General features: G+C 58.4%; 9 protein-coding genes across 11 annotated transcripts; 4 read left to right on the forward strand and 5 right to left on the reverse strand.

Annotated features, from left to right (window-relative positions):
* The first annotated feature begins 3,325 nt into the window (after positions 1–3,325).
* SLC5A6 (solute carrier family 5 member 6) lies at positions 3,326–19,272 on the forward strand. The gene is made up of 15 exons (XM_065401112.1): positions 3,326–3,658; positions 4,109–4,174; positions 5,004–5,055; positions 5,892–5,959; positions 6,673–6,827; positions 7,189–7,329; positions 7,638–7,767; positions 8,467–8,555; positions 8,678–8,790; positions 10,129–10,196; positions 11,337–11,423; positions 11,773–11,960; positions 13,240–13,343; positions 14,384–14,505; positions 19,108–19,272. Exons 1-15 carry the CDS (start codon positions 3,329–3,331, stop codon positions 19,270–19,272), a joined length of 1,878 nt encoding a protein of 625 aa, XP_065257184.1. The 5' UTR covers positions 3,326–3,328.
* Positions 19,273–29,769: 10,497 nt separating this feature from the next.
* Positions 29,770–32,332, reverse strand: TCF23 (transcription factor 23). The gene is made up of 3 exons (XM_065400387.1): positions 32,090–32,332; positions 30,453–30,731; positions 29,770–29,916 (listed from the first exon to the last, which is right to left on the reverse strand). The coding sequence occupies exons 1-3, from the start codon at positions 32,330–32,332 to the stop codon at positions 29,770–29,772; spliced, it is 669 nt and encodes a 222-aa protein (XP_065256459.1).
* Positions 32,333–37,823: 5,491 nt separating this feature from the next.
* On the forward strand, positions 37,824–46,872 carry PREB (prolactin regulatory element binding). Of its 2 annotated transcripts, XM_065401714.1 has the most exons (9): positions 37,824–37,955; positions 38,435–38,636; positions 39,063–39,280; positions 44,053–44,133; positions 44,461–44,585; positions 45,406–45,579; positions 46,077–46,149; positions 46,406–46,565; positions 46,773–46,872. In XM_065401714.1, exons 1-9 carry the CDS (start codon positions 37,824–37,826, stop codon positions 46,865–46,867), a joined length of 1,260 nt encoding a protein of 419 aa, XP_065257786.1. In that variant the 3' UTR covers positions 46,868–46,872. The 2 variants fall into 2 exon arrangements, with proteins under 2 accessions (XP_065257786.1, XP_065257787.1); XM_065401715.1 differs by lacking the exon at positions 45,406–45,579.
* Positions 46,873–47,800: 928 nt separating this feature from the next.
* Positions 47,801–53,026, reverse strand: ABHD1 (abhydrolase domain containing 1). The gene is given in 10 exon segments (XM_065400614.1): positions 47,801–47,960; positions 47,962–47,995; positions 48,072–48,237; positions 48,313–48,361; positions 48,750–48,923; positions 49,064–49,176; positions 50,375–50,420; positions 50,776–50,958; positions 51,080–51,240; positions 52,772–53,026. Coding segments are annotated over 10 exon segments (1,329 nt in total). The 3' UTR covers positions 47,801–47,812.
* Positions 53,027–71,901: 18,875 nt separating this feature from the next.
* LOC135875664 (inositol 1,4,5-trisphosphate receptor-interacting protein-like 1) lies at positions 71,902–72,638 on the reverse strand. Its single transcript, XM_065400615.1, is given in 2 exon segments — positions 71,902–72,219; positions 72,222–72,638. Coding segments are annotated over 2 exon segments (735 nt in total).
* Positions 72,639–105,036: 32,398 nt separating this feature from the next.
* EMILIN1 (elastin microfibril interfacer 1) lies at positions 105,037–124,038 on the forward strand. The gene is made up of 8 exons (XM_065402119.1): positions 105,037–105,227; positions 109,631–109,756; positions 114,270–114,478; positions 117,032–119,128; positions 119,428–119,535; positions 120,660–120,677; positions 121,083–121,217; positions 123,698–124,038. The coding sequence occupies exons 1-8, from the start codon at positions 105,037–105,039 to the stop codon at positions 124,036–124,038; spliced, it is 3,225 nt and encodes a 1,074-aa protein (XP_065258191.1).
* Positions 124,039–125,899: 1,861 nt separating this feature from the next.
* On the reverse strand, positions 125,900–181,817 carry LOC135876818 (cGMP-dependent protein kinase 1-like). The gene is made up of 20 exons (XM_065402167.1): positions 181,730–181,817; positions 163,835–163,991; positions 162,573–162,739; positions 161,775–161,888; positions 161,177–161,282; positions 153,160–153,223; positions 152,449–152,526; positions 150,943–151,031; positions 150,248–150,313; positions 149,281–149,334; positions 147,052–147,096; positions 145,083–145,212; positions 144,805–144,935; positions 144,376–144,465; positions 143,437–143,578; positions 142,093–142,256; positions 127,428–127,544; positions 127,020–127,082; positions 126,460–126,535; positions 125,900–125,986 (listed from the first exon to the last, which is right to left on the reverse strand). The coding sequence occupies exons 1-20, from the start codon at positions 181,815–181,817 to the stop codon at positions 125,900–125,902; spliced, it is 2,028 nt and encodes a 675-aa protein (XP_065258239.1).
* Positions 181,818–197,186: 15,369 nt separating this feature from the next.
* KHK (ketohexokinase) lies at positions 197,187–205,019 on the forward strand. Of its 2 annotated transcripts, none has more exons than XM_065401196.1 (8): positions 197,187–197,278; positions 198,279–198,395; positions 199,920–200,054; positions 201,752–201,824; positions 202,682–202,828; positions 204,190–204,278; positions 204,601–204,758; positions 204,859–205,019. In XM_065401196.1, the coding sequence occupies exons 1-8, from the start codon at positions 197,187–197,189 to the stop codon at positions 204,942–204,944; spliced, it is 897 nt and encodes a 298-aa protein (XP_065257268.1). In that variant the 3' UTR covers positions 204,945–205,019. The 2 variants fall into 2 exon arrangements, with proteins under 2 accessions (XP_065257268.1, XP_065257267.1); XM_065401195.1 differs by lacking the exon at positions 199,920–200,054 and adding an exon at positions 200,144–200,278.
* Positions 205,020–206,887: 1,868 nt separating this feature from the next.
* On the reverse strand, positions 206,888–210,959 carry CGREF1 (cell growth regulator with EF-hand domain 1). Its single transcript, XM_065402216.1, has 5 exons — positions 210,883–210,959; positions 210,331–210,393; positions 208,771–208,841; positions 208,396–208,520; positions 206,888–207,268 (listed from the first exon to the last, which is right to left on the reverse strand). The coding sequence occupies exons 1-5, from the start codon at positions 210,957–210,959 to the stop codon at positions 206,888–206,890; spliced, it is 717 nt and encodes a 238-aa protein (XP_065258288.1).
* Between the last annotated feature and the right edge of the window lie 67,803 nt (positions 210,960–278,762).

Genomic DNA, 278,762 nt, shown 5'->3' on the forward strand with positions numbered 1-278,762 from the left:
AGCGATCAGGTTGGTTTGACAAATCAATGCTGTCTGTCACTTATCGCCTTATTATCTTCTAGGTGTTTGCTAATTGATAGCTTAATTATTTGCTCCATTATCTTTCCGGGTACAGAAGTTAAGCTGACTGGTCTGTAATTCCCTGGGTTGTCCTTATTTCCCTTTTTATAGATGGGCACTAGATTTGCCCTTTTCCAGTCTTCTGGAATTTCTCCCGTCTTCCATGACTTCTCAAAGATAATCGCTAATGGCTCAGATATCTCCTCAGTCAGTTCCTTGAGTATTCTAGGATGCATTTCATCAGGCCCTGGTGACTTGAAGACATCTAAATTGTCTAAAGTGACAAAGAGTCCTGTGGCACCTTATAGCCTAACAGACGTATTGGAGCATAAGCTTTCGTGGGTGAACACCCACTTCGTCAGATGGTGGTGATTGGACGTCTGTTAGTCTATAACAGGGGTAGGCAACCTATGGCACGTGCGCCAAAGGCGGCACGCGAGCTGATTTTCAGTGGCACTCACACTGCCCCGGTCCTGGCCACCAGTCCAGGGGGCTCTGTATTTTAATTTAATTATAAATGAAGCTTCTTAAACATTTTAAAACCCTTATTTACTTTACATACAACTATAGTTTAGTTATATATTATAGACTTATAGAAAGAGACCTTCTAAAAACGTTAAAATGTATTACTGGCATGCGAAAGCTTAAATTAGAGGGAATAAATGAAGACTCGGCACACCACTTCTGAAAGGTTGCCGACCCCTGGTCTATAAGGTGCCACAGGACTCTTTGTTGCTTTTTACAGATCCAGACTGACAGGGCTACCCCTCTGATACTTAACTTGTCTAAGTAATTTTTGACTTGTTCTTTCCCTATCTTAGACTCTGATCCTACCTCATTTTTACTGGCATTCGCTATGTTCGACCTCCAATCACCACCAGCCTTCTTGGTGAAAACCGAAACAAAGAAGTCATTAACACCTCTGCCATTTCCACATTTTCTGTTATTGTTTCCCCCCTCATTGAGTAACGGGCCTACCCCGTCCTTGGTCTTCCTCTTGCTTCTAATGTATTTGTAGAATGTTTGCTTGTTACCCTTTATGTCCCTGGCTAGTTTGATCTCGTTTTGTGCCTGGGCTTTTCTAATTTTTTTCTAACTGCCAACTCTCTTCAATTGTTTTTTCCCCTTAGACTTGCTTCCCAGGGGATCTGACCTGCCAACTCCCTGAGTTTGCTGAAGTCGCCTCCTTGAAATCCATTGTCTTTAGTGTGCTGTCCCCAAGCTACCCCGAGCTTGGGAACTGTCCCTTCGATGGGCCAGACCCCCAAGGGGTCCCACTTGGCCTCAACTCTTCCCGAGTCTGAACCTCTGGGGCTCCAGGCCCCCTGCTTCACCCCAGGAGCTCTGATGCACTTTGTCATTGTCTCCTCGGATTTTCCAGTGTTATGGGATCGCCTCGACCACGCCTTTGCAATGACCTGTCCGGGCTCAGACAGGCAGGAGACAGTCTCCCAGCCTGTCCGGAGAGCACACACTCCTTTTACCCCTCTGGGTAAACATGCAAAATATAGGGAAACTGAGGCACACATAGGGGTCATAAAAATATTACAGAACGTTTCCCCTTGGTCACAGTGCCGGAGCACGTAGAAGCCGGGGTGGGGTGGGGTGACGACAGAGCTGTGAGGACCTGGAGTACTGTTAGGAAGGGCTGGATCCAGCCGGAAATGTTTCCCAGGGCAGGGCCAGCCCCCCCCACCCCACCCCACCCCCCAGCAGCCGCTGCTTAGAGTCCTTCCGTGACCCGGGGAAATGCTCGCCCCTGGGCTCTCGGGTGTCTGCTTCCACGGAGCCCAGCCCAGCCTCTCCGCAGGGAGCTCACTGAGCGGTGCCTGCCGGGGAGGGACTGGCAAGGAAACCAAAGCCCGGCAGTTCTAGGGCAGCCAGTCACTCCACACGGGAGCCCAGGGAGCAGAGACTCTGACACCCCTGGAGCCTGGCCGTGGTGATGGCTTTGGGGGCTCTGTAGTGAGGGGCCAGGCAGCAGCTCGTGGGGGGTCAGCAGAGGGACCAGCCAGGGGCCCAGAGCAGGACCTGGGGGTGAGGCCCGTGCCATGCCATGCCATCCCTGCTCTGGGGCATGCTACACAAGGTGGCAGAGGGTTCACAGAGCAAGGGAGCTGGAAGCCAGGACTCCTGGGTTCTGGGAGGGGAGTGGGGTCTGATAGGTCAGGGAGTGGGGCTGGGAGCCCAGACTCCTGGTTTCTAACCCACCAGACCCCCTCCCCTCCCAGAGCCTGGGAGAGGGTCGGTGGGTTAGAACAGGGGGGCTGGGAGCCCGGACTCCTGGTTCTCTCCCTGGCACTGGGAGGGGAGTGGGGTTTAGTGGTTGGAGCAGGGGGCTGGGAGCCAGGACTCCTGGGTTCTCTCCCTGGCTCTGGGAGGGGAATGGGTGGGGCTCTGGGATTAGCAGGTTTGCCACGTGCTGTAGCTGCGGGGCAGGGCTGTTATTGCAGCCGTGCTGCCTGTGTTTTTTGGCAGCGTTTCCCTGGTGCCTGTGGCGCCGGCGAGGTTCAGGCCGGCGTCGCAGGGCTGGGGCGGCTGCGGCCCGAGGAGAGTCGTGATGAGATGTGGCCTCACAGCGCCGCCCTTGAGGAGGGGGCAGGTTAGGCACAAGCCCAGTGCCCTGGAAATGCCCCAAGGAGCTACCGCCAGTGGGGCTGCAGAGGTGAAATCTGGGCGGGTGTCAGCTCCCCGCTGAGGGGATGGGAGGGAGAGGCCCGGCTCAGCCGCCGTGAAATGGTTAATCCGACATTCCTCTGCCCCCGCCATCCATGCAGGGTGCCCAGCCCAGCCCAGCCCAGCCCGGAGCAGTCGGGGCCTTGAGACGGGCTGAGATTAGTCGGAGCGGAGCGAAGGTCCTTGCTGCGCTATCTCCTCGCTGGCTGCTTGCCCGTGGGAAGTGGGTGAGGGGGCAGCCCTGGGCCGAGGGCACCTTGTCGCAGCTGGCTGGGCTGTGGCATGTGACCCCTCCCCGTGTGCCGTGCCAGCCCCTGGCACTGGGGCCGGGGCAGAGTCAGTAGGAGCTGCCCCCCCTCGCTGCTCACCAACCCCTCTCTTCTCTTCCAGCTCGGCGGCTGTGCGCGATGGTGGCTGGGACCGAGGCGCGTGCCGGAGGTGCGGGGTGCTGGTGAGTGGTGCTGGCGCAGCCCCTGCATGGCCCGGGGCGGGTAGAGCCGAGCGCGGGGCCAGCACAGCTGGCATGGCCGGCCTGGGCAGAGCCGGCGGGCGCAGGAGGCTGTAGCGCGGCCGGCCGGCCGGCAGCGTTGCCATGGCGTTCACGGTGGCGGATTACACCGTCTTCGTGCTGCTGCTGGTGCTCTCCTCCGCCATCGGGCTGTTCTACGCACTGAGCGGCGGCCGGCAGCGCACGGTGCAGGAGTTCCTGCTGGCCAACCGCAGCATGAGCTTCCTGCCCGTGGCCCTGTCCTTGCTGGCCACCTTCCAGTCAGCCGTGGCCATCCTGGGCGTGCCGGCCGAGATCTACCGCTTCGGCACCGAGTACTGGTTCTTGGGCTGCTGCTACTTCCTGGGCCTCCTGATCCCGGCGCATGTCTTCATCCCTGTCTTCTACCGCCTCCACCTCACCAGCACCTATGAGGTGACCGCCCGGCGGGCAGGACAGAGCCATGGGTGGGCAGGGCCATGGGGCAGGACGGTGGATGGGCTGGGTGATGGAGCAGGTGGAGGGCAGGGTGAGAAGGCAGGTGGGGGCCTAGATGGGCTAGGTCGGGGACAGGATGATGGGCTGGTGAGGGGGCAGGTTGGGGGCAGGGTGATGGGCTGGTGAGGGGGCAGGTTGGGGGCAGGGTGATGGGCTGGTGAGGGGACAGGAGGGGGGCAGGGAAATGGGCCAGTGATGGGCATCACCAGCCAATTCACGGACTGACTCGTGGGCTGTAGGGTGCCGGAGCAGGATCGGGCATCGTGGGCCCAGAAGGGGGCAGAAGCGAGCCCTGTACACAAAGCCTGTCTGCCCCCCCATGCAGCCCCCCCTCCCCCATGCAGCCCCCCCTGCTCACCCGCTTGCCTCTCCCTTCTCCCCCGGTAGTACCTGGAGCTGCGCTTTAACAAGGCTGTGCGTGTGTGTGGCACCGTGACCTTCATCTTCCAGATGGTGAGCGCGTCTCTCTGGCCCCCCGGCTCCGCTCTGGGCCCCCGGCACGGATGGGTGGCTGGGCTCTGCTGGGGGGTGAGGGGGCCGATATGGGGCAGGCTGCACTACAGGCCCCAGCGCGCAGTGGGGTCAGAGATCTCCCATCCCAGGCGCACGGCATGCTGGGAGCTGCAGCTGGTCACCCCGGCTCTGCCCAGACGCCCGCGAGGCCTGCCGGGGCTGAGTGCGCACGCGGGAGCCCCCGGGACGGGACGGGACGGGCAGGCGCTTGGGGCTGGAGCTCAGTGTCTCGGCCAGAGCCCCCGTGGCCGTGTGCTCGGGTCGGTTCCCATTGGGGTGGGAGGGACAGCGGCCCCTCGGGGTCCCTGGGCGCAGGCAGCGCGGGCGCAAGCGTTTCACCCTCAGAGAGCCGCCCTGGGCCGTGGTCTCACCCAGCACGTCCCGCCTGGGGCCTCCAGGAGAAACCCCCAGCACAGGGAGCCTCTTGGCCAGGGCCGGGCTGGCAGGGGCCTCTCAGCAGGTGGGACAGGAGGGGGCCTGCCCCACATCACCCTGCCCCACGCCCGGCTCTGAGGAGTGCTGCTAATCCTTGCGCTTCCTGGGTGTTGAATTCTTCCCACCCTCCATCAGCCTGGTCCCGCCGGGCCCTGCGCCGGCTGGTGGGGGGCACTGCCTGGTCCCGCCGGGCCCTGCGCCGGCTGGTGGGGGGCACTGCGTGGTCCCGCTGGGCCCTGGCTCTGCAGTGGGGCTGGCTGCCTCTGTTCCGTGTCTCTCTGGCTGGCTCAGGCCACCTGGGCACCGTAACTGCTGCTGCTTCTCTCCCCTGCAGGTGATTTACATGGGGGTCGTTCTCTATGCACCTGCGCTGGCTCTCAATGCAGGTAACGCAGGGAGGGCGGGGTCCTGAGCCCGGGGACGGGAGGGATGAACAGAGGGGGGCGCAGGATAGACGTACCGAAGGCAGTGGCTGAGGGATATTGGGAGCAGCTCTTCTAACACAGGAACAAGGGGACGTTCAGTGACATTGATGAGAGGAAAGAGGTTTTCACCCAAGGTGCCCATAGCCTGTGGAACTCACTGCCACTGTGTGTCACTGAGCTCAAGATTTTAGCGAGATTCACAGCGGGATGGGACGTTTCTCTGGCTCACGGAATATCCAGCGCTAGGCTGGTGAGCCTGATGCTGTCTGGCAGGGAGATTAAACCTCCTGCTTTGGCGTTTCATCCCGTCTCTAGTTATCAGAGCCCAGGAGCAGCCCCTTGGGGAGGGGGGGGGGGAGAACAGGTGACTCCGCACCTGCCCCTGGGGGGGTTCTCACATCTGGACCATGGCTCGGACCCGGGCTGCATCCCCTGCCAAGCGCCTGTGGCTCTGAACACGTAACGCCCGGCCCGGCACTGCGGTGGCCCAAGGCCGGAGCTCCGTGTGCCAGGCCCAGGTGGCTCGTTACTGTTCCTCCAGGGGCCTGGCGAGGAGCTATGGGGGCACAACACCTCCCCCACCCCCAGCAGGGGCGAGGTGCGGCCGCGCCATGCGGCTCACGCGCCTCTCGCTGTGAGGGGAGGCCCGTTCCCAGGCGGGCGGGGGCTGTTCCCTCCCCAGCGTGCCCGGCGTGAGTGGGGGCAGCAGGCTGGGGGGCCAGGCCCAGGACTGGGGTCTCTGGGGCACTGGCTGTCTGGCCCCCACCCTTTCCTGATGGCTGGTGTTTTGCTTGCAGTGACTCAGTTTGACCTCTGGGGGGCGGTGCTGACCATGGGCCTGGTCTGCACCCTGTACACCACCCTGGTAAGCGCTGGCTCCCGCCCATGCAGGGTGGGGGCGCCGGGGGCTGCTCTGGGAACCCTGGGAGAGGCGGGGCGGGGGCTGGGAGGTGAGACCGGAGCGGACACGCGTTCCCCATGGCCCAGGGTCTGTCGGCGCCCAGCCTGGCCCGGGGCAGGAAGCACCAGCAGGCAGAGGGGTGACGGAGAGACCCCTTGGGGTCCCAGCTAGGCAGCTCCCTGTGTGCCCGGGGCAGGGCTGCCTCTGAACACCCCAGGGATGGGGCATCCAGCCCTTTCCCCTCTCCCTGCCGGGGAGCAGCCCCCACTCCTGCCCCCTCGGCCTGCCCCTGCCCCCCTCACCCTGCCGGGGAGCAGCCCCCAGCCCTGCCCCCTCGGCCTGCCCCTGCCCCCCTCGCCCTGCCGGGGAGCAGCCCCCAGCCCTGCCCCCAGCCGGACCCGTCTCCCTGCTTTGGAGTGTCTCCAGAGAGTCACCCTGACCCCCTCCCTCTCACTTCCCCCCTGCCCTCTGGTGACGCCCCATGTCTGCCCCCAACCTGGTGTTGGTGCCCTGCCCCTCTGTGTCGAGGGTTCTCCCCCACCCCAGGTGTGCTGGGGGCTCACTGCCCCGCCCCCGGAGCTCTGGGACTGGCCCCTGCTGGGTGGGGCTGATGCAGGGTGGCCCCCGCGCTCCTGGCCTGCGCTCAGGCTCTGCTGTGGGCCCCGTTCCTTCCGCAGGGTGGGCTGAAGGCCGTCATATGGACCGACGTCTTCCAGACGCTGGTGATGTTCGCAGGGCAGCTGGCCGTCATCGTGGTGGGCACCGTCAAGGTGGGCGGCATGGGGCGGGTCTGGCAGCTGGCGGCTGATCAGGGGAAGATCTCTGGAATCGAGTAAGTGGAACCGTGGAGACCCCGCGGGCCCCCCGGCTGTCACACCCTGTAACGTCTGCCTGGTGCCCCATCCCGTGCCCGCTCAGCCCTGGTTAAGGGGGTGGTGGGGAGAACCCAGCCCACTCCCGTGGGACCTGCCTGCGCTGCGGGTCAGGGAAGGCCCGGGGGGCGCTAGACAAGCCACGGCCTGACGCAGGCCCTGCTTTGGGCAGGAGAAACGGTCCCATAGAGCAGAGCAGGGAGCCGTGGGGGGCAGCCGCACCGTGCTCCCAGCCCCGAGTGCTCTGTGGGGGCCGGGACCCCTCACTCCCAGCCCCACAAGCTCAGATTCCAGCACTTGCCCGTCTGTGTCTCGCTGCAGCCTCAACCCTGACCCCTTTGAGCGTCACACCTTCTGGACCCTGGCCGTCGGGGGCGTCTTCATGATGCTGTCGCTGTATGGCGTGAACCAGGCCCAGGTGCAGCGCTACCTCAGCTCCCGCACCGAGCGGGAGGCCGTGCTGTGAGTATGGGGGGCAGGGGGAGCCATGGTGCGCAGCTGGGCAGAGTCCCGCCAGGGGCCTGGGCAGGAGCGGGCGGCTTGGCCAGCCCTGTTGGGCCCTGGGCAGCTGGGAGGTGCTCTGCACGGGCCCCCCGGCTCCAGTGGGGCAGGGACCCCAACAGCCAAGGCCTTCATAGCTCCCTCTGGCCCCTACAGCCTGCCCTTCCCGGGGAGCGCTGGGCCCGGCTCCTGCTGGCGAGGGGCTCTGGAGAACTGGTCCCAAGGGTTCCTGCTGCACGCGCCCTGTAACACCCCCTCGTCCCTCGCAGCTCCTGCTACGCCGTCTTCCCCTGCCAGCAGGTGGTGTTGTGCCTCAGCTGCCTCACGGGCCTGGTCATGTTTGCCTATTACCAGGAGCATCCGCTCACGGCAGCCCAGAGCCAGGCCTCCTCCGACCAGGTGAGTGCCGGGCTGGGCCCGGGATCGACCCCCTCACCCGAAAGCCAGGGCCCCCCTCCTGGGGATTCCCGACTGCGAGAGCTCTGGGCAGCTTTCTTCCTCGCTCGGAGACGGCCCCTCGGCCTTGCTCCCATGGGCTCGCTGCTAGAAGGGAAACCTTCCCAGCCGCCTGATGCCTGCCTGAGTCAGCAGAGAGCCTGCAACGCTGGCTCTGGGCAGGGGAACGGCACCATGCAGCCCCGGGGCGTTAACTCTGAAACCCAACGATGGCAGCTCTGAGTGATGGTGACGCTGCTAGCGACGGCTGCTGATTGTTTTCACATGCTGTCCCTTCCCCTGGGTGCCCCTGGCCTCTCGCCCCCCTCAGCGAATCGGTGCCCTGACCTCCCCTCCCCTGGCCAGCGCCCTGACCTCCCGTGCCCTCTCCCCTCCCCCGGCCGGCCGGCACCCTGACCAGCTTCCTGCCTTTGCAGGAGGTTAAGTCCGTGAATGGCTATTAGCCAGGATGGGTAAGGAATGGTGTCCCTAGCCTCTGTTTGTCAGAGGGTGGAGATGGACGGCAGGAGAGAGATCACTTGATCATTGCCTGTTAGGTTCACTCCCTCTGGGGCACCTGGCATTGGCCACTGTTGGTAGACAGGATACTGGGCTGGATGGACCTTTGGTCTGACCCAGTATGGCCGTTCTTATGTTCTGCAGCTGGTTCTGTACTTCGTCATGGACGTCCTGAAGGACCTGCCCGGCCTGCCCGGCCTCTTCGTCGCCTGCCTCTTCAGCGGCTCCCTGAGGTGAGTGCCCTGTGCCCGGGCAGTGCCCAGCGCCCAGGTGCTGAGAGTCCCCTGTGTCCGGGCTGGGTGTGACGGGAGCAGGCCCCTCCCATCCGACCCCAGCTCCTCTCTCTGCCTTCCAGCACAATTTCCTCGGCCTTCAACTCCCTGGCCACGGTGACCATGGAGGACCTGATCCACCCCTACTTCCCCGGCCTGCGGGAGTCCCGTGCCACGCTGCTCTCCAAGCTGCTGGGTGAGTCATGCTCCTGCAGGCCACGCGGCTCCCTGCTGGGGGGTCTGTGCCACGCTCCCGGGGGGGAGGGGCGTCCTCCCAGCCCCTGATCCACTGCCAGGTCCCAGTGGCCATGCAAAGAGAGACCCCGAGCCAGCCCCGGGCAGGCAGATCTGTGGGAGCTCTTCCCCATCTGGGGCTGCTTCCCCAGCCCCAGCTCTGCCAGTGCCCTCTAGTCCTGACCCGCAGCCCCCTGCTAGCCCAGCCCTGCCCCCCCCAGCTCTGCCGGTGCCCCTCACTCCCAATCCACAGCCCCTGCTAGCCCAGCCCTGCTCCCCACTGAGCTCTGCCGGTGCCCCTTACTCCCGACCCGCAGCCCCTGCTAGCCCAGCCCTGCCCCCCCCCAGCTCTGCCGGTGCCCCTCACTCCCGATCCACAGCCCCTGCTAGCCCAGCCCTGCCCCCCCCCAGCTCTGCCGGTGCCCCTCACTCCCGATCCACAGCCCCTGCTAGCCCAGCCCTGCCCCCCCCCCAGCTCTGCCGGTGCCTCTCACTCCCGATCCGCAGCCCCTGCTAGCCCAGCCCTGCTCCCCACTGAGCTCTGCTGGTGCCCCTCACTCCCGATCCACAGCCCTGCTAGCCCAGCCCTGCTCCCCACTGAGCTCTGCCGGTGCCCCTCACTCCCGATCCGCAGCCCCTGCTAGCCCAGCCCTGCCCCCCCCCAGCTCTGCCGGTGCCCCTCACTCCCAATCCACAGCCCCTGCTAGCCCAGCCCTGCCCCCCCCCAGCTCTGCCGGTGCCTCTCACTCCCGATCCGCAGCCCCTGCTAGCCCAGCCCTGCTCCCCACTGAGCTCTGCTGGTGCCCCTCACTCCCGATCCACAGCCCCTGCTAGCCCAGCCCTGCTCCCCACTGAGCTCTGCCGGTGCCCCTCACTCCCGATCCGCAGCCCCTGCTAGCCCAGCCCTGCCCCCCCCCAGCTCTGCCGGTGCCCCTCACTCCCAATCCACAGCCCCTGCTAGCCCAGCCCTGCTCCCCACTGAGCTCTGCCGGTGCCCCTTACTCCCGACCCGCAGCCCCTGCTAGCCCAGCCCTGCCCCCCCCCAGCTCTGCCGGTGCCCCTCACTCCCGATCCACAGCCCCTGCTAGCCCAGCCCTGCTCCCCACTGAGCTCTGCCGGTGCCCCTCACTCCCGATCCGCAGCCCCTGCTAGCCCAGCCCTGCTCCCCACTGAGGTCTGCCGGTGCCCCTCACTCCCGACCCGCAGCCCCTGCTGCCCCAGGCTCCTGGCTGTGCCCTGCCCAGGGGCAGGTGGTTGTATTGAGTGATGCTGCAGCTTCTAACCCCCTTCTCCTCCCCAGCTCTCAGTTATGGCCTGCTCTGCCTGGGGATGGCCTACCTCTCCTCCATGATGGGCCCCATGCTGCAGGTAGGACATGACCACCCCAGGGTCATGACTTCACGTGACAGAGACTCCACCATTCACACTAGTTCAAACCAGCGAGTGACCCGGGCCCCAGGCTGCAGAGGGAGGCGAACCCCCCCCCCCACCCCCGGGTCTCTGCCAACCTGACCCGGGGAAAATTCCTTCCAAGCCCCAAATCCGGGATCAGTCAGACTCTGGGCATGTGGGTGAGACCCACCAGCCAGACAGCTGGGAAAGAATTCTCTGCAGTGTCCCATCACCGGCCGCTGGGAGTATTTGCTGCTAGCGGTCGCAGATCAGCTCCATGCCATCGTTGGCAGCCCCATCACACCATCCCCTCCATAAACTGATCACGCTCAGCCTGGAAGCCAGTTCGGGGTTTTGCCCCCACTGCTCCCCTTGGGCGGCTGCTCCAGAACTTCACTCCTCTGGTGGTGAGAAACCTTCCTCTAAATTCAAGTCTAAACCTGTTGATGGCCAGGTTCTAGCCACGTGTTCTTGTGTCCACATGGGCGCTTAGCTTCAATAACTCCCCCCCCAGCCTGGTGTTTATCCCTGGGATGGATTTAGAGAGAGCGATCGATCTCCCCTCGGCCTGCGTCTGGTCAGGCTAAACAAGCCGAGTTCGTTGAGTCTCCTCTCGTAAGGCAGGTTCTCCGTTCCTCCGATCAGCCTCGTCGCCCTTCTCTGCACCTCTTCCAGTCTGAGTTCATCTTTCTTACCCGCGGCAGAGCAGCCCTGCTCGCGTGTTCCAGCCCAGGGCTCACCAGTGCCTGGTTTAATGATACTAGCACGTCCCCATCTCTCCGGGAAATCCCCCGCCTGACGCACCCTAGGACTGCGTTAGCCTTTATCACGGCTGCATCACACTGGCGGCTCATAGTCACCCCGTGATGGACCCATACACCCAGGTCTCTCCTCCTCCATTGCTTCCAGCGGAGACGCCCCCAGCTCACCGTGCCTTGTGTAACGGTCCCAGCACTTCCCTGTCCCTTGGCCTCTGCCTCTGAACGCCCAGCAGTGCCCAAAGGGGCTTGTTGCTAGTACATGTCTCCCCCTCTCTGTGTCCCAGCCTGCGGCAGGGAGCCCCTCTGTCCCGGGGCTGGGCCCTGGCTGCAGGGGTGACGCGCTGTCTCCCCACAGGCTGCCATCAGCATCTTCGGCATGGTGGGCGGCCCGCTGCTGGGACTCTTCTGCCTAGGAATGTTCTGCCCGTGTGCCAATCCCACCGTGAGTGTCCCTCCCGCCTGGGCCCCTCCCTAGCATCTGCGGCCCCAGCCCCGGGCTGGGCCTGTGTCTGCTCCCATCCCCTTCGGGTCTGGCTGGGGCGGGGGGGCGCAGCAGGCCCGGTACTGGCCAGGCCCCGGCCGCTGTGAATCGCTGAGCTCCGCTGCAGTCGACACAGCACGGGGGAAACTGAGGCCGCGCCCAGCAGGGAGCTGGATTCAGCTGGGGCATGGCCCCTCCACCGGCTGGGCAGGGGTCTCAGTGCCTCCCCAGCGGGGTGGAGCAGCCCCTCGGGGTCAGGGAGGTCCCCGGAGCTGCACGGGCCGCCCCTGACTGCTGTCCCCGTGTGCAGGGTGCGATCGCTGGGCTGGCAGCCGGGCTGGCCATGGCCTTCTGGATCGGCATTGGGAGCCTGGTGTCCAACCTGCGGGCGGCCCCCTCGGCCCCGCCGCTGTCCAACGTCACCGACTTCCCGCAGGCCAGCAACCTGAGCACGGCCATCGCCACCACCCTGCTGACCTCGACCCCGGCCCCAAAGCGGTGAGTGGGGGAGCCCTGCTGCGGGGGGGTCTGGCCCCAGCCCTTCCCTGAGCATCTTGGCCACGGGGGAGGGTGCTGGGGACTGGGCTCCGCGGGGGGAGGGGGCTGGGGACTTGGCTCTGCGGGGGGAGGGTGCTGGGGACTGGCCTCCGCGGGGGGAGGGGGCTGGGGACAGGGCTCCGCGGGGGGAGGGGGCTGGGGACAGGGCTCCGCGGGGGGAGGGGGCTGGGGACAGGGCTCCGCGGGGGGAGGGGGCTGGGGACTGGCCTCCGCGGGGGGAGGGGGCTGGGGACAGGGCTCCGCGGGGGGAGGGGGCTGGGGACAGGCCTCCGCGGGGGGAGGGGGCTGGGGACTGGGCTCCGCGGGGGGAGGGGGCTGGGGACTGGGCTCCGCCGGGGGAGGGGGCTGGGGACTGGGCTCTGCCGGGGGAGGGGGCTGGGGACTGGGCTCCGCGGGGGGAGGGGGCTGGGGACTGGGCTCTGCCGGGGGAGGGGGCTGGGGACGGCTCTGCGGGGGGAGGGGGCTGGGGACTGGGCTCCGCCGGGGGGAGGGGGCAGGGGACTGGGCTCCGCCGGGGGGAGGGGGCTGGGGACGGCTCTGCGGGGGGAGGGGGCTGGGGACTGGGCTCTGCCGGGGGGAGGGGGCAGGGGACTGGGCTCCGCCGGGGGAGGGGGCTGGGGACAGGGCTCCGCCGGGGGAGGGGGCTGGGGACTGGGCTCCGCCGGGGGAGGGGGCTGGGGACTGGGCTCTGCGGGGGGAGGGGGCTGGGGACTGGGCTCTGCGGGGGGAGGGGGCTGGGGACTGGGCTCTGCCGGGGGGAGGGGGCAGGGGACTGGGCTCCGCGGGGGGAGGGGGCTGGGGACTGGGCTCCGCGGGGGGAGGGGGCAGGGGACAGGGCTTCGCGGGGGGAGGGGGCTGGGGACAGGGCTCCGCGGGGGGAGGGGGCAGGGGACAGGGCTTCGCGGGGGGAGGGGGCTGGGGACTGGGCTCTGCCGGGGGAGGGGGCTGGGGACTGGGCTCCGCCGGGGGAGGGGGCTGGGGACAGGGCTCCGGTGCCTGCCAGGCACAGGGGAGGCTGCTGGGCCCCCGCTGGAGGCTGCTGGGAGACCAAAGGAGCATCCCTCGAAGGGGTGAAGAGGCGTTAACCTCCTGCCGGGCTGCAGACGGAGGCATGCGGGGCCCTGGGCCCGCCGAGGGAGCAGAGACGTCCAGTGGCGGCTGGAGCCTGTGTGGGTGCCAGGTCCCCAGCTGCCCCCTAACCCGGCTGTTCCCCCCACAGCCTCTCGGGGCTCCAGAAATTCTACAGCCTGTCGTACATGTGGTACAGCGCCCACAACTCCACCACCGTCATCCTGGTGGGCCTGCTGGTCAGCCTGCTCACGGGTACGTGCGGGGGGGCTCCTGGCTGTGCATGGGGGGGTGAGAGGTTCTCATGGATCCAGAGGATCTGGCTACCCCCCAGTTCTAAGCAGGCCCTGGTGTGCCAGTCCCGCAATGGGAGGGCTCCTGCCTCAGCCCGTCGCCCTGCCCAGCAAGTCCCGCTGAGCCAGACGCCCGGGAGAGACTCGGCCACTCTGCAGGGACCCCTGCGTCCGCCAGTGCCTGCAGGGACACCAGGCAGCCTTTCCCCCAGAGCAGCTCTCGTGGGGGGCCCTTGGCTTGGCCCAGGGAAGTCGGGGTTAAGTCCCTGCTGGCCGACGCCAGGGCTGCTAGAGCCAGCCTGCTCCAGGAACCAGATCCCTGCCTGCCGGAGCTTCCCACTGTCCATGGGTCTGTCCTGGGCTCCCACTGTCTGCCTGGTCGCGGGTCTAGCTGGTCCTAGCCTTCGGCGGTGCTGCGCCCCCACCTCCTGTCTCCTACCCAAGAGCAGCCCCCACAGGCTGGCAGCCCTGAGCCCGGCGGGTCGCGGCCAGGCCCGTAGGTCAGGGACAGGACAGAAAATCCCACTCTCGGCTGTGTGGGGGCGGGAGGGAGGGAGGGAGGGGCTCAGGGGTGGGGGAATAAAGGGCTCGTGGCTGCGGGCAGGAGCTCCGGTTTGGGGCCCCCCAGGCTCCCTGTTAGGCTGGGGGCTGGATGCCCATGACCGGAGAGCAGAGGCTACGGCCCAGCATGCAGCGCTGCCCTTGGGGGGCGTCTGTCCTGAGGCCAGGGGCTGCGGCCTGCCCCAGGCACAGCCGTGGGTGCCGTGTGGCTGCGGGCTCCTGGCCGTGGCCGGTCCAGGCTGGGTTGCCCCAGGGGAGGGCAGGGAAGGAGAGAATAGACCCAACCCTGCCTCCCCTGGCATCGGGGGTCTCTGCGCTCTGGGCCTGGGGAAGGGCAGGCTGAAGTGGGGACGTAGGGCCTGGCCTGGCACCAGGAGCAGGACAGTCTGAGGGGCGCAGGGGCCCGTGTAAGCCCCTGTGCTCTGTCCCTCGCCCTGGCAGGTCCCACCAAGGGAGCGACCGTCAACCCTCGCACCATCTACCCCGTGCTGCCCCGGCTGCTCTGCTGCCTGCCCCAGAGGTATCGGGAACGGCTGAGCTGTGGGGTGGGCTGCTCCGCTGAGGTGAGTGGCTGGGGGCCCTGTGAGTGCGGCAGGGCAGGCCGGGACCCCAGTTACCATCCCTGCCCGGCGACGCGCCCCCACGTTATTCCATACGGTTCCCGCCCGAGCCCCCGTCGTCGCCGGGCACAGCCCCTGTCGCGGGACTGCTCTCGGGGGGGCTGGGCGCGCCAGCAGGGGGCCGGTCAGCTCCGCAGGCCTGGAGCTGGGCACGGCCGGGGGGGCTCGGCTGGTCCTTGTTTCATCCAGACTAGGCCCCGTGGCAGCTCCGTCTCCCACCCAGGCGAGCCTGGCCCTGGTGAGGGCCTGAGGACAGAGCTGTCGACCTCCATCCCCACCCTGGAGCTTTCGGCTCCGAGATCCGCTGGGCCCAGGCCCTGGGGCGCCCCAGAGGGAAGGGCCGAGACCTTGAACCTGGCCTGATGCCGGTGGGCAGGTGGGATGTGCTGGCAGGAGCCTGGCTGTGGAGGAGACGTGCTGCAGAGGCTGGGCTGGCTGGAGTCCCCGCAGTGCCCAGGGCTCCCTGCCCAGGTGTGTCGCGTTGCCGTGATGCAGATGGGGGGTGTAGAAGTGGGGCGGGGTCTCCTAGCCATGGAGGGGGTGGGGTGCGTTCAGCCCGGAGGCAGGTCACAGCACTGGGGGCTGGCACCGCTCGCCCTGTGTCCGGTAGCTCCCAGCCCGCCGGTCACGCCCCGAGTGTGTGCGCCCCACATGCTCACTCCCCAGCACCCTGGCTGGAGCCCCACTCGCTTCCACAGGCCAGGGGGCCCTGTCCCAGACAGTCCCCGGCTCTGGGCTCCGTACAGTCCCGGGGAGAATCATAGAATATCAGGGTCGGAAGGGACCTCAGGAGGTATCTAGTCCCACCCCCTGCTCAAAGCAGGACCAATCCCCAACTAAATCATCCCAGCCAGGGCTTTGTCGAATAGAGGGGAACGATCACGTCCCTCGATCTGCTGGCAATGCCCCTACTTATACAGCCCAGAATGCCGTTAGCCTTCTTGGCAACAAGGGCACGCTGTTGACTCATAGAACCCCTTCAGTGCGACAGGCCCCCCCGTCGGTCTCTGGGGCTAGGCCCTCTGCCCCACCCCGTCCCGGCAACGCACCTCTGGGCCCCCAGCACGCCTGGCTCTGCCGTGGGCCCCCTCAGGGAGCCCACTCGCTCTGGGCCCCCAGGGCCTCCCCCCAGAGGGAGCAACGCCCCCCGATCTCCAGCCTGCAGTGACTCAGCCAGCCACACAGGTGGTTTGTTGAGCATCTGGACCCAGCCCAGGCAGTTCTCAGGGCCCTCGGGCCTGGCCAGTCTCAGCCCCGGCCAGCTGGGTCTGTCCCGTCCCGATGGGCCCAGGCCGCTTTTTGTCCCCAGCCCAGCCCCATCCCACCCCGCCCCCTCCTTCCAGCCAACCACCCAATATCCCCTCCCCCACCAGCCCCTCATCTGTCCTGTGTCCTCCGTCCCAGGTAAACAGGCTGCCTGCACCCTCTCTCTTCCGGCCTTTGTCCCGCCCCGGCTGGAACTGGCTGGGCAGGTCCCCCGGCCTCTCTCTCCTCAGCCCGTTGTCCTCCCACTGGCCGTAACCATCTGTCTCCCAAGCTGGGCTGGGCCTCCCGGGCACTAGTCACTGGGTCCCCAAGCTCCAGGCTGTGTCTGGGGTCCCGGCTGCTAGACAAGGTCACACCTGGTCCTCTGCAACCCCCCCTTCCATCCCCTCATTACGCATGCAGCACACAGGGAAACTGAGGCACACACAGGGTTCATGCAAAACACTAAGAAATGTCCCACTTCATCCCAGCCCCCGACACACTCCCAGTCCTGAATGTCCATAAAACCATGTGCCCTGCAGTGCCCAGCCCTCTCCTGCCCACTCAGAGCAATAATACGGCTCCTTGCTCCTTTAGAGAGACCAAAGCAGATCACATCTTGTCACCCTGCCCTTCCCGCACCGCCCGGAGCTGGTTTATCGTACAAATAAACAAACGAGTCACAAAGTAGCCATCAGGGTACGTAAGGAATGGAGACGGATAGCGACCAGTAAAACACAACCAAAGACACTTTCCAGTGACCTGGGCTTTGTTCAAGGTGGATTTCTCCTTCCCAGCCATGGCTGGCTGGCTCTCCGCAGACGCGCAAGGGGCTGGTTTCTTTTGGTGAAAGCTCTTTGCCTACACAGGTTCCTCACCTACATTCAGTTTGCAGAGACTTCACCCCCCCCCCCCCCCGGCTTGAAGGACCCACCTTTCTCGGCTTGCCAGAGCCCTGTTCCCTTGCACCTGCCTAGTGCCGGGTGTCACAGATGGCAGCTGGCTTTGCCGATGTCTCCCGAAGGCCAATGACCTTGTTTCCAGAGGCCGATTGGCTGGATGTTTTTCCCTTCCTGTGGGCTTCCCATCCCCTGCTTGGAAATGGGGCTTCCAGGTTGTGACTCCGCCACGCTTAACGGACGTAGGAGACGGGGACAGCGGTGACGTTCCCTGCTGGCGGGGAAGGACCTGTTTCTCCTTTGCTAGGACACTCTGTGAAGCGCAATGTCCCATAGTTCCTGATGGAGTGTCACGGCCGTGCAGACATTTGGTGGTGCTGTTAATCACCAGCGTGTGCCAGGCCTTCACTGAACACCTCACTCCATACATGGTTATAACCCAGAAATGTTGGACACAATCAGGTGATCCAATTGCTTAGCACGTGAGGTTCAGACCCCCTGTCTTTATAGCCCAGATAAAGTTTCTCTTCCCTGCTGGAAGCTTTCTCCTGCCCCAGGTGGTAGCTTGGGGCTTCGTTTGCCTGACACGTAAATGGACCTGCATTGTCTCTGCTTGACCCTGGGCTGGGCATAGAAGCAAAGACGCCTTCCTTTGTCTAGGGCAGACCTGTTTACCAACTCCCCTGACGTGCCTGGTTTAAACACCCGTTAGTGTAATTCCAGCGTGTATCCGTAACTCTTACTACACACCGCACGTACATCACGCAAGAACATGAATGACCAGCAAGACAGTTGCCTGGTGACATACCACATGACACCTGGTAGATACAGGTGTCACGGAGTGTGGGGGGACCCAAGGCCCTGCACCCCCGGCTTCCTGCGATTCACCATGACTCTCAGCCAGCCAGTAAAGCAGAAGGTTTATTTAGACGACAGGAACACAGTCCAAGACAGGTCTTGCAGGCACAGACAACAGGACCCCCCTCAGGTAGGTCCATCTTGGGGTCCCAGGGCACCACAGCCCCCTTGGGGGGTCAGAGCCCCGTCTGCCTCCCAGCCCTTCCACCAGCCAGCTCTGAAGACTCTCTCCCCAGCCTTTGTTCAGTTTCCTGGGCCAAGGTGTCACCTGGCCTCTAACCCCTTCCTGGGTTCTCACGTTACATGCTCAGGTATTCTCCCTCACGGCCAGTCTCCCATCCCCCAATGCAGACCATCCTAGCCACACTCCCCTGCCTTCCCAGCCAACACTCCCCTGTCAGCATTCAAAGACCACATTAAGAACAGTCCCAGTTCGTCACAACAGGTTAGCGCTACAGTGAGCTGGGTACATGGAGCTGGTCTCCTCAGCTGATCCGGGGGAGCCCCTTGCCTTCCGGCACTGGGATTGCTTAGGGCCCCGGCGTTACTGCTGGGATGGGGCCGGGCTCCGAGCCAGCCGGAGATGGTCGTCGGCGTCACTGCCGGGTGCTGCTGTGTGAGAGCTCAGCGAGGAATCCAGCCATCTCCCAGGCCGGGGACTGACCTGACCCTCACCCATGGAGATGGCCCTGGGGCCAGCTGGCCTCAGCCTGGCTTGGGACCGCTGGAGCCAGCTGTTCTCCAGGCCTGGGGCCATCTCGGTGGTTGTGGGGGCTGGAACATGGCGAAGGGCAGACGGGGGGGTGGCGCTGCGGCCCCGGCGTCTGACCGGCTCACCTAGCGGCTGCAGGTGGCTTTGAGAAGGGCCCGAGGGAGACGTGGTCATTGTGGCACACATCCGGGGCCGTTCCCAGCGCTGCTCGTTGGATGCGTCCCTCCAGCAAGGACTCAGCCCACTTCAGCGCATTCCCTTGGACCCGTCCACCTCGCTCAGGCCAGCCAAGCATGCCCTGGGCAGCAGGTCGAGCGCTGCCGGGGGGACGCAGGACAAGAATGGGTGTCTGGCCTCTGTCCGCTGACAGACGGGAGCCATCCATCAGCACCTCTAGGGCGGGGTCCATCCCAGGGCCTCGCCCCAATGCAGCTTGGGCCGGGGCCGGGATGTTCGCTCCAGGAAGCCAGCCGGGGCTTGCTGCTCTCTGAGCTGGCTCGGGCCTGGGAGCTTTAACCGCTGGGCTAGAGCCGGCGGCTCAGGGTGGGGCCCTGCAGGGTGGGCAAGCGGCCGCGGGTTGGAAGGAGGAAGGGAGGCGTTGGCTGTTCCAGGCAGTAGCAGCTCCAGGACTTGGCCCAAGTCCAGACCTCGAGCAGGGCCTGTCCTGAACACTGGGAGCAAAGGCAGCTGGTGGCTGGCAGGGGTAGAGGGAGCAGGTCCGTGGGGCCAGCCCCATGGCCTATTTCCTGACCCCTGGACCAGCTAGGAGCCAGTGCCTGCCAGCGGGGAAAGACCCCAGTCCCCCTCTCACCCTCGTCTTTCCCCGCGCAGGACGGGAGCTGCGTGGAGCCGGCGCCCCAGGCCCCGGAGAAGACCAGCAATGGAATGCTGAATGGCCCCATCGGGGGCCTGGCCCCTGCGGAGGAGGCGGAGGGCGAGGGCTTTGCCAGGGCGGAGGGCGCTCACACCTACATCCTGCAGGAGACGTCGCTCTGAGCGGGGCCCCAGGCGGCAGAGCGGGAGCTGGTGTCCGGCCGCTGGGGGTGGAACACAAAGGCCCCTCTGGGAGCACCGGCCTCGGCCTGGGAACGGCCCCGCTGAGCGCGCACATCGCGAGGGGGCTGCTCCCCTCTGGGGCGGGTTCCTGGCCCCCCTACCTGCTCCCTGCCCGTGGCTCTGGGCTCCACGCACACTCAGGCCACAAAGCACCAAATGACCCCCTAGGCTGGCTGGCGCCCACCCTGCACTACCGGAGCCCAGCTGATGGGGTCAGGCCCCAGCCTGGAACTGGGCTAGCCCTGCCTTGCTGGCCACTTGCCCACACATGCCCTGAGTGGCACAGGATTAACTGCTGTGATGTGCCAAGCCTGGGGGCGGGGTGAGACCCCACTGGTTCCCAGGCCCTGAGCTGGGCCTTGCACTGATGCACTGGGTGATGCTGTGAGGGGACCAGCCGGCCTCCCGCCGCGTGGGGCCAGGTGCCCGGGATCAGGCCCTCGTTTCTAGGTGCACTAATCCCTGCAGTCGGTCCGTCCGTCCATCCCTGCGCAGGCCGTCCCTGCCCATGGGGGGCGGAGGGGGTGTCTGCAGGACCCCTGGACCCCCCCTCATTTCCTGAGGTCTGGACTGTCTGCCCCTGGAGCCAAGGGCCCTGTCCCTCAGCCTCCCACTGGCCCGCTCCGTGCCCCAGCGCTGAGATGGGCCCTGCTCCTAACAGACTCTGCCCCGGCCCCACCTGGCGGGGGCCATGTGCCTTTCCCTGCCGTCGGGCCCTGACCCCTGGGCTCAGGTCGGCTCATGACGGGGGAGCGAGGCTGGGAGCCTGCCCCTTTGGGGCACTGGCATGAGGCTGAGTGGGCCCAGCCCGGGGCAGCACCTCCCGCTCTGGCCGTGGGATTCTGCACTGCAGCCTCACAGGGTGTGGTGGCCCCCGGTGCCCCGTTTGCACCATGCCAGGCGCTGCACTGCATGCTGGGAACTGTAGTTTGATCAGGCCCCTGCTCCAGTTGCAGGTGGAGATGATGGACCAGCTGCATTCCTGGGGGCTGCGGGGCTGCCCTTGTCACCTGGGCCGTTAGCCGGGCTCGGAGTCCTGGTGCTGCACCGCCTTGGTGCAGAGCCCGGCCTGTGCCCCCCCACATTACCCTGGGGGTCAGTGACTGTGCTGGGGAGCAGATTGGTTCTGACGCGTGCAGCCACGTGGAGGGGCCAGCACAGGCTGCTGGCTGCTCCCAGTTGCCCCAGGCAGGGGGCTAGGGCTGGGGCATGCCTGTGGGGGTACGCAGGGCCACAGCTACAATTTGCAATGGTGCCCCCTGCTCGCAGCCCCCCCACAGCCAATGTCCTGCACTTGCAGCCCCCCCCCCAGCCAGTCCCCCTGTTCTCAGACCCCCCACCCCATCCCTGCTCCCTCCCTGCTGCTCCCAGCCCCCCCACAGCCAGGTCCCCCTGCTCACAGCCCACTGCCAGTGCCCCCTGTTCTCAGACCTCCCCACCCCATCCCTGCCCCCTGCTTGCAGCCCCCCACAGCCAGTGCCCCCACTCACAGCCCCCCCATCCCTGCCCCCTGGGGCCCTTCCCTGATTCTGTTCAATGAGTTGTTCTAATTGTTCGTTAATTGTCTCTTGCCCCCAGCACCGGGGGCTGTTGTCTCAGTAAAGTGATTCTCTGCGATTACGCTGCTGTGTGGTGTCTGGGCCCTGCTCTGCGGAGCCCCCTCCCCACCCGCCTGCAGGGAAAGGGACACCTTCCCCCGGCCCAAGACCCAGCGGGGGCTGGGCAGGATGGGGCAGCTCTGGCCCCCAGCGTGGGCGCTCAGGCCTGGGGCACCCCCGAGCCACGGGCATCTGCCAGAATTGCTGCCCACGCACCAGCCCGCGGGCCAGGGAGGCAGCTGCAGCCACTAGGGGGTGTTCCTGGCACGGGGCGACCAGGGCTGGGCCCAGCTCCGGCAGGCGGGACCCTGGCTGACCCCTCCGGCTCTGCAGTCAGCACCCACCTGGGTCGCCCTCAGGCCCGTGCAGCAGGGCCCAATGCTGCTAGTCAACACGGGCAGAGGCTGCCCGGAGCCGGGCAAGCCCGGCGTTGTGGGATGGGGCTGGCTCTGTGGCTTTGCCTGCCCGGCTGCTCCCCAGCCTCTGACTGCCCCGGGCTGGGCGGGACGCCCCAAGCGGCAGGAGGAGCCAGTCGCGGCTCTGATGGGGGCCTCGGCTCGCTCCAGTCCCTGCCCTGTTCCTGGACCAGGGCTGCAGCGCCAGGCATGGCAGAAAGCCCAGGGGGCTGGCTCCTTAAAAGTGGGGGGCAGAGTTGGGAGCTGAGCTTATGGGGGGGGGGGAGCCCATCACTTGCTGCATTTACAATGAGCCTGGCCAGCACTCCCCAGGGGTGTGGGCTGCAAGGGGGAGGAGCCAGGCCCCGGGGGTGTGGGCTGCAAGGGGGAGGAGCCAGGCCCCGGGGGTCGGGGGTCAGACGGGACCTAAATCACCTGTAGAAAATGTTGCTGAAAAACCACAGGAGCAGGCAGCGCCCAGGCAGAAAACGAGATTAAACCAGCTCGAGCCTGTCCAAGTTAGACTCCGGACTCAGTTTGTCAGAGCGCTCTGTTTATTAGCACAGCGCTCGGCTAATACATTCAGATGCATTCAATGTCAGCCCCCCTGCAAGAGTCAAACAGTCTTATTGATACAGATAAAAGGGTGCGAACTAAACAAAGGGACAGAGAGAGCAAAATTGGAAAATGTGCATGGGGCACAATATGCATATCCTGCTTCCTTATTAACTCTTATCGATCTAAGGCTAATGCTTCACCAATTGCCCTTCAGTGGGGCAATTCATTAAGCAGTTAAATGTCTGCTTTCCTGCCCCCTGGCTTGCAGCATTTCTCATTTCTACTTAAAGGTACATACAGCATTCTTTAATTCATTCTATTTCTTTAATAGAATTCATTTCACTTTCACAAGCCACAAGGGAACAAGGAGCATTCTCCAAATACGGTGGAAGCGAGAGGAAGCTCAAGGACGGCAGGGCAGGCCCGTTACTCAACGAGGGGGGGAAGCAATAACAGACAGTGGGGAAATGGCAGTGGTGTTAATGACGTCTTTGATTCGGTTTTCACCCAGAAGGTTAGTGGCGATTGGACGTCTAACATAGCGAATGCCTGTGAAAATGAGGTAGGGTCAGAGGCTAAAATAGGGAAAGAACAAATCAAAAATTACTTAGACAAGTTAGGCCTTGTCTACACTGGCACTTTACAGCGCTGCAAGTTCCTCGCTCTGGGGTGTGAAAAAACACACCCCTGAGCACGGCAAGTTTCAGCGCCAGTGTAGCCAGTGCCCCAGCGCTGGGAGCCACGCCTCTCGTGAAGGTGGGTTTTTTACAGTGCTGGGAGAGCGCTCTCCCTCCGCTCTGCCGTGACCACACACTTAACGCTGCTAGTGCCCTTTGATGCTTTCAAGTCACCAGGGACTGATGAAATGCATCCTAGAATACTCAAGGAACTGACTGAGGAGATATCTGAGCCATTAGCAATTATCTTTGAGAAGACATGGAAGACGGGAGAAATTCCAGAAATCTGGAAAAGGGCAAATCTGGACAAACTGGAGAAATGGTCTGAGGTAACTAGGATGAAATTGAATAAGGACAGATGCAAAGTGCTCCACTCAGGAAGGAACAATCAGTTGCACACACACAAAATGGGAAATGACTGTCTAGGAAGGAGTACTACGGAAAGGGATCTGGGGGTCATAGTGGATCACAAGCTAAATATGAGTCAACAGTGTAACGCTGTTGTAAAAAAAGTGAAAATAATTCTGGGATGTATTAACAGGAGTGTTGTAAGCAAGACACAATAATTAATTCTTCCGCTCTGCTCTGTACTGATTAGGCCTCAGCTGGAGTATTGTGTCCAGTTCTGGGCACCACATTTCAGGAAGGATGTGGACAAATTGCAGAAAGTCCAGAGAAGAGCAACAAAAATGATGAAAGGTCTAGAAAACATGACCTATGAGGGAAGATTGGAAAAATTGGGTTTGTTCAGTCTGGAGAAGAGAAGACTGAGAGGGGACATGATCAGAGTTTTCAAGTACGTAAAAGGTTGTTAGAAGGAGGAGGAAGAAGAATTGTTCTTCTGAACCTCTGAGGACAGGACAAGAAGCAATGGGCTTAAATTGCAGCAAGGGTGGTTCAGGTTGGACATTAGGGAAAACTTCCTAACCGTCAGGGGGGTGAAGCACTGGAATAAATTGCCTCAGGAGGTTGTGAAATCTCCGTCGTTGGAGATTTTTAAGAACAAGTTGGAGAAACACCTGTCAGGGATGGTGTAGTTTCTCAAATGCGGCCAACGTGGCTACATGAGGCCACCAGGGGCTTTTCTTGTGGCCACAGCCTCCTGGTTGGTGGTTGGGGGGGGCAAGCAGTGGCCCCTCCCCAAGAGCCCACAGCAGGGGTTGGACCCTGACAAACACTGGAGGAGCAGGCAGCCACTGAGTTCCCCACCTTCCCAGAGGCGTTGGGGTCAGACTTCCGCCCCCGGGCACAGGGCATTGTGCTCCATCCCCCAGGCTCACTACCTCCCCATCGGCCTCCCTACCTGCCTCCCCATCCCGGGCTTAATTTGTCCCCAGCTCACCGGGGCTGAGTAAATCTGCTGGGAAAAGGGATATTTCTCTGTTTGTTAGTAGCTAGCTGGGCAGCTGGGCAAAGTGCTGTTAACATACAGTACAAGGATCACTTTTCCCAGCAGCAGAGTTACTAGCCAGCAAATCTAAACCCCCCAAAAAGCAAAAGAAAGAACAACAAAAAAGACAAGAGTGTGCAAAGCACCTTATCTGTGTCGATTCTGTTTAGAGCCAGTCAAGAATAGAGACACGTACGTTATTTTTCTTACTGAGTCAGCAAAAAAAGCCCCCTCTAAATACATGACCGAGATTTGGACACGTATCTGTGCATATTTGTTTGTTTCTCCTCAAGTGAATTCTTTTAGGAACAATTGTCAGGCGGCAGCAGCAAGAGTTGGTGGCCGCACTCTGAGGCCACCAAAACATGTGTTGTGAGAACCCCTGAGCTACTCCTGAGTCCAGCCCTGAGTGCAGGGACTCGGGGACTCTCGAGGGCCCTCCAGGCCGGTGATTCTGTGACGTGGAAGGGCCGCGCCTGCTTCTGCCAGCCTCACTGAGCTGCCCCGGGGTGGGGGTGAGCAAGTGCCAGGCTCTGCCCTGCCCCCCCCCCCCCGTGGCTCTGTGAGCCTGAGCCCCCCCAGTGCATGCAGAGCCAGCACAACAGGGCCAAGCCAATCCCGCCCCCCCGGCCTGCAAGACCCCCCTTCTCCTTCTAGCAGGCCCATGCTGAGCACTCCTAAGGCTCTCCCTGTGGGGCGGGGGCTCCCCTAAGTCCAGCGGCTGCCCCCGCGGCCCATGTCCAGCCACACCCTGTGGTGTCAGCTGGGGCCAGGCCCTCTCTGAGGGGCAGCTGGGCGTCCCCCGCCCCCAGCCCAGCCTTTCTCTCTGCCTTGCCTTGGAGCTGTTCTGTTCCCCCCAGCTGTGCTCCCAGCCCCCCCACCCCCTCTCGCTGCCTTGGAACAGCCAGGCTGCAAATACACTGGGGGCTCTTATCTGTTGGGCAGGAAGAGGCCCCCTCCCCCCACCCCGCATGGCCCTTGCTGTGGTTCCTAGCACAGCCCTGGCCCAGTCAGGGGCTCCCGTGTGCAGTGGGGAGCAGAGCCCTTGCTGGGCTGGAGCCAGGGGTGCCGGGCCCTCGGGATCAGCCAGGGACACCCCCCCCCCCCGCCCTGGGGCAGCACAGGGGCACGGCTGTGGGGGAGGGGTGGGGCAGGTAGGGTTACCACCTTTGAGCTGCAAAAAAAACCAGCCCAGCAGGGAACCCCGCCCCTCCCCCAGCAGCCACACCTAGCACCTAGCGAGGTAACTCAGCTCGACACGACTGAGAGCACGTCGCACGGCACCTCACGCGCGTGACTCGACCCCGCACGGCCGCTGTCTGTCCCACACTCTGCGCTGGCATCGCCTGCCCTGCGGCCGTTCCCCGGACCCAGACGATGCCCATTGGCCAGCCCGGCGCACGGGGAGACACAGCGCTGCAGCCTGGCGCGTCTCACATGTTCTGTATTGACACAGGAAGCCTCTGAGTGCGCCCAACCCCCCCAGACACCCAATACCCAAACCTCGCTGTCCCGCGCCTGGCCGGGGGGGGCTCCCAGCTCACGACCCCCGTTGAGAACCCTGCTTCGGCCCCATGTCAAACTGCCTGGCACAGACCGGTCTTTTTCTGGCAACTGCAAATCCCTAAAAACTGGGGCCAGGCTGGTCAAATCCCAGCCATGCGGTAACCCCAGGGCAGGGCCGTGGGGGAGGGGCAGGGCCATGCGAGGGGCGGGGGGGTGGGTCGCTGCATGCACAGGGCAGGGCCGTGGGGGAGGGGCAGGGCCATGCGAGGGGCGGGGGGGGGTCTCTGCAGGGGAGCAAGGGCAGAACTGACCCCACGGCTGAGGGCAACCCCTCTCCAGACATGAATGGGGGGTGATTTGTCCTGGCCCCTAGGTGGGCTCCAGCTGCCAGAGGCTGAAGCTCCAACCCCCGCCCCCCCAACACCCTGCAGCACTAAGGTCCCTCCCCATCTGCTCTGCAGGGTCACAAGGTGCAGTGGCGCGGCCCCTTGGCCCTGTCTATCTGTCCATCCATTTGTCCAGGCCCCTGGCCCAGCCCAGGGACGGGGAGAGCAGCTGCCTGGGGCAGCTGCATCCAGCCAGCCCCAGTGAAGGGCTGTGGCTCCTTGCTGAGAGCCGGGGGCATGCAGGGCGGGCTGGGGGGGGGGGAAGCACTCGCCAGGCCCCAGCTGTGCGGGGACGGACCCCCCTCCCCTGGCAGAGCGGCTGAGCGGAGGAGAAAGCAGCCTCGTTAGTGAGCGGGACGCTGTCCAGGTGCCGGACAGATTTACAGTCCTAGCCTTGGCCCTGGCCTCTTTCCCATGGAGCTGGGTCGCTGGTTCCTCTCACTGCACCGGCAGCCCCTCCAGAGCCTCCCACCCGCGGCACCAGGCACCTCCCAGCTGTGCATTGTCCCAGCCCGCCATGGGGGCAGGGAGCGCCCGGGGCACAGAGCCCAGCGTTGGGTCGCACAAGAAAGGAGGTGGTGAATAATCCAGACACACTGTGTGCAGTGTGGGGCCCTCCCCTGCCAAGGAGAGCGCAGAGCGGGAGGGTCAGCAGAGGGCAACACGGGCTGGAAAACCTCTGCTGTGCACAGACAAACAACTGGGCTTGTTGCCTTCCAGGGGGACAGAGAAAGGATGTGCTACAAAGCTCTAAAACCAGGACGCTCAGAGAAGGCAGATTCTGCTCTCCCAGCCCCACAGGCCAAGCCTAAGGGACCGTCAAGGACGTTCAAAGGGGGAAATTCAGAGCTGATACAAGGAAAGATTGGTTACATGCTGCATAATTAGCCTGTGGGACTCGCTGCCACAGGAAGTTGTTGAGGCAGTAGCTGGCAAGTTCGAAGCGGGGCTCACCGGACTCTCCAGTCACTTTTGGGGCTGCGCTCTGGTGACGGGTGAAACCTGCTCACTGTTAAGAGCCGATTCTCCAGAGTGCTGGGACATCCCCGCGTACTCAGCTGGCCGGAGAATTGCTGGGCTCACGGGGCTCCACTGTGGGACTAGGGCCCCAGCAAGGGGAGCCAGAGATGTAGGGACACCCCAACACGGCCACATCTGATAACATGCTTGGCACACACCTGGGGCTCAGACTGGCTCTGCCCCTCCCCAAACCGATCTCACCCAGGGCCTGGTTCCAGCGGATGCCCACTACGGCCCCTTTGGGAACCGTTTCCAAGGGATTCCGGGTCAAAGCTGGATCTAGCAGTGCTGCAAGGCCGGGGTGCCCCAGGCAGTGCCTTGTGCCTGTTCCCACGCAGGCTGTGGCCCCTGAGCTCGGGAGGCATGCCGGAGTCCTGCCCGGGCAGCTCTTGGCCAGGCCGTGCTGTGGATGGTGGGTTTTCCCGCGAGCAGTTCCTGCTTTCGGCGCTGGCACTCCCAACTCCACAGCCAGTCGCCCAGGAGAAGAGCAGGGCTGCGAGAAAAGGCAGCTGAAAGGTGCACGGAAGCGGCTGCGGCCGGGGGACGTCCTCGCCATGTCCTGAACCGCGGGCCCGAGAGTGAGCAAAGCCAGGCCAGGAGCTGCAGGGCGTCCGAGCGCCCGCAAGGGCCTCCATGCTGCAGAGCGAGTCCTGGGCCAGGGCCTGGCGTGAGGCCACACGGGCCGAGGCAGCACCTGGCCGCTGGCCTCCCATGAAACAGGAACTGGCCTTTATCATGGAAAATAAACCCAGCCAACTCCTCCAGGCCAGGCCAACCCAGCGCCCCCCAGCGCTGCGCCCCCTGCAGCGGGCTGGTCCATGGGGAGGGGCTCTGCAGGGGCTGTTAGACGCTAGGAAACAAGGGCCTTTGCACAACCACGGCAGCCCAGACCAGTGGGACAGGTACAAACACGGGATGGCTGTAGCTCTGTTTTGCCCTGGTTCAAATGTAAATGTAAATCCTGCTTGGCCCCCCGCAATCACCGTGCACGGGTGGGAGGGTTAGTGGGGTGGGGGTGGGGGGTTGCTCAAGGGGCTCCCCCGTAAGGCACTCACTTTAATAGCCAAACCGCTCGAAGGTCCCCATGCCCGGGGCACTGGCTTGAGACAGGCCCGTAGCCCTGGGCAGGGTTTGGGGGCCCCCATTAATGCTCTCCAAGCCACAGGCACAGGGAGTGTCCCGGACGCCCGTCTGCATTGCAGGGGAAGGTCGGGCTCCCAAGGGCACCGAGACGGGACCGAGGCTCAGTGCATCCCAGGCTGTGGGTGGGCACATGGCAGGGTCAGCGCTCAGCCTGAACTCTGCCTCAAGGGCACTTCGGGGCAGCGAATGAAACCCCAGCTTCAGGCCTCGAGCGGCTCCTGCTTAGAGACTGGGGGAGACCTTCACGGGGCGGATTAGCTGCCACTGCGGGTTTCTGGGACCCTAGACAAATTGGAGGATTGGGCCAAAAGAAACCTGATGAGGTTCAACAAGGACAAGTGCAGAGTCCTGCACTTAGGACAGAAGAATCCCATGCACTGCTACAGACTAGGGACCGAATGGCTGGGTAGCAGTTCTGCAGAAAAGGACCTAGGAGTCACAGTGGATGAGAAGCTGGATATGAGTCAACAGTGTGCTCTTGTTGCCAAGAAGGCTAACGGCATTTTGGGCTGTATAAGTAGGGGCATTGCCAGCAGATCGAGGGACGTGATCGTTCCCCTTTATTCGACATTGGTGAGGCCTCATCTGGAGTACTGTGTCCAGTTTTGGGCCCCACACTACAAGAAGGATGTGGAAAAATTGGAAAGAGTCCAGCGGAGGGCAACAAAAATGATTAGGGGTCTGGAGCACATGACTTATGAGGAGAGGCTGAGGGAACTGGGATTGTTTAGTCTCCAGAAGAGAAGAGTGAGGGGGGATTTGATAGCTGCTTTCAACTACCTGAGGGGGGGTTCCAAAGAGGATGGAACTCGGCTGTTCTCAGTGGTGGCAGATGACAGAACAAGGAGCAATGGTCTCAAGTTGCAGTGGGGGAGGTCTAGGTTGGATATTAGGAAACACTATTTCACTAGGAGGGTGGTGAAGCACTGGAATGCGTTACCTAGGGAGGTGGTGGAATCTCCTTCCTTAGAGGTTTTTAAGGCCCGGCTTGACAAAGCCCTGGCTGGGATGATTTAGTTGAGGATTGGTCCTGCTTTGAGCAGGGGGTTGGACTAGATACCTCCTGAGGTCCCTTCCGACCCTGATCTGCTATGAGTCTATGACCCCCCCTGCAGCACCTGGCACTGGCCACCACAAGAGCCGGGACTGCGGGCGAGGTGGCTTCCGGCTCGGATCCCATCTCCGTACGCTCTGGCGATCCGGCCGAGGCTACTGAGTGCGTCAGCGAGAACAGAACCCAGGAGTTCTGATGCCCAGGACCGGACTGTGCTGCCCATCAAACAACGTGGGGTCAGGGACCACGGCAAGGGCTGGGCAGGGCACGCTGTGATGTGGCTCCCACCTGCTCTCTGGCCGGTGCCCAGCCAGGCTGCCCTGCAGCGGCACTTCTTCCTCCACCCCCATGTCTTCCCTCCTCTTCCTCTCGGCCTGGGAGCCTGGCTTCTCCCTGCAGGGAGGGGATCAGTCCCTTGCTGGCCGGGCCGGGCAATGGGGTGCTGCGGCGTGGCACTGGCAGGGCTGTCACGGGGACAACAGAGACCCCTCGGAGAGCTGGAGCCAGTGGGAGGAGGCGGTGCCAGCCAGGGCAGCCAGGCCGGTGCACATGGCTGCTGGTGCCAGGGGTCTGGGAGATCAGAGACGCGGCGAGTCCGGGCCAGCCCTGCAGAGCGCCGGAGTCCCATGGGGCGCAGGCAGCCGGCTGGGCCAGTCCAGGGCTCGGGTCCATGCAGGGAGCCGGAGCACGGGGCTGCAGGCTGGGAGGTGTCACAGGGCTGCCCCGCCGGCCCCCGGGCTGCCCCCCTCACAGCCCCTCCTCATCTTGCTGCTTGGGGCTGCGGGGGCAGCTGCAGGCACGTCAGCCACATCCGCGCTCCAGGCTCCAGCGTAGAGACGGGACCGCATGGGCCATTTCTGCAAGACACGGGGGGAGGGAGGGCTCAGCACTGGGGCCACGCGCCCGGCTGGAGGCAGAGCCAGGGACCCCAGCTGCCTGGAGGCCCCAGGAGAGACAGACAGACAAGCAGGGGTGGGGGAGGGCAGCTACGCCTGGCCAAATCCATGGGGCACCCTGGGGCCTCCTGGCTCTGCATACCCGGGGGGGTAATTTGTGCCCCCAAGTGCCTCACAGGCCCTGGCCCAGATCCCACCCCCCACTGGTCACTTCCCTCAGACCAGCTCCCACCACCCCTCCAGCCCCAAATACCCCACTGCCTCCTGCAGCTCCCCAGTGCATCTCTGGGCGGGGGACGTCCCCGCGGGGCCTGGGGGATGGGGTAGACCTGCCGTGAGCAGAGCCGGAGCTGCCTGCCCCCCTCGGCCTCACGGTACCACTCAACCCGAGGCGGTGCCCTGGGCCCACCGCCCTGCCAAGGGGCACAGCATGCATGGCTGGCGCGAGCCAGGGACCCTGGGCAGCCCAGTGCATGCTGGGGAGCCCGGCCTGTTACCTTCATGGGGTGTAGGAAGCTGGGTGCCCTCGCCAGTGGGGCTGCCTCGGGGGGCGGCTGGCCCTGGTGCAAGGTGTGGGTCAGGTGGGCGATGTAGCTGGTGGCCAGAACGAGCACGTCCAGCTTGGAGAGCTTGGTGTCCGGCGGCACCGAGGGCAGCGCTGCCTGGAGCGCCAGGAAGGCCTGGCGCAGGGTCCGCACGCGGCTGCGCTCCCGGGCTGCGTTCTCGGGGCACAGCTTCCCCGCGCTCCCTCTGGGCAGAGCACAGCTGGCGTGGCCCTGGGGAGAGAGACAGCACTGAGCCCAGACGCGGCCGATACAACCCCGGTGTGGCCTGGCCAGTCCCCAGGCCAAGGAGTGTGGGGACCTCCACGTCTGCCCACAGAGCCCGGAGACCCCGCTGGCTGCCCCAGGGTCCCTCCTGGGGCCCGGAGACCTCTCTGGATGCCCAATCGTCCCTCCTGGGGTCCCACAGTCACTCCCGGGGCCTGAGACCCCTCCCACACCCCATGGTCCCTCCTGCGGCGCAGAGACCCTGCCTGACACCCCACAATCCCTCCTGGGGCCTGGAGACGCCTCCCAACACCCCACAGTCACTACAGGGCCTGGAGACGCCTCCCAACGCCCCACAGTCACTACCGGGGCCTGGAGACACCTCCCAATGCCCCATGGTCCCTCCTGCGACGCAGAGACCCTGCCTGACACCCCACAATCCCTCCTGGGGCCTGGAGACGCCTCCCAACACCCCACAGTCACTACCGGGGCCTGGAGACACCTCCCAACGCCCCATGGTCCCTCCTGCGGCCCAAAGACCCTGCCCGACACCCAACGATCCCTCATGGGGCAATTGGGCCTGGAGACGCCTCCCAACACCCCACAGTCACTCCCAGGGCCGGAGACCCTGCCCAATACCCGCAGTCACTCCCAGGGCCCAGAGACGCCTGCTTGCTCCAGTGAAGTGAGTGCCCAGCCCTGGCACCGTGCCCCAGCGAGGCGCCCCTCGGTTCTCAGACCAGCTCCCAGCCTGGTCCACTCCCCGCTGTGCAGCCGGGCTGACTGGTTGCGCCGTGGCGTGCCCTGCCCCAGCGACTGGTGCCCGTGTGGTGCCCAGCCAGCGGTGCAACACGGGCACATCTGTGCTCTGCTTGTCAGTGTCCAGTCTCACCACCCTGGCAGCCCCAGGCTCCTCCAGTCTGTGATTGTGTGACCTGCAAACACTGCCCCCCTCTCCGCCCAGTTCCCCCCCGCCAGGTCGTTAACATCTTCATTAACGGCCCCAGCTGGCACACAGAGCCCCCCATCCCGCCAGGAATGGGTCCTCCCTGCGCTCGGGTTCCTGCCCTTTGCCCAGCCAGGCTGGCTGCCTTCCACCAGCAGGGGCCATGCCCCAGGCTTTTAGAAAGTCGAAACCTATAATGACCCCGTTTCCCCCCCGCTGCTGCTGGTGAGAGGAGCCGGGAGTCCCCCCACAGCCAGCGCCCTGCCCTGCTCCCCACAGCGCCCCCTGCCGGGAGGGGCTGGGGCTGCAGGAGCCGGGAGTCCCCCCACAACCCACAGTCCTGCCCCGCTCCCCACAGCGCCCCCTGCCGGGCGTGCCGGGTGCTTCTCCCCGCTCGCACGCTCCCTCTGGTCCTTACCCTGCCTGCAGCTGGGAGGGTCCCTGTCACGCTGTGGCATAGGCTGGGCGCGTTGCTGGCTCCCTGGCTGCTGCCCACCTCTCGCTGGCTTGCTCTCCTCCAGCCTGGCGGGAGCCTGGGTGTGCTTGGGCTGCCTCTCATCTTCCTGCCAGCCAGGGCAGAGGCTGGCCTGGGGGTGCCCGTCTCCAGCCCCTGGCCAGCCATTCGCTTCCCGTCCGCCCCTGCAAAGGTGCTCTCGGCCATGCCCAGCGCAGCGGTGCTGCTAGTCCCCGGGCCAGCCCGGGCAGTCTGCTCCCATCGGCAGGGCCGGGCGGCTGCGCTGGCCAAGGCGGGAGGTGCTGTGTGCCGGGTGTCCTGCCTGCGGGGAGCTGCTGGGAGTACCCCGCCGCGCTCGCTCCTTATCTGCCTCCTGGGACGTGTAAGGAGAGATGCCGCGGCTCGCTCCTGCTCGGAGCAGTATCCGGGCGAGCATCCCACGCTCCCCAGCCGCCCCCTCCTTGGCACTTTGCATGGGAGGAGAACGCGCGGTCCCGTCCGGAGCCTCCCTCCAGTTCTCCCAGGGCCTGGGCTGGGCTGGGGAGCTCGGCTCTCCCCAGGGCAAGGGCACCGCCCAGTGCCACGCTCCCTGCCCGTGCCTGGGCGGGCCGGGGAGAAGCAGGCCCCGTGCCAGTGCCCTGCTGCATGGGAGCTGCGGGTCGGCGCCTCGTCCTTTGACCCTCAGTGATGGGATGCTGGGCCTGGGCTCAGGGTCTAGTGCTTGGCGCTGCCATGTGGGAGTCTAGGACTCCATGCCCCACCCTGGCCTCCCGCTCCCATGCTGCATATGCCCGGCTCAGCCCCTCTCGGTGCCCGCCTGGAGCTCAGCTCTGGGCCGTGCTGCTGATTGAAGGGCAGTGAGGCGCTCCAGGGTCACCTGCAGCCACGTCTGTTTGCCACTGACCCCACTGCCGGGCGACGAGCGGTCACAGCCCCCTGCACACGAGACAGGACCCACCTAAGACCAGCCCCATCTCGAGGTGCAACATCCTCCCCCCGGGGACTCCCTGCCATGCCCCTTCCTTGCCTCCTGTGCTCCCCGGACCTCAGCGTGGGGTTCGCTCCTCCTGCGGGGCCTGGCTCCCGCCGTTCTGCTCAAGTCGCTCCCCCCCAGCACAGAGCCGGGGAAAACCGACCCTGGGAGCATGAGACTGGCAAACTGGAGAGCCCAGCTGGGGCTGTGAGCAGGGCCCCGAGGGGGCAGAGTTGGGGGATGGGAAAGCTGCTGACAATGGCAGTGACAGGGGTCGGGGGGGCAGAGGGGGCACTGGATCGAAGGCGCCTGCCCTGCAGCCGGGCGTTTCCTGGGGCTCCTAGAGCTGGGCTGGGACCGGTGGCAGCTCCCAGCGCTTCGCGCCCAGGTCTGCACAGGCCTGTCTGGGCAAAGCCAGGGCCAGGGCAAGCGTCCTCTGCGGGCAACACTGCACTCCTGCTGGTGTGCGTCCCTGCGGGGGTAAGGCCTTCCGGGGGGATGGCAGGGGGGCCCCAGGGGATGTCCTGTGAGGAGGGGGTGCTGGCAGAGGGGCCTAGGGGATGTCCTGTGAGGAGGGGGTGCTGGCAGGGGCCCCAGGGGATGTGCTGTGAGGAGGGGGTGCTGGCAGGGGCCCCAGGGGATGTGCTGTGAGGAGGGGGTGCTGGCAGAGGGGCCTAGGGGATGTCCTGTGAGGAGGGGGTGCTGGCAGGGGCCCCAGGGGATGTGCTGTGAGGAGGGGGTGCTGGCAGGGGCCCCAGGGGATGTGCTGTGAGGAGGGGGTGCTGGCAGGGGGGCCTAGGGGATGTCCTGTGAGGAGGGGGTGCTGGCAGGGGCCCCAGGGGATGTGCTGTGAGGAGGGGGTGCTGGCAGGGGCCCCAGGGGATGTCCTGTGAGGAGGGGGTGCTGGCAGAGGGGCCTAGGGGATGTGCTGTGAGGAGGGGGTGCTGGCAGGGGCCCCAGGGGATGTGCTGTGAGGAGGGGGTGCTGGCAGGGGCCCCAGGGGATGTGCTGTGAGGAGGGGGTGCTGGCAGAGGGGCCTAGGGGATGTGCTGTGAGGAGGAGGGCTATTGCATTAATTGAGGTGGAATAAAGGGAACAGACGTGTTAACGTGACCCAGCCCCCGGACAGCCCTGACCTGGGGGGAACAAGGCCCAGGGCTACAGAGGCGTCCATGGGCCCGCCCATAACGACCTCTGATTAACGAAGAGCCAGTGGGCCCCAGTGACAGGCTCTGCACTGTCTGAAGTGAGGCTTTCAGTGCCCCCGGCCCTGCCCTGGGCTGGGAGCAACTGTACAAGGCCCGCGACGGTCTGGGAGCCGCTCACGCCCGCTCTGGGGCACAGAGAAGGCCCAGTCTCCTCGCACACACAAGCCAGAGCTGCCCGGGGCCGAGCAGAGCCCAGCACCGGGGGAACGCGGCGTCTGGCTCTGCTGGGGACTCGCCCGGCAGCCTCGCTGCAGGACAAACCCAGGCCCGGCTGAGAGCCGCAAACTCGCCCAGCGCCGGGCTGGCCAAGGCCCCGCCTCAACCTGCCTCCTGCTGGCCATGGGCTCAGTAGCTGGGAGGAAAAGCCAGAGCTGGGCCAGAGAGAGGACAGGTGGGGCAGGACAGGGCACACGGGGAGGGGGCAGGAGATGAGGCCTCCGGGCCCAGGGGCTGTGCTGCTGGCGCCAGGGGAGGTGGCGATGGCAGCGGGACCGCTCTCTGAACAGCTCTCAGGGGTAGGGCCCAGGAGCTGGGGCTGGCAGCCAGGAGTGGATGCTCGATCCAGGAGCCAACATGTTTTCCCCAAGTTTATGATAGAGGCCTATAAAATCATGCCTGGCATGGGGAAAGTAAAGAATTACTCCTTCCCATCACCCGAGAACTAGGGGCCCCAAATGAAAGTAACAGGCAGCAGGTTTAAAACAACCCCCCTTGGAGGGAGGTTACCCCAGGGGGGGCACTGGCGGGGGGGTCCTGTAGGGGGGTTGCCCTGGAGGGGGCGGTGGCAGGGGGGTCCTGTAGGAGGCAGTGGCAGGCAGGAGGGGGTTAGGGAGAGGTGACTGTTTCAGGCACGGGTAAGTCCTGTCTCTGGGCCCCTTGGGGCAGGTCCGGGAGTCCAGCTGGGCAGCGTGGAGCTCAGTGACCCCGTGGGCCCGACCCCGGAGGAGCCATGAGGTGCAACCACAGCCCATGCTGTAACAATGCTGGTTCTGGCGGGACTCAACTGAGAGTGCCAGTTCAGGCCAAATTGCTTAAAACAGGGCAGTTACAGCCCAAGGCTGGGGTTTTTCCACCTCTAAGGCAAACCAAACCAGCCAGACAAAGAGGACTTCGGTCTCACCCCACTGGCTAACCACAAGTCACACAAGCAATTCCCTTAGACACTCCAGTTTCCCAGTATTCCCACCAGTGCCACTTGTTATGGGGACGAATGGTTATGAAAACCAATACCCCAGTAAAAGAAAAAGGTTCTTCTGATCCCCACGGACCAAGCCCCAGACCCAGGTCAATATACAAATCAGATCTTACCCACAAATCACGCTGTTGCCAATCCTTTAGAATCTAAAATCTAAAGGTTTATTCATAAAAGGAAAAAGATAGAGATGAGAGCTAGAATTGGTTAAATGGAATCAATTACATACAGTAATGGCAAAGTTCTTGGTTCAGGCTTGTAGCAGTGATAGAATAAACTGCAGGTTCAAATCAAGTCTCTGGAATACATCCCCAGCTGGGATGGGTCATCAGTCCTTTGTGTAGACAGCTTCCCTTTGTAGCAAAGTCTCTCCAGAGGTAAGAAGCTGGATTGAAGACAAGATGGAGATGAGGCATCAGCCTTTTATAGTCTTTTCCAGGTGTAAGAACACCTCTTTGTTCTCACTGTGGAAAATTACAGCAAAATGGAGTCTGGAGTCACATGGGCAAGTCCCTGCATACTTTGCTGAGTTACAAAGCGTATCTGCCTTCTCTCCAGGGCCGTCTCTAGGCACCAGCAAAACAAGCTGGTGCTTGGGGCGGCACATTTTTAGGGGCGGCATGGCCGGCGCCAGAATGCCGCCCCTAAAAATGTGCCCCGGCCGCCCTAGCTCACCTCTGCTGCTGCTGCCGTTCGCGCGCCGCTACTCGCCCTCCCTCCCAGGCTCTCATGCCTGGGAGGGAGGGGGAGCAGCGGCGCGCGAATCAGCTGTTTCGCGCGCCAGGGCCGCTCGGGGTCTCCCCCTCCCTCCCAGGCTCTCAAACCTGGGAGGGAGGGGGAGATCCCGAGCGGCCGCGGCGCGCAAAACAGCCGTTTCGCGCGCCGCAGCCACTCGGAGTCTCCCCCTCCCTCCCAGGTTTGAGAGCCTGGGAGGGAGGGGGAGACTCTGAGTGGCCGCGGCGCGGGCGCCGCTTCTCCCCGTCCCTCCTAGGCTTGAGAGCCTGGGGGGAGGAGGCAGGGCTGGGGATTTGGGGAAGGGGCGGAGTTGAGGCGGGGCCGGGGGTGGGGTAATTAAAAAACGGGGGGGGGGGAATTGTTTTTGCCTTGGGCGGCAAAAATCCTAGAGCCGGCCCTGCTTCTCTCCATGGGTCAGTTGTAGCTGATGGTCCTTAATGGGCCATCAAGCAGGCTAGGCAGAGCTAACACCAACTTGTCTGGGATGTCTCCCAGAAGCATAGCATAAGTTTGAAATACAGACAGTACAGAGCCAATATTTATAACTTCAACTACGAAATTGATACACACATATAGACAGCATAATTATAACCAGCCAACCATAACCTTGTCTTAGACACCTCATTTGACCCCGTTTATACAAGATTTGGTGCCACTACAGGACCTTGGTTGCAACCATGTTCTATACGGTCCCAGTTTAAGTCAATAACGTGACACATGTGCTAAAAACTAACAGGCTGCTGGGGTGTCACTGGGAGGTGCCTTGGGGAATGGCTGGCAGGGGGAGCTGGGGGGGGGGCCTGGCAGATGGGGGCAGGGGGGTGCTGGGTGGTCCCTGGAGGAGGGGGTTGCCAGGGGTTACCCGGGGGTAGGGTGGGGTGGGCTCTGGCAGGAGGTGTGCTGGGTGAGGGGTCCCTGAGGGCAGGGGGCACCAGGGGTTCCCTGGAGGTGGGGGGTCTGTGGGGAGGGTTCCTAGGGGGAAGGCTGCCCAGGGGTGGCAGTGGGGCAGGGGTTGCCAGGGAGCAGGCTCTGGGGTGGGGCTGGAGGTCACTGGGAGTGTTCCCTGGGGGCAGGGTGGGCTGTGGGGTGCTGGGGGTCCCTGGAGATGGGGGTCATTCCCCAGCGGTTCTCGGGGGCAGGAGAGGGTGTAGTGAGGGATGGGGGTGTCAAGGGGTCCCTGGGGGCAGGATATAGGGAGGGATGGGGGTGCATTGGGGGACTGTGTGGGGGCAGCAGGGGCGGGCTGTGGGGATGGGGGGCTATGGGGGTCCCTGGGGGCGGGGCGTAGGGGGGGACAGCCCGGCTGTCCTGTGCAGTTCGGTCTCGCGGCGCTGCCCGTCACAGACTCTGCAGGACGCGGCCCCTTTAAGGTCCCGGCGGCCCCGCGGGCACGAGGTGCCCCGCACAAAGATGGCGCCGGCGCGACATGGGTCGGGCGTCACGTGATCCCGGATCTGCCTCGCCGGTCGGGGCCGCCTCATGCTGACGTATTCGGGCTGCTGTGCGCAGGCGCGGTGGGGAGCGGCCGGGTGTGCGCGTGCGCAGTGGACGTCCGGCTGTCCGGGAGCCCCCAGCCCCAGCGCAGCCGCCATGGGGCCCCGCCGGCCGCCCGAGCTCTACCGGGCCCCGTTCCCGCTCTACGCGCTGCAGATCCACCCCCGCGGGCTGGCCCTGGCGGCGGGCGGCGGCGGCGCGGCCCGGACCGGCGTCAGGAACGGCCTGGTGGGGGCGGGGCCGGGGGCTGCGGGTCGGGAGTGAGGGGCACCGGCAGGGCTGGGGGGCAGGGGCTGTGGGTCCGGAGTGAGGGGCACCGGCAGGGCTGGGCTATGGGTTCGGAGTGAGGGGCACCAGCAGGGCTGGGCTAGCAGGGGGCTGTGGGTCCGGAGTGAGGGGCACCGGCAGGGCTGTGTGGATCATGCACTTTCAGCACTTTCTGGGCTGTTGGTGGTTTGGTGCCAGGCTCTGGGGCCGGGCTCCTGCGGCTGGGGGGACAGGCAGTGGGCCTGTGCTGAGCCTGTCGTCCCCGTGCAGCTGTCTTGCTGGGGTGCGACGGCTCAGCTGGAGAGCGCCACTTCTGGGGCTGCCTGAAGCCTGCCTGGGGTCTGCGGGGTGGGCCCAGCTCTGGGTGTCCTCGGGGCTGCCCTGCCCCACACCCATCCCTGATCGTCCTGTGCCCTGGTGTCTCCCTCTGCTCCCTGCAGCATTTCCTCCAGCTGGAGCAGATTGGGGGCCAGCTTAGCGCCTCGCTGCTGCACTCCCACGACACGGAGACCCGGGCCACCATGAGCATGGCGCTGGCGGGCGATGTCATCGCGGCAGGGCAGGACGCCAGCTGCCACATCCTCCGCTTCCGCCTGCAGGGGCCCGATGAGAAAAGCGCCAGCAGCGCCCCCAGCAAGGCCGGTGAGACGCGCAGCCCCGGTGCCAGGAAAGGGGCGGCCTGGGCGGGTGTATGCAGCTCCTACCCAGGGCGGACTTCCCAGCAGTACCAAAGTAACAGCTCTGCTGTCCTGGCCTTGCCCAGCAGGGGGCGCTGTGGGGGTGGAGGAGCTGGCTGGGGGGGAGCTCCTGGCTCCTCTGTCCTGGCCTCACCCAGCAGGGGGCGCTGTGTCTGTGTGTTTGGAGGGGGGGACAGGAGCTGGCTGGGGGGAGCTCCCAGCCTCGCCCAGCAGGGGGCGCTGTGTGTGGGGGGGGGGAGGAGCTGGCGGGGGGGAGCTCCCGGCTCCTCTGTCCCAGCCTCGCCCAGCAGGGGGCGCTGTGGGGAGCGGATGGGGGCAGGGGTCTGAGGCGCCCGGCTGGTGTGGGCCGTCATTGCTCTTTCTGTCCCAGGCGGTGCGGAGAAGGGCCCCCGGAAGCGAAAGGCCCCCAGCCCCTCTGAGAAAGGCGAGGGCGACACGAGGAGCGAGGCAGGCGAGGTGGAGGTGGAGACGCTGTGCAGCGTGCAGACGGACTTCAGCCCCGACGCGCTGCAGAAGGCCGTGCGTGTCAGCGCGGACCATTCGCTGCTGGCCACGGGCGGCGCCGATGGGTTCCTCCGACTCTGGGAGGTAGGAGCAGGCCTGGGCGGGAGTGGAGCTGCTCCCCTGTGGGAGGTGATGTCAGCTGGGGGTCCCTGCCCAAGATCCTTCAGGCCTCCCGCTGGGTGGGCGGGGGCCGGTCAGTGCCGTAACGCTTCCTGTTTCTGCCTATTAATGGCATTGGGTGACCCCAGGTTCTTGTGTTATGAGAAGGGGTAAATAACACTTCCTTAGTCACTCTCTCCACACCAGGTGTGATTTTCTGGCTCTCTGTCGTATCCCCCCTTAGTCGTCTCTTTGCCAACCTGAACAGTCCCAGTCTTATTAATCCCTCCTCATATGGAAGCCGTTCCAGACCCCTAATCATTTTTGTTGCCCTTTTCTGAACCTTTTCCAATTCCAATAGATCTTTTGTGAGATGGGGCGACCACATCTGCACACACAATTCCAGGTGTGAGCGTACCAGGGATTTATATAAAAGCAATATGATAGTTTCTTATTATCGATCCCTTTCTTAATGATGCCAAACATTCTGTTCGCTTTTTTGACTACCGCTGCACATTGAGTGGATGTTCTCAGAGAACTATCCACAATGCCGCCAAGATCTTTCTTTTTTGTATGTAGCGTTGTGATTGTTTTCCAATGTGAGTTACTTTGCATTTATCAACCTTGAATTTCATCTGCCATTTTCTTGCCCAGTCACCCAGTGTTGAGAGATCCTTTTGTAGCTCTTCACAGTCTGCCTGGGACTTAACTATCTTGAGCAGTTTTGTATCATCTGCCAATTTTGGCACCTCACTGTTTACCCCTTTTCCCAGATGGTTTATGAATATGTTGAATAGGACTGGGCCCAGTACAGACCCTTGGAGGGCACCACTATTTACCTCTCTCCATTCTGAAAACTGACCATTTATTCCTACCCTTTGTTTCCTGTCTTTTAACCAGTTACCAATCCATGAGAGGACCTTCTCTCTTATCCCGGGGCACCTTACTTTGCTTAGGCTTTCTGAAAATCTAAGTTCACTATAGCCACTGGATCCCCCTTGTCCACATGCTGTTGACCCCCTCCAAGAATTCTAGTAGAGTGGCGAGGCGTGATTTCCCTTTACAAAAACCATGTTGACTCTTCTCCAGCATATTGTATTCATCCGTGTGTCTAATAATTCTTTTCTTTACCATAGTTTCAACCATTTTGCCTGGTACTGTAGTCAGGCTTACTGGCCTGTAATTGCCGGGATCACCTCTGGAACCCTAGGAGTTCTGCAGTTTCACATTTGAGTTCCTTCAGAACTCTTGGGTGACACCACCTGGTCCTGGTGACTTGTTACTGTGTAACTGATCGATTTGTGCGAAAACCTCCTCTACTGACACCTCAGTCTGGGACAGTCCCTCAGATCTGTCACCTAAAAAGAAAATGGCTCAGGTGGGAATCTCCCTCTGCAGTGAAGGCCAATGCAAAGAATTCATTGAGCTTCTCTGCAACAGCCTTGTCTTCCTTGAGTGCATCCTTAGCATCTCCAGTGTCCAGCGGCCCCACTGACCGCTTTGGCAGGATTTCTGCTGCTGATGTACTTAGAAAAAATTTTGCTGTTAGTTTTTGTGTCTTTTGCTAGTTGCTCTTCAAATTCTTTTTTGGCCTGCTTGATTATACTTCACTTGGCCAGAGTTTATCCTTTGTTTTCCTCAGTGGGATTTGACTTCCTATTTTGAAAGGATGCCTTTCTGTCGCTAACCACCGCTTTACTCTGTTGTTTAGCCAGGGGGGTGGGTTTTTGGTCCTCTGACTGATTTTTTTACTTGGGGTATCCTTTTAGTTTGAGCTTCTGTTGTTGTGTTTTTAAATAGTTTCCATGCTGCTTGCAGGCATTTCACTCTTGTGACTGTTCCTTTTAATTTGCGTTTAGCTAATGTCCTGGCTTTTGTGTAGTTCCCCTTGTTTAGGTTAAATGCTGCTGTGGTGGGTTTCTTTGGTATTTCTCCCCTACAGAGAAGTTAAATTTAACATTATGGTCACTATTCCCGAGCGATTTGCCTATGTTCGTCTCTTGGACCAGACCCTGTGAGCCACTTAGCTGGGAATCAAGACTTGCCTCTCCCCTTGTGGGTTCCAGGACCAGCTGCCCCGAGAAGCCGTCATTAACGGTGTCTAGAAATGGTCTCTCTGCATCCCGTCCTGAGGTGACATGTGCCCAGTCAGTATGGGGATGATGGAAATCCCCCATTATTACTGGGTTTTCTGTTTTTGTAGCCTCACTAATCACCCTGAGCATTTCACTGTCACTGTCCTGCTCAGGCGGGCGGGCAATAGTAGGGAGAACGGGGTGTGTCTCTTCTCCCAGCTCATAACGTGAGACCAAGGAGAGTTCAAAGATGCTAAAAGGGGGACAGTTGAAAGCCGATAAAAGGAAACACTCTTTAGCCCAATGATTAATTAGCCTGTGGAACTCACTGCCGCAGGACGCCAGTGGGGCCCCGAGCTTAGCAAGATTCACACAGGATTGGCTGTTTTTCTGTGGCTCACAAGGCTGCCGGGTGTGGTTATAACTAACCCTGCTGCCTCAGGGCTACCAGGGCAGGTGCCTCCCTCTCTGCAGCACCTGGCCCTAGGCGGCCGGGTCCAGTCTGGCAATCCCAGGTCCTTGGGCTAAACCAGCCCAGCTGGCTCCGCCCGCCCTGGCCATAGCAGTGTTAATGGCAGCCAGGCTGACGTGTGGGGAGGAGCTGGGAGACTGGGGGCATAAGGAGAGTTGTGGGGAGGGGGGGGTGTTGGGCTCGGCCTGGTGTCTGAGCCCGGCTCTCTTTCAGTTCCCCGGGCGCTGGGGGGTCGCTGAGCCCGGCTCTCTCAGTTCCCCGGGCGCTGGGGGGTCGCTGAGCCCGGCTCTCTCAGTTCCCCGGGCGCTGGGGGGTCGCTGAGCCCGGCTCTCTCTGTTCCCCAGGCGGGGGGGGCGCTGGGGGGGCGCTGAGCCCAGCTCTCTCTCAGTTCCCCGGGCGCTGGGGGGTCGCTGAGCCCGGCTCTCTCTCAGTTCCCCGGGCGCTGGGGGGTCGCTGAGCCCGGCTCTCTCTCAGTTCCCCGGGCGCTGGGGGGTCGCTGAGCCCGGTTCTCTCTCAGTTCCCCGGGCGCTGGGGGGTCGCTGAGCCCGGCTCTCTCTGTTCCCCAGGCAGGGGGGCGCTGGGGGGGCGCTGAGCCCGGCTCTCTCTCAGTTCCCCGGGCGCTGGGGGGTCGCTGAGCCCGGCTCTCTCTCAGTTCCCCGGGCGCTGGGGGGTCGCTGAGCCCGGCTCTCTCTCAGTTCCCCGGGCGCTGGGGGGTCGCTGAGCCCGGTTCTCTCTCAGTTCCCCGGGCGCTGGGGGGTCGCTGAGCCCGGCTCTCTCTGTTCCCCAGGCAGGGGGGCGCTGGGGGGGCGCTGAGCCCGGCTCTCTCTCAGTTCCCCGGGCGCTGGGGGGGCGCTGAGCCCGGCTCTCTCTCAGTTCCCCGGGCGCTGGGGGGGCGCTGAGCCCGGCTCTCTCTCAGTTCCCCGGGCGCTGGGGGGTCGCTGAGCCCGGTTCTCTCTCAGTTCCCCGGGCGCTGGGGGGTCGCTGAGCCCGGCTCTCTCTGTTCCCCAGGCAGGGGGGCGCTGGGGGGGCGCTGAGCCCGGCTCTCTCTCAGTTCCCCGGGCGCTGGGGGGGCGCTGAGCCCGGCTCTCTCTCAGTTCCCCGGGCGCTGGGGGGGTCGCTGAGCCCAGCTCTCTCTGTTCCCCAGGCGGGGGGGCGCTGAGCCCGGCTCTCTCTCAGTTCCCCGGGCGCTGGGGGGGCGCTGAGCCCGGCTCTCTCTCAGTTCCCCGGGCGCTGAGCCCGGCTCTCTCTCAGTTCCCCGGGCGCTGGGGGGGGCGCTGAGCCCGGCTCTCTCTCAGTTCCCCGGGCGCTGGGGGGGCGCTGAGCCCGGCTCTCTCTCAGTTCCCCGGGCGCTGGGGGGGCGCTGAGCCCGGCTCTCTCTCAGTTCCCCGGGCGCTGGGGGGGCGCTGAGCCCGGCTCTCTCTCAGTTCCCCGGGCGCTGGGGGGGGCGCTGAGCCCGGCTCTCTCTCAGTTCCCCGGGCGCTGGGGGGGGCGCTGAGCCCGGCTCTCTCTCAGTTCCCCGGGCGCTGGGGGGGGCGCTGAGCCCGGCTCTCTCTCAGTTCCCCGGGCGCTGGGGGGGGCGCTGAGCCCGGCTCTCTCTCAGTTCCCCGGGCGCTGGGGGGGCGCTGAGCCCGGCTCTCTCTCAGTTCCCCGGGCGCTGGGGGGGGCGCTGAGCCCGGCTCTCTCAGTTCCCCAGGCGGGGGGGCGCTGGGGGGGCGCTGAGCCCAGCTCTCTCAGTTCCCCAGGCGGGGGGGCGCTGGGGGGGCGCTGAGCCCAGCTCTCTCTCAGTTCCCCGGGCGCTGGGGGGTCGCTGAGCCCGGCTCTCTCTGTTTCCCAGGCGGGGGGGCGCTGGGGGGGCGCTGAGCCCGGCTCTCTCTCAGTTCCCCGGGCGCTGGGGGGTCGCTGAGCCCGGCTCTCTCTCAGTTCCCCGGGCGCTGGGGGGTCGCTGAGCCCGGCTCTCTCTCAGTTCCCCGGGCGCTGGGGGGTCGCTGAGCCCGGCTCTCTCTCAGTTCCCCGGGCGCTGGGGGGTCGCTGAGCCCGGCTCTCTCTCAGTTCCCCGGGCGCTGGGGGGTCGCTGAGCCCGACTCTCTCTCAGTTCCCCAGCTGGGGGTCGCTGAGCCCGGCTCTCTCTCAGTTCCCCAGCTGGGGGTCGCTGAGCCCGGCTCTCTCTCAGTTCCCCAGCTGGGGGGTCGCTGAGCCCGGCTCTCTCTCAGTTCCCCAGCATGAAGAAGGTGCGGGAGTTCAAAGCCCATGACGGGGAGATTGAGGACATTGCGCTGGGTCCCGAGAACAAGGTGAGCAGCCGACCCCGGAGCCCAGGGTGAGTCCCCCCCCCCAGGGCGCTCGCTGCCTGCCCCCCACGCGCCAGGGGGGTTGTGTGGGGCGGGGGCCGGCGTCCCTGAGTGAAGGCTCCTGTGGGCGGGGGAGGGGGGCTCAGGATGCCGGTGCTGGCCCGGGGAGGTGGCACACGGTGGGGTGCGGCCGCGGTGCCTTAGACAGGAGAGGGGGAGTCGCAGCCTGGTGCAGGCCAGACGGACTGGGGAAACTGAGGCTGGGTCTCCATTGCTCCTGAGTCTGGCTGGGGGCCCCCCCGCCCGGCTTTCACGGCTGCATCCCGGCAGGTGGTGACGGCGGGCAGGGATTTCCATTGTTGCGTGTGGCAGAGGGACCAGCTGGTGGTGCGGCTGCGCTGGGACGAGAACATGCCGGGCGTCCCTGACAAGACCTACCGCTACCAGGCCTGCAGGTAGGGCCCTGGCATGGAGCGATGCCTGGCCAGATCGACTTATCCCTGGGGACAGGGGCCTGGCTGTTCGGCTGGGCTCAAGGGTGGGGCTTGGGGCAGGGGCTGGGACCCGGGGGCTGGGCTCTCGACGGGGGTGGGGGCTGGGCTCTGGGGGGCCGGCGGGGGCTGGACTGGGCTGACGGGCTCCCGGCGTGGGTGGGGGCTGGGCTCGGGGGCCGGCGGGGACTGGGCTGGGCTGACGGGCTCCTGACGTGGGTGGGGGCTGGGCTCAGGAGGGCCGGCGGGGACTGGGCTGGGCTGACGGGCTCCCGGCGTGGGTGGGGGCTGGGCTCGGGGATGCTGGTGGGGGCTGGGCTCAGGGGGGCCGGCGGGGGCTGGGCTGATGGGCTCTCGACGTGGGTGGGGGCTGGGCTCTGGGGGGCCGGCGGGGGCTGGACTGGGCTGACGGGCTCCCGGCGTGGGTGGGGGCTGGGCTCGGGGGCCGGCGGGGACTGGGCTGGGCTGACGGGCTCCCGGCGTGGGTGGGGGCTGGGCTCGGGGGCCGGCGGGGACTGGGCTGGGCTGACGGGCTCCTGGCGTGGGTGGGGGCTGGGCTCAGGGGGGCCGGCGGGGGCTGGACTGGGCTGACGGGCTCCCGGCGTGGGTGGGGGCTGGGCTCAGGGGGGCTGGACTGGGCTGACGGGCTCCCGGCGTGGATGGGGGCTGGGCTCAGGGGGGCTGGCGGGGGCTGGGCTGGGCTGACGGGCTCCCGGCGTGGATGGGGGCTGGGCTCAGGGGGGCCGGCGGGGGCTGGGCTGGGCTGACGGGCTCCCGGTGGCAGGTTCGGAGCGGTGCCGGACCAGGCCGAGGCGCTGCGACTCTACACGGTGCAGGTGCCCCACAAGCGCGGGCGCCGCCCCCCGCCCTGCTACCTCACCAAGTGGGATGGAAAAAGCTTCCTGCCGCTGCTCACCCAGCCCTGCGGGGGCGAGGTCGTCTCCTGCCTCTCTGTCAGGTAGGGGGTCAGGGCGAGGGCTGGGGGGAGAGGGGCAGGCTGGGCTGGGGGGGGGTCAGGGTGAGGGCTGGGGGGAGAGGGGGTGCTGGCCCAGTTCTTGGGGGGGGTCAGGGCGAGGGCTGGGGGGAGAGGGGGTGCTGGCCCAGTTCTCGGGCAGGCTGGGCTGGGGGGGGGGTCAGGGCGAGGGCTGGGGGGAGACGGGATGCTGGCCCAGTTCTCGGGCAGGCTGGGCTGGGGGGGGGGGGTCAGGGCGAGGGCTGGGGGGAGAGGGGGTGCTGGCCCAGTTCTCAGGTGGGCTGGAAGGGGTCGGGGGGGGGGTGCTGGCCCAGTTCTCGGGCAGGCTGGGCTGGGGGGGGGTCAGGGCGGGGGGGGGGGCACACTGGCCCAGTTCTCAGGCAGGCTGGGCTGGGGGGGGTCAGGGCGAGGCTGGGGGAGGGCGGGGGGGGCTGTGCTGTCCATCTGTCTGACCAGCTGTTTGGTGCCATCTGTCCCACCAGTGACTCGGGCACGTTTCTGGGGCTGGGCACCGTGACGGGCTCGGTTGCCATTCACGTCTCCTTCTCGCTGCAGGTAACTGGCTGCCGGGCGCCTGGAGGGGGCGGGGCTCCCTGTGGGCGGGGCTGTCTGGCGGGGGGTGGGGGGACTCTCCAGGGCCCCTGTGGGAGCTGGGCATTGGCCTAGCTCTGGACACCCCACCCCCCACCCCAGCTCAGGCTGTGCAGGGCTGAAGCAGCTGCTGCCCCACCCCAGAGGCAGCTGCATCCTGGGCAGGGCCCAGTACCCGGCTTGGCCCGTGGCGATGCCCGTGACCCTGCCCTCCCCGCAGAGGCTGTACTACGTGAAGGAGGCGCATGGCATCGTGGTGACGGACGTGGCCTTCCTGCCCGAGAGCCGGCGGGGCCGGGAGCTGCTGGCCGAGAACGAGGCTGCCCTGCTCAGCGTGGCCGTGGACAGCCGCTGCAAGCTGCATCTGCTGCCCCCCAGGCGTATGTGCCCCGGGCCCCTGGGGGGAGGGGGGCCTGTGGGACAGACCCCATGGGGGTCCTGCCCCCCACCCTGGCCCAGGCTTCTTCCCTGCTCCGGCTAGATCCTAGCGGGGCCCCCCTGACGTCACGCCCCCCCCCTCCCCCTCTCATTGCCCCCTCTCCTCCAGGTGGCTGGTTCCCCCTGAGCCGGGTCCTTCTCTCCCACAGGCAGCTTCCCCGTGTGGCTGCTGCTGCTGCTCTGCGCTGGCCTGGTGGTGGCCACCATCCTGCTGCTGCAGCTGGCCTTCCCCGGCTTCCTGTAGGCGTGAGGAGCCCCGCGGCGCGGGGGGCTGGGCTCCGGCCCAGCCCCTGGGACAGCGAGAGACTCTGCCCCTGCCTGGGGCATGTCAGGACCCTCGCCTGCCTGGCTTTCCCCCCGGGACAATGTGAAGCAGCTCAGAGACCAGCAGACCCCCTGGCCCCACGCCGGGTGCCCCTGCCCTGCCCGCCCGTGGTGGGGATGTGTGCTCCAGGCGGATTCCTGCATGGGACGGGCGCTACTGGAGCTCTCGGGGTGGTGAGATGTTCTGGCTGGGCCGTGGCACGGGGCTGAGAGCCCAGCCTGTGCCAGTCGGCCCCACGACGCCCATCCAGCGATGTGCCAGCAGCCTCAACTCCTGCTCCTGCTGCAGGTCGCTGGCTGCCATTAAAACTGGAGTCTGACCTGTCGCTCCCCTGCCTGTGCGTGCGGGGGGGGGGAGGGGGGGCTGTAGAGCGCATGGGAGGAACTGCGGGGGCAATTAATAGAAAATCCTGTTTCCTCTACGGTCGTCGTCGTCGTCCCCCCCCCCCCAGTCTAGGCACAGGCCACTCGCTGTGCGAGGGCCCAGCCCATTGGCTCCATTGGCCCTGGGCCGGGTGTCTCGGGCAGGCCTGGCTGGGGGGAGCCCTCCCCTTTCAGCTGCCACCCCGGCTGTACGGCCATTGTTTTGCCCCTCCCCCAGGGGTTGTGGGGGTGTCTCTCTGGGGAGGGATCCCCCCCCAGGGTAGAGCCTGGGCAGTGTTAGGCTCTGGAAGCTGGTCTCCATACAGCTCCCCCAGTCCTCCCCAGGCAGGGGTCCAGCAGGGTCTTTCCCCTCTAGGGCCCAGGTCTCGGCCCTGCCCCATAGCCCAGGCTGGCCCAAGCCCCGCAGGTGGTGTCACTGCAGCGGGGCCCTGGCCTGGCTCCCTGCAGTTCATGGAGGACAGCAGGTATGCGGGCAGGAGGTTTATTGGGGGGCTGGGCGCTCGGTTCCCAGGCGGCGGCTCAGCTCCTGGCAGTGCTCGAAGGCGGCGGCGAGGAACTGGGCGAAGACGCGGTCCATGTAGCTCTCGTGCCGGGGAAAGAGCCCCTCCAGGAAGCCGATGTGCCCGCCGCGTGGGGAGGCGCCGTGCCGCGGCCAGGGGGATGGCTGAAAGAGAGTGAGTCAGGCAGCCGCAAGCTGAGCCCAGAGCCCCCCCGCTGGGCCCAGAGCCCCCGGCACTCACCCTGCAGCGGCGAGAAGGGGTCGTCGGCCGCGTTGAGGCAGAGCACGGGCAGGCGCACGGCGTGTACCGAGTGCGAGGGGCTGGCGTCCTGGTAGTACTCGGCGCATGTCTCGTAGCCGAACACCACGGCTGTGTAGCGCTCGTCAAACTCCCGGATGCTGCGCGCCTAGGGCAGAGAGCGGGGGTCAGGGCCAGGGGCACTGGGGGGGGCGGCTGGGGGAGGGGTGGCAGGGGGCCATACCTGCAGTACGGGCTCCACATCCACCTTCTCTGCAATCACCTTCCTGTGCCTGCAACGGGCCCCACAGTTAGTGGGGAGCTGCCAAGCAAGACAGCCAAGAGCCCCCCGACCCATCAACCAGCCCCACACTCCCCAACCCCCACATACCTGATCCCCCTAACCCCGCCTCACAGCCCGTCTGCCATCAACCAGCCCCACACAGCCCTGACCCCCATGTATCAGGCCCAGATTCCCCCCAACCTCCATGCACCAGCCCCACACCTCCTCACCACATACATGGGGGTTGGAGGATCAGGTATCAGCCCCAGAGTCCCCCCAACCTCTGTACCAGCCCTACAGCCACCCGACCCAGCCCCTCATGTCCCCCACCCCCACATACCTGACCCCCATGAACCAGCCCCACCATCCCCTTGACCCCCCCCATGAACCAGCCCCACCGGCTGACGAGGTGGCGCAGGTTGGCCGTCAGGCGCCGGTTGAACAGCAGGAAGTTGAGCGGCTGCTCCAGCGAGCGGCTGGATTCCTCGGTGTCCCAGGGGACGGACAAGGTCATGGCGGCCACCAGCCCCGTGTCACGACCCCGCTGCGCCAGGTACTTTAGCACCAGGATCCTGGGGAGACAGCACCGCAGGTGGGCTGGGGATCTGCGCCCCCCCAGATTAACCCTTCAGCCCCCCTCCCCTTGCTACTCCCCAGCTGGGGGGGGCAGACATTAACCCCTCACCTCCCTCTGCCGGCCCCTGCTCCTCACCCGCCTAGCGAGACACCCACGGCCAGGAGCGGCGCCCGCGGGTGCTGGGCCTTGATGTGGGTGACCACGGTCTGCAGGTCCTCCGTGTTGCTTGCGCAGAAGGCTCTGGGGGTCTAAGAGCGAGAGCAGAGCTCAGGGGGGCAGCATGGCTGGGGGAGGGGGTGTCCCCGGGGAGGTAGTGCTGGGGCTGGCAAGGGGGGGTGTCCCTGGCTGACTGCAGTTAATGGGGGGCCATGGAGCTGACAGGAGTGTTCATGCTGGATCCCCCACTCTTGCATGCAAGGGAGGGGGGTCCTGGCCCCCCAGGTGCATGGGGAGGGTTCAGCCCTGAGAGCCGTTTGCAGGATGGGATGGAGCGAAGTGCAGCCAGACTGGGCCAGCTAGCCCAGGACCCCAGCTCTGGCAGTGGCCAGTACCAGGTGTCCCAGAGGGAATCGTCCAGTGATCCATCCCCTGTCGCCCATTCCCAGCTCCTGGCAAACAGAGGCTAGGGACACCATCCCTGCCCAGCCTGGCTAATAGCCACTGATGGACCTGTCCTCCAGGAACTTATCTAGTTCTTTTTTGAACCGTGTTATGGTCTTGGCCTTCACAGCATCCTCTGGCAAAGAGTTCCACCCGTTGACTGTGCGTTGTGTGATGAAATACTTCCTTGTTGTTTGTTTTCAACCTGCTGCCTATTAATTTCATTGGGTGGCCCCTAGTTCTTGTGTTATGTGAAGGAGTAAATAACACTTCCTTATTTACTTTCTCCACACCAGTCATGATTTTATAGACCTCTATCATATCCCCCCTTAGTCGTCTCTTTGCCAAGCTGAAAAGTCCCAGTTTTATTAATCTCTCCTCCTACGGAAGCTGTTCTATCCCCTAATCCTTCTCTGCATCTTTTCCAAACGTAAAGGATCTTTTCTGAGCTGGGGTGACACAGCTGCACGCAGTATTCCAGGTGTGGGCATCCCGTGGATTTAGACAGGGGCAATATGATATTTTCTGCTGTCTGATCCATCCCTTTCCTGAGGGCTCCCCGCGCTCTGGTAGCTGGTCCGGCTGCCACTGCCCGTTGAGCGGCTGTTCTCAGAGAGCCATCCCTAGGGAGGCTGAGGTCTGTCTTGAGGGCTCACAGCTAGTTTAGACACCTTGTTTTGCCTGTATAGATGGGACAGCAGCTCCAACCTGCCGGGACCCATGGGCCGAGCCCTGCCCTCCCCTCCAGGGCCCACGGAGCGTGCTGCCCCCCACCCCACCGCCTGGGCCAGGATCTCTGGGTTGGAGCCGGGCCCCAAGGCCCCCCCGGGGACACAGCTCACTCACCAGCAGCTCCTCCCCCTTGCACCCTCGGTTATTGAAAACAACAGTCCTGGGGAGAGAGGAGACGGGTGAGGCTCCCTGCCCCCTACCCCCACAACCCCTCCATCCCCACCCCCATGTTCCCCCACCAGCCCCCCTTCCCCTATGACCCCTCCATCCCCCATCTCCCCCTTCCCCCACATCCCCCCCATCAGCCCCCCTTCCCCACAACCCCTCCATCCCCCAACCAGCCCCCCTTCCCCCACAACCCCTCCATCCCCCCTTCCCGCAACCAGCCCCCCTTCCCCAATGCCCCTCAGAGACTGGCACTGAGCCAGATGCCCATCACTGCCCGACCCTCACTTGGGATGACCATGAGGCTGGGTCCCTGCAGCCCCCCACTCAGGCCCCCCGCAGCCTCTCACCTGTACCCCGCGCGGGAAGCCTGCTGCACCAGGTGCAGGATGTAGGTGGCCTGGCTGTTGCTGGTGAGGCCTGGCAGCAGCAGGACGGTGGGGCGTGTGCCAGGCTCCGGGTACCGCTGGCTCTCGGCATTGTCCGCCCAGTCCAGCAGCAGCTGCCCTCCATCCGCTGTGCGGAGCAACTCGCTGGGCAGGGAGCACAGGGTGGAGTGAGCCCCGGGCAGCAGGGGCCTGGGCAGCGCCCCATGGGCACAGCCTGGGAGTCACGGAGCAGCCGCCCCAGCCACTCGCCCAGCCCAGCACGCACCTGCGGTAGGAGACCTGGGGCCGGGACTGGAGGAAGAAGCGGAGCAGGGTCTGGAGCCGGCCCTCGAAGCACCAGGGTGTGGGGTAGAAGGGCTCGCTGACGACGGGGCAGTGTGTCTCCAGGAAGGCGCAGAACGGCAGCCCGCCCACCAGCAGGGGCCTCTGGGGAGAGATTTGGGGAGAGCTGGGGCCAGCCCAAGCCAAAGGACGGGCCCGGCTCCCAGGCCCTACATCCCCACCAGCTCCAGCACGGCCTGGCTTGTCAGAGCCCGTCATGCTCGCAGGCCCTGGCACAAGCCATGGACAGGGCCCCCGAGATCCCACGACATGGGGCTGAGCCAGCAGGGACAGAGCCCGGCCCCACAGCGTAGACCCCTCCCCCAGCTCACATGCCCTGCTAGCCAGTGGGTCCCATCCAGCTCCCCGGTGCTGGGAGCGAAGGAGCCAGGCAGCGCCCGGCCCTGCCCCACCCAGCTGAGGTGGGACGGGAGGTGCCGGTCTAGGCCAGAGGTGAGATGGGGCCACGTGAGGAGGGTGGAGAGGAACCAGGAACAGAGAGATGCAGCGAGTGGGGGAGGGAGCGGCTGTGCCCCAGGGCACGGCCCAGTATCTGGGGTGATGACGCACACCCCGACAGGAGCCTTGTGGGGGTCGTTCTCATCACAGCTCGGCCAGCGGGCATTCAGCATCCGAAAACACCGAGACAGACGCCAGCACAGCCCGGAGCTGCGGCCTGCAGAACTAGGCTCTGCTCCCAGCCTGGAGGGGACCTTCCCTTCCTCAGCCCCTGCCCCCCAGCCACAGCGGCTCCCCCCAGGGGAAGTGAGTCACTCCCCAGCTGGGCTATGGGGCAAGGACGCTTCATTCCACGCCCGGCTCCTTCAAGACTGACCTGAAATGAGGTCAGCGCAGCCATGCCAGGGACACGCAGCCTGGACCCTGGCTGGGGTGTCCAGGGGGGACGGGCACAGCCTGGGCGGGACAGGCTTCACCCCACTGGCGAGGGCAGCGAGCGCCCTGGGGGATGTCACTGGCCAGGGGTCCCAGCCCCCAGACCAATCCCCCAAGGGCCTGGAGGGAGCAGGAGCCCCAGTGGGAGAGAACCAGCCGCAGACAGCTCCGCTCTAGGGGACGGTCCCCGGCCAGGGGCTGCCCAGAGGGGCCCCAGCCCCCCACAGCTGGTTGTCAGTTCTGAGCTTCAGGCCAGGAGGGGTCAGGCCCCACCAGAGGGCCCTGAGGACAGCGGTGCTGGAACTGGGGGGCTGCCGCACCCCCAGCTTGGGGTGGTCTCCATCAGCTCCAGGTTCAGCGGCTCCGAGCACCCCCACTGCACAGACAGTCCCAGCCCCCCTGCCTGCCTGCGGAGCCTGTCCCGGGGGGCTCCCAAGGAGGGGGGGGTTATCTGGGCTGAGAGCCGGGGGAAACCAGGAGGGGGGTGTCACAGCGAGGGGGGGCTCTTAGGGCTGGGACCCACCCCCCATTGCTCCCAGCTCGGGCGGAGCTCAGAGGTGTCCCGCAGGCGGCTCCAGCCCAGGCCAGACAGAGCCCAGCGACCCTACAGCGTGGGACCGCCCCCCCAGCGCTGACCGGATGGACGGACCGACACCCCCCCAGCGCTGACCGGACGGAGAGACCCCCCCCCCAGCGCTGACCGGACGGATGGACCGACCCCCCCAGCGCTGACCGGACGGACCTGCGGGACGCGCACCCAGTAGTAGCACAGGAAGGCGGTGCTGGCGGCTAGCAGCAGCGGCAACGGCTCCCCCCAGCCCCGGAGCAGCAGCTCGGACAGGGACCCCAGCGCCCCGCGCATCCTGCAGCCGCCTGAGTCTGGCAGCTTCCGGCAGCCCTGCGCAGGCCCCGCCCCGGCCGGCAGCCATGTTTGTGAGGGGCAGGCCCCATCCCAGCAGCCATGTTTGTGAGGGGCAGGCCCCGCCCCGGCAGCCATGTTCGTGAGGGGCAGGCCCCGCCCTGGCCGGCAGCCATGTTTGTGAGGGGCAGGCCCCGCCCCGGCCGGCAGCCATGTTCGTGAGGGGCAGGCCCCGCCGCCATGTTCGTGAGGGGCAGGCCCCGCTCTGGCCAGCAGCCATGTTTGTGCGGGGCAGACAGGCCGGCCGCGGTTAACCCCGTAGGCGCCGGACGACAGCAGAGTGAGGGTAGCTCTGCGCTGGAGAGGAGGGTCGCGCAGCCAGATGAGCCGGTGACTAGCCGGGAGCGCGGGACCCAGGAGTCCTGGGCACAGCCCCCCTCCCAGGCCAAGGCAGCCCCAGCAGGGGGCAGTGCCCCGGGCACGGGGCAGGGCGGAGCCATGTGCCCGCTGGGGACGCCTCGGGCAGAGGGATCGTGGGGGGCTGAGGCCCCTTTGTGGTGCTGGAGTGGGTGGGGCCCCACTTCCCCCGGGGCTGCGGCCCCAGCCAGGGCAGCCTCCATGTGTCCGGCAGCGCCGGCGTCGGGCGTGTTGGCCGAGGAACCCGCTGTGACCTGCGTGTCCCCGCGTCGTGCTCACGGCCTGGGGAACGTATCGCACCAGGGGCTCGGCCGGCCAGCGGGGAAGGGCCAACGCGAGCCCAGGGCTGGCGGCTGAAGCTGGACAAATTCCCACTGGCGCCAAGGGGTCACAATTCACGGGGCTGGGCTGGATCCTCCATCACCGGCACATCGGCTGTTTCTTTACCAGCTCCGCTCCGGGGACAGTCTGGGGCCCTGCTAGGCGGGGGGTGAGACCGGGCCCTTCTGGCCTGGGGAGCCAGGCACCTCTGACAGACCAGCACATCCAGGGCCTGGGCCACGCAGAGGCTGGTGGCACCGAAAGGAGGAACAGCCAGGCTAGCTCAGCCCAGGGACCCACGACTCCAATGCCTGGGCTCCACCCCACAGGAGATGGCACAAGACACACACACCCCCTCAGCTGCTGGCTGGCTCATGCCCCGTCTCTGCTGTTCTCGCACTGGATGGTCTCATGGGCCGGGGAAATGTCTAACCCTTTCTGGGTCCCCCTGGCCCTTGGCCTCATCACCGTCTTGTGGCCATGAGTTCCACAGCCTGGTGGTCAGTTTGGTAAGAAAAATATTCCCTTGTGCTGCTTGTAAATGGGTCACATTCCATTCCCATCACTTGCCCCTTAGGGAGAAGGTGATTAGCAGTGCCCCATGCCCCTCCCCATGCCCACTCCCGCCCCACCCTGGCACAGCCTGAGCGCCCATTGCTCCTGTGGGTGTCCCACCTCTCCCACTCCTTCCCTGAGCAGCTGCCGGGTGCGACGGCAGGCAGGAGCTGGGCATGGCATCGGCGGCAGGGAGCCAGGCAGGGGGGAGAGCACTGGCTGTTTGTCTTAACGGAGCCCCCGTTCAGTGCCAGGAGAAAGTGCCTGTGATGCTCTGCCCTGCTCAGGGAGCTGGGCGGCAGGGCCCTGCTCCGGGGTAGTCAGTACGAATTCCCTCGCTCTAGCTGGGCCCCAGATAGGCAGGGAGTCCGGATCCAGGCCAGGGATGGCCCAAGTAGCCCCTGAGCTGGAGCCCAGACTGGGACACCCTGGGGCTCCTTTTCGGAGGAGCTGTGTCCCTGCGGTGCCAGCTGGCTCCTCGCTGTGAGATGGTCCTGAGCTGGGCACCGTGGCCTCTTCCAGCCCAGCTAGGAGCCCGGCACAGAGCCAGCAGCCCAACCTAGAGCTCACACCAGCCCCAGGGAGCGGTGGCCACCAGCGGCCGGGGGAGGGGAGAGGAAGCCAGAGGCCTGGCTGGATCATGGTGTGCAAGGGACTTGCTGTCCTCCAGCTCTCTCAGTGCAGATGGTGGGTCCCGCAGGCTGGGCCGGGTCTGCCCTGGCCCCCTGCCACTCCTGGAAGTGGCCAGTGCATGGCGGGGGGGGGGGGGGGCGCAGGTGGCTCCACGCGCTGCCTTGCCTGCAGGCACCACCCCCACAGCTCCCATTGGTCACAATTCCCAGCTGATGGGCTCTGCGGGGGCAGGGCCAGCCGGCGAGGGCAGTGCGCAGACGGAACCCTGGAGCTTCCCGATTGCCGTGCAGCTCCAGCCCAGCGGGAACAGCAGTGCACGGATCCGCACCCTGCCAGCAGGACTAATGCAGGGGCTTTAGTGGCTGGACCCTGGGCTAAGTGGGCCCCCGCAAAAAAGATCTGGACGTTTGGCATCCCGGAGATCTTTTTGCTGGCCCCCCGCTTAGCCCAGGGCCCTGGCCTGCAGCCTCTAAAGCCCCTGCATTAATCCGGCTGGCATTTACTCCATAGTACCCTCCACCTGGGAGGAAACTTCTAATACGTACCACTAAAGAATCATTGTTTACTATTGGGAATAGCACCAGTGTATTTCCATCAGGATTTTTTTTTTTTACTACGAATGGAAAACTTATGCTATGCTTCTGGGTGACATCCCAGACAAGCTGGGATTAGCTCTGCCTAGCCTGCTTGATGGCCCATTAAGGACCATCAGCTATACAATGGACCCATTGAGAGAAGGCAAATATGCCTTCAGACTCAGCAAAGTATGCAGGAACTGGCCCATGTGACTCCAGACTCCATTTTGCTGTAATTTTCCATAGTAAGAACAAAGAGGTGTTCTTACACCTGGAAAAGACTATATAAGGCTGATGCCTCATCTCCATCTTGTCTTCAATCCTGCTTCTTACCTCTGGAGGGACTTTGCTACAAGCTGAAGCTTTGAACAAAGGACTGAGGACCCATCCCAGCGGGGGATGTATTCCAGAGACTTCATTTGAACCTGCAGTTTATTCTATCGCTGCTGCAAGCCTGAACCAAGAACTTTGCCATTACTGTATGTAATTGATCCCATTTAACCAATTCTAACTCTCATCTCTATCTTTTTCCTTTTATGAATAAACCTTTAGATTTTAGATTCTAAAGGATTGGCAACAGCGTGATTTGTGGGTAAGATCTGATTTGTATATTGATTGGGTCTGGGGCTTGGTCCTTTGGGATCAGGAGAACCTTTTTTCTTTTACTGGGGTCTTGGTTTTCATAACCATTCGTCCCCATAACGAGTGGCACTGGTGGTGATACTGGGAAACTGGAGTGTCTAAGGGAATTGCTTGTGTGACTTGCGGTTAGCCAGTGGGGTGAGACCGAAGTCCTCTTAGTCTGGCTGGTTTGGTTTGCGTTAGAGGTGGAAAAACCCCAGCCTTGGTCTGTAACTGCCCTGTTTTAAGCAATTTGTCCTGAATTGGCACTCTCAGTTGGGTCCCGCCAGAACCGCATCGTCACAACTCCTTCCTAGGCAGTCATTTCCCATTCTGTATGTGTGCAACTGATTGGTCGTTCCTAAGTGGGGTACTTTGCATTTGTCCTTATTGAATTTCATCCTGTTTACTTCAGACCATTTCTCCAGTTTGTCCAGATCATTTTGAATTTTAATCCTGTCCTCCAAAGCATTTGCAACCCCTCCCAGCTTGGTGTCATCCGCAAACTTTATAAGTGTCCTCTCTATGCCATCATCTAAATCATTGATGAAGATATTGAACAGAACTGGACCCGGAACTGATCCCTGCAGGACCCCACTCGTTATGCCCTTCCAGCATGACTGTGAGCCACTGATAAATACTCTCTGGGAATGGTTATCCAACCAGTTATGCACCCACCTATCAAAAAAGAACTACATCAATTCATGGAGGGTAGGTCCATCAATGGCTGTTAGCCAGGCTGGGCAGGGATGGTGTCCCTAGTCTCTGGCATAGCGCGGAGGCTAGCAGGGAGCCTGCTAGTCCTGCTGCATGGCACCACCAACTGGACAGTCAATGGTCCAATCAGTGGTGCTGACTGGAACTTCCAGGATCCCATTTCAACTGGGTGTTCCAGTCCAAAACCAGACACCTGGTCACCCTAGGTAGCAGCAACGGGTGGGCAGGGAGCCTGTGCAGAGGGGCCCCAGTGAGAGACGCTGTCTGAGCCTGGCCTGGAAGCCAGATGGAAGAGATTTTATAGAGATGCCAGCCTCAGGCACGGCTCTCCCCGTCCCAGAACCGTGGGGCTTTTCCTTCAGCCCTGGGTTACCTGGCGGCATTTCTAGAGCTGCGGGAGATGCTGATGCAGCCCAGGAGGATGAAAAACGGAGGGGGAGGGTAAGTGGTGCCGAGGGCCTGAGCCTGCCCCACTGCCAGGGGAGAATCTCACTGGGCAGGACCCATCGCCCTCGCAGCCGCAGCCTTTTTCCAAGCACTAAGGAACTGTCTTCTACTCACTTTTGTTCAGTGGCTGGCACACTAGGTCCCTGTTCTCAGCTGGCCCTCAGGCACGGCCATGTCATCCAAATAAATAATACATTGAGAGGTGTGGGACCAGCTCGGCACTTTCACAGGGCTCTTTACGAGGGGAGCTGCAGAGTCAAGAGATGCTGATCTCCAGCACTGCCCAACTGCTTTCATGGGGTAAAGGGATTTGGGAACGCGCCCAGCCCTGTCCTGCCAGCCACAAGAATGAAACAGTCATGAGAGAGATCCCAAAAACTCATGTGATGGGTCCAATAACCATGACTGGTTAAAAAGATCAGCTAGTGGGGTTTGCTTTGTTGTGTTTTTTGGCCTGTCTTCTGACTTTTGAACTTCCTCTGTCCACTCCCAAAGCGTGTGTGACAATTTGTCCTGCCAACTGCTGTAACTTTAAAGTAAATTTGTCCCCTGCCGAAGAAGGTGTTGCTAGCGACCCCCTGAGATCGGGGCCCCGTTGTGGTAGGCACTGTACAAACACATAGCAAGAGAGCGACACTGCTCTGAAGAGCTTACTGTCCAGTGCAAAGAATAGCGATGGGGTTGTGACCTGGGAGCTGGACCTGGGACTCACCAAACTCATTATGTAGAGGGGCTATCAAACATCCATTAAGTGGAAGCCCTTTATAATTCCTGCTGAGCTGCGCTGGATTCAAACTGACAGCCCTCCATAACCATGAATGTGACACCTGTGAGAATGGGGCTTGCTTGCTGGGAAGAGAAGTTCAGTAAATGAAGTTCTGACCATGCTGATGCTCACACAAGCAGGGTTTTCTCCGACTCTTTGAACACAGCAGCAAAATAGTCACATGTTGCTCTTGGTTTCAAATATGGTGTAAGCAGAGGTGAAAGTAAGCCGGTGCGCCCCGGTACAGCGTAGCGGCAAGAGCCCGTGCGCTGTACCAGGGCGAACCGGCATCCCCAGGTGGCAATTTAAAGGGCCTGGGGCTCCCAGCAGTGGCTGGAGCCCCAGGCCCTTTAAATTGCAACCAGACTCCCGCTGCTGGAGCCCTGGGGTAGTGGCTGCGGGGCTCCGGCAGCTATTTGAAGGGTCCGGGGCTCCTGCTGCCTCTACTGTCCTGGGCCCTTTAAATAGCCCTCGGAGTCCCCGGCTGCCGCTGCTACCCCGGCAGGAGAGGGAGGAGGAGTGGGAAGGAGGGGGGGGGGGCACTTACCGGTACAGGGCGGGCTGGCTCTGACCCCCCAGCCCCGCCCCTTCCGCCCAAGGCCCCACCCCTTCCGGGGGCCAGAGCTGGCCCCAGCCCAGGCCCATACCGGTGTGACGTTATTGACAGAATCTCTAAGTGTATAGATCACTGTTGCAAACACTGTTATATATTTGCAAAAAATATTGTACAAAGGTTGTTGTGTGAGGTGTCTATGGGAAGATTATGATTTGCTGGTTATAATTATGCTATCGGTATATGTGTATCATTTTTTTATTTAAAGTTATGAATATTGGCTCTATACTGTCTGTATCTCAAACTTATGATTTTAGATTCTAAAGGATTGGCAACAGCGTGATTTGTGGGTAAGATCTGATTTGTATATTGACCTGGGTCTGGGGCTTGGTCCTTTGGGATCAGGAGAACCTTTTTGCTTTTACTGGGTGTGACGTTGTGCAGTCTATATGGTTTTATAAAAACATGATAATAAGCGAATATAATGTAACTGGGATAGTTTTAGAAAAATATGGTAAAAAGTGAATATAACGTACTGGGATATGCTTCATGCAAAAGGTCTCTTGTAAGGTATCATTACAAACCTTATAATCTACTGAGTATGATCATCTGATTTGTATAAATGTACCACTCTTGTATCTAAAACTAGAAATATAAAATGTAACTCTGAGGGCCTATTGTAATTATGTAAAGTGTGGGCCATTAATGATGGTTTGGAATCTTGATGACTCCCATTGTCTGCAGATGGCTGTTTACCTGTGAGTCTCCCTGTATATGTGTGTGCTGGCAAGTGAGTAATGAAGTCTTGCAGTGACATGTGATCATGTCACCTGAACTGGAATCCATCTTTAACCTGGTGCTTTTCCAGTGAGGGGGGGTGGAAACCCAGAGGGACAAAGGGTTCCCGCCTTATGCAAAAGATATATAAAGGGGTGGAACAGAAGAGAGAGGGAGAGAAGCCATCATGAAGAATCCCCTAGTTAACACCGGAGCGGCAACAAGAGCTGTACCAGGGGAAAGAATTGTGCCCAGGCCTGGAAGGTGTCCAGTCTGAGAAAAACTTACTGAAGCATCTCTGAGGGTGAGATTATCTGTATTTAGTTTGATTAGACATAGATTTGCGCATTTTATTTTATTTTGCTTGTGACTTACTTTGTTCTGTCTGTTACTACTTGGAACCACTTAAATCCTGCTGTCTGTATTTAATAAAATCACTTTTTATTTAGTAATTTACTCAGAGTATGTATTAATACCTGGGGGAGCAAACAACTGTGCATATCTCTCTATCAGTATTATAGAGGGCGAACAATTTATGAGTTTGCCCTGCATAAACTTTATGCAGGGTAAAACGGATTTATTTGGGTTTAGACCCCATTGGGAGTTGAGCATCTGAGTGCTAAAAACAAGCACACTACTGTAAGCTGTTTTCAGGTAAACTTGCAGCTTTGGGGCAAGTGATTCAGACCCTGGGTCTGTGTTGGAGCCAGACTGGAGTGTCTCGCTCAGCAAGACAGGGTGCTGGAGTCCTGAGGGAAAACAGGAACAGGGGTAGTCTTTGCACATCAGGTGGCAGCTCCCAAGGGGGTTTCTGTGATCTAACCCGTCACACTGGGGTGTTGGTTTTCATAACCATTCGTCCCCATAACGAGTGGCACTGGTGGTGATACTGGGAAACTGGAGTGTCTAAGGGAATTGCTTGTGTGACTTGTGGTTAGCCAGTGGGGTGAGACCAAAGTCTTCTCCGTTTGGTTTGCCTTAGAGGTGGACAAACTCCAGCCTTGGGCTGTGACTGCCCTGATTGAAGCAATTTGTCCTGAATTGGCACTCTCAGTTGGGTCCCGCCAGAACACCATCGTTACAGTGCCCCAGCCCAGCCCCGTACCGGTAAGTCGCTAGACTTACTTTCACCCCTGGGTGTAAGCCTGCCAGGGAAAACTCCCATTAACCAAATACAAATTATAAAAAATTAACTGTGAAACAAATACGAACACTACATCCACCCTCACTTCCAGATGCATTGTTTTGCAGTACATGGGCACTACTACAATTACTCCAGGATCCGTACAGTTCCATAGTTAGGGCTGAGTTTAGATTTGCACATAAAGCAGGGATTCTTTCACTTGGTTATGTATGAAACACACAGTGTGCGCGCTCCAAAGCTATGCCACGTGTTGAGTTCCGAATACATTTTACTGAAAATTTACAAGTAAATCGAATGTGTGCATGAGTTAAAATTCATTTTAAAATGTTTTTTAAAATAAATTTAGCACAGGTGCCAGAACATGTATTTTGTCCCAAATGATCTTAATAATAGAATAGTGCAGACCTTTCAAACTGACAATATAGTTAAAAATCATTTGAGCATTGGTTACAGCTGAAGGTTTGGGGGGGAGGGGTGTTATTTTTTTAAGGATTAATGGTCTTCTCATTTTTTTACCATTCCTCACAGTAAAGTTTTCCCCTTCAGCCAGGGTTGAAGAATGATGATGTACTACAGATAGTTCCATGGCAAACTGACCCCTTTCAAAATGGCTGCCATCTCTTTTATTCTCAGTGGGACTGAAGCCAAGCAGTTCTCAGGGAAGATGGTGGTGCTGACAGCATATGTGGGCATCATCTTCCTGAGAACAGTTTGGCATTCAGCCTCATTCACTCTCAAACTCTTCGGTTTCATGTTTACTTTTCACATAATAAATTTTAATCTGGAAATTTCTTTGTCTTTTAAAAATCATGTCACAATTTAACAGACCATTATAGTGATGTTTTAATTAACCCCAAAGAACCATTACAGATCCATAAAATGTAGAGTTAAGGTTAAACTTAAAAGAAATCCAAACATGTGAAGGTATGGAAATGCACAGTTACCACATGCACTAACTCCTCTAGAGCTCAGGTACAGAGTACCTAGCAGTAATTTAGGTTTAAATATTTTACAGACATATTGTAATTATCCCCATACCTAATATACTAAACATGTATAGTTAAAGTACACTAAAAAGAAACCCGAACTTATTGCAGTAAGGACATGCACGGTGAGGGCACCCAAACAATGTCCCTTCTGTCTTTTAATGACATTGTAAAATAACTGTCAAGTATCAGAGGGGTGGCCGTGTTAGTCTGGATCTGCAAAAGCAACAGAGAGTCCTGTGGCACCTTATAGACTAACAGACGTATTGTAAAATAACTGTATGGTTGCAATTAAGGTATTTCCATGTGTGTGGGCCCAGATGAGATTAAACTGACTGGGAAAGACTTTTTTTTCTTTATTTTTCTCTCCATTTGTCCCTACAAGGCAAATATAAGGTGATTTGGGTACCCAAATTGTGCATTTCCATAACCCAATTTGCTTGGATTTCTTTTAACCTTCTTTTAACCCTTAATTCCCTGGGTTTCTACTGGGGATAATTATAACATCCCTCTAATGTACACTCAACCTTAAATCCCCTTTCATGTCCATTTTGCCTGGCAATTTCCTTGGTTTTTAATTAAAAATGTGCTACATGAACACTGAACAAGAAACTCAAAGCAAATGCGACCATGCGATATTTCTAATGATTTGAAGATATGTAACATCAAACGTAAGTAATTTTAAACAATGAAATGTTTGGGGCCAGATTAATCCGTATGTTCTGGATGCTTTATACAGCTCTGGAGCCACAAAAATCAGACAGAGGGTACACCCCAAATTTCCCCTCCCTCATGCAACCCCCCCAACCCCACCCCCACCCCCTCTCCCTCCCCGGCCCCGCCTGCCGCCCCCACGGGCCTCCCCCGAGCAGAGCGTCCCTGCCTCTCCCCTGCCGCTCCATGCTGCCTCCCTGCATCAACTGCCCCCCTCCAGACTGCCCCTGCCCTTCCCCCTCAGACCCTCCCCTTTTCCAGCGGGACCCTCCACCAGCACAGCCCCCCCCCCCGCCCACAGTCACCGCTCCTGCCCCACGCTGGGCAAGGGGCAGCCCCACCCCCACCCCCAGTGAGGCTACAGTGAGGGGTAGAAGCAAGCAGGGGAGGAGGCAGCCCCCCCCAGCATCCACCACAGGGGAGGCCAGGGAGATTCCTGGACCTGAGAGGGGCCCTAGGAGCACGTGCAGTGACAGTGGTGGGGGTGACTGTGCTGCTGGGGGGAGGAGGGGGACCCCTACCCCAGAGCTCGCTGCTGCCAGCAGGGAGAGGGCTGGGGGGAGTCCTCCTCTCTGGCTCCAGTCCCGGGGCATCCTGCCTGCCCCAAACTCATCCCCAGCCCTGCCCCACCCCAGAGCCCACACCCCCAGCTAGAGTCCTCACCCCCTGCACCCTAACTCTCTGCCCCAGCCCTGAGCCCTTCCAACACCCCCAACCCCTCATCTCCAGCCCCAGACAGAGCCCTCATCCCCCCACACCCTAACCCTCCACCCTAGCCCTGAGACTCTCCAACACCTCAAACCCCCCAGCCCCAGATGGAGCCCTCACCCCCACACCCCTACTCTCACCCTGAGCCCCTCCCACACCCCAAACCCCCCAGCCCCAGCCCCAGACAGAGCCCTCATCCCCCAACATCCTAACCCTCCACCCTAGCCCTGAGACTCTCCGACACCCCAAACCCCCCAACCCCAGATAGAGCCCTCACCCCCACGCCCCTACTCTCACCCTGAGCCCCTCCCACACCCCAAACCCCCCATCCCCAGACAGAGCCCTCATCCCCCCACATCCTAACCCTCCGCCCTAGCCCTGAGACTCTCCAACACCCCAAACCCCCCAGCCCCAGATGGAGCCCTCACCCCCACACCCCTACTCTCACCCTGAGCCCCTCCCACACCCCAACCCCCCCCATCCCCAGCCCCAGCCAGAGCCCTCATCCCCCCACACCCTAACCCTCCGCCCTAGCCCTGAGCCCCTCCCACACCCCAAACCCCCCAGCCCCAGCCCCAGACAGAGCCCTCATCCCCCCACACCCTAACCCTCCGCCCTAGCCCTGAGCCCCTCCCACACCCCAACCCCCCCAGCCCCAGATGGAGCCCTCACCCCCACACCCCTACTCTCACCCTGAGCCCCTCCCACACCCCAACCCCCCCCATCCCCAGCCCCAGACAGAGCCCTCATCCCCCCACACCCTAACCCTCCGCCCTAGCCCTGAGCCCCTCCCACACCCCAACCCCCCCAGCCCCAGATAGAGCCCTCACCCCCACACCCCTACTCTCACCCTGAGCCCCTCCCACACCCCAAACCCCCCCAGCCCCAGCCCCAGCCAGAGCCCTCATCCCCCCACACCCTAACCCTCCACCCTAGCCCTGAGACTCTCCAACACCCCAAACCCCCCAGTCCCAGATAGAGCCCTCATCCCCCCACACCCTAACCCTCCACCCTAGCCCTGAGACTCTCCAACACCCCAAACCCCCCAGTCCCAGATAGAGCCCTCATCCCCCCACACCCTAACCCTCGACCCTAGCCCTGAGACTCTCCCACACCCCAACCACCCAGCCCCAGATAGAGCCCTCACCCCCACACCCCTACTCTCATCCTGAGCCCCTCCCACACCCCAACCCCCCCATCCCCATCCCCAGACAGAGCCCTCATCCCCCCACATCCTAACCCTCCGCCCTAGCCCTGAGACTCTCCAACACCCCAAACCCCCCAGCCCCAGATGGAGCCCTCACCCCCACACCCCTACTCTCACCCTGAGCCCCTCCCACACCCCAACCCCCCCCCATCTCCAGCCCCAGACAGAGCCCTCATCCCCCCACACCCTAACCCTCCACCCTAGCCCTGAGACTCTCCAACACCCCAAACCCCCCAGTCCCAGATAGAGCCCTCACCCCCACACCCCTACTCTCACCCTGAGCCCCTCCCACACCCCAAACCCCCCCAGCCCCAGCCCCAGACAGAGCCCTCATCCCCCAACATCCTAACCCTCGACCCTAGCCCTGAGACTCTCCCACACCCCAACCACCCAGCCCCAGATAGAGCCCTCACCCCCACACCCCTACTCTCATCCTGAGCCCCTCCCACACCCCAACCCCCCCATCCCCATCCCCAGACAGAGCCCTCATCCCCCCACAGTCTAACCCTCCGCCCTAGCCCTGAGCCCCTCCCACACCCCAACCCCCCAGCCCCAAATAGAGCCCTCATCCCCCCGCATCCTAACTCTCTGCCCCAACCCTGAGCCCCTTCCTGCATCATGAACCTAACCCCTCATCCCCAGCCCCACCCCAAACCCATCCCCTGCCTCACCCTGTAAAAAATGAGGCTCCTTAGTTAAGTTGTGCATGCTTGGAACACATCCATGTAGAGTGCATGCATGCAATAAAGAAGGGTGATGCATAGGTTTTGCAAAGTTGGGTGATGCATAGGTCTTGCAAAGTTTCAGTTCCCTGCAAAAGGCACAGGGCGGGAAGCACAAAAAGAGCGGGAACCTCCCAGGGGGAGTTGCCTAGCAACCAGCAGGGTATTTAGGGAGCCGGTCTGGTGCGGGAGGGGTTTTGACTCTGTCCCAGGAGAGGGAGAAGGTGTCTGCTTGCTGAGCTGTGATTTGAGGCACAGCAGCAGTCAGGATCTCTCTGTCCCTGACAGCAGGGATCAGCTGTCAGCCCGTGACAGCTGTTGAAACCCTTATTGTGGGGGTTGTTGTTTCGGGGCGCACACTTGCAGACACTCAGGGGTAGGCTCTTACTTGCAGCCAGGACGGCGCCAAGGGGTTCGGGTGGGACACTCCCCTGAACTCCTCGGCAGCAGTCCCTGTGGGAGGAGGCGTCTGATCCCGCCCAGAGAAGAGTCAATGTCCAGTGAAGGAGTGAAAGTAGAAGGGCTCCAGTTACCACCTTGTGTGCTTGCCTGTGTGTTTGTTGGAGTTAGGCTCTATGGTTATTCCCCTCCCTTCTGTTGGTGTCACTAGGCATAGCTACCAGGTAACTCAGGGGAGTGGAAGGCCAAAGAGCCGATAAAGCTCCTTTGCTCTGGGCCTACCTGAACCACAAGACTCCATTTTGTAAACTCTCACCTACTTCTATGCTAACTGCTTACATGCTGAAGCAGGTTGAAGCAGAAATGTATTGGTCAGCTTTTCTAGCAGACAGCTGCACTAGCAAACATAGGGGGAGAAAAAGGCCTGCTTTGTCTTAGCTTGCAAGCCACTATTGTGCCAGGAGCAGAACCCCTATGTGGCTTCTCTCCAGGTAGCCTTCACACAAACCGTTGAGGGCTATGCGGGGGGAGATAAAATGACTATATCCTTCACAGAGCCATTAAAATGCTCTGTAGGGCCTTTCCAAACTACAGGTTCTTTTGGGAAATGTTCGCTGGGTGGTGGTGGGATTTTAGGCAGCAACCTGTTGTGCAAATTGCAGGTGGTCATCGATCTGCCCAACCTATTGTTGCAGAAGGCAGGTTATAAAGATCAAGGGGGAATGGTAGTGCCAGCCTCCCACCGGGTGGCGGCTATGAAGGCCCTAGAGGGGTGTTCCTTCCCACCCTTGGAACCTGACGTGTTGGCACTGGTACAAAAATACCCCCGTGCTTTTGCCAAACATAAGCTTCAGTGTGGTCAGATCCAAGGTGAAGCTAGTGTGCCTGGACTTAACCCACGGCCACAAAAACAGTATCGCTTCCCCGTGGAAGCAGTTCCCAGCATACGCCAGGCAATACAATCTTTAGAGGAACAGGGAGTGTTAATTGCCACTAATAGCCCCTGCAACGCCCCTATATGGCCAGTCAGGAAGGCTGATGGCTTTACATGGCGATTAACAATCGATTACAGGGAGTTAAATCGGGTGACCCCACGCTTGTCAGCTGTAGTAGCCAAATACCAAGAGATCATGGCCACCATTGACCAGGGAGCCGAATGGTTTAGTGTTATCGATCTAGCAAACACGTTTTTTAGTATTCCGGTAAGGGACGCTGATAGACATAAGTTTGCATTCACATTTGAGGGTAGGCAGGTAACATTCACACACCTTCCTCAAGGGCTACACAATAGCCCCACCCTATGTCACCGACGGGTGCACGCTATGTGTAAAGCCTTGAAGCACGACCACCAAGTGCTGAGTTATGTTGATGACATTCTAGTGGCTACGGCTACGAGGGAGGAAAATCTTACAGTAGTGGAGGAGGTCATTAGCACCATCCAGCAGACTGTCTTCCTGATAAATCCAGGAAAAATCCAACTGGCTACCCAAACGGTGTCCTACCTCGGTATTACTCTAGGCAAGGATGGGAAATCCCCAGACAAAGCAAGGGTGGAATTATCAAATTACCAATTCCAAAAGATGTCTCAGCCTTACGGTCCTTTTTAGGGCTAACCGGCTTCTCAAAGGAATTCATTGAGAATTATGCCGGGTTAGCCAAGCCATTATATCGGCTTTTAAGGAAAGAGCCAATAGAACCATAAAAACTACCCTCAAAAAGATGATAGACGTGCAGGGGCGGAATTGGGATGTGAAATTGCCATTCATCTTGATGGCAATGCGATCGACCAAAACCACCCATGGGTTTTCGCCTCACGAAGTGCTTACTGGTAGAGCAATGAACGCACCTGAGCTCTGGTGGGTGGGTGGTGTCCCGCCGGACAGATACCAACCCAGGGTCCGTATAGATACATACATGAGCGAAATCCTAGAGGTAATCAGTGGCATTCAGCACCAGGTAGCGCAGCGACTGGGGGCTACAAACCAGGCAGTAACAAAGAAATTGGGGAATGTAGATGATAATGGCTGGGAAATCGGTATAAAAGTAATGTTCAGGTTCTATTCTGAAAAGGGACACGTGTTAAGCCCCCGGTGGATGGGACCAGCGCCCATTGTTAACAGGGCTAGCGCGTCCGTCTACCAGCTCCGCATTCCATCAAAGCGAGGAGGGAGGCTCAAGTGGTTCCACTGTAGCCAATTAAAAGTGTGGCGAGGAGGGGAACCTAACCCACCCTAATAAACTTTTTTTCTCTCTTCTAATTCTAGATCAATCATGACCATCACTGCAATCGCCTTACCTCAATCATTGTATGTAATGTTAATTAGTTATGTAAGTGTGGTTGTTTCATATATAGATTTGTATGAGGGGGACCATTGGTATTGTAAGACAGGGCGACATTATGCCTTGGGGGATCCCTCTGTAACCTCGGACCCCTCCGAGACTGGCGAGCCCATTACTGTGTTTGCGGTTCAGGAAGTTCTCACCTGTAAAATTAAATGGGTCCTGGAAAAATCCAGAAGCAAGGGTGAATTTGGAGCCCTAAAAACAGTTTATTACCACAATAATGAGGCAAAACCTCTGGGTTGTATTAAAAAAACCATCGGATACCTGCAAGTGGGAATTAAGGAAGCCCTTATTTGGTGACTGCACCAGTGTAAAGGTGCCCTCTCTTCCAAATATGTGCGGATGCATATCCTTTGCCATGCCAAATCAGGTTTCCACTGGTATAAGCACCGCTAATATTACATCTTCCTGGTCTCCCAGCACCATATCCCTCATAATTAGGGTCAGTACTCCAGTTAGAATGTTCTTTGTTAGTAGTTTTTGTTATGCTCCTTTGTGCACCCCAATTAAATGTTCAAATAATCAGGCAATTCCTGTCCAAGAGGTACAGGACTGCATAAGTGTAGTTAAGTTTAATGTAACAGTAAGACTCGGGAATGTGGATAGCTATGGGCCCTTACGGATACTGTACCACGACACAAGTAGTGGTTTTGCCTGAACCAAAGATCAGCTTTGTGGGACCAATAGTGCTAAAGGAGGAGTCCGCTCAGGTAGCTTTGATCCATCCACAGTACGCCCTTAAGATCGTGTACGTAACTGCCCACCCAACCATTCTAAACTTATATCCATCATGTAAGCCCTATCTCACACTGCTCTCAAAGGGCTGGGAAGCGTGGCTAAAATCAGTACATAATAAACACCTAAGAATCCACAAAGAGGCCACCACGGGGTTGGAAGGTATAGGTCCCAGCCCAGGAATTGCAAGTTTCTTTAATTCAGAAGCAGTGGCTGGGAATATGGGCCACATACTATCAGATTTTAAAGATCCATTGACTAGCTCAGTGTCCACAATATCTACCTTTAGTCTGGATTTAGTAGCCACATTATATTCATGGTATCTAACAAAAGAGGGTGATTTTAGCCATCTAATAGAAGCATTAGGGAAATTGCAGCAGGGGGTTTCCACCGCCCTTACTTGTACGCAAGCCCAAATGTGGATGCAGGGAGTGATGCTGGCAATAATCAGGGATGGATTCAAAAATGCTATCGCCCCTGAAGTGCTTCAGTCTATCGTGTCACAGGCAAGCCCTTTTGAACAAAGGTACTCCGAGTTTTGGAGGCTCCTGCATTTTAGCTATGATTATCAACACAATTAGCATTCACGATCAATTAGCTCAAATTAGAACAGGACCATCAACTCTAGTCTAGACAAAGCCAAAGCATGAGTCCCCCAGGCTAGGCAGGACCTGGATTTTTAATATAAAAGGAGGCAACATAAATGTATCTTCCGTCCCCAGAACAAACAAAAACAAACATACAAAAAAAAAAAAAAACACCTAGGCCCCCAAATCTTCATGCCTTCTTTACACATCAGAAGAAAATCAAATGAAGGCACAGTCTCCGTTATTGCCCCTTTACAGATCAACTTTAAAAATGAAATTATCCTTTACATTCCTAATTCCCCCAAATCAGGGTAACTGCTGACTTTGTGGGCCTGAAAGACTGGATCCAGGTGTGAAAATTTCTCCTTTCCACCGTTGCAAGTACATATAGAACAGAGTGCTGGGAGCATGACAGAATAGGTTAGGGTAAGAGAAGGCTGATTAGGGGAAAGAGGCCCTCAAAAAATCTTGTTTTGAAAATAGCCACAGGGTTGGTTTAGTAGTCAAGATTTTAGAGGTTGTTTAAGTGAGCTTCAGTCCCACTGAAATAATCACGCAACATCCAAATTTTACACTTCTAACTTTTTTTTATACACATACTTGGGGCTCAAACTATGGCTCTGATCCTGATATTACTCTCTCGGGATCAGTCATGGATAATTTCCACCACCCACTTCCGTTTTGGGGAAGCAATAATTAAAAAGCTATTCAGGGACTGGGGTAGAATTTCTGGTGCAAATTTAGGTCATTTGATCAAGAGGTTCCCAATACATGTCCTCCCTCTGCATTATGAGCTTCTTTTAATTTTCAAAGTACTCTAAAATCCACGTGCATAATGAGATTATCTAGGCTATCGGTATGCCACAACAGGGGCAATGGTGCACGTTTGGAATAATTTAGAACATAAGAACATAAGTGAGCTCTCTCCTGCCATCCATCTCCACCCTCTGACAAACAGAGGCTAGGGACACCATTCCTTACCCATCCTGGCTAATAGCCATTAATGGACTTAATCTCCATGAATGTATCTAGTTCTCTTTTAAACGCTGTTATAGTCCTAGCCTTCACAACCTCCTCAGGCAAGGAGTTCCATAGATTGACTATGTGCTGTGTGAAGAACTTCCTTTTATTTGTTTTAAACCTGCTGCCTATTAATTTCATTCGGTGACCCCTAGTTCTTATATTATGGGAACAAGTAAATAACTTTTCCTTATCCACTTTCTCCACATCACTCATGATTTTATATACCTCTATCATATCCCCCATAGTCTCCTCTTTTCCAAGCTGAAAAGTCCTAGCCTCTTTAATCTCTCCTCATAATGGGACCCATTCCAAACCCCTAATCATTTTAGTTGCCCTTCTCTGAACCTTTTCTAGTGCCAGTATATCTTTTTTGAAATGAGGAGACCACATCTTTGGCTCAGGCGTTCCTCAGATACCGTCCCCCCCAATGAGAAGAAAATGTTAATATTCCAGTTGCTCTAAAACTGACCTGCATCGTGCGATTACCTTGAACAATGGTATTCCACAACTGAGACTATTCATCTCTTTGAAGCATCCTAATTCATGTGAGCACACCCCACTGACTGGGCCATTCCACACATCAACAGGACTCCCGTACTGCAGAGGGTTGTGCAGAGCCCCTTCCTTTGCACTAGCTCTCTGAAGTGGAGAGCTCCTGGAGGTCCCTGTTATTCTTCTTGCTGCCTCCAGCTGGTGGATGTGCTCCTCACAGCCCATCAGTTACCATCCTCCTTTCTTCCCATGGCCCTTCCAGCCCTACCGGGGACATGGTGGGGCCAGGAGGAGGGCAGAGCTGGTAGCTAAAGTAGCAGATCATTCCCCTCCCATAGGTGCCCTCCAGTCATGCCCCCTCACTAACGCCTCTTCCTCAAGAAACAAGGGAAATGAACTGCCCAAAACCAAGGTTTAAATTATATTATATTATATTATATTATGGTTAATGCAGGTTACACAACAGCGCCTTTGCCAGTATAGCTATGCCAGCTAGACTCGCCCCTGCTTAGTACCCTCTTCAACTCAAGAAGTGTGTTTCAGATTCCTGCTGGCACTGCCAGTCTGACGTGCCTTCTCTGGCTTGTCAGATCGGGTTTATATCTGCTGGTGAACCTCAGCGCCACTCATCAGGCTGGTGACCCAACTGTGGCTCATTAATTTGATACCAGTGTAGCTCCACTGATTTCCTTGGGGTTGCTCCTGATTTACATGGCTACAAATGAGGAGAGAATCAGGCACAGGCACCGACTCCGTGGGTGCTCCAGGGCTCAACACCCATGGGAAAAAATAGTGGAGGTGGGCACCACCCACCAGCCACAGCTGTTCAGCTGGGCCGCTGTTCGGCAGCTGGCATGGGGCCTCGGGGGAGAGGGCAGCGCTGGGGCAGGAAGAAGTGGAATGAGGGCAGGGCCTTGGGGGAGAGGGCGGGGCAGGGGCAGGAAGAGGCGGAGCAAGGGTGGGGCCTCCCCCTCCTTCCCAGCACCTCCTGCACGCCAAGGAACAGCTGAGGTCTCTGCAAACAAAAACCTGTTGGACCTTGGACAGTGACTGGGTTCCGTTAACACCTTTGGCCCATAGTCCATCCAAATGCCTAAAACAGACTCCGCATGCTTGGGGAGTCCGTGGAACACGTTTGGAGGGAGGAGGTCGTTTCAGCAGAGATTCAGTCCCTTGGCCTGGCAGTGATGGGGTCAGGTGTTTAACAATGGAGATTTGCCAACGCTTTTATTTGAACCAGGAGAGCAAAGCCCTTGAGAAAGACGTACACTCGTACAACAATACTGGAGCATTTCTGGGACCAGGAAGTTCATCTGACTTGGCTTTCAATGTACAGTGCCTTCTGCATGCCCTCTGTCCCCAAGTCTCTCCACGCCCAGGGCACACAGGGTGGCATCTCCGGCAAGCCCTGATGGGCCTGCTCCGGCTCAGCGACGCTGTTCTGGCTTCGCTCCGATATCAGTGGCATGGTCTGACTCCCACTAGTGATTCTGTGCTGTGGATGATGGGCTCGGCTATCAGACCCACAGCATAATGGGCTGCTCGGTGCCGCGGACCCACACACCGTCTTGCTACTTGCTGCGCTGTGGGAGTAGAGCCCTCACTTGCTCCATCACTTCCAGGAACTCGCTCGTTGCCTGGGCATGAGCAGCAGGCTCCAGTGCCAGGTGCTGGAAGAGGTTCAAGGGCTCGGCGTTCCAAAAGTCCTTGGGGACAGGGATCTGGCTGGGCAGGGCGCTGTTTACGATCAGGAAGTGGTAGAGGTGTTTCTTCTCCAGGCAACGGCGCAGGTACAAGAGGATGCCCTGCAGCCTCTTAGCTAGCTGCTCCAGGCCCCATGCCCACAGAGGCAGGAAGAGCAGGAGGTGCATCAGGGCGGTTTTGAAGTTTGGTAGGTGGTGAGGATCCTGTTCTCCAGGGTGGGCAGCCTGCATTCCTTGAGGTGGATGAGGATCTGGAGGCATTTCAGGTGGCAGCTGTCCTGTGGGGCATACCTGCTCACCATCTGGAGGAACAGCATTTCCTGGACAGCGAAGATCTCTAGCCAGACTGTGCTGCTCGGGTGGCCCGTCTCAGCCCCGTGGCTGGCCAGGAAGACCAGAGAGTCTCCCCGTCGCACCCCGAGTATGATCTCGATGGAGAGGGCCCTCCCGGACTCGAAAGCCAGACTGAGTTTGCAGGAGGAGGTGGAGGGCTGGGCCATGAGCTGGAAGCTGTAGTTGTGAGCCAGGAGTGCCCAGGCCTTGCACACAAATCTAAAGAGTCTGAGGGTGAGAGTTGGCTTGCTCTCCCCTGCATCCTCAAGCATTTAGCCATAAAACTGTTCTGCTCTGACACACCAGTAACCAAATCTGTCCTCAGACCCTGAAGCACAGACTGCTCACTTAAAGAATCAGAACGGAGACATTCCTGTTCCAACATCATTGTCTCCCCAACAAGTTGGCCCCACACAGCCACTTGGTCATAGGGCTGTCTAAATTCCTTAATAACTTTTACTTCCTCTGAGACCTTCTCAAAGCTACCCACACTGGATCTTTCAAAAGGAAAGTCAGTGGATCCATTCACAACAGACAATTTCTGGCTGCTAGGAACTGAAACTTCCTTGATTAAATCACGTTCACACCCTTCAGATGCAGGGAACTGCTTACACAGATTACCATGAGGATTCCTTTCCCCGGGGAGCTTTTCTAAGCAGCAATTCACCCCTCACAGAAATTCTGCCCTTACCCTTTTCACCTAGGGCTTGCTCTAAAGGAACACTTCCCTGAGCAACAACAGACTCTGGCTCTTACTTACATTTAGGATCACCTTTGGCCCATCAGGCAGATTTCTGCTCAATCTCCTTTCAGGCAAACCCATAGACTCACTAGATGAAAAGTCAGAAGCATTCTCCTTTCCTTTGCCACACACAAGCTTATGAATTTTTTCCTTTTTGCTACAAGTTGTTAAACTGTCCGTAGGTACCACAACCAAATCACCTTCATGCTCTCCTTGTGCCCTGGCTAGGGTATTACCCAGATCAGACAGAGTTGCTACATCCTTTTCCAACCACACATTAGCAACAGGCAAGATACAAGCACCAGAATTGTCTGGTCTCTGGGATTCTGCTAAGACACTAACTGGATGCAACCTAGTTACAGTGCCATTCTCCCCAGCAGACACAGACTTAGGACCATTCCCTTCCTGGGCTTTAGTTGAATCCAGAACCAACTCTGAGACAACTGAATTACTCTCAACCATCACAGGCTGAAAGGAACCTTCTGTCTGCTCCACAGACAAAGAAGAGCTGGAGACACATTTTCCTTTACTAGACACACAGTTTGGGATTTCATTTTCCTTGTCCCAGCACACAGGACTGTTCACAGACAACTGCTCGGAGACTGAGGTAGCTTCCTCCATAGGCAAGTCAATACCCCTGACAGACACAGGCACATTCCCTTCACTGTCACAATTCTCCACACAGGAAACAGGTAAGGGATAGGGACACTCATTTTCCACTCTCCTTGCCTTCCCAAACTGCTGACTAGATAAAGCCATCAACTCACAAGGCTGCCTAGGCTCATCCAAAATCTCCTTGTTCTCCTCTCCGTTCGCTTGATCTAATTCCAGATTTATTTCTGAGACATTAGACAGACATTCAGAAACTTCATTCACAGCTAAACAGCAACTTTCCAAAGACAAACTTTTGGAGAAACCCTCTGTGACGTTGTGCAGTCTATATGGTTTTATAAAAACTTGATAATAAGTCAATATAATGTAACTGGGATAGTTTTAGAGAAAATATGGTAATAAGTGAATATAACGTAACTGGGATATGCTTCATGGAAAAGGTCTCTTGTAAGGTATCATTACTAAGCTTATAATCTACTGAGTGTGATCATCTGATTTGTATAAATGTACCACTCTTGTATCTAAAACTAGAAATATAAAATGTAACTCTGAGGGCCTATTGTAATTATGTAAAGTGTGGGCCATTAATGATGGTTTGGAATCTTGATGACTCCCATTAAGTCATCAGGACCATTGTCTGCGGATGGTTGTGTTTACCTGTTGGTCTCCCTGTATATGTGTGTGCTGGCAGGTGGGCGATGGGGTCTTGCAATGACGTGTGATCATGTCACCTGAACTGGAATCCATCTTTAACCTGGTGCTTTTCCAGTGAGGGGGGGTGGAAACCCAGAGGGACAAAGGGTTCCCGCCTTATGCAAAAGATATATAAAGAGGTGGAAGAGAACAGAGGGAGAGAGGAGCCATCATGAAGAATCCCCTAGCTACCACCTGAGCTGGAACAAGAGCTGTACCGGGGAAAGAATTGTGCCCAGGCCTGGAAGGTGTCCAGTCTGAGAAAAAGCTTACTGAAGCATCTCTGAGGGTGAGATTATCTGTATTCAGTTTGATTAGGCATAGCTTTGCGCATTTTATTTTATTTTGCTTGTGACTTACTTTGTTCTGTCTGTTACTACTTGGAACCACTTAAATCCTACTGTCTGTATTTAATAAAATCACTTTTTATTTAGTAATTTACTCAGAGTATGTATTAATACCTGGGGGAGCAAACAACTGTGCATATCTCTCTATCAGTGTTATAGAGGGTGAACAATTTATGAGTTTACTCTGCATAAGCTTTATGCAGGGTAAAACAGATTTATTTGGGTTTAGACCCCATTGGGAGTTGGGCATCTGAGTGCTAAAGACAAGCACACTACTGTGAGCTGTTTTCAGGTAAATTTGCAGCTTTGGGACAAGTGATTCAGACCCTGGGTCTGTGTCTGGAGCCAGACGGGAGTGTCTGGTTTAGCAAGACAGGGTGCTGGAGTCCTGAGCTGGCAGGGAAAACAGGAGCAGAAGTAGTCTTGGCACATTAGGTGGCAGCTCCCAAGGGGGTTTCTGTGATCCAACCCGTCACACCCTCCATAGACACAACTTTAGGATTAATCCTCTCCTGTGTCTGGTTTGTGTTAACTTGACTGACCATAGCTTTAATATCATTCCCAATCATAAGATCCTTAGGGGTTGTGATTTTTACTCCCACAACCATGGTGCCCTCAAATCCCTTCCATTTCAGATGGATTTTAGCCAAAGGCACCCTGACAAAATACTCAGATAAGGCTACAACAGTTACATCTTCACCTGGCAAATAATCTTCCTTCCTGACAAGACTTGCTTTAACCAGAGTAATATCTGCTGCGGTGTCCCTCCATGCCATACACCTCACTCCACTAACTTCTGCACTGCTAATAAACTCTGCATTATTTTTCCCATATTTAGCTTTAATATGAGTTTTAAGGTCAAATTCTTCAGAGACCACAGAAACAGCATTTGCACACAGGGCACTAGAGCTGGGCTTTGTGTAGCTTGCCTGTGAGTTTATAACAACAGGATTAGCATTTGCCCTGGCATTTGGGGTTGCTGGTTTTGGGCTGGTCTCATGTGGCCCAGCATACCACAGTGATAGCATGTAACCTGTTCAGTCCTGGGATGTGAGTTCCTACCCTCCGGGCCCCCTTGAACTCCTTTAGAAGAGTCAGGACCAGGTTTCCTTTTAAATCCTTCCCTCCTCTTGAACTGGGGAGAATGGTGATTATTTTTTCCCGGGGGTTTACACCCTTCCCGAGCCCTGTTTTGGGTATGGGCATCCGCAATCTCTGCTGCCCGTAGGACTGCCTCAGGGTCCCTATCACACACCGCTGCTCTCACATTGTCAGGCACAATGTCTAAGAACTGTTCCAAAGTTATTAAATTCAGCAGTTTTTCAAAACTCCCATGCGCCTTGGCTCCCACAACCCACTTTTTAACAAAACCCATCAGCTTATGAACACATTCTACAAAAGTACAATCCTTAGACATTTTGAACTCCCTAAACTTAACTCTGTAAGATTCAGGAGTAACCTTGAACCGCCTTAACACAGAATCCTTAAACCGCTCATAATTTAAGGCTTCTTGTTCCCCCAATTCATTAAATACCTCCCTGGCTTTTCCAGTCAGTCTGGTCAGCAGGACAGGCATTCGCTGACCCTCGGGGATCTGGTACATATTGCAGAGGCGTTCAAAGGTAGACAAAAACTCCTCTATATCCTCAGTATCGTTGTAAATGGGACACATCCTTTCCCAGTTTTTCTCATGGCGGGGGGGAAGTGGAGTACCAGGTGGGGATGACTTTCTCCTCACTTCCATTACTTGGAGCTGAAGTCTGGCCGTCTCCTGTTCAGCAGCGAGCAGCTCTCGATGCCCCTTACGAGCTCTCTCTTCTCTCTCATCTGCCTCCTTCTTTCTTTGATCAGCTTCTCTAATTGTGCTATTTTTTGCTTCTCCAGCAATCGAAGATCTGCTAGTTTCTGTTCATGCTCAAATTGCAGTTTACTTGTTGCCTTTTGCATCCTAATTTTTTCTGCATCTTCTGCAGCCTCAGGTAAGGGCTGTGCTCTTGCCCTCTGATCACTGGCAATTAACAGATTTCTCAGTTCTTGCTTTGTAGCTTTCTTTCTAAAGCTTATCCCCTTTTCTGAACACAAATCTTTCAGGGCTTTTTTGCCAAGTCCCTCATATGCTCTTTGCTCAGACATTGCAGCAGCTCTTCAACCAACCAAACTCTCAATCCCAAAATTCAAATGTGGGTAGCGTGGGGTTCTGACCCAAAGCTTAATTGACCTGGTTCTGTGGATCCAAGCACGACTACGCCACTGTGACGATGCGGTTCTGGCTGTTTCATGGCTAAATGCCAAGATTCCTGTACTATGAAGATCAGTATCTGCATTAATTTGATGTTAACTGGGTTCCAAACATTTGCCAGAGCTTGTATGGATAAAGTAGCTGTTTTCTTTAGCTCTTGGCAAGGTCACATGAGACATACAGGAACCATGCTGCAAAAGCAGATCCAATCCACTGTTGTTCTAACTAAGTTTTACCTTGAGTTTGTAAAAAGATTCAATCATATTATTGAACATGACTTTGATAAACCACTTCTGTTATACACTGATGCGGCTTCTAACCCAGTACTAGCCGTAGTGAGACAGACCCAAGGATGGGGAGCTCTTGGGATGCAGTCAGTGATGTTTGTGTCATCCCTTCCTGCATCAATTTTGCGTTGGGGGTGTGACGTTATTAGCATAATCTGGGACCATATAGAACATGGTTGCAACCAAAGTCCTGTAGTGGCAGCGAATCTTGTATAAAGGGGGTCAAATGGGGTGTCTAAGACAAGGTTATGGTTGGCTGGTTATGATTATGCTGTCTATATGTGTGTGTCAGTTTTGTAGTTGAAGTTATGAATATTGGCTCTATACTGTCTGTATTTCAAACTTATGCTATGCTTCTGGGAAGCATCCCAGACAAGCTGGTGTTAGCTCTGCCTAGCCTGCTTGATGGCCCATTAAGGACCATCAGCTAAACAATTGACCCATGGAGAGAAGGCAAATACGCCTTGTGACTCAGCAGAGTATGCAGGAACTTGCCCATGTGACTCCAGACTCCATTTTGCTGTAATTTTCCACAGTAAGGACAAAGAGGTGTTCTTACACCTGGAAAAGCCTATAAAAGGCTGATGCCTCATCTCCATTTTGTCTTCAATCCAGCTTCTTACCTCTGGAGGGACTTTGCTACAACTGAAGCTCTGAACAAAGGACTGAGGACCCATCCCAGCTGGGGATGTTCCAGAGACTTGATTTGAACCTGCAGTTTATTCTATCGCTGCTACAAGCCTGAACCAAGAACTTTGCCATTCCTGTATGTAATTGATTCCATTTAACCAATTCTAGCTCTCATCTCTATCTTTTTCCTTTTATGAATAAACCTTTAGATTTTAGACTCTAAAGGATTGGCAACAGCGTGATTTGTGGGTAAGATCTGATTTGTATATTGACCTGGGTCTGGGGCTTGGTCCTTTGGGATCAGGAGAACCTTTTTTCCTTTTACTGGGATATTGGTTTTCATAACCATTCGTCCCCATAACGAGTGGCACTGGTGGTGATACTGGGAAACTGGAGTGTCTAAGGAGATTGCTTGTGAGACTTGTGGTTAGCCAGTGGGGTGAGACCAAAGTCCTCTTAGTCTGGCTGGTTTGGTTTGCCTTAGAGGTGGAAATACCCCAGCCTTGGGCTGTGACTGCCCTGTTTGAGCAATTTGTCCTGAGTTGGCACTCTCAGTTGGGTCCCGCCAGAACCGCATCGTCACAGGGCTTACGCAGTGTTTAGGCCTCCCACAGGCCTGTGCACCGGAGTGAACTTCATGCTGCATCCTCGAGTGGTGTAAATCAGCATCACTCTGCCATGGGACTACACCAATATACAGCAGCTCAGCATCCGGCCCAGTCTCTGAGCCCACAGCCATTTGCAGGAACGTTTGCAACTAACAGATGTAAAGGTGGGACACTGCGCCACATACTCTTCATAATGGTATGATTATAATATGATTATAACATAATGATGATGCATCTGGTACAAGATACGTCATGGAAGGTGTCATTGGCAAAGTTATGATTTGCTGAATATGATACGCACAAAGATCATGTGTCATTTAAATGGCGTGTGCGCAAACCTTGGTCTGCTCAACTGTGCGGGGACTGGGCCAGTGACCTGTCGAGGTCCCTTCCAGCCCTACTCTTATATCATTCTAAGTACATACATGGAGAAGATTGTTGACAGTAGCGGGCTCTTTCATCAAACAGAAAAAGGCCGAACAAGATCCACTAGTTGGAAGCTTGAAGTTAAATAGAAATGTGCACCTCATTTCTAGCCTAAATTTAACAGTGAAGGTCACTAACACTTGCAACAGCTTACAGGGAGAGACGAGATGGGTTCTTCCTTGCTCGCAATCTTTAAATCAAGACTGGATGGCTTTCTAAACGTTGTGCTCCACCCTCAGCCACTAGTTCCTGAGCTGACGGTAGGAGTCACGGGGAGACGTTCTATGCCCTGGGCTACGTGTCCCGGAGTCACTGGGCCGATGCTCTGAACTGCTTCAAATGAAGCCAGTCCGGACTCTGGGGGAGCCTCCTCTCGCTGACCACACTGTTGCCAGGGCAAGAAGCCTACACAGCTTCGGCCTTCCTGGGTCTGACCTCGGAGCACCCCTGTTCTCACCGGGCGCTTCCCACAGTGAGTCCGCCTGCATGGGACCCCTGGGGAAGCCAGAGGGCCCTGCACCCCGACTCCGCAGTCAGCCGTGACTCTCCTCCCGCGTGTAAAATGGAAAGTTTATTGGTCGAGAGGAACCCAGCATAGAACAGAGCTCGTTAGCACAAAAATCAGCGACTTTCAGCCAAGTCATCTTGGGGGAATCCCGGGCCCAACGCCCTGGACTCCCCGCTTTTCCGAGTCTTCCCCAGCAGACTGACTTGGACCCAGCTGCCTGGCCTCCATCACGCCTGTTGCTCCTCCACTGGTCTTTGTCTGGCTTCCTGGGCAAAGTGTCATGTGGTCGCATCCCCCTCCTGGGTCTCAAGTTACAAAGGGCACAGTCCATTGCTTACATGCAGGCAACTGGGCAGTCTCACCTGGCCCTGAGGGCCTCAGCAAAAGTCACACACCCAATTCCCACCACCTAGGCATTGGTGCAGTACACAGGGAAACTGAGTTACATGCAGTATTCATACAAGACAGTAAGACTCACATGCAACATAACAAAGGAGGAAACCCCACTTCATCACATTATGCAGGAGATCAGACTAGTTCACTGGTCCCTCTGGCCTTAAAAACTATGTGTGATGAAGTGGGGGGTTTTCTTGTTTTCTGTGGAGTTTTCAATGGTTTGCATGCGGAGGGGGTGGGACTCAGTTTCCCTGGGTGTTACTGGTTTAACGAGGTGAGGGGAGAGGGAGTTTGTTTTGCAGAGGACCGGAGAGAGGACTTGGGGACCCAGCCGATGGCCTGGAGGATGGATACCCCAGCGACCGGTGACCTGGTGACCCGGAGGCCCAGCTGAGGAGACGCAGCCGGTTCTGGCCAGTGGGCGGACAATGGGCTGCAGAGTGAGAACCCAGTGACCTAACCAGCCGGTTCCAGCCAGAGGACAGAAGCGAGGAGAGGAGGCCCCGGTTTACGACCCTGTTTACCTGGAGAGAAGACAATGGACAGAGGCGGGGCTTGGGGCTGGTGATCTCAGATGCCGAGCGGGGAAGCAGGGAGGCTCTGGGCTGGAGAGGGGAGCAGGCAGAGCCCACCTGGTTGCAGAGAGACTGGGATGTGCTGGGCTGAGGGAGGCCAGGCCTGAGGCCCTGAGAGTTTCCTGTGCTGTGTTCAACCCTCAATAAACCCTCCTGTTTTATGCTGGCTGAGAGTCACTCCGGTCTAGAGAACAGGGTTGCATCAACCCCTTCGGGGGTGAAGGCCCGGGGGGTCCAGAGCGAGTGGACTCCCTGAGGGGGCCCACGGCGAGAGACAGACGTGCTAAGGCTCTGAGAGGTGCGGCTCCAGGAGGTGGAGGGGCCTGACCCCGGGAGAGAGTGGACCCCCGAGAAGGGTTGTCTCACTAACAGTGGCACCCCCCACGGACCGCACGGGGCCAAGAATGGGCACGATCTGTGAGTCCGTGACAGTTTTCATAACCATTTGTCCCCATAACAAGTGGCACAGGTGGTGATACTGGGAACTGGAGTGTCTAAGGGAATTGCTTGTGTGACTTGTGGTTAGCCAGTGGGGTGAGACCAAAGTCCTCTCTGTCTCGCTGGTTTGGTTTGCCTTAGAGGTGGAAAAACCCCAGCCTTGGGCGGTAACTGCCCTGTTTTAAGCGATTTGTCCTGAATCGGCACTCTCAGTTGGGTCCCGCCAGAACCGCATCGTTACAGTCCCCTTGGAGCAGGCCCAGCCAGGGCTAGCCGGCTGTGTGTTGGGGGAGGTGTCTGAGTCTGTCCGGGCCATTCAGTCCCTCCCCAGGGGGCACGCTCAGCAGGCTGGGAAGGGGCCGTGTCCCCCAGGCAGCCCCTGGGAGCCACATACCGGATTCTGCAGCTGCTCCCCCTGGGCCCCAGAGAAAGCAACAGGCCTGGGGGCGGATGCACTCGAGCACTGCAGGCAGGTTCCCAGCTCCTGGCCAGGCCCTGCCCGGCAGCACGGGGACAGCAGTGCTCACTGCTCCTGGCTGCACCTAGTCCCACCCCTCCAGTCCCTTGGGCTGAGGCTGCAGGGCAGTGACTGCCGGAGCAGGTGGCCTGCAGGGGCATGTTAGCCAAGGAAGGGCTCCCCAGGCAGCCAGGGTCTGAACTCAGCTGCTCTAACCAGAGGCAGCCCCCGGCAGTCAGTGGGGCTGGGTCCCCTCCTCCAGGCGCACGCCCTAGCCTGGCTCCCGCATCCACAACGGCAGGAGGGGGCAGAGGGCCAAGCCCAGGGGTAGCTGCATCCCCTGGGGCACAAAGCCAGCCAGGGGAGGGGCACACCATGGGCCTGCCCAGAGCGCTGCAGGGTCCGAGGCAGGGCAGGTGCAGGGCCCTGGGGATGGTCTGTCCGGCCCTGGGGGGTCCGTGCATACTTCCCTGAACTGCTTCCTACAGTCCCGACTTTTTTGGTCTTTTTCTTATATAGGCTCCTATTACCCTCCCACCCCCATTCCGATTTTTCACACTTGCTGTCTGGTCACCCTACAGGGTGTCATTTGATGGCTGTTCCTTTCAAAGGGAGCAGGGGCAGGTTCTAGACAGTCACGTGCTGGGAGATATTGCCAGACAGAAGGGTTTTATCCTACTCACAACCCCAGCTTGTGGTCTCTGCATATAATTTCCCGCCCCCTCTCACTCCATCCCCCCTCCCTCCATCGCTCACTCTCCCCACCCTCACTCACTCGCTCATCGTCACGGAGTGTGGGGGAGTCAGGGCCCTGCACCCCGCTTCCTGGGATTCACCGGGACTCTCAGCCAGCCAGTAACATGGAAGGTTTAGTGGACAGTAGGAACGCAGGCTACAACAGAGCTTGTAGGTACAACCAGGACCAGGAACGGCACAACCCATTAGGTGACCTAGGCGGTCGCCTAGGGCACTAACATTTGGGGGAAGGCGACCGCGGCGGCTGGATCTTCGGCCGCCCCGGTCGTCGTCGGTACGAGGGCGGCAAAAAAGCTGGCGGCGCTCCTGACCGGGACCCCTCAGTCAAGTCCTTCTGGGGGGTTCAGGGAGCTTAAACCCCAGCCTTGGGGTTCCCTGCGTTCCACCACCCAGCACCAAACTGAAACTAAAAACTCCTCCAGCAGCTCCCCCCTCCCCCGGCTGGGGCTGAGGCGCTTACCTCAGACAGCTCCTGAAAGCAGTGGCATGTTCCCCCTCCGACTCCTACGCGGAGGCACGGCCAGGGGGCTCTGTGCGCTGCCCTGTCCGCAGATGCTGCCCCCACAGCTCCCATTGGCTGGGAACCACGGCCAATGGGAGCTGTGAAGCTGGCGCTTGGGGAGGGGGCAGCGTGCGGAGCCTCCTGGCTGCCCCTATGCATAGGAACTGGAAGGGGGACATACCGCTACTTCTGGGCGCTGCGTGAAGCCACGGCAGGCCGGGAACCTGCCTTAGCCCCGCTGTGCCGCCAAGTGGACTTTTAACGGCCTGGTCAGCGGTGCTGCCCGGAGCCGCCAGGGTCCCTTTTCGACCAGGCCTTCCTGTCGAAAACTGGACACCTGGCAACAGTAGTGCCAGCCACTAGACCCTGCCCTCCCCCTGCTGCTGTGTCGGGCCCCAGATCACTCCTGCAGATTGCACGCAAAACAGAGGTTTATTACCAACTGCAAACCCCAACCCTAACTTTCGTCCAAGGCCGGGAGGCGGCTCTCCTCTTTGGAGGCGGCGCTGTTGAGTGACGGGGACAGCTTCCTCCGCCGGGCCTGCATCCTCTCCTGCAGGGCACACAGGTGCCCACGGCGCTCCAGGTTAGATGCTCCGACTGTCCCGGATGTGACCTCGGTGGCTCTTTCTCCCAGCTGGCTTTTCCGGCCCCGCCTGCGCTGCAGCCGGATGTTCATTTCCCGCCGGTGTTCCTGGTCGGCAGAGATGGCCTGGGAGCGTATGACGCAGGGCGGCAGGTTGAAGGAGCCCAGAGCATTCGCCAGGTGGAACTCCAGCCGGTGTGCCGCGGCCCACAGAGAAGCAAGATGCACCTGTGCCAGTGTGGGCTCCTCGGGCGCTGGGCGAGAGGCTGTGCGAGCACTTTCTCCCGCAGAGGCCCTGGACTCGCTGCCCTCCAGAGACGATGGAGAGGAGCACGTGCAATAGTCCATTTCCAGGTGGCCCATGGTTCCCAGAGACAGAGGCTGCTTCCCCCCTGGGCCATGGCGGCTGTCCAGCACGTTCCTCCCTTTGGAGCCGGAGGCGGGAGGGGGAGGTGGCCTTGGCCCGGCAGGGACCCACGCGCCGGCCCTGTCGGTGTACAGCAGCCGCTCGGCTTGCTGGGCCGCCGCGTTGCACGGGGCGCAGTCTGCGTCGTCACACAGCAGCTGGCGGATGGAGCGGCGCCTGGGGGCTCGGCGAGCACGGCTTGGGGGTTCCCGGCCCAGCCGCTCACGCGGCTGCTTCCCCCGCTGCTTCTTTGCACCTAGAACAGAACAGCAGAGAGGGCTTCTGAGGAGAGACGGGGCCTGAACGTAGCGGGGGCCACAGCACCCGAACCGTGACCCCGCCCACCCGTACCGCCCCAACCCCCAATCCCCACTCCCGCCCTGCTCCTAACCCCGAGGCCCCGCCCCATGCCCGCCCTCCTGTGACCCATTCCCCCCGAGGCCTCGCCCCCACACCAAGCCCCGCTCCTCCGCCCCTGCTTCCCTCCAAGACCCTTCTTCTCTGCACCCCCGGCCTCCCGCTGCTCGCCCTTACAGCCAGTCAAAAGTCAGAGGGCATGGCCCCCCGGCCCCCTCATTCCAGTGCCCTGGCCCCAGGCCGCTGTGCGCTGCTGCTCCAGGACCTGGCATGCTGAGTTTGTGAGAGCCCGGGGCCCGATGAAACACTCCGCCAGCACCGCTCCGGGCCCCCTCTCAAACACTGCCACGGCTGTGAACCCGGCCAGGGCATCGTGCCAGGGCTGTGAACCCGGCCGGTGCGCTGTCCCCGTACCAGAAACCCAGACGGCGCCTCGCCCTGGTGCAAATAACCCAGCCGGTGCCCCATCCTGCAGAAATGGGTCTCGCCCGTGTGCGGGATCCCAGGAAAACTCTCTGGCAAATGCCAGGGGCTGGCAGCACCTAGCAGCCTTGGCCTTGCAAGCCCTGGTACGATGCACAGCAACGGAGTGCCAGGGGGCTGCACCCCTATCCAAGACAGAGCAGACGGGGTGAAAGAAAGACAAGTTCTGCTGGGCAGTGGGCAGTGCCTCCTGCTGGCAAAGCTGCCCTGTTCTGGAGGGTCCTGGGAAGGGCAGGTAGCCCCCCTCCGCCCCCCCCCCCGATGCTCACCATTAGCCTGGAGGACATGGGGACAACCTGCCAGAGGGGACAGACAATCGGGCGTTTGCCTCCATCGCGGCAAAGCCCCCAGACGACGGTTCGTTAGCACCATGTCAGCTTATCCCGGCTCCAGTCAGCACCTTGGCTCCCGCTCCCATCCCCAGGGGCAGGCCAAGCCTGGGGGGCCTCGTGTGGGACCCCTGGGCCAGGGTGGAGGGCTTGGGAGAGGCCCTGGGATTCTGAGCCAGCAGGGAGCGTGAGGCAGGACCTTACCTTCTCCCTCACCCTCCGTCCCCCTCCTCCGGAGCCTGCTGACCCGAAGAGCCTGCGGGAGCCAAGGAAGCGGCAGAGTTACGTGGTACCCAGACTGAGGCCGTGCAGTGCCAGCCTCCCACCCAGCCCAGCCCGGTGCCAGGGGTGCCCGCGCTTCCCTCCACCTCCTGCAGCTGGAGAACTCCAGGCTCCTTCCACCACACCCCGGGCTCCCCACCCGAGTGTCATTAGAATAATCCCGGGTCCCGTCCCCCCCCGACATCGGGGAATTGCCACACCAGCATCACAGCAGGGCCCTGGGAGAAAGGCCAGGCTGTGCCCACAGCCTCCGCAGCCGCGCCCCACTGGAGCCAGCTCACCCCGAGCGTCTGGGCTGTTCTGCTGCCCCTGGACCCACACGCATGGGCCCCAGCTGCCCTTGGAGCTGGCAGGGTGATTCCCAGCTCGCACAGACAGATTCACGCTACATCCCCTCCCGCTAGCACGCTAAACCCAGAGATGTAAGCGCGGCATCGCGCACAGGCTAGTACAGACCCGTCTGGATGCTGTGGGTACGGACGGGGGCAGCCACATGCCAAGGGGTCCCTGGCTCGCCCTTGCCCCTCACCCAGCCCATGGCCATACGCCAGGGAACACAGGCTGGGGGGAATGCCCCGGGCTCCCCTTTCTATTGCCTGGGAACCAGGCTGCCCCCGGCAGTCTCTCAGCCCCTTGGATTCCAGGCTGCCCCCTGTCCTGGGCCCAGCTGGGCTGCAGATTACAGACTCAAGAAACCGAGGCTGTAGGAGCTGCCGCATCGCCCCCGGGGCTCTGGGGACCCTGGCACCAGGAAGCCCAAGCAGGGCCGTGTGCTGGGACGTTAGTTCTGGGACTGGGGCCGGCTGAGCCGTTGAAGGCCTGGTTGTTTTGGGGAGCTGGGTGACAGGCACAGACACTGGAGCCTGCCGGGCACCCTGCCCGGAGCCGAAACGGCATCAGCCGCAGAGTAACCCGGGGGGAGGGGCAGCAGGTTCCTCCTTCGCTGTCCGTGGGCCCTGGGTCTGACCCTTGCGGAGGGTGATTTCTGCCCCCGGTGTTCTGAGTCGAATGGGGACTAGGCCCTTGGGCTTCGCAATGTGCTCTGGCTTCCTCTTCTCTCCCTGGCTCCCCTGGTTCCCACCTGCGAGCCCAGCTCCCCAACTGATCTGGGATGGAGGCAGGACTCTGCCTGCCCAAGGCAGGCTCCCCAACTGACCACAGCCAACGGCTGTCCAAAGATCTGTCCCAGCTTCCCCCTTTCTCCCCCTACCCCCCCCCCCCACCCATTGCCTGCCCTCTCCCTGGCTGGCTGGGAGGCCAGGGACCCAGGAAAGCTTGTGGCTTTGGGAGGGAGCTGGGAGGGTTTGTTGGGCAGCTTCCCCGAGCGTAAGGGAATAACTGGCCAGAGCCGGCAGTCACCACGCACAGTCACTGGTCAACCTAATGTTGGACAAGGCACCTGACCTTCACTGCTGTCACTGAGACTTGGCTAGATGACATCAACAGTACACCTGCAGGCTCCCTAATACAACGTAAGGGAAGAGGAAATAGATAAAGTATTTGCACTCCAACCTGTGAAGCCAAGACCTGCTTTGAAATCGGTCAGCAGCGTATGCCAGAAGGCAGAGACCAGAGTCTCTAAAGAACCTTACTTGCTTAACTCCCCAAATCGCAATCAGCCAGAGTACTCTACAAAAAAGTGAACCAGTCAATCCATACTGCCTTCACCTCTTCCCATCCCTGAGCACGCCAGCTGCAAAGAATCAACTTCCTACAGCACTGACAAAATGACAAAATGCGCCATGTTCCAACTATACCCAAAGTCAGAGTAATAAGAAAATACTCACAAGCTTTTGCACTTTAACTTTATGCACTGCTCAGAGATGCAGGCAATAAGGACTATTAAAAGCCTAAACTCAATAGCTGACACTAGGAGATCAAGGCAGAGCAGGCTGTTCCATCTCACTTGGCAGAATTTGGCTCAGTCTCACCAGCAAAGGCCATAAAAGTACTGAGAAACCTGGGCCACTTATGTGAGACAACCCCCTTTGCCTCCTGGCTAGTGAAAGCCAGTGAAGAGCATGTGGAGACAGGGCCGGCTCCAGGGTTTTGACCGCCCCAAGCAGCCAAACAAACAAACAAAAAGCCGCGATTGCGATCTGCGGCGGCAATTTGGTGGGAGGTCCTTCGCTCCGAGCGGGAGTGAGGGACCGTCCGCCGAATTGCCGCCGAACAGCTGGACCTGCTGCCCCTCTCCGAAGTGGCCGACCCAAGCACCTGCTTGGTAAGCTGGTGCCTGGAGCCGGCCCTGTGTGGAGATCCATGCTCTCTTTAAAAGGGCAAACTTTCAGCCACTTTCAAGTGTCCTATCAACTTTCAGTACAACAGGACTCAGTTACCTCACCCACTACTGTCCACCTCCACGCTGCCATCCGTTGGCACTATCAGAGAAGGTAGTGACTAGTTCACTACAGCAATGCCGGGCCTCAGCCAACATCCTAGACCTCACAAGCAAGACCTGGGCTACGATATAGCGCAAAGAAAGCTTTGACAGTAGTAGTGGATGGCCTTGGAGAAATATCCATGCTTAAATCTCACAGCTGCTTTCACCACTGATCACAAAAGGCTGCCTTCCTACACAGACAGGAATGGAGAGTGTAGCACACAGCTGGCTTTGCTACTTCATCTCAAACAAGTCCCAGCAATTTAGTGGACAGTTGTGCTCCTCTCCCTATAGCTCTCATGTGTGAAGGACCACAAAGTTCAAACCAAGCTCCTTTAGTTTAGCAGATACTCCAATGTCAGCAATACACCGACGACACTTAGTTGTACATTCCTTCAGCAGATGCGACAACAGGTCCCAATGCCAGAGATGAAAAGTGGCTGGCTCAAGGCAAGTAGAGGAAAGGCAGAGATGAGGAGGAAGAGCGGCTGGCTAGGACATTGACCTCTCTTCTACTGACAGGTGTTTGCCCTCATATCATAGTACACAGTCCTGGGCTCTTTTAGCCTAAGGAAAGAATGGCTGAGGGGGGATCTGGTTGCTCTCTATAAAATACGGGGGGGGGGGGGGGGGTAAGCACCAGGGATGGAGAAGAGCTAGTGAAGCTCAAGGACAATGTTGGCACAAAACCAAATGGGCATGAACTGGCCATGAATAAATTTAGGCTAGAAATCAGAAGGGTTTTGGAGTGAGGTTCTGGAACAGCCTCCCAATAGGAGCAATGGGGCAAGAAACCTATCTAGTTTTAAGATGGTGTTTGATGAATTTATGAAGGGGATTATATGACAGGGTTGCCTGAGATGGTAGGGGACTGGGCTCAGTAACCCAGGAGGACCCTTCCTGAGCTATATCCTATGTACACCCATCAGAAATACTACACACATTGTTACAATGGCAAGGAATGCCTCCTTCTCTTGTCTATTAGCCTAGCGACTGCACTATTTCCTGTTGAACAGGGACCTCCCCGCTGCAAGTTGCACATTTCTCATCTCCACGAAGGATGATGGCAACACACTTTGCCTGAGGATGAAAGTAAAGGTCTTTTAGAAGCTAACTGGTGCTGTGTGCTGCAGACAGAATGAAGAGAGTGAGAGACCAGAGCTCTGTGCTCACTATACAGCTCCCTATTTGATTCCAAATTCAATGCAAGGTTCTGATCGTTTACAAGCAGTCTTTCCCATGCCAGCTATGCTGTACCGGGTCGCTATGGATGACAAACACAGAAGTTCTGCGGTCAGGGACAGGCCATTTTCAGCAGAGGGTCTGCGACTGTGGAACTCATTCAGATAAACCTGACATCCTTTTAGGCATTGCACTTTCCCCACAATCACCTCTCTCTGTGATGCAGCAGAGAAGAATGGGCAGGTGACCTCTCATGGAAATAACTGCCACTAACAGACTCAACAGCAGCCAGACCACAGAAGAGCAGAGCTTGCATCTTTGTAGACAATTTAGGCCACATATCACGGTGATGGGCATATTAGAAACACACACAAAGAGGTGCTGCAGGTCAAGCTTCAGGTGCACTGAACAGAGCTGTGCAAGCTCTCGACACACAGCAACTGCTTGCATGATGTCTGGCTCTAGAGTAACTAGTTCCTCAACTCTCTCTGGGTGTAATTCTCTCCGGTACTTCTAACGAGCCCATTACTGTATTATCTGAGCACATCACACCACCACAAAGTACAGAAGCACTATTACTGTCACTTTAAAACGGAGAATCTGAGGCACGGAGCGGCTACGTGGTTTGCCCAAGGTCACACAAATGTCTGTGGTGGAGCAGGGAATTGAACCCACATCTTGAGTCCCAAGCTATTTCCCAACCACTGGATCATCCCTTGCACTGAGTTCTCTCCAGTACGACTGATGTGAGAAGAAATAAACTCAAAGTAAGAAACTGACTTTGAGGAACAAACAAGCCATTTAATACACCTACTTTCCATTGTCGGTGTATCTAACAAGGAGCAGAACAGGTAAAGCAGTGGATAAATATTTCAGTAACTCAGTTGATAGAGAGAATAGTTCTAAAAACCTCTTGTATTGTTGAAATATCTTTGAAAGATACTGTTTAAGTGAAATATTCAAAAAATTCTAAAGAGGACTTGATTCCCTGTCCAGAGTCTTTAAGAGGTAGGTCAGAGTTGAGAGATTTTAGTGGCTCAGGAAAGTTTGACTTCTCTCTGTCCTGAGGTAATCTTGGATCAGCTAAAAAGATTTTAACTTCAGGCTCAAAACAATATTTCTGAAATAAAAGAAAACGTAGTTCCCCAAGTTAAATGCAAAGCCTGTGATGCTCAGAGCTACAGGGCAGGTTATGTTTATGAAATAATGCTGCCATCTAGTGGAAAGGAAGTTATCAAGCACATGTATTATTTTAATTCTTGATATAACATAGGAGAGCAGAGGCGAGGCCTGATGATTAAAACGGGAAGTTTGGTTTCTTTATTATTCCTCTGCAGGAAAGCCAGTGTTGCCTCATCCATGACTGTGAAAGCAACCATTGCCATCCAGTGGCTAGTTATATTAATGATTGGTGTCAATTATCATATAGATGTCAGTTTTGTGTTGGCAGTTTAATTCATCTGAACAACTTGCTTCACTACTTTTGATGGAGATGTACCCTGGGAATGATGTGGGAAAGGGAAACTTGGTCAGGTGAGAGAATATCCTCCTGTGCTTTTTATTAAACCTGCCAATATCTTGGTAACGAAACATACTAGACAAAAACACAGGAGTCCATGAGAAGGGGAAAACAGGAACCATTCTGAAGTGATGAGAATAAGTTTCTTTTTCTTTTCCTAAATTCTTTATGACGGAGGATACTGTATCATCATTTCCAAACATGGCAATACGTTTCACTTAAACTATTTCAATTTTTTAAACAGAAAAAATATTGAGGTCTAAGGTTAAAGAAAAATCTCCCTTTGACTCCAAATACCCCTGGTTTATTTAATATTCAATCTTCTCTATCTCATCTATGTCATCTGGGTCCAACTGCTCAATCTTGGTCTCTAAGGGAAAAAAAAAGAGACCAAGTAAAGAGTTACATTCTGGTCTGCAAACAGCACTCAACTAGCACACCCTCTGCTTCAGCAGCAGAGCACACATTTAGTAGGGCCACTCACAGCAGGGACATAGCAGTCGGTTAGATTTTTAAGCTGTTTTAGGGACAGTGGTAGATTTAGAAAGATCTTTAGAACCTGAAGGATATTTCACAAAAAAAGTGAGACAAATATGGCACAACATAGTTGGTAGTGTCTGTCAAATGTTCTACATTCGTTAATATTACAATTTAGATGTTGACGTTCGCTATTTGTAATAATTCCTGTAGAACCCACTTAATAGTGCTCCTGAAACAATACTTCTGCTTAGTTAGAACAACTGCCATTGAACAGACTCTATGAAATGACTGACTAATGGATGGTGGCCCAGATTCCAGGGAAGTGTCATGGCTGTGCCAGCTACAGCAGACTCAGTGGTTCGTAGCTGTGAATCTGGTGTTGGCTGTTGTGACGTTATTGATATAATCTGGGACCATATAGATCATTGTTGCAACCAAGGTCCTGTAGTGGCACCCAAATCTTGTATAAAGGGGGTCAAATGGGGTGTCTAAGACAAGGTTATGGTTTACTGGTTATGATTAGGCTGTCTATATGTGTGTATCAATTTTGTAGTTGAAGTTATGAATATTGGCTCTATACTGTCTGTATTTCAAACTTATGCTATGCTGCTGGGTGACATCCCAGACAAACTGGTGTTAGCTCTGCCTAGCCTGCTTGATGGCCCATTAAGGACCATCAGCTATACAATGGACCCATGGAGAGAAGGCAAATATGCCTTGAGACTCAGCAAAGTATGCAGGAACTTGCCCATGTGACTCCAGACTCCATTTTGCTGTAATTTTCCACAGTAAGGACAAAGGGGTGTTCTTACACCTGGAAAAGACTATATAAGGCTGATGCCTCATCTCCATCTGGTCTTCAATCCTGCTTCACACCTCTGGAGGAACTTTGCTACAAGCTGAAGCTTTGAACAAAGGACTGAGGACCCATCCCAGCGGGGGATGTATTCCAGAGACTTGATTGGAACCTGCAGTTTATTCTATCGCTGCTGCAAGCCTGAACCAAGAACTTTGCCATTCCTGTATGGAATTGATTCCATTTAACCAATTCTAGCTCTCATCTCTATCTTTTTCCTTTTATGAATAAACCTTTAGATTTTAGATTCTAAAGGATTGGCAACAGCGTGATTTGTGGATAAGATCTGATTTGTATATTGACCTGGGTCTGGGGCTTGGTCCTTTGGGATCAGGAGAACCTTTTTCTTTTACTGGGGTCTTGGTTTTCATAACCATTTGTCCCCATAACGAGTGGCACTGGTGGTGATACTGGGAAACTGGAGTGTCTAAGGAGATTGCTTGTGAGACTTGCGGTTAGCCAGTGGGGTGAGACCGAAGTCCTCTTAGTCTGGCTGGTTTGGTTTGCCTTAGAGGTGGAAAAACCCCCAGCCTTGGGCTGTAACTGCCCTGTTTGAGCAATTTGTCCTGAGTTGGCACTCTCAGTTGGGTTCCGCCAGAACCGCATTGTCACACCAGTTCAGGGAAGGCTTGGATCAGCTGGAGACCTTAGCGCTGCGGGGGCACCCGCTGGGGGCTGGCTGCACCGGTGGGGCTCCCGATCTCCTGGGGTAGGGGCTGGGCCTGGCTCTGCCCCACAGCCTGGCCCAGGCCTGCTAGACAGATGTGAACAGTCTCTTAAGGCTGGTGTCTCCTGGCCCCTTGGCCAGAGGGGGCGCGGGGCTGGCTCTCCGCTGTGGTGCTGCTGGCCGGGACTGGCTCTGGGGCGCTGGTGCCCGTGGGACTGCCCTGGGGGGGGGGCGCAGACACAGCTCTGGTCTCTTGGTTGCTTTGGGTGCTGGGGGGGCTCCAGGGTCCTGGCGGTCGCGGCTCCGGGCGGCTCCGTGGTCCTAGCAGGAAGGAGCCCTGCTTTGGGCCCCCAGGCCGGAGTGAGGCGTCGTGGGGCACTCGCCCTGGCAGCCTGGCTGCACGCTCTGCAGGGAGGCTGCTCCCTGGGGTGCCGGACACCCAGGGCTCCGGCCTGGCCCCGCTGGCCCATGGGATGCCCGCAGGCTGCCCCCTCCCAGACCCTGCCCGGCCCCACCTTGCCAGGGGGCTCCAAGACCAGCTGCGACTTCCGGGCTTCTTTCCACTTGATCTTCAGCAGGAAGCCCAGGCTCATGCGGAGGTGGCTGCAGCCCCGCCCCACGCTCAGCTTGGGGTAGACGACGAGGCGGGGGCCACGCTGGCCCTGGGGCGTCGGGTGGGGGGGGGGCAGCCACTCTCCAGGCAGCAGCAGCACCGCAGGTGCACGGGGTACTCCACGCTCCACTGGCCCCAGCCCAGCAGCCGGAGCTGGTCCCGCGCCGCCCGCTTGGTGCCCAGCGAGTTCACAATGGCACGGATCAGCCGCTCGGGGCTGGCAGGGGCACCCTGGGAGCGTCTGGCTTCTGGGGGGCGGGAGGGGCCCTCGCTGCCCCATGCCCCTAGCGTGGGGTGACTGTCCGTCCTCAGGATGACGCGCTTCTTCGGGTGGTGCTGTGACCTGACCAGGCCCGGCGCCAGGGTGCGTTGGCTGCAGGGCCAGTCTGGGGACGTTGTGGGCAGCCGCATGGCTGTGGGGTCGGGTGCGGGCTCCCCAGGTGATTCCAGGCTGCACAGGCTGTGGGGAGCCACTCTGCCCTCTGGGCTGCACTGCGCTGCCATCTTCCTCTCTGGCACCCCGGGGTCCCGGCGGGCCCACTGCCCTGGGGAGCGGCTTGGAGGCGGGGGACGCGGCCTCTGGCTTATCCGTGCTGCGCACCCTCAGCAGGGAGCGGGCACAGTCACCCTTCTTGACGGAGAGCTGGAATGGCGGCTGGCTGGGTGGCGCGTGGTCTGGCCTGGGGTGGGTGGCCGGCTGGGTGGCACGTGGCCCAGGGTGAGCAGGCGGCTGGATGTCGCGTGACCTCAGGTGCGCGGGCGGCTGGATGTTGCCCAGACGCGCCAAGGTGTCTCTTGCTGGCTGTGCCCATCCTTGTCTGCCCGGCTCTGGCTGCCGATCGTGACATCCTCCTTCCCCGGCCCTTTGGCCAGGGGCTCCGCGAGCAGCGTGGGGAGGCCCCGGAGGGAGGCCAGGATCTGGCTCTTGAGGCTGCGGACCGACTCCTTCCGCATGGCTGGGAATGCCGGAGCCCGGGGCTGGCTGGACCTGGGCAGGGCAGCTTTTGGGCCAGGGGCAGCGCTGCTCTGGGACTGTCTCACCAGCCAGCTGTGACGCACACACGGGACTCCTGGCTCTGCTGGGGACGCAGGGGGCTGGCACCGGCTCGCTGGTTCTTGGAAAGTCCAGGGTGTGGCTCTAAGCCCTGTTCTGTGCCCGTCGGCCCGGCCTCCGGCCTCCGCAGGGTCAGGGGTGGCAGGGGGCCATAGGCCACTGGGCAGAGGCAGTTCTGCTCCTGGTGGACCTGCTTGCTGGAAACATGCCACTCCAGCTCCGCACGCCCCTCGGAGCACTGGAAGGAGACCCTGCTTGTGCTGAACGTGATGCTGGGGACCAGCCGGGCCGGGGACTCGGGGTGGGGCATCGGGCCCCCCCACAGGGCCTGCAGGTGCTCGCACTGCAAGTTGTTCTCTAGGCTGCGCGGCGCGACCTGGCCCAGGACGGGCAGCCTCGTGCTCTGCGTCCGACGGCCCCGGGCCCCCGCGGCAGGGCGCTTGGGGAGGGGCTGAGAGCTGCCAGGCGGCGGTGAGTTTCCAGCTGCTCCTGGGCAATGTGATGGGTGCCATGGGCGAGGCGGCAGGGGTGCCAGGGGCAGGGTCTCCCGCGGGTTCCAGGCAGTGTCTCTTCCCGAGCAGCAGGCACAGCTGCCCAGCGAGCAGCGACCGGAGTCCACAGCGCTGGAGGCACCACTGGGGAACTCAGCCCGCCAGGCCGCCCTGTGGGAGAGAGAGACAGCCAGCGAGGGAGGGAGAGCATGGCACAGGCTGGGCATGGCACGGCGCAGCTGGGGTGGGACGGGGCTGGTCGTGGGGAGGGGGAGCTGGGTGGGGCAGGGCCGATGGTGGGACGGGGCTGGACGTGGGGAGGGGGAGCTGGGTGGGGCAGGGGCTGGTTGTGAGGAGGAGGAGCTGGCTGGGACAGGGCCGATGGTGGAACCGGACAAGGCTGGTCGTGGGGAGGGGGATCTGGGTGGGGCAGGGCCGATGGCGGGACGGGGCTGGACGTGGGGAGGGGGAGCTGGGTGGGGCAGGGCCGATGGTGGGACGGGACGGGGCTGGTTGTGGGGAGGGGAAGCTGGGTGGGGCAGGGGCTGGTTGTGAGGAGGAGGAGCTGGCTGGGGCAGGGCCGATGGCGGGACCGGACGAGGCTGGTAGTGGGGAGGGGGATCTGGGATGGGGAGGTACGGGGCCCGTCCATGCTCGCAAGGTGCTGTCTCCAGCTGGGCTGGGGCACAAGGTCCATGGGGGGCGGGGAGGGGGCAGATCCATGGGGCGGGGGCCGGCTCCATGAAGTGCTGAATCGGCGTCTGGCCAGACTCGAGTGCTCCCCTCCCCGGGCGTGTGCAGGGCACGTGGCTGTTGGCGTGGGGGTGGGATTGGGGACACAGAGCAGGAAGCTGTTTGCCCAGTGGGGTGAAGCGGGGGGATCAAGACGTTCCCAGGGGCTGAGGGGGGTGAGGGGACCCCGAGGGGACCCAGGCCCCGCTGCATGGAGGATGGGCCCCACCTGCCCGTGTCTCTGCATCGCAGGCGGAGGGCCACACACCCAGCCCCTCTCTGGGGCCAGGCCTAACCCTGACTGCCCCCCGGGACTCGCCTTACCGCCATGCAGCTCCAGCCGCTGGCTGCCCCGAGCCAAAGTTAAACATGCTGCCAGCGCCCAGCCCCTCCCCTGCAGCATGCTGGGGGGGCGAGGGAGGAGGGAGTCTGGCTGCTGGAGGCCCAATGGGAGTGGCTCAACTCGGCCCAAGCGGCCAATCAGCAGTGCCGCACTCTGCATGGGGGGAAAGGAGTGTGTAGGGGGGGAGATCCCAGACATTTTCTACTAAGGCTCCATGTGCTCAGTGGGGGAGCGGGGGTCCCAGCTGCAGGGGGAGGGTGCGAGCCCAGATACCCCAGCCTGGCTTCCGGGACACCCAGCACCCACAGGGTTAATGAGAACAGTACCAGGTAACCCCTCAGGAGCCTCCCCTGCCAGCAGCCCCCCCCCCCAACAGCCAGTGCTCCCTCCCCACTCCCCCCAGCACCCCAGGGTGCTCCCTGCTGAGCTGCCTTCATGGCTGTGTCGAAATAAAACCAAAGGGGGGGGTGAGGGGGGGCGGGGGCTGCCCCGCGGTGGGACCGGGCAGGGCCAGGCCTGGCCAGTGGTACCGACTCTCACGAGGTTGCAGGCGGCCCCTGCTCCGTATGGTTTTCCTTACAGCCCCAGCTCCCGGAGTCAGGGGCTCTGGGTGATTCCCGGCTTACAGGAAATGTGAGTTTCTCCCCCCAGGGCGCTGGAGGAAGCTGCCGAATGTGACCCCGGGGCACCGAACCACAAATCCAGCCCCCCCGAGCCAGTATTTCGTCGTAAGCGCCGGGGCCTGCAGCCCAGCTTGTGCTGTAGGATGGGCCTGGCTCCTGGGGTTGGCGATACGGCGTCAGCCCCCAGCCCCACGCAGAGCCGCCCTGGGGGAGGCGGGGGGCACGCCAGAGACGCCGTGTATCACCTGGATCGGAGCTGGCACCCCCTAGTGGGGACAGGCCCCATTCCCCAATCCCTGCCCCCCTCAGCCAGCCAGTCCCCCCCGGTGCCCCGCCCCCAGCCCCATTACGGGCCGGCTGAGCCAGTCAGAGGCAGGGGGGGAGGGGGGAACTCTGCAGTGGTGACCTGGGTGAGCATCATTTGGTCCAGACCCAGCATCGGCCCCTCCCACCCAGGCACACGGGCGGGGGGGGGGATTCCCCCATCCCTGCCCCCCAGTGCCATTCCCCACCCCGCTCCCAGAAGGGGGTCTGTGCGCCCCACCCCCAGAACTCGCTTCGCCAGAGCAGCCACCCAGGCCCAGCCCCCTCCCCCCCCCCCCCGCCAGAGCTCAGGTCCCTCCCCCCCCAGCCAGCAGCTTTCGCCATACAAGGGAAGGTGCGCGGCTGCTCCAGGCGCTGTCAGGGCTAATGGAAGCCAGGCCAGGCCCGGCTCTGCCAGCCCCCCTGACCAACCCCCCCCAGCCAGCAGCGAGGGGCCGTGCAGGGGGCAGGGACGGCTCCGTCCAGCAGGGGGCACCAGGACCCACCACCCCGGGGGCCCCACGGCGGAACCCCTTCGCCAGCCCCTGGGACGGGACAGTCACTGCCCCCAAACAGCCCCCCACCCCCATCATCCCAGCCCTGCCCCCCAACAGCCCCCCACCCTATCATCCCAGCCCTGCCCCCCCAGCGACCCCATCCCCCACCCCCATCATCCCAGCCCTGCTCCCCCAGTGACCCCATCCCCCACCCCATCATCCCAGCCCTGCCCCCCCAGTGACCCCATCCCCCACCCCATCATCCCAGCCCTGCCCCCCAGTGACCCCATCCCCCACCCCCATCATCCCAGCCCTGTCCCCCCAGTGACCCCATCCCCCACCCCATCATCCCAGCCCTGCCCCCCAGTGACTCCGTCCCCCACCCCATCATCCCAGCCCTGCCCCCAGCAACCCCCCACCCCCATCATCCCAGCCCTGCCCCCCCAGTGACCCCATCCCCCACCCCCATCATCCCAGCCCTGCCCCCCAGTGACCCCATCCCCCACCCCATCATCCCAGCCCTGCCCCCAGCAACCCCCCACCCCCATCAGCCCTGCCCTCCAGCGACCCCCCCATCATCCCAGCCCTGCCCCCAGCAACCCCTACCCCCATCATCCCCCCCCCTCCAGGACTTGGGGGGAGCTGACGGGTGCTCAGGGGGAGCAGTACCACAGTGGGGTGGGGGGTGAGTGGCCCTGGCTGGGGGGAGCTGCAGAGAAAGCAGGATCCGGGGTGACCCTTCCAGACCCCTAGGGGAAAATGGAGGGAACAGCGGGGGGGTGAGAAGTTTGGGGGAACATGGAGGCTGCAGGAGCTGGGGGATGATCTGGGGGAGGGGCCGTGCGCTGTAGCTCCCCCCCCCCCCAGCAGAGCCAGCACCTTGCAGCCTGGGGGTGCCGCCGGGTCGGGGTTTTTGCCCCACTTGGTGCAGCAGCTGCCGCCTGGGCAGGGTTGGGGCTCTAGACGGGGTAACCAACCCCCCCGGGCGCTGCTGGGAGCCACGTGACACCAGAGTCACTGACTTGCTGGAGGACGCGGCCTGGCCCTGAACTTCCCAGCAGCAGGGGGCTCGGGTCCGGCTAGGCAGGTGACGGGGCCTGTGGCACCCGTGGGGCTGGTGGGTGGCTTGGGGAATAGGGAGAGAATGTGGGGGGGGACTGTGTCAGGGGCTGCATGAGCAGAGTGGGATCGGGGGAGACTGGCACTGGGTGAGGTGGGGGCGTGGCACTGGGTGAGGTGGGGGCGTGGCACTGGGTGAGGTGGGGGCACTGGGTGAGGTGGGGGCGTGGCATTAGGTGAGTGGGGGAAACCATGGCACTGGGTGAGGTGGGGGCGGGGCACTGGGTGTGGGCAGGGTACTGGGTGAGGTGGGGGCAGAGCACTGGGTGAGGTGGGGGCGTGGCATTAGGTGAGGTGGGGGTGGGGCACTGGCTGAGATGGGGGTGTGGCACTGGGAAGAGGTGGGGCACTGGGTGAGGTGGGGGCCTGGCACTGGGTGAGGTGGGGGCATGGCACTGGGTGAGGTGGGGGCACTGGGTGAGGTGGGGGCGTGGCATTAGGTGAGTGGGGGAAACCATGGCACTGGGTGAGGTGGGGGCGGGGCACTGGGTGTGGGCAGGGTACTGGGTGAGGTGGGGGCAGAGCACTGGGTGAGGTGGGGGGCGTGGCATTAGGTGAGGTGGGGGTGGGGCACTGGCTGAGGTGGGGGTGTGGCACTGGGAAGAGGTGGGGCACTGGGTGAGGTGGGGGCCTGGCACTGGCTGAGGTGGGGGCGGGGCACTGGGTGGGGGCAGGGTACTGGGTGAGGTGGGGGCGGGGCACTGGGTGAGGTGGGGGTGTGGCACTGGGAAGAGGTGGGGCACTGGGTGAGGTGGGGGCCTGGCACTGGCTGAGGTGGGGGCGGGGCACTGGGTGAGGTGGGGGCATGGCATTAGGTGAGGGGGGGGAACCATGGCACTGGGTGAGGTGGGGGTGGGGCAGTGGGTGAGGTGGGGGCCTGGCACTGGGTGAGGTGGGGGCGGGCATTGGATGGGGGCCTTCATGGCCATGGGGGAGCAGGTTCCCCTCCCCCTTGTGGGCCCAGCGGGCTCCCTGACGCGCTGGCGTGGGGCCCAGGTCACCGGGCACCGTCGGGGTGTCCAGGCGCGGGGCTCGGCAGGACCTGCCCAGGGGCGACCCCGGCTGCAGCAGGGAGCTGGGAAGGGGCTGGGCCGATGCCAGGCCAGCTCCCCGCAGGACGTGACTCATCGGCTCTGCCGGGAAATCGGCAGCAGGAAAAGTCCCCGTGGGCAGAAATTCCCCTGGGAGCCGGGGCTGCGGGTCGGTGACCCCCGATCCTGCCCACCGCTCGGACAGTGCCCCTCACTCCCGACCCACAGCCCCCTGTGACCCCAGCCCTGGGCCCCCCGCCTGGCTCGGCTTGTCACTCCCGACCCGCAGCCCCTGCTCACCACGCCTCCCCCCCCCCCCCGCCCGTGCCCCTCACTGTCCCACCCGGACCCCGCCCGGTGCTCAGCCCTGGAGCTGGCTTTGGCGGCCCCGCTCGGAGTTGCTATAATTAGCCCTCTCCAAATAGCAGCTTTTGGGTTTTACCGACGTGGCCAGTTCCCCGGGGAGCAGCGAGTCGTGTGAAAATGCTGCGTGGCCACAGGCCCGTACAGGCAGCCCTCCGATGCAGGAGCCCTCTGGGCCCCCAGCTACGGCATGGGGGGCACTGGGGGGGCCCTGCCCAGACGCCCCAGGGATGGGAGACAAGGCCAGGGCTGTGTTCCAGCCCGGGGGGGTGGGGGGCTGCCTCCTTGCCCCCCGCAGCCATCCAGCCCTGGCCCTTAGCTCAGGATGGGTTGGGAGCCCGGCCCTACTCTGAGCTCCTGTGACTGGCCAGGCTTTTCTGAGGGCCCCTCCCCCTGCACCCCATGCTGGGCCGGCCCCTCCCCCTGCACCCCACGCTGGGTCGGCCCCTCCCCTGCACCCAGGAGTCCTGGCTCCCAGCCCCTCCCCTCTCTAACCACTAGACCCCCTCCCCCCTCCGCTCCCAGAGCTGGGGAGAGAACCCAGGAGTCCAGGCTCCCAGCCCCTACCTGCTCTAACCACTAGACCCTCCTCCCCCTTCCGCTCCCAGAGCCGGGGAGAGAACCCAGGAGTCCTGGCTCCCCGCTCTAACCACTAGACCCCCTCCGCTCCCAGAGCCAGGGATAGAACCCAGGAGTCCTGGCTCCCAGCCCCTCCCTGTTCTAACCACTAGACCCCCTCCTCCCTCCGCTCCTAGGGCCGGGGATAGAACCCAGGAGTCCTGGCACCCAGTTGCCCCTTGGGGTAGGGGGGACAAGTTGAGCTCGGCCTCGGCCCATGGCAGGGAGATGGGCAGCGTCATGGGCTGGCGTGGGATGGGCCAGGCCATTGGGGGGGTGACACGGGGGCTCTGCCGGGTGGGGGCTGCTGGGGGTCATGGGGTGTGCAGCCCCTGGCAGGTTCCCTGCTCGGGTTTATGTCTAGCCCCGGTAAACAGCCCCTTGGCCAGACACCAGCCCCAATCCCCCATGGGGTGCTCCAACACCCCCCCCTCAGGGTGCACCAACCCCCCCTCCATGGCCCATTGGGGCAGCTGTGCTGAGCGGGGGTTGGGCTGGGCTGGACCCAATGGGGGGGGACTGGGGGGCTCCATGTTACTTTGCAGCATCAGGGAGATCATTACTGGCCCCGTCTGGCTCCATCTGTGTGTCTGTCAAAGAGCCTTCCCCCCCCCCCGAGCCCAGATACCCCCCCACTGCCCCCCCATGGAGCCCAGCCACCCCCCCACCAGGGCCCAGCCGACACCCCCTGCCGGAGCGGGGGCCCTGTTGTCCTTGGGACAGGCCGGGGGTCCCAGCCCCTGTCTGCCCAGCTCGGGGGGGGGAAGCCCCCTCGGCAAGCCCCAGCCGGGCCGTTCCTGGGGCCGTGCCCTGTGAGCCGGGGGGGCCAGCAGGGCGGGAGCCCGGCCCATGGGGCGGAGGGGACTCCGCAGGCCCAGCCCAGCTCCCCGGGGCCCCTGTGGCTCAGGATGCTCCGGCCAGCTGGGCTTCCCCCGGGCTTCCTGCCCAGCCAGTGGCCGGGGAAGGAACTGCTGACCCTGGGCTGGGCCGGGTAGGGAGAGCGGCAGGGGCTCCGCCAGGCTGCTTCCGGCAGGTGGCTCCTGTGCTGGGGGGCTCCAGGCCCCTCCGTCCCCCCATCACTGAGCCCCTCCCGGGGCCCCTGGCCGCTGCGGGTTGGAGCCGCCCAGGGTGAGCGCGCTGCCGCGGGGAGGGGCCGGCTCTGTCAAGGGGCCAGGCGCAGAAGGGGGCGCTCGGGGGGCTGCCCTGGGGCAGTGGAGGCTGCTGGGCCCGAGCCTGGCCAGGGTAGCGAATGCCCTCGCTGGCCCCTGGGGCTGGCAGCTCCTTGCAGAGGGCATCACCGTCCCTCCAGGCCGGCCGCTATTCCTGGTCCTCTTAGCGCCAGGGCCCCGCTTCTGTCCCGATCACTGCTGGGTCCCTCCGTCAGTCCCCTTACACTGCCCAGCCCCAGGCCTGCCCGGGCGACCCTCCCGCCCTGCCCAGAGCCCCCTCGCACCAGGTGCCCAGCCCTGTGCCCCACGCCCGCCTAGGGCCCCACTGGGCCGGACCGTTCCTGGTCCATGCCCGGCATGGTGGCAGCCGAGTGTCAGCTGCAAATGCTGCCCCCCCATCCCGCTGCCCACCCCCATTGCAGGTCAGCTGTGAGCCCGGAGGGGGGGAAGGGACGGGGGGGGGGGGTTGTGTGCACTGGGCACCCGTCTGGGCAGGGGGCCGGGGGCTGAGATCCCCAGGCCAGAAGGGCCCATTGTGATCATCGGGTCTGCCCCCCTGGAGAGCACCGCCCAGAACAATCCCCAGACTCCAGCGCTGGCAGCTCCATGTAAACACTGTCTGGGATGGGGAAGCCAGGAGCCCCTGGGAAATTGTTCAGTGATTAGTTACTGTCCCTCCTTGCTAAACATTAACCCCTTACTGCCGCTCTGGATCTGTCTGGCTTCAGCTGCCAGCCCCTGGCTCGGGTCAGCCCTTCCCCTGCCAGCCTGACGCCCGTTCCCAAACACTGGTCCCCACGGAGGTACTCACAGCCTGGGACCCAGGCACCCCCACATCTCTTTGCAACGCTAAATAGACTGAGCTCCGTGAGCCTGTCACTATCAGGCAGGTTTTCTCTGCACCGCTCCAGGCGATAAACATCCTCCCAGAATTGTGGGCACCAGCACTGGACACCGGATTCCAGCTCCTGTCGCACCAGGGTCAAATAACCTCTCTGCTCCTGCTCGAGATTCCCTTGGGTTTGAATCCCACGAGGGCATCAGCCCTTTCAGCCACACTGGCTGCACTGGGAGCTCACGTTCAGTTGATTGTCCACCACGACCCCCGATTATTCTCAGGGTCCCTGCTGCCCAGGATCCAGCCCCCCAGCCTGAGTCTGGCTGCATTCCTTGGTCGCAGACGGACACTAAAACACATAGTTTGCTTGGCCCAGGTTCCCAGATCACGCCGTATCAGTGACCTGCCCACTCCCCCAGGGTTTGGGGGGGTCTGAAAACGTTATCTGGGATGATTTTATGTTTTCCTCCAGGTCATTGATAAAAATGTTAACTAGCGTCAAGACAAGAACTGATCCCGGCAGGACCTCGCTGGAGACACATCCCACCCAGGGCCGAGTCCCTGTTTGCAATTCCATGTTGAGACCTATCAGTTAGCCAGTTTTGAATTCAGTCAGTGTGGGCCGTGGTAATTTTAAAAGTATTAATGGGGTCACAAAGGAACCAGATAAAATCCTGGAGGATCGGTCCAGCAATGGCTATTAGCCAGGATGGCCACGGACGCAGCCCCTTGCTTGCGGCGACCCCAATGCTCTGACTGCCAGAAGCTAGGAGGGGAAGATGGGTGGATCACTCCATAATTGCTCTGTTCTGTACACTTCCCGCTGAAGCTCTGGTATGCAAGTTATCCAGACCTGCCAATTTAAAAATGTTTAACCACTACTTTTTAACATCCTCTTGACATACTAGTGGAACGGAAAGAGTGTTATCCTATGATATGACGAGATCAACTATTTTCTTCCCAAATACAGAACAGAAATATTTATTGAACACTTCTGCTTTTCTGCATTTCTATTGACAATTCTACCATTTCCATCCAGTAATGGACCAATACCATTGTTAGGATTTGTTTTGTTTCTAATATAATTTTAAAAATTCCTTCTTGTTGTCCTTATCTCTGCCGGCTGTAGAGTTTTCCTTGTGTCCCTTTGCTTCCCATATCAATTTTCTAGAATGCCTAGCTTCTGATTTGTACTCATTACTAGCAACTTCCCCTCTAACCTAGGGTGGCATTTTTTAACCAATGTGGCCTTGTTTCTTGCATTTTGGGACTCTAGTAAAGTGTTCTTAAACAATTCCCAATGATTATTCACACATATTGTGTGCATGTGTGTGTGTGTGTGTGGGGGGGGGGGGTGTCGCTCTGTGTGCGGGTCTGTGTATCCGTGTGTGTGTATCCATACGGTATGTGGGGGGAGGAGCATGTATATTGGGGGGGAGGCTGCACACACTGCCCTGGGTGTGGTGGCTCCAGGGCCCAGTGCCAGCAGAGGTGTATCTCTGCACCAACACCCCCCCCCACACCCCTGTGCTGCTCCTGGGCTGCCCAGCTGTGACTGGGCTGGAAGTGGGGACGTAGTTGGGGGCCGGGTCAGAGTCCTCCCCCCCCCCCCCGACCATGAACCTGGTCCCAGCCCTGCACTCAGCCAGGCACCCGGGGGGCACTCAGGAGCCTGGGGTCAGAGGTCACCAGCGCATTGGCAGCTCGGCAGGCCCAGGGATGCCGGGGAAATCAGCGAGTCCTGGGGAGGGAACGGGCCAGCGCCAGCCCCACGCCGGGTCAGGGCTGCAGCCCTCTCTGCTGGGCCAGAATCTGCACCAGGGCTGCCTAGGGGTGCCAAGAGACTGAACCACATGGCCTGTATCCCAGCAGTGGCACGAGGTGTGGGGTGCCAGAGTGGGGCTGGGGGGTGCCGGGGCAGGGTTCGGGGGTGCCGTGGCAGGGCTGTGGCATGCCGGGGCAGGACTGGGGGTCCCGTGGCAGGGCTGGGGGTGCCAGGGCAGGACTGGGGGTCCCGTGGCAGGGCTGGGGGTGCCGGGGCAGAGCTGGGGGGTGCCGGGGCTGGGGGTGCTGGGCCAGGGCTGTGGGGTGCCAGGACAGGGTTGGGGGTGCCGGGACAGGGCTGGGGGTGCCGTGGTGGGGCTGGGGTACCATGGAAGGGCTGGGGGGCTGGGGCAGGGCTGGGGGGGGCGTGGAAGGACTGGGGGTGCTGGGGCAGGGCTGTGGGCTGCCGGGACAGGGCTGGGGGTGCCGTGGCGGGGCTGGGGAGTGCCGTGGAAGGGCGGTGGGAGTGCCAGAGTGGGGCTGGGGGTGCCGGGACAGGGCTGGGAGTGCCAGGGCAGGGCTGGGGATGCTGGGGCAGGGCTGTGGGGTGCCGGACAAGGGCTGGGGGTCCCGTGGCAGGGCTGGGGATGCTGGGGCAGGGCTGTGGGGTGCTGGGACAAGGGCTGGGGGTGCCGGGGCAGGGCGGTGGGTGCCGTGGCGGGGCTGGGGAGTGTGTGGAAGGGCTGTGGGGGGCCGAGGCAGGACTGGGGGTGCCGGGGCAGGGCTGGGGGGTGCCGGGACAGGGCTGGGGATGCCGGGGCAGGGCTGGGGGGTGCCGGGACAGGGCTGGGGGTGCCGTGGTGGGGCTGTGGGGGGCTGGGGCAGGACTGGGGGTCCCGTGGCAGAGCCGGGGTTGCTGCGGCGGGGCTGGGCCCAGGCCCGGCAGGGGCCCCACTCAGTAGCGCTTGCCGTCCTGGCCCCCTGCCCGGCCTCTCTTGCTTTTCCCGTTCTCTGTGTTTTCTCCCCCTGTCCCGTCGGGGCCTTAACGAGAAGCAGATGTGATTGCGGAGCTGGGCGGGGGAGGGGGCGGGCTGGGGGGAGCAGGACCTGGAGCTGCAGAAAAGCCCCTCGCAGGGGCCAAGGTGGCCCTGGGTGGGGTGGGGTGGGGGCGCTGAGCCAGGCCGGGCTGGGGGGAGGCAGGAAGTGGGGGGCGGGCGGGGCTGACAGCTGGAGGGGCCGGCCCAGGCGCTGGAGGGGGAGGGTGGAGGAGAGGCCAGCCCCAGCGTGGGGACGTGTGGATGGCGAGGGGAGCCGAGGCTGAACCATGAGCAGCTGAGCGGGACGGCCCGACGCCTTCGCGCCCAGCATGGCCGTGGGGTGGCTCTGGGGCAGCCTCTGCTGCCTCCTGGCTGGGGTGGCCTGGGCCGCCAACTACCCGCCCCGCTACAGCCTCTACACCGGGGGGGCCGTGCCCCTGAGCCAGGGCCAGGGCCCGGCCCCCGCTGCCCAGGGGAGCCCGCAGGCACAGCCAGGCGCCCGGCCCGCCAGCCGGCACAGGTAAGGGGCCGCGCCGGGGCAGGGGCAGGGGCAGGCGGGCGCCACTGGCAGAGTGTGTGAGGGTAGGCTGGTCCCACAGCTGAGAGCTGAGCCCGGGGCAGCCGTGGGGCGCTTACCCTGCCCCTCTGGCCCAGGGGCCGGGGATGCCGAGGGGCCTGGGCCTGTGGGGCAGGGGGCATCTCAGTGTGAGCCTTGGCAGCCCGGGGGCACTGTGGGGCCTGGCCCCAGAGGCCCCGCTCGCTGGAGGCAGGGAGCTCGGTGACCTGGAGCGGGAGGGCGGCTGTGGGCCCCGAGGGGCACCCTGGGGAACCCCATCTGGCCTTGGACAAGAGGTCCCAGCACAGAGAGCTGAGAGAGCACCCGGGGGCTCCCCCACCCCATGGAGACGAGGAGCGTGCCAGGGAGGTGCCTGGGCTGGAGGGGGCACCCTGGGGACCCCCCAGGACAGGGGGACCAGTCTCCCTATGGCGCATTTTGTGGGGTTCGGCCCAGCTGCTGCAGGAGTCAGCCGTGGCTGAGGGCGGCGCATCTTGGGGCCAGGTCACTTTGGGGTGGGGTCTATCTGGCAGCCCCTGGGCACAGTGCCGCCTCAGGTGGGTCACAGCCCTGCTCTGTGCCTCAGTTTCCCCAGGCACAGAGTGGGGGAGTGACACTGACCTGGGACATGCGCAGATTCCTGATTGTGAGGCACATGGAGAGCCTCAGACCGGGGCGGGGGGAGGGAGGTGTGGTGTGGGGGGGCGGGGGGTAGGGAGGAGTTGGCAATGTGGGGGGATTGGGAGGTGGGGGGAGCAGGGGGAGGGAGGAGTGGGGGGCAGGGGGGAGGGTGAGTGTGGAGGGAGGGAGGTGGGGGAGCGGGGGAGGGAGGAGTGGGTGGGTGGGGGAGCCAGGGGCATGAGGAGTGGGGGGCAGAGGGGAGGGAGGCGTGGGGGGCAGGGTGAGTGGGGAGGGAGGGAGATGGGGGAGCGGGGGGAGGGAGGAGTGGGTGGGTGGGGGAGCCAGGGGCATGAGGAGTGGGGGGCAGAGGGGAGGGTGGTGGGGGGAGCAGGGGGAGGGAGGAGTGGGGGGCAGGGGGGAGGGTGAGTGGGGAGGGAGGGAGATGGGGGAGTGGGGGAGGGAGGAGTGGGTGGGTGGGGGAGCCAGGGGACACGAGGAGTGGGGGGCAGAGGGGAGGGTGGGGAGGGTGGTGGGGGGAGCAGGGGGAGGGAGGCGGGGGGCTCGGCTGTGCGTGGACATTCTCAGCAGCACGTGTGTCTGGTGGGGGGGTGCTTGGGGGGGCGAGGGGTGACCACCCGCGTGTGGGGGAGGCTCCGTGGGGGGCAGGGGAGGGGATGTGGCCCCCGGGCCGGGGGCCCCCCACGGCTGCAGTGCGTTGACAGGGGCGCTGGGGGGCTCTGGAGCAACGACTGGCCCCTGCCCCACAGGCCAGGCCCAGGCAACCCCATGTGTCCTGCTCTCGGGGCGCCCGCGGCAGCCTGGGGTGGGGGGCAATGGGGAAGCGCTGCGTGAGCCTGGCCTGGGCTGGCCCCACGCCAGCCCCGAGCGAGAGGGGCCCAGGGCGTGTGGAGCTGCAGCCAGATGGAGCCTGTGACCGGGGAGGGGGGCTCTGGCAAGGGGGCGGGGAGGCTCTGTGCGGGGACTATGTCAAGGGGGAGGGGGGCACTGTCGGGGGGCAGGGGGATGGGGGCACTGTCGGGGGGCAGGGGGAGGGGCACTGTCGGGCGCAGGGGGATGGGGGCACTGTCGGGCTCAGGGGGATGGGGGGCACTGTCGGGGGCAGGGGATGGGGGGCACTGTCGGAGGCAGGGGGAGGGGGGCACTGTTGGGCAGGGGGATGGGGGCACTGTCGGGGGCAGGGGGATGGGGGGCACTGTCGGAGGCAGGGGGAGGGGGGCACTGTTGGGCAGGGGGATGGGGGCACTGTCGGGGGCAGGGGGATGGGGGCACTGTCGGGCTCAGGGGGATGGGGGGCACTGTTGGGCTCAGGGGGATGGGGGGCACTGTCGGGGGCAGGGGATGGGGGGCACTGTTGGGCTCAGGGGGATGGGGGGCACTGTCAGGGGCAGGGGGATGGGGGCTCTGTCGGGCAGGGGGAGGGGCACTGTCGGGGGCAGGGGGATGGGGGCTCTGTCGGGCAGGGGGATGGGGGCACTGTCAGGGGCAGGGGGATGGGGGGCACTGTCGGGGGGCGGGGGGATGGGGGGCACTGTCGGAGGCAGGGGGAGGGGGGCACTGTTGGGCAGGGGGATGGGGGGCACTGTCGGAGGCAGGGGGAGGGGGGCACTGTTGGGCAGGGGTATGGGGGCACTGTCGGGGGCAGGGGATGGGGGCTCTGTCGGAGGCAGGGGGATGGGGGCACTGTCGGGCTCAGGGGGATGGGGGGCACTGTTGGGCTCAGGGGGATGGGGGGCTCTGTCGGGGGCAGGGGGATGGGGGCTCTGTCGGGGGCAGGGGGATGGGGGCTCTGTCGGGCAGGGGGATGGGGGGCACTGTCGGAGGGTAGGGGGAGGGGCACTCCCGGGCAAGGGGGCGGCTGACTCTGGCCATGGCTCTTGCGTCTCTGCTGAGATGCAGCCACATCAGTGGTGGGGCCAGGGCAGCCGCCCGGGGGCGGGACCCTCGGCCTCGCTGGGCACCGTGTTCCCGGCAAGGGCTGTGCCACCTGCAGCGGGCAGCCCCTGCCAGCGCCCCGGGGCAGCCTCAGCCGGGTGGGGCAGAGCGGGACCCAGCCCCACCCAGCCCGGGGAGGTGGTGGGGCAGCCAGACGCCCCAGGGGCTGGCAGGGGGTGGGGGTGCAGTGCCCGGCGCTCCTGTGGGGAACCCTGGGCAGGGAGCAGCTGGCCGGGCTCCCCGCAAAGCTGTGACAGGAGGAGGGGTTGGGGGGGCTTAGTGACCCACAGGACATGGACAGGCCCCCCTCGCTCCCCAGCCTGGCCTGGCCCCATGGCTCTGCCTGGCCCGTTCGGTGCCTGCCAGAGGGGACTGGGCCAAGAGTAGCTCTGCGCACCACCCGGGCCCATCTTGGCCCCATGGGCTGCTCTCTGGGGCAGGGACGCCCCCACCCTGGCGACGCAGGGACCCCCCGGCAGGTCCGTGCCCAGCGCAGGGGGGGGCATTGCTCTGTAGGACACCCCGTGGGGCCGGGGAGTCCCAGCTGCGGTGGGGGGGGAGAGCAGGCCACAGGCGCGGGGCAGCCCCGCACTCGGGACAGGAAGGGAAGCGGCTTGTGTCCAAGAGCAGGAATTTGGGAGGGAGGCTGGGATCCCGCCAGGCCCCGGGAACACGCCAGGAGCGACAGCCGGGTCTGGGAGCGCAGAGCCCTTTGCTGAGCCCCCCGCCCTGACCCCCGTCTGGGTCTGTGTTTGCTCACCAGAAAGTCTCCCCCCCACCCCGAACTGCCAGCACCGGGGGGGTGTCTCCCTGCAGCATGGTGGGGGGGGGCTACGCCCCCAGAGCTATGCAGGGGACGGGCAGGGGCCCAGCCTCCCCAGAGCCCCCAGACTCCCCCTGTTTTCATGGCAGCCAGGGCCCATGAGGCAGCTCTATGCCCCCCCCCCCCCGCTGGCCCAGCCCCCCCAGACCTGCAATGATTAACCAGCCCGGCTCCAGCTGCTCAGGGCCGGGACTCAGGGAACGGGCTGTAGCCGGTTTGGCCTGGGCTGGCGCAGTCAGAGCTGGTGGCTGCGGCCTGGGCCCCTCGCTGGCCCCGGGGAGACAGGGCAGTGGCTCGGGGGCTCAGGGGAGACCCCAGGCTGGGAGCAGGGAGCTGCCTGGGAAAGGGCTGGGCCCCATTGAACCCACAAGGAGATGGGGCTGGCTGGGGGTGCCCCATGGGAATCACCTCATGGGCCCCTGGCACAGCCTGCCCCCACCCGCCCAAATGCCCCCTGGTGCCAGGGCTAGCCCTGCCCCAGCCCCCCAGCCAGTGGGTTCCTGCAGTCAGAGCCCCAGTGGGGCAGACAGTCCTGCTGTCACCCCACAGTGCAGTAGGGGCCTGGCAGCCACCCGCCTGGCGGAGACGACTCTGGGCTGGAGAGGTGGGGGGGCAGAATTGGCCTTTGCCCCAAGTTCCTGGGAGGCTCGGGCGGTGGGGGGGCCAAGGCACCTCCTGCCCCCCTCCCCTGAGTCACCCTGCTCCTGACCCTGCTGGTTCCCCTCTGTGATCAAAGGGGCTGGCTGCTGCCAGGGGCACTGGGGCAGGGCAGAGATCAAAGGGAGGGGGAGGGCTTGTAACAGGCTCATGGTCCCATTAACAGCTCCCGGCGGGGCGAAGTGTACGGTGGGGGCTCGCTGCACTGGGGGGAAGGGGGGGGCTCGCTGCACTGGGGGGGGGGGGTGTCGCTGTACGTGGGGGGGGGAATGCATCTTGTGCCTGCTGGGCCTGACGCTCACGCCTGCTGCAGGAACTGGTGCGCCTACGTGGTGACGCGCACGGTGAGCTGCGTGGTGGAGGACGGCGTGGACACCTTCGTCAAACCCGACTACCAGCCCTGCGGATGGGGGCAGCTCCAGTGCCCGCGCATTGTGACGTGAGTGTGGGGGCAAGGGCCCCGGGGACTGTGGGTCGGGAGTGAGGGGCACCGGCAGGGCTGGGGGGAGCCCAGGGCTGGGACAGCAGGGGCTGCAGGTCGGGAGTGAGGGGCACTGGCAGGGCTCGGGGGTGCAGGGGGCTGCAGGCCGGGAACCGGCAGGGCCTTGTGTGCTTAGCCCCTGCGCCTGGCTCTGTCCTGGCCAAGATACAGATGTTCTGGGCTGGGGCCTTGTGCTGCTCTGTGGGGTGGGGGGAGGGACTGGGGGGCAGGGAGCTGCCAGCGGACGGAAGCTCAATGACCTCTGAGTGCCGTGGGGGGGCCGGCGAGAGATGGGAGGACTGACCCTGGGGAGGGAAAGGAGGGGAGTGGGGGTGGGAGGGGTAGAGGGGAATCTGGGGGCCCTTGCCGGGCAGTTGGGCGCCTGCAGAGCAGAGGCGTGGGGTAGGGTGCGTGGCTGATGCCTGGTGGGGGTCCTGGTCTCCATGGAGGGAACGAGGCCAGGCAGCCTGGCATCGCCCTGTCCCTGGACGCAGCGGGCAGAGCAGGGGACCCAGAGACAGCAGCTGCAGCTGGCCCCATCCAGTGCCCCAAGGGGATGTGCAGGGCGCCCCTAGTGGGGATGTCTGGGAACTATTCCAGACACAGCAGCCCTGGCCCGGTCCCAGAGGTACCTATTTCCATGGCGCTGTTTGCCCGTCACGGCCCCACGGGGTTGGCCTCTGGGAGGAGCCTTCCCATGGGCCAGGTCCCCCAGGGGTCTCACCCTTCCTCCAGGGTGAGCCCTGTGGCCTCGCTATGTATGGGGCACCAATGCGACCACTGCTGGGGTCCTGGGTCCAGGCCTGGTGCCCACCGATGGAGGAGGATCAGGGAAGAGCCCGGGGAAGGATCAGAGGGTTAGAAAACCTGGCTGCCAATGAGCGACTCCAGGAGAACCCGGTCAGCCCCGCACCGCCCCAGGACCCGGCAGTGCCAGCAGGCAGCCGCAGACGCAAAACCAAGACAGAGCAGGGCTGTGTAAACGTAAACTCCCAACACATTGAGGGGAAGTGAAAAAAGCTTTGCCAGGGTGAGGGGCCCGGTTCTGGGCTTGTGGCATTGAACGGAAACGGGCTAAAAGCAGCATTTTTCCAAAGCTGCCCTGAGGCAACGTTCAGCTGGGAATGTTGGGGACCCAGAGCCTTCGTTCCCGAGGGGTCGCGCCGCAGCGGCTCTGCCCAGGGTGTTAGGCGGCCGGGTTTCACCAGGACATGGGGTCAGAAAGGGTCTCTGGCAGCTCTGGTAGTTGGCACAGGGCTGGCAGGCTCCCCACCCGGCTCTGCGCGGCTCCCGGAAGCAGCCGGCATGTTCCTCCAGCTCCCAGGCGTAGGGGCAGCCACGGGGCACCGCAGCCAATGGGAGCTGTGGGGGCGGCACCTGCCGAGCTGCTCACGGCCACCTACGAGCCAGAGGGACGTGATGCCGCTTCCTGGGAGCCGCATGAGGTAAGTGCTGCCTGGAGCCTGTACCCCTCACCCTCTCCCGCACCCCACACCCCTGCCCCAGCCCTGAGCCCCCTCCCGCACCCCAAACCCCTCATCCCCGGCCCCACCCCAGAGCCCTCACCGCCCAGCCAGAGCCCTCACCTCCTCCTGCACCCCAACCCCCTGCCCCAGCCCTGAGCCCCCTCCTACACCCAAACTCCCTCCCGCACCCAACCCCCCTGCTCCAGCCTGGAGCCCCCTCCCACACCCCAAACCCCTCATCCGTGGCCCCAGACCAGAGCCCGCACCCCCAGCCAGAGCCCTCACCCCCTCCTGCACCGCAACTCCCTGCCCCAGCCCTGAGCCCCCTCCCACACCCCAAACCCCTCATCCCCGGCCCCACCCCAGAGCCCGCACCGCCCAGCCAGAGCCCTCACCCCCTCCTGCACCCAACCCCCCTGCTCCAGCCTGGAGCCCCCTCCCACACCCCAAACGCCTCATCCGTGGCCCCAGCCCAGAGCCCGCACCGCCAGCCAGAGCCCTCACCCCCTCCTGCACCGCAACCCCCTGCCCCAGCCCTGAGCCCCCTCCTGCACCCAAACTCCCTCCTGCCCCCCACCCCCTGCCCCAGCCCTGAGCCCCCTCCTGCACCCAAACTCCCTCCTGCCCCCCACCCCCTGCCCCAGCCCTGAGCCCCCTCCCGCACCCCAAACCCCTCATCCCCGGCCCCACCCCAGAGCCCGCACCCCCAGCCAGAGCCCTCACCTCCTCCTGCACCGCAACCCCCTGCCCCAGCCCTGAGCCCCCTCCTGCACCCAAACTCCCTCCCGCCCCCAACCCCCCTGCTCCAGCCTGGAGCCCCCTCCCACACCCCAAACCCCTCATCCCCGGCCCCACCCCAGAGCCCGCACCCCCAGCCAGAGCCCTCACCCCCTCCTGCACCGCAACCCCCTGCCCCAGCCCTGAGCCCCCTCCTGCACCCAAACTCCCTCCCGCCCCCCACCCCCTGCCCCAGCCCTGAGCCCCCTCCCGCACCCCAAACCCCTCATCCGTGGCCCCAGCCCAGAGCCCGCACCCCCAGCCAGAGCCCTCACCCCCCTCCTGCACCGCAACCCCCTGCCCCAGCCCTGAGCCCCCTCCCGCACCCCAAACCCCTCATCCCCGGCCCCACCCCAGAGCCCGCACCGCCCAGCCAGAGCCCTCACCCCCTCCTGCACCCAAACCCCCTGCCCCAGCCTGGTGAAAATGAGCAAGTGAGTGAGGGTGAGTGACAGAGGGAGGGGAAATGGAAGAGGGGGGGCATGGCCTGGGAGAAGGGGTGTGGCCTCATGGAAGGGGCAGGGCAGAGGGAGGGGCTAGTGTGTTCAGTTTTCTATGATTAGAATGTTTCTGCTGGACTTAGATTCTCAAAGGGAAGGCTCAGGGGGGACTTGATCCCAGGGTGTAAGTACCTGGGCGGGGGGTGACGGTGCTGCCCGTGGGAGCCAGCTGAGGTCACTCAATCAGGGCGAACTGCAAACAGACCGGGGCAGACAAACCCCAAACGCTGGTGGATCTTCCAATACTTAGGTTTACCAACCAGCACAAAACAGCTTCTATAGGACCGCACTGGTTACTCAGAAGTCCAAACAACGCAGTTCCCTTAAAGTGCCCAGCCTCAGGCCTCCGTCCAGACACACACGTCAGATATGATGATGATTACTGAAAATCTTATCTCGTCATATAAAAGAAAAGGTTCTTCCAACCCCAAAGGATCAGCCACATACCCAGGTCCAATTATAACTTAGATCTTACCCAAAATACACGCTATAGCCAATTCTTATTAACTAAGCTAAAATTTATTAAAAAAGAAAAGAGAGCGAGTGTTGGTTAAAAGATCAATCTACAGACTTGAATTCAATTCTTGAGGTTCAGACACATAGCAGAGGTGAGCTTGTAGTTGCCAAAAGTCCTTTTAGAAATAGTCCATAGGTTATAGTCCAATGGGTTGCCAACTCTAATCGCACAAACCTAAACACACTTGCTCCACCCCCTTCTCCAAGGCCTCGCCCCTGCCCTGCCCTTTCTCTGAGGCCCCACCCCACTCTCCAGCCCCCCTCCCTCCATCACTCGCTCTCCCTCACCCTCCCTCACTTTCACTGGGCTGGGGCAGGGGGTTGGGGTGTCAGAGGGGCTGCAGGCTCTGGACTGGAGCCGCGGGGTTCGGAGTGTGGGAGGGAGCTCCGGGCTGAGCCTGGGGCAGGGGTTGGGGTGCAGGAGGGGGTGAGGGGTGCAGGCTCCTGGCGGACGGTGGTTACCTCGGGTGGGTCCCAGAAGCGGTGGCATGTCCGGCAGTGACTCCTAGGCTCAGGGGCGGCCAGGCGGCTCCATGCGCTGCCCCTGCCTGCAGGCACCGCCCCTGCAGCGACCACTGACTGCGGTTCCCCGTTCCCGGCCAATGGGAACCGCGGAGTCAGCGCTCGGGGCGGGGGCAGCATACGGAGACCCCCTGGCCCCGCCTCTGCCTAGGAGCCGCTGCCAGACATGCCGGTCGCTACTGGGAGCGGCACGGAGCCAGGGTAAGCAGGGGCCTGCCTTAGCCCCACTGCGCCACCGGACTTTTAGTGCCAAAAATCTCCTGCTTTGGCTTCAGCAGCTGCTGGGAGGTGGAGCCTGGTTCCAGGAGACTCCCGGCCAAGCCGGCTCCCTGCAGGGCTCGTCAGGCTGGCAGAGGAAGGTCGCACCCGCTATCAGCACGGGGCAGGGTGGCGCCCCCTGGTGGGCAGCGCCGGCGTCTCACCCACTATCAGCACGGGGCAGGGCGGCGCCCCCCAGTGGGCAGCGCTGGCATCTCACCCGCTATCAGCACGGGGTCTCACCCGCTATCAGCACGGGGCAGGGCAGCGCCCCCCGGTGGGCAGCGCCAGTGTCTCACCCGCTATCAGCACGGGGCAGGGCGGCGCCCCCTGGTGGGCAGCGCCGGTGTCTCACCCGCTATCAGCACTGGGCAGGGCGGCGCCCCCCGGTGGGCAGCGCCGGCGTCTCACCCGCTCTCCCTCTCCCTGCAGGTACCGCAGTTACCTGCGGCCCCGCTACAAGGTGGCCTATAAGACGGTGTCGGACATGGAGTGGAAATGCTGCCACGGCTACTCGGGTGACGACTGCCTGGAGGGGCCAGCCCAGGGCCCCCCTCTCACCACCACCCGCCCGCGCCCTAAGCCCAGCCGCCCCACGCTCTCCGGCTTTGGGAACCCCCTGAGCGGCCTGGGCGGAGAAGGTACCGATGGCTTGGGGACGGGGGGGGGGGGGGGAGCCAGGTTTGTGTGGGGAGAGGTGAGGTGGGGGGGCGCTGGGGTGAGGACCAGAGAGGGAAGGTGTGGGGGGGCCTGGTTGGGGGCAGAGTTGTGGAGTCTCTCGGCTGCCCCTGCTCCCCAGCGCCCCCTCCCTTTGCCCTCCAGACTGCGCTGGCCTCAAGCCCCACTCCCAGCATGCAATGCTCCCTCTTGCCTGCGCGCCAGGCCCCATTGCATGCTAGGACCCCCCATCTCTACGGGTGAGAGCGGCCGGTGGCCACCTGGAGCAACTGCACCCCGAAGGCTTGGGGGCCAGGACAAGGGACCCACAGCCTCACCTCAGCTGGGGGTGATGGCCAGGGCCATGTCTGGCTGGGGGGGGCCCGGCTCAGTGCTCTGCTCTGCAGGCTGGGGGTGTGGGGGAGGCTGGGGGGAGCCCGGCTGGGGGGGGCGGCTCAGTGCTCTGCTCTGCTCTGCAGGCTGTGGGTGCGGGGGGGGCTGGGGGGGCCCGGCTCAGTGCGCTCTGCTCTGCAGGCTGGGGGTGTGGGGGGGGGCCCGGCTCAGTGCTCTGCTCTGCAGGCTGGGGGTGTGGGGGGGGGTGGGGGGGGGGCCGGCTCAGTGCTCTGCTCTGCAGGCTGGGGGTGGGGGGGGTTTGGGGGGGCCCGGCTCAGTGCTCTGCTCTGCAGGCTGGGGGTGTGGGGGGGGGGCTGGGGGGAGCCCGGCTGGGGGGGGGGCGGCTCAGTGCTCTGCTCTGCAGGCTGGGGGTTTGGGGGGGCTGGGGGGGGCGGCTCAGTGCTCTGCTCTGCAGGCTGGGGGTGTGGGGGGGCTGGGGGGGGCGGCTCAGTGCTCTGCTCTGCAGGCTGGGGGTGTGGGGGGGCTGGGGGGGACCCGGCTCAGTGCTCTGCTCTGCAGGCTGGGGGTGCGGGGGGGGCTGGGGGGGCCCGGCTCAGTGCTCTGCTCTGCAGGCTGGGGGTGCGGGGGGGGGGCTGGGGGGGGCGGCTCAGTGCTCTGCTCTGCAGGCTGGGGGTGTGGGGGGGCTGGGGGGGCCCAGCTCAGTGCTCTGCTCTGCAGGCTGGGGGTGCGGGGGGGGCTGGGGGGGCGGCTCAGTGCTCTGCTCTGCAGGCTGGGGGTGTGGGGGGGCTGGGGGGGCCCAGCTCAGTGCTCTGCTCTGCAGGCTGGGGGGGGCCCAGCTCAGTGCTCTGCTCTGCAGGCTGGGGGTGGGGGGGGGCTGGGGGGGCCCGGCTCAGTGCTCTGCTCTGCAGGCTGGGGGGGCCCGGCTCAGTGCTCTGCTCTGCAGGCTGGGGGTGGGGGGGGGCTGGGGGGGCCCGGCTCAGTGCTCTGCTCTGCAGGCTGGGGGTGTGGGGGGGGGGCGCTGGGGGGAGCCCGGCTGGGGGGGGCGGCTCAGTGCTCTGCTCTGCAGGCTGGGGGTGTGGGGGGGGCTGGGGGGGCCCAGCTCAGTGCTCTGCTCTGCAGGCTGGGGGTGTGGGGGGGCTGGGGGGGGCGGCTCAGTGCTCTGCTCTGCAGGCTGGGGGTGTTGGGGGGCTGGGGGGGGCGGCTCAGTGCGCTCTGCTCTGCAGGCTGGGGGTGTGGGGGGGCTGGGGGGGACCCGGCTCAGTGCTCTGCTCTGCAGGCTGGGGGTGTGGGGGGGGGGTTGGGGGAGGCCGGCTGGGGGGGGCCCGGCTCAGTGCTCTGCTCTGCAGGCTGGGGGTGTGGGGGGGGGGCTGGGGGGAGCCCGGCTGGGGGGGGGGGGCGGCTCAGTGCTCTGCTCTGCAGGCTGGGGGTTTGGGGGGGCTGGGGGGGGCGGCTCAGTGCTCTGCTCTGCAGGCTGGGGGTGTGGGGGGGCGGCTCAGTGCTCTGCTCTGCAGGCTGGGGGTGTGGGGGGGCTGGGGGGGCGGCTCAGTGCTCTGCTCTGCAGGCTGGGGGTGTGGGGGGGCTGGGGGGGACCCGGCTCAGTGCGCTCTGCTCTGCAGGCTGGGGGTGTGGGGGGGCTGGGGGGGGCGGCTCAGTGCTCTGCTCTGCAGGCTGGGGGTGTGGGGGGGGCTGGGGGGGGCGGCTCAGTGCTCTGCTCTGCAGGCTGGGGGTGTGGGGGGGCTGGGGGGGCCCAGCTCAGTGCTCTGCTCTGCAGGCTGGGGGTGTGGGGGGGGGCTGGGGGGGGCCCAGCTCAGTGCTCTGCTCTGCAGGCTGGGGGTGTGGGGGGGGCTGGGGGGGCCCAGCTCAGTGCTCTGCTCTGCAGGCTGGGGGTGTGGGGGGGCTGGGGGGGGCCCGGCTCAGTGCTCTGCAGGCTGGGGGTGTGGGGGGGCTGGGGGGGGCCCGGCTCAGTGCTCTGCAGGCTGGGGGTGTGGGGGGGGCTGGGGGGGGCCCAGCTCAGTGCTCTGCTCTGCAGGCTGGGGGTGTGGGGGGGCTGGGGGGGCCCAGCTCAGTGCTCTGCTCTGCAGGCTGGGGGTGTGGGGGGGCTGGGGGGGGCCCGGCTCAGTGCTCTGCAGGCTGGGGGTGTGGGGGGGCTGGGGGGGCCCGGCTCAGTGCGCTCTGCTCTGCAGGCCGGGGAGATGCGGAGAAGGTGAAGCAGCTGGAGGAGAAGGTGCAGACCCTGAGCAAGCAGCTGGAGGACCTGCAGGCCACCACGGAGAAGCTGCTGCAGGAGGGGAGCAAGGCGGTGGAGCTCTCGCTCAATGGGAAGCAGCTGGCCGATGCGGCCGCCCAGCCCGAGATGAAGGAGACCCTCAACAAGATCCAGAGGCATCTGCAGCACCTGGACAACCGCATCTCCAGCCACGACGCCGAGCTGACCAACCTGAGCAACGGGCAGGGGCCCGGGCAGGGGCCGGGGGCCCCGCAGGGAGGGGCGCTGCTCCTGCAGGAGGTGGAGCGGCGGGTGCAGGAGTCCTGCGCTGCCTGCCTGGCGGGCAGCGAGGGGCTGCGGCGGCAGCAGGCCGAGGACCGCGAGCGCATGCGGGGCCTGGAGAAACTCATCAGCTCTGTGGACCAGCGGAACCGGGAGGCGGTGGAGAGCATCCAGCGGCACGTGAGCGGCCTGGCGGGGCGCCTGCCCACGGCCTGCTGCTCCCAGCTGGACGAGCTGCGCGGCAGGATGGGTGACCTGGAGCGGAGGCTGGACAGCGTCTCTGGCTCCTTCACCATGCTCAACGGGCGCCTGGACCACGAGCTGGCTGGTCTGGAGCCGGCGGGGGCGGGGCGGGGCCGGCTGGCGGAGGTGGAGAGGCGTCTGAACGCCACCCAGCGCAGCCTGGAGGAGCACTACGCCCAGCAGCAGCCCCACCTGCCCAGCCAGCTGGTGGGGGAGCTGAGCGGGCGGCTCAGCGGGGCCGAGGGGGAGCTCGCCAATGTGGCCGGCCAGCTGAGCGGCTTCCAGGGCCACGTTCACCAGGCCCTGGCCAACCTGAGCCAGGACGTGGAGACGCTGAAGGACAGCGTGGCTCAGAGTGGGGCTGTGCTGATGGAGCTGCAGGGCCAGGGCGTGGGGTGCAGCCAGCCCTGCCCCACGCCCCACGCCCCCTCTCTGGGCAGCCAGGACTCCCAGATCAGCAACATCCTCAGTGACCTGGAGCGCCGGGTGCAGGATAACGAAGGGCAGCTGCGCACCCTGGGCTCCAACGTGCACCAGCTCGGCAGCTCCGGGGTCGGGCTGGCCGGCTCCGTGCGGGCCCTGCAGGCCGAGGGGAAGAAGCTGCGGGAGCTGGTGGGGGCGAACGGGGAGTCACTAGTGCGCCTGGTGGCTGAGATCGGCAAGCTGGAGACCCAGCTGCTGGGCACGGGGGGCAGCGCCACCGACCCTACCGCCAAGGACCTGGCGCTCTTCTTCAACCGCACGGGGGCGCGGCTGGGCCAGCTGGAGGCCGAGCTGCGGGGGCTGAGTGGCGCGGTGCGGGCCGAGCAGCGCGGCTGCAGCCAGGCCTGTGCCGCCCTGCAGGACGAGGTGGGCCGGCTGCGCGGGGAGGTGGTGGCCTGCGCTTGCCCGCTGCTGCCCAGGAAGCCGGAGCAGGGCCGGGAGCCCGTGGAGGCCCACAAGCCCCTGGACGGCTTCAGCGTCTTCGGGGGCACGTCGGCCGTGGACCTGAAGTCGCTGCAGGGCGAGCTGTCCGAGGTGATCCTGAGCTTCAGCTCCCTGAACGACACGCTGCGCGGGCTGCAGACCACCGTGGACAAGCACCAGACCGACCTCCACGAGCTGGGCTCCACCAAGGACCGCATCATCGCCGAGATCAACAAGGTGCAGGCCGAGGCCACGGAGCGCGCGGCCGAGAGCGAGGAGCGGCTGGAGGGGGTGACGCGCCAGCTGCACCACCTGGGCGGCACGTTGCGGGGCGAGGCCGGGGAGTGCCGGCGCGCGGCCGGCGGCCTGGAGCAGCGGCTGGCCAAGCTGGAGGGCGTCTGCGAGCGGCTGGACGCCGTCTCCGGCAGCCTGCGCAAGGTCAAGGAGGGGCTGAGCAAGCACGTGACGGGGCTGTGGGGCTGCCTGCAGGAGGTGAACGGCACCCTGCGCACCCACGGCGCCCTGCTCGACAAGCTGCAGGACGCCCGCCTGGGCACCGTCCACCCCCGCCTGGGCGCCCTCAACGCCTCCCTGCTGCGCCTGCAGGGCGAGGTGCACAACCTCACACGCCAGGACCTGGCAGGTACGGCCTCTGCGCCGCCGGGCATGGGGGGCAGGGCACCGGGGGGGCAGGAGACCAGGCACCATGGGGCTGCTGGGACAGCACCGGGCTGAGGACTGCCCACGGCTCCAATTGGCCCTAGGTGGGGACTGGCTGGTTCAGGGGGTGGGACCCAGGGCTCCGATCCGGGTGGGGACGCTCAAGGGGGTGGGGGGGACAGGGCTCCGATCCGCGTGGGGACGCTCAGGGGGGTGGGGTGGGACCCTGGGCTCCTATTGGCCCGGGGGGGGGCAGCTCTGACTCTCTGGGTTCTGTTGCAGGCCCCCCCGGCCCACCTGGACCCGAAGGCCCCATGGGAAGATCGGGTCCCCCAGGGCCAGCAGGGCCTGCAGGCAAGGATGGAGAACAAGGCCCCATGGGACCCCCAGGTGAGGAGCAGCCCTGCCCCACGGGGAGGAGAGTGGCTGGGTCCATCGCAGGGTCATTGCTCCCCCCCAGCCCCCCGGCTCTGGTTCCCGCCGCAGCCTCATGAGGGTGTCACACGGCCTGGCACCCGCCTGCCCAGGCACGCGCCCGCCCTAGTCACCACCCGCACGGGTGTCGGCCTCACGCCCGCCGCGCCCAAGGGACCAGCCTCAGACACGGGATCCCGGCCGGGCACAGCTGATGTCTATGGGGGGGTGCCGGGGGGCAGTGCCCCACATGTCCCCCAGCAATGGGCCGAGTGCCCAGGGGGTCACGGACCCTGAGCCGCTGCCCTGGGGACTGTGGGCCAAGCTCTCCACAGAGGAGAACCTGGCCCAGGCCATGAGCCAACACCCCTGCCAGCCCCGGGGCCTCTTTCCTGGGTGCTCACCCTGTATATCCCCCCCCCCCCCCCCCGGGGGCAGGCACAGTTCCCCCCCCGCACTACTGCCCATCCTATGAACAGCTCCTCCCCGCCCTGCTCCCCCCCACCCCACTGCACAGCTCCCCCCCCACCCCTCTACCCCCCCCCCGGGGCCAGGCACAGCTCCCCCCCCACTGCACTGCCACCCCCCACCCTACTACCCCCCACCCCACCGCACAGCTCCCCCCTGCCCCACTACCCCCGGCCCGACTGCACAGCTTCCCCCGCCCCGCTACCCCCACCCCACTGCACAGCTCCCCCCCCGCCCCGCTACCCCCACCCCACTGCACAGCTCCCCCCTGCCCCACTACCCCTACCCCACTGCACTGCCACCCCCCCCGGGGCCAGGCACAGCTCCCCCCACCCTACTACCCCCCACCCCACTGCACAGCTCCCCCCTGCCCCACTACCCCCACCCCACTGCACAGCTCCCCCCCCGCCCCGCTACCCCCACCCCTCTACCCCCCCCCGGGGCCAGGCACAGCTCCCCCCCCACCCTACTACCCCCCACCCCACTGCACAGCTCCCCCCTGCCCCACTACCCCCCACCCCACTGCACAGCCACCCCCTCGCCCCGCTACCCCCGGCCCCACCACACAGCTCCCCCCCCCGCCCTGCTGAGCCCCAGCATCCTGCGCTCATCTCTCCTCTCTTCTCTTCCAGGGTTCCCTGGCGAGCAAGGTGAGACCGGCTGGGGGGATGGGGGACTTGCCCTGCGGCAGGGTCTGCCCTGCACCCCCCAGGAGCTGGCCCCACACATGGGCAGTGGGGCTCGGCCTCTTGGTGCTAGAACAGGGCTGGCCTGGCTGGGGGGGGGATGGGGCTGTGGAGGAGCTGGGCACATTCTGGGATGGGGCCCCGGGCGCAGGGGGCAGGGAGAGCTGGGGGTGTGACAGGATGGGGGCCCCTGGGCGCGGGGGGAGGTGGGGGTGGGATGGGGCCCTGGGCACACGGGGGATGGGATGGGGTCCCGGGTGCAGGGGGGATGGGCGAGGAGCTGGGGGGGACACAGAGCTGCCTGGGGGGCAGGGAGGAGGCTGGGGGAGGGGTCCTACGGGCACCATGCTGACCCCATCTCTGTGCCAGGCCCGGTGGGCAAGGCGGACGTGGGGCCCAGAATCGCCTTCTCGGCCGCGCTGACGTCCCGGCACGAGGAGCCCGGAACCATCCCCTTCGACAGGCTGCTGGTGAACGACGGGGACGCCTACGACCCCGACACCGGTGAGCTGCGCCCCCCGGCCAGCCCTCCCATCCACACCCCACGGGGGGAGCTCCCCCCGGCCAGCCCTCCCATCCACACCCCACGGGGGGAGCGCCCCCCGGCCAGCCCTCCCATCCACACCCCACGGGGGGAGCTCCCCCCGGCCAGCCCTCCCATCCACACCCCACGGGGGGAGCGCCCCCCGGCCAGCCCTCCCATCCACACCCCACGGGGGGAGCTCCCCCCGGCCAGCCCTCCCATCCACACCCCACGGGGGGAGCTCCCTCCGGCCAGCCCTCCCATCCACACCCCACGGGGGGAGCTCCCCCCGGCCAGCCCTCCCATCCACACCCCACGGGGGGAGCTCCCCCCGGCCAGCCCTCCCATCCACACCCCACGGGGGGAGCGCCCCCCGGCCAGCCCTCCCATCCACACCCCACGGGGGGAGCGCCCCCCGGCCAGCCCTCCCATCCACACCCCACGGGGGGAGCTCCCCCCGGCCAGCCCTCCCATCCACACCCCACGGGGGGAGCTCCCCCCGGCCAGCCCTCCCATCCACACCCCACGGGGGGAGCTCCCTCCGGCCAGCCCTCCCATCCACACCCCACGGGGGGAGCTCCCTCCGGCTAGCCCTCCCCCCACACCCCACGGGGGGAGCGCCCCCCGGCCAGCCCTCCCATCCACACCCCACGGGGGGAGCGCCCCCCGGCCAGCCCTCCCATCCACACCCCACGGGGGGAGCTCCCTCCGGCCAGCCCTCCCATCCACACCCCACGGGGGGAGCTCCCTCCGGCTAGCCCTCCCCCCACACCCCACGGGGGGAGCTCCCCCCGGCCAGCCCTCCCATCCACACCCCACGGGGGAGCTCCCCCCGGCCAGCCCTCCCATCCACACCCCACGGGGGGAGCTCCCCCCGGCCAGCCCTCCCATCCACACCCCATGGGGGGAGCTCCCTCTGGCCAGCCCTCCCATCCACACCCCACGGGGGAGCTCCCCCCGGCCAGCCCTCCCATCCACACCCCACGGGGGAGCTCCCCCCGGCCAGCCCTCCCATCCACACCCCACGGGGGGAGCTCCCTCCGGCTAGCCCTCCCCCCACACCCCATGGGGGGAGCTCCCCCTGGCCAGCCCTCCCATCCACACCCCATGGGGGGAGCTCCCTCCGGCTAGCCATCCCCCCACGCCGCACGCCCAGCCCTCCCCCCACCTAGCCCTCCCCCCACACCCCACCGGGGGAGCACCCCACAGCCAGCCCTCCCCCCAGCTAGCCCCCCCCCATGCCCCATGGGGGGAGCTCCCCCCGGCCAGCCCTCCACCCCTCGGGGGGAGCGCCCCACAGCCAGCCCTCGCCCCCACACCCCACGGGGGAAGCTCCCCACAGCCAGCACGCCCCACAGGGGAGCTCCCCATACCGAGCCCTCTCCCCCATAGCAGTGACTGTGTCCACGTCACCCCCACGCCAGGGTGCCTCCCCTCGGGCTCAGGGGGGGACAGCAGGGGGCCGGCAGGGGGCCGGATTTAGGATTACTGGCAGTGCTGGGCCTTGGGGGAGCCCAGGGCTGGGGGTTGAGCTTGAGGGGCCCTGGTTGAGCTGGGGGGACCCCAGGGCAGGGGTAGCAGGGGCCTGTGCTTTGGAATTGGGGGCACTGGCAGGGCTGTGTGTGGGGAGCCCAGGGCTGGCAGGCGGCTGTGGGGCGGGATTGGGGCACTGGCAGGGCTGTGTGTGGGGCACTCGGGGCTGGGGTAGCAGGGGGCTGTGGGGCGGGATTGGGGCACTGGCAGAGCTGTGTGTGTGGCACTCGGGGCTGGCAGGGGGCTGTGGGTCAGGATTGGGGCACTGGCAGAGCTGTGTGTGGGGCACTCGGGGCTGGCAGGGGGCTGTGGGGCGGGATTGGGGCACTGGCAGGGCTGTGTGTGGGGCACTCGGGGCTGGGGTAGCAGGGGGCTGTGGGGCGGGATTGGGGCACTGGCAGAGCTGTGTGTGTGGCACTCGGGGCTGGCAGGGGGCTGTGGGGCGGGATTGGGGCACTGGCAGAGCTGTGTGTGGGGAGCTCAGGGCTGGGCTGGCAGGGGGCTGTGGGGCAGGATTGGGGCACTGGCAGGGCTGTGTGTGGGGCACTTGGGGCTGGCAGGGGGCTGTGGGTCAGGATTGGGGCACTGGCAGAGCTGTGTGTGGGGCACTCGGGGCTGGCAGGGGGCTGTGGGGCGGGATTGGGGCACTGGCAGAGCTGTGTGTGGGGCACTCGGGGCTGGCAGGGGGCTGTGGGGCGGGATTGGGGCACTAGCAGAGCTGTGTGGGGGGAACTCAGGGCTGGGCTGGCAGGGGGCTGTGGGGCGGGATTGGGGCACTGGCAGGGCTGTGTGTGGGGCGCTCAGGGCAGGGTAGCAGGGGCTCATCGCGTGCTCAGCCCCCCCCCCTGGCCCCCAGGGGCAGTGCCCTGGGGTGATGGGCCCCCTTGGGGGGATGCTCCCGCCCCACTGATGGGCTGCCCCCCCCCAGGTATCTTCACGGTGCCCGTGGCTGGGCGTTACTTCGTCAGCGCCGTGCTGACGGGGCACCGGAACGAGCAGCTCGAGGCCGTGCTGTCGCGCTCCAACCAGGGCATCGCCCGCAGCGACTCGGGTGGCTACCAGCCCGAGGGCCTGGAGAACAAGCCCGTGGCCGAGAACCAGCCCAACCCCGGCTCCCTGGGCGTCTTCAACCTGCTGCTGCAGCTGGAGGCGGGCGAGCCGCTCTGCGTGGACCTGGTGACGGGCCGGCTGGCCTACTCCGCCGACGAGCCGCTCACCGTCTTCAGCGCGGTGCTGCTGTACCCGGGCGAGGGGGGCGAGGTCGGCTAGTCCCTGCCCCCGGCACAGGGGAGGGGCCGAGCCAGGGCTCCCCAGCCCAGCCTCCGGCGCGTTGCATCCTGCTCCAGCCCTGCCCTCGCCCTAGGGGGTGCAAAGGCCATGACCCATCAGCGCTGGGGGGCAGGGGGATCCGAGGCGCTGCAGGAGACACGGCTCCCTGGCATGGGGGGAAAAGGGGGGCCCAGGCCGGCAGCCCACCCCCACGTGCTGCAGCAGCAGGTGCAGGGGGCAGCGAGAGCCCCGTGGAGCCCAGCCCCCCTCGCCCCCCTGCTCCTGGCTCCCAGGCCCGGGTCCCTCGCCGCTAGGGTGACCAGACAGCAAGTGTGAAAAATCGAGACGGGGTGGGGGGGGTAATAGGAGCCTATATAAGAAAAAGACCCCAAAATCGGGACTGTCCCTATAAAATCGGGACATCTGGTCACCCTACTCGCCGCTCCCAGCTACCCCCCAGCTGCAGGGGCCCAGGGGGCTCGTGACCAAGGCACCCCAGGGGCCGGCCAGGGCCGGGGCCTCAGGCAGACGCGTCTCCTGCAGGCCGGCCGGCTGCTGCGGGGGGCTCCAGGCTGTGACCCCTGCAGGGATACCCCAGGCCCGGGGCCCGGGATCCCCCTCCCCTGAAGCCAGGCCCCTCCCCCACCCACATCGACCGGGCACCTCCCTGTTATTTATCATCCTGTCGCGCCCATTCCTGCCCTGCTGCCCACCCTTGGGGCACCCGCCTGCCACGCCCCTCTGCACAGCTCCTGCTCACCAGCTCAGCCCCTCACCGCCCCCAGGCACAGACCCCAGCCGCCCCCACGCCAGGGCCGGAGAGCGCCCGGGGGGCGGCGCCGGGCCCCCTCCCAGCACAGACAGCACCAGAGATGAGCCGGCGGGCAGCACTGCCCGCGCTGGGCCTGGCTGAGGGAGCCATGGGGAGGAGGGGGCCATGAACGGCTCTGCGGGCGGCGGTGCCCCACCCTGGCCCAGGGGCCAGCTCTGCCCAGGCATCGATTCCATGTATTAATAAAGAAATGTCACAGTGTTTTGTACCCTGTGGCCCCGCCTCGTTCCTCAGCCTGGTGCCGTGGGCAGCTCCTCACCAGAGCAAGGCGCAGGGCGAGCTGCCCGGGGGTGCCTGACTCAGCCCCCGGGAGAGGACTGCCAGGCCAGCGCCCAGCCTGCCCTGAGCATGGCGCTGCAGCGGGGGCTCCAGGCGTGGGGTGAACCCTCCCACGGCTGCCCCTCAGTACTGCCAGGGGCAGAGCCACCTTGGGGTGCCCCCACCCACCCGCCGGGGGGGCCAGAGCAGGGCAGGGCAGGCGCCGCCGGGCAGAGGACACCATTGCCAGAGCCAGGCGCACGTCAGCGCCACCCGCACATTGGCTCAGGCCAGAGCCCCTGGGCCTGCGAGCAGCTGCAGCCGCGTCCCCTGCCCGGGCACCGCAGGGGCTCCCTCCCTGCCCACGGGCAGCACTGCAGAGACCAGGCCCAGGCTGCATGGAGTCACACAGGGGCTTGCAGCGGCTTTATTGCCCACAGCCCGGTGGGGCCAGGCCCGGGGCAGCTCCCACAGCCGGCCCCTGCTGGCCACGCCCCAGGGTGGCCAGCGCGCCCGGCCTGGCAGCCCAGGGGACGAGCATGCTCCCTGCACCCTCAGGCAGCCGCTTGCAGGAACAGGCCCAGGGCCTCTGCTCCCCACCAGCAGGTCTGCCAGGCTGGGGCCCTGTGCCCAGGAGGGGCCAGCCCAGGGCCCCGTCCTCCCGCGGGCAGGGGGCACATGCCCAGCTCAGCACCAGGGCAGCAGCCACCAGCAGAGCGGCCCTCCACCCCCCAGTCCTTGGGGTGCTGCTGGCCTGGGCCCCACGGCCGCTCAGAAATCCTCGTCCCAGCCCGAGAACTCCTCCTCGGCCGGCGTCCAGTCCACCGAGAAGCGCTTGAAGTTGGCGTAGGGCGGGCCCTGTGGAGGGAGGGTGTGGGGCTCAGTCTCCTCCAGCTCCGGGTCACGGCCGCAGCTCCCTCCTGCCCCACACGGGGCTCGGCCGGAGTCCTCCCTCCCTGGCTCACCACCCGCCCCATGACACCCCCCAGCTCTGGCCCCTGCCTAGGGCTCCCACAGCCGTGGGCTGCCCACAGCAGGGGGCTGCTCGGCCTGGACTGCACCACCGTGGAGGGACCTCCCTTGCCCTGTGTTGCAGGGTCCCTGGCCGGCGTGCTTGGGGGAGGGAGATGCCATGCCAGGGGGCCCCCAATCCCATGGGCAGAGTGATGCACCATGGCATGCTGGGAGCTGTGGTGCCCTATGGAGGCAGAGCATGGCAGCCCCACCCCCACTCCCGCTCCAAGGACTCAGCCGATCGCCCCTCGACACTGGGCAACCAAGCCCAGGGGTGCCCCAGCCTTGCCCAGGGGTGCCCCCCCGCAGCCCCTCACCTGCTTCATCAGCGCCAGGGTAGGAGCATTGACCTGCCGCAGGGCCAGACGCTTCCACTTCACCGAGCCAAACCACCTGGGACCAAGGACAGCGTCAGCGGGGTGGGAGCGCCAGCCACAGGGGGTCCCAGCTGCTCCAGCCCCACCTCTCCCAGCCGGGGAGGGAACCCTCAGCAGGGGGTGCTGTGGGGAGCGGGGCCGGAGGGGGGCCCTGGCTGTGGGGAGCCGGGCTGGAGGGGGGCCTGGCTGTGGGGAGTGGGGCCAGAGGGGGGAACCCTGGCTGTGGGGGACGCTGTGGGGAGCGGGACCGGAGGGAGGCCCTGGCTGTGGGGAGCGGGACCGGAGGGAGGCCCTGGCTGTGGGGGGCGGGGCCGGAGGGGGGCCATGGCTTTGGGGAGGGGGGCTGGAGGGGGGCCCTGGCTGTGGGGGGCGCTGTGGGGAGCGGGGCCAGAGGGGGGCCCTGGGTGTGGGGTGCGGGGCCAGAGGAGGGCCCTGGCTGTGGGGCTGGAGGGGGGCCCTGGCCGTGGGGGGCTCCCCGTCTCCCTTGGCCCCTCTCCTACCTGTGTTTCCTGATGCCGCGGATGCCGGTGCTGGTGTTGCCCAAGCGCTGTCCCGGCCGGAGCCTGCGCCGGGGCAGAGAATAGGCTCAGTGCGGCCCCTGTCACTGCCCCCGCCCCTGCAACCCACCCAGCTGTGCCCCTGCCCGGCAGGTTCACATGGCACCGGCCACGGCGCGGCTCCGGCAGGGGCCCGGAGGAGCCCTTCGCCCACAGCTCAGCAACGGGCTCGCCGGGAGGGCAGGGAGTCTCCAGCCCGGTGCCCCCCTGGCCCTCCTCACCTCCCCCGGGTCAGGCCCTGGAGCCGTCTACAGCCGGCCTTGTGGGCTGGCCAGCACCCACCACGCCAACCCTGCAGCCGTGGGCACGCGGCAGTGCCAGGGAGCTGCAGCCCGTGCCCAGTCCACGCACCGGCACAGCTTGGAGACCAGGGAGCAGGCGGCCTCGCTCACGTAGGCCGGGAATGAGAACACCCCATCCAGGATCTTGCTGTAGATCTTCTGGGGCTCGGCACTGTGGAACGGGGGCCTGGCGAGAGAGGGGGACATCACGCACCCGGCAGGCTGCTCCTGGGACCCCCCTGGGCTGGGCTGTTCCAGAGGAACATCCTACCTCTGCTGACCCTCCATGGGCCACTCCTGGGACCTGACCCCTGCTACTCAGGTGAGTTAACCCCTGTGGGGCATCTGAGGCTCGGGGTGGGGGATGTGACGTTAGGAGTGTAATATAATAGCTCATTGAAAGGTGACAGGGCCAGTAAGAGTTAATTACCTCCCCAGACTGACCTAACCCATGGCCGAACTTTAGAGACTGGTTAGGAAGATCTGTAAATGAACAGAGCTTTGAAATGCAAGTCTGCATTGTTAGAGATAGAAGGGGAGCTGTTTGCTCAGGTCTTGTGATGTAAGCAAACAAGTCTTGTCCATTGCTATAGCTTTAATTCAAAGATCAAAAAAGAATATTAACATTTAGGAAGACACTTGAGTGAAATAGTATTATTGTCTCTATGTCTCTTTGAAGGTTGTGGTGACCTGTATCTGAACTGTTTAATGGATAAATTACCCTGTGCTAATTGCCAGGATGTTTGGGAGAAGGAGAGTTAAGCCTATTGTTTTCTCAGGCCGAAAGGCTGCTGGAAATGTATAAGAACCCTTGGACATGATCCTGCTTCATCTCAGATGTGCTTTAGGTTTCAAGAGGGGGAAACCTTAAGCCACAAGGATTGAGATCCCCAGTCACTGACTGGAGTCACCCTGAATATGGACATTGGACTATAACCTATGGACTATTTCTAAAAGAACTTTTGGCAACTACAAACTCACCATCTCTGCTATGTATCTGAACCTCAAGAATTGAATTCAAGTCTGTCTGTATATTGATCTTTTAACCAACTCTCTCTCTCTTTTCTTTTTTAATAAATTTTAGTTTAGTTAATAAGAATTGGCTCTAAGCATGTGTTTTGGGTAAGATCTAAGTTATCATTTGACCTGGGTCTGGGGCTTGGTCCTTTGGGATCGGGAGAACCTTTTTTCTGTTACTGGGGTATTGGTTTTCATAACCATTTGTCCCCATAACGAGTGGCACTGGTGGTGATACTGGGAAACTAGAGTGTCTGAGGGAATTGCTCGTGTGACTTGTGGTTCGCCAGTGGGGTGAGACCGAAGTCCTCTTAGTCTGGCTGGTTTGGTTTCCTGGGTGTGCAAAGGACCCCTAGCCTGGGACTGTGACTGCCCTGCTCTGAGCAATCTGTCCTGAATTGATACTCTCAGTTGTGTCCTACCAGAGGCAGCATCGTCACAGTGGCGTAGTCGTGCAGGGATCCACTGAACCAGGTCAATTAAGCTTTGGCTCAGAACCCCACGCTATCTTAGATTGAGAGTTTGGTTGGTTAAAGAGCAGTTGCAATGGATGAGCAAAGAGCATATGAGGCCTTGGCAAAAAAGCCCTGGAAGATTTGTGTTCGGAAAAGGGGATAAGCTTTGCAGGGGGGAGGGATAGCTCAGTGGTTTGAGCATTGGCCTGCTAAACCCAGGGTTGTGAGTTCAATCCTTGAGGGGGCCACTTAGGATCTGGGGCAAAATCAGCACTCGGTCCTGCTAGTGAAGGCAGGGGGCTGGACTCGATGACCTTTCAGGTCCCTTCCAGCTCTAGGAGATAGGTAGATCTCCATAGTCCCTGATGCTGCAGAAGCAATTGGAATGCAAAAGACAGCAAATCAACTGCAACTGGAGCATGAACACAGACTAGGAGAAGTTCGATTGCTAGAAAAGCAAAAGAATGCTGAATTAGAAAGAGAAGCCAAAGAACGAATGGGAAAGAGAAGCTGCTGAAAGGACGGAAGCTGATGAAAGAAAGGAAAGGGCTCATAAAAGGCACATGGATCTGGCCCATTTACAAAGATACTGAAGACATAGAGGAGTTTTCGTCTACCTTTGTACGTCTATGTACTCTGCATGGGATCCCAGCTGAGCAGCGAAGGCCTGTGCTGCTGACTGGAAAAGCCAGGGAGGTATTTAATGAATTGGGGGAACAAGAAACCTTAGGTTATGTGCTCTTTAAAGATTCTGTGTTAAGGCGGTTCAAGGTTACACCTGAGTCTTACAGAGTTAAGTTTAGAAAGTTTTAGATGTCTAATGATGGTACTTTTGTGGAATGTGCTCATAAGCTGATGGGTTTTGTCAAAAAGTGGGTTGTGGCAGCAAGGCACATGGGAGTTTAGAAAAACGGCTGGATTTAATAACTTTGGAACAGTTCTTAGACATTGTGCCTGACAATGTGAGAGCAGCTGTGTGTGATAGGAACCCTGAGTCAGTCCTACGGGCTGCAGAGATTGCGGATGCCCACACCCAAAACAGGGCTCGAGAAGGGTGTAAACCCCCAGGGAAAGCTAATCCCCATTCTCCCCAGTTCAAGAGGAGGGAAGGATTTAAAAGTGGGACCAGTCCACTTCTGTGAGAAAAGCTCATGGGGGCCCGGAGCAGAAAAATTCCTACTCCAAGGGAGAACAAGTGGTCTGTCATTTGTGTGGTACACCTGGGCACATCAAACCAGAGTGTCCAACTGTAAAAAATAAAACCCCAAACCCAGTAAATGCGAATCCTGTTGTTATAAACTCACAGGCAAGTCACACAGAGCCCAGCGCTGGTGCCCTGTGTGCAAATGCTGTTTCTGTGGTCTCTGGAGAATTTGACCTTAAAACTCATATTAAAGCTAAATATGGGAACAATAATGCAGAGTTTATTAGCAGTGCAGAAGTGAATGGAGTGAGGTGTATGGCATGGAGGGACACCGCAGCAGACATTTCTTTGGTTAAAGCAAGTCTTGTCAGGAAGGAAGATTATTTGCCAGACGAAAGTGTAACTGTTGTAGCCTTATCTGAGTATTTTGTCAGGGTGCCTTTGGCTAAAATCCACCTGAGATGGAAGGGATTTAAGGGCATCATGATTGTGGGAGTAAAAATCACAATCCCTAAGGATCTTATGATTGGGAATGATATTAAAGCTATGGTCAGTCAAGTTAACACAAACCAGGCACAGGAGAGGATTAATCATAAGGTTGTGTCTATGGAGGGTTTCTGCAAAAGTTTGTCTTTGGAAAGTAGCTGTCTGGCTGTGAATGAAGTTTCTGAACGTCTGTCTAATGTCTCAGAAGTAAATCTGGAATTAGATCAAGCACAGGGAGAGGAAGGCAAGGAAAGCTTGGAGGAGTCTGGGCAGCCTTGTGAGCTGATGGGTTTATCTAGTCAGCAGTTTGGGAAGGCAGGAGAGTGGAAGATGAGTGTCCCTATCCCTTACCTGTTTCCTGTGTGGAGAATTGTGACAGTGAAGGGAATGTGCCTGTGTCTGTCAGGGGTATTGACTTGCCTATGGAGGAAGCTACCTCGGTCTCCAAGCCCTTGTCTGTGAACAGCCCTGTGTGCTGGGACAAGGGAAATGAAATCTCAAGCTGTGTGTCTGGTAAAGGAGAATGTGTCTCCAGCTCTTCTTTGTCTGTGGAGCAGACAGAAGGTGCCTTTCAGCCGGGGATGGTTGAGAATAGTGCAGTTGTCTGAGTTGGTTCTGGATTCAACTAAAGCCCAGGAAGGGAATGGTCCTAAGCAGGGCCGGTGCAAGGATGTTTTGCGCCCTAGGCAAAACTTCCACCTTGCTCCCTCCCCCCTCCCAGAGCCCTGCAGCAGCTCCCCGCCCCCCCTCAGCCCTGAGGTGCCCCCCCGTGGCAGCTCCCCAACCCCCCCTCCGCCAGCTCCCCACCCCCCCGGCCCGGGGAGCCATGCGGCAGCTCCCCACCCCAGCTCACCCCTGCTCCGCCTCCTCCCCGAGCACGCTGTCACTGCTCCACTTCTCCCGCCTCCCAGGCTTGCGGCGCCAATCAGCTGTTTGGTGCCGCAAGCCTGGGAGGGAGAGAAGCAGAGCGGGGCAGTGTGCTCAGGGGAGGAGGCGGAGCAGAGGTGAGCTGGGGTGGGGAGCGGTTCCCCTGTGTGCCGCCCCCCCCTTACTTGCTGCAGGCGGCCCTCCCTGCGCCCCCCTGCCCCAGCTCCCTCCGCCTAAATGCTGACGACGACCGGGGCGGCCGAAGATCCGTCTGCCATGGTCGCCGCCGAAGAAAATGCCGCCCCCCAAATGCTAGTGCCCTAGGCGACCGCCTAGGTCGCCTAATAGGTTGCACCAGCCCTGGTCCTAAGTTTGTGTCTGCTGGGGAGAATGGCACTGTAACTAGGTTGCATCCAGTTAGTGTCTTAGCAAAGTCCCAGAGACCAGACAATTCTGGTGCTTGTATTTTGCCTGTTGCTAGTGTGTTGCTGGGAAAGGGTGTAGCAGCTGTGTCTGATCAGGGTGATACCCTAGCCAGGGCACAAGGAGAGCATGAAGGTGATTTGATTGTGTTACCCACTGACAGTTTGGAAACTTGTAGCAAGAAGGAAAAGATTCCTGAGCTTGTGTGTGGCAAAGGGAAGGAAAATGCTTCTTACTATGAAATCTAGCAGTTTGCCTGAAAGGGGATTGTGTAGAAATCCACCTAATGAGCCAGAGGTAATCCTGGATGTAAGTGAGACCCAGACAGAGTCTGTTGTTGCTCAGGGAAGTGTTCCTTTAGAGCAAGCCCCAGGTGAAGAGGGTAAGGGCAGAATTTCTGTGAGGGGTGAATTGCTGCTTAGAGAAGCTCCTAGGGACAGAAATCCTCATGGTAATCGGTGCAAGCAGTTTGCTGTAGCTGAAGCGTGTGAAAGTGATTTGATCAAGGAAATTTGATCAAATAAATTTGTTAGTCTCTAAGGTGCCACAAGTACTCCTGTTATTTTTGATCAAGGAAGTTTCAGTTCCTGATGGCCAGAAATTTTCTGCTGAGAATGAATTCATTGACTGTGCTTTGGAAAGATCCAGTGTGGGTAGCTCTGAGATGGAAGGAAAATTGTTAGGGAATTTGGACAGCCCATTAACCAAGTGGCTGTGCTTGACCAGTTTGTTGGGAAGACAATGTTGTTGGGACAGGAATGTCTCCATGTAGAGTCTGTGAGTGACCTGTCGGTGTCTCAGGTTCAGAGGGAAGGCAGCGTAGCTAAGTCTGCAGAGCAGAACAGCTGTGTAGTTAATCTCTGGAGAAGGCAGGGGGGGGGTGAGGGCAGGTACGATCTCATCTTTACACACTTGGGATATGACTTGTGGTCTCTCAGTGGACTTAACATCTGATTCCATGTGTAAGCAGAGGTTGGTAATGGAAGGACAACAGAACCTTGCATCTAACATGCTAGTAAGAATGGACGGGATCTCTTTAAGACAGAGTCCAGCCTTGGAATTGGTAACAGTTAAGGATCTGAAAAGTGGTGAACAGTCTGTGTTGATGCAAATGACCTGGCTGACAGGAAGAAGAAAGACTTGCTAATAGCTGTTAGCACAGAGAGCCCGGCCAATCCACCAGTGAATTCTGTTAACCAAGCGAAATCAGGGTTTGATCCTTCAGGACAAGGAAGAAAGAGAGAATTTAATTTTGCAAAGGGAAGCCACAGGTTAACCCTAAAAGGCCCAAACCCCAATGGTATTGAGCCAAAGGTGTGGCATGACAAACATGATCGTAGATGGACACTTGCAGTGGATTTGTTGTTATTGCTAATGGTAATTTTTGTAACTAATGTGTTGCTAATACCAAGAACTGTAAAAATGTATAATGTGCCTAATCTTTTGGAAAATCCCTTGAACACATCAAGAATGATGCATCAGAACACACTCTACGTTAAAAGACCTTGTGATACTGATATTTCACAGTTAGTGCCTGTAAACAGTGTTGGAACTTTTCACAGGAGAAAAGACGTTCCAGACTTGATGTGCTATATAAGAAGGGAAACTGATTCACACTACCATATTGCTTTCACGGCTAAATGCCAAGATTCCTACCAGGGGCGGCTCTATGTATTTTGCCACCCCAAGCACGGCAGTGAGGCAGCCTTCGGCGGCACGCCTGCGGGAGGTCCGTTGGTAACGTGGATTTTGTAGGTGACAAATCTGAGGAACTGTCACAGATTGAAGTATCACTAGAGGAGGTTTTGGAATTAATTGATAAACTCAACATTAACAAGTCACCGGGACCAGATGGCATTCACCCAAGAGTTCTGAAAGAACTCAAATGTGAAGTTGCGGAACTATTAACTAAGGTTTGTAACCTGTCCTTTAAATCGGCTTCGGTACTCAATGACTGGAAGTTAGCTAATGTAACGCCAATATTTAAAAAGGGCTCTAGGGGTGATCCCGGCAATTACAGACCGGTAAGTCTAACGTCGGTACCGGGCAAATTAGTTGAAACAATAGTAAAGAAGAAAATTGTCAGACACATAGAAAAACATAAACTCTTGAGCAATAGTCAACATGGTTTCTGTAAAGGGAAATCGTGTCTTACTAATCTATTAGAGTTCTTTGAAGGGGTCAACAAACATGTGGACAAGGGGGATCCGGTGGACATAGTGTACTTAGATTTCCAGAAAGCTTTTGACAAGGTCCCTCACCAAAGGCTCTTACGTAAATTAAGCTGTCATGGGATAAAAGGGAAGGTCCTTTCATGGATTGAGAACTGGTTAAAGGACAGGGAACAAAGGGTAGGAATTAATGGTAAATTCTCAGAATGGAGAGGGGTAACTAGTGGTGTTCCCCAAGGGTCAGTCCTAGGACCTATCCTATTCAATTTATTCATAAATGATCTGGAGAAAGGGGTAAACAGTGAGGTGGCAAAGTTTGCAGATGATACTAAACTACTCAAGATAGTTAAGACCAAAGCAGATTGTGAAGAACTTCAAAAAGATCTCACAAAACTAAGTGATTGGGCAACAAAATGGCAAATGAAATTTAATGTGGATAAATGTAAAGTAATGCACATTGGAAAAAATAACCCCAACTATACATACAACATGATGGGGGCTAATTTAATTCAGTGGCACGCCTGCGGGAGGTCCGCTGGTAACGTGGATTCGGCGGCATGCCTGCAGGAGGTCCACCGGTCCCGCGCCTTCGGCGTACCCACCACCGAATTGCCGCCGAAATCACGGGGCGGGTGGACCTCCCGCAGGCATGCCGCCGAAGGCTGCCTGACTGCCGCCCTCACGGCGACCGGCAGGCCGCCCACTGCGGCTTGCCGCCCCAGGCACGCGCTTGCTGCACTGGTGCCTGGAGCCACCCCTGATTCCTACACGATGGACACCATTAATCTCTACATTGACTTGATGTTAATTGGGTTCCAAACATTTGCCAGAGCTTGTATGGATAAAGTAGCTGTGTTCTTTAGCTCTTGGCAAGATCCTGTGAGACATACAGGAACCATGCTGCAAGAGCAGATCCAATCCACTATTGTTCTAACCAAGTTTTACCTTGAGTTTGTAAAGAGATTCAATCATGTTCTTGAACGTGGCTTAACAACCATGTAAAAGAAGCAGTGAGAGATAAAAAGACTTCCTTTAAAAAGTGGAAGTCAAATCCTAGTGAGGCAAATAGAAAGGAGCACAAACACTGCCAACTTAAGTGCAAGAGTGTAATAAGAAAAGCCAAAGCCAAAATAAGTGTAATAAGAAAAGCCAAAGAGGAGTTTGAAGAACGGCTAGCCAAAAACTCCAAAGGTAATAACAAAATGTTTTTTAAGTACATCAGAAGCAGGAAGCCTGCTAAACAACCAGTGGGGCCCCTTGACGATGAAAATACAAAAGGAGCGCTTAAAGATGATAAAGTCATTGCGGAGAAACTAAATGGATTCTTTGCTTCAGTCTTCACGGCTGAGGATGTTAGGGAGATTCCCAAACCTGAGCTGGCTTTTGTAGGTGACAAATCTGAGGAACTGTCACAGATTGAAGTATCACTAGAGGAGGTTTTGGAATTAATTGATAAACTCAACATTAACAAGTCACCGGGACCAGATGGCATTCACCCAAGAGTTCTGAAAGAACTCAAATGTGAAGTTGCGGAACTATTAACTAAGGTTTGTAACCTGTCCTTTAAATCGGCTTCGGTACTCAATGACTGGAAGTTAGCTAATGTAACGCCAATATTTAAAAAGGGCTCTAGGGGTGATCCCGGCAATTACAGACCGGTAAGTCTAACGTCGGTACCGGGCAAATTAGTTGAAACAATAGTAAAGAACAAAATTGTCAGACACATAGAAAAACATAAACTCTTGAGCAATAGTCAACATGGTTTCTGTAAAGGGAAATCGTGTCTTACTAATCTATTAGAGTTCTTTGAAGGGGTCAACAAACATGTGGACAAGGGGGATCCGGTGGACATAGTGTACTTAGATTTCCAGAAAGCTTTTGACAAGGTCCCTCACCAAAGGCTCTTACGTAAATTAAGCTGTCATGGGATAAAAGGGAAGGTCCTTTCATGGATTGAGAACTGGTTAAAGGACAGGGAACAAAGGGTAGGAATTAATGGTAAATTCTCAGAATGGAGAGGGGTAACTAGTGGTGTTCCCCAAGGGTCAGTCCTAGGACCTATCCTATTCAATTTATTCATAAATGATCTGGAGAAAGGGGTAAACAGTGAGGTGGCAAAGTTTGCAGATGATACTAAACTACTCAAGATAGTTAAGACCAAAGCAGATTGTGAAGAACTTCAAAAAGATCTCACAAAACTAAGTGATTGGGCAACAAAATGGCAAATGAAATTTAATGTGGATAAATGTAAAGTAATGCACATTGGAAAAAATAACCCCAACTATACATACAACATGATGGGGGCTAATTTAGCTACAACGAGTCAGGAAAAAGATCTTGGCGTCATCGTGGATAGTTCTCTAAAGATGTCCACGCAGTGTGCAGAGGCGGTCAAAAAAGCAAACAGGATGTTAGGAATCATTAAAAAGGGGATAGAGAATAAGACTGAGAATATATTATTGCCCTTATATAAATCCATGGTTCGCCCACATCTCGAATACTGTGTACAGATGTGGTCTCCTCACCTCAAAAAAGATATTCTAGCACTAGAAAAGGTTCAGAAAAGAGCAACTAAAATGATTAAGGGTTTAGAGAGGGTCCCATATGAGGAAAGATTAAAGAGGCTAGGACTCTTCAGTTTGGAAAAGAGAAGACTAAGGGGGGACATGATAGAGGTATATAAAATCATGAGTGATGTTGAGAAAGTGGATAAGGAAAAGTTATTTACTTATTCCCATAATACAAGAACTAGGGGTCACCAAAAGAAATTAATAGGCAGCAGGTTTAAAACAAATAAAAGGAAGTTCTTCTTCACGCAGCGCACAGTCAACTTGTGGAACTCCTTACCTGAGGAGGTTGTGAAGGCTAGGACTATAACAATGTTTAAAAGGGGACTGGATAAATTCATGGTGGCTAAGTCCATAAATGGCTATTAGCCAGGATGGGTAAGAATGGTGTCCCTAGCCTCTGTTCGTCAGAGGATGGAGATGGATGGCAGGAGAGAGATCACTTGATCATTGCCTGTTAGGTTCACTCCCTCTGGGGCACCTGGCATTGGCCACTGTCGGTAGACAGATACTGGGCTAGATGGACCTTTGGTCTGACCCAGTACGGCCTTTCTTATGTTCTTATGTTCTTATGAGTTTGGTAAAACATTTCTGTTATACACTGATACGGCTGCTAACCCAGTACAAGCTGTAGTGAGACAGAACCCAGGATGGGGAACTCTTGGGATGCAGTCAGTGATGTTTGTCATCCCTTCCTGCATCAATTTTGCATTGGGGGTGTGATGTTATGAGTGTAATATAATATCTCACTGACAGGACCAAAAAGAGTTAATTAACTCACAGACTGACCTGACCGATGGCCGAACTTTAAAGACTGTTAGGAAAATATGTAAATGAATAGAGCTTTGAAATGCAGCCGGCATTGTTAGAGATAGAGAAGCAGTGAGAGGCAAAAAGGCATCCTTTAAAAAGTGGAAGTTAAATCCTAATGAGGAAAATAGAAAAGAACATAAACTCTGGCAAATGAAGTGTAAAAATATAATTAGAAAGACCAAAAGAGAATTTGAAGAACAGCTAGCCAAAAGTAATAGCAAAATTTTTTTTAAATACATCAGAAGCAGGAAGCCTGCTAAACAACCAGTGGGGCCGCTGGATGATCGAGAGGCTAAAGGAGCACTCAAGGACGATAAGGCCATTGCGCAGAAACGAAATTAATTCTTTGCATCGGTCTTCACGGCTGAGGATGTGAGGGAGATTCCCAAACCGGAGCCATTCTTTTTGGGTGACAGATCTGAGGAACTGCCCCAGACTGAGGTGTCATTAGAGGAGGTTTTGGAACAAATGGACAAACTAAACAGTAATAAGTCACCAGGACCAGATGGTATCACCCAAGAGTTCTGAAGGAACTCAAATGTGAAATTGCAGAACTAACTCTGGTATGTAACCTATCATTTAAATCAGCTGCAAATTGGTTGAAACTATTGTAAAGAACAGAATTGTCAGACAAATAGATGAACGTAATTTGTTGGGGAAGAGTCAACATGGTTTTTGTAAAGGGAAATCGTGCCTCTCCAATCTACTAGAATTCTTTGAGGGGGTCAACAAGCATGCGGACAAAGGGAGATCCAGTGGATATAGTGAACTTAGATTTTCAGAAAGCCTTTGACAAGGTCCCTTACCAAAGGCCCTTAAGCAAAATAAGCAGTCATGGGATAAGAGGGAAGGTTCTCTCATGGATTGGTAACTGGTTAAAACAGGGGTGGACAAACTTTTTGGCCTGAGGGCCACATCGGGTTTCGGAAATTTTATGGAGGGCCTGTGAGGGGAGGGAGGCGTGGCCTGGCCCCCACCTCCTATCTGCCCCCCCACACCCCCCGGGACTCCTGCCCCATCCAACCCCCCTGTTCCCTGACGGTCCCCCCAGACCTCTGCCCCATCTACCCCCCCCGCTCCCTGTCCCCTGACCACCTCCAGAACCCCCGCTCCTGACTGCCCTCTGCTGCCTCATCCAACCCCTCCTATCATTCCTGATGGCCCCCTGGGACTCCTGCCCTAATCCAACCACCCCTTCTCCCTGTCCCCTGACTGCCCCTGGAACTCCCGCCCCTGACTGCCCCCCGCTGCCCCGTCCAACTCCTCCTCTCCTTCCTGACTGCTCCCCCAGGACCCCTGCTCCCATTCAACCCCAGGTTCCCTGCCCTCTGACCACCCCGAGCCCTATCCACACCCCCACACCCGGACCACCACCCCGAACTCGGCTGCCCTCTATCCAACCCCCTGCTCCCTGCCCCCTTACCGCGCTGCCTGGAGCACCGGTGGCTGGCAGCGCTACAGCCGTGCCGCCCAGCTGGAGCCAAGCCACGCCACCATGCAGCACAGAGACCGGGTCAGGCCGGGCTCTGCAGCTGCGCTGTCCCAGGAGCTCGCAGCCCTGTCGCCCAGTTTTCAGAATGGAGAGAGGTAACTAGTGGTGTCCCCCAGGGGTCTGTACTGGGGCCAGTCCTAGTCAACATATTCATCAGTGATCTGGAAAAAGCGGTAAACAGTGAGGTGGCAAAATATTCAGATGATACAAAACTGCTCCAGATAGTTACGTCCCAGGCAGACTGCGAAGAGCTACAAAAGGATCTCACAAAACTGGGCGTCTGGGCAACAAAATGGCAGATGAAATTCAAGGTTGATCAATGCAAAGTAATGCACATTGGAAAACAGAATCCCAACTCTACAGATAAAATAAATGGGCCTAAATTAGCTGTTACCACTCAAGAAAGAGATCTTGGAGTCATTGTGGATAGTTCTCTGAAAACATCCACTCAATGTGCAACAGCAGTCAAAAAAGCGAACAGAATGCTGGGAATCATTAAGAAAGGGATTGATAATAAGACAGAAAATATCATATTGCCTCTATAAATCCATGGTACACCCACAGCTTGAATACTGCGTGCAGATGTGATTGCCCCATCTGAAAAAAGATCTATTGGAATTGGAAAAGGTTCAGAAAAGGGCAACAAAAATGATTAGGGGTCTGGAACGGCTTCCGTATGAGGAGAGATTAATAAGACTGGGACTTTTCAGCTTGGAAAAGAGACGACTAAGGGGGGATATGATAGAGGTCTATAAACTCATGACTGGTGTGGAGAAAGTAAATAAGGAAGTGTTATTTACCCCTTCTCATAACACAAGAACAAGGGGTCACCAATAAAATTAATAGGTAGCAGGTTTAAAACAAACACAAGAAAGTATTATTTCACACAACACACTGTCAACCTCTGGAACTCCTTGCCAGAGGATGTTGTGAAGGCCAATACTATAATGGGGTTCAAAAGGGAGCTAGATAGATTCATGGAAGATAGGTCCATTAATGGCTATTAGCCAGGATGGGCAGGGATGGTGTCCCCAGCCTCTGTTTGCCAGGAGCTGGGAATGGGCGACAGGGGATGGATCACTTGATGATACCCAGTATGTTCATTCTCTCTGGGGCACCTGCAATTGGCCACTGTCGGAAGACCGGATACTGGGCTAGATGGACCTTTGGTCTGACCCAGTGTGGCCGTTCTTATGTTCTTATAGAAGGGGAGCTGTTTGCTCAGGTCTTGTGATGTAAGCAAACAAGTCTTGTCTATTGCTATAGCTTTGATTCAAAGATCAAAAAAGGAATATTAACATTTAGGAAGACACTTGAGTGAAATAGTATTACTGTCTCTATGAAGGTTGTGGTAACCTGGATCTGAACTGTTTAATGGATAAATTACCCTGTGCTAATTGCCAGGATGTTTGGAAGAAGGAGAGTTAAGCCTATTGTTTTCTCAGGCCGAAAGGCTGCTGGAAATGTATAAGAACCCTGGGACACGATCCTGCTTCATCTCAGATCTGCTTTGGGTTTCAAGAGGGGGAAACCTTAAGCCACAAGGACTGAGATCCCCAGTCACTGACTGGAGTCACCCTGAATATGGACATTGGACTATAACCTATGGACTATTTCTAAAAGGACTTTTGGCAACTACAAACTCACCATCTCTGCTATGTATCTGGACCTCAAGAATTGAATTCAAGTCTGTCTGTAAATTGATCTTTTAACCAACTCTCTCTCTCTTTTCTTTTTTAATAAATTTTAGTTTAGTTAATAAGAATTGGCTATAGCGTGTATTTGGGTAAGATCTAACTTATCATTTTACCTGGGTCTGGGGCTTGGTCCTTTGGGATCAGGAGAACCTTTTTCTTTTACTGATCCCCTTTTTCTTTTACCTTCAAAGAGACATAGAGACAATAATACTATTTCACTCAAGTGTCTTCCTAAATACTAATATTCCTTTTTTGATCTTTGAATTAAAGCTATTGCAATAGACAAAACTTGTTTGCTTACATCACAAGCCCTGAGCAAACATCTACCCTTTTACCTCTAACAATGCAGACTTGCATTTCAAAGCTCTGTTCATTTACAGATGTTCCTAACCAGTCTCTACAGTTGGGCCATGGGTCAGGTCAGTCTGGGGAGGTAATTAACTCTTTCTGGCCCGGTCACCTTTCAATGAGATATTATATTCCACTCATAACGTCACACTGCCCTGCTCTAAGCAATTTGTCCTGAATTGATATTTTCAGTTGTGTCCTTCCAAAGGCAGCATTGTTAAGGGTGTGACGAACTGGGACCGTTCTTAATGTGGTCTTTGAATGCTGAGTGGGGAGTGTTGGCCTGGGAAGACGGTCTGCATTGGGGGATGGGAGACTGGCCTTGAGGAAAGATACCTGAGCATGTAACGTGAGAACCCAGGAGGGGGCTGGGGCCAGGTGACACCTTTGCCAGGGAAACTGGACAAAGGCTGGGGGAGGAGACGCTGGGGAGAGTGAGAGTTTCAGGAGCTGGCTGGTGTAATGGAGGGGAGCCCAGACGGGGCTCTGACCCCCCAATGGGGCTGTGGTGCCCCTGGGACCCCAAGATGGATCTAACTGGGGGGGGTCCTGTTGTCTGTACCTGCAAGACCTGTCTTGGACTGTGTTCCTGTCATCTAAATAAACCTTCTGCTTTACTGGCTGGCTGAGAGTCATGGTGAATCGCAGGAAGCCGGGGGTGCAGGGCCTTGTGTCCCCCCACACTCCGTGACACAGGGGGGCAGAAGGTGACCCCCAGGGGGCACTTTGGGGGTTCCAGGCTCCATGTCTGAACCCCAGGGGGCGCTGCAGGTGTCGCAGGCACAGGTGGGGGAGGGGCTGATCCCGGGGGGTACCACAGGGGTCCCAGGCACAGGTGGGGGCAGGGGCTGACCCCCAAGGGGGCTGCAGGGGTCGCAAGCACAGGTGGGGGAGGGGCTGACCCCTGGGGGGTACCACAGGGCGTCCCAGGCAAAGGTGGGGGAGGGGCTGATCCCGGGGGTTACTGCGGGGGTCTCAGGCACAGGTGGGGGAGGGGCTGACCCCCCAGGGGGGCTGCGGGGGTCCCAGGCACAGGTGGGGGAGGGGCTGACCCCTGGGGGGTACCATGGGCATCCCAGGCACAGGTAGGGGCAGGGGCTGACCCCTACAGGGGTCCCAGGCACAGATGGGGGCAGGAGCTGACCCCCCGGGGGCGCTGCGGGCGTCCCAGGCACAGGTGGGGGCAGGGGTTGACCCCCCCGGGGGCACCGCGGGGATCCCAGGCGGGGGCGGGGCGGCTCGCGGGGTCCCTCACCGGCCCACCAGCATCTCGAAGATGAGGATGCCCATCATCCAGAAGTCGACGGCGAAGTCATGGCCCTCGTGCCGCAGGATCTCAGGTGCCAGGTACTCGGGCGTGCCACAGAACGAGTAGGTCTTCTCCCCCCGCGCCAGCTCCTTGGCAAAGCCGAAATCCACCTGCCAACGGGCGGGCCATGAGGCAGCAGAGCCCCACCCCCGCCAGGCCGGCCAGGCTTAGAGACCTGGGCTGGGGGTCGCTGCCCCGGCTGGGTGGGGCGAGGAGGCGTTAAGGGACTGCTCGAAACGGACCCAGCTCAGCAAGGGGGCAGAGACAGGCCATGCCAGCTCTCTGACTCGGGGATTTCCCCCCCCGGGGGGATGGGAAGGGACCCCCCGAGAGAGCAAGGCCTGGGAGGTGGGAGGGGGGCCCAGGGGGTCTCTGCAGGAAGCTGGGGGCCAGAGGCCCAGAGGCTGTGTGGCTCACACTGGGGGAAGAGTGAGACCCGGGGGGGCTGGCCCACTGAAGGGCCTCTCCCAGAGACTGTTCCCAGGCTGGGGCCGTAGCCCGGCCCTGTGGATCCCTGACAGAAGGTCTTTCGCTTCCCTGAATCCTGCTCCTCTTAGGCCTCCATGCTGTCATGTGGCAGGGAGTTCCACAGGTTAGTGCCATGCGCGAAGGGCACTTCCTTTGACCACAGCTCCATCTGGCACCTTTCCAATTCACCAGCCATCCCTGGCTCTGCTCTTGGGGGAGGGGGGGGGAATAGCATTAGCCCCCGATTGCCCCGTCTCTTCCTCATGCTCAACAGGTGCAGACCTGTTCCCCTCGCCTGCCTCTTATCTCCCTCCTGCCCAGCCTAGACACCCCGTCCTGCTCGCTGCCCTGGCACCAGGTGCCCGGCCAGAGCCTGGCGAGGGGCCCACGGGGCTGGGCAGCGCTTGGGGACTGTTCCTGTTGCTCGCGGTCCATGCGTGGCCTGGCACCTGTTTGCTGCTCCGGCCACCGTGCAGGGAGCCAAGGTCCCACGGAGTGGCAGAGTGCCACCCAGCTCCCCCCGGCAGGAGGGCACAGGGCGGGCCCCAGGGACAGGGAGGGCGTGACCGGCCCAGGAGCCCTACCTCTGCTTTGGCAGCATCCAGCCCTCCCTGGCACCCACCCGGCTGGGAACGGGGCCTCCCTGCACTCCGGGTCCTGCCCTTCAGCCCACCAGGCCAGCTGCCTTCCACCAAGAGCCTCTGGGAGGGGCCGTGCCCCAGGCCTCTCCCCAGTGCCAGGAAGAGTGGGGCCGACCCGGGCAGCTTCCCCGCTAGTGCCCCACTGGCTGCCCCGGGGCCTGCAGGCTCTGCCCCCAGGTACCAGTTTGATGTAGCCCTGCTTGTCCAGCATCAGGTTCTCGGGCTTGAGGTCCCGGTAGATGATCCCGTTGCCGTGCAGGTAGTCGAGTGCCTCCACCACGCACGCTGAGCAGAACACGGCCACCTCCTCCTCGAAGCAGCGCCTGGGGGGCATGACGGGTCAGTGCCCACACGTCCGCCCTGTGCCCGCGGCCGGCACGGCCCCCGCAGGCACAGCCCCCGGCCTGACCCCTTCCTATCCTCCAGCCGCCCCACTACTGCCCCGCCCGCGCCACCTGCCAGCCCGGCACACGGCAACCTGCCTGTGCCGCCAGTCAACACCGCCCCCCGCCCTCCAACAACCCCACTACGGTCCCGACCGCCCCCAGCAATCCCACCAGCCCTGCCCGCCTCCAGCAATCCCAGCACGGCCCCGCCCACCCCCAGCAATCCCACCAGCCCCGCCCTCGCCACCTGCCAGCCCGCCACACAACAACCCTGCCTGTGCCGCCAGTCAACACCGCCCCCCACCCTCCAGCAATCCCGCCACTGCCCTGCCCGCCCCCAGCAATCCCACCACGGCCCCGCCCACACTGCCCATCTACCACACCCCCACCCGCCCCCAACAACCCCGCTATGGCCCCGCCCACGCCACCTGCCAGCCCGCCACACAACAACCCTGCCTGTGCCGCCAGTCAACACCGCCCCTCACCTTCCAGCAATCCCGCCACTGCCCTGCCCGCCCCCAGCAATCCCACCACGGCCCCACCCACACTGCCCATCTACAGCACCCCCACCCGCCCCCAACAACCCCGCTATGGCCCCGCCTGCGCCACCTGCCAACCCGCTGCCCGCCCACCCTACACCCGCACCAGCCCCCATCTGCCACAGCCTCCCCCGCGCTGCCACCAGCACCCCCCCCCACGCCGTCCCCCCCGCTCCGCGTGCCCCGGCTCCGTACACCTCACGCAGCTTCGTCCACAGCTCGCCCCCCTGGCAGAACTCCAGCAGCATGTAGACGTACTGGCTGTCCCTGAAGGTGCCAAAGAGCCTAGGGGAGAGGGCGAGAAGGGGTTAAACTAGAGCCTCCGACCCCCTCCCCGCCACAGCATCCTGCCAATGCCCCCAGCACCCCCACCAGCACCCCCCACTCCCGAGGGCAGCCCCCCAGCACCCCCACCAGCGCCCCCCACTCCCGGGGACAGCCCCCCCCAAGCACTCCCCCAGCGCCTCCCACTCCCGGGGGCAGCCCCCCAGGACCCCCACCAGTGCCCCCCACTCCTGGGGACAGCCCCCCAGCACCCCCACCAGTGCCCCTCCCCCCGGGGGCACCACTGCACTCGCTGCCCCGTGCTCTGCCCCCAGCCCAGGGCCCCGGGGCGGCGCCTACCCCACGATGAAGGGGCAGCGGCTCCGCTCCAGCACCCGCTTCTCGGTGCGCACGTGCTCCTGCTGCCGCCTCCGCACCACGTGCTCCTTGCGGATCCGCTTGAGGGCGAAGAGCAGCCCCCGCCCGCGCACCTGGGGGAAGCAGGGTGTCAGGGGCCTCGCAGGGCCCGGGGTCTCACCCCCAGGCTGGGCAGGGCAGGCTGGGGGGTGAGGGCTCGGCACCCCCGCAGCTCTGCCCCCCAGGACTGGTGCTTGGCCGGAGGGGCTGCTTGGTCTCACCAGCTCAACTCTGCCAAAGCCGCCGGTGCCCAGGACCACGGGGAGGCCCTGGTGCTGCCCGTCCTCGTAGCGCACGGCCGCCAGGTCCTGGAGCCACAGCGGGGCCGGGGCGGTCTCGGGGCACGGGGCACTGTGGGGGAGCGACCCACGGTGAGAGGCCGGACACATGGACGGCACCCGTCCCGACATGACCCCACCCCAGCCTGACCCGGCGGGTCCCGCTCACACACACCCTGCCCCAGGGCCTGGGGAGAGACCCCACCTGCTGCCTCCGGGCAAAGGGCACTAGGGCCCGATGAGAACCAGAACCGGCCCCCAGCTGCCCCGATGAGCCCGACGCACAACGTGCTCCACGCCAGGCCCAGCCGGGCCCCCAGCTCCAGCCTGCCCCCCCACGGCTGTGACCCCGCAGTCACTACCTCCCCCCCACGGCTGTGATCCTCCTAGCCCCTACCTCCCCCCACGGCTGTTACTCCCCCCCAGCCACTACCTCCCCCCCCACGGCTGTGCTCCCCCAGCCCCAGCCTCCCCCCCCAGCCACTACCTCCCCCCACAGCTGTGACCTCCACCCCGCCATGGTTGTGACCCCCCTCAGCCACTACCTGGGGGCGGGGGGGGTCAAGTTTGGGAAACAAAGGATTCCCGCCTTATGTCAATCCTATTTAAGGCAAACAGGACTCCTCCTCGCCATGGCCTGTCTGCCCAAGAAGACAGACTGCTGAAGGGAAGACAGGGGGGAGTCCAGACTGAGACGGGCCCAGTCTGAAAAGGAATAACTGGAACTCGGAACCACAGTAACTTTGCAACCTGCCTGCAACGACATCTAGGGGGAGAAATGTCTTTAGTGAAACCAGCTCAGTCTGCGGGTTGGTTTTCATTGCCTTGGTAATCTGCTTTGTTCTGTGTGTTACCCCTTTTACCACTTCAACTCTGACCGTTAGAGTTAATACCATTTGTTTCTGTAATTTCTAACAGGGGGGTGGGGTGGGGAGGAAGTGTGCACACCTCTCTCCACACTGAGGGAGGGGCCGCATTTGGGTTTGTCCCCCTTAAAAGGAGTGAGCACCCGAGCGCTGGAGCAAGTCCCTGAAGCGGAGTCTGCCCAGAGCTGCCCTACAGCTGGGGGTGGCCCTGCCTGTGTGCCGAGGAGGTTTCACAGGCGAGTCTCATCTTACGCCGGGGTTACGTTCCGCGGTCAGCGCGTAAAGCGAAAATCGCATCTAGTCAAAATTCCATTGAGTGTAACGGCGGGCGGAACCGCCTGCACTACAGGTACCGTATTTAAATTGTTATTTTTCTCTTTTTTTGTTGTTGTTTTTGCCGAGCGCACAAAGCTGAATTCGCGCATGTTAAATGCGCATAAGATGAGACTCGCCTGTACTAGCCTGACTCAGCAAGCCAGGTGAAGGGGGCCCAGGCTGGCAGGACAGGCAGACTCGGGGGAGCTCAGCACATCAGGGGGCGTCCCAAGGGGCCCGACCCGTCACACAGGGGTTCAGAGAAGCTGACCTGTGAGGAAGGGTCACACAGCCGGGGCCTGTTTCGTGTTGAGAGAAGGGGCTGAGGGGGGACCTGAGAACACTCTTCAGAGCTGCTCAGGGCTGTTATACGCGGGGGGGGGGGGGGGTCACTTGTTCTCCACGGCCCCGGCAGGTAGGACGAGAAGCAATGGGAGGGAGACTGAGGTTAGCGCCTAGGAAGACCTGTCCAGCGGCTGGGGAGTGAAGGTGGGGACCCGCTCCCGAGGGAGGCTGTGGGATCCCACGTGGGACAAACCCCTGTCAGGGCTGGTCCAGGTTCACCCGGCCCTGCCTCAGCGCGGGGGGCTGGACATGGTGCCCTCGCGAGGTCCCTTCCAGCCCCACCCTTCTGACTCTCTGAGAGACAGAGCCAGGGAGACCCGGGCGGAGGGGGAAGGATCCCTCGAGGGCTGGCTGGGTCTGGGCAGGGCCCTGGGGCCGGGACTCACCGTCCAGGCTCAGAAAGGGAGGGAACCTCCAGCATGGCCACATCTCTGGCAGGGAGAGAACGAACCGATCAGCAGGTCAGTCCCCCGGGACCAGGACATAAGAACATAAGAACATAAGAACATAAGAAAGGCCGTACTGGGTCAGACCAAAGGTCCATCTAGCCCAGTATCTGTCTACCGACAGTGGCCAATGCCAGGTGCCCCAGAGGGAGTGAACCTAACAGGCAATGATCAAGTGATCTCTCTCCTGCCATCCATCTCCATCCTCTGACGAACAGAGGCTAGGGACACCATTCTTACCCATCCTGGCTAATAGCCATTTATGGACTTAGCCACCATGAATTTATCCAGTCCCCTTTTAAACATTGTTATAGTCCTAGCCTTCACAACCTCCTCAGGTAAGGAGTTCCACAAGTTGACTGTGCGCTGCGTGAAGAAGAACTTCCTTTTATTTGTTTTAAACCTGCTGCCTATTAATTTCTTTTGGTGACCCCTAGTTCTTGTATTATGGGAATAAGTAAATAACTTTTCCTTATCCACTTTCTCAACATCACTCATGATTTTATATACCTCTATCATGTCCCCCCTTAGTCTTCTCTTTTCCAAACTGAAGAGTCCTAGCCTCTTTAATCTTTCCTCATATGGGACCCTCTCTAAACCCTTAATCATTTTAGTTGCTCTTTTCTGAACCTTTTCTAGTGCTAGAATATCTTTTTTGAGGTGAGGAGACCACATCTGTACACAGTATTCGAGATGTGGGCGAACCATGGATTTATATAAGGGCAATAATATATTCTCAGTCTTATTCTCTATCCCCTTTTTAATGATTCCTAACATCCTGTTTGCTTTTTTGACCGCCTCTGCACACTGCGTGGACATCTTTAGAGAACTATCCACGATGACGCCAAGATCTTTTTCCTGACTCGTTGTAGCTAAATTAGCCCCCATCATGTTGTATGTATAGTTGGGGTTATTTTTTCCAATGTGCATTACTTTACATTTATCCACATTAAATTTCATTTGCCATTTTGTTGCCCAATCACTTAGTTGTGTGAGATCTTTTTGAAGTTCTTCACAATCTGCTTTGGTCTTAACTATCTTGAGTAGTTTAGTATCATCTGCAAACTTTGCCACCTCACTGTTTACCCCTTTCTCCAGATCATTTATGAATAAATTGAATAGGATAGGTCCTAGGACTGACCCTTGGGGAACACCACTAGTTACCCCTCTCCATTCTGAGAATTTACCATTAATTCCTACCCTTTGTTCCCTGTCCTTTAACCAGTTCTCAATCCATGAAAGGACCTTCCCTTTTATCCCATGACAGCTTAATTTACGTAAGAGCCTTTGGTGAGGGACCTTGTCAAAAGCTTTCTGGAAATCTAAGTACACTATGTCCACCGGATCCCCCTTGTCCACATGTTTGTTGACCCCTTCAAAGAACTCTAATAGATTAGTAAGACACGATTTCCCTTTACAGAAACCATGTTGACTATTGCTCAAGAGTTTATGTTTTTCTATGTGTCTGACAATTTTGTTCTTTACTATTGTTTCAACTAATTTGCCCGGTACCGACGTTAGACTTACCGGTCTGTAATTGCCGGGATCACCCCTAGAGCCCTTTTTAAATATTGGCGTTACATTAGCTAACTTCCAGTCATTGGGTACCGAAGCCGATTTAAAGGACAGGTTACAAACCTTAGTTAATAGTTCCGCAACTTCACATTTGAGTTCTTTCAGAACTCTTGGGTGAATGCCATCTGGTCCCGGTGACTTGTTAATGTTAAGTTTATCAATTAATTCCAATTAATTCCAAAACCTCCTCTAGTGATACTTCAATCTGTGACAGTTCCTCAGGACAGGAGCCCCTCTGCCACTGCGTGGCACCCGCCCCCTGGCATCTCCTGCCACCCACCTCCCCATGGCACCCACCCCTGCCACCTGCCACCATGGTCCCCTTCCTCCCTACCTCCCCATGGCACCCGCCTTATAGCCCCTGCCACCCTGACACTGCACAGCACCCGCCCCCTGGCATCCCCTGCCACCCACCTCCCCCGGGCACCCACCCCTGCCACCTGCCCCCATGGTCCCCCTCCCCATGGCACCCACCTCCCCATGGCAGCCGCCCCACATGGTCCTGGCTGGGCCTCGCGGCACGGGGCTGTCCTGGCCCCATGGAGGGGCAGTGTGAGCAGGACCCCCCCTCCCCGTCCCCACGGAGACACTCACGGCTCCGAAAGCTGCCTGGGCGTGGGGCAGAAGGGGCAGATCTCCTGGAAGTCTCTGTGGGGAGGGAGGAGACAGGAGGCGTTGGCAGGACCGGTGGAGGGACCCAGCCCCCAGAACAGTCTCTGCCCACGGGAGCCAAGGCACAGCGCAGCACCTGACCCCGAGACAGGGGGAGGGAGGAGCAGAGACAAAGGGACTTGGCCAGGCTCACATAGCAAATCAGTGGCAGCACCGGGGAGAGAACCCAGGAGTCCTGGCTCCCAGCCCTACCTGCTCTAACCCACCAGCCCCCACACCCCTCCCACAGCTGGGGAGAGAACCCAGGAGTCCTGGGACCCAGCCCCCCCTGCTCTAACCCACCAGCCCCCACTCCCCTCCCAGAGCTGGGGAGAGAACCCAGGAGACCTGGCTCCCAGCCCCGCCTGCTCTAACCCACCAGTCCCCACTCCCCTCCCAGCGCCGGGGAGAGAACCCAGGAGTCCTGGCTCCCAGCCCCCCCTGCTCTAACCCACCAGCCCCCACTCCCCTCCCAGAGCTGGGGAGAGAACCCAGGAGTCCTGGCTCCCTGCCCCGCCTGCTCTAACCCACCAGTCCCCACTTCCCTCCCAGAGCCGGGGAGAGAACCCAGGAGTCCTGGCTCCCAGCCCCGCCTACTCTAACCCACCAGCCCCCACTCCCCTCCCAGAGCTGGGGAGAGAACCCAGGAGTCCTGGCTCCCTGCCCCGCCTGCTCTCACCCACCAGCCCCCACTCCCCTCCCAGAGCTGGGAGAGAACCCAGGAGTCCTGGCTCCCCTACTCTGGCTCCAGTTACTCTGCCTGGCAGGCCTGTGGAGGAAGGGGGGGTGCAGCCAGCCCTGGGCACCGCATGCCATGGCCGTGGTGCCATCGGGCAGGGCTTGAAGTCAAGTCCCCTCTGCCCCACGGTGCCCCCTAGCGTGGGGCTCCCGCCCCCTGGGGCGGACTCACTCCTTGGTGACAGTGATGCAGGCGACCTCCCCGTGTGCCCGGCAGGTGGCTGTCCGGCGGATGTTGCTGCAGAGAGGAGAGAGGCCATGAGGGAGGCCAGGGGGCTGTGCGGTGCGGGGTGGGGACAGGAGACTTGGCGTCTCTACTGGGACGGGGAGCCAGGGACTGGGGGTCTGCGCCCCGGGTGTGGGCTGGGAGTGTCCGTCTGGGGGCGGGGAGCGGAGACACTGGGGGGCAAGTACCGGGGAGCCCGCCTGCGCTGGGGGGTGACAGGGGTGGGGAGAGCGCCGGGGAGAGCGCACATCCGGCTGCAAGCGCCCACGTGGGTCCCGCAGTGTGCGCGCGCGCATGCGTGTATGTGCCGGACCCCACAGTGTTTGTGTGTGTGTGTTGCACGTCCGGCTGCAAGCACCCGCGTGGGCCCCCACGGTGTGTGCGTGTGTGTGTGTATGTGTGTGCCGGTCCCCGCAGGGTGTGAGTGTGTGTGTGTGTGCTGGTCCCCGTGGGGTGTGTGCCGGTCCCCGCGGGGTGTGGGGGTATGTGTGCCGGGCCCCGTGGGGGGTGTGTGTGTGTGCCGGGCCCCGTGGGGGGTGTGTGTGCGTTGCACGTCTGGCTGCAAGTGCCCGCGTGGGCCCCTGCTGTGCGCGTGCCAGGGCCGGCTGGGCGGGGCCGAGGGGCTCCAGGGCGGCACCTACCGCAGCAGCGACAGCTCCCCGAAGTGCTCGCCGGCTCGCAGCGCCCGGATCTGCTCCTCCCGCCCGTGCACGCGCCTGCTGACCCGAACCTGCAGGGAGATGGGGGCTGGGGCATCGCTCCTGGGGGGGCTGGAGGGGCAGGAGGCCCTGGGCTGGCAGAGGAGCCCAGTTCGGGGGGGTTGGAGGGGGCAGGGGGCCCAGGGGCACAGCAGGGCAGGGGACTGGTACTGTTTACACCTGGGCTCTCTGAAGGGAGCAGCACCCTGACCCCCAGGCTCCCCAGAGTCACCTACCAGCCCCCAAAGTGCCCCTGCTCCCCTGTGGCCGCGGAGCCGGGGGTGGGCTCTGGTAGGGTTACCATATTTAACAAATAAAAAAAGAGGACCCTCCACGGGGCCCTGGCCGGGCACTTCCCCTCCCGGGCTCCGGCGGCGCAGGGTCCGGAGGCATGGGGGCTGCCCGAAGCCCGTAGCGCTCGGCTCTTAAACAGAGCCGAAGAGTCAGGGGAGGAGCAGAGCTGCCGCGGCCGGAGGCTCTGCTCCTCCCCTGACTCTTCGGCTCTGTTTAAGAGCCGAGCTGCCCGAGCGCTACCGGCTTCAGGCAGCCCCCATGCCTCTGGACCCTGCGCCGCCGGAGCCCGGGAGGGGAAGTGCCCGGCCGGTGGCGCAGGGTCCGGGGACATGGGGGCTGCCTGAAGCCCATAGCGCTCGGGCAGCTCAGCTCTTAAACAGAGCCGAAGAGTCAGGGGAGGAGCACAGCAGCCGCGGGAGGGGAAGTGCCCGGCCGGCATTTTTCCCGGACATGTTCGGCTTTTTGGCAATTCCCCCCGGACGGGGGTTTGATTGCCGAAAAGCCGGACATGTCCGGGAAAAACCGGACGTATGGTAACCCTAGGCTCTGGGCCGTTGGGGGGGGGGGGGGGAGCGGGCGGGGGGGTGGCGCAGGGCACATCGGGCTGCCCCGCTGGCTCCCCCAGAGGAAGGTGTGAGCGCGAGCTGCCCGGTCTGGCTGCATGGAGGGGCTGCTGGGAGACAAGGCCCTGGGCTCATTAGCCCAGCTGAGCGGGGAACCGAACCCAGGCGTCCTGAGTGCCAGGTGGGGGCTGCAGCCCCTGCCCTGCTTCCCAAGAACCCTGGGAGGGGGTGAACTGTTGCCCCAACGGTGGGGGGGGGGGAGGGGACGGGTCTTGCCCAGGCGGGGCGGGGCGGTGGAGGGGTCGTGCCCCAGGCAGGGTGGGGGAGGGGTAGTGCCCCAGGTGGGAGAAGGGTCGTGCCCCAGGCAGGGTGGGGGAGGGGTCGTGCCCCAGGTGGGAGAAGGGTCGTGCCCCAGGCAGGGTGGGGGAGGGGTCGTGCCCCAGGTGGGAGAAGGGTTGTGCCCCAGGCAGGGTGGGGGAGGGGTCGTGCCCCGGCAGGGCGGGGGAGGGGAGGGGTAGTGCCCCAGGTGGGGGAGGGGTCGTGCCCCGGCAGGGCAGGGGAGGGGTCGTGCCCCCAGCCAGGCTGCACCCACCTCTCCTCTCAGGATGATGTAGAAGTTATTCCCCTCGTCCCCTTCGCGAACAATCACCTCATCATGAGCGAATGTGCACTGCAGGACAGACACATGGACAGACCCGTCACTGCAGGATGGACACGCAGACAGGCCCAGCCCCGCGGGATGGACACACGGACAGGCCCGGCCCCGCGGGATGGACACACGGACAGGCCCGGCCCCGCGGGATGGACACACGGACAGGCCCGGCCCCGCGGGATGGACACACGGACAGGCCCGGCCCCGCGGGATGGACACAGGGACAGCCCAGGCCCCGCGGGATGGACATGGGGACAGGCCCGGCCCCACGGGATGGACACAGGGACAGCCCAGGCCCCGCGGGATGGACACGCGGACAGGCCTGGCACCACAAGGTGGAGCAGATGCCCTGGCGACCCAGGGAGATGCACTCAGGGATTCACCCAGCCCTGTGCCAGGGCACGGGGTCCTCAACCTGTGCCCCCCTGTGCCCAGGCGTGTCGCCAGCCCCAGGGCCCAGCATGGAACCAGTGCAGCCTCGTGTGTGCCAGTTCCTGACCCTCGGCCCGGCCCCCAGCCAGGGCTGGGACCAGCCGTCCCTGTGTGCCGCTCCCGGGGCGTGGAGGCGCTGTCGGTGCCATGGGGCAGCCCCATCCCTAGACGCGAGGGAGCCCGCGGGGCCCGTGGGACTGCGCAGCCCCCGGCTCCTACCTCCTCCATGGAGTCCAGCAGCTTGGAGAGCTGAGCGTCCGCCAGGCCCTGCAGCGATGGTGCCCTGGGGAGAAGAGCGGGGCCATGTCAGCACACTGGCCCGCCTGGCACCCAGCCCGGGGACCGGCACCCGCCGCCAACGGCACCCAGCCCGGGGACTGGCACCCGCCACCAATAGCACCCACGCTGCCAACGGCACCCAGCCTGGGGACCGGCACCCGCCACCAATGGCACCCAGCCTGGGGACCGGCACCCACCGCTGTGACGAAGTGGGACTGTTCTTAATGTTTTCCTCAGTTTCCCCTATGCAGTTCTTAAGTATCTAGGGGGTGGGATAAGGGTGTATGGTTGCTGCAGAGCAAAGGGCCAGGGTACATAAATGCCCGACACTCTGTCTCCTAGCAACTGATGGCCTGGGCCCCTCCTCTGCAAAGGTGCCAACTGAAGGTGTTGGAGACAAAGGAATCAGGTGACCTCCTGGCCTGGGAAAGAGACAAAGCCCAGAGAAGGAGGGGCTGGACGGGGGTTTGAAGCTAGCTGGGGACTGGAAGGGAGAGCAGACGGGGGTCCGCCTCGCTGGGCCCCAGAATGGACCTGGCCGAGGGGTCCCGTTTGCTGGACCTACAAGCTCTGTTTTAGACCGTGTTCCTGTCGTCTAATAAACCTCTGTTTTACTGGCTGGCCGAGAGTCATGTCTGACTGCGAAGTGGGGGGTGCAGGACCCTCTGGCTTCCCCAGGACCCCGCCTGGGCGGACTCGCTGTGGGAAGCGCACGGAGGGGCATATGCTGAATGCTCCCAGGAGAGACCCAGGAGGTGAAGCCGTGTGAGCGTCTTGCTCTGAAGACAGTCTGCTCCATGGGAGAGGAGGCTCCCCAAAGTCCTGACTGGCTTTGTGGGGAGCAGTTCCAGAGCATCCCCGGGGACTCGGTGACAGCTGCCAACGGCACCCAGCCCGGGGACCGGCACCCACTGGCCCGCCCGGCACCCAGCCCGGGGATCGGCACCCGCTGCCAACGGAACCCAGCCCGGGGACTGGCACCCACCGCCAACGGCACCCAGCCCGGGGACTGGCACCCGCTGACAATAGCACCCACACCGCCAATGGCACCCAGCCCAGGGACCGGCACCCGCCGCCAACGGCACCCAGCCCGGGGACTGGCACCCGCCGCCAATAGCACCCACACCGCCAATGGCACCCAGCCCGGGGACTGGCACCCGCCGGCAACGGCACCCAGCCCGGGGACTGGCACCCGCCGCCAACGGCACCCAGCCCGGGGACTGGCACCCGCCGCCAATAGCACCCACACCGCCAACGGCACCCAGCCCGGGGCCCGGCACCCACTGGCCCGCCTGGCACCCAGCCCAGGGACCGGCACCCGCCGCCAACGGCACCGACACCGCCAACGGCACCAAGCCCGGGGACCGGCACCCACTGCCAACGGCACCCAGCCCGGGGACCGGCACCCACTGGCCCGCCTGGCACCCAGCCCAGGGACTGGCACCCGCCGCCAATAGCACCGACACCGCCAACGGCACCGAGCCCAGGGACTGGCACCCGCCGCCAACGGCACCCAGCCCGGGGACCGGCACCCACCGCCAACGGCACCCAGCCTGGGGACCGGCACCCACTGGCCCGCCCGGCACCCAGCCCGGGGACCAGCACCCGCTGCCAATGGCACCCAGCCCGGGGACTGGCACCTGCCGCCAATAGCACCCACACCGCCAACGGCACCCAGCCCGGGGACCAGCACCCGCCGCCAACAGCACCCAGCCCGGGGACCGGCACCCACTGGCCCGCCCGGCACCCAGCCCGGGGACCGGCACCCACCGCCAACGGCACCCAGCCCAGGGACCGGCACCCGCCGCCAACGGCACCCAGCCCGGGGACTGGCACCCGCCGCCAATAGCACCCACACCGCCAATGGCACCCAGCCCAGGGACCGGCACCCGCCGCCAACGGCACCCAGCCCAGGGACTGGCACCTGCCGCCAATAGCACTCACGCTGCCAACGGCACCCAGCCTGGAGACTGGCACCCGCCGCCAACGGCACCCAGCCCAGGGACCGGCACCCGCCGCCAACGGCACCCAGCCCGGGGACTGGCACCCACCGCCAATAGCACCCACACCGCCAATGACACCCAGCCCAGGGACCGGCACCCGCCGCCAACGGCACCCAGCCTGGGGACCAGCACCCACTGCCAACGGCACCCAGCCCAGGGACCGGCACCCGCCGCCAACGGCACCCAGCCCGGGGACCGGCACCTGCCGCCAACGGCACCCAGCCCGGGGACTGGCACCCGCCGCCAATAGCACCCACGCTGCCAACGGCACCCAGCCCGGGGACCAGCACCCGCCGCCAACGGCACCCATTCCGGGGACCGGCACCCACTGGCCCGCCCGGCACCCAGCCCGGGGACTGGCACCCGCCGCCAATAGCACCCACGCTGCCAACGGCACCCAGCCTGGGGACCAGCACCCACTGCCAACGGCACCCAGCCTGGGGACTGGCACCCGCCGCCAACGGCACCCAGCCCGGGGACCGGCACCCGCCGCCAACGGCACCCAGCCCGGGGACTGGCACCCGCCGCCAATAGCACCCACGCTGCCAATGGCACCCAGCCCGGGGACCGGCACCCGCCGCCAACGGCACCCAGCCCGGGGACCGGCACCCGCCGCCAATGGCACCCAGCCCGGGGACTGGCACCCGCCGCCAATGGCACCCACGCTGCCAACGGCACCCAGCCCGGGGACCGGCACCCACTGGCCCGCCCGGCACCCAGCCCGGGGACCGGCACCCACTGGCCCGCCCGGCACCCAGCCTGGGGACCGGCACCCGCTGCCAACGGCACCCAGCCCGGGGGACTCAGAGCCCTGCCAATGGGACCCAGGCCCAAGTGGGGTTCCAGAAGGATACGAGCGTGACGGAGGCAGCCATAGGCGTGGGAACTAGGGGTGCAGCACCTCCAGGTATTACGCAGGGCTTTGCTCCCAGCCCCGGCTGCTGTTCCCGTGCCAGGGTTCCGCCCCCGCCCCCAGCTGTGGCCCCAGCCTCAGCCCCTTTACCCCTGTCCGCGTTCTCCCCCCCCGACCTCCCCCCCGGAGCCACGGCCCAGCTCCCGGCCCCAGCTCTACGGGGCAGTTGGGGGTGCAGACAGGGGTAAGGGGAGGCGCAGCTGCAGCACCCCCACTCTAAAAGTGTTCCAGTGGGGCGTCCTCACGACCTGGTTCCCCATTGATGGAGTTGGTGGGAGATGGAGCTGAGTGAAGGAGCTTTGGCTGGAGGAACAGAGGCTGGCAGCCCATGAGATGCAGCGAAAACACGAGGAAGAAGCAAGAGAGGCAGCGAAAGCGTGAACGGGGGCTGGAGAAGCTGAGGGTGAGAGGCCCCACCGAGGGTAAAATGGGGAAAGGCCCCAGGATGCCAGTTCTAGGGGAGCCTAGATCCCAAATTGTTGCCCAGTTGGAGGAGGGGCGGGATATCGGGTCCTACCTCACTGCCTTTGAGAAGGCCTGCGATCGAACCAGGCTGACCCCGCAGGCCGGCTCCGCGTCTCACCCTCTTGCTCGGTCCCAGAGCCATAGGGGCGCCCAGCCAGATGGGCGGAGCCGATACTGGGGACTAGGAACCGTTCAACCAGCCTCCACTGCTCAAGTCTGAATGGGCACCTGAGGCTTATGGGAACAGGTTTTGGGGTGTGCAGAAGACCCTGGGGGTGACCTACATGGAAGTCCCCGGTCCCCCCCGCTGGGAGGATCTCCCCACAAATGGGTAGGGGAGGGGTCACTGAGCTGGAGGATTTGTATAAGAACATAAGAACGGCCACACTGGGTCAGACCACAGGTCCATCTAGCCCAGTATCCGGTCTGCCGCCCGTGGCCAATGCCAGGTGCCCCAGAGGGAGTGAACAGAGCAGGGAATCAGCAAGTGATCCATCCCCTGTCGCCCATTCCCAGTTTCTGGCAAACAGAGGCTAGGGACACCGTCCCTGCCCAGCCTGGCTAATAGCCATTGATGGACCTAGCCTCCATTAATGTATCTAGTTTGTTTTTGAACCGTGTTATAGTCTTGGCCTTCACAACATCCCCTGGCAAAGAGTTCCACAGGTTGACTGTGCGTTGTGTGAAGAAATACTTCCTTTTGTTTGTTTTAAACCTGCTGCCTATTGATTTCATTTGGTGACCCCTAGTTCTTGTGTTATGAGAAGAAGTAAATAACACTTCCTTATTTACTGTCTCCACACCAGTCATGATTTTATAGACCTCTATCATATCCCCCCTTAGTCGTCTCTTTGCCAAGCTGAAAAGTCCCAGTCTTATTAATCTCTGCTCATGTGGCAGCTGTTCCATACCCCTAATAATTTTTGTTGCCCTTTTCTGAACCTTTTCCAATTCCAATAGATCTTTTGTGAGATGGGGCCACCACATCTGCACGCAGTATTCAAGCTGTGGATGTACCATGGATTTATATAGAGGCAATATGATATTTTCTGTCTCATTATCTATCCCTTTCTTAATGATTCCCAGCATTCTGTTGAACCTCTAAAAAGTTCCCATGCAGCTTTCAGGGATTTCACTCTTGGTGCTGTAGCTTTTCATTTCTGGTTAACTAACCTCCTCATTTTTGTGTAGTTCCCCTTTCTGAAATTAAACACTACAGTGTTGGGCTGCTGGGGTGTTTTCCCCACCTCAGGGATGTTAAATTAAATTACATTATAGTCACTATTACTGAGTGGTCCAGCTATATTCACCCCTTGGACCTGATCCTGTGCTCCATTTAGGAGTAAATCAAGAATTGCCTCTCCCCTTGTGGGTTCCAAGACTAGTTGCTCCAAGAAGCAGTCATTTAAGGTGTCAAGAAACTTTATCTCTGCATCCCGTCCTGAGGTGACATGTACCCAATCTATATGGGGATAGTTGGGCTGGGTCGGAACAACTCCAGGAGATGTGTCCCTACGAGCCTAGACCGTGGGTCATGGACAGGAAGCCGAAGGGGCTGTGCGGCGCAGGCCGGTGGGCAGATTACTTTGGGGACACTCGGTCTGGGGCTGGAGAGACCCGAAGGGGACTGGCCTAAGCCTGGGTGCTGGGAGAGGGACCATGAGGCTGCCCCAGAAGTGGGACTGGGGTAAACCCAAATGGGGGGAGCAGGATGCGGGGTCTCAGAGCCCTGAGCGGTGATGTCTGTAGGAAAACGGGGCGTACGTGGGCAGAAGCCCAGGGTTAGTGGAACGGGGGCCAGACAGAGCTCGTGGGGGGTGAGCTCCGGCTCCGAGAGGGACGATGTGACTGACCCGTCGGAGGGAAGCAGCCACCCAGCCAGCTCCTCGGGGGCACAGGGGTGGCAGACGGGCTCCCACTCCAGGCCCCAGGTGCGTGTCTCGTCGGACTCATCGGACCCCCAGGGGAGCAGAGGGAGGTGGCCAAGGGGGAGACACTCCTGGGGCGGGGAGAGTCTGGGACAGAGGCCCCTTGTCACACCCTGTGTGGTGCCACCCCATCGAATGCTGAAGGGCTGTGACAGGGGCTACGGGCCCAGGTGTGGAGCCATTCGCCCGGCCTATGGCTCAGAGCCCTGGGCAGACACAGCCAGGGGCGGGAGGCTGGTAGTCGGGGTTCTCCAGGTCACCAGCTCTGACGTCCTTGTGGGGAATGCCCCGGTTCCTGCACCAACCCGGGGCCTGAACTGCGTGAATCAGAAGGCTCAGACCGGAGGGGTCAGTGAAAATGCAAACAGCTGGGCTGGGCGCTGCCTGGGCCGTGTGCCAGGTGACCAATAAACCCGCCTGGTTTCACAGCGCTGGGTGAGTGTCCCTGCAGACACTGGGCGAGGGGCACTGATCCCTGAGGAGAGGACACGTCTCCCCCAGGGTCTGTCCCAGACTCGCTGCCTGGCGCTCCCGGGGTGGGGCAGGGGGGCTGGAGCCCCAGAGGCCCAGTCTCAGGAGGTGGTGAGGCCGCGTGGCTCACCCTGGGGGAAGAATGAGACCCCGGGGGGTCTGGCCCACTGAAGGCCCCTCCCAGAGACTGTTCCCAGGCTGGGGGCATAGCCCCGACCCTGTGGGTCTGTGAGTCCTACCGTGACATCACCCTTGTTTTTTACCTCTAATTTTTATCCAGAGTTTTTCAGCAGGTCTGCCTCCCACTTCTGCCTCAGTGCAAGTGTAGACAGCTTTGATCTACAAGGCCACACTGAACACTTCCTGCCTGTCCTCGCTGCCCAGGCCGTACCCTTCTGGAGCAGTCCAACAGTCCTGGGAACTAGCCCACCAACTCTCCGTGCGGTCAGGCGTGTCGGAATCAGGATTATTCACTAGTTATGTCCAGTTCTTCCTGATTCTTTCCTACACTTCGTGCATTAATCCCCAGACAGCTAAAAGGTGCCTTAGCTTTCCCCTCCCTAGTGCTCTTGTCTCTCCTTTGTCCTTGCCATGATGGCCCACGCTTCCCCCAGCTTCTGACCCTTCAGCACAGGGCTCTGGGCTTACCGAGGGGCTTTTCTCTCCTGCCCTGTTGAACATAGTTTAAAGCCCCCGGCACTGGGCATGTATCCGAGGATACACTTCCCCTTCCTCGGCAGGCACCCCCCACTGCTGCTCAGCAGGGGCACGGCAGGCGGGGGCCGGAAGAAGTGCAGAGTGGCGAGGCCCAAAGAAGAGGGGACGAGTCAATGGTCAGACCCAGGAGGACAGAAGACAACTCGCCGGAGATTGCAAGAGAGAACATGACAAGAGGACTTGCAGCCAGAAAGAAGCGAAGGGGGAAGGCCGGAGAATCGCCCCTACACCAAGAAGAGGCACTGGTGAGCCCTGGGCTGGAACACGCGAGCAGGGCTGCTCTGCCGCGGGTAAGAAAGATGAACTCAGACTGGAAGAGGTGCAGAGAAGGGCGACGAGGCTGATCGGAGGAACAGAGAACCTGCCTTACGAGAGGAGACCCAACGAACTCGGCTTGTTTAGCCTGACCAGACGCAGGCCGAGGGGAGATCGATCGCCCTCTCTAAATCCATCCCAGGGATAAACACCAGGCTGGGAGAGGAGTTATTGAAGCTAAGCGCCCATGTGGACACAAGAACACGTGGCTAGAAACTGGCCATCAACAGGTTTAGACTTGAATTTAGAGGAAGGTTTCTCACCACCAGAGGAGTGAGTTCTGGAGCAGCCGCCCAAGGGGAGCAGTGGGGGCAAAACCCCAAACTGGCTTCCAGGCTGAGTGTGATCAGTTTATGGAGGGGATGGTGTGATGGGGCTGCCGACGATGGCATGGAGCTGATCTGCGACCGCTAGCAGCAAATACCCCCAGCGGCCGGTGATGGGACACTGCAGAGAATTCTTTCCCAGCTGTCTGGCTGGTGGGTCTCACCCACATGCCCAGGGTCTGACTGATCCCGGATTTAGGGCGGGGAAGGAATTTTCCCCGGGTCAGATTGGCAGAGATCGGGGGGGGAGGGGGTTCGCCTCCCTCTGCAGCCTGGGGCCCGGGTCACTCGCTGGTTAGAACTAGTGTGAATGGTGGAGTCTCTGTCACGGGAAGTCTTGATTTGAGGACACCAGAGGCTAGGGGCCTATTGCGGGGGGGGGGGGGGGGCGGTTCTGGGGGCTGCAGTGGGCAGGTCAGACTGGAGGATCAGGATGGGCCCTTCTGGCCTTGAAGCTTATGGGGCTAAAGGATCCCGTGGGGGGAAGGAATGGGGTGCTGACCCACGGAGAGGGACAGAGTGGGGCACTGACCCGGGGGAGGGGTGGGGAGATATGGAAGGTGGGGAGGATGCTGACCCTGGGGTGGGGGCAGCCGCAGCACTGGAAACAGGGTGGGGTCTGAGGGCTCAGGGCCTGGCTCCAAGAGGATGGGGGGTGGGATGGGGGGTGGGAGAACCTGGGCTCAGGGCAGCCATGGAGTCTCTGAGTGGCCCAAAGGCCCGCCCCCCAGGGGCGCTCCCCCGCTCCCCTTCCCTCCCCGAGGGGCCCCGCCCCCACAGGTGCTCCCCCCGCCCCCCGAGGGGCTGCCCCCCACTCACTCTCGGAGGGAGTCCAGGATCTCGGCCCGCCGGCGCTTGGCCTGGCTGGTGACGATGGTGCGGTAGGTCTGCCGGTCGATGGCCCAGAGCCGGACCTGGGTGAGCGCTGGGGGGGGGAAGGGTTAGTCTGGGGGGGGCGGGGGAGAGGTCCCAGCTCTGCTCCATCAGCCAGGCTCACACGGGACCCAGCATTGCCCGGTCCTGCCACCACAGGGGGGCAGCCGCGTCCAGTGGGGCAGCACCAGAGCTGTGCTGGTGAGAGGCGGGGGGCGGCGGGGGGCAGTGGCTCTGCTTGTTTGCAGCCCTCTGGGGCTGGAGCAGTGCCCGGGGTCCAGGGCAGAGCAGGATCTGGAGCCTGGGCAGGGGCAGGGGGTGTGGTGGGACCGGGGTGGGGTCTGGGGTGGGGCCAGGGGGTGGAGCTGGGGTGGAGGTGGGGCTGGGGCAGGGGTGGAGTCTGAAGCCAGGGCAGGGGCAGGGGGTGGAGCTGGGGTTGGGGTGGGGGCAGGGGGTGAAGCCAGGGCAGCAGCAGGGGTGGGGCCCGGGGCGAGGGAGGGAGCGGGGGCAGGATGGGGAGCCGGGGCCTGCGGCCAGCCATCACCTGTGACGGTGGCCGTGCGTTTGCAGTGGTACAGGATCGCCAGCTCCCCAAACACATCCCCCGGGAGCAGCGTGCGGAGGGGGCAGCCGCGCTGGGTCACACTCAGCTCACCCTCTGCAAAGGAAAGCACCTGAAACGGGTCAGACGCACCCGCCCCTTCCCTCCGCCCCCCACCCACGTCAATTGGCGTAACTCACCCAGGGCAGGACTGTCGGGGTGTGTGTGCAGACAGGAGTGCAGGGCGGTGAGCTCGGGAATGGAGCGCACGTTCCTGCACCGGGGGGCCGGGCACTCACAGTCCTTCGCACGCACATGCAGGGCGGCGCTGGGCTGGCTCACAGGCTCACACACGCACGGGGTGGGGCTGGCGCACGTGGAGCGGGGATGCTCACATACGCACGGGGCGGGGCTGGCGCACGTGGAGCAGGGCTGGGCTGGGCTGGCTCACATGCTCACACATTCATGGGGCAGGGCTGGCGCACATGGAGCGGGGCTGGACAGGGCTGGCTCACACGCTCACACACGCACGGGGCGGGGCTGGCACACGTGCAGCGGGGCTGGGCAGGGCTGGCGGATGCTCACAGACGCACGGGGCGGGGCTGGTGCACGTGCAGCGGGGCTGGGCAGGGCTGGCTCACACGCTCACACACGCACGGGGCGGGGCTGGCGCACGTGGAGCGGGGCTGGGCAGGGCTGGCGGATGCTCACACACGCACGGGGCAGGGCTGGCGCACGTGCAGCGGGGCTGGGCAGGGCTGGCGGATGCTCACAGACGCACGGGGGGGGGCCAGCGCTCACCAGCGACGATGTACATGGCGTCCCCGTCGGTGCCCTCGGCCAGCACCGTGTGCCCTGGGCCGTGCCAGGCGGGCATGAAGCTCTGCACCATGGCGTCTGCCTGGCCCTCGCCCAGGAGCCGCAGGAAGTCATTCCGCTCCACGGCCCCGGCAATCAGGCTGCGGTCCCTGGGAGGAAGGGAGGGAGACGGGTGGGGCTGGGACCGGTCCATTCCACTGGCCCCAGCGTGCGGGAGCCACCAGGCCATGCCCCGAGACCCCACTCAGCCCAGGTGCAGGGAAGCGGCCTGCTGTGGTGGGGGCTGGTTAGAGCAGGGGTGTCCCGGGCCCAACCAGGACCCTGTACGGCCAGCGGGACCCCCTGCCCCGAGAGCTGCAGGTCCCAGCACAATGCCGCATCCTCCTGGCCACAGCGACAGGACAGTGGCTGTTCCCCTAGCAACACTGCAGGGGCCAGGGCAGGACCCCAGGGCTCAGCCTGGCCTAGTACAAATACCTCCCAGCCCCACCGCACCCAGCTCTGTGCTGGGCACACTGCTAGGGGGGCCAACTTACTGACTGCAGAAAACCCTCGCCCCACCCCTTCTCTGCGGCCGCACCCCCTGCTCACCCCATCCCCCCTCCCTCCGTCACTCGCTCACTTTCACCGGGCTGGGGTGTGAGGGCTCTGGCTGGGGACAGGGATGAGGGGCTCAGAGCATGGGAGGGGGCTCCAGGCTGGGGAGGGGTTGCGGGCTCCAGCCGGGCGGCACTGACCTCAGGCAGCACCTGGAAGCAGCGGCATGTCCCTCCAGCTCCTAGGCGCAGGGGCGGCCAGGGGGCTCTGCACGTTTCCCTCGCCACAGGCACTGTCCTCACAGCTCCCATTGGCCAAGGTTCCCAGCCAATGGGAGCAGCTGAGCCGGTGCTCAGGGCGGGGGCAGCGTGCGGAGTCCCCGTGGCTGCCCCTGCGCCTAGGAGCCAGAGGGACATGACGGCCGCTTCCGGGAGCTGTGTGGAGCGGGCCGCTGCAGCCAACCGGACTTTTAATGGCCCGGTCAGCAGTGCTGACTGGACCCGCCAAGGTCACTTTTCGACTGGGCATTCCAGTCAATAACCAGACGCCTGGAAACCCTAGACACTGCTCCTGCCAGAGCCTGATCAGGGCTGGCCTGCGCCCCCCACCACGGCTGGCCTTGCGCCGGGGGAGTCTGGCTGGCTGGGATGTCCCAAGGGGAGGGGCAGGGCCATCCTGAGCTGTCTTTGCCCTGCCCAAGGGGTTACCTGGGAGACTTAGGGACGTGGGGCACCTGCAGGACCTCGTCACTAGCAAGAGGCTCAGGGACAATGGGCTGGGACCTGCTCGGCCTCCGTCCGCCGTCGGCATCAGCCTGGTCTGCAATCTCCCTGCTCCCTGCTCCGGGGTCCTCCGGCGCCCCGCCTGTGGCAGTGGGGAGAGAAGCGCATGAGGCACCTGCCCAGCCGCCCCCCAATACCCGCCCTATCCCTCCCACCTGCGTCTGGGTGAGGGGTCCTGTGGGGCGGGACCGGGCACTCGCTGTGACCAGCCTGGCAGCTGGGTATCGGTGCGCACAATGCACCAAGCGCACGGTGCACAAACACTGTAATAGTGATACACCCTGGCCTGGACCAGCACCCTGGCCGCTTACGCCAGGGACCCATCACTCCGCCAGGTGCTGAGTCAGCATTTGGCACCGGAAACTTGCCAAAATCAAGAGCCATTCGTTCTACGTCTCAGCACCAGCGAGGGAGGCGCCTTCACAGGCCAGTGCCTGGAAGCTAGTTGTGACAAAGCGGGGGATGGGTTTTGTAATATTTTTAAGAAGCCGATGTGTGCCTCGGTTTCCCCTGTATGCTGCTTTGTTCCCTAGTGGGGGGAAGAGACTGTTTGCTATCGGGGAGGCGAAGACACAGGTGTGGATGGCGCCTGGCGGCCTGGGCCCTCTCCATGCAGCTCTTGAGAAGAGAAGGGCAGATCCAATGGCCAGGACGTGGACACCTGGCAACCAGCCACCATGGATGCCCCCACCCCACCCCTCTGCAGGGGGCCGAGCCACATCCCCCAGCTCGGGAACAAAGGCCTCGGGGAAGTGAGACCCCGGGGGGGGGTGGCCCACTGAAGGGCCCCTCCCAGAGCAGAGGTCCCCAAACTGTGGGGCATGCCTAGGGGGCACAGAGGGCCATTTGGGGGGGGCCTGGCTGGGGCCTGGGCCAGCTCCCACGAGGGATGGGAAGGGAGCATCACCCAGCTCCGCTCCTGGCCCCGCTCTGACCTTGGCCCCAGCCAGGGCTCCGCTCCCAGTCCCACCCCCGCCCCCAGCTGTAGCCCCAGCCTCGGCCCCCTTACCACTGTCTGCGTCCCCCCCCCACAGCTGAGGCCCCACTCCCGGCTCAGGGTGGGGGGGCACTGACAGGGGTAAGGGGGGACGCAACCCTGAAAAGTTTGGGGACTACTTGTGATGAACTGGGACTGTTCTTACAGTGGTCTTTAAATGCTGACAGGGGAGTGTGGCTAGGATGGTCTGCATTGGGGGATGGGAGACTGACCGAGGGAGAATACCTGAGCATGTAATGTGAGAACCCAGGAAGGGGTTAGAGGCCAGGTGACACCTTTGCCCGGGAAACTGAGGCTGTGGGAGGGGTGGCTGAAGGGAGAGTTTCAGGAGCTGGCTGGTGGAATGGCTGGGAGGCAGACAGGGCTCTGACCTCCCAAGGGGGCTGTGGTGCCCTGGGACCCCAAGATGGACCTAACTGGGGGGGATCCTGTTGTCTGTGCCTGCAAGACCTGTCTTGGACTGTATTCCTGTCGTCTAAATAAATCTTCTGCTTTACTGGCTGGCTGAGAGTCATGGTAAATCGCAGGAAGCCGGGGGTGCAGGGCCTTGTGTCCCCCCACACTCCGTGACAACTGGTGGCAGAGGTGGGATCTACTGCACCCCGTGGACGGCGCTTCCTGCAGTAAGTGACTGGGGAGCAGTAAAACGAAGGGGGATCGACGGGGACCAGGTGGGCTGAAGAGTCAGAGAGAGACCGTTCAGGGGGCGATTAACCCCTGGGAGTGTGTGACCAGAGAGAAGGACTGTTGCAGTAACAGGGTCCCCCGGGAGATCGCAGCGAGTGGTCCCAGGGGCGGAGGAGTCTGCAGCTCGACCCTGGCAGAGAGGTGGTGACCTGAAGAAGGGCTGGCACACTAGGGGTCTCCTTGGAATGGTGGAAAGCGGAGAGCACACGCCGGCGAGTGGCCAGCAGGAGGATGTATGCTAAACGCCTTAAGAGCGACCTGGTGGAGCTGTGCAGGCAGAGGGGGCTGCGCAATGGGAGGTCCACCAAAGAACAGCTAATTGCCCAGCTGGAGGAGAAGGATCGCTTGGATGAACCGAGCCCTGTCCCTGAGGGAAGCCGCCCGGCGGATGCATCGTGGGCCCCGGGACCCAACCTGGCTGGGAGGGAGCAGACTGCTGCCGAGGACATCCCGAGACCCTGCCTACCTATGCCTAGGGGAGGGGTTGGGGGAAGCCCAGTGAATACCGAGGGCACCCTGACCCCGCCGACCAGCAGGGGATCGTCCCGGTGGAGCTCCCCGTCCCTGGAACGGATGCCGCTGGAATGTGAATGGGAGATGAGACGGGAAGAGCTTGACTTAAGGCAGCAAGAACTGAAGCAGGAGCGTGAACGGAAGGAGAAACAACGTCAGCATGAGCAGGAAGAGAAGGAGAAACAACGTCAGCAGGAGGAGAAACAACGTCAGCAGGAGCTGGAACTGGCCAGGCTGAGGAGCAGTGGGGCCCCGGCTGCAGGGAGTGAGGGGGGACCCAAGACTGCAAAGAGCTTTGATAAGTGCTTCCTGGCCCAGCGTAAGGAGGGGGAGGACATGGATACCTTCCTGACGGCCTTTGAGAATACCTGCGAGCTGCTCCAGGTTGACCCTGCAGACAGGCTCCAGTTTCTCATCCCCTCACTGGACCCCACAGCCAGGGAGGTGTACAGCTGACTGAAAGGGGCGGAGACAGGGGACTACGAACTGTTCAAAAAGGCCCTGCTCAGCGAGTTTGGGCTGACCCCTGAGATGTACCGGACAAGGTTCTGGAGTCAGCGTAAAACCCGTGAGGTCACATACCTACAACTAGCCAACCGGGCACAGGGGTATGCCCGCAAGTGGACAGCTGGGGCCCAAACTAAAGAGGACCAGCTTGACCTAGTCGTATTGGAGCACGTGTATGAGCAGTGCCCATCCGACCTGAGGCGATGGTTGATGGACCAAAAGCCAGAGAACCCGCAGCACGCAGGCCAGTTGGCCGACGAGTTTGTGAACAGTCGGGCAGGGGATAACAGGGAGGAGTCCCAAAGGAACAGGCCCGTCACAACGCAGAGTGAGAGTCACCATGGGACCTCCCAGCGGGGAAATACGGAAAACCCCCACCAAAGGGGAACATCCAGTGTCAGGTCCATCCGACCCACTCGAGGGGACCCATGGGACATGGGCTGCTATCACTGTGGCCAGAGAGGCCACATACGGGCCCAGTGCCCCAGGCTCAGGGACAGACTGAGCAGACCGAACCCACAGAGGGTTGACTGGGTAGAGACCCAGCCGGGCGAGAGGCAGCATTCCCAGGAAAGGGGGGCTGGTCGAGTACCACCTGCTAAGGAGGGAGGAGGGCTCCAGGCCAGCTCCTCTGGGGGGCTGGATGCTCCAGACTCAGGGTTTTCGGTTTACAGGGTGGGCGCGGGGCTGCCCCTCCGGAGAGAGTGCCTTGTTCCCCTGGAGGTGGATGGGAGGAAGGTCAATGGATACTGGGATACGGGCGCAGAGGTGACGCTGGCCCGGCCCGAGGTGGTGGCCCCAGATCAGGTGGTGCCCAACACCTACCTGACCCTGACGGGAGTGGGCGGGTGTGACAATGCGGGTCTGGCGGAACCCAACTGAGAGTGCCAACTCAGGACAAATTGCTCAAACAGGGCAGTTACAGCCCAAGGCTGGGTTTTTTTCCGCCTCTAAGGCAAACCAAACCAGCCAGACTAAGAGGACTTCGGTCTCACCCCACTGGCTAACCGCAAGTCTCACAAGCAATCTCCTTAGACACTCCAGTTTCCCAGTATCACCACCAGTGCCACTCGTTATGGGGACAAATGGTTATGAAAACCAAGACCCCAGTAAAAGAAAAAGGTTCTCCTGATCCCAAAGGACCAAGCCCCAGACCCAGGTCAATATACAGATCAGATCTTACCCACAAATCACGCTGTTGCCAATCCTTTAGAATCTAAAATCTAAAGGTTTATTCATAAAAGGAAAAAGATAGAGATGAGAGTTAGAATCGGTTAAATGGAATCAATTACATACAGTAATGGCAAAGTTCTTGGTTCAGGCTTGCAGCAGTGACAGAATAAACTGCAGGTTCAAATCAAGTCTCTGGAATACATCCCCGCTGGGATGGGTCCTCAGTCCTTTGTTCAAAGCTTCAGCTTGTAGCAAAGTTCCTCCAGAGGTGTGAAGCAGGATTGAAGACCAGATGGAGATGAGGCATCAGCCTTATATAGTCTTTTCCAGGTGTAAGAACACCTCTTTGTCCTTACTGTGGAAAATTACAGCAAAATGGAGTCTGGAGTCACATGGGCAAGTTCCTGCATACTTTGCTGAGTCTCAAGGCATATTTGCCTTCTCTCCATGGGTCCATTGTATAGCTGATGGTCCTTAATGGGCCATCAAGCAGGCTAGGCAGAGCTAACACCAGTTTGTCTGGGATGTCACCCAGCAGCATAGCATAAGTTTGAAATATAGACAGTATAGAGCCAATATTCATAACTTCAACTACAAAATTGATACACACATATAGACAGCCTAATCATAACCAGTAAACCATAACCTTGTCTAAGACACCCCATTTGACCCCCTTTATACAAGATTTGGGTGCCACTACAGGACCTTAGTTGCAACAATGATCTATATGGTCCCAGATTATATCAATAACGTCACAGCGGGACCCCAGTCAAAGTGCCCGTGGCGAGGGTACACCTGAAGTGGGGGGCCAAGGAGGGCCCCAAGGACGTGGGGGTACACCCGTATTTGCCCACTGAGGTGTTGATGGGGGGGGGGGGACCTGGAGGACTGGCCAAGCAACCCCCAGGGTGCCCTGGTTGTGACCTGGTCAGAGCCGGCGGGGGGCACTGCGCCCTGACCTTAGGAAGGGTGCCTTGCCCGAGGCGCAGGACCCTAACCTGGTGGGAAGAGAACACCCAGGGACACGGCTCGGTGAGGCTGCGGCTTCAGACCCAGCCGGCGAGAGAGATCAGGTGGCCATCCCTGTCCCAGCTGCTGAGTTCCAGGCCGAGTTGCAGAAAGATCCCTCCTTGCGTAAGATAAGGGACCTGGCCGACCTCGGTGCGGTACAGACCATGGGGAGAGGTGGCCAGAAAAGGTTCCTGTGGGAGAAGGGGTTCCTGTACCGAGAATGGGCTCCCCCAGGGAAAATGGAGTCAGGGGGGATCAGGAGGCAGCTGGTGGTTCCCTAGAAGTATCGCCGCCAGCTGCTATACCGGGCCCATGACATTCCCCTCTCAGGGCACCAGGGAACCTGGCGTACCCAGCAGAGGCTGCTACGGAGCTTTTACTGGCCTGGGGTCTTTGTTACTGTCCGGCAGTACTGCCGATCCTGTGACCCCTGTCAGAGGGGGAGGAAGGCCCGGGACAAGGGAAAAACGGCTTTAGGACCCTTGCCCAGCATAGAGGAGCCTTTCCAGAGGGTGGCCAAGGTTAAAAGGGGGGCTCTGAACCAAGAGAGCTTGAATCACAGACCTCCAGACTGGAACGCTGGGAAAAGACCCCAGTCCAGTTGGAACCCCAGGGGTATTGGGGTGGGAAAAGGGCACGGGCCGCATAAACCTTCCCACATGCGAACTACGAGTGCCCTTGAGCACCCCCGACCAAAGGGGGGGGCGTGAAACTGGAAGGGCCTGGTGTAATTCTCACCAAGGAATGGGAGGGATGCTGGGGCATCCATGGGAACGGGGGTAGGTTCAAACTTCCCTGGGTCACTGGCTAAAGTGACCCCGCTCAGTTCGGTCTCGAAGGGGGGAGAGATGTGACGAACTGGGACTGTTCTTACTGTGGTCTTTGAATGCTGACAGGGGAGTGTGGCTAGGATGGTCTGCATTGGGGGATGGGAGACTGGCCGAGGGAGAATACCTGAGCATGTAACATGAGAACCCAGGAAGGGGTTAGAGGCCAGGTGACACCTTTGCCCGGGAAACTGAACAAAGGCTGTGGGAGGGGTCGCTGAAGGGAGAGTTTCAGGAGCTGGCTGGTGGAATGGCTGGGAGGCAGACGGGGCTCTGACCTCCCAAGGGGGCTGTGGTGCCCTGGGACCCCAAGATGGACCTAACTGGGGGGAATCCTGTTGTCTGTGCCTGCAAGACCTGTCTTGGACTGTGTTCCTGTCGTCTAAATAAACCTTCTGCTTTACTGGCTGGCTGAGAGTCATGGTAAATCGCAGGAAGCCGGGGGTGCAGGGCCTTGTGTCCCCCCACACTCTGTGACACTACTGTCCCAGAGACTGTTCCAAAGCTGGGTCTGTAGCACCGATTCTGTGGATCCGTGACACTAGTATCCAAAACAAAGATAAAGAAGGCCCAGAACAGGTGGCTAGGGGACTGGGACATGCCGAGGGGTTGGATTTTAGTGACATGTGACGAGTTGCGTAACTTGTACAATCGTATAAACAACACCAGCCGACATGTATAACCAGGGAACCCACCTTCTGCACAAGGTGTATGTGACACTGCTGCATGAAGACCAGAATCACCTCAAACCTCTTCCCTGCACTATAGGAATAACCGTGACTGCCATATGCATCCGAAGAAGTGGGTTGTAGCCCACGAAAGCTTATGCTCTAATAAATTTGTTAGTCTCTAAGGTGCCACAAGTACTCCTGTTCTTTTTGCGGATACAGACTAACACGGCTGCTACTCTGAAACGTGACTGCCATTGGGAACTTGGGCTCTTAAGTATATTTCATAATGAACCCAGGTGCGGTGACGTAACTGACTGTACCATTTCTCAGCACACTGTTCAGCCACCACGTAGCGCTTATTTAAAACCAGCCTCAGCCCCACCCAGCAGAGCTTTAAAGGATCTTCCGAGAAACACAAAGAACCTTCCCAAAGGACAGACTGGAGACAGCATTTTGCAAGATTTTGAATTACAAACAAACTCCACAAAGAAAGTGGAGATATCCAGGTACCCTCTGTAATGAATGCTATGGGGAAGCAAGCCAGCAGGGCAGACCGTTCGATCCTTTGACTTTACTGAAGACAGTCACTGTGACGGTGCTGCCCGTGGGAGCCAGCTGAGGTCACTGAATCAGGGCGAACTGCAAACAGACCGGGGCAGACAAACCCCAAACACTGGTGGTTATTCCAATACTTAGATTTACCAACCAGTCCCAAACAGCCTCTGTGTTACCTCCCTGGTTACTCAGAAGTCCAAACAACGCAGTTCCCTTAAAGTGCCCAGCCTCAGGCCTCCGTCCAGACACACGTCAAACATACGATGATAAATTCTGAAAATCTTATTTCATCATATAAAAGAAAAGGCTCTCCCAACCCAAAAGGATCAGCCACACACCCAGGTCCAATTATAACTTAGATCTTGCCCAAAATACACATTTATAGCCAATTCTTATTAACTAAACTAAAATTTATTAAAAAAGAAAAGAGAGAGAGTTGGTTAAAAGATCAATATACAGACAGACTTGAATTCAATTCTTGAGTTTCAGATACATAGCAGAGGTGAGCTTGTAGTTGCCAAAAGTCCTTTTAGAAATAGTCCATAGGTTATAGTCCAATGTCCATATTCAGGGTGGCTCCAGTCAATGACTGGGGATCTCAATCCTTATGGCTTAAGGTTTCCCCCTCTTGAAACCCAAAGCAGATCTGAGATGAAGCAGGATCGTGTCCCAGGGTTCTTATACATTTCCAGCAGCCTTTTGGCCTGAGAAAACAATAGGCTTAACTCTCCTTCTCCCAAGCATCCTGGCAATTAGCACAGGGTAATTTATCCATTAAACAGTTCAGATACAGGTCACCACAACCTTCAAAGAGACATAGAGACAATAATACTATTTTACTCAAGTATCATCATAAATGTTAATATTCCTTTTTGATCTTTGAATTAAAGCTATAGCAATAGACAAGACTTGTTTGCTTACATCGCAAGCCCTGAGCAAACAGCTCCCCTTCTATCTCTAACAATGCCGGCTGCATTTCAAAGCTCTGCTCATTTACAGATCTTCCTAACCAGTCTCTACAGTTCGGCCCTGGGTCAGGTCAGTCTGTGAGTTAATTAACTCTTTCTGGCCCTGTCACCTTTCAATGAGATATTATATTACACTCATAACGTCACACCCCCAACGCAAAATTGATGCAGGAAGGGATGACACAATAATCACTGACTGCATCCCAAAAGCTCCCCATCCTGGGTTCTGTCTCACTACAACTTGTACTGGGTTAGAAGCCGTATCAATGTATAAGAGAAGTGGTTTACCCAACTCATGTTCAATAACATGATTTAATCTCTTTACAAACTCAAGGTAAAACTTGGTTAGAATAACAGTGGATTGGATCTGCTCTTGCAGCATGGTTCCTGTATGTCTCACATGATCTTGCCAAGAGCTAAAGAAAACAGCTACTTTATCCATGCAAGCTCTGGCAAATGTTTGGAACCCAATTAACATCAAGTCAATGTAGAGATTAATGGTGTCCATAGTGTAGGAATCTTGGCATTTAGCCGTGAAAGCAATGTGGTAGTGTGCCTCGGTTTCCCTTTTCATACAGCACATCAAGTCTGGAATGTCTTTTCCCCTGTGAAAAGTTCCAACACTGTTTACAGGCACTAACTGTGAAATATCAGTATCACAAGGTCTTTTAACATAAAGTGTGTTCTTATGCATCATTCTTGATGTGTTCAAGGGATTTTCCAAAAGATTAGGCACATTGTACATTTTTACAATTCTTGGTATTAGCAACACATTAGTTACAAAAATTACCATTAGCAATAACAACAAATCCATTGCAAGTGTCCATCTACAATAATTTTTGTCATGCCACACCTTTGGCTCAATACCATTGGGGTTTGGGCCTTTTAGGGTTACCCTGAGGCTTCCCTTTGCAAAATTAAGTTATTTCTTTCCTCCTTGTCCTGGAGGATCAAACCCTGATTTCTCTTGCTTAATAGAATTCACTGGTGGATTGGCCGGGCTCTCTGTGCTAACAGCTATTAGCAAGTCTTTCTTCTCCCTGTCAGCCAGGTCATTTGCATCAACACAGACAGGAGCTGGTTCACCACTTTTCAGATCCTTAACTGTTACCAATTCCAAGGCTGGACTCTGTCTTAAAGAGATCCCGTCCATTCTTACTAGCATGTTAGATGCAAGGTTCTGTTGTCCTTTCATTACCAACCTCTGCTTACACATGGAATCAGATGTTAAGTCCACTGAGAGACCATAAGTCATATCCCAAGTGTGTAAAGATGAGATCGTACCTGCCCTCACCCTCCCCTGCCTTCTCCAGAGATTTAAATTTTTATTAGAGAATATTTAAAAATAAATGGTACAAAAGATTTGAAGAGTCAGTTGTCGATCATTGGGGGGAACATACAGAGTATGGGGGGGATGTTGTTATGTTGGGGTTGTCAGCACACATAATACATACAGACTGTAATGTCTCCAATGGGGGGGTAAGCGGTGGGCGAGATCAAGACACAGCTGATAAGCGGTGAGGGTCAATCATCCACACAGGGGTTACAAATAGCCATGGGTACAAGTAGGTGGGCTGGACAATGGTGATGGGGCGACCCTCACGTGGTGGGATTCAGTTAGGTTGGGTAGGTTCAGGGCTCAAGAGATAAGGCCCAGCGGGGGGGGGGGGGGGGGTATATAGGCCTCTTCCCCCTTGCGGTGGGCAAGGTCCCCTCGGCTCACTCTCGTTATCGGCGGTGGCCGGTGAGGTTGGGTGGGGTTGGGGCTCAGGGGGTAAGGTCCCCTCCCCCTTGTAGGTGGGTGAGGTCTCCCTGGCTCGCTCTTGGCGGTGGCCGGTGGGGTTGGGCGGGTTTGGGGCTCAGGGGGTAAGGTCCAGTGGTGGTGGGGGGCGGGGGTTGATAGGTCCCTTGTGGGTGGGCGAGGTCTCCCCGGCTCGCTCTCGGAATTGGCGGCTGCAGGTGAGGTTGGGTGGGTTCGGGGCTCAGGGGATAAGACCCAGCGGGGGGGGAGGGGGTTAGCGAGTCCCTTCTCCCTTGCAGGTGGGCGAGGTCTAATCGGCTCACTCTTGGTATTGGCGGTGACCGGTGATGTGTTCCGTGTAGATGTCCCGGGACCAACGGATAGTGTCTGAGATCATTAGGCGTCTCATGAGCCGTGCGTAGTGACGGCCCACTCCACAGGTCCTCAGCACTCGTTCGTTGCATGGGTCCCAGGCACCCAGGGCCCCGACAAGCAGAGAGTCTGTGTGTACCTCGTAGCCCTTGGACCGCAGGGTGTCAGCCAGGGGGGCATATTTTTCAAGCTTGCGGGCTCGGGCTTCACGGAAGGGCTGTTCTGCTCTGCAGACTTAGCTACGCTGCCTTTCCTCTGAACCTGAGACACCGACAGGTCACTCACAGACTCTACATGGAGACATTCCTGTCCCAACAACATTGTCTTCCCAACAAACTGGTCAAGCACAGCCACTTGGTTAATGGGCTGTCCAAATTCCCTAACAATTTTCCTTCCATCTGAAGCCTTCTCAGAGCTACCCACACTGGATCTTTCCAAAGCACAGTCAATGAATTCATTCTCAGCAGAAAATTTCTGGCCATCAGGAACTGAAACTTCCTTGATCAAATCACTTTCACACGCTTCAGCTACAGCAAACTGCTTGCACAGATTACCATGAGGATTTCTTTCCCTAGGAGCTTCTCTAAGCAGCAATTCACCCCTCACAGAAATTCTGCCCTTACCCTCTTCACCTGGGGTTTGCTCTAAAGGAACACTTCCCTGAGCAGCAACAGACTCTGTCTGGGTCTCACTTACATCCAGGATTACCTCTGGCTCATTAGGTGGATTTCTACACAATCCCCTTTCAGGAAAACTGCTAAATTTCATAGTAAGAAGCATTTTCCTTCCCTTTGCCACACACAAGCTCAGGAATCTTTTCCTTCTTGTTACAAGTTGTCAAAGTGTCAGTGGGTAACACAATTAAATCACCTTTCTGCTCTCCTTGTGCCCACAAAAGCTTATGCCCAAATACATTTGTTAGTCTCTAAAATGCCACAAGGACTCCTCGTTCTTTTGGCTGAAACAGACTAACACGGCTCCACTCTGAAACCTTCCCTTTTGACACACAGCTTGGGATCTCCTTTCCCTTGTCCCAGCACACAGGGCTGTTCACAGACAAGGGCTTGGAGACCGAGGTAGCTTCCTCCATAGGCAAGTCAATACCCCTGACAGACACAGGCACATTTCCTTCACTGTCACAATTCTCCACACAGGAAACAGGTAAGGGATAGGGACACTCATCTTCCACTCTCCTGCCTTCCCAAACTGCTGACTAGATAATGCCATCAACTCACAAGGCTGCCTAGGCTCATCCAAGCTTTCCTTGCCTTCCTCTCCTTTGTCCCAGCACACAGGGCTGGTTCCAGACAAAGACTGAGAGTGGGGCAGCTTCCTTACCAGGCACCTTGCCACTCCCAACAGATACGCTGCCGCTCTTCTCACTACACTGAGCTACTGCCAGCAAATCAGTTACCCTTTTCAGGTTCCCTTTTACAAGCTGTATCAGCCACCAATGCATCACCCATCCAAAATCTACCCTTTCCTTCCTCAGGCCTTGGCTACACCTGGGAATTCACAGCGCTGCCGCGGCAGCGCTGCGAAGCGCGAGTGTAGTCATGCCGCCAGCGCTGCGAGAGCTCTCTCGCAGCGCTGCAAGTACTCCACCTCTCCGAGGGGAGTAGCGTGCAGCGCTGCAGGCTCTGATTACACTGGCGCTTTACAGCGCTGCACTCGCTGCACTCAGGGGGGTGTTTTTTCACACCCCTGAGCGCAGCAAGTTGCAGCGCTGTACAGCGCCAGTGTAGCCAAGGCCTCAGCTATGGCTTGCACCTGACCATCCACTTTAATCTGCTCCTGAGAAACATTGTCCTGACCAATGGGATCTTTCTGCTCTTGATCTAACTCCAGATTCACTTCTGACACATTAGACAGACATTCAGACACTTCATTTACAGACAAACAGCTCTTCTCCTCAGACAAACCTTTGGAGAAACCCCCCCCCCCCCCCCCCCGGCAAATCATTGCCCATAACAGACACAGGTTTAAGATCATTCCTGTCCTGTGACTGGCTCTGGCTACCTGGACTGAACAAAGCTTTAACTGTTCATCTTCCTCAATCAAAAGATCCTTAGGCAATAACTTCCTTACCCCAGCTATAACTTCATGCTGAGCCCCATTCCATTCAAGGTGGATTCTGGCTAAAGGCACACGTACAGTAAACTCATAGAGGACTACAACATTCACACTCTGATTTGGTAAATAATCTTGCTCTTTGACAAGATCTGCTTTAACAAGAGTGATGTTAGAAGCCATCATTTGCCCTAAACAGCTTTTACCATTGACTTTTACACTCTATGAATGTTTCATTACCACTCCCATACATAGCACTGGCACAACTTGTGGGGTCACCTTCTACTGAACTCACAGAAACAGCATTTACATAAAAGGTGGCACTGTTGGGGTACATTTGGTTACACCCAGACAACTGCTCAGTTATACAACATACCAACATTGTTAGAAACTGGACATTCAAGAGGATAGTTTCTACTGTTCTTCCCTTGCTTTTTTGACTTGGAGCTGGCAGTTTCTTGTTGCATCTAGCGAACTCTCTCCTCAGCAGCCAGCAGCTCCGGACACGAGCCCTTTCCTCTCTCTCATCAGCCTCCTTCTTTCTCCCATCAGCCTCTCTTTCCCATTCAGCAATTCTTTCTTTGGCTTCTCTATCTCGGCTATCTTCTGCTTTTCCAGCAATCGAAAAGCTGCTAGTTTCTGTTCATGCTCAAGTTGCAGTTTATTTGCTGCCTTTTGCATTTCAGTTGCTTCTGCAGCTTCTGTGGCCTCAGGTAAGGGCTGTGCTCCTGCCTCCTGATCACTGGCCATTAACAGATCTCTCAGTTCTTGGTTTGTAGCTTTCTTTCTAAAGCTTATCCCCTTTTCTGAACACAAATCTTTCAGGGCTTTTTTGTCAAGGCCTCATATGCTCTTTGCTCAGCCATTGCAACTGTTCTTTAACCAACCAAAGTCTTAATACCCAAATTCAAATGTGGATAGCGTGGGGTTCTGACCCAAAGCTTAATTGACCTGGTTCTGTGGATCCAAGCACGACTACGCCACTGTGACAATGCGGTTCTGGCGGAACCCAACTGAGAGTGCCAACTCAGGACAAACTGCTCAAACAGGGCAGTTACAGCCCAAGGCTGGGGGTTTTTCCACCTCTAAGGCAAACCAAACCAGCCAGACTAAGAGGACTTTGGTCTCACCCCACTGGCTAACCGCAAGTCTCACAAGCAATCTCCTTAGACACTCCAGTTTCCCAGTATCACCACCAGTGCCACTCGTTATGGGGACGAATGGTTATGAAAACCAAGACCCCAGTAAAAGAAAAAAGGTTCTCCTGATCCCAAAGGACCAAGCCCCAGACCCAGGTCAATATACAAATCAGATCTTACCCACAAATCACGCTGTTGCCAATCCTTTAGAATCTAAAATCTAAAGGTTTATTCATAAAAAGAAAGAAATAGAGATGAGAGCTAGAATTGGTTACATGGAATCGATTACATAATAGTAATGGCAAAGTTCTTGGTTCAGGCTTGTAGCAGTGATGGAATAAATTGCAGGTTCAAATCAAGTCTCTGGAACATCCCCAGCTGGGATGGGTCCTTCAGTCCTTTGTTCAGAGCTTCAGTTTGTAGCAAAGTCCCTCCAGAGGCAAGAAGCCAGATTGAAGACAAGATGGAGGAGATGCAGCAGCTTCTTATATCCTCTGCCCTGTGGACAATCACAGCAGCAAGATGGCGCCTGGAGTCACATGGGCAAGTCACATGTCCAGGCATGACTCAGTTCTTTACAGGCCGACGCCATTGTTTCCATGTTAGTTTGAAGGTTCCCAGGAAAGCTCCGATGTGGATTGGAGTCGCCCAAGGTCCATTGTCCGTTCAGTGTTTCTTGACGGCACTTACTGAGAATAGTCCCTTCTCAAGAAGCTGACCGAAAGCTTCACTGAGGCTACTTGGAATCAAACACATTGAGATACAAGTACAGAGCCAATATTCATAACTTCAACTACAAAAATGGTACACACATACAGACAGCATAATCATAATCAGCAAACCATCACCTTTCCATAGACACCTCACACGACAACCTTTGTACAAATATATAACAGTGGCTGCAACAATGATCTATATGGTTACAGTTTATGTCAATAACGTCACATGGACAAAATGTGACTTAGATCATTTTCCTGGCAGCCCACGTTACCCACAAGCGAATGGAGAGGCTGAGAGAGCTGTGCAGACAGCCAAGAAAACCCACAGCAGGAAGATCCATTCCTTGCTCTCCTGAGCTACAGATAAACACCAAGAGCAGCTACTGGATACAGTCCAGCACAGCCCCTGACGGGAAGACAACTCAGAACTACTGTGCCAGCTTTGGAAAAGACCCTACCTACAAAGTGCCCAGACATGAAGAGAGCAGCCAAATCAGATAAAACAGCCACACGAGCTTGTGGGAACTTTTACAACAGTCACTCAGAGACCTGCAGGGACAGAAGCTAGTGGCCACGTTCATGTCAAACTGGATGAAGGAAAAAGGCTGGACAGCCCCAACTGTCATAAATAAAAAGAATTCAGCGCCCAGATCCTGTGTGATCGAGACCGACAGAGGAGAGTTCAGCAGAAACCGTCGCCATCTACAGCGGAGATCAGAAAGAACAATTAACCCAGCCAACCCTACAGATGGCGGATGCAGAACAAGACGACGACTCGAGGATTTTAGACCGACCACAGCCAGTTGTTGCAACCTATGGGCAGCCAGACAACCCAGTTGTTACGGGATCGCTCCGTGTAATTAGAAAACCAGCATGATTCAGAGACTCGTAACAGACTGATCAGCATGGCACTTCCCTGGCAGCGCGACAGCGGAACGACAGGAGACCCTGGCAATAGCGAACCTTGGGCTGTCCCTGGATCCCACCTCCAGCCCAGCCTGCTGCGGTGGGGGGCTGAGAGCTCCTGCCACAGCCCCGGGCCCAGAGGAACTGTGTCTCTCCCCATCGCACTCTGACGAACCCCGGCTGTACTGAACAAAGGGCTTGGATTCCCAGGGTTCCTTACAACGAGGGTGTGGGGAAGGGAGAACTCAGAGGGGGAGGTCGCAGAATCATAGGACTGGAGGGACCAGTCCCCTCCCTCATGGCAGGACTAAGTATTATCTAGACCCACGTTTCTCAAACTGGGGTCCCCGAGGGTACTGCAGGGGGTCCTCCCCCCCCCCCCCCCGCGCCTCCTTCACACCTCGGAACAGCTGCTCCCCGGCGCGAAGGAGGCACTGCGAGGGAGGGGGAGGAGCGGGGACCCTGGGTCCGCACTGCTCCCAGAAGCGGACAGCACGTCCCTGCGACCTGGGGGGGGGGGTGTCTCCGCGCGCTGCCCCCGATCCGAGCACCAACTCCACAGCTCCCATTGGCTGGGAACTGCGGCCAATGGGAGCTGCGGGGGCAGTGCCTGCAGGCAGGGGCAGCACCCGGAGACCCCCTGGCCCCCACCTAGGAGCCGCTGCCAGAGGGGTGTGCTGGTTGCTTTTGGGAGCCGTCCAAGGTAAGCACTGCCCCCCCTCCTGCACCCCAACACCCTGCCCCAGCTCAGAGCCTGCACCCAGCACCCAAACTCCCTCCCAGAGCCCATCCCCCACACCACCTCCTGCACCCCAAGTCCCTGCCCCAGCCTGGTGAAAGTGAGTGAGGGTGGGAGAGAGCGAGTGACGGAGGGAGGGGGGATGGAGTGAGCAGAGGCGTGGCCTTGGGGAAGGGGGTGGGGCAAAGGCTAAGAAGGGGGGCACTTGGGGGTCCCCGAAAAATTTTAAATCAAAATGGGGGTCCTCAGGTTGATAAAGTTTGAGAACCGCTGAGCTAGACCATCCCTGACAGGTGTTTGTCCAACCTGCTCTTAAAAATCCCCAGTGATGGAGATTCCACAACCTCCCTGGCAATTTATTCCACTGCTTAACCACCTTGACAGCTAGGAAGTATGGTGTCCCTAGCCGCTGCTTGCCAGAAGCTGGGAATGGGTGACAGACATAGGTGCTGACTCCGTGGGTGCCCCAGGGCTGGAGCACCCACGGGGAAAAATTAGTGGGTGCTCTGCACCCACCGGCAGCCAAGCTCCCCCCTCCCAAGCGTGCCGCCTCACCGCTCCTCCCCCTCCCTCCTAGTGCTTCCCGCTTAGGACTTTCCCGGAGGGAGAGGGAGGAGCGGGGACACGTTGCGCTCAGGGGAGGAGGCGGAGAAGGGGTGGGGACTTTGGGGATGGGGGTGGAATGGGGGTGGGAAGGGGGGAGGGACTTTGGGGAAGGGGTGGAATGGGGGCAAGGATGGTGCAAAGGCAGGAAAAGGTGGGCCAGGGGTGGGGCGGGAGGGTCGAGCACCCACCGGGCAGAGGGAATGTCAGCACCTATGGCAACAGGGGCTGGATCACTGGACGATTCCCTGTTCTGTTCATTCCCTCTGGGGCACCTGGCATTGGCCACTGTTGGAGGCCAGGACACTGGACTAGATGGACCTTTGGTCTGACCCAGTCTGGCCAATCGTATGTTCTGTTGTCATGTTTTCTAGACCTTTAATCATTTCTGTTGCTCTTCTCTGAACTCTCTCCAATTTGTCCACATCCTTCCTGAAATGTGATGCCCAGAACTGGACACAATACTCCAGCTGAGGCCGAATCAGTGCGGAGTAGAGCGGAAGAATCACTTCTTGTGTCTTGCTTACAACATTCCTGCTAATACATCCCAGAATGATGTTCGCTTTTTTTGCAACAGTGTTCCACTGTTGACTCATATTTAGCGTGTGATCCACTATGACCCCCAGATCCCTTTCCGCAGTACTCCTTCCTAGGCAGTCATTGCCCATTTTGTATGTGTGTAACTGATTGTTCCTTCCTGAGTAGAGTACTTTGCATTTGTCCTTAATGAATTTCATCCTATTTACTTCAGATCATTTCTCCAGTTTGTCCAGATCACTTTGAATTTTAATCCTATCCTCCAAAGCACTTGCAACCCCTCCCAGCTTGGTGTCGTCCACAAATGTTATAAATGTACTCTCTATGCCATTCTCTAAATCATTGATGAAGATATTGAACAGAACCAGACCCAGAACCAATCCCTGTGGGACCCCACTCATTATGTCCTTCCAGCCTGACTGTGAACCACTAATAACTACTCTCTGGGAACAGTTTTCCAACCAGTTTTGCACCCACCTTATAGTAGCTCCATGTAGGTTGCATTTCCCTAGTTTGTTTATGAGCAGGTCATGCGAGACAGTATCAAAAGCTTTACTAAAGTCAAGATAGACCACATCTACCACTTCCCCCCATCCACAAGGCTTGTTACCCTGTCAAAGAAAGCGATCAGGTTGGTTTGACAAATCCATGCTGTCTGTCACTTATCGCCTTATTATCTTCTAGGTGTTTGCTAATTGATTGCTTAATTATTTGCTCCATTATCTTTCCAGGTACAGAAGTTAAGCTGACTGGTCTGTAATTCCCCGGGTTGTCCTGATTTCCCTTTTTAGAGATTTGCCCTTTTTTAGTTGTTTGGAATCTCTCCCTTCTCCCAGGACTGTTGGAGATCATCGCTAATGGACTGTCACACGGTGTGTCACTGTTCACGCTAGGCAGCCCTGTGTGCAAAACACCTATTAGACAAGGAACCTCGGCCAGACCAGTCCGAGATTGGCAGGGCCCAGTGATGGACCCAGCTGGGGGCTACCTTGCTCCGAGGTAAGCCCTGTAGTCAGTCCATATCTGGTACACTGGGGTGCAGGGAAAGCCACATGCCCCTCCCCGGGGCACCCCGTCCCCCTTACCCTGCTCCTGCGAGCCCCTCTGCCTCGCCATGCTCTGCAGATACTCCCGCTCCTCCTGCAGCCACCGCTCTCGCAGCTGCTGGTCCATCTCCCAGCCTGGGCGGGGGCTGGGCAGCTGTCCTATGCCGTCCTCGGGCTGTTGGAGACAGACAGGGACATGCACTAGCAGGACGGAGCAAATCCCACCCTCCCCGCCCTCCCCGCCGGCCGCACATACACCCAGGGACCCTCGGCACGGCACCGTACGGCACGGCACGGCAGCTGCCTCTGCCTGGATCCCGCCCCATGGCGATGCCACACATGGGACGGAGAATCCCAGGTCCCACTGAAACTGCCGGCAGGGGGGGAGAGAGATCAGGAACCTGAACAGAATCTCCCAGAGATCCCAGCAGCTCACGCCTCCCATCCCAGAGCAGGAATTAATGCTTCACCCCTAGGGGCTGGCAGCAGTACCCAGGGAGTGGGGAAACTGAGTCACGCAGATGGTTCATCAAATCTTACCAATTCCCCACATTCTCTTTGCTTTACATGCCGTAACTTCTTACCTATCTCCTAACTGTGGTACATCCCTACCCCACATACGTGGGCATGAATTCTTGGCTCCACACCTTAGCTAGGCAACCCTGAGTAACTAAATGAGTGAGAGCCCTACTGTGGGGCACTGAGGAATTTAAATTACCCTGTGTGTGTCTGATACTGTATTTACCCCCATGCTCCTTCACAGCCACCTCTGGGGTGGAACACAGCAGCTGTTCAACTGCACCAAGCAACACTGAATGGCACTTTGGGTGAGGGAAGAGTGAACAGGATCAGTGAACCAAAGAACAGCCAGGCGGGGTCAGACCAAAGGTCCATCTAGCCCAGTGGTCTCCAACCTTTTTACGCACAAGATCACTTTTTGAATTTAAGATCAACCCAGGATCTGCCCCGGCCCTTCCCCGAGGCCCCGACCCGTTCACTCCATTCCCCCCTCCCTCCCTTTCACCGGGCTGGGGCAGGGGGTTGGGGTGTGGGAGGGGGCTCTGGGCTGAGCCTGGGGCAGTGGCTTGGGGTGCAGGAGTGAGGGGTGTGGGCTCTGGGAGGGAGTTGGGTGCAGGAGGGGGGTCTGGGCTGGGGCAGGGGTTGAGGTGTGGGAGGGGGCTCTGGGCTGAGCCTGGGGCAGGGGCTTGGGGTGCAGGAGTGAGGGGTGTGGGAGGGAGTTGGGTGCAGGAGGGGGGTCTGGGCTGGGACAGGGGGTTGGGGTGCGGGAGGGGGTGCAAGGTGCAGGTTCCGGCCAGGAGGCGCTTACCCCAGGCGGCTCGCGCCCAGCCGCAGCAGGGCTCAGGCAGGCTGCCTGCCTGCCCCGGCCCCATGCCGCTCCCGGAAGTGGCTGGCTGCTGGCACGTCTCTGCAGCCCCTGGGGTAGGGGACATCACATGGAGCCACCTCCCCCCTGCCCCCAGGGCCACAGAGACGTGCCAGCAGCCAGTCACTTCCGGGAGCGGCATGGGGCCGGGGCAGGCAGGCAGCCTGCCTGAGCCCTGCTGCGCCGCTGGGCTTTTAGCAGCCCGGAGATCATGATCAACCGGCAGAAGCTCCAGGATCGACCAGTCGATCGTGATCAACGGGTTGGTGACAACTGATCTAGCCCAGTGTCCTGTCTTCCGACGGTGACCAATGCCAGGTGCCCCAGAGGGAATGAACAGAACAGGGAATCATCAAGTGATCCATTCTCTGTTGCTCATTCCCAATTTCTGGCAAACAGAGGCTAGGGACACCATCCCCGCCCAGCCTGGCTAATAGCCATTGATGGACCTGTCCTCCATGAACTTATCTAGTTCTTTTTTGAGCCCTGTTAAAGTCTTGGCCTTAACAACATCCTCTGGCAAAGAGTTCCATGGGTTGACTGCGTTGTGTGAAGAAATACTTCCTTGTTGTTTGTTTTAAACCTGCTGCCTAATAATTTCATTTGATGACTCCTGATTCTTGTGGTATGAGAAGGGGTAAATAACACTTCCTTATTTACTGTTTCCACACCAGGTATGATTTTATAGACCTCTATCATATCCCCCCTTAGTCATCTCTTCCAAGCTGAACAGTCTTATTAATCTCTCCTCATACAGAAGTTGTTCCATACCCCTAATCATTTTTGTTGCCCTTTTCTGAACCTTTTCCAATTCCAATAGATCTTTTTTAAGATGCGGGCGTCCCATGGATTTATATAAAGGCAATATGACATTTTCTGTCTCATTATCTATCCCTTTCCTAATGATTCTCAACATGCTGTTCGCTTTTTTGACTGCCGCTGCACATTGTGTGGATGATTCCAGAGAACTATCCACAGTGACGCCAAGATCTTTCCTGAGTGGTAACAGCTAATTTAGCCCCCATCATTTTATATGTAGAGTTGGGATTAGGTTTTCCAATGTGCATTACTTTGCATTTATCAACATTAAATTTCATCTGCCATTTTGTTGCCCAATCACTTAGTTTTGTGAGATCCCTTTGTAACTCTTCACAGTCTGCTTTGGGCTTAACTATCTGGAGTAGTTTCATTTCTTCTGCAAATTTTGCCACCTCACTGTTTACCCCTTTTTCCAAATCGTTTATGAATATGTTTGTGACACCCTGGCACCCCTTATTCACCACTGTCATATAATTAGGATAAGTTTTACACAAAGTATGCCCTGTGAGGTGTCATTCTAAAAGTCTTGATCTGCTAGACAGTAATATCTCATTGGATTGTATATGCTATTAACGTATGGGAAGTTATGAAGTTTGGCTATGTAGGTGTTACTGAAACATGTTGTGAAGTTGAAAACACCCACAAGCAGCCGTTCAGGTACAACAGTAAAAAGGCCAAACAATGTTAACAGCTTATTAAGGAAATGCACACAAGCACAAGGATTACCCCAGGAACTGTGTACAATAGAAACCTCACAGAGATAGCACTACACACTGGGAACTGTTTGACCCAGGTCACAGCAAAAGAGCTTTGAGTGGGAAGAAGATATAAAAGGGGGAAATGACATCATGATGGTACCTCATTCTCCCTAAAACAACACACCTGGAAACACCAGAGGAACAAAGACTGAACTGGGGAAGTGCTGGTCCCAGGCTAAAGGGATTTGTAGCCTGTGTATGAAAACCTGGGAAACCCAAGTGCAAAGCAAAGGCAGCTTGTGCCTTAAACAGTGGTCTGCTTTGATCTGTTTGCTCTCACTTATAATCACTTAAACTCTATCCTTTTGTAGTTAATAAACTTATTTTATGTTTTAATCCAAACCAGTGTGCACTGAACTAAGGTGCCTGAGGAAAATCTCAACTTGGTTACCACAAGTGTGCATGGTCCTCGTCACATTGAGGGAGAGGCAGACTGGGTGTTAAACCCATATACTGGCCAGATTTGACCAGGGCAGGACGTACTGTCTGGGGTGCTAGGCTGGTGGTCAGAAAGCCTGCGTGTAACTGCGGCTGGGTGTGTCCCTACCTGGGTGAATGCTGGTGAAAGTGCAAGACCAGGAGCGTGTCTGCAGCATGTCACAGCAGCACAGTGTGAGGGATAGCCCAGGCTGGTGGGTCGGGGGCTCAGTGGTAGCCCAGCTCCAGGTGGCACCCCAGGGGAACCCATCACAATGTTGGACAGCACAGGTCCCAGTTCAGAGCACTGGGGGATCCCACTATTCACCTCTCTCTATTCCTATCTTTTAACCAGTTACTGATCCATGAGAGGACCTTCCCTCTTATCCCATGGCAGCTTATTTTGCTTAAGAGCCTTTGGAGAGGGACCTTGTCAAAGGCTTTCTGAAAATCTAAGTTCACTGTATCCACTGGATCCCCCTTGTCCACATGCTTGTCGACCCCCTCAAAGAATTCTAGTAGATTGGTGAGGCGTGATTTCCCTTTACAAAAGCTGTGTTCAGGGCCAGATTTACACTTTACGCACCCCTAGGCACAGCATCTTCAGCACCCCCCCACCCCGCCTACAGCTGACCTTCGCGTTGCACAGTTTTACAGAGGTGAGGTGCCCCTAGAACGCCAGTGGCCCTAGGCATGTGCCTAACTGGAAATCTGGCCCTGGCCATGTTAACTCTTCCCCAACAAATGGTGTTCATCTCTGTGTCTGACAATTCTGTTCTTCACTATAGTTTTAACCAGTTTGCCCAGTACTGAAGTCAGGCTTACTGGCCTGTAATTGCTGGGATCACCTCTGGAGCCCTTTTTAAAAATTGACGTCACATTAGTTATCCTCCAGTCATCTGGTACAGAAGCTGATTTAAATGATAGGTTACATACCACAGTTAGTAGTTCTGCAATTTCACATTTGAGTTCCTTCAGAAATCTTGGGTGATACCATCTGGTCCTGGTGACTTATTACTGTTTAATTTATCAATTTGTTCCAAAACCTCCTCTAATGACACCTCAGTCTGGGACAGTTAGACTCATAGACTCTAAGGTCAGAAGGGACCATTATGATCATCTAGTCTGACCTCCTGCACAACGCAGGCCACAGAATCTCACTCACCCACTCCTGTAACAAACCCCTGACCTATATCTGAGTTATTGAAGTCCTCAAATTGTGGTTTAAAGACCTCAAGGTGCAGAGAATCCTCCAGCAAGTGACCCGTGCCCCATGCTGCAGAAGGCGGCGAAAAACCCCCAGGGCCTCTGCCAATCTGCCCTGGAGGAAAATTCCTTCCCAACCCCAAATATGGTGATCAGCTAAACCCTGAGCATGTGGGCAAGACTCACCAGCCAGCACCCAGGAAAGAATTCTCTGTAGTAACTCAGATCCCACTCCCTCTAACATCCCATCACAGGCCATTGGGCATATTACCGCTAATAGTCAAAGATCAATTAATTGCCAAAATGAGGCTATCCCATCATACCATCCCCTCCATAAACTTATCAAGCTTAGTCTTGAAGCCAGATATGTCTTTTGCCCCCACTGCTCCCCTTGGAAGCCTGTTCCAGAACTTCACTCCTCTGATGGTTAGAAACCTTTGTCTAATTTCAAGTCTAAACTTCCTGATGGCCAGTTTATATCCATTTGTTCTTGTGTCCACATTGGTACTGAGCTTAAATCATTCCTCTCCCTCCCTGGTATTTATCCCTCTGATATATTTATAGAGAGCAATCATATCTCCCCATAGCCTTCTTTTGGTTAGGCTAAACAAGCCGAGCTCTTGGAGTCTCCTTTCATAAGACAGGTTTTCCATTCCTCGGATCATCCTAGTAGCCCTTCTCTGAACCTGTTCCAGTTTGAATTCATCCTTCTTAAACATGGGAGACCAGAACTGCACACAGTATTCCAGATGAGGTCTCACCAGTGCCTTGTATAACAGTACTAACACCTCCTCATTTTTACTGGAAATACCTCGCCTGATGCATCCCAAGACCGCATTAGCTTTTTTAACGGCCATATCACATTGGCGGCTCATAGTCATCCTGTGATCAACCAATACTCCGAGGTCCTTCTCCTCCTCTATTACTTCCAACTGATGCATCCCCAATTTATAACCAAAATTCTTGTTATTAATCCCTAAATGCATGACCTTGCACTTTTCACTATTAAATTTCATCCTATTACTATTCCTCCAGTTTACAAGGTCATCCAGATCTTCCTGTATGATATCCCGGTCTGTCTCTGTATGGGCAATACCTCCCAGTTTTGTGCCATCCGCAAATTTTATTAGCACACTTTTTGTGCCAAGGTCAGTAATAAAAAGATTAAACAAAATTGGTCCCAAAACTGATCCCTGAGGAACTCCACTAGTACCCTCCCTTCAGCCTGACAGTTCAACTTTCAGCCCTTTAACCAGTCTCCCCTTTAACCAGTTCCTTATCCACCTTTCAATTTTCAGATTGATCCCCATCTTTTCCAATTTAGCTAATAATTCCCCATGTGGATTCATATCAAATGCCTTACTGAAATTGAGGTAAATTAGATCCACTGCGTTTCCTTGGTCTAAAAAATATGTTACCTTCTCAAAGGAGGAGATCAGGTTGGTTTGGCACGATCTACCTTTTGTAAAACCATGTCACCTAAGAAGAATGGCTCAGGTTTGGGAATCTTCCTCACACTCTCAGCCATGAAGACCAATGGAAAGAATTCATTCGTGATTTTATCGTCCTTGAGTGCTCCTTTAGCATCTTAATCCTCCAGTGGCCCCACTGGTTGGTTAGCAGGCTTCCTGCTTCTGATGTACTTAAAAACATTTTGCTGTTAGTTTTTGATCTTTGGCTAGCTGTTCTTCAAATTCTTTCTTGGCCTTCCTAACTATATTTTTACACTTCACTTGCCGGAGTTTATGCCCTTTTTTATTTTCCTCACTAGGATTTAACTTCCCCTTTTTAAAGGATGCCTTTTTGTCTCTCACTGCTTCTTTGACTTTGCTGTTTAGCCACGGTGGCACTTTTTTGGTTCTCCTGTGTTTCTTAATTTGGGGATGACATTTAAGTTGGGCCTCTAGTATGATGTCTTTAAAAAGTGTCCGTGCAGCTTGCAGGGATTTCACTCTAGTCACTGTACCTTTTAATTTCTGTTTAACTAACTTCCTCATTTGGGTGTAGTTCCCCTTCTGAAATTCAATGCTCCAGGGGTGGCAGTAACACTAGTAAGGACAGGAATACTAGTAAGTACCACTCCTTTACCAGAGACGGGGCGGTCCATGGGGGGCTGCTGTGATGGAGGCTGCAGAGGACACAGCGTTGCAGGGCACATGACCAATGTGCCCAAGATCACTGAGGAGTTTAAACTATTGAGGCAGCCAGAGACATAGACTCTGTGTCCCAGCCCCCTGCCTGAGCCCTGCGCCCCATGGCCCCCCAGCCCCCTGCCCAAGCCCTGCGCCCCATAGCCCTCTGCCCGAGCCCTGTGCCCCATGGCCCCCCAGCCTCCTGCCCGACCCCTGCGCCCCATGGCCCCCCAGCCTCCTGCCCGACCCCTGCGCCCCATGGCCCCCCAGCCTCCTGCCCGACCCCTGCGCCCCATGGCCCCCCAGCCCCCTGCCCAAGCCCTGCGCCCCATAGCCCTCTGCCCGAGCCCTGTGCCCCATAGCCCCCCAGCCTCCTGCCCGACCCCTGCGCCCCATGGCCCCCCAGCCTCCTGCCCGACCCCTGCGCCCCATGGCCCCCCAGCCCAAGCCCTGCGCCCCATAGCCCTCTGCCCGAGCCCTGTGCCCCATGGCCCCCCAGCCTCCTGCCCGACCCCTGCGCCTCATGGCCCCCCAGCCCCCTGCCCAAGCCCTGCGCCCCATAGCCCTCTGCCCGAGCCCTGTGCCCCATGGCCCCCCAGCCTCCTGCCCGAGCCCTGCGCCCATGGCCACCCCAGCCCGCTGCCTGATCCATGAGCCCTCCTATTTAAGCCCCATTGCCCAGCCCCAGCCTGAGCTCCACACCCCAAGCCCCCTGCCAGAGTCTGCCCTGCCTCAGAAGCGGCCTCACTCCCTGGCTCCCCCCATGGCCAGGAATAGCCCTTCCTGGCCCTTCCAGCCCCAGTTCTCTCAGTGCTGCAGGCACTGTCTGCTGGCCCCACACCCACCCCACGGTGCCCCTCACCTGCTCTGCGATGCCTGCCCTACATCTGCCTCAGGACCCCTGCCCCATATCACATGCCCCATGCTGCCTGCCCCACATCTGCCTCAGGCCCCTACCCCATACTTCCTGGCCCATGCGGCCTGCCCCACATCTACCTTGTGACCCCCGCCCCATATCCCCACACTACCTTCCCTGGGCCACCTATTCACGCCTGCCCCACATCTGCCTCAGGACCCCACCCCATGCCAGCTGCCCCACACTGCCTGCCCCATGTCTGTCTTGGGACCCCTGCCCCACACCTGCCGTAGGATGGCCCAGTGCTGGAGGGTCTGGAGGCGAGGGGGCAGTAACTGTGACTGGGGGGGCACATACCCCCCCCCCCACAAGGTCTGAGTAGCCAGCGGGCAGCACAGCACCAGGGGACCCACCTCTGACAGGCCCCACCCCTTGGGGTAGAGGAGCCAATCAGAGCTGCTGCAGGTGGAGCTCTCCACACCCACCTACCCCCGGCCAGGTGAGGCCAGTCCCACACCACGGAGGGGGAAGAAAAGGACCCTCCCCCCTCCCCCGCCCCAGCAAGGGGCACAGGATGGTGCCCACCCCTGCAGGGAAGGACTGATCTGGGGGCTGGGGGAGGATTGGTCCCGGGGGGGCTATAACAATAACCCAGTCCCTTGGGGCGCAGTAGTGGGTGGAGTCCCAAACCGCCACTCGGCGAGGCAGGGGCTGCAGCCAAGGGGTGATGGGCCAGGGCCCCTCGGCTGGCAGAGGAAGGTCCAGTGGGGGGCAGCTGACCCTGGACCACGTCCGGCCAGCAATGGGGTGTCAGTGTTTAACAATTACTCAGGGCCGGGGGGGTTCCGTCAAGCGTCTCCACCAGCCGGGCTGCTCTGGGAACAGCAGGTCTCTGGGCAGCGCTGGGCAGGACTCCGACCCGATGCTCACCCTGGGCCCGCCTGGCCTGGGGATCTGGATTTCGAGGCAGTGGGAGCAGTGACTGGAGCCCGCGGTGCCGTGGGGCTGGGACCAAAGGAGCTTTGCTGGTGGCCCTGGAGCAGATGGTCCTGGCCAGGGGGGAGGGGTGGTTGCCCAGGGTTGTGTGTGGCTGAGGGGGACCGGAGAGGCCAGGTGCGGCTCGGCGGGTCTCGGGAGACCCCGGATGCCCCCCAGAATGAGGCACTTGCTTTACAGGGGGTTTCATTAGAATCTGGAAAGCTCGTCCCTCCAGGCCCTGAGCTGTGTCTGCTGTGCACAGCTCCCAGCTACACTGGGTGGGCCACTGGGCCTGGGCCAGGGGGTCCCTGCTCAGACCCCAAGATCCCAGCAATGGCTCTGGCATCTCCCAGCCTGGCTCCTGCGCCTCCTAGCCAGGCCCACCGGGCAGCCGGGAGTGGGACCAGGTCGGTTCCTGCACAGCCAGAGCTGCCCTCACTGTCCTGCCCATGTCACACCAGCTCCCAGACATCCTCCCTGCGCTGGGGGAGGACCGGGCACGGTTGGGCTCTACCCCCAGCGCTGCCGGTGCCCCAGCGCAGCACAGCGCATCCTGCTGGGGGCGGGGGCCTGAGAGCCACCCGGAGAGCATAGCAAGGGGCCAGCTCCTTCCAAGGCAAAGGTCAGCAAGGGAGGGTGAGCGGGAAGGAAACGCCTGCAGAAGCAGTGCCCTGCGCAGGGCTCCCATGCCGCCGTGCGGGGCCCGCTGGGGCCAGGGACACCAGCCTGGCACCAGAGACACGGGCGCATGGGTCTACACGCATGCCAAGACACGCAGGCACCCATGCCCAGGTGCCCTTCCAATCTCCCTAGATCTTACATGCAGGCACCCTCCCCCCACAGACACAAGCACCCACTGGTGCCAGGGTCCGGACTAACCCCCACCCCCACAAGCTGGCAGCTGCTCCTCTGCGCTTGCAGCAATCAGACTGAAATGGCTGCACCCTCCTCCCACAGCATCGCTGGCTGCAGGAGCCCCCCAGCCCCTCTTGCCATGCAGAGCCAGACCCCTTCCCCCCACATCCCTGACTCTGCCCCCTGGCACAGAGCCGACCTACCTGTGCCCAGCCGCGCTCCTCACTCACTGGCAGGGCTCCCTGGCCTCCACCCCCGGCCTAGCCGCAGGGCCCCTTGGAGGCAGCAGCCCGGCGATGACACATTAACCATGGGCGGTCCAAGCCGAGCCCTCCCTCAGGTGCATCTCCCCAGCCAAGCCCCGTCTGCTGCCTCTCCTCCCTCCCACATGCTGGCAGAGGGAAGAGCCAGGCTCTGACTCATGTGCCACGGCAGGGAGGGGAGCTCCTCGCTGGGGGCTGGCTCATCTGCCACCGCCAGCACTTTGCACACAGCCCGCCAAGTCTCACAGCCCCAGGGGGGAGCAGAGCAGCTGGGGAAACTGAGGCGCACAAGGGGTTTTTTGGGGGGACACAGTGAGAACGCCCTAGGGTCCTGACTCCCAGTTCCCCATGCTCCAACCCCTAAGCCACACTGCCTCTTCCTGGCTACACGGGCCAGCAGCTCGGTCTCAAGACGCCAAAGGGGCGTTGTGACAGCACATCACAGCTGCTCGGCAGAGCCCGCGGGGGACTGTGCCGATTGGCACGGGGGCATCAGGGAGTAGCATGGGGATGAAGTAAGAATTTCCTCTAATAGTTTTAGGAATTACTTGGACTTTCAGAAAGCCTGTGACAAGGTCCCTCACCAAAGGCTCTTAAGGTAACTAAGGAGCCATGGGGTAAGAGGGAAGGTCCTCTCCTGGATCAGTAACTGGAGAGAGGTAAATAGCAGGTCCCAGGGGTCTGTACCGGGACCAGGGTGTTCAACATAGTCCTCAATGAGCTGGAATAGGGGGTGAACAGTGAGCTGGCAAAGTTTGCAGATGATACAAAATGGTTTAAGATAGTTAAGTCCACAGCTGAGTGCAAGGAGTTAGAGTCACAAAACTGCGTGGCTGGGCAACCAAATGGCAAAGAAATGCACACTGGAAACATAATCCCAACCATACACATACAGTGATGGGGTCGAAATTAGCTGGTAACGCCCAGGAAAGAGATCTGGGGGTCACCGTGGATAGTTCTCTGAACATTTCAGCTCGATGCGCAGCAGCGGTCAAAAAGGCTAAGAATACTTTAGGAGCTATTAGGAAATGGATAGCTAAGACGACAGACAATATCCTAATGCCACTATATAAATCCATGGGACGCCCACCCCTTGAATACTGCACACAGACCTGGTCACCCCATCTCAAAAACAATAGAGTGGAACTGGAAAAGGTTCAGAGAAGGGCAGCAAAGATGATCAGGGGTATGAAACAGCTTCCGTACAAGGCGAGACGCCAAACATTAGAGTGTTCAGCTTGGAAAGAGACGACTAAGGGGGGATATGATAGAGGTTTATAAAACCACGACTGGGGTGGAGAAAGTGAATAGCGAAGTGTTATTTACCCGTCACATAACACACAAACTAGGAGTCACCCAATGAAATTGACAGGCAGCAGGTTTAAAACAAACAAAAGGAAGTATTTCTTCACACAACGCACAGTCAACCTGTGGAACTCCTTGCCAGGGGATGTTGTGAAGGCCAAGATTATAATGGGGTTCAAAAAAGAACTAGATACATTTGTGGAGGATAGGTCCATCAGTGGCTATTAGCCAGGCTGGGTAGGGATGGTGTCCCTAGCCTCTGTTTGCCAGAAACTGGGAATGGGCAACAGGATGCATCACTTGATGATTCCCTGTTTTGTTCATTCCCTCTGGGGCACCTGGCACTGGCCACTGTTGGCAGACCGGATACTGGGCTAGATGGACCTTTGATCTGACCCAGTGTGGCCGTTCTTATGTGATAGCACCCTGTCCCCCCCCCCCCCCCCCCCAGCAGCTAACTGCCACACGGTCTCATGGACAGAAATGGCCTTCCTGATTCCCTGCAGCTGCTCTGCTCTGGCCTGGAGCATGAGCATGGGGGAGCCCTTTGCTTCTCCTTCCAGCCAGTGTCACTGCAGGCTCTTTCTCTAGAGGCCCATTAGCAGCTGCCCTGGAGGGCTCGGGCCATCTCTGCTGGGCTGTAGGGACCTGCAGTGCTCCCCCAGCTGCAGTGATGGGTCACCATGCCATGCCGCCTGTCATGATGAATTGCTTTAACCCATAGCTCCGCCCATAATTGTAGCTCCACCCCCTCTCCCCAGTCTGGGCTTGGGATGCCCTCAGTGTGGATGTATCAGAGGGGTAGCCGTGTTAGTCTGAATCTGTAAAAAGCAACAGAGGGTCCTGTGGCACCTTTAAGACTAACAGAAGTATTGGGAGCATAAGCTTTCGTGGGTAAGAACCTCACTTCTTCAGATGCAAGTAATGGGATTTCCATTACTTGCATCTGAAGAAGTGAGGTTCTTACCCACGAAAGCTTATGCTCCCAATACTTCTGTTAGTCTCAGTGTGGATGGTAATCCCATGGGGCCGAGTGGGATGCAACCCCCTGGAAAGAGGAGACAGACTGGACGGTACTGTTGGGAATAACGGCAGGGAATTCAAACACAGGGAAACGGGCAGGCCCATGGGTAGGGCCCTACCAAATTCACAGCCATGAAAAACACGTCCTGGGCCGTGACATTGGTTTTTTTATCTGCTTTTACCCTATGCTGTACAGGATTTCACAGGTTTCAGAGTAGCAGCCGTGTTAGTCTGTATCCGCAAAAAGAACAGGAGTACTTGTGGCACCTTAGAGACTAACAAAGTCTCTAAGGTGCCACAAGTACTCCTGTTCTTTTTGCAGATTTCACAGGGGAGACCAGTGTTTCTCAAATTGGGGGTCCTGACCCAAAAGCGGGTTGCAGGGGGGTCACAAAGTTATTTTACGGGGGTGACAGTATTGCCACCCTTACTTCTGCGCTGCCTCCAGAGCTAGGTGGCTGGAGAGCGGCCACTATTGGCCAGACACCCAGCTCTGAAGGCAGCGCTGCCACCAGCAGCAGCGCAGAAGGGTAGCAGTACTGCAACCCCCCCCACACACACACAATAACCTTGCAACCCGCCCACAGCTCCTTTTTGGGTCAGGACCCGACAATTACAACACTGGGAAATTTCAGATTTAAATAGCTGAAATCATGAAATTTACAATTTTTAAAAACCTATGACCCTGAAATTGACCAAAGTGGACCCTGAATTTGGTAGGGGCCCTACCCATGGACGACAGTCTAATTTCAGAGGGATAACTTCCTAGATCCCAGCTCTCAAACTCCTCAGGGAGGTGGGTGGCATAACAGGAAACAGTGGCTGTGGGAGGCATAATGATCCCCCACAGCTATATAGAGCCTGGGATCCCCAAGTGCTTTGCAGACTGTAGGGTAACAATTACTCACCTGCCAGAGAAATGCAGCCACCTCTGGATGGAACACAGCAGCTGGCTAGCAGCTCACAGCAACACTGTACAGGCAGGAGCGGATGGAGAGAAGAGCTAGAAATAGAAAAGGGGAGGGGAAGTGAGGCCCAAAGGGCACGGAGAGGGATTGGTGTGGATTTGGAAATGCCCTGCAGGGGGCTGGGACTCACAAAGGGAGTTGGAAGGCAGATGGCTTGCTTTCACTCTGAAGGTTCCTTGCCAAATTTGCCCTGTCTGGAGGCTGGGCACAAGATCCTGGATAAACAAGTCTCTTATCAGCCTGGACCTTTGTGCCTCCAGACAGCTTCACAGCCCCACCTCCTGGCTGCCAGGCCCGCCCTGTGACACAGAGAAGGTGAAGTAGGACATTGGGATCCAAAGGAGAAGGCAGGGCCAGCTCGTGAACATTGCCAGTCCCAGCCACTCTGCAGGGCTGGGGCAGAGCAGGATTTGAGCTTGTACTTCCACACCCAGGCACTGGGGGCGGGAATAGGCCTGGCGTAGAACAGGGGCAGGTCTGTGCTGGGAGCTCCTCTCTCAGTGGCTAGCCAGAGGACAAGCACAGCAGATGGGAATCCCAAGGGCCTGTCAAGCAGCCGGCCAGGACATCCACACATTAAAGAAAGGCTGGTTCCTGGGGGTGGGGAATTGGACACAGAGCCTTTCCCCTACAGGGCCTTGGTCCTGAGGGCTGGACGCAGGCACTGGGCTCCCTCCGTGTCCTTCTCCATGGCATCCCCACCAAACCCCCAGAAACCTCCCTGAGGCTGGCAGATTATAAGGGCAGGCTAACACTTAAAACTCTGCGGCTGGGCTTCAGCGAAGACGGATGGGAGAGCGCCCCCTGCCGGCGTAGTTCATCCACCTCTGCGAGAGGCGGGAGACGCTCCCATCGGCACAGCACTGTCTGCACCAGGGAGATGGATTTTTCTCACCCAGAGCCAGGTCAGTTGATAGTGTAGACCTGGAGAATGCCAGGGACCCTGCAGCTCACAGCTGTGCTGGGTAAGCGCACGCTGGGCACAGTTAAGGTTACACAGACAGCCTTCGGCACTTCCATCACCTCCCCACAAACACACACACCCGGGCTTTCCTGGGCTCCCTGTGAGGGGGCCAGAAAGAACAATGGGGGAATTTACACACCACATGTCGCACACGTGTGTGAGACTCAAGCCAGGTGCAGGGCCCCTGTGAACCCAGGGCCAGAGCCCACGCCTGGTGCATCTGGGCTATGTCTGCAACAGGCCGGGGGGGGGGGGGGGTGTCAGCCCCAGCGTCATCCTCGGCTGGGGGGGGGACACAGGCCGGGGGGGGCCCAGCCCCAGCGTCATCCTCGGCCGAGAGGGTCCCACAGGCCGGGGGGGGGGGTCAGCCCCAGCGTCATCCTCGGCTGGGGGGGGGGACACAGGCCGGGGGGGGCCCAGCCCCAGCGTCATCCTCGGCCGAGAGGGTCCCACAGGCCGGGGGGGGGGGTCAGCCCCAGCGTCATCCTCGGCCAGGGGGGGGCAACGCCATCCCCGCCCCGCCTCGCCTCCAGCCTAGAGCACCCACCCCTCCCCCGTCACGTGACCCCGGCCGCTCGTGTCATGTGCTGGGGCGGGGAGTATGGGGTGGTGCGGCGGGGGGCGGGGCTCTGAGCTGCGGACGGGATTGGAGGCGGGGGCGGGGCCATGCAGAGAAGGGGCGGGGCCGTGGGCGGAGCTAGGCAGCTGCAGGCGGGAGCTTGTCGGGCTCGGGATGGTCCTGACTCAGCCACCGGGCACCGCACGGGTCGGGTCGGGGGTACCGGGGGGCGGGGCCTTAGGGGCCCGGGGCACTAGTGCAGAGAGCGGCAGGGGGTAGGTGCCCGGGAGCGGGAGCGGGAGCCGGAGGGGGGGGCAGGGGGTAGGTGCCCGGGGAGCGGGAGCCGGAGGGGGGGGCAGGGGGTAGGTGCCCGGGAGCTGGTGCCGGAGGGGGGGGCAGGGGGTAGGTGCCCGGGGAGCTGGTGCCGGAGGGGGGGGCAGGGGGTAGGTGCCCGGGGAGCTGGTGCCGGAGGGGGGGGGCAGGGGGTAGGTGCCCGGGGAGCTGGTGCCGGAGGGGGGGGCAGGGGGTAGGTGCCCGGGGAGCTGGTGCCGGAGGGGGGGGCAGGGGGTAGGTGCCCGGGGAGCTGGTGCAGGGGGGGGTTGGGGTAGGTGCCCGGGAGCGGGAGCCGGAGGGAGGGGCAGGGGGTAGGGGAGCGGGAGCCGGAGGGGGGGGGGGCAGGGGGTAAGTGCCCGGGGAGCGGGAGCTGGAGGGAGGGGCAGGGGGTAGGTGCCCGGGGAGCGGGAGCCGGAGGGGGGGGCAGGGGGTAGGTGCCCGGGGAGCGGGAGCCGGAGGGGGGGGCAGGGGGTAGGTGCCCGGGGAGCGGGAGCCGGAGGGGGGGGCAGGGGGTAGGTGCCCGGGGAGCGGGAGCCGGAGGGAGGGGCAGGGGGTAGGTGCCCGGGGAGCGGGAGCCGGAGGGGGGGGCAGGGGGTAGGTGCCCGGGGAGCGGGAGCCGGAGGGAGGGGCAGGGGGTAGGTGCCCGGGGAACGGGAGCCGGAGGGGCAGCCCATCCATGGAGGAAAAGCGCATCCTGTGCGTTGGCCTGGTTTGCCTGGACATAATCAGCGTGGTGGACGTGTACCCGCCCGAGGACACGGACACCAGGTACGGGGGGCTCGGCTCCCTGGGGACTGCAGCACCGTGTGGAGGCTGGATTGGGGGCACAGAGGGGCTGAGTGGGCTGGGAGTGTTGGCCGGTCCAGCCCCTGGGCTGCAGGCTCTGGGAGCCCTGCGCCAGTCCCACGAGTGGGCAGGGGGGGTTGCCTTTGCCAGTCACAGATAACGTTCCCGGGGCCCTCCCCTGGTGTGGTTCTAAGCCTCCCCAGCTCCGTTTTCCAGCTGGGAGGGGTGAGGCGCAGGGGGGCTGGGACTTAGGGACATGGGGCTGGAGGGAAGGGACTTCCCGAGCATCTTGGCCAGGCCCTCAGCGGCAGGCAGCCCGTCACACCAGCTCCAGCTCAGACCATCTGGGTTGTTCTCCCCGCCCCCCCAGGAGCCTGGCGCTGGGCATCGGTGTCAGAGCCAGGGTAAGATCGGGGGGTCTGCCTTCCAGGCCCATGCTCAGACACTAGCCCCAGGCCCTCTCTGGGCCAGGAAAATCCACCCGGTGTTCACGTGGCTGGAGAGTACCCAGCCGGCAGGAGCAGGACCTGGCGGGGCCAGCAATGGGGCTCTGGCCAGCAGGGAATCCGGGCGCCCTCTCGACCGTCTAGAAATGGCTTTGCCTGCAGCCCGACTTCCCGGGCAGAGCAGCGCAGACCCCTCGGGCCCCGGGTGCCTCCGACCTGCTCCCCCTGTGCGGTGCCAGCCCAGTGCACTGGCCGCGGTGCTGCCCTGGGAAGCCAGCCCCAAGTGCTCCCTGCATGAACAGTCCTCCGATTAAACTGGCTGCCCTGGCACGTGGGCCTGGGGGTGGCATGAGCTTCCTCTGCCCCACCCCACGCCCGTCAGCCAGCAGGGAACCCCCGGCTGGCTCTGCGATCCCACGCCCAGCTAACGGCCCTGTTCCAGCGTGTGGATCCCGCCACGCAGGAGCGACTGGGGCCAGTGCAGGGCTGGGAGCCTGGTGCCCGGCCACGCCCTGCCATGGCTGTCTGTCTTCTAGGTGCCTGTCTCAGCGCTGGCAGCGGGGTGGCAATGCCTCAAACTCCTGCACTGTGCTGTCCCTGCTGGGGGCGCCCTGCGCCTTCATGGGCTCGTTGGCACCCGGACACGCAGCAGAGTAAGTGATGGACCTGGTGCGGGGGGGTCTGCGGGTCAGCGTGCCCGCAGTGAGGTGGGAGCCGGAGTGCTCAAGCCAGCACCACAAGTATCCTGCCATGGGCACAGCTCAGGGGACCATTATGCACCTTGGCAGGTGCCCTGGCCCCCAGCACGCTGGACTGAGAGAATCCTTCCTTCCAGGTGACAGGGCCCAGCAAGTTGGGGGCGGGGAGCCCGCAGGCAGGACCATCCCTTTCCGGGAAGGGGAGACGTGACGCCTCCGCTGACCACGGGGGCTCTGGCTGCCTCCTTGTGCTAGGGGAGGGGGGCAGATCAGACCTGGGGCTTCCTTTACCCTGTTTTGTGTACTCTAAAGGCTTGTGACCCCTGGGTTCCTACCCGGCCTGCTCTGGCACCCAGGGCCGGCTCTAGCATTTTTGCCGCCCCAAGCAGCAAAAAAAAAAAAAAAGCTGCGATCGCGATCGGCGGCAGCTCTCCCACCACTTCATTCTACGGCGGCAATTCGGCGGCAGGTCCTTCGCTCCGAGAGGGGTGACGGCCCCGCCGCTGAATTGCCGCCGAACGTGCCGACCCCCTCTTCATTGGCCGCCCCAGGCACCTGCTTGCTACGCTGGTACCTGGAGCCGGCCCTGCTGGCACCCCCCAGCTGGGCTCCGTCCGGCCTTTTCCCACTGGCTGGGCTGTCCGGCTCCTCGGCCGCACTGCCCTCACTCGGGGTCTGCGTGTCCAGCTGGCAAGGGGGGCCGGGGGCCGGGTGCAGGGGATCTGCTGCAGCGTCGGCAGGGGGTTAGCGTGTGCTGCTGCTTTTCTAAAATCCACATCTGCTTGCTAAGTGGTGTGACCAGCTGCCATTTTGGTGTGATGCGTCCATGCTCTCCCGGTGGTCCCTGTGAATTACATCGCCATGGAAACAAGATGAGAGGGTTCCCCTGGGTCCCATCCAGCCTCTTCCTCTGGGACTAGGGGACACAAGATCCTCAAAGTCTGTTCTCCAAAGCATCACCCAGGAGAGTGGGTATATCCACAGCCACAGGGCCCGTAGGGAGACCCCCCCCCCCTCCGGCCCCATCTTCCTGCTGGGGAGTGACGGAGCCCCCAGCCCTTCCTGGGGAGACACCCCCCCGCCCCCCGCCGGACCCATCTCCCTGCTGGGGAGCAACGGAGCCCCCAGCCCTTCCCAGGAGACACCCCAACACCCCTGCCGGCCCCATCTCCCTGCTAGGGAGTGATGGAGCCCCCAACCCTTCCCGGGGAACCCCTCCCCTCGCTGGCCCCATCTCCCTGCTGGGGGGTCTCTGGAGAGTCTTTCACCCCTGCTCCCGGTTGTAGCCTGGGTGCCGCGCTGGCTGATCGTGGTCTGTGGGGCTCCCGGTGCAGTGGGGCAGGTTTGCTGGGGAGCGTCGGGGCTGCTGGGGACTGACTGGGCCCCCAGACCTGCTGTCTCCCCTCCGGCGCCCAGGCACTGCAGGGCAGCGGCTCTCCCATCCCGCGCTTAACCCTCTCTGCGCCCCCTCCCCGGCAGCTTCGTCCTGGCCGACCTGCGGCGCTATGCAGTGGAGCTCACCCACCTGGTCCCGCACCCCGAGAGCTCCTTCCCCACCTCCATCGTCATCAGCAGTGCGAGCAGGGGCACCCGCACCATCCTGCACACAAACAGGTGCGTAGGGGCCGTGCCCGGCGCCCGCTGTGCCCGCCAGGATCTAACCCCTCTCTCCCTCCCCCTGTTCTCTCCCCTCCCCTGCTAAGTTTCATCGTGGCGGACTTCCGACGCAGGGGTGTGGACGTAGCGCAGGTGGCGTGGCAAAGCCGGGGGGACACGCCGTGCGCCTGCTGCCTTGTCAACAGCACCAACGGCTCACGGACGGTCACGCTCTATGACACGTAAGGCCGGGCACATCCGCCGAGCCGTCGCGCCAGTCCCCCCTGGCAGGCAGGCGGCTCCCGCGGGGGGAACCCCAGTGCCGGGCCCTTGGGCCCTGCCTGTCACGGACGGGGGCTCGGGGGCCCGTGCCCTCAGGTCTCGCCTCGGCGCTGCCCCGTCAGAGGGGACCCATCCCGCATGGCTGATTGATTCATTCACTGATTCTGCACGCAGACGCCAATCAGCTGCGCCAATGCTAATCCTGGCTGACCAATCAGCACCCGGTAATTTCACTGCCATAATCGGCGCATCTCAATCTTGTCTTCGGAGGAGGGAGGGAAATCTGCATGTGTGACCCCCGCTGCCTCCCCCGGGCTTATGGGGGGTTGCCCTGTGACTCTTTGCAGGTGGTAGGCGTACAGAGGGGACCCTGTGCCACCCCGTGCCGCACCTTGGGCTGGCCGCTGTAGCAGTGACCTCCCTGCGCTTGCAGGGCTGTCAGGGCCTTTCACTGGGTCCCCTCTGCCCGTGGGAAGGGATGCTCCCTTGGGAACTCGCCCGGCCCACACCAGCCCCGTCCCTCCATTTCCTGGCGGGTGGTCTGGTGCGCTTGGACTAGGGCTGGCGGGCTGGGGTGCCCCTTGCTGCCTGCCCCTCGGGGTGAGCCCCGTCTTTGTGGGGCCGCTCAGCTCGGCCCGGCCCAGCGCATTAGAACACACGGGAGAAGGCATCAGCACAGGAGGGGAGCAGAGGAGATCCCGCCCCCCCCAGTTAACATAGCTCCTGTATGGGGCTGTCTCTCCTGCCCTGCTGGGACCAGGCGGCAGGACTTTGCCCTGGGACCCTGTTAACCCTTTGCTGGCAGGAGGGTCGAGCTGGGATCCAGCAGCCGGAGAAGTGGGAGAGGGGGTTAGTGATTCACAGGGGCTCAGTGCCACTGAGCTCTGTTCCCCTCGTTGAAGGGCGTCCGCGTCCCTGGGATCTCTGGGATCAAAGTCTGGCTGATGCCCTTTGAGATCAGGCCAGGGTCTCCTTCCTTCGTCCCCTCTGCCAGAGGCTGTGGTTAATCATTGAATGGGTGCCTGGTTACCTGGCTGGGTGTGAGCCCAGCTGGGCAGAGTCCAGCCCCTCAGAGCCCCATACTGTCACACCCTTCTGCCCCGTTGCTTGGCCTTCGTACCCCACCAGGAGCCCTGTATGGGCAGGGGCCTTGCCAGCCGAGCGTGCAGAGGGAGCAGGGCACCATGGTGTCCTCTGGGGCAGGCTCCCCCTGTGCAGGCGAGCAGGCCAGGGGGTCTGTGCGAGTGCCCGCAGGCCATGCCATGTGTTGGGCCCCACTGCCTGGGAGCTGCACTCCCCACCTGCTGGGGCCGCTAGCCCAGATTCCCCAGCGGCTCGCTGACTGCAGGGGCTAAAGTCACCCCCCGTCCCTCTTAGCCCCGTGCACCCGCGCTCTGACTCCCCTGTGTTCTTCCCCCCCCCCCATGGGTTAGAAACCTGCCAGATGTGACAGCACAGGATTTTGAGCAGGTCGACCTCACCCAGTACAAGTGGATCCATTGGGAGGTGAGTCCCCCCTCGGCCGGCGAGGCCCCCCATTCTGCCATTGACTGTTCAGTGGCTCCCCAGAGGGGCCTGGCGCTGCCCTAGCGCGGGGGGGGTCCCTACCCCAGGCAGTGCCCGGTGTGAGGAGGCGAAGGCAGACGCAGGCCAGAGGAGTGGGATGGCACATACATGGGAGTGCTGCCCAGCCCAGGGGCCATGTCATGGTGGCACCAGGAGCTGAGATGAGGAGTGGGCCAGGCAGCGGGCTGGTGAGGAGTGGAATAGGGCTGGGGTGGCCAGAGAGTGGCGGTTACGGTAGCCCCGCAGGAGACGAAGGCATGGCCAAACACTCGCTCATTGGCACAGAAAGGAAGGGGCGGCTCGGAGTCGCAAGGGGGTGGCAGCAGCAGCAGGATTTAGTGACAGGGAGGGGCCTGAGTGACCTGGAATAGAGACTGGCCCCCGTGCTTCTGGTTCGGGGCTGGGAGCCCTGGAGGTGGGATGGGAGGCAGATGCGCTGGCTTGCTGCTCTCTGCTCTACACTTCCCTCTTTGCAGGCTGCTCCGCGCAGGACCTTGCTCCTGAGTGGCCGGGTGTGGATGCTGTTATCTGGACTGAGTGCTTGGTGCTGGGTAGCCCTGTGTAGACGAGCCTTTGCTCGTGCTCACTCCCATTCTGTGGCCACATGGCCCAGCCCAGCCCACCTTCCCATGCAGCACAAGCTGCCGGGTGGCTTAGGCTGGGGTCTGCACTGAGGCGCTGCTTCGCTAGTCCACGCCGTGGCACCCAGGCCAGGCTGGCGTGCTGTGCCCAGGCCCGTGGGCGCAGGGGGTCAGGGATACTGCCCTGGCCTTGCTGAAAGCTTGTCCTGCTTCCAGGGCAGGAACGCTGCGGAGCAGGTGAAAATGATCCAGCGCGTGGAGGAGTATAACCGGACCTGCCCAGCCCACCAGAGAGTCTCTACGTCAGTGGAGGTGGAGAAGCCCCGAAAGGAGCTGTACCAGCTCTTCGGCTACGGAGACGTGGTAGGAAATAATGGGGCACGTCCCCGCCGCTGACCCTCTTCCTGGGTCCTGGCATCCCCTGCCCCTGGGGGCAGCTGGGGGCAGGGGGTCACGGCTGGGGGAGGGCAGGGAGCTTGGCTCTCCCAGCCTGTCCTGCTGGGGGGCCCTGCTGCCTGGAGGGGGCCCCCATGGGGGGGAGGTGTCACGACCAGAGCAGGGCCCCTGCGTGGGGGGAGCCGGAGAGCAGCACAGCTGGGGCCTGCCCCCTGGGGGCGCTGCAGGGGGCCCAGCCCCGCCCACACCCAGGTGACAGGGCATTTCCTCTGGGGGGCGCTCTGGGCAGCTGGCTCGTTCTCTATGGTATGTGCACTGGGTGGGGGGCGCTCTGGGCAGCTGGCTCGTTCTCTATGGTATGTGCACTGGGTGGGGGGCGCTCTGGGCAGCTGGCTCGTTCTCTATGGTATGTGCACTGGGTGGGGGGCGCTCTGGGCAGCTGGCACCAGCTCACTGCTCTGGGAGGGGCTGTCTAGGTGGGCACCTGCCTGTGGGAGACATGACAGGTGTCTGGGATGCCAGCGAGGAGGGGAGCTGATTGGCTAGTGGGACTGCTCAGCTGGCCAATCAGACACCAGCTCCTGCATGGCTCAGGGAGCCGGGGGTTGTGGCCTGGGCTCCTGCTGGGCACGTTGGTTGGGGGGCGTTGGCAGCGGGGGCCCAGCGCTGGCTGGGGGGCACTGGGGGCACTGGCATTGGGGCAGGGGCTCAGCTCTGGCTATGACAGAACAAGGAGTAATGGTCTCAAGTTGCAGTGGGGGAGGTTTAGGTTGGATATTAGGAAACACTATTTCACTAGGAGGGTGGTGAAGCACTGGAACGGGTTACCTAGGGAGGGGGTGAAATCTCCATCCTTAGAGGTTTTTAAGGTGTTGCTTGACAAAGCCCTGGCTGGGATGATTTAGTTGGGGGTTGGTCCTGCTTTGAGCAGGGGGTTGGACTAGATACCTCCTGAGGTCCCTTCCAACCCTGATATTCTGTGATTCTATGGGGCACTGGCATTGGAGCAGGGGCTCGGTGCTGGCTATGGGGCACTGGCATTGGGGCGGAGGGGCGGTGCTGGCTATGGGGCACTGGGGAGCGCTGGCTATGGGGTACTGGCATTGGGGCAGAGGGGCGGTGTTGGCTATGGGGCACGGGGGGGCCCTGGCATTGCGGGTGGGGGTTCGGTGCTGGCTATGGGGCACTGGCATGGGGCAGAGGGGCGGTGCTGGCTGAGGGGCACTGGCCTGGGGCGGAGCTGGCTATGGGGCACCGGGGGGCACAGTGGCATTGTTCATTGGCTCTGGCTACCTGGCCCTGCCCCCTCACTCCTTCTTTCCCGGCAGGTATTTGTCAGCAAGGACGTGGCGAAGGACTTTGGTTTCCATTCGGCTCCCGAGGCCGTGAAGGGGCTTCACACCCGTGTGAGACCAGGGTAGGCCTGGGCCACGTAGGGCCAAACTGGGAGGATGAACCTGGCATGGGGGGCCAGGGACTCACTCACTGCCCTGCCCTGGGCAGAGCGACGCAGCAGCAGGCAGCCTCCAGGCCCTCTTTAGCCCACGCTGGCTGATGCGGGGGGAGCAGGACCCAGAGCTGGCACTGGAGGGTAACAGCTGCTTGGTGGCTGCTGTGAAATGGGGTGGTGGGTTCAGAGCAGTTCCTGTGGGGGGAGCAGTCCAGGGGGCAGCTGGCCCTAAGGGGCAGATGGTGCTCAAGGCTGGCTGCGGGGTCACGCTGAGGGGCTGTCTCCCCAGGGCCACTGTGATCTGCGCCTGGGCTGAGGCAGGGGCTGATGCGCTGGGGCCTGACGGGGAGCTCGTCCACTCAGACGCCTTCCCCCCAGAGACCATCGTGGACACGCTGGGCGCTGGAGACACTTTCAATGCCGCTGTTCTCTTGGCCCTGTCGAGAGGTGAGAGTCGGCGCACTGGGGGGCCGGGGGCCTCCCCGGGGGGCGCACTGGGGGGCCGGGGCAGGCTCGGGCTGACAGGCGGCTTGTTCTCCCATGGCAGGGCAGAGGCTGCAGGAGGCGCTGGCCTTTGGGTGCCAGGTGGCTGGCAGGAAGTGCGGGGTCCATGGGTACGACGGCATCGTGTGAACAGAGCGCCGCCCGCTGGAGGAGACGCCCCCTTTGCACCAGGAGGCTGCAGCTGGTGCTGACTTGCTGGGATTTCCTGGGGTGCAAGGGCTGAGCTGTTGGTGCTGCCCGCCGGGTGCCACGGTGCCTGCTGCCCAGGCACTCTACCAGGCCCTGCGGGTCCCCTCCCCGTCCAGTGTAGTCAATAAACGCTTGGGAACAGCTGCAGCGCTTGCTTTTCTCAGCGCAGCTGCAGTCCGGCCGGCAGGCGAGCTCTGGCTATGGGGCATTGGGGGCACTGGCATTGGGGCGGGGGCTCGGTGCTGCCGAGCTGAGCAGACGCATGGCAGGGTGTGAGCTGTGGGGGAAGCACCCGCCCAGGGCGTAGGCAGCCAGAGCCGGAACACAGCCGCTCCTGGGGACAGCAGCCCCTGCTGCCTCGGGTTGGCACTGAGGCTCCTGGAGCCTGTGGCCCTGACCTAGACCGTGCAGCAGGGGCTCTCCACAGCTCCCTGCCTTAGAGGAAGCGCAGCTGGGGGGGAGCTGCAAGGGGGACCCTGCCAAGAGCTGCCTCTCTGCAGAACAGGCTCCTGGAGCCCCTGGCAAGTAGGGTGAGGGGCTGGGGGCCGTCTCAAGGAGGTGGGTGCCTCCGCTCTGCCCTCTGGGCTCCACAGTGCGATGGGCTCCCAGGCCCCAGCTGCCACTCTGACTGGCGGGGGGTGTGTGCGTGTCCAGCTGTAGGTCCAAGTGCTCCAGGGCCTGGCTCCCAGGGAGCTCTCCTCAGCATGATGCCTCCCAGCCCAGGGGCAGGCAGGGCAAAGTCTGGCCTGAGGGGAGCGGGAGGTGGCCATGGGCTAAGCAGAGGGACTGGCCTGGGGCCATGGGGCAAGGAGAGCCCTGGAAGGCCCCCTGGCTGGGCTCACCCGTGAGGCAGCGTCCGAGCTGGCCACATGGGCCTGGCCTCCTGCCCACCTCATGGCAGCAGGCCTCAGTGGGGGGGAGGCTGGACCGTGGCTGGGGGGTGCACTGGGGGCTGTGGTGCCCGTCTCAGGGGCAGGGCAAAGCTCCTGCACCAGTCACTGAAGGGGGGCAGGGCTTAAACCCCTGGTACAGCTGATGGAAGCACCCCCCCTTCTCCCGCCGTCCAGCTTGGGGCCGCTGGAGGCAGAGGGCTTGTGCCAGGCCCTGTTGCCAGAGTGGTAGTGATGGAGAGGGCATGGCCCAGGCAGCTGAGGGACAGGCACTCAGCCAGTGCCCAGAGCAGGGTCACCTGTCGGCCCACGCAGCTGCTGCCTGCTCAGGGTGGGGCACGGGGGCGATTTCGCAGGATGGGCAGGAGGCACCCTCGGCTGGGTGAGCCCTGCTGGCCAGGCAAACTCCTTTCCCTCTTCCCCCCACCCCCACGGCTCCGGGGGGCAGCGCAGTGCAGCCAGCGAGGGGGCCAGCAGCTCAGTGGATATTTTTCTATTTCAAAATGTAAGTTACATGATGGATTGCACATGTCCCGGTGCCCCCCCAGCCCCTCGGTCCAGCCAGACAGCTTCTGGCAGGGACAGGTCCGAGCTGGCGAGGGTAACCCTGCTTTGATGCTGTGCCTGCAGCGCCTGGGCCGGCTCCTGGGCCCCCCAGCCCAGGGAGGGGTCAGGTACCTGCCTCTCCACAGCCCCTTGTCCCGAGGGGCGTCTCACACGCTCCTCACAGGAATCGCCCCCCACAGGATGGGCTCGGCAGGGGCTGAGCCCAGCTGCTTTCCCCAGGGCTGGGGAGGGAGGCAGCCCCCTGCTCCCCCCTCCCCGGCACCACTCAGCCAGATCCAGAGTGTGTGTGTGGGGGGGTCCCTGGCAGATGTTTCCCCACCACCACCTCGGTTTCTCTGTGCACAGCAGCCCCCCCACCTGCAGCCCCTGTGCCAGCTCTGATCTGCCCCGGCCGTGCCCTGAGCTCTCCATGGATCTAGGCGGGGCCTAGATCTCAGCATTGGGGGCCCCAGCCTGGGCCCCTGGAGCCTCCCCAGCAGCCTCCTCTTCAGGCTGAGCCGCCTCTGGCCCCATCCGGCTCAGCAAGAGGCCCTCAGCCTCCGGCTGCTCTGCTAAGGGCCCCGCTGCCTCTGGGAGCTCCACGCCGGGGCCTGCTGCCCCCTGGGCACCTGGCAGCTCCAGGGCCGCGGCAGGTTGCTCTGGCTCCTCAGGTGCCCACTGCACAACCCCTTCTCCGTTGGGGGCGTCAGTCGGGGCTGGCGGGGGAGGCTGGCCCTGGGCTGGGGGCAGCAGGAGCTCCGAGGGGTTCAATAACCCGTCCCCGTTCAGGTCTTGAGTCTCCAGGATCCCATCTACCACCACGATCACCTGCCGGGGGAATGGGGACAGGGCAGGAGAGAAGAGATGGGACAGTCGCACAGCACTGGCAGGGAGCAGACTGTGGGGCGGGGACTGGCTGGCCCAGGGGTGGGGCAGGGGGATGGGGCCTGTTCCCTGTAGGGGGCGCCAGCTCCCACCTGGCCAGGGGTGCGGAATGGGGGACGGGGCCTGTCTCCTGTAGGGGGCACTGGCTCCCAACTGGCCCCAGGGCGGGGACTGGCTGGTTCAGGGGTGCGGAATGGGGTAAGGGGCCTGTCCCCTGTAGGGCACTGGCTGGTTCAGGGGTGCGGAATGGGGGACGGGGCCTGTCCCCTGTAGGGGGCACTGGCTCCCAACTGGCCCCAGGGCGGGGACTGGCTGGTTCAGGGGTGGGGAATGGGGTAAGGGGCCTGTCCCCTGTAGGGGGCACTGGCTCCCAACCGGTCCCAGGGCGGGGACTGGCTGGTTCAGGGGTGCGGAATGGGGGACGGGGCCTGTCTCCTGTAGGGGGCGCTGGCTCCCATCCGGCCCCAGGGCGGGGACTGGCTGGTTCAGGGGTGCGGAATGGGGGACGGGGCCTGTCCCCTGTAGGGGGCGCTGGCTCCCATCCGGCCCCAGGGCGGGAACTGGCTGGTTCAGGGGTGGGGAATGGGGTAAGGGGCCTGTCCCCTGTAGGGGGCACTGGCTCCCAACCGGCCCCAGGGTGGGGATTGGCTGGTTCAGGGGTGCGGAATGGGGGACGGGGCCTGTCCCCTGTAGGGGGCACTGGCTCCCATCCGGCCCCAGGGCGGGGACTGGCTGGTTCAGGGGTGCGGAATGGGGGACGGGGCCTGTCCCCTGTAGGGGGCGCTGGCTCCCAACCGGTCCCAGGGCGGGGACTGGCTGGTTCAGGGGTGGGGAATGGGGTAAGGGGCCTGTCTTGGGAGTGGCCCTTTGCACCATGCGGTGCCTGAGCTCTGCCCCCCACGGGGGACCCCCGGGGTCTCCTTGCTGCTGCCCATGCTCTGTGGGGAGAGGGAGGCTGCCAGTCACCAGCCAAGTGCAGATCTCAGCCCAGGGGAGATGCACCCACCCCCCTGCCCAGCTGGCCCCTGGTCCCCCAGCCCCTGGGGGGGGGGGGTCTGAGTGGCACCTACCGCGTCAGGAGAAGGCTGCCCCTGGGCCTGCTGGGATACCACCTCCATCAGCAGCTGCATGAACTCCAGCCCGTCCAACTGCCCGCTCCGGTCGTAGTCGTGCAGCGCGAAGAGGTAGAGGAGCACTGCGAGAGAGGGGGAGTCACGGGGGGCCGGGCACTGGGGGGTGTGAGCGGCTGTGGCAGGCGTGCTGGGGGGCAGGGTGTCTGCATGGCACCTGGGCACCCCCTGCCCTGGAACGTGTCAGCTGCCATCGCTGTGTGAGAGCCAACGGGCACTGGGCACCGCGGGGGGGCCTTCACCCCCCGGTCCCAACATGAGCACAGCTACCCGGGGGCCCAGCCCCCCCTCGCTTGGCCCTGACGTGACCCTTACCCTGCTCCCTCGTCATGTGAGCAGGATCCTGTGCCATCTGCCGGACGCGCCGCAGGTAGCCCTGCAACAGCCTGGAATAAGGAGCAGAGTGAGGCCGGGCGGAGGGCTGCGGGGGGCAGGGGGGCCCGGGGGAAAGGAACGGCAGGGGCAGGGGAGAGCAGAGAAAGGGCCAAGGCGAGGCTGGACAAACCCGACTCCGGGAATTAACCCCAGGAACGGTTTGCCAAGGCCGCGGGCATGTATCATTCCTGGCTGGTCCTCTGCCCGCTCTGCTCTGGGGCAGGCCTCAGGCTGCAGTGCACCAGGCCTAGAGCCAGCAGGGCAAGTGGGGTCCCTTCTGCCCCCCAACTGCTCCCATGGGCACTGCCCCGCTGCACTCATCCCTGGGACCCAACAGGGCGACTGGGCAACAAAATGGCAGATGACATTCAAGGTTGATCAATGCAAAGTAATGCACATTGGAAAACAGAATCCCAACTCGACAGATAACATGATGGGGGCTAAATTAGCTGTTACCACTCAAGAAAGGGATCTCGGAGTCACTGTGGATAGTTCTCTGAAAACATCCACTCAATGTGCAGCGGCAGTCAAAAAAGTGAACAGCATGTTTGGAATCATTAGGAAAGGGATAGATAATGAGACAGAAAATATCATATTGCCTCTGTATAAATCCATGGTACACCCACATCTTAAAAAAGATCTATTGGAATTGGAAAAGGTTCAGAAAAGGGCAACAAACATTATTAGGGGTCTGGAACGGCTTCCATACGAGGAGAGATTAATAAAACTGGGACTGTTCAGCTAGGAAAAGAAACGACTAAGGGGGGATATGATAGAGGTCTATAAAATCAGGACTGGTGTGGAGACAGTAAATAAGGAAGTGTTATTTACTCCTTCACATAACACAAGGAGTCACCAAATGAAATTATTAGGCAGCAGGTTTAAACAAACAACAGGAAGTATTTCTTCACACACACAGTCAACCTGTGGAACTCCTTGCCAGAGGATGTTGTGAAGGCCAAGACTAGAATGGTTCTAAAAGAACTAGCTCAGTTCCTGGAGGACGGGTCCATCAGTGGCTATTAGCTAGGCTGGGCAGGGACACACCCTCTGCTCTGGGCGTCCCTAGACCAGAAGCTGGACTGGATGACAGGGGCAGGGTCACAGTTGTCCTGTTCTGTTCACTCCCTGTGAAGTGCCTGGCACCGGCAGACAGGCTCCTGGGCCAGCTGGACCATTGGCTGTGCTTATGCTTTCTCTGATTCTCTTTGTCCTGCCCAACTCCCTGTCCCCAGCATGGGACTCCCCTGCCCCCCGTCCCAGGTCGCTCTGTCCGGGCCCCAGCCGGGCGCATCACTGCAGCAAAGCATCCTGCAAAGCCTGCCCCCTCCAGACAGGCAGATCCCACCCCAGGCAGTGCCCCCCACCCACCCCACAACGACACATCCAGGGGGTGGGGCCCCAGGAACACCCCCACAGACCTGTCCCTCCACAGGCTGGGCTCCCTGCCAGCTGCTCAGCCCCAGGCCTGGGGTCCCTCCCTGGGGGAGTTGGACTCACCGCAGCTCCTCCGGCTCGGGGTGCAGAAGGTTGGGAACAGGCTCCGCAGCAGGGTCCTCAGGCCTGGGAGCAACAAACGGGGAAACGGGTCACAGGGGCGGGATCCAGCCCCACAGCACGGCACAGGGACTTAGAGCAGCCAATGGGGCAGTACAGACACCAGAGCTCCCCACAGCACCCCCTCCCTGCAGGCAGGGCTCTGGCCCCACCCACCCCCAGCAACCCCCCTGTAGCCAGGGCTTCGGCCCCATCCCCCCAGCACCTCCCCTGCAGCCAGGGCTCTGCCCCCCCCAGCAACCCCCCTGCAGGCAGGGCTCTGGCCCTACCCCGCAACACCAACCCCCTGCAGCCAGGGCTCTGGCCTTGCCCCTCCCAGCCAGGGCTCCAGTCCGGTTCCCCAGAGTGCCCCCCGAGCCAGTGCTATGGCCCCGCTCCCCACAGCACCCCCTGCTGGGCGCTTCCCCAGGCAATGCTCCTGCCCCGCTCCCCACTCGGGCTCCCTTCTCCATCCCGCCCACCTGGCAGGGCCGTGGCAGACCTGCTTTCCCATACCTGTTGGCGCTGTCCTTGGGCGCGGCCCAGCCAGGAGTCACGGCCAGCAGCAGAGACACTAGCAGCAAGCTCCTCATCCTGAGACCAGAGCTGGGGACAGCCTGGGGGGGGGACAAGTAGCAGCGTCACCCCCCTGCCGGAGCCCAGCGTGGGGGTTCATGTAACTCATGGGCTGAGTCTCCCTCCGGTGGCGTCCGACTCCGCCGCGGCCTGGCCTTTTGGTGCAGCGTGGAGCCCCAGCGAGGCACCATGTGGGGTGCACGGCGGGATCCCCTGGGCGTGTGCCGAGCGGGGTGAGTCACAGCCCCCGGGTTGGCCATGCCATGCTCCGCTATCTGCTCGGCGCCAGCTGGCCACGGCTGCGGGAGACTGAGCCAGTGGGGTGGCTGCTCTGGGGCATCCGGGCGCCCCGCGCCCTGCTCTGGCGCCGTGACTGTGTCTGCAGCCCCCGCCAGAAGCCAAGGTAGCACCGTGGGCCTGGCCGCGGTCGGTCCTCGTCTCCACCGACCAGAGCCACGGGCGACGCCATATCAGGTGCTGCTCTTCCAGGGCAGGCGGCAACAGGACAAGGCCCCAGCCCAGCGCAGCGTCTCCGTGGCGGGGCCCTCTGGAGACGCCCACAGCAGGGTGCTCCGAGTCGGCCAAGGTGCTTTATGGACAGTGCAAGCCCCTTGGCTCTCCAGCTGCCCCGCTCCTGCCCCGTTTTGTCCCAGCTCCCTGGCACCCTCTGGCGCCGTCTGACCCTGCGCGTCCACCCCGCTCTAAGGTGCCTCGTCTGTCTGAATGCCACCCAGCCCTGGCATACAGAGCGTACCCAGCATGCCTTGGGGCTTCCCCTGCCACTGGCAGAGATGCCCGCAGGACATGCGTTAGACAGAGACACCCCAAGCTGGGCTGGGCCAGGCCCGGTGGGCAGGATGGAGCACCCACTCTAGCATGATTGGCAATGCCACCAGATGCCCATCGTACACACAGATCCGGCCAGGATGCAGGGCAGGGAGCGTCCCCCACCAGGCCCCAGGGTGGGCACAGAGCCCTTTGGCAGGGTGACCAGAGCCTGCAGAGGGCCCCCTACCCCCAACAACCCCTAGAGCACAGAACCAGCAAGAGCCACCCCCCGAGCACCCCCCAGCTCCTCGCCACACACACAGAACAGCCAGCACCAGGCCCCGGACACCCGGCACAGCCAGACAGCGCCCGCCGGGCACAGCCAGACAGCGCCCGCCGGGCACAGCGAAACGCACAACAGTCTCCCACAGCCTGCCCGGGCCACACAGCCCTGCCCCACACGGCCCTGCCCCACACCGCACCCCTCGGCCACACAGCCGTGCCCCACACCGCACCCCTCAGCCACACAGCCCTGCCCCACACCGCACCCCTCGGCCACACAGCCCTGCCCGACACGGCACCCCTCGGCCACACGCCGGCAAAGCCCCGCACACAGAACACCCTGACAGCCGCTCCCCGGTACCCCCATGGCCAATGCAGGGACCCCACCGGCGCACGCCGCACACGTGGGCACACCATGCACAGGGGGTCTCACGCCAACACATAGACCCAGCACAGAGCACCCAGAGCCACACGGCCCCCCACTGCACCCACTGCATTCACTGCACCCAGAGCCACACGGCCCCCCACTGCACCCACTACATTCACTGCACCCAGAGCCACACGGCCCCCCACTGCACCCACTGCACCCAGCCCAGGGAGGCACCAGTGTGCGCTGTGTCAGAAACACGCACTGCATTCACTGCACCCGCACCCACTGCTGCACCCACACTCACTGCACCATCGCCCTCGCACGGCCCTGCACCGACACACGCACCTGCATCCCGCTGGCTCCGCAGCGTCTCCGGCCCGGCCCGGCCCAGCCCCGCTTCAGCTGCGGCCCCGCCCCGAGTCCCGCTCGGCCCCGCCCCAGGAGGCGAGTCCACGTGGCTGGGACACGTCCCCGGTCCCCGCGGGACCCGCCCGGGCTCGGAGCCTCCGCCGCGGAACCGCAAAGCCCGGCCCGGCCCCGGCCCCGGCTCCCCAGTACCACCCGCCTCCCCCTGCACTGTGCCACCCGCCTGGCGCCTCCCCCATGCCACCCGCCTCCCCCCGCCCGGTGCCATCCGCCTGGCCCATCCCCCAGCACAGTGACACCGACAGACACATCCCCGGCCTGTGCCGCCCGTCCACCAGTGCCACCCAACTGACCCATACCCCCGCCTGTTGCCACCCGCCTGGCCCATCCCCTGCCCCATGCCACCCAGCTCCCCCCGTGCCACCCGCCAGACCCATCCCCCACTCCGTGCCACCCACACCCCAGTACCACCCAACAGACCCATCCCCTGCCCCATGCCATCCTGCCCCCCGCCTGTGCCCCACCATGCACGGTGCCACCTGCCCCCCAACTCCCTAAGTGCCACCCGGCAGACCCATCCCCATCCTATGCCCCCTGCCCCCCAGTGCCACCCGACAGACCAGCTCCCACCCCATGCCACCTGGCTCCCCGCCTGTCCCCTGTCGTGCATGGCACCACCCATCCCCCAGCTCTGCCAGTGCCACCCAACAGACCCATCCCCCCACCCAGTGCCACCCTCCTGATGCCATCATGCTCCCCCTGTGACGGTGCTGCCCGTAGGAGCCAGCTGACGTCACTCAATCAGGGTGAACTGCAAACAGAACGGGGCAGACAAACCCCAAACGCTGGTGGATATTCCAGTACTTTGATTTACCAACCAGCACAAAACAGCTTCTTCAAATCATTAGAAATATCACATGGTCGCATTTGCTTTGAGTTTCTTGTGCAATGTTCATGTAGCACATTTTTAATGAAAAAACAAGGAAATTCCCAGGCAAAATGCACATGAAAGGGGATTTAAGATTGAGCGTACATAACACCGACGGACCCCAGTCGTTGGTGGGCGGGATCAAACGTGGGGCCTCTGGAGCTTAATGCATGAGCGTGTGGATCGGACACAGACTTCCCTTAGGGGAGAGTCTGATGATAGAGAATCTCCAGGTTATAGTCAGGAGCAGAGGACTGAAAAGTATAATGTAAGGGCCGGATCAGATGATAAACAGCCACATAAAAAAGAAGCTGGCACATCAGAAAAAGGCAGGCTAATAAACAGGGACAAGTTTTTAAAGTGCTTGTACACAAATGCCAGAAGTCTAAATAATAAGATGTGTGAACTAGAGTGCCTTGTGTTAAAGGAGGATATAGATATAATAGGCATCACAGAAACCTGGTGGACTGAGAGCAATCAATGGGACACAATCATTCCGGGGTACAAAATATATCGGAAGGACAGAACAGGCCGTGCAGGGGGAGGAGTGGCACTATATGTTAAAGAAAGTGTAGATTCAAATGAAGTAAAAATCTTAAGCGAATCCACAGGTTCCATAGAGTCTCTATGGATAGAAATTTCATGCTCTAGTAAAAATATAACATTAGGGATCTATTATCGACCACCTGACCAGGACAGTAATAGTGATGATGAAATGCTAAGGGAAATTAGAGAGGCTATCAAAATTAAGAACCAAATAATAGTGGGGGATTTCAATTATCCCCATATTGACTGGGAACATTTCACTTCAGGACGAAATGCAGAGATAAAATTTCTCGATACTTTAAATGACTGCTTCATGGAGCAGTTGGTACGGGAACCCACAAGGGGAGAGGCGACTCTAGATTTAATCCTGAGTGGAGCGCAGGAGCTGGTCCAAGAGGTAACTATAGCGGGACTGCTTGGAAATAGTGACCATAATACAATAGCATTCAACATCCCTGTGGTGGGAAGAACACCTCAACTGCCCAACACTGTGGCCTTTAATTTCAAAAGGGGGAACTATCCAAAAATGAGGGGGTTAGTTAGACAAAAGTTAAAAGGTACAGTGACTAAAGTGAAATCCCTGCAAGTTGCGTGGGCCCTTTTTAAAGACACCATAATAGAGGCTCAACTTCAATGTATACCCCAAATTAAGAAAAACAGTAAAAGAACTAAAAAAGAGCCACCGTGGCTTAACAACCATGTAAAAGAAGCAGTGAGAGATAAAAAGACTTCCTTTAAAAAGTGGAAGTCAAATCCTAGTGAGGCAAATAGAAAGGAGCACAAACACTGCCAACTTAAGTGCAAGAGTGTAATAAGAAAAGCCAAAGAGGAGTTTGAAGAATGGCTAGCCAAAAACTCCAAAGGTAATAACAAAATGTTTTTTAAGTACATCAGAAGCAGGAAGCCTGCTAAACAACCAGTGGGGCCCCTTGACGATGAAAATACAAAAGGAGCGCTTAAAGATGATAAAGTCATTGCGGAGAAACTAAATGGATTCTTTGCTTCAGTCTTCACGGCTGAGGATGTTAGGGAGATTCCCAAACCTGAGCTGGCTTTTGTAGGTGACAAATCTGAGGAACTGTCACAGATTGAAGTGTCACTAGAGGAGGTTTTGGAATTAATTGATAAACTCAACATTAACAAGTCACCGGGACCAGATGGCATTCACCCAAGAGTTCTGAAAGAACTCAAATGTGAAGTTGCGGAACTATTAACTAAGGTTTGTAACCTGTCCTTTAAATCGGCTTCGGTACCCAATGACTGGAAGTTAGCTAATGTAACGCCAATATTTAAAAAGGGCTCTAGAGGTGATCCCGGCAATTACAGACCGGTAAGTCTAACGTCGGTACCGGGCAAATTAGTTGAAACAATATTAAAGAACAAAATTGTCAGACACATAGAAAAACATAAACTCTTGAGCAATAGTCAACATGGTTTCTGTAAAGGGAAATCGTGTCTTACTAATCTATTAGAGTTCTTTGAAGGGGTCAACAAACATGTGGACAAGGGGGATCCGGTGGACATAGTGTACTTAGATTTCCAGAAAGCCTTTGACAAGGTCCCTCACCAAAGGCTCTTACGTAAATTAAGCTGTCATGGGATAAAAGGGAAGGTCCTTTCATGGATTGAGAACTGGTTAAAGGACAGGGAACAAAGGGTAGGAATTAATGGTAAATTCTCAGAATGGAGAGGGGTAACTAGTGGTGTTCCCCAAGGGTCAGTCCTAGGACCAATCCTATTCAATTTATTCATAAATGATCTGGAGAAAGGGGTAAACAGTGAGGTGGCAAAGTTTCCAGATGATACTAAACTACTCAAAATAGTTAAGACCAAAGCAGATTGTGAAGAACTTCAAAAAGATCTCACAAAACTAAGTGATTGGGCAGCAAAATGGCAAATGAAATTTAATGTGGATAAATGTAAAGTAATGCACATTGGAAAAAATAACCCCAACTATACATACAACATGATGGGGGCTAATTTAGCTACAACGAGTCAGGAAAAAGATCTTGGCGTCATCGTGGATAGTTCTCTAAAGATGTCCACGCAGTGTGCAGAGGCGGTCAAAAAAGCAAACAGGATGTTAGGAATCATTAAAAAGGGGATAGAGAATAAGACTGAGAATATATTATTGCCCTTATATAAATCCATGGTACGCCCACATCTCGAATACTGTGTACAGATGTGGTCTCCTCACCTCAAAAAAGATATTCTAGCACTAGAAAAGGTTCAGAAAAGAGCAACTAAAATGATTAAGGGTTTAGAGAGGGTCCCATATGAGAAAAGATTAAAGAGGCTAGGACTCTTCAGTTTGGAAAAGAGAAGACTAAGGGGGGACATGATAGAGGTATATAAAATCATGAGTGATGTTGAGAAAGTGGATAAGGAAAAGTTATTTACTTATTCCCATAATACAAGAACTAGGGGTCACCAAATAAAATTAATAGGCAGCAGGTTTAAAACAAATAAAAGGAAGTTCTTCTTCACGCAGCGCACAGTCAACTTGTGGAATTCCTTACCTGAGGAGGTTGTGAAGGCTAGGACTATAACAATGTTTAAAAGGGGACTGGATAAATTCATGGTGGCTAAGTCCATAAATGGCTATTAGCCAGGATGGGTAAGGAATGGTGTCCCTAGCCTCTGTTTGTCAGAGGATGGAGATGGATGGCAGGAGAGAGATCACTTGATCATTGCCTGTTAGGTTCACTCCCTCTGGGGCACCTGGCATTGGCCACTGTCGGTAGACAGATACTGGGCTAGATGGACCTTTGGTCTGACCCAGTACGGCCTTTCTTATGTTCTTATGAGCCTCTACCACATGAGCTAAAAGCCAGCTGGCTGTTAGCTAAGACTGTAGAGCAGACTCATTTAACTCTCTCTCTAAGTGGTCTCAGTGCAACTAGATGGGACAGAACATCACACCCAGAAGTTACATGTGCATTACATGGTTGTTATAATTATCACCATCATAAACCCAGGAAAATCAGAGTTAAGGTTAAAAGAAATCCAAACAAACTGGGTTATGGAAATGCACAATTTGGGTACCCAACCACCTTATATTTGACTTGTAGGGACACAGGGAAAGAAAAATAAAGAAAAAAAAGTCTTTAACAATCAGTTTAATCTCATCTGGGCCCACACACATGGAAATAACTGTATGGCTGCAATTAAGGTATTTCATGGTGTCACTAAAGGACAGAAGGGACATCGTTTGGGTGCCCTCACTGTGCATGTCCTCACCGCAAAACGTTCGGGTTTCTTTTTAGTGTACTTTAATTATGCATGTGTGACCGGGGTTCCAGGGGGGAGCCAGCTGAGGTCACTCAATTAGGGTGAACTGCAAAGAATGGGGCAGCCGAACCCCAGAAGCTGGTGGATATTCCAATACTTAGGTTTACCAACCAGCCCAAAACAGCTTCTTTATTACCTCACTGGTTACACTCAGACGTCCAAACAACGCAGTTCCCTTCAAGTGACCCAGCCTCAGGCTTCCATCCAGGGACCCACGTCAGATATGATGAAAATGTCTGTAAATCTTATTTCATCCTATAAAAGCAAAGGTTCTACCAACCCCAAAGGATCGGACACATCACCTCCCAGCTTAATGAATGTTTCAGATCTTACCCAAATACACACACAGCCAATTCTTATTAACTAAACTAAAATTGATTAAAAAACAAAAGAGAAAGAGTGTGATTAAAATATCAACATACAGACAGACTTGAGTTCAATTCATTGAGGTTCAGATTCACAGCAGAGATGGTGAGCTTCGTAGCTTCAAAGAGTTCATTCAGAAATAGTTCATAGGTTACAGTCCAATGTCCAAATCTCATAGTCAGGGCGTACCAGCATAACCGGGACCTCAGTCTTGTGACTCAGACTTCCCCTGATGAAGCCTAAGCAGATCTGAGATGACAGAATCAGGACCCAAGGGTCTTTTTAATCAGTGTTCCAGCATCCACTGGACCACACAGTCCTGGTTAAACAATAGGCTTTTGATGTAACCTTTGGCTTTCTAAACACCACCAGTATTTAGTTACACAAATTAACATAGGGCAATTTATCCATTAGGCAGTCTATTGCAAGCTTCAAAGAGACACATAGACAATGACATTATTTTACTCAAGATTCATCCAAATGTTAATATTCCCTTTTGATCTCTGAATCAATAGTTAGTGACAAACCGGAACTGTCTGTTTAGGGGAGCATCTAAGATGCACACAATTAGTATTACTTCTAACAATATATGTTGCATTTCAAAGTTCTAGTCTATGTAGCATGAATGGCCCTAATTATCGTTCCCAGACCTTTCTAACATGACTTTAACGGTGGGCTGGTCATTCAGACTGCAAGCTGTTTAACCCTTTCTAGCCACGCGTCACCCCCCCAATGTGAGACTGGTATGCAAGGGTGAAATTAGAACTCCTGGATACACCTTAAGGACCTTCCAACATTGATACGAGCTGTGTTTACATTGAATTCTTTGTAAGGCCAAATTACTGAGGCATGCTTTGGCCCCAGCCAAAAACTTAGTCCAAACTTTGTGAAACACTTTAGTGATTCCGGGGTTTGGTCTATGTGCTGACTTAACATAGTCATTAATGTTCTTCAGAGAGCACTTACTCGGTATTCAGCCATGAAGGCTGTGAGGTGTTGTACCTCAGTTTCCCCTTTTGCACAGCAGTTCAAGCTTGTAGTGGTTTTTCTGCTGTGGAAAGTTTTAGAAATGTGTCTATGAATCAGCTGTGAAACCTCAACATTATTAGGCTTTTTAACACAAAGTGTGTTCTTGGTGAACCAAACAGCATAATCATAGGGGTTTCTATTATGTACCACCCTTAACATGCTCAAAGGCTTTTCCAAAAGACCATGCACATTGTACATTTTTACAATTTTTAGTATCAGCAACAAGTTAGTTACAATCATAACATCAGTTTTATCATGTGTACATTTACAATAGTTTTTGTCATGCCAAGTCTTTTGTTTGGACAAATCATTCTTTAGGTCACCTTGTTCAATATCCTTTTTGAACCTTTCAGAGTAGCAGCTGTGTTAGTCTGTATCCACAAAAAGAACAGGAGTACTTGTGGCACCTTAGAGACTAACAAATTTATTTGAGCATAAGCTTTCGTGGGCTACAGCCCACTTCTTCGGATGCATAGAATGGAACATATATTGAGGAGATATATATACACACACATACAGAGAGCATGAACAGGTGGGAGTTGTCTTACCAACTCTGAGAGGCCAATTAAGTAAGAGAAAAAAAACTTTTGAAGTGATACTCAAGATAGCCCAGTACAGACAGTTTGATAAGAAGCAAGTGTGAGAGTACTTACATGGGGAGATAGATTCAATGTTTGTAATGGCTCAGCCATTCCCAGTCCCTATTTAAGCCTAAATTGATTGTGTCTAATTTGCATATCAATTTGAGTTCAGCAGTTTCTCCTTGGAGTCTGTTTTTGAAGGTTTTCTGTTGTAAAATAGGCACCCGCAGGTCTGTCATTGAATGGCCAGACAGGTTAAAGTGTTCTCCCACTGGTTTTTGAGTATTATGATTCCTGATGTCAGATTTGTGTCCATTAATTCTTTTGCGTAGAGACTGTCCGGTTTGGCCAATGTACATGGCAGAGGGGCATTGCTGGCACATGATGGCATATATCACATTGGTAGATGTGCAGGTGAACGAGCCCTTGATGTTATGACTGATGTGATTAGGTCCTATGATGATGTCACTTGAATAGATATGTGGTCAGAGTTGGCATCGGGCTTTGTTGCAAGGATAGGTTCCTGGGTTAGTGTTTTTGTTCAGTGATGTGTGGTTGCCGGTGAGTATTTGCTTCAGGTTGGGGGGTTATCTGTAAGCGAGGACAGGTCTGTCTCCCAAGATCTGTGAGAGTGAGGGATCATCTTTCAGGATAGGTTGTAGATCTTTGATGATGCGCTGGAGAGGTTTTCGTTGGGGGCTGAAGGTGACAGCTGGTGGTATTCTGTTATTTTCTTTGTTGGGCCTGTCTTGTAGGAGGTGACTTCTGGGTATCCCTGATAATGTCACAGCTAACCTGGTGGCTGAACTTTGTGACTTTTGTTAGCTCTGCCTAGCCTGCTTGATGGCCATCAGTTATACAATTGACCCATGGAGAGAAGGCAGATACGCCTTGTAACTCAGCAAAGTATGCAGGAACTGGCCCCTGTGACTCCAGACTCCATTTTGCTGTAATTTTCCACAGTGAGAACAAAGAGGTGTTCTTACACCTGAAAAAGACTATAAAAGGCTGATGCCTCATCTCCATCTTGTCTTTAATCCTGCTTCTTACCTCTGGAGGGACTTCGCTACAAACTGAAGCTCTGAACAAAGGACTGAATAACCCATCCCAGCTGGGGATGTTCCAGAGACTTAATTTGAACCTGCAATTTATTCTATCGCTGCTACAAGCCTGAACCAAGAACTTTGCCATTACTGTATGGAATTGATCCCATTTAACCAATTCTAGCTCTCATCTCTATCTTTTTCCTTTTATGAATAAACCTTTAGATTCTAAAGGATTGGCAACAGCGTGATTTGTGGGTAAGATCTGATTTGTATATTGACCTGGGTCTGGGGCTTGGTCCGTGGGGATCAGAAGAACCTTTTTTCTTTTACTGGGGTATTGGTTTTCATAACCATTTGTCCCCATAACGAGTGGCACTGGTGGTGATACTGGGAAACTGGAGTGTCTAAGGGAATTGCTTGTGTGACTTGTGGTTAGCCAGTGGGGTGAGACCAAAGTCCTCTTAGTCTGGCTGGTTTGGTTTGCCTTAGAGGTGGAAAAACCCCAGCCTTGGGCGGTAACTGCCCTGTTTTAGTGATTTGTCCTGAATCGGCACTCTCAGTTGGGTCCCGCCAGAACCGCATCGTTACAGTCCCCTTGGAGCAGGCCCAGCCAGGGCTAGCCGGCTGTGTGTTGGGGGGAGGGGTCTGAGTCTGCCCGGGCCATTCAGTCCCTCCCCAGGGGGCACGCTCAGCAGGCTGGGAAGGGGCCCCAGGCAGCCCCTGGGAGCCACATACCGGATTCTGCAGCTGCTCCCCCTGGGCCCCACAGAAAGCAACAGGCCTGGGGGCGGATGCACTGGAGCACTGCAGGCAGGTTCCCAGCTCCTGGCCAGGCCCTGCCCGGCAGCACGGGGACAGCAGTGCTCACTGCTCCTGGCTGCACCTAGTCCCACCCTTCCAGCCCCTTGGGCTGAGGCCGCAGGGCAGTGACTGCCGGAGCAGGTGGCCTGCAGGGGCATGTTAGCCAAGGAAGGGCTCCCCAGGCAGCCAGGGTCTGAACTCAGCGGCTCTAACCAGAGGCAGCCCCTGGCAGCCAGTGGGGCTGGGTCCCCTCCTCCAGCCGCACGCCCTAGCCTGGCTCCCGCATCCACAACGGCAGGAGGGGGCAGAGGGCCAAGCCCAGGGGTAGCTGCATCCCCTGGGGCACAAAGCCAGCCGGGGGAGGGGCACACCATGGGGCTGCCCAGAGCGCTGCCGGCCGACTGTGGAAGCAGGCGCTGGAGATTAAAAGAAGCCCACTGACGACTCCCATTTAGTTTTGCTGGGAGCGCTGCTGTTTGCTAGACAGAGGCAGCAGCCGCCCTGCATAATGCCAGATGAGCTCAGCTGGGCTGAACAATGAGGCGCCCGTGCTGCGATTCGCCTGCACAGCCCTCCCCAGGTGGGGAAACCTCCAGCCTCCCCAGGGCTGGTTCAGCTTTTAAAAGCTCGATGCATTTCTTGGCCCTCCAGCTGCTGCCCAGTTCTCCTCTCTCTCACCTGCCCCTCCCCCATCTGAAATAAATATTTAAAGACATCACAAGGAAAGAACGTTTCCTGCCTCCATCAATAAAGTAGACTGTGCCCCCCCCTCATTTCCAGCACTGACAGCACCCCCCCCCCCCCTGGCTGATTCCTCAGGTCTCGCTGCTTTGGTGCCTGCTGTTCCCATCTAGCAAGGCAGAGGAAGCCTCTTTGGAATGCTCCGTCTCTGGGACATCCCACCTGGGAACCCCCGGGCCAGGCCCCTGCAATCCCGTCCCGCCCCAGCTGGCTCTCAGGTAGGGCTGCCCCCAAAGGCGACATCCTCGGGGCATGTTCCGGAACAGGGAGTGACCCTAACTAGCCCCACTCGGGGCTAATGGAGTTTCCCCCCCAAAGGTGGGTGGGGTGCGTGGACAGGAAGGCAGCGATTTGCAGCCAGATGGGAAGTGGGATCAGAGACCCGCCTGTGCTCTGGGTACAGCCCGCGAGCCTTGAACGCAGCGGGCCTGATCCTGATCCCACGTACACTGACTTTACCCCCACGCAAACTCACTTCAGTGGGGCTAACCCTCATTGACACCAGCTGGAGATCAGAATCAGGCCCAATGCACCTATTGTGGGGTTGAGAAGGAAAGAAAGACAGAGAGAGCGAGAGAGAAAACCCCATGCAATCCAGGTTATGGCTAGACAGATTAGTAGGAAAGAAAACGTCAAACATGCAGGATCCAGCCCCAGAGTAAAGACTGGCCCTCACTTTTGAAAGGTAAAAACCAACCAGTGCATTTAGATTTGGACTCACTGCACTTTCTCCCTGCCCGGGTGGATGCACCCACCAGCTGGGCACAGGCAGCCCTGCTCCAAGCTGGGAGCCGGCCAGCCCACGGCCCCGCTCCCCCTGCTGGAGCGCCGGGAGCCGGCCAGCCCGCGGCCTCTTTTCGCCGGCTGACTTCACAGAGAGTGGGTAATAATGGAAGGTGGGTGGTGTCAGTTGGCCAGAAGGGCTGGGGAAGACGACAGTGGGAGTGGATCGTCCTGGAGGCCTGCTCTTGGCATGTGCCAGCTCTGACTTAAGCTGCACCCTCCCTTAGAGAGGGAGACACCTCCACAGAGTGAGTATGGAGAGGCTGGGTGGAGCAGGGCTGGTGCAAGGAAGTTTCGCACCCTAGGCAAAACTTCCATCTTGCGCCCTCCCCCCCACGGCAGCTAACCCAGCCCCCCACTCCGGGGAGCCCCCCCCGGCAGCAGCTACCCCCCCGCGGCAGCTAACCCCGCCCGGGGAGCTCCCCACCCCGCGGCAGCTAACCCCGCCCCCCAGCGCTGACCGGACGGACCGACACCCCCCAGCGCTGACCAGACGGACCGACACCCCCCCAGCGCTGACCGGACGGTCAGACGGACCGCCCCGCCCAGCGCTGACCGGACGGTCAGACGGACCGCCCCGCCCAGCGCTGACCGGACGGTCAGACGGACCGCCCCGCCCAGCGCTGACCGGACGGTCAGACGGACCGCCCCGCCCAGCGCTGACCGGACGGTCAGACGGACCGCCCCGCCCAGCGCTGACCGGACGGTCAGACGGACCGCCCCGCCCAGCGCTGACCGGACGGTCAGACGGACCGCCCCGCCCAGCGCTGACCGGACGGACAGACGGACCGACCCCCCAAGCGCTGACCGGACGGACGGACCGACCCCCCAAGCGCTGACCGGACGGACGGACCGACCCCCCAAGCGCTGACCGGACGGACGGACCGACCCCCCCCAGCGCTGACCGGACGGACCGATCCCCCCCCAGCGCTGACCGGACGGACCTGCGGGACGCGCACCCAGTAGTAGCACAGGAAGGCGGCGCTGGCGGCCAGCGGCAGCGGCTCCCCCCAGCCCCGGAGCAGCAGCTCGGGCAGGGACCCCAGCGCCCCGCGCATCCTGCAGCCGCCTGAGTCTGGCAGCTTCCGGCAGCCCTGCGCAGGCCCCGCCCCGGCCGGCAGCCATGTTTGTGAGGGGCAGGCCCCGTCCCAGCAGCCATGTTTGTGAAGGGCAGACCCCGCCCCTGCCAGCCCCGGCCGGCAGCCATGTTTGTGAGGGGCAGGCCCCGCCCCTGCCGGCAGCCATGTTTATGAGGGGCAGCCAGGCCGGCCGCTGTTAACCCCCTAGGTGCCCGACGACCCAGCACTCTGGCAGAGGTGGAAGGGGGGCGGGATACCCCTCCCCCATCCTTTCCCTCCTCCGCCCCCTGAGTGATTTTCTCTCCCCTTCTCCAGGCCATGACTGTGGGCAGCCTGCTCTTCCTGGTGGTGCTGGCCATCGTGCTCTACCCCCAGATGGTCAGCAACAAGCAGGACCCGGCGCCGGTGTCAGTTGGCCAGAAGGGCTGGGGAAGACGACAGTGGGAGTGGATCGTCCTGGAGCCCTGCTCTTGGCATACGCTAGGGTTACCATATTTTGAGTGTCCAAAAAGAGGACACTCCACGGGGCCCCGGCCCCGCCCCCGCCCCAACTCCACCCCTTCCCCAAAGTCCCCGCCCCAACTCCGCCCCCTCCCCTGCTTCCCACGAACATTTGATTCGCGGGAAGCCTGAAGCAGGAAGCAGGTAAGCTGGGGGGGTGGGGGGAGGAGGCGCGGCCCAGTCTGGTCCTCTCCAGCGGCCGGCCCCGGCGTCTCCAGGCTGGCTCGGCTCGGGCCCTGGGGTGCCGGCCCCGGCCCAGCACCGCCGGCCCCCGGCCTGGCCCCAGCCCGCGGCCCAGCGCGGCTCCGGCCCAGCACCGCCGGCCCCGGCCCCCGCGCACCCCCAGCCCCCCAGGCCCCCGGCCGCCCAGCACTGCCGGCCCCCCAGCACCCGGCCGCCCAGCACCGCCGGCCCCCGGCCCCGGCCCCCGGCCGCCCAGCACCGCCGCCCCCCGGCCCCGGGCCGCCCGGCACCCCCGGCCGCCCGCCTGGCCCTGCCAGCCCCCGGCCGCCCGCCCACCCGGCCCCGGCCCCCGGCCCCGCCGGCCCCCGGCCGCTCAGCACCGCCAGCCCCGGGCCCCCGGCCGCCCAGCACCCAGCGGCGCCAGATTTTCCCGGACATGTTCGGCTTTTTGGGATTTCCCCCCGGACGGGGATTTGAGTCCCAAAAAGCCGGACATGTCCGGGAAAATCCGGACGTATGGTAACCCTAGCATAGGCCAGCTCTGGCTTAAGCTGCACCTTCCCTTAGAGAGGGAGACACCTCCACAGAGTGAGTATGGAGAGGCTGGGTGGAGCAGGGCTGGTGCAAGGAAGTTTCGCGCCCTAGGCAAAACTTCCATCTTGCGCCCTCCCCCCCACGGCAGCTAACCCAGCCCCCCAGTCCGGAGGAGCCCACCCCGGCAGCAGCTACCCCCATGCGGCAGCTAACCCCGCCCGGGGAGCTCCCCACCCCGCGGCAGCTAACCCCGCCCCCCAGCGCTGACCGGACGGACCGACACCCCCCCAGCGCTGACCAGACGGACCGACACCCCCCCAGCGCTGACCGGACGGACAGACGGACCGCCCCGCCCAGCGCTGACCGGACGGTCAGACGGACCGCCCCGCCCAGCGCTGACCGGACGGACGGACCGACCCCCCAGCGCTGACCGGACGGACGGACCGACCCCCCCAGTGCTGACCGGACGGACCAACCCCAGCGCTGACCGGACGGACGGACCGACCCCCCCAGCGCTGACCGGACGGACCTGCGGGACGCGCACCCAGTAGTAGCACAGGAAGGCGGTGCTGGCGGCCAGCGGCAACAGCTCCCCCCCAGCCCCGGAGCAGCAGCTCGGGCAGGAACCCCAGCGCCCCGCGCATCCTGCAGCCGCCTGAGTCTGGCAGCTTCCGGCAGCCCTGCGCAGGCCCCGCCCCGGCCGGCAGCCATGTTTGTGAGCGGCAGACCCCGCCCCAGCGGGCAGCCATGTTTGTGAGGGGCAGGCCCCGTCCCAGCAGCCATGTTTGTGAAGGGCAGACCCCGCCCCTGCCAGCCCCGGCCGGCAGCCATGTTTGTGAGGGGCAGGCCCCGCCCCTGCCGGCAGCCATGTTTATGAGGGGCAGCCAGGCCGGCCACGTTTAACCCTGTAGGTGCCCGACGACAGCACTCTGGCAGAGGTGGAAGGGGGGGCGGGATACCCCTCCCCCATCCTTTCCCTCCTCCGCCCCCTGAGTGATTTTCTCTCCCCTTCTCCAGGCCATGACTGTGGGCAGCCTGCTCTTCCTGGTGGTGCTGGCCATCGTGCTCTACCCCCAGATGGTCAGCGACAAGCAGGACCCGGCGCCGGTGCAGCGGGCGCAGCAGCTGGAGCAGCGGCTGGCCCTGGAGATGACACGCCTGCAGTTGGAATTTCAGCAGAGGAACCAAGAGGAGAGGCTGGGCCCACGCCAGAGCCTGGGGTCAAACCAGAGCCAGGGGGAGGAGGAGGCCGAGCAGGGGCCCAATGACATGGCTTGGGATGGGTGGTACTATGCCGTGCTGGCCATTATGCTGGCCATTATCTGCTGGCAAAGCATGGAGCCTGAGTCCAGCTATGACGCCAGCAGCGAGGAGGAGGAGGAGGACGCCGAAGCAGGGCCCTGGTGCTCCTGCACCCGGGATCCCGACTCCCCGGACAGAGCAGCCCTGGAGCACTTTTACGAACAGCACCTCCAGGGAGCGTCCAAGGACCTGGCCAGCACCTGCGAGTTCGTGGCAGACCTGGTGAACAGCCTGCTGGAGACTAGCCCGCAGCCCCATTCCGCCAGCCGGAGCGCCGGAGCCGGCCAGCCCGCAGCCCCGTTCTGCCAGCCGGAGCACCGGGAGCCGGCCAGCCCGCGGCCCCGTTCCATCGGCCGGAGCGCTGGGAGCCGGCCAGCCCGCGGTTTCATTCCGCAGGCTGGCCGGCCGGAGCACCGGGAGCCGGCTGGCCGGAGCACCGGGAGCCGGCTGGCCGGAGCACCGGGAGCCGGCCAGCCCGCGGCCCCGTTCCGCCGGCCGGCCGGAGCTCCGGCCCCCTGCCGCCCCTGACTCTGCGCAGCCCCGAGGCTGGGCCGACGGGCACAGAACAGGGCTTAGAGCCACACCATGGACTTTCCAAGAACCAGCGAGCCAGTGCCAGCCCCCTGCGTCCGCAGCAGAGCCAGGAATCCCGTGTGTGCGTCACAGCTGAGTTTTCTAGTGCTTTCTCTGCTTCTACAGTGTCTGAGCCCGGGGAAATGACCTGCTGTCTCGAGAGCCTGAGATTCACGCTGCTGTGTCTCATCTTTTATGCAGTGCTGAGGCTTGCCAGATCTGAGGTAAGTGAGAATCCTAGAGAGATGGAAAGGCTGGATTGCTGCCGCACCGGGCCCTCATGCCCTGAATATTGCTGGAGCCTGGGTACCATGGGCCCATAGAACTTGCTGCCCCTGCTCATGACAACCACCCCCCAGCCCAGCCCCCCCACAAGCCATCCTCCCCCTCTCCCTCTGCACGCAGGGTGACTCTGCGGGGATCTGGGGCATGGGGAGGGAGGAGCTGCTGGGCCGGACGCCCCGACCCCAGGGCCAGGGGAGCAGCTGGGTGCCCTGCCCTGGGCCACATGGCTCCCGCGGACACAAGGCAGCAGCGCAGGATAGGGACCCGGTGGCATTGCCGAGTGCGGGCAAGAACCCAGCTGGAGTGGTTCTGAGGTGCCTGCGGAGGCAGCTCTGAAAGCCCCACACCCCCGTCCTGCCCGCCTGGCACTGCCCCAGCCGGGGGGCGAGCTCCCCTTGCCCTGAGCGCTGGGAGCCGGCCAACCCAGGGTTTCATTCCGCTGGCCGGCCGGCCGGAGCACCGGGAGCTGGCCAGCCTGCGGCCCCGTTCCGCTGGACGGCCGGGAGCCAGCCAGCCCGCGGCCCCGTTCCGCCGGCCGGCCGGAGCTCTGGCCCCCTGCCGCCCCTGACTCTGTGCAGCCCCGAGGCCAGGCCGACGGGCACAGAACAGGGTCTGGAGCCACACCATGGACTTTCCAAGAACCAGCGAGCCAGTGCCAGCCCCCTGCGTCCGCAGCAGAGCCAGGAATCCCGTGTGTGCGTCACAGCTGAGTTTTCTAGTGCTTTCTCTAGTTCTACAGTGTCTGAGCCCGGGGAAATGACCTGCTGCTGTGTCTCATCTTTTATGCAGTGCTGAGGCTCGCCAGATCTGAGGTAAGTGAGAATCCTAGAGAGATGGAAAGGCTGGATTGCTGCCGCACCGGGCCCTCATGCCCTGAATATTGCTGGAGCCTGGGTACCATGGGCCCATAGAACTTGCTGCCCCTGCTCATGACAACCACCCCCCAGCCCAGCCCCCCCACAAGCCATCCTCCCCCTCTCCCTCTGCACGCAGGGTGACTCTGCGGGGATCTGGGGCATGGGGAGGGAGGAGCTGCTGGGCCGGACGCCCCGACCCCAGGGCCAGGGGAGCAGCTGGGTGCCCTGCCCTGGGCCACACGGCTCCCGCGGACACAAGGCAGCAGCGCAGGATAGGGACCCGGTGGCATTGCCGAGTGCGGGCAAGAACCCAGCTGGAGTGGTTCTGAGGTGCCTGCGGAGGGCCCCTTCCCGCACAGCGAGTCCCGCTCCCCTCCTGAGTGCCAGGCAGGCAGCCGGCAAACGGAACACCGCCTGCTGGGGGAGAATGAGGAGGGGCTGCCCTGCCCGCAGCAGGCCAAAGGCTCCTCCGGGGAGCAGGAGGAATGTCTCTGCTGCTCCTCTCTCTGGGATGAGACTCTCCTTCATGGGCAAGAGCAGGCTCAGAGCTCCTCGTCCAGCCAGCTGGAGCTGACCCTTCGCAACTCAGAGCAGGCCCAGAGCGCCTCATCCGGCCAGCCAGAGCCGGCCCTTCACAGCTCGGAGCAGGCCCAGAGCTCCTCATCCAGCCATTACACACCGTCCCACAGCAGCTGGGAGCAGGAGCAGAACGTCCCATGGAGCCAGCCAGAGCCATCCCTTCACAGCTGGGTGCAGGCCCAGAGATCCTCATCCAGCCAGTACACGCTGTCCCACAAATAAAGCCCAAGTGTACACCCTTTTCTCTCCCCATATTATTAGCCCGGATAAGGACGCATAAATTGTCCCTCCCGAATACGTCTCACCCCAGAGTTAAAAGAGATATTATGGACACTGTATTGGGTGGGTTCGGAACAGGGCTTATCCTATGGACTACAGCCACTAGGCCACGCTGCCCTGTATCGAGGGCTTATCCTATGGACTACGGCCACTAGGCCGTGCTGCCCTGCAACGAGGGCTACTTCTGTGGACTCTGGCCACTAGGCTGTGCTGCCCTATAACCAGGGGCAATTCTATGGACTTTGGCCACTGGGCCTTGCTGCCCTGTGATGAGGGGCGCAAACCCTCACACGTGGTGGAGAATGCAGGCAACGATCTGGGCCTGCTGAAAGGTCCGTGAGAACAGGGTTGAACCGTGGGAACCCCGTTGAACCCCAAGATGGAGACGGAGAAGCTCCTAAAATGGATGCTGGAACGGCAGCAAGAGCAGGCGGCCCAACAGCAGCAGCAACAGGTGCAGATGATGCAGCAGATGGCCAGCCAGCAGCAGCTGCTGATAACCCAGCACCGAGAGCACCAGCAGCAGCTCCTCCGGGAATTGGCGGTCCAACAACAGGCACAACAAGAACGCCTGGTTCAGCAGATGGCCACACTATTACACCCGGTGGGAGCTGCAGCCACCGTACCTGGTGGGGCCGGTCCCAGGGAGAATGTAGGGGAGTTGCTGGTACGCCTCACTAAGATGGGGCCAGAGGACGACCCAGAGGCGTTCCAGGTGACCTTCAAACGGGTGGCCACCGCCGCCAGGTGGCCTGCTGAACACTGGGCCACCTTACTAGCCCCCCTATCTGACGGGACAGGCCCAGGCTGCCTACTGTAGCCTTGACCCCTGGGAGGCCCTGGAATACCCCCGGGTGAAGGCGGCCATACTGGACCACACCGGCATTAGCCTGGAGACCTATTGCCAATGCCTCCGCAAAGAACAGTACCCTCTGGGGGCCCGATCCCGGGCTGTAGCCCAACGGATACTGAACCATTGTTGGAAGTGGTTGAACCCGGAAGGCTTAACCGGACCCCAGGTAGCAGAGATGGTGGCGCTGGAGCAGTTCACCCAGATCCTGCCCCCGGGAAGAAGGGCATGGGTACGCCGATATCAACCGGCAACCCTCTCAGCGGCAGCGACCTTGATGGAGGACTACTTGTCCGCCGAAGGGGCCGAGGCGCCACCCCAGGCAACAGGAAGTTCCGGACAAAGGGGCGGGCTGGGCAAAGGAAATCCCCAGAGATCGGGGGCCCGGGAGCCATCATCCGGCGCCCGTCCCATGGCCCTGAAGCTCCCCAGCCCAGCGTCCAGACACAGGACACACTGGGTACCGACCCACAGGGACCCGCTCCCACGAGAGAGAGAGGGAGCCCAGTGGGTGGAGGCCCGGGACCCGCCGAGGCCCGAGAGGGGTGCTGGGAGTGCGGACAAGAGGGACATTTTCGGCGGGATTGTCCGATTATGGACAAGCCTGGGTTGCCGGAAGAAGGGCCCGGAAGAGAGGACTAGGAAAGCTCGTGGTCCCCGTCCGGGTTGAGGGGATCCGCACAAATGTCCTCGTGACTCGGGGTGCAGCCAGACCCTCATACGGGAGGGGCTGGTCCCCAACCTCAAACTCTCGGGCCCCCCGATCCACTTACAATGTGTACATGGGGACATCTGCCCTTACCCCACGGCCTGGGTGAAGATAGAAGTCTGCCGCCGCGAGGGGGGCCTCCGGGTGGGCGTGGCCCCCAGGTTAGCCTACCCGGTGGTACTGGGGAGAGACTGGCCAGGCTTCGGGGAGGTTCTCCAGAAGTACCAACCACCCGACCCACGAACGGGCAGGCTGAGGCCTCCGGGAGTGGGGCTGCTCGGGCGCACGACGAGGATCGACCCCGGAGAAGGGACCTCGGCGTTGGAGGAGATACCCGCAACTCGTCCCACAGCCAGGCCCCGTTCGGTGGGAGAGGCCCAGGCGGAACTGGAGCGAGACGTGGACTGTGTTCAGGAGAAGAGGGAGGACCCGACCCTAAGTAGAGCCTGGGAACAAGCCACCAGCCGGACCCCGATGGAGACCCGCCTCCATGAGCCCCACAGGGCCCCCGCTTTGAGATATGGCGGGATCGTCTATATCGGATCGCCCAGGAACTCCAGACCCAGGAGACGTTCCGCCAGCTCTTGATTCCCAGGAGGCTGCGGCAAGGCCTCCTACAACTAGCCCATGCAAACCCCTGGGCAGGACACCTGGGGCGGGAGAAGACCCTCCAGAGGGCGGCTCGCCGGTTCTTCTGGCCGGGCATACACCAAGAGGTTCGGGACTATTGTGCGTCTTGCCCGGAATGCCAGCTGGCAGGACCGAAGGGGATAGTCCGGGCACCCCTGGTACCCATGCCGGTCGTCGGCATACCCTTCGAACGGATTGGGATGGACCTAGTCGGCCCCCTTGAAAGAAGCAAGACGGGGAATCGTGGTGATCGTGGACTACGCGACACGTTCCCCTAAAAACGGCGACAGCACCTGCAATTGCTAATGAACTAGTGAAGATTTTTGCTAGAGTCGGGATACCTGCGGAAATCCTGACAGACCAGGGCACGAATGTGTCCTCCAAACTGATAGCCGAACTGTGTCGCCTCCTCCACATACCAACGCTCCGGACGTCTGTTTACCATCCGCAGACAGATGGCCTGGTGGAACGTTTCAATGGCACCTTGAAATCCATGCTACGGAAGTTCGTGGAGGAGGACCCTACACATTGGGATACACTGTTGGCAGCACTGTTGTTCGCCATAAGGGAGGTACCCCAGGCCTCGACAGGGTTCTCACCCTTTGAACTCTTGTACGGAAGGCAGCCCAGGGGGATCTTGGACCTCCTGAAGGAGGAGTGGGAAGCCCAGGAGACGTGAGTTCTCGGGACCACCCAGTACACGTTACACATCCGAGAGCGGCTCCAAACACTAAGGGCCTTTGCCCGGGAGAACTTGATACAGGCCAAGTGAGCCAAGAACGCCTCTATAACCGCGGGACTAGGGGGCGGAGTTTTGGCCCAGGAGACCGGGTGTGGCTCTTGCTGCCCTCGGCTGAGTCGAAACTTCTGGCCAAATGGCAGGGCCCCTTCAAGGTAGTCCGGCGAGCTGGGCCAGTGGACTACGAGGTCCGACTATCAGGGCGACGGAGGGAGACGCGTTACCGCCATATTTTATGATAAAGAAAAGACGATCTAACTTTCACCAGACGTTAATGATATTCCATGTGTATCTCTCTGCTGCACTATGTCTCTTTTAATTAAAAATTTAAATAGGAAAAAAAAGCACACAACTTGAGTATTTTCTGAGCTATGTGTGAACGGAAGGCCACACAAAGAGTGGCCTCCCATCAATATCTTCAGTCTTTAAAATACGGAGATCTCCTTTGGAAGTGAACTTACTCCAGTCTTTCCCCAATCATGGTAAGGACTACAGGACCTAATGAATCAAGCTCTTTCCACAGTGAACAGATGGGCTGTACAAACTGACTGTCTGATATCAGTTTCCAAGAGTACTTCAAATATTCGACTGGGATAAGAGGTTAACAATGAGACTGATCAGTGGTAGCTGTTATTTAAAGTCATGCAAGAAGAATAAAATCACTGAATAAGAGACAAACTTTTCTCAGTGACATGGAAAAACCTGTGAATGTTCCGTTGCTCATCTGCGGACCTCCATCCAAACAAACCCCAAATTAGCAAAGGACCTGCTGTCAAATGTTTTTCAAGAGCCCCTTCCCCAAGAGATGGGACTTGTTTTAAAAACTGCCTTCAGTGTTAGGGATGTAATTAATGGAGAATGCAAGTGCTAGAAATTAAGGGGCTGATCTTCAGTGCCAAGAGCAACAACTCCCAATGAGTTGGGTGTCTAACTGCTACCCTTTATGCCTTTGAAAACATCCCCCTAAATGTCGAGCTATTAGATTGGCCACACAGGGTAGGTGGCTAGACATTTAGCTATTAGCAAATTGTGCCCACAGTTTTTTTTGCATTTGCAGTTCATTCTTCGTCTGCTGCAATTATTCAGTACTCCCTATCTGAAATGTGAGCGATGTGGATTAGTTGATCACTCATGCGTTGGGGAAGGGAAGGAAAGGATGAGGAGCAGTTCTCCTCTCCACATTCAGCTGGTGGGAGCCATTGCTTGAAAGCCTGATTATTATACGGATAGTCCCTCTCCCCAGCCCAATCCCCAAACCATTTCCTTGTCTCAGCCTTCCCTATTACTCCTGGGCCCTATGAAATACACCACCCCGGGCCTCAGAAACCCTCTGGCTCGAAGGCCTTCCGAGCTCCCCCTACTCCTGATCTTGTTGCCCTAAACCAGGTGCCTAAACTTGCTGATTCACACCAGCTGAGGATCTCACCCACAGAGCACATCTCCTCGCCTTTCCTTGTGCCAGTTCTTCTGTAGTGTGGGAGAGGGTGGGAGGGACAGGTGTGCTCTGTGGCACAGTTTGCTCTTCCAGGGTCGGCCTTACGGGTGGGCCTCCCGGGCAACTGCCCAGAGCACCAGGGGGCGTCATGCACTGCCGGCGTAGTTAGAAACTGCTCCCAGCTGGCAGGGGAGCGCCAGGTGGGAGGTGCCCAGATTTCTCCCTGCTCCTTCCCGGTGGAGGAACATGGGGGCGGGGTTAGCAGCAATGACATACAGATACTGCTCACCCCTCCAACATTCCTACGTCCTCCCCCAGGGGGCTGTGAGGGGGGAGCGAGGAGCAACACCGTGCGCTCCATGCATCCAGGTCAGTTTCCTCATGTGGGCACAGGGGGGGGTTCAGGGGAAATGGGGGGGGGTACCACACCCATGGGGGCCAAGGGCACCAAATACAAGTTCGCCCAGGCTGCCATTTTCCCTAAGGCCGGCCCTGTGCTCCTCTGCCCTTGCCGCTGGGGCTTTTGTGGGTAAGATGACAATGACCATGTCAAAATATACCAGCTTTCCCCTTCTGTGATGTGGAACTGCTGGGGGAGAGGCTATGAGGTAGCGGCATGTGGTGTGTTCCCTGAAAGCAGGGTACCGCTAAAGGAGCTTTTGCTGCATCTGGAATTCATGTGCGGTTTGACCACAGTTCCCTGCAGCAGGGCCCATCACTTGAATGGAATGTTAGAGCATAAAGTCAGCCCAGAACATCTCAGCATTTGCCGGATGATTCTGAGACATGTTCCGTATAGTTTGTGGTTGGCATTTAATAGAGAGATGGGTAATGAAAAAGGGGAAATGCCCCTGGGAAATGGGGTGTTTTAAGGGTGAGAATCCCCTGACTGAAGCTAGTCTGAGCTTGGAACAATATTGCACAACCTTTAAGCCACGTGGTAGTGCAAAGGATGCAGCTGCTGCATGGGCATAATTTTATGCATGTCTGGACATGGTTGAAATGGTAAAGAGAGGGCAGGAATTAGAGCTTGAGAAAAAGCAGTTACAACAGCGTTTGAACAAATGTGAGACAGACGGGTGTGAATTGATAGCAGAAAAGCTCAGAATGGTGACTGTACTTAGAGATACACAAGAGGAGAGAGACAAGGCCAGCAGGAATGCAGAACAGTATAGAAAAGAGTTAACACACACAAAAGTTCTGTTAGAAGAAGCAAGAGCAGCAACTCGCTTCTTGGCAGAAGAGAACAGGGCAGCAAAGGCAGCAGCAGACCATCAGGAGTGTGAGGCAAAAACTAGTAAATTGCGTGCCCAACTTAGTGCCCATAAGGGGGTGGTAGCAGCTGTAAGGTTGAGAGAGGATTGTGATTTGGAGCCCCCTGGGAAAATAAAGATACCCCCTGATGCTGTCCCTCAAAACCCATTTAACCCCGATTGGCCACACAGGCATAAGCTTTGGCTTCCTAGACCACGGGATGCTATTTGAGGAAGGACTGCTAGGCAGAGATGGCGTTCACCTTTCGAGGACGGGAAAGACCCTATTTGGACACAGACTGGCTAACCTAGTGAGGAGGGCTTTAAACTAGGTTCGACGGGGACAGGTGAGCAAAGCCCACAGGTAAGTGGGGAACATGGAGACCTGGGAGATGGGTCGGAAACGAGAGGGAGTGTGGGCTATATTGGCAGAGAGAAAGGAGGGTCAGGACAAAACTGGGAGGAAAGATCAAACCAGTATCTTAGATGCCTATATACAAATGCGAGAAGTATGGGTAATAAGCAGGAAGAACTGGAAGTGCTAATAAATAAATACAACTATGACATTGTTGGCATCACTGAAACTTGGTGGGATAATACACATGATTGGGATGTTGGTGTGGATGGGTACAGCTTGCTCAGGAAGGATAGACAGGGGAAAAAGGGAGGAGGTGTTGCCTTATATATTAAAAATGTACACACTTGGACTGAGGTAGAGATGGACATAGGAGACGGAAGTGTTGAGAGTCTCTGGGTTAGGCTAAAAGGGGTAAAAAACAAGGGTGATGTCATGCTAGGAGTCTACTACAGGCCACCTAACCAGGTGGAAGAGGTGGATGAGGCTTTTTTTAAACAACTAACAAAATCATCCAAAGCCCAAGATTTGGTGGTGATGGGGGACTTCAACTATCCGGATATATGTTGGGAAAATAACACAGCGGGGCACAGACTAGCCAACAAATTCTTGGACAGTATTGCAGACAACTTTTTATTTCAGAAGGTTGAAAAAGCTACTGGGGGGAAGCAGTTCTAGACTTGATTTTAACAAATAGGAAGGAACTCGTTGAGAATTTGAAAGTAGAAGGCAGCTTGGGTGAAAGTGATCATGAAATCATAGAGTTTGCAATTCTAAGGAAGGGTAGAAGGAAGAACAGCAAAATAGAGACAATGGATTTCAGGAAGGCAGATTTTGGTAAGCTCAGAGAGCTGATAGGTAAGGTCCCATGGGAATCAAGACTGAGGGGAAAAACAACTGAGGAGAGTTGGCAGTTTTTCAAAGGGACACTATTAAGGGCCCAAAAGCAAGCTATTCCGCTGGTTAGGAAAGATAGAAAATGTGGCAAAAGACGACCTTGGCTTAAGCACGAGATCTTGCATGATGTAAAAAATAAAAAGGAGTCATATAAAAAATGGAAACTAGGACAGATTACAAAGGATGAATATAGGCAAACAACACAGGAATGCAGGGGCAAGATTAGAAAGGCAAAGGCACAAAATGAGCTCAAACTAGCTACAGGAATAAAGGGAAACAAGAAGACTTTTTATCAATACATTAGAAGCAAGAGGAAGACCAAAGACAGGGTAGGCCCACTGCTTAGTGAAGAGGGAGAAACAGTAACAGGAAACTTGGAAATGGCAGAGATGCTTAATGACTTCTTTGTTTCGGTCTTCACCGAGAAGTCTGAAGGAATACCTAACGTAGTGAATGCTAATGGGAAGGGGGTAGGTTTAGCAGATAAAATAAAAAAAGAACAAGTTAAAAATCACTTAGAAAAGTTAGATGCCTGCAAGTCACCAGGGCCTGATGAAATGCATCCTAGAATACTCAAGGAGCTAATAGAGGAGGTATCTGAGCCTCTAGCTATTATCTTTGGAAAATCATGGGAGACGGGAGAGATTCCAGAAGACTGGAAAAGGGCAAATATAGTGCCCATCTATAAAAAGGGAAATAAAAACAACCCAGGAAACTACAGACCGGTTAGTTTAACTTCTGTGCCAGGGAAGATAATGGAGCAAGTAATTAAGGAAATCATCTGCAAACACTTGGAAGGTGGTAAGGTGATAGGGAACAGCCAGCATGGATTTGTAAAGAACAAATCGTGTCAAACCAATCTGACAGCTTTCTTTGATAGGATAACCAGTCTTGTGGATAAGGGAGAAGCTGTGGATGTGGTATACCTAGACTTTAGTAAGGCATTTGATACGGTCTTGCATGATATTCTTATCGATAAACTAGGCAAATACAATTTAGATGGGGCTACTATAAGGTGGGTGCATAACTGGCTGGATAACCGTACTCAGAGAGTTGTTATTAATGGTTCCCAATCCTGCTGGAAAGGCATAACGAGTGGGGTTCCGAAGGGGTCTGTTTTGGGACCGGGTCTGTTCAATATCTTCATTAACGACTTAGATATTGGCATAGAAAGTACGCTTATTAAGTTTGCGGATGATACCAAACTGGGAGGGATTGCAACTGCTTTGGAGGACAGGGTCATAATTCAAAATGATCTGGACAAATTGGAGAAATGGTCTGAGTTAAACAGGATGAAGTTTAACAAAGACAAATGCAAAGTGCTCCGCTTAGGAAGAAAAAATCAGTTTCACACATACAGAATGGGAAGAAACTGTCTAGGAAGGAGTACGGCAGAAAGGGATCTAGGGGTTATAGTGGACCACAAGCTAAATATGAGTCAACAGTGTGATGCTGTTGCAAAAAAAGCAAACATGATTCTGGGATGTATTAACAGGTGTGTTGTGAGCAAGACACGAGAAGTCATTCTTCCGCTCTACTCTGCTCTGCTCTGGTTAGGCCTCAGCTGGAGTATTGTGTCCAGTTCTGGGCACCGCATTTCAAGAAAGATGTGGAGAAATTGGAAAGGGTCCAGAGAAGAGCAACAAGAATGATTAAAGGTCTTGAGAACATGACCTATGAAGGAAGGCTGAAAGAATTGGGTTTGTTTAGTTTGGAAAAGAGAGGACTGAGAGGGGACATGATAGCAGTTTTCAGGTATCTAAAAGGGTGTCATAAGGAGGAGGGAGAAAACTTGTTCACCTTAGCCTCTGAGGATAGAACAAGAAGCAATGGGCTTAAACTGCAGCAAGGGAGGTCTAGGTTGAACATTAGGAAAAAGTTCCTAACTGTCAGGGTGGTTAAACACTGGAATAAATTGCCTAGGGAGGTTGTGGAATCTCCATCTCTGGAGATATTTAAGAGTAGGTTAGATAAATGTCTATCAGGGATGGTCTAGACAGTATTTGGTCCTGCCATGCGGGCAGGGGACTGGACTCGATGACCTCTCGAGGTCCCTTCCAGTCCTAGAATCTATGAATCTATAATGTTGCCCCTGTTTCCACAAGGGAGGTTAAACACATAGTTGCAGGAGCTGATCTTCCCACAACAGAGCTGGTCACGGATGTAGTAAGGTGGTCTCCTAGTCAAGCCAAGGCTATTGCTGAGAGACTGGGGCCACTGAACTGTGACACAGCCGTTGCATGGCTGGCCCGTGTTTGGCAAATGTACCCCTCTGCTGATGGCATGGACTTAACCCATCTGGCTCAGTTATGCGCCTCTCCTTGTGATGCAGATGCTCTAGAGATAGGCATAGGTTCTTGGGAGCGGACTGCCACTGGACCCCGGGAATGGATGATAAGTGCTCTTAAAATATTACTGCCTGCATCTTCCCTTAAGAAACTGTATAGAATGGAAGAGCAGAAACCAGGAGAGGCCCCAGAAGCTTACCTAATTGGAAAGAAAATGCTGGCAGCTCTCTCTGATTCATTACCCCAGACAGAAGAGAATGGGATTATCACTTTCCAGTATCAGGGACACGAATTAGTACAGAGCACTTCTGCAGGACTAAATTCTCAGACAAAATTGACCATGGGGACTGTGGATTTAGAACACCTAACCTGGAGTGAACTAGTGGCCAAAATCAAACAGGCAGGAGATTTGCTGCGAGAAACTGGTGTCTTGAAAAGACAAGTCAGCAAAAAGACTACCTCAGAGCCCGTGCAGGCTATCACATTTACAAATAATGGCCCTCACTCCGCCAGGCACCCTTCCAAACTTAATTCCCCTACCTCCCACAACCCTGGGCAGCGCCGACCCAAGCAGACCCTTAGGAACATGATTTGGAAGGAGCTGGTGAATTTAGGGGAGGATATGGGAAAATATGATCGCCAGCCCCTCAGCATCCTGATTAATGCTTTGTCTCAGGTCATGCGGAAAACGGAGTTAATGCAGGGAGCTCCCCCACAACCCACTGCCCCGGTAAGGAGTCCATCCCCCACGTCCACTCCCTGTCAAAGCCAGATCCCTGCCCCCTCTTCTGAGTGGAGGCTCTGGGAGTCTGACGATCAGTAGGGGTGCCCGGTTCCCCACGGGCCTCCCCAGCTGATCGCAAGACGTCAGTGCGACGTATGGAGGAGACCCACTGTGAGGGCTACAGTGGGGAACCCAGGGTTGTTAGCCCAATTGCCAGCGGACAGGATCTCCGAAGGGAGACCCACCACTAAACAGGTTCAGCTCAACTGGTATGAGGGAGAAACTGTCTCCCGTGGTTTGTCTCTTGGGAGTGGCGATTTGCCTGTTAAGAAAGCCATCCCAATCTCCCAGTGTTTGTCTGTGAAAAGCCATGTGGTCTGTGACAAGGGGGAGGGATGTTCAAACTGTTTGTCTAGTCAGAAAAGCAGTTTAACTGCCGGGGGAGAAACTGTCTCCAGTGTTCTGTCTGTGGAACAGGCAGAAAGTACCTCTCAGTTTATGCTGACTGAGGATTTGTCAGTTGTGCCAGATGTGGTTCTGGACTCAATTAAAACCCAGGAAGGACGTGTTCCTAGGACTGTGTCTGGTGGGGGTAATGACTTGCCCATGAGGGAGATATCCCAATCTCCAAAAGTTTGTCTGGGAACAAAGGGGAGGAAATTCCAAACCTGGTGACTGTTATGAATGGCAGTTTATCTGTTGGGGGAGAGTTTGTCTCCAGTCTTCTGTCTGAGGAGCAGACAGAATGTGCCTCTCAGCTTATGCTGATTGAGGATATGTCAGTTGTCTCAGAAGTCGTTCTGGACTCAACTGAAACCCAGAAAGATGCTCAGGAAGATGTTTCTGTAGAGCAACCCCTAGCTGAAAAGGGAAAGGACAAAATTTCTGGGGGAAATGGATTGTTGCCTAAAAGTGCTCCTGAAGGAGTAAAACCTCATGCTAACTTTTGCAAGCAGTTTGCTGCAACTGAAGGGTGAGGAAGTGAGTTGATTGAGTTAGCTCAGAGTGAATCCTTGCCTGCAGCAAGCAACAGTGTAGGTGCTGAGGAATTTGGTTCAGTTTCTAGCTGCCAAAGTTTCTCAACTGTGTATGAATCCACTGACTTTGTTTTAGAAAGATCCAGGGTGAAAGCCATCCCTACTAAAACCAACACTGCCTCTGTCACTGCTACGCAGCTCTTTATGCACACCTGGGATGGCTGCAGCTGTATTGTGAATCGGGCCAGCCCCAGTGTGTGTCAGATAGAAATCCTGAATGGGAGAAATGGAAAACCCTGGCGGAAATGTTTTCATTCTTCACAGCTCAAAGAATGGAAGGATAAACCACCTGACCCTCAAAACTGTCTTCTCCATCCTGTCGGCCACCCTTCTTGGCCAGCAAGAAGGAACGTCTTTGAGCCGTTGGAAAATACGCATCGAGTGGGCAGGTCAGTGCCTATCCCGATGTTAAGACAGGAAAAGGCCAGAAAAGTCCTTAACTTATTATGGCCACCCTCACGTAGGTCACTGCTTCATGTTCACCCTGTAATATTGGTCCCAGTCTCTCCCAGTATATACGGGGGGAGTGTGGGAAGTTTTTCTCTCTTCTCTGCCCCCTCACAGGTCCCGTACACAAGCCATGACATCCCACCGGTGCACCAGCACCCTGCTGTTCATAAGTGTCTGAAGTCTGATGTTGTCCAGGCTCTATGCTGTATCTGTGATCCCTCCGAACCTCGGGAGGTGCTTGCCAGCTGGAGCCCAGGAAGGCAACCTGCTGTGCCACATGCATGGATTCTATGGGAATGTGAGCAACCCCCTGGCCCTGCAGCGTCGCTACCAGTTCTACGCTGTTGGCAACTCCTCGGGTTGCCCCTGGGAAAGCGTTGCCAATTGCACGCAGAGTGCCACCGGAGAGTCACTCAAGTTTTGTTATGAAACTAAGACCACCCCAGACTCCATCCCATTCTTCTGTAAGCCGTTGTGGTCTCGAACGGGACGTACACCATCAAACACACCCAGTGACAGCCTCCGGGGTGGCGGAAGGTGCAGGGTAGCCCTGGTTTCCTCCGCTGTTTGGGGAACAACCATGCCCCTACCTGTCATCATTGTCATTGGAACTCAGACACCTCCGTTACCTGGAGAGGAACTGAAGCTGTCTCTGATCACGCCAGCAGGCAAGAATATCACACAATTCATTGTGAACTGGGAACTGCTGAACTGGACTTTAGCTGGACATGACCTGACTCAGCAAGGTCCCCCAGACTGGGTAATTCCATTGAAGGGCACACATGGTGACGAGCTCATGCCAGCAATTTGGTTTAAATTCACATTGCACCTGCATGTGCTCCCCTGATTGGAACTAGCCATAAGGGTTGGGAGGAATGGGTAACCTGGGAATAAGTCTCAACGTTCCTTAGATTTATGCAGGAAGAGGGGTCTGTTATTGTCTATGTTGGTAAAGCATGTGTGTGTGTGTGTGTAAGGACAAGAGGTAATATTGTATTTATTAATGGACATTGGGTCCAACCTATGGTGCCTTATGTTAATCGCGGTTTCTATAATGTAACCACCATTGTTAGTTGTGATATTAAGTTTTCTGTGCCTATATGGACTGTACAACATTTAAATGCCTATCCTGAGCTCAACAAGGAGGTTTCCCCCACTTCACTGGGAATGGGTCTCATTGCCATTAAGGTAAAAACACAGGCCATCACTCTTGGTGGGAGACTTTGCTTGGGTGGAGCTCCAGAGCAACAGGTTTTTTAAATCTCATGCTTCACCCCATTGTGGTGATCATCGGTTTCCAAATTAGACTAGCAATTGGTCTGGTTCTGCTGGTTTGTTGGATACAACGACTGATGCGGCGGCTGCAATGGATGGAGGATCAGACCCGGTACCACGGAGGAAGGATGTGATGGGGATACTCACTCAGCGCAAGCACCCCATCAACGGGGGGACTTGATACCAGACACCTCTGTGTTCTTGGGGAACCAGGGTGCAGTATCCAGCCTGACTCATGAAAGACACCCCCTGCCCGCCCCCCATCCTCTGCATAAACCAAAACCCATCAGAGGACAAAACTTGCAGAGAGCAGTGAAGGGCGCTGGGAGACACACCTAGACCCCTCCTGACAAGGGTGACAAGATGAAGACATCTCCATTAGCATACAGAATGGAGAGCAGAGACAACTCCCCTCGCCTCATCTGCATGGAAGATGGGACAGGAAGACATCTCAGTTTACATACAGAATGGAGAACAGAGAACCACACTGAACTCTGAGACCAGAAAAAGCAGGGAAGCACTGCATCGTGGGAATCTCTGCTCCAGATGCTAATGAACCTACGCCTGCACACACACCCAGCTCAGCAGTTATCAGACCAATTCTAGTAATGAATCCTTAATTGATATCCAAATACTGAAGCAGCCTAGTTGTATTGTGAGCTCCCTGGAAGAAAACACCCCCCATAGCCAAGAGTGATCAGCTCCTATTGTCTAGTCTAAAGAAAACCCTTGAGTCATCAGCTGACCTAGAAACAAATCTAGTGTTCTCCCTTGAACCATTGTAGTTTCTCTACAAAAATCCCTACTCACCCTCCAGTCAGGGTTCTGATGCTTAGATCCAAACTATGCATCAGTTCCACTGGAACGCCATCTTCTCCTGACCGATCGTGCTGGGGGCTCTGCCTGTCTCCAGCATTCAGGACCCTCAGCTACCACCATCATCTGGGAACCCTGACCAGTTCAAGCCTCATGGAGTGGGTGAGATCCCCCCCTCTTTCTCTCTCTGTTTTCCTTTCTACCTTAGGTATTAGCCTTTAATCATGTATGTTATGTTGGTTTAGCCCTCCTTGTGTAGTTATCACTATTATTCAATAAATAACTTTTATGGTTAAGTTGGTTGCTTCTCTCTCTCTTGCTGAACTTTACTCTTTTGTGATTTTAGCTTCCCCCATTCACTCTACAGCAACGCTTCTTTTACCTAAGCTAAGGATCCCTGCAGCGCCCAAAATACTGTGGGGTTTGCTCATCGAGTAGGTTACTGCCAGTACAATTGTGTTGGGGGAGTGGGGATAGGGACGTGCTGAATCTGGGACACATAAGGGTAACAGCTTGAAAGTGCTGCTTGACCCAGTCCATGGAGCCCAGGGGCATATAAGGAGAGACAGCTTGAAAGTGCTGCTTCCTCCAGCCCAGTAAGTCCAGAGACATATAAGGGGTCAGCTTGACAGTGCTGATTGACCCGGTCTGCTCAGACTTGCTCTGTTAATGTACGTGTGGGTGGGTGGGTGTTCATCCGGTTCTGGGGCTGGAGAAACCCATCCCTAGGGGCCCTAGGTCCTGCAGGATAGCTCCATTGGGAGGGGACTTGCAGAAGGGAGAAGTAGAGCTCCATATGAAAACACAAATGACACAAGCAGTACATTGACAGGATTACAGAACCCCCTTCAGTTAACAGCAGCAGTTGCCTCTTCCTAAGAGCTTCATGGCAGAGGCTGTGTTTTACTATGTGTACGTACAGCATCTAGCACCAGGGAGTGCTGGGCCCCAAGCCACCACGGTAATAAATACTCCTGGGATTCAATTGGCCCAGTGTGTGCATGAGATTATTCAATACCAGAGATAAATTGGGGCTGAAGCAATCTGGATGCAGGAAAAAGAGGATGGGTTTCTTGGGAATAAGTTAAGATCCTTGTTCCCCTGTTAATAACGAAAATAAATAATAAATCACACACATACATATGTTGTTTGAAGAGGGGCAGGTCATGTGAACAACGATTCCTAATCCAAGACTTTTTATTACTGGGATGTTACATCTAATGATATCCTAACATCAGACCCGCCAAGCCTCACCCATCTGAAGGGAGGAACTTCTCACGCAGGGTCATTTCTCCTGTTTATGATCACTTCTATTACAATAGCCTGTAGAGGCCAGTCAGGATCAGGGCCACATCGTGTCAGACACTGTGCAAACGCATATAATGAAAAGAAGGCCCCTGCCCTAAAGAATGTACAACCTAGGGGTCAATGTGATACCTTCATTCACATTGAATAGTACCTTATACCATAAGTAGTCCCATTGCAGTCAGGGTAATACTCTGGGCCTGTTTTAACTAATACATTTTTAAATTCGAGTGTAGTCAGGGAAGTTGTATTTTCCTAAGTGACTTAGGTGCCCACCTCAAATTTTCTTAAGAGCCTAAGGCCCATTGACTTTCAATGAAACAAGCTCTTAAGCACCTCCGTCGCTTCTGAAAATGGGACCAAAGTGCTTTTAAAAAATGTGGCTAAGGTCCAAGCGAAGACAAGGTGCTTAGGAGGAGAGCCAAAGTTTCAGCTTGACCAGCTAACACATTTCAATACTGCCTGCCCTGTCAACTCTAGGTGTCAGCATACACTTTTCAAAATACCCACATTATAAGCCAGTGGACAGGATGAGCGAGGAAGGGCGGCAGAGCGTTTCTATCTAACATCTCTCCCTCCAACAAGGAAGGGGTTTGTACCCAGTATGCGCATGTCAACCAGACAGTCACCCTCTCCTCCTCCAGGGCAGTTCAGCATCTATGCTGTGGCCTGTGGGTAAAGGGCCATTTGGAGGTCTATGTAGCTCCCATACCTCTCAAGTCCTATGGGGAAGGCGGTTCCAGTCCCTTCCCCCAACCAGTTCCTATGGGAAAGGCAGCTCCAGCCGTTGTCCCCAATCCCCCACCTCAGTTCCTATGGGGAAGGTGGCTCCAGTCCCCTCCCCGACCCCCATCCAGTTCCTACAGGGAAGGCAGCTCCAGTCCCCCCAGCTGAGTTCCTATGGGGAAGGTGGCTCCCACACAACACCCCCGCCAGTTCCCCCCCACTCCCCCAGTTCCTACAGGGAAGGCAGCTCCGGTTCTCCCCTCCCCCAGTTACTACAGGAAAGGTGGCTCCAGTCCCCCCAGTTCCTATGGGGAAGACAGCTCTTGCCCCCACCCCTGTTCCTATGGGGAAGACAGCTTTAGTCATCCCCAGCCCAGCCCAATTCCTATAGGGAAGGCAGCTCCAGTCCCTTCCCCCCACTCAGTTCCTAGGGGGAAGATGTCTCTATTGCTCACCCACGTCCTATGGGGAAGGCAGCGCCAGGCAGCTCCCCTACCCCGACTCCCCGAGTGGCGCCATCCCCCAAACCCAGCCAGAGTCAGGCGCTGCTGAGCCCCGCGCTGGGGCTGCTCCCCCAAAGCGCCCCTCCCCCCACAGGGCTGACTCCATGCAGAGCCCCACGTGGCGGGAAAGCACCCTCCCCAAGGGGCTTGGACCCCCGCCACTGCGGGGCGTGATCCCCTCCCCCCACAGCAGCCCCCCGAGGGGCTTGGACCCCCGCCACTGCGGGGCGTGATCCCCTCCCCCCACAGCACCAACCCGAGGGGCTTCAACCCCCGCCACTGCAGGGCGTGAGCCCCTCCCCCACATCAACCCCCCGAGGGGCTTCGACCCCAGCCATTGCAGGGCGTGAGCCCCTCCCCCCACAGTACCCCCCCCAAGGGGCTTGGAACCCTGATGCTGCAGGGCGTGGCTCCCCTCCCCCCACAGTACCCCCCGATGGGCTTCGACCCCCACCACTGCGGGGCGTGAGCCCCTCCCCCCACAGTACCCCCCCAATGGGCTTGGAGCCCCGCCACTGCGGGGCATGAGCCCCTCACCCCACATCAACCCCCGAGGGGCTTGGAGCCTGACACTGCAGGGCATGGGCCCCTCCCCCCACAGTACCCCCTGATGGGCTTGGAATCCTGATGCTGCAGGGCGTGAGCCCCTCCCCCCACAGTACCCCCCCAAGGGGCTTGGAACCCTTATGATGCAGGGCGTGGCTCCCCTCCCCCCACAGTACCCCCCGATGGGCTTCGACCCCCACCACTGCGGGGCGTGAGCCCCTCCCCCCACAGTACCCCCCCAATGGGCTTGGAGCCCCGCCACTGCGGGGCGTGAGCCCCTCACCCCACATCAACCCCCGAGGGGCTTGGAGCCCGACACTGCAGGGCATGGGCCCCTCCCCCCACAGTACCCCCTGATGGGCTTGGAACCCTGATGCTGCAGGGCGTGAGCCCCTCCCCCCACAGTACCCCCCCAAGGGGCTTGGAACCCTTATGCTGCAGGGCGTGGCTCCCCTCCCCCCACAGCACCCCCCGATGGGCTTGGAGCCCTGACGCTGCAAGGCATGGGCCCCTCCCCCCACAGTACCCCTGGATGGGCTTGGAGCCCCGACACTGCAGGGCATGAGCCCCTCCCTCCACAGTACCCCCCAATGGACATGGCCCCCAACACTGTAGGGTGTGGGCCCCTCCCCCCCACAGCACCCCCCCAAGGGGCTTGGCACCCCTGACACTGCAGAGCATGGGCTCCCTGCCCCCACAGCGGGCCCCCAAGGGGCATGTACCACCTGACACGGCAGGGCATGGGCCCCTCCCCCCCACAGCACCCCTCCAAGGGGTATGGCACCCCTGACAGACTCCCTGCCCCCACATTGGGCCCCTCAGAGGCATGGACCACCCCAACACTGCAGAGCATGGGTGCCCGCCGCAACATTCCCCTGAGGGGCATGAACCCCCTAGGGACACTGCAGGGCTTAGTCCACCTCCCTCCCCAGCACTGTCTCCCTAAGGTACATGAGCCCCCTCTCTCCCACACACAATGCCCTCCCCCCATGACATTGAAGGGCATGAGCCCCCTCTCCTCCACGCAGCATTCCCACCATGAAGGATGAGACACCCCCTCCACCCCCCCCAGACTCTGCAAGGCACAAGGCCCCTGCTTCCTCTCACAGTAGTTTGTTGGTTTGTCCCCCCCCCCCCCTTAAAGAAAGAAACAAGGCATTTAGTTGCAAACAATTAGCACTCAGTTAACTCACAAACAGGGCATCTCAAGACCATGAAGCACCACAGCGCTTACCGGGGTGTAGCATGTGCAAACATTTCCTATTTATGAGGACAGTTTCTTCAGTTTTTACTTCTTTGCTTTAGACATGGCTACAACCCAGTAATGAACATCATCAGCTCAAGATAATAAATGAGTAAGAATTGTACTGTTCAAATATATACCCCAATCCACCAAAATTCCTCTCTGGTGGTAGAAAACTCTTCCAACAGGACATTGTCATCTCGATTATCACTTCAAAGGTTTTTTTTTTCCCTCCTGCTGATGATAGCTCATCTCAATTGATTGGCCTCTTACAGTTGGTATGGCTACTTCCACCTTTTCATGTTCTCTGTATGTATAAATATCTTCTTTCTGTGTGTTCCATTCTATGCATCCGAAGAAGTGGGCTGTAGCCCACAAAAGCTTATGCTCAAATAAATTTGTTAGTCTCTAAGGTGCCACAAGTACTCCTATTGTTTTCTGTATTTCTCCATTCTCTCCCTCCCCCAAATCCTAGCCTTACTGGACAGCAAACTGCAAAATCATTGCCGCTTCTGGTTTGATTCATGCTTGCTTTGTTGTCAGACTGATTTTCAGCTGAAGTTAAATTGCACACTAAACAAGCTGAATAAGTGCTGAATCTGAGCACATACACACACACAAATACTACTCATGGCATCCCTATAAAGCATGGATCTAAGGAAACAAGATAGATGTGGTTCAAATATTTACAGCATTTATGAATATAGTGAACGCAATGTGTGGATGTGCAAGTTTAGTGCTAACAAAAGGTCCCACCTTGACAGTCTGTGTGTGAATTCCTCTGTCCCCAGATAAGATATGGAAGAGGCAGCGAAATTCTCTGCCAATGTTACTGAACCATAAACTAGAAGAAGGATGGGAGTTGATTCTCCCATCACATTTTAGCATCTCTGCTGAGATTGCCAGCAAGGGTGACAATTAGTGCCAAATGTGTTTTGTTTTTTTATATGTGGACTTTAATCTACTAGAACTTGCATTTTGAATCACCAATTTCTCAGGCTAGAAAGCTGCCATGTGGTAATAACTTACTTCTGACGTTTATGTAGTAGCATTAACTTATTTTTACACTATTTCAGAGGAATTCAGAAGCGTCTCTATTTTTGCTTCCTGAGTTGTTCCTGGTTATAGCTTTTCCAATGGTTCCAAGGAACTTGTGAAATTAATAAAGATTTGGGTAACACTTTAAAAGAGATATAGACCAAAAAGCAATGGAGCGAGAAATGCCACACATAATAAAACACATGTCAACAGAATGTGTGCATTTAACAATGTTGTCTGCTTGAATACAGGTGGCTCAACACTATCTGCCTGTTGTTCTGCATGACATTTTACTTTGGCATCTGTCTATGAACCTCTACAGATGCTTTGTTTCTAGGCATACCAGCTCACAACAAACTGCTTAACTAACGTTTTGAATCCATTCATATAATTTATTTCATTTTTAGTAGCAGTGAATTTGAACCAAACCACCAGACCCAAACACCCCCCAAAATACAGAGAAATGTGCATGCAGATTTTGCTTCAGGTCCCTATGGGCCAAACCAAATCCAAATCCGACCACCACCAAACCAGGAAAGTTCAGAACAGGGTTGCCAACTCTTGTGATTTTTTAATCACAAGTCTTGTGGTATTTGATATTTTCTTGCAGCTCCAGCTCCTAAAGGCATGTGATCTGGGGAGAAGCTCAATGTTCGTTGTTTTTTTAAAGTAAGTTTCTAGGCCTCACGGTTGTAGAGAAAAGCTTGAAAGTGTGAATTGAGTGAGACCTAAAGGCTCAAACACCAAAAGGTAACTGAAAAAAGCCTACTTTTAAAAAAATCTTATGATTTTTAAGCCAATCTCACATTTTGGGGGAACTTGACTCATGATAGTTTAACACTTGGGGTTGGCAGTACTAGAATCTGAACTCTGTGGTGTGGGCTACACTTCCACTAATTCTGGATGCTTCTATTTTTAGGTGTTCAACTTGACACACACATGCCTGATTTTTCAAAAGTGTTAAGCACCTGCAGCTCTTATTGAGGTCTGTCGGACATTCGAAATCATGATCAAGCCAGGCACCCAAAATTGGTTGACACACTTTAAAAAAACATTAGACCTAACTGATTATACCCATCACGCCAGAGGCAGATACACATCTAAACAACGTGTGCAGCCAGACAAATTGGCTGCCAAAATCAAATCGCTCCCCAGCATGAAATGTACTGTACAAATGTGGACAACCACAAAGTTTTCCACCATTAGCTACATGCAATTACCTCTGCTGAACCACACACACATAATATATTGGCAAACAGCAAAAGATGGACATTTTTGTCTAAAGGTATAGATTTTAATATCCCCCTTCTATGGAAAGTGCCAGTGTGCCTTCAATGCTCATGTAGAGCGCCTAGGAGCTAGATATTTCAGCCCTGGAGCACCCACAGAAAAAAATTAGTGGGTGCTTAGCACCTACCATCAGCCAGCTCCCCTCCCCCCGCCAGTGCCTCCAGCCCACCAGCGGCCCCACTGATCAACTCTTCCCTCTCCCTCCCCCTCCCAGTGCCTCCCACCCACCACGATCAGCTGTTCTGCTGCCTGCAGGAGGCGCTGGAGGGAGGGCGAGGAGCGGGGATAGGGTATGCTTTGGGGAGGAGGCAGAAGTGGGCAGGAAGAGGCAGGGTGGGGCATGGCCTTGGGGAAAGTGGTGGGGCCTAGGGTTGAGCAGGGTTGAGCACCCCTGGGGAAAGGAAGAAGCCGGCATCTGTGATGCATCATGAGGGCCTTGAAAGTGAAGAAAAGTAGCCTATGTTTGATATGATAGAGACATGGGAACCGGAGGAGGGATGCTAGGAAAACCATCTTTGCAGCAGCTTTCCGAATGGATATCAGTGGGGCAAGATTTCATTTGCCAGGGCCACAGAAAAAGACATTGTAGTAATGAGATAAGAGCCTGTGTGGATGGACAGGAAAGACTGTGTGGATGGATAGGAAAGGCTGTATCTTAAGAGACATTATGCAGAAAGAATCTGCAAGACTTAGACAGTGAAGGAAGTGAGGACCTAGAGAGAGGTCTGAGTCAAAGATGACACCAAAGTTATGGGCCTGTGTCACAGGCAGGAAGGGGGTGTTGTCCACAGTGATCGAAAAGAGGTGTGTGGGGGGAGGGGACTAAGAGCTCTCTTTTAGCCATGTTGAATTTAAGCTGATGACTAGACCTCCAGGAGGAGATGTCAGAGAGACAGGCTGAGATTTTAGTTTGCACAGAAGGAGACAGGTCTGGAGTAGAGAGGTAGATCTGTGAGTCATCCGCATACAGATGGTAGCTGATAGTAGATGGTACAATGCCTTGGTTTAAAATGTCACCCTAGATCTGCCACTGTACAGCATATCTGCATGCCAGCTGTGTTTGAGCAGAGGCAGAAATTGCTTCTTAAGTGAAATCCTGGCCCCACTGAAGTCCAGGGATGTTTTGCCATTAACTTAAATGGGGCCCGAATGTCACCCCTTGCGTGATCCATGGAATCCAGGATGCATTGACACAAAACAGCTATGCCATGACAGACCTAACATCCATACTCCACGGATTAAAGATTTCCTAACCATGGCTTCAATTCAGCCAGGTTCTTAAGCACATGCCTAACTTTAACTACATGAGTAATTCCATTGATGAAGATTAGTCAGGTGTCAATGGGACTACTTGCTTAAGTACCTCACTGAATTAATGACAGGTTTCAGAGTAGCAGCCGTGTTAGTCTGTATCCGCAAAAATAACAGGAGTACTTGTGGCACCTTAGAGACTAACAAATTTATTAGAGCATAAACTTTCGTGGGCTACAACCCACTTCTTCGGATGCATCCGAAGAAGTGGGTTGTAGCCCACGAAAGCTTATGCTCTAATAAATTTGTTAGTCTCTAAGGTGCCACAAGTACTCCTGTTATTTTCACTGAATTAAGGCCCCTGCGAAAGGACTCAAAATAGATTGTAACAACTCCTTATCGTTTTCTGGGTAACAGTGCTTCCACCAGGCAATTACCAGAGTGCAGGATGGTTTCTTTCAATACAGCAGGGAATGGGAAGAGTTATATGTAAGAATGATCTCCCAGTACACGCCCCTGGACTACCTGTGTTTTAGTGAAGGATCACAGCATCTTGCTTGCTTGTTTCTGTTATGCAGTGTCCATGTGACGCACAAGTGTTTCAGTAAGGCCTTCAGGAAAAGATGGGTTTATTGTGTGCTGCTTCTGTGACAAGCAAGGTGTGATCAAGTTGTCTGAGCACATGACCAGGTGTCAAGAACAACTGAGTTCCAATCCAAGGTCTACATGACTGTCTCACTGACTCTGAGCAAATAACATAGCCTTGCTTCCCATAACACTCAGTGTTCATGGGCAGCCATGCTCTAAGACACCAATGTGGACATCTCAGACTTCACAAGCAGCTGTTGGAGAAAAACAGAGTTCTCACTCCTTTGGTTGGGTGTAGCAAGTCAGATACTTTATTATCTCTTTATTATTTATTATGCCATGCGTCTGATGAAGTGGGCATTCACCCACGAAAGCTTATGCTCCAATACATCTGTTAGTCTTAAAGGTGCCACAGGACTCTCTGTTGCTTTTTACAGATCCAGACTAACACGGCTACCCCTCTGATACTTATTATCTCTAGCAATTGCATGGAGGGAGAGAGCTAAACGGGTCTCTCCTCAGACAAACAATTACAGCAAGCATTTATACCTTTTGTTACAAACAATAATGTGCAACAGCTGCATTTTCTTCATACATAGGTCATCCTGAGATCTTATTTTTCTCACCAATTTAAACTCTAGTCTACATTCCACACTTATCTAACTCAAGGTTAGAACAACTTGTCACACAGTTCTTTCCCACTCGCCTCACACAATCCTCGCTTCTACAAATCTCACCTTATTAGGGTTACAGCTAGCCTGACTCTGCTAACAGAAGGACTGTTTGCATTGAAATCCCCTTCCAATCCCCGTCAGTTCTTTCTCTACTTCCACACAGCCTATAACAACAAATTGCCATGTCGTTTAATGCTACCCTATAATAAACAAAGCATTGTGCAGTGGAGGAGCTGGGATTTTGGTAAAGACGTATATGCCAGTTAAAAGCTCCCCAGCACGGCTCTGCTTCAGGTAGCCTTTTCTCCCCGGCAGCTAGGCCCTTCTCCCTCCACAGCTGGAGAGAGACTGACACAGCTACTGGCTCACAGCCCTTTTATAGGGCCAGCTGCGGCCTGATTGGGCGTGGCCCCAGCTGTGGCTGCTTCCCCAATCATTCTAGCCTTTTCCCACTGGAGCGGGGTAACTGCCCCGCCACAATCCTAATACAATTTTAATGTAATTCTGACACTTCTCCCATCTGGAAGCATATCAGACACTGGGCCAGATGTGTGGAGTTGTATCAAAAGATTATCCTCCAAGTCCAGCATCATGAACTGAACGGTGCTATTCAAAAACCTTTGTGCGACGCCATTATCTCCAGGGTCATAGATCCACAGTAGGTCACAGAAATTGCCCTTGAGCCAGTATACCTGTAGTAACAGTGCATATTAGGAAGACACTAATTTACACATATCATACTACAAAGGCAATAATTACATTTTTAGTTACAAATCCAAAAGAAGATTACAATAGAATATATCTACAGCCGTGTTTCTAAGTTACAGAACTTTGCTGTTTGCAATTTTGTTTTCTTCAAAACAACCTCATGTCATTATCCTACAATATGGACAAAAAGCCTTCAAAATGTAATTCAAAGGGCAGGCAGTAACTGCACAATGTGGTATGTATTCTACAGGATGAACTACATGTTGTGTCACTGTTTTCTACAAGTACTTTTCTTTTAGTGAACATCTGGAGCAATGCTACTAAGGTTTTTACTATATATATGAAAAGAGTAGCTGTGCCATAACATCCTGCAAATAATAAACAGATCTTTTCTAAAAGAAAGTACAAATGTTTCCTTTTCCCCTCAAAAAATTAAAGCAAGGTAGATTTTATTGTATTTTAAACAGATAGTGCAAGAAATCCTTGGCCACCTAAGAACTTCATGGTTGTTAGAACTCAGAACTACCTGCTGCAAAAGCACACAGTCCTAACACCCCTACCATAATTGTCTCTGCTGTATCTTTTGCTCTTTACACAACCAACGTAACAGGAAGCACCTGGTTCCAGTAATGTCCAAATTACTGTGATTACCACCTATAACATTCAAGGCCTAGTGACCTAGGTTCACAGCTGCTCGGGCAGTGTTCTGGTGGATTCTGAAACGTGGAAGACAGTCAGTCAGGGCCATTAGAGGGATCAAAACTATTTAAAGGGCTACTACCCAATTCCTATACATTACAGTCTCAGTCACCTTGTGCTTCCTCCACAGTCTGTTTGTTGTATCCACCTGTTGTCCCTCAGCTTCTACATAGATTTTAAGTGTTTTGGGACAGGAACTGTCTTTTCGTTTTGTGTGCCTACAGCGTCTAGACCAGTGGGACTGGGCTCTCTAGGTCCTACCACAATACAAATTAATAATAAGTACAATAATAATAATGCAGCGTGACTGTTAGCAATAGCGGGCCTCTGACACCCCATTGAGCGGTAGTTCTGATTCCACTGGGTAGTGGACGGAGCACTAGCCTGTGCGTTACAACAGATCTGTATTTTCAAAGTTTTAAGTTGAATTAAATCTGGTTTGCCACCCCAGCAGACTGGCCGTATCCATTTATCCACAGAACAGGTACAGCAGCAAGTGGCAGTACAAGGTTCCCTCACAGGGCCCTGTCCATTGTGACTCAGTGCAGATCTGGGGTGAGTCCCCATAGCAGTGGTCACCAAACTTTTCATGTCGCCCCACCCTTCCCCTGTCTGCACACACACACCCCCAGGAGCCATGGTTGGGAGCAGGGTTACGGCTCGGGGATGGGGGGGACTTGGACATGGGTAAGGGGGCCACGGCTGGGAGCACAGCTGGGGGGCAGGTCTGGGGCCAGGAGCGGAGCCATGGCCAGGGACTGAGGGTGGGGCTGGGGGCAGAGTGGGGCTGGGTGACGCTCCCTCCTCGCCCCCCGTGGGGGCTGGCCTGGGCCCTGCTGCACCCCCCTGAGCATTCCTCCATGCCCCCCTAGTGGGGCACACCCCACAGTTTGGGGACCACCGCCCAATAGGGAATCAGTTGCCAGGTCTATTTTGTGCCTACAGTGATGGTGTGTTTTTGTGATGTCATCACCTGGAAGGCTGTGCTGCCAACTCTTGCCAACTGATTACAAGGCTCATGATATTAGGTGTTTTACTTAAGGCCCCACTTCCTGGATTCATGAGAATATGTGAGAATCTCAGCTTTCATTTAGAAACAGTTGCTAATCCTCATGGTTGGTGCAAAAAGTTTGAAAATGTGACCTGAAGGTCCAAAAATCTGTAGTCAAAGAAAAAGAACCCTACATATATTATGAATTATTATTTGAAATCTTATGATTTTTAAGACAATCTCATGAGTTTTGAGTGATCGATTTGTGATTTTTGAACACTTGGGGTTGGCGATTCTGGGATTGTAACAACTTTTAGCTATTACTGTCCCTGAACTGAAATTGGACTCAAAATTTAGAGGCAAAAGGCTCAGATGCAAATCTCTATTCCAACCAGTAAGTACTCAGGGGAGAGGAATAGTTCAGTGATTTGAGCATTGCTCTGCTAGACCCAGGGTTGTGAGTTCAATTCTTGAGGGGACCTTTTGGGGCAAAAATCTGTCTGAGGATTGGTCCTGCTTTGAGCGGGGGGTTAGACTAGATGCAGTCCTTTTAGTGGCTTCTGTAGCTTATTAATCATGATTATTATTATATTTCAGGGTTGAATTTGTTTTCTTTCCATTTTGGAGATTTACCATTGTGCCTGAGCGTGTAGTGTTGTATCATACTTCTTAGTGTGACTTCCCAATGACAAACAGACTCCGAGCTGTGCCTCAAAGGCTCTATACCCAGAGGTCTGTCATAGAATGACCAGACAGGTTAAAGTGTTCATTAATTCTTTTGCGTAGAGACTGTCCGGTTTGGCCACTGGTCTATGCAAAAGAATTAATGGACACAAATCTGACATCAGGAATCATAACATTCAAAAACCAGTCGGAGAACACTTTAACCTGTCTGGTCATTCTATGACAGACCTCCAGGTGGCAATTTTGAAACAGAAAAGCTTCAAAAACAAACTCCAAGGAGAGACTGCTGAGTTGGAATTGATATGCAAACTAGATACAATCAATTTAGGCTTAAATAGGGACTGGGAATGGCTGAGCCATTACAAACATTGAATCTATCTCCCCATGTAAGTATTCTCACACTTGCTTATTATCAAACTGTCTGTACTGGGCTATCTTGATTATCACTTCAGAAGTTTTTTTTCTCTTACTTAATTGGCCTCTCAGAGTTGGCCTCATAAGTCATGTGCTCCAGACCCCTAATCATTTTTGTTGCCCTCCGCTGGACTCTTTCCAATTTTTCCACATCCTTCTTGTAGTGTGGGGCCCAAAACTGGACACAGTACTCCAGATGAGGCCTCACCAATGTCGAATAAAGGGGAACGATCACGTCCCTCGATCTGCTGGCAATGCTCCTACTTATACAGCCCAAAATGCCGTTAGCCTTCTTGGCAACAAGGACACGCTGTCGACTCATATCCAGCTTCTCGTCCACTGTAACCCCTAGGTCCTTTTCTGCAGAACTGCCACCCAGCCACTCGGTCCCAATGGCCTCCACCTCGCCATGCAGCTGCCCCGGGATCTGTGGGGTGGAGGGAATGTTGTCTGGTAGTGAGAGCTCAGGACTAGGAGTCACAACTCCTCGGTTCTATTCTCCAACAGTCCCACCCTTGGCTTGCTGTGTCACCTTGACCACTCTCTGTGACTCAGTTTCCCTGGCCCCAAGCTGGCCTTCTGCCCAGGGAAGAATTTCACCCATCGTGATCGGAGTTCTCCAAGGTACATACAACCACCTCCAACTCCACAGGCTCGACACTCCTTCTCCCGCGGATCTGAGCCTTTTAAGACAGTCTCTGAGCTGCTGATCGCTTTGGATCCAGAGGCAAGCTTTGGTGGCGGTGCATGAAAACTCTGTGGGCACGGGGGTGGGGGCAGTTACACCTTGTGTAAAATTAATATGGCTAATATAATGTGATGGAAATGAAACTATTTCCCAGGACATGTGCAGTGTATATTTAAAAAGGGGTAAAAGAAATGCAAACAAAACGTGGTACTTAATTAAAATCCTATTAGGGCTCCAAAAGAAGCCACAATAAATTGTGCTTTCTTTTTCAAATCTCTGTGTGTTTTAAAGCAGGAGATGAAAGTGAAAAGTAATGAGAACTCTGGTGGAAGTGAAATGTGTCCCTTTTAAGACAGTCTCTGAGCTGCTGATCGCTTTGGATCCAGAGGCAAGCCAAGAAAGCCTCTGTGTAAATGCAAAGTACCTAACTGATGGGGGAAGAAGAAAACTACCCATAAGTAGCAGCACAAAAAATCTGGAAATAATAAATCCATCTGGTCAGCAAACAAGCTACTAGAAGACTCAGATTATGGCCCTCCAGAAGAGGGAGGTGAAAAAACAAGTCAAGCCTGAAAATAAGGGGGACAGGTTAACCCTAAGGGGTGTGTGTGCGGGTGTGTGTGTGTACAGAGCAGAAATCTGAAGCTGTCTCTCAGCTATTACCTGACAATAAACGTAAAGCTTAGTACAGCAAAAAACTATTGCAAACCTGGTCTGTTGTACAAGAGGTGAAACTGAGGCACACCACCTCATCTATTTCATAAATGACCAGTGAGTGGGTAATTTACTAGCCTGACTATATAACAAAATAAGAAGAGCCTAAAGGTAATTCTTCTGTTTTTCCTGCTATTAGCAAGGAAATTTGTAAAAGGAATTGGTATTATTATTAAGCAAGAATCTGTCCCCACCAAAGCGGGTAAAAATTGCTTCTTTTGTTTTTCAGACACTCTACAAGCATGGTGGCACCAGCGAAAGAATAACCCAGAATACCATGGATCTAGGTTTTGTGGTGTTTGTCTCGCTGCTAGCATGACGTGGGTGGGGGATGGCTTCAAAAGGCTGACGGGGTGGAAAATGTGTACGAAAACACAAAATGCTCAACGAGGAGGCCAGTACCTGTGTAATAGCTACCATGGTACCTGAAAATAGAACGGCAACTAAAATGATGCTTGCTAAAAGTTTACCCCAATAAACATCAAATTGTTTGCACCTTTGAACGTCAGGTATTGTTGCTCTCTGTTCATGCAAGAAGAACCAGGAAAGTAAAAGATTAAAAAACTAAGCCCCCTAACACTGGGGAGGGGGCTGCAGGGAGCCAGGGTCTTGCTCACCTCTGATGCCTGCAGTCCCTTTGTGATGTCAGGACCCGCCTGGTCCTGGCCCTTTATGATGCGTCACTGGAACAAACAGCCCCTCGGGAGAGATCCAGTGGCAGCACCAGCAGGGAGCCCAGTGTCCAGACCGTCCTCCCCAGCACGAGGATGGGGATCACGCCGAGCTGGTTCTGGGCCTGCTGGGACAGCTCCTGCGTGTTGGACATCTGCGCCCTTCTGGTCCTGGTCATCTGGGTGGCCATGGCGACCCAGCACAGTTTCTCCAGGAGAAGCAGGAAGGTAGGAGGACCCCCCCCCCCAGCCCCCCTGCAGCCGTCCTACACTCTCAGCAGAGCTTGCCTGGACACAGCCCCATGGAAGGGTGGGTGGGTGGGAGCGCCTGAGGGCCCCTGTTCTGACCAGGCCCCATTGGGCTGGCAGGACACATCCACAGAGAGAGACAGGGCCACAGACCGAGCTTGTGGCTCCATTCATTGGTTGTTCCTTACTGCCCCGACCACCCCAGCTAGTGATGATAGAACACTTGCTGCTACCTAATATAAGACATACCTGTGGCATTTTGTCCCTGCTGGGGTCTCCATATACAGTGATCCAGTAAGAAGAGGCTCTGTTCTTGAATCCTCCAATTTTCATGAACACTTTAAATTCAGCAAAATCACAAAGAACAAAATGTCTGAAAAGAGCATGCAAATCCAGACTTGTTTTGCTCAGATTAAAATGCAGAGCAGCCTCTAATTGGCATTTACAGGTATATTACAAGTTAAAATATTTATTATAAGATCAAATGAATAATTCATTACCTCCAAGCAACAAGTAGGATAGAAAAAACAGGAGTACTTGTGGCACCTTAGAGACTAACAAATTTATTTGAGCATAAGCTTTCGTGGGCTACAGCCCACTTCTTCGGATGCATAGAATGGAACATAATATTGAGGAGATATATATACACATACAGAGACAGGTGGGAGTTGTCTTACCAACTCTGAGAGGCCAATTAAGTAAGAGAAAAAAAACTTTTGAAGTGATAATCAAGATAGCCCAGTACAGACAGTTTGATCTTGATTATCACTTCAAAAGTTTTTTTTCTCTTACTTAATTGGCCTCTCAGAGTTGGTAAGACAACTCCCACCTGTCTCTGTATGTGTATATATATCTCCTCAATATTATGTTCCATTCTATGCATCCGAAGAAGTGGGCTGTAGCCCACGAAAGCTTATGCTCAAATAAATGTGTTCGTCTCTAAGGTGCCACAAGTACTCCTGTTCTTTTTGCGGATACAGACTAACACGGCTGCTACTCTGAAAAAAGGATAGAAAGAATCTAACCTTAAACACAAAGAAGATTTATTAAGGGATAGCTACAACTGGGGGAAGATTCACTATGGGGAACACTACAAATACGACTACCCACGAATAGATTCCAATAAGGGAAAGCTGGAACATGGGTGTGTTGGGGGTGGGGGTGGTTCTGCTTGTTAATGGTGTTTACATTAGAAATTCAGGTCTTGCCTCCAATCGTAGGAATCTACCCAGTCTGGCAGCAGGCCCAGCCTCTGCCTCAGTTTCCCCTCTCAGCAATTATCCACAGGCTGGCAAGCGGCTGTCGGGTTCTCATATAGGAGCACTGCTGCACTGGGGTGACTTAGCCAAGTCGCAGAGTTCACCCCAGTCGGAGTCAATCAGAGTCCAAAGGAAAATGCCAAACCCCATCTTCCAGCCCAGCCCTTCTTCTGAGGGTCTGTCCTGTTCCCCAGCTGGCTTCAGACCCTCAGTTGGCTCCAGCATCCAGCCCTCCTGGGCTCCAGTGTTGCCCTTGTTTATGGGACAGCATGGGGGAACACCCACCCACCTTCTACTACAGGCCTTGGGATCCTAAACAATTGGTCTGCCTGTCCCATACCCCAGCCTGCCCTGGCTTCCCTTTCCAGGGCCTCTTCCCATGTGTGTGTGTAACCCATGCTTCTGTCACTGTTCCTTTCAACAGGAGTATAGGCTGGTTTGTGCTTTTGGCCAGAGGAGTGAAGCAGCTGGCTACTGGCTCCAGCTAGTCTGGGACTAATCGGGGGGAGGGGGGGGGGAATGTTCACAAACCCTTGGGACATGCTGTCACGGTCTTTCTGGTTTGGGGTACAAATCCAGACCAGCGAGGGGCTGTCACCATCTTCCCGGTAACCGTGGGTACCTCACAATGCTTTGCTGTTCTAGCTCCCAACCTGGGCCACTCCAAACCAGCCTACCAGCCTACCACCCCCTGAGTTTGTGTGTGCCAGGCGGCCTGGTTACTACATGCAGGGTGACCCCAACACACACCCAGTCCTGGATTTTCCTCAACCCGTGGACAGTCCAGAGAAATCATATGGTTTGTTTGTTCCTTTAAAGACACCAAAGCCCTTCACAGCTTATTAACTTAACTGGAGGTAACTAGACCCTTCCCTTGAAACGCAGCACTGAGTTGATGGTCAAACCGAAATGAGTCTATTAACAAACCATACATAGGATTCCTTGAATTCAAGTATAAGGAATGCAGCTAGAAAGAGTTACTAGTAAACCAAAACAAAATACACTTGTAAAGGTCTAAAACTTCATCTAGCAAGACACAGGCTCTGTTCAAGATGGTTTCTCTCATCCACAGTCTCCCAGCTAAATGGTGACTGGCTCTCCCCTTGGTCAGGCTCTCTTCCAGGGGCCCAAAGGTGCTGGTGTTTTTGTTTTCTTAGGTGAAAGAGAGAAGGTGGGGTTCTCTGCCCCTTTCTTTTATAGTCTGTTGAGTCTTGGAAGTGGGTTCTTCTAAAGCAGTGGTTGTCAACCAGGGGTACGGGGTACACAGAGGTCTTCTAGGGAGTACATCAACTCCTGTAGATATTTGCCTAGTTTTACAGCAGGCTACATAAAAAGCACTAGTGAAATAAGTACAAACTAAAATTTCCTACAGACAAAAGGAGAAAGTCAGCAATTTTTCAGTAAGAGTGTGCTGTGACACATCTGTATTTTATGTCTGATTTTGTAAACAAGTAGTTTCTAAGTGAGGTGAAACATGGGGGTACACAAGACAAATCAGACTCCTGAAAGGGGCACAGTAGACTGAAAAGGTTGAGAGTCACTGTTCTAAAGGATACCCCTCAAAGCAAAGTTTATCCAAGCTGTGAGGAAGGCGCCTGAAGTCTGGTGGTGAAGGCTCCATCTGTAACCCACACACCTCCTGGGTGTGGTGTCCTGTCCCATCTAGTGGCACCAAGACCACTTAATGAGAGAGAGCTAAAATGAGGCTGTATCATTTCTGTATCTGAAGTTAGGAATACGGGCTCTGTATCAATTACAAAAGTGCTTGCACCAGGGGAATGCCCACCAAACCGTAGGCAATCAGCCTGGATGGGCCATTAGGACTTTGAAGATACTAAACTTCCTCCTTCCTGAGAAGTTTCCTGGGATGCTGCTTTGACACTGCAGGGTCATGTGATCCTGTCACCTGGTACTGGACATCATTTTGGACTGGTGGTATTTTTCCACTAGGAGGGAGCAGGGGGGTCAAACTGGGAGACAAAGGATTCCTGTCAAATCCAAATCCTATTGAAGGCTTGGAAGTGAGTTAATCTGGGTTCTTCTCCACCACCTCCCTGCCCAAAAAGGAAGACTGCTGAAAACACCTGGAGAAACAAAGGAACTAAATTGTGGGGGAGGAGGGCAGGGGCTGAGCCCAGGCGAGAAAGATCTAGCCTGTGAAAGGAATACCTGGATATTTAAACTGCAATCAGTGCAGTTTACCTTCAAGAAACTTTGCAACCTGCACAAAACAACATTTAGGGTGAGAATGTGCTACTATTAACCAGTTAATTTAGTGTATTAAGCTTAGGTTGTGTGTTTTGTTTTATTTGCTCAGTAATCTGCTTTGATCTGTTTGCTATCCCTTATAATCTCTTGAAATTTACCTTTCGTAGTTAATAAACTTGGTTTTGGTTTATTCTAAAAAACAGTTTGTGCAATTCGTAACTGGCGGGGGGGAGGAGGGGGATGGTATGCATATCTTCCTCCACATTGAGGGAGGGAGAGAATGTCATGAGCTTACGTTTTATAGATCTCTGTACAGCGCAAGACTATATAATTTTGGATTTACACTCCAGAGGTTGTGTGCACCTGAGTGCTGGGCGATCCCCGAGCTGAGTCTTCCCAAACAGAGCTGATTGCAGACTCTGTGTGATTCTACAGCTGGGTGTGTCCCTGCCAGTGTGTGTGTGCAGCAGGACAGGGTGAGGGAGCCCAGGCTGGTGGAACAGATGGGCTCAGTGGGACCCCAGTACATCAGGTGGCACCCCGGAATGGGGGTCCAACCCCTCCCAACCCCCTCCAAGAATTCTAATAGATTGGTGAGGCATGAGTTCCCTTTTCAAAAGCCGTGTTGACTCTTCCCCAACAAATCGTGTTCATCGATGTATCTGATCATCCTGTTCTTTACTAGAGTTTCAACCAATTTGCCTTGTACTGAAATTAGGCTCACTGGCCTGTAATTGCCAGGATCGCCTCTGGAACCTTTTTTAAAAAGCAGCATTACATTAGCTACCCTCCAGACATCTGATACAGAGGCTGATTTAAGCAATAAGTTAAATACCACAGTTTAGTAGTTCTGCAATTTCATATCCGAGTTCCTGCAGTACTCTAGGGGGAATAGCGCGTGCCTTCTCTAAACCATTCATTTAGTCAAACACAAGTTATTGGACTCAATAGGGGAAGAAATTTTCTGGCCTGTGTTATACAGTAGGTCAGACTAGATGATCTAATGGTCCCTTCTAGCCTTAACTGCTATGAATCTATGAATGATTTGATACCTCTAGCATGTTCCCTCTTGAAATAGTCCCAGGCTTTTCAATCTCTCTCTGGATACAGGAGTCTTTCCAGGCCTTTAATCCTTTTGGACCCTCCTATTTCAGCTCATGACAGGGTGCCCCACCCTTCCCCACTGCCCCGGAAGGGGAGGTTAAAGTGCTTTGGAATGCAGGAAAAGTACCTTCCACACCCCAAAGCGATGGGCCCTGATGACAGCTGGGTCTGGGTAAGAAGCTCCTTCAAAGGAAGATTTTGAGCCACGGGAGAAGTCCTTGCTCCCAGAAAGAAGCACACTCAGTCTGGGCCTGGGTTGAGAATACTTGTCCTACCGAAAGGACCCAGAGCTGAGCAGAGTGATGCACTCTGAACTCAGGGTGCTTGGTACTCTTAGGACTGTCAGAACAGTCCCCGGTCAACCAGGGACCCTTTGTTGTGAGTTAATGCCCCAAGAGGGTGAAATAAGACCTGCAGTGGGTATGTAGCTAAGTGTTTGAACCCTGAAGTTGGCAGACCTTCATCAGCCCTATTGGGGCTGGCAGGTGTGGTGGCAGTAGTGGGATCTACAAGGCACCATATCCCAATGACTGCTGCTGGGCTGGGCAGAGAACCAGACCCAGCAACAGCACTTTTATTCTCTCCTGCAATGCTTATAAACTCTGCAGGCTCCTGGTACCAGCAATCCCTGTTTCTCCAACCCCTGGATTATCCCAGTGACCCCTGTTATGGGTTGTGCTGTGTGCCCTATATTGGCTGCATCATAGGAAAGCACAATGCCTACCCATGATGCCTCCTAGTGCAATACTCTCCCACAAGGAAAAACTGCCCCCTGGCCCCACATGGCAATCACCTCTGGCTCATTGTTCTCCCCGTTTTATTGAGGAGTTCTCTTATAACCCTGCTGCTTTCTCTGTGTGTGGCAGGCTTCTCCAAGGAAGACGAGGCACAGAGACAAAAGCAAGAAACCGAACGGTAAGCAGCCCCTGACCCCACAGCTGTGGTGGCAGACTCAGGCCCCACACAAAGCAGAGAAATAGGGTCTATTCCCCCACCTGCCTCCCCTCTTGCTGCGAAGGCACAGTCATGCCCACAGTCGTGCAGAGGCGCTGGCTGGGGCCCCTGAAATCTGGGGCTCTGGGGCGCTAGGAAGCAGAGGGTGCGCAAGCAGCTCAACGTCTCCTTCATGTCTCACTTCTGGCAGGTTTTGGACACTGTGAGGAAGGGTTGGAGGAGGCTTGTGCACGCCTAGAGGCATGGTAAGCAATGCCCCCCTCCATAAATCTGCAGTGGGTCAGTCCCCTCCTCTCATGTCATGCAGCTCTTCCCCCCCCCCCCACAGGGGCAGTAGCCCTAGTAATCCCTCCCCTGCCCCGACCTATAGACCAGGCAAGCAAATATTCTCCTTAGAATCATGCAATTCATTCCCACCCAGCAGAAGTTGCCATCTCTAATCCACCCCCATGCGTCGTACAGTGGGTCATTCCCTTACTCTAGCATCATGCGGCTCATTTAACCTGCAGGGGAGTCGGGGGGCGGCGGTAGATTGTGTCGACTGGAGTGGACCATCCTCCCCTCCCAAGAGGGGGAAAACATGTTTGATGGGAGCAGCCCCGTGCACACCAGGGAGGTGAGGTGGAGAGGTCAGGAGGAAGGCTGGCTTTTCTGGTACGGTGAGTAGGGTGAAAGGGATCCGGTAGCACCTGTGTAATGGCCCCTCCTCCACCCCTCAGCATGGGTTCCCAGTAGGATTTGAACCCTGGACCTTCAGCTCTGCAGCAGAAAGCACCCCTTAGAGCTAAAGAGACAGCTGCATTAGTTGGTAGCTGTAGTAGGCCGTTATCCTATATGTTGATAGCTTCTGCGGAAGGGACATGACACACACACTGCCAGCAGGATACACTCTCCCCTTCTCCGCACTAGACAGGGGTCACCTAATAATCCAGCTAACCCAAAACCCGAACATCCAAGGCCTGGGTATTGCAGGGGAGGAGGCTGCCTCAGTGGAGAATGGGACAGGGAGCCTTTCAGTGCCGCCCCTCTGGGTAAAAGAGGGCCTGAGGGCAGGGCCGGCACTCAGCTACCTGCTCTCTCTGTTCCACAGCTGCCTCATGCACCTGGAGAAGCTCCCCTTGGCTCACACCCTCAGGATCATTGACAGGACTATTCAGTACCTGGCCAGACACCTGGATGAAGTTCTGAGACCGTAAGGCAACTGCACGGGGGGCACCAGACTGGGGGCTGGGTGGGAGGGGATAGTGAATGGAGAGAGGCGGGAGCAGAGAAAACCAGACACTCCAGGATCCTAAAATGACAGGGAAAAAGCCACTAAGAGGCTTTAGCTTCCAAGGTGAGATACCAGTGACAGTGAGGTGAGGGATTATCAGAAATTAAATGCAGAGCCCACAAGCTGGGTTGTGAGTAGGATCAAATCCTTCTGTCCAGCAATATCTCCCAGCAGGCGACTGTCTAGAACCTGCCCCTGCTCCCTGCTGTGTTTGAAAGAAACAGCAATCAGATGACACCCTGTGATGGGGTGTCCACCCCACACAGGACTGGAAGGGGCTAAGGTGGCCAGGCAGACCCATTAACTCCACAGGGTGCCCCTGGAGGAAGAGCCAGGGAGCAGGGAATTGATGGCAAGCAGGCTCAGCTGGGCAGGAATAGGCGGGGCCCATAAAGCCAGGAAGCTGGCAACAGACAGGGGCAGCTGCTGGGAAAGGGCAGCCCCTCCCTGGGCAGAGGGGGACCTGTTTGGAGCTGGTGCACCCAGAGCAAGGAGGGGAACCAGGAGTGGCAGGAAGCGGTCCAGGGAAGTAGCAGGGAAGGCTGGGAGAGGAAAGCCCAGAACTGCTGGGTTGAGGGTCCCTGGCCTGGAATCCAGTGTAAAGTTCTTTTTTGACCCCTGTTTATGGTCTTGGCCTTCACAACCTGCTCTGGCAAGGGTTACACACACATGCTCACATCTTCCTCACCCAAACCAATTTTTGTAGCTAATCTTTCTATTAAAATAGCACTAGATCCCCAATCATGCTCAAGGCCCCATTGGGCTAGGTGCTGTGTTAGAGAGCTTATTCCTTTACTTTTACACTTCCCTGGTCCTTCTCGCATGAACAGAGAGCAACAATACCCGAAGTCCAAAGGTGCAAACAATTCGATGTTTATTGGGGTGAACGTCCAGCAAGCTTAAATTTAAGTTCCTTTTTTCTTAATTTCGAATCCCAACTTACTTCCTCAAAAATAACAGGAGTACTTGTGGCACCTTAGAGACTAACAAATTTATTAGAGCATAAGCTTTCGTGGGCTACAACCCACTTCTTCGGATGCATGCATCCGAAGAAGTGGGTTGTAGCCCACGAAAGCTTATGCTCTAATAAATTTGTTAGTCTCTAAGGTGCCACAAGTACTCCTGTTATTTTTGCGGATACAGACTAACACGGCTGCTACTCTGAAACTTACTTCCTGTTTGCCCCTAATTTATATAGTAATATTTTTAGCTATACCTTAACCAATCATTCTACTAAAATTTACCTAACCAATTCTAACATATTGTAACATGATTAGCTAACCAATTATATCCCACCACCTTCATTAGTTTACACCCAGCAAAATTAATTATACAGCAGACAGAAACAATTACAGAACCAGACAGAAACCATCAGGGCCGCCCGGGGGACGGGGGGGGCAAGTGGGGCAATTTGCCCCAGGCCCCGGGCCCTGCAGGGGCCCCCACGAGAGTTTTTCGGGGCCCCTGGAGCGCGGTCCTTCACTCGCTCCGGGGGCCCCGGAAAACTCTCACGGGGCCCGGGCCCCCGGAGCTTCTTCCGCTCCGGGTCTTCGGCGGCAGGGGGTCCTTCTGCCCCGGGACCCGCCGCCAAAGTGCCCCCAAAACCTGCAGCGGGGGGTCCTTCCGCTCGGGACCGGCCACCGAAGTGCCGGGTCTTCGGCGGCACTTCGGCGGCGGGGGTCCCCCAGCACGGGTCTTCGGGGCACTTGGCCCCCTGAATCCTCTGGGCGGCCCTGGAAACCATGCAAATAAACATACAAAACAATACAGAAACGAGGATTTCACAACTACATCTATACAGACATAAAGGTTTTCCAGCTGTGTCTATTAATAAGTAAGTTCTTACCAGACAGAAAACTATTAACCTAAGTTTCCTTTTACATCTTCTAGGCTCTTTCCTTTCTCTGGAGGTGACAGGAATATCAGGACAGGATTGTATTCCTAACAGCCCAATAGCACTTTATTTCCATGGGACTAGTTTGGAATGTGAGGATGTGACTGTTCACTTCTCAGCTTATGGCTGCCTCTGCTGCTTAGCCAAAGGCCTTACTTAGCCTAAGAACAGAGCCTCAGACTATCACAGTACGAGAAGGCCCTTACACAGACAGACAGTGATTTTGATTCTTTCTTTTATACCTCTATAACTAGCTAAGTGATAAGAATACACCTACATTCTTAAAGTATAGGCCTTTACAAACAGGCCTGAATATCTATATCCTAACATGCTGCACCTGTGCGTGTGACAAAGGGGTTATCGTTATAGATCAAATGAGTGCCAGCTCCCCCTCTCAGTCCGCTGTTAGCCAGTTGATGTCCTTGTGTCAGAGTGTGGTGTGCCATGCATGCCTAGGCACTGCCCCATTGCAGTACAGTTGGAAGGCTGTGCCCAAGCCCCGCCTTAGCTCAGCAGGGCCATGTCCCATCTGTCCCTGTCTGCTCTCTCCCACAGGCTGAGTGTGACAACATCTGCGGCGAGCCAGTTCTCCTGTTCCTCTCTGGAATCCATCCCCTCTTCCCTCTGGAGTCACAGCTCCTTTTCCCTGGGAGAAGCCTCCGTGACTCAGTCAGAGCCCCTCTGCCGCACAAGGGAGATCATGCCTGTCACGGGCTGGGAAGGATCCACTCATCCCATCCAAGCCCAGCCTCTCCCCAGGCCTCCTGCCCACAGCAGAAAAGACCGGCGAGAGCAGACCACGGGTCTGGACCAGACGTCAGCCCATGGCTCAGACTTCAACATCCAACAGAAGCATCTGCAGAGCCAACTGGGGGCACCTACCCTATCCACTGAGTCGCTGGCCAAGGTGATCCCTAACGCCCCTGTTCTGCGCCCACCGGACAGAGACCCCAGGGTGAAGTTCAACATGAGCAGGGGCCCTTTCCTGCCTGGGCCACTCCGCCTCCCTAGGGAGCCAGGCAAGCCCAGGACAGCGGCATTGCCAATGATGGGACAACAGCCTGCCCACCTCATCGAATGCCACATAAGGCGTAAGCATCTCATCATGCAGTGGGGGCTGCTCACCCTGGACCCAGAGCCCCCGGCAAAGCTGCCTCACGCCGTCCCAGCCAGGGGAGCTGGGGTGGAGTTCAGTGAGATGGAGACCGATTTCCTGCTCGATGAGGTCAGGGAGAACTTGGACAGGCACATGCAGCAGAAGAAGCTGCAGCAGGAGTGGGGTTTGCCGGATGCTCGGTGGAAATCCCTGCAGGCTTTCCTACCCCCAGTTCCCAAGCTGTCCTCCCTGAAGGCAAAGCCCGAGGTTGAGGTGGTTCCCATCCTTGGGGAGCTGCTCTTCCTTGAGAGGGACGTTAAAAAGCAGCTGGAGTTCCACATTACAAAGATGCAAGTGCAGCAAAGATGGGAACTGCCCATGAGGATCCAGGATTCCCTGAGGAGGTTCATGTCTCCTTCCCCAGAGGAGAGAGGCCGGCTCTCTCACCCTACGTGCGGGGGCATCGTGACTCCGTACCGGTCACCGTTTCAGCTGCGTTCCAAGAAGGCTCGGTCTAGTCAGTTGCCTCTAAGGGCCCCCAGTCAGAGGTGGCTGGAGGATGTACATGCCCTACCCACCGACAGAAGGCAGCAAATGGCCAGGTCTTACTCCTGGAAGCATCCTGGGGCAGCAGCATCGATAGGGAAAGAAACCCCAGACCATCGCAGCACATTGCAGACAGGGAAGCAAAGCACAAGCTCCTTTTGTTCCACACGTCCTCCAACACCAGTGGAAGATACCACCATGGAGACGGGCAGGAGTGATGGCACAGCAGGAAACCAGATTAACCCAGATCGCTGCACTCTGCCAGCAGGAGTGGATCTGACATCGCCACCTCCAGGAACCGCAGTAACAGAGAAGACGCTCGCAGCGACACTCGACATTTATAAGAGCGAGTTGAGAAAGACTCTTACCAGTGTGAGTGGCACCAAAGGGACTGAAGAGAAGCTAGAACTGCACGTGGAGAGGAAGGTTATCTTGGGAAAAGGCTCCTGCCTGAGGCCAGTGGCACAGGCAGGTGAGGGCAGGGCAGATCTTCTCAGGACCCAATCTCACCAGGTTGCCCCAGAGAACAGCTCCCACCCCTTGGCAGACCATGTCTTAGTCTGCCAGCTGTGCCACAAGGCACATTCAGGAAAAATGAAGGGTAAGAAAACTCAGGAGGAGATACAAGTATCTGCTGAGCTGCATGGTCTTCGAGACATCACGGCTCCACACGGGTTCGATGGAACTCTGAATTCAAAGCTCTCCAGGGACCAGCCACCAATCAGAGTCTGCAAGAAGTGCAATAAGGTTGGACAGAAGAGACCAGCTGGCTCTGCAGGTACTAACTTGCCCAGAATTCCACAGCAATGGACTCCAGGAGACTCTACAGCATCATCCAACCTCAACAAGATGCCAGTGGTGTGGCTCCTTCCAGCAGACGGGCGCAAGACGCAGGATGGAATGGGGAAAACGGCTCCCACCAAGCAACCAAAGATGGTGTCCATTGCTACGAGTACAACAGGGCTTTCGCAAGCTGGGGAGAAAGCAACTGGGAGTCCTGACGGTTCTCCTCCAAAGCCAGCAAAGGCCTCCAGAGCTAGGACACCATCCCCTTCAAGGAGCAAAGATCCAGTTCTCAAACGGATCTTAATGTGTCTCAAGAAAACCTTCTCCAAGCTTAAAAACAAAGCGAAGTCCCAAATGTCCAAGGACTCTCGTTCAAGAAGACCTGATACTAAATTTTCAAAGCCACTCTTTTGGAAGGCAAGGGCCTCCAAGGGTGTCTGGTAGTAGTATAAAGCCCTACCGTCAACCCTGCCCCTTGACCCCTTAAGCCCCGACCACCTGTCACCGGAAGTCCCACCCATGGGGGTATTACTTCCGGGGTCAAGGCGGACACATGACCGGAAGCAAAGTGTGTCATGTGACCCCTCTAAGAACTCCTCCCACTGCCCTCTACTAATCAGGATGGGTTTCGCCCGCATAGGCCTGCCCCGAGAGGAGATTTGACCAATATGGGGGAGTTCCAGGGCGGGGTGACCCATCCGGAAAGGGTTCATGTGACCCCTCTAAGAACTCCTCCCACCGCCCTCTACCAATCACGATGGGTTTCAGTCGCATAGGACCGCCCCGAGAGCAGATTTGACCAATCGGGGGTGTTCCAGGGCGGGGTGACCCGCCCAGAAGAGGGTCGTGTGACCCCTCTAAAAACTCCTCCCAGTGCCCTCTGCCAATCAGAGTGCAGCACTATCACCCCATAAGTTCCAGCGCCGGGGCAGAAGAGGTCATCTTTTACCAAGAACGCGTGCTTTAGAAATCGTGGAAACATGGACTCCTTCACCACCCCCGTGAGAACTTCGGACTCTGTTTTAGCCCCGAGGGCCTTTGACCATCCGCGGAGAAAGCGCTACATCAGCGACAGTTCCGAGGAGGAGGAGGGAGCGACCGAGGGGAGCCCTTTGGCCCAGTCGTTGATGGATACGCCAGAACCCGAAACCCAACTGCTTGTGAGACACCCCGATGAGCGTGGTGGCCTCTTGTCGTCCACCCCCCTGGAGGTGACAAGGTGAATGGAAAAGACGTCGCTCAGGTAAATGAATGATTAAGAAGTGACGGTTGATGATGGGGTGTAATGGGGTTAGGAACCGGGGGGCGGGGGGTTTGTGTAAATTTAAAAACAAGCAGTGGGAATTTACACTGTTTCTTTTCTGAAAATCTCTCGACAGCTCGACGATGACTTTCTAGAGGACCAGGAGGCCCTGGACAGCGTTGCATCAAGCAGCGAAGATGAACCGGGCCCACCTTGGTTTTGCTCAATGCCGATACAAATTGTTGAAGAGGACTCTGAGGATGACGGCTATAAGGAGTTTAGGAGGAGGCTTGGCATGGAACTAACTGAGCCAGTGCCACGTCGTGAGAGTAAAAAAGTCCTGTGGACTATTGTACGCGTTGCTGTTTATGCTGTCCTTAATCACTGCTTTAGGGAAAAGCTTTTTGAAGATTGTGAGGACTGTGTCATAGATACGCCAGCCCAACGGCACCATGACTGTGTGGCTTGGACTTCAGTGGATATAAACTGCAAGCTCCGGGGCCTGTGTGCTGAGCTGTGTTTGGAAAGCTTATTAAACACTGTTATTGCCATAGGTTATGCTATGCAATGTCTGTGCCTAACCCAAGAACATTTAGCGCAAGGGGGGACCTCAATAAAAAACAAGCCCCAAGACATTCATTGATATCTGCAAAGGGCCCCCACTTGGAATGGGTACTGTAAGAAGGCCCTACAGAAAAATGTATTTGAACTAAAAGGAAAAAAAAGAAAAGAAAAGCAGCCCAGTTGTGCAGACAACTTATCCCCCAGCCCAGACCACAAAAGGGAATGCTAGGGAGGGGTGAGCCAATCAACCTGCTGACTATTTTGAAACAAAGAGTTAGGATGGTATAAAAACCTCAGGTAGCTTGGAGCCTGTCTCTTTCAACAGAAACGCTCTTGAATTGCTGCTGGACTGCAAGAGGAGGTATGCGCCCTGGTTTTTACTCTGAAAATAGATATTATACAATGACATTCTTTGGCCATGCTGTCTCAGTAAATAATGGTGCCTATCTTCATTGCAGTGTGATCTGTTTAGCATGGAACCAGGAACTTTAAGCTGCATTTCACCACCAGGCCAAGGTAAAAACCATTTGAACTATCGATGTGCTTAATACTGTTACATTAAAAAAAAAAACTTCAGGTATTACACAGGTTGTATAGGGATTTGGGGGTAATCCTAACTTAACATTTTTGCTTGTTCTTTAACCTGAAGGCTCAAACACACATGGCGGGGGCGGGGTGGTGGTGGACAGAACAACCATGTGCCTTTTAAATGCATGTGGGTTTATTGAAAAGTATTTTCAATGGATTTTAAAAGCAGTTTGGTTTTTATTTTGCAAAATGAGATGTATTTTTAAAAGATGTTTGTGGGTTTGTTTTTTAAAGTGGTAGAAATAAACTCAAAACCTGTGGTTGTTGTACAGCCTGAAATGGATTCTTTTGTTTTAAAGCTGTGACTTTTTAAATAGAAAAACACCCTAACCAATATTTTATTTTTTTAAGTTTACAAGACAGTTTCATGTGTTTTATTATAATGTTGTTTGCTTCACAGTACGGTAAAAGCATGAGAGGGTAAACAAGCTCAAAAGAAAAAGGAAAGAGACAGCTGAAAAGAAAAATTCACCAGCATCAATGACTGATGGATGGATGAAGCCCAGTAAATATATTTTGCTTATTTGTTTGGTTGTTTCATGAGGTTTTGTATTTTAAGTAAATCCATAGGTGTGGGTGAGAAAGATGGTAAAGTTCAGTTTTGTAAAATGTCTTTTCTCCCCCCTCATAGGCCCGGGCAGCTTTCCTGACAATGCTGTAGTCGAAGCTACAGGGACACCTCCACCAGAACCGCCAAAGAACCAGGAATCTGCTTTGAGACCTTTAACAACGCCAGGGCCGTAGCAACAAAGAACGTGGCCCCCTCCGAACGGTGACCCCCTCCGAACATATGTCCGGGCGGGGCCCCTTACAATGCAGAAACTGGAATGCGGTATTTATTTTGCCACTTTTAGGGGCCCCATTCCTTGCGGGGCCCCCTCCGGTCGGAGGGTACGGAGGGCGCTCGCTACGCCTCTGAACAACGCTAACACAAAACAGCACAAGCAGGAGCGCCGCCAGCTTTTCTGCCGCCCTAGGCAGCGGAAGGTCCCGCCCCGAAATGCCGCCCCCCCCACAGAGGCGGCAGAAGGTCCCGCCGCTGAAATACCGCCGCGGTCGCCGGCCCCCAAATTGTAGCGCCCTAGGCGACCACCTAGGTCGCCTAATGGGTTGCGCCGGCCCTGAGCACAAGAGTGCAGATGAAGCATCAGGGCAGTCCAAACCTCATATACGTCAAACCCAAGGACAAAACAAAAGCCTCTGGTAAAGACCAACCACGCAAACACAACTCCAGTTCCTCAGCGGCCACCACCACACCAAGCCCTGAGAAAACTGAGCAAAAACACACACATTCACAAACCCGGAGCACGCGTTCTAGGGGTTGTGAACGTGAGCAAAAACACACACATTCACAAACCCGGAGCACGCACTCTAGGGGTTGTGAATAAAAAACCCAGGACTGACAAACCATTCTCCCAACACCATAAGCTCGTCACAGCTCCCCCATATTCTAGTATTTGGGGAAAGTATGATGCTTCATTCAGAAAACTGATGAAGATTTGGGGAAAATATGAGGCTTTGTTCAGAATACTGGTGGCTGCTATTTCCTCAGGGGTCTAAAAGAAAGGAGAGCTGGAAACCACGTCAAAAATGCAAAAGCTCTGGCAGGTGACTTTTTGAAAAATGCTTCAGTTTTTCCAAAAGGGGGCTCTGAGCAGGCGTGACTAGCCGTGGAAAGCGGCCTGGGTAAAAAGGACACCCTCAAGGGTACACATCAGCTCAGGTGTAAACAAAAGGGGGGACAGCTCTTGGTGGACAAACAAATGGCGGCCAAAAAGTTCCAGGCCAGGGTCTCAGTAAATTTTTTTAAAAAGGCTAAAGAGGTAATGAGGAAAAAAAACAAAAAGAGATGCCCCCTACTGGAGGCTCTCAAACTGGCTTGTCTGAAAATGGGGAGGTGGAATCCGACTCTCACGCAGAGTCTGATTTAGAAAATTCCCCAGAGGGCTCTCTAGAAGGTCCCCGTCTGCTCCTGATGACCCTCACGGAGGCCCCTCGGAGTCTGACTCTCAAATAGTCTCTGATGTAGAAGATGCCGCTGATGGTCCCGTAGAGGAACCCCCAAGTAACCCTGAAAATGCAGAGGTGTATATGGAGAGAGTGAGAAGTTGGCAACGTGAATTACCTAGATTTGGGGGGGTCGGTGTATTGTGAGGAATTTCGTTTTGTCAATCCTGAGCGAATAAATTCAGCTCAGCAGGTTGTTGAAGCCATACACAGGGGAATACAGTTAGTTCTGGATGACGTTAATGGTGATTATGATGATTATGTTCAGTTACGTTTAGAGAGGCGAAATTTAACTAACCCTTTGTTTTCGGTCAGAAGAACTAGGGATGAGCTGTCTGCTGAGGATTTCTTAACTCGGGCCTTTCTTAACTCTATTGCTACAGAGCAATAGAGAGTTGCATCTCGATGGGACGTTGCACCTCGTTGTGACAGTTGTAAAAAACAGGGGTGGGGGCGCTCGTAGAGTTTTAAATTCTATCCGCGGTAGTCAAATCCTCCATAAAAAGAGACAATGCTTAGTAGACCTGACTTACACCGGTACCAATCTGTGTTTTGCGGGTGGGCTCTTGGCCGTCATGTCCGACCGTAAACCTACAGACGCGGAATTGTTAGCGGGGGCGAGAAAGTTGCATGAGAAACTGGGGTGGTCAGATCAAAAAAAGGTTCTGCTCAGTGACGTAGCAACGTTTGAACAGCATTTAGGAGTCAATATACAGGTGGTGCTGTATACGGCGAAAGGCAGATGGGGCTTTTTTAAAATGGGGGGCCCAGTGTACCCCAAGACTTTTTTCATCCTGTTGCACGATGAGCATTACTATGGGGTTCTGGATGTGAAAAAGTTGTTCGGTGTGAAAAATTATTGTGAGTTTTGCCACATGGCGTACAGTCACGACCACTCTTGCAGGTACCGTTGCCGCCTCTGTTTGAGCGTAACGTGCTTGGACAGCACGGGCGTGCAGCTGAGGTGTCCTAGCTGTAGACTGTATTGTCGATCCAAAGAGTGTTTAGATGGACACGTCGACTGTGCGTCGAAAAAACAAGTCGAATGCCTGTCTAAAACTTTGTGTGATAAGTGTCAGTCTTATGTGGACAATCGGCACAGGTGTAAAGGGAGGCGCTGTAAGCAGTGTCAGGTGATGTGATCGCTGGTGATGTAGACAGTCACCTGTGTTTTATGGACAGCATTAGAAAGCCCAAATCCTCAGAAAAGTATATTTTTTTATGATTTTGAATGCACGCAGGAGACTGGGTTGCACACGCCCAATTACATTTTTGTTATGTTCCTAAAGCCGGAAAAATCCTGGGAATTTAAGGGCAATGAGTGTCTTTCTATGTTTGTTGAGACCTTTATTGGCAAAGAGTTCCGGGACTACACGTTCCTAGCGCACAGTTCCAAAGGTTATAATGTGTACTTCATCGTTAGACAGTTACTGAAGGAAAAGATGTGCCTAGAACTGATCACTCAGGGTACCTCTTGGGGCCAGATTCACCAAAGGGCTTAAGTGCCTAACTGCTGCTTTAGGCACCTAACTGCCAGAATCAGGCCCCACTAGGATTCCCAACGCCCCGCCCAGCTGCTGCTCACCACTGCAGGATCCTAAACTCACTTGAAAGTCGTTTACAACAAGAGGGTCCTAGGAGAAGTGTTTAAAACCCTGCCCTACGGCTTTTAAAAATGGATACGAGGTGGAAACACCCCTTTTCTGCAATTCTCGCGGGGCCTAGCAACTGCAGGAAAAGTTACTTTATAAAAAATGTGTTGGATAATGCCAAACAAACACTGTCTGTTATGCTTGAGAATATTGTGTGGTGTTACAGTTCTTGGCAACCTCTGTATAAAGAACTGCTCTGTAAATATCCCTTTATCAATTTTGTGGAGGGGCTGCCTGATGCTTTTGACGATGACCGTTTGTTTCCTACCAATCAAGTAAATATGATTATCATAGACGATCTGATGAATTCTGCTTGTGAAATCGAGAAAGCTTTTACCAAGTATGTGCATCACAGAAACCTGAGCATTATGTTTATAGTTCAAAACATATTTTGTCAGGGGGGAAAGAGTCACACGATTAACCTAAACACAAAGTACATGGTTCTGTGCAAAAACCCCAGGGATAAATTACAAATCGCTACGCTCGCTCGGCAAATGTACCCCTGCAAAGCTGAATTCTTTCTAGAAGCTTTTGAGGATGCTTCCAAAAGACCTTATGGCTACCTGGTGGTGGATTTAAATGCTTCCACACCAGAAGCTTATAGACTAAGAACTGGTGTTTTCCCTCCAGACTGGCTGGTGGTTTATACTTTGAAAAGAACAACAGCCGGGTATAAAAAGAGATGAACTATTGGCAGGCCCCTTTGTAACAGCTGGGGTTGCTGACTGAAAACATGTCTAGCTGTGTAAAGAGAAACCTGGACCTTTTAAAATTACTTAGCAAATCGTCCCCGCAGCAAAGGAGGGCTATACTATGTTCGGCCTCTGACGATTTAGTAGCGGCCATCTCAGAAATAGCGCTCAAGCTCCCAACTTCCCTGGGGGTGTAATATATTTTCTTTAACAGAGCTGCCTGTGTAGACATGACTTTTACTGGTACCGTCTTTTACTAACACAAATATGAAAGGGGACACATTCATATTGACACATTTAAATAAATAAGTTTTATTAATCGCCTGGTTTAACACGACCTTTTACAGCCGCCTGTAAAATTGGACTCCATAAGGAAGTCTGAGCTGGTTCATTCTTCCATTTTGTCCTTTTCCAGATTTTCGTCTTGATATCTGTGTCTCATATCATGCATCAGCTGTTTTTGCTTATGTCTATTTACTCCCATGGGGCTACCGATGTGTAAGTTCTCAAAGGCCTCTAGAAAGGCATCGTCGAACTGTTGAGAGATTTTCAGAAAAGAAAGTAAGCAGCCCACTGCTTGTTTTTAGATTTAGACAACTCGCTGGTTCCTAACCCCATTACACCCCATCATCAACTGTCACTTCTTAATCATTCATTTACCTGAGCGACGATTTTTCCGTTCACCTTGTCCTCCGGTGACTCCCCCGAGCTGTGTTCGCCTTCCTCCTCCACGGGGGTGGACGACAAGAGGCCACCACGCTCATCGGGGTGTCTCACAAACAGTTGGGTTTCGGGTTCTGGCGTATCCATCAACGGCTGGGCCAAAGGGCTCCCCTCGGTCGCTCCCTCCTCCTCCTCGGAACTGTCGCTGATGTAGCGCTTTCTCCGCAGATGGTCAAAGGCCCTCGGGGCTAAAATAAAGTCCGAAGTTCTCACGGGGGTGGTGAAGGAGTCCATGTTTCCACGATTTCTAAAGCACGCGTTCTTGGTAAAAGATGGCCTCTTCTGCCCCGGCGCTGGGACTTATGCGGTGATGGTGCTGCACTCTGATTGGCAGAGGCCGCTGGGAGGAGTTTTTAGAGGGGTCACGTGACCCTCTTCTGGGCGGGTCACCCCCCCCCCCCCGGAACACCCCGGCTTGGTCAAATCTGCTCTCGGGGCGGGCCTATGCAGCCGAACCCATCACGATTGGTAGAGGGCGGTGGGAGGAGTTCTTAGAGGAATCACACGAACCACTTCCGGACGGATCACCCCGCCCCGGAACACCCCTGATTGGTCAAATCTCCTCTCGGGGCGGGTCTATGGGGGCGAAACCCCTTCTGATTGGTAGAGGGTAGTGGGAGGAATTCTTAGAGGAGTCACATGACACACTTTGCTTCCGGTCATGTGTCCACCTTGACCCCAGAAGTAATACCCCCCCATGGGTGGGACTTCAGGTGACAGGAGGTCAGAGCTTAAGGGGTCAAGGGGTGGGGTTTAAGGCGCCAAGGGGAGAGGTTAGGGTTTGATTGATGGTAAGGCCCTTATACTACTTCCGTTTTCCCTACTATCGAATCCCACCCTGCCAGCATGCCCACTAACAGAAGGGGCCCACAAATTCCACCATCTCCCTAGCATCCAGCGGACACCATCAACACAGCTCTGTGTCAAGGCATCACCCATCCTCCGTGGCCTGCCACACCCCTGCTAGTCCAGTCCAAACAATGCACCTGGATGGTGATGGGCTTGGACGCACAACTCTCAGTCCTGACGTGCAACTGTCCTCTGCTCTGCCCCTCTCCGCTGAGCTCTGCTGCTGCATCCCGCTCTGCTCTGCTCTGCTCTGCAGCACCCTTTGCGACTCTAGACCTGCGCAGGGGACGATCATCTTGCCGAACTGCCTGGTCTTTTTTATGATGAGAACTAACCTCAGGACTGTTGCCCTCAAACCCAAGTCACACATACGCCTGATCAGGCTGGAATCAATCCAGTCTCAGTTCCACCCACGTCATTCACTTTTCTCCCTTGAGTGGAAGAGTTTGTTCCTGTAATTGAAGATTTGTGGTCCATGGATTAACTATGAAGTTAAATTCACTGCAGATAATTTAAATCACCCACTTACATTTTCTGGTCCTCTGAATATCCCGACAGAAACCCGGAGCGGATAGGAATGGCTTTTGCTACATTTCATCCCAGGGTTTATCACTTTTATTGTTTTTAGACTGTTTGGCATTTTCCTGCCATTAATCAAGTTCCTCTCGACCCCACTGCTCTGCAGATCCATTCATAATGCTCCATGGATGGATACACAGGCGGCATCACACTCGTTAGCCACCCACTTACCTGTGGCAGTTGGAAATGGGGCCCATGACCCCGAGCTCCGGAAATGCAGCCCTTGAGGAGGGAAAGAAGCAGCTCCTCCGCTATTCAGAGGAAAACAATAGAATCTAATAGATACTTAATCTGGTCTGATGTGCTTTGTGCAACAGAGGACAGCAGTGCATGTCCAGACACAGTCCCCTGGAGATGTAGGGCTGGGGATCATTGCTTGACATGGCTGACTGTGAATGGATTGCAATGAGGACTGGGTGGATTGGGTCTTGTTACCAGATGTGCCCATTACTTTGGGGTATGTTCATTTATTCGGGTTACGCTTCTGGGGAAGGGGATTCTGTAATTCTATCCATGTACTGCTTGTGTCATTTGTGTTTTTATATGGAGCTCTACTTCTCCCTTCTGCAAGTCCCCTCCCAATGGAGCTATCCTGCAGGACCTAGGGCCCCTAGGGCTGGGTTTCTCCAGCCCCAGAACCGGATGAACACACCCACACCCACACATACATTAACAGAGCAAGTCTGAGCAGACCGGGTCAATCAGCACTGTCAAGCTGACCCCTTATATGTCTCTGGACTCACTGGGCTGGAGGAAGCAGCACTTTCAAGCTGTCTCTCCTTATATGCCCCTGGGCTCCATGGACTGGGTCAAGCAGCACTTTCAAGCTGTTACCCTTATGCGTCCCAGATTCAGCACGTCCCTATCCCCACTCCCCCAACACAATTGTACTGGCAGTAACCTACTCGATGAGCAAACCCCACAGTATTTTGGGCGCTGCAGGGAACTTTAGCTTAGGTAAAAGAAGCGTTGCTGTAGAGTGAATGGGGGAAGCTAAAAACACAAACGAGTAAAGTTCAGCAAGAGAGAGAGAAGCAACCAACTTAACCATAAAAGTTATTTATTGAATAATAGTGATAACTACACAAGGAGAGCTAAACCAACCTAACATACATGATTAAAGGTTAATACCTAAGGTAGAAAGGAAAACAGAGAGAGAGAGAAAGAGGGGGTATCTCACCCACTCCACAAGGCTTGAACTTGTCAGGGTTCCCAGATGATGGTGGTAGCTGAGGGTCCTGAATGCTGGAGACAGGCAGAGCCCCCAGCACGATCAGTCAGGAGAAGATGGAG

This window comes from Emys orbicularis, chromosome 3, assembly GCF_028017835.1.
Source record: "Emys orbicularis isolate rEmyOrb1 chromosome 3, rEmyOrb1.hap1, whole genome shotgun sequence".
Classification (NCBI taxonomy): Eukaryota; Metazoa; Chordata; order Testudines; family Emydidae; genus Emys; species Emys orbicularis.

Coding starts and splice junctions, on each gene's coding strand:
- SLC5A6 (XM_065401112.1), top strand. CDS start 3,329: ATGGCGTTCACGGTGGCGGATTACACCGTCTTCGTGCTGCTGCTGGTG. Junction 7,768..8,466: donor GCCAGGCCTCCTCCGACCAG/GTGAGTGCCGGG, acceptor TATGTTCTGCAG/CTGGTTCTGTACTTCGTCAT. Junction 8,791..10,128: donor GCTGCTCTCCAAGCTGCTGG/GTGAGTCATGCT, acceptor TCTCCTCCCCAG/CTCTCAGTTATGGCCTGCTC.
- TCF23 (XM_065400387.1), bottom strand. CDS start 32,332: ATGGCCGAGAGCACCTTTGCAGGGGCGGACGGGAAGCGAATGGCTGGC. Junction 30,732..32,089: donor CCCTCCCAGCTGCAGGCAGG/GTAAGGACCAGA, acceptor CTCTCTCCCCAG/GGCCACGCCAGCTGTGCTCT. Junction 29,917..30,452: donor GCTTCCTACACCCCATGAAG/GTAACAGGCCGG, acceptor CGTGTCTTGCAG/AAATGGCCCATGCGGTCCCG.
- PREB (XM_065401714.1), top strand. CDS start 37,824: ATGGGGCCCCGCCGGCCGCCCGAGCTCTACCGGGCCCCGTTCCCGCTC. Junction 37,956..38,434: donor CCGGCGTCAGGAACGGCCTG/GTGGGGGCGGGG, acceptor TGCTCCCTGCAG/CATTTCCTCCAGCTGGAGCA. Junction 46,566..46,772: donor GCATCTGCTGCCCCCCAGGC/GTATGTGCCCCG, acceptor TCTCTCCCACAG/GCAGCTTCCCCGTGTGGCTG.
- EMILIN1 (XM_065402119.1), top strand. CDS start 105,037: ATGGCCGTGGGGTGGCTCTGGGGCAGCCTCTGCTGCCTCCTGGCTGGG. Junction 105,228..109,630: donor CGGCCCGCCAGCCGGCACAG/GTAAGGGGCCGC, acceptor CGCCTGCTGCAG/GAACTGGTGCGCCTACGTGG. Junction 114,479..117,031: donor GAGCGGCCTGGGCGGAGAAG/GTACCGATGGCT, acceptor TCTGCTCTGCAG/GCCGGGGAGATGCGGAGAAG.
- LOC135876818 (XM_065402167.1), bottom strand. CDS start 181,817: ATGGACCAGCAGCTGCGAGAGCGGTGGCTGCAGGAGGAGCGGGAGTAT. Junction 161,889..162,572: donor CGCCATGTACATCGTCGCTG/GTGAGCGCTGGC, acceptor TTTCCTTTGCAG/AGGGTGAGCTGAGTGTGACC. Junction 145,213..147,051: donor TCCCTTTCTGAGCCTGGACG/GTGAGTCCCGGC, acceptor GCTCCCCCACAG/TGCCCCGTGCCCCGAGACCG.
- KHK (XM_065401196.1), top strand. CDS start 197,187: ATGGAGGAAAAGCGCATCCTGTGCGTTGGCCTGGTTTGCCTGGACATA. Junction 201,825..202,681: donor ACAAGTGGATCCATTGGGAG/GTGAGTCCCCCC, acceptor TCCTGCTTCCAG/GGCAGGAACGCTGCGGAGCA. Junction 204,759..204,858: donor TCTCTTGGCCCTGTCGAGAG/GTGAGAGTCGGC, acceptor CTCCCATGGCAG/GGCAGAGGCTGCAGGAGGCG.
- CGREF1 (XM_065402216.1), bottom strand. CDS start 210,959: ATGAGGAGCTTGCTGCTAGTGTCTCTGCTGCTGGCCGTGACTCCTGGC. Junction 210,394..210,882: donor CCCAAGGACAGCGCCAACAG/GTATGGGAAAGC, acceptor TGTTGCTCCCAG/GCCTGAGGACCCTGCTGCGG. Junction 208,842..210,330: donor CCCGAGCCGGAGGAGCTGCG/GTGAGTCCAACT, acceptor TCCTTATTCCAG/GCTGTTGCAGGGCTACCTGC.